Source organism: Capra hircus, chromosome 21 (assembly GCF_001704415.2).
Source record: "Capra hircus breed San Clemente chromosome 21, ASM170441v1, whole genome shotgun sequence".
NCBI lineage: Eukaryota > Metazoa > Chordata > Mammalia > Artiodactyla > Bovidae > Capra > Capra hircus.
The window spans coordinates 13,238,585-13,525,788 of record NC_030828.1 but is presented as its reverse complement, the minus strand read 5'-3'; the positions used below and the strand labels follow the sequence as shown (position 1 = coordinate 13,525,788).

The 287,204-nt window shown below is 45.9% G+C and overlaps 2 protein-coding genes, 2 long non-coding RNA genes and 3 pseudogenes across 8 annotated transcripts; 3 read left to right on the top strand and 4 right to left on the bottom strand.

Moving 5' to 3' along the window:
- Positions 49,697-50,699, bottom strand: LOC102183729 (annotated as a pseudogene).
- Positions 90,636-104,999, top strand: LOC102174435. Of its 2 annotated transcripts, none has more exons than XR_001919846.1 (5): positions 90,636-91,019; positions 93,274-93,341; positions 93,895-93,975; positions 99,522-99,596; positions 104,634-104,999. It is a non-coding gene; the product is annotated as an uncharacterized LOC102174435 (long non-coding RNA). The 2 variants fall into 2 exon arrangements; XR_001919847.1 differs by lacking the exon at positions 90,636-91,019 and adding an exon at positions 91,189-91,312.
- CHD2 (chromodomain helicase DNA binding protein 2) lies at positions 107,037-219,092 on the top strand. Of its 4 annotated transcripts, XM_018065977.1 has the most exons (39): positions 107,037-107,655; positions 107,997-108,129; positions 125,901-126,132; positions 129,939-130,025; positions 131,687-131,748; positions 138,261-138,365; positions 141,329-141,469; positions 143,023-143,156; positions 143,849-144,074; positions 145,399-145,499; positions 146,388-146,432; positions 146,580-146,758; positions 148,676-148,800; positions 152,032-152,248; positions 154,127-154,216; positions 155,090-155,280; positions 166,077-166,265; positions 167,766-167,928; positions 168,267-168,419; positions 170,241-170,312; positions 173,364-173,513; positions 174,208-174,356; positions 175,374-175,470; positions 175,882-175,974; positions 179,386-179,556; positions 180,465-180,640; positions 185,030-185,071; positions 185,629-185,768; positions 188,594-188,732; positions 188,919-189,069; positions 190,177-190,299; positions 191,518-191,646; positions 192,461-192,601; positions 194,308-194,442; positions 198,447-198,625; positions 200,599-200,698; positions 203,281-203,494; positions 208,483-208,729; positions 215,704-219,092. In XM_018065977.1, exons 2-39 carry the CDS (start codon positions 108,068-108,070, stop codon positions 216,035-216,037), a joined length of 5,484 nt encoding a protein of 1,827 aa, XP_017921466.1. In that variant the 5' UTR covers positions 107,037-107,655; positions 107,997-108,067; the 3' UTR covers positions 216,038-219,092. The 4 variants fall into 4 exon arrangements, 3 of the variants coding, with proteins under 3 accessions (XP_017921466.1, XP_017921467.1, XP_017921468.1); XM_018065978.1 differs by lacking the exon at positions 138,261-138,365 and having other exon boundaries at positions 107,084-107,655; XM_018065979.1 differs by lacking the exons at positions 107,037-107,655; positions 107,997-108,129; positions 125,901-126,132 and adding an exon at positions 127,980-128,124.
- LOC102173611 lies at positions 125,023-125,816 on the bottom strand (annotated as a pseudogene).
- Positions 149,167-150,356, bottom strand: LOC108638498 (annotated as a pseudogene).
- On the bottom strand, positions 230,290-280,566 carry RGMA (repulsive guidance molecule family member a). Its single transcript, XM_018066385.1, has 4 exons — positions 280,240-280,566; positions 259,245-259,360; positions 241,128-241,642; positions 230,290-232,684 (listed from the first exon to the last, which is right to left on the bottom strand). Exons 1-4 carry the CDS (start codon positions 280,251-280,253, stop codon positions 231,962-231,964), a joined length of 1,368 nt encoding a protein of 455 aa, XP_017921874.1. The 5' UTR covers positions 280,254-280,566; the 3' UTR covers positions 230,290-231,961.
- On the top strand, positions 280,758-286,635 carry LOC108638545. Its single transcript, XR_001919949.1, has 3 exons — positions 280,758-281,676; positions 284,839-284,926; positions 286,115-286,635. It is a non-coding gene; the product is annotated as an uncharacterized LOC108638545 (long non-coding RNA).

The window sequence follows — 287,204 nt, the reverse complement described above, 5'->3', positions numbered from 1 at the left end:
TTCCCGTCTCTCTCAGAACTTTCCTCAGTTTATTGTGATCCACACAAAGGCTTTGGCATAGTCAATAAAGCAAAAGTAGATGTTTTTCTGGAACTTTTGTTTTTCCATGATCCAGCGGATGTTGGCAATTTGATCTCTGGTTCCTCTGCCTTTTCTGAAACCAGCTTGAACATCTGGAAGTTCACAGTTCATGTATTGCCGAAGCCTGGCTTGGAGAATTTTGAACATTACTTTACTAGTGTGTGAGATGAGTACAGCTGTGCGGTAGTCTGAGCATTCTTTGGCATTGCCTTTCTTTGGGATTGGAATGAAAATTGACCTTTTCCAGTCCTGTGGCCACTGCTGAGTTTTCCAAATTTGCTGGCATATTGAGTGCAGCACTTTCACAGCATCATCTTTCAGGATTTGAAATAGCTAGGGGTTGGATTGTGGCCAATTTGGACTTTCTACATTAACAACTGCAATTCTATAATTTTTTTAAATTTTTTACAACAACCATGCTATCTATATACTTAAACTAGAAAAGTATTTAAAGAAATCATTTTAAAATAAAATAAAGTTCTCTGTGCTGTGCAGTATTTTTAATCATTTCAGTCGTGTCCGACTCTTTGCAACCCATGGACTGTAGCCCCCTGGCTCCTTGGTTCACGGGATTCTCCAGGCAAGAATATTGGAGTGGGTAGCCATTCCTTGTCTTGTCTTATGATGTCTTCATCTCATTTTGGAATCATAGAAAGAATCTGAATAATTTTCCCTTATGCCCTTGGGAATGGTTTCCACTCAGTGAAACGGGCTTCCCTGGTGGCTCAGATGGTAAAGCATCTGCCTGCAATGCAGGAGACCTGGGTTCAGTCCCTGGATTGGGAAGATCCCCTGCAGAAGGGAAAGGCTACCCACTCCAGTATTCTAGCCTGGAGAATTCCATGGACAGAGGAGCCTGGTGGGCTACAGCCCATGGGGTCACAAAGAATTGGACACAATTGAGTGACTTGAAAAAAAAGTTCACCAGTGAAGCCTTTGAAGCCTTCAATGCCTGGGCCTCTCTTTGTGGGAAGTTCTCTGATTATTAATCTCTTCACTTGTTATAGGTATATTCAGATTATAGGTATATTTCAGATTTTCTACTTCTTGTTAGTTTTAGTGGTTTTTAATCTTACTAAGAATTTTCCCAATTCAGCTGCTGCTGCTGTTGCTAAGTCGCTTCAGCCGTGTCCGACTCTGTGCGACCCCATAGACTGCAGCCCTCCAGGCTCCCCTGTGCCTGGGATTCTCCAGGCAAGAACACTGGAGTGGGTTGCCATTTCCTTCTCCAATGCATGAAAGTGAAAAGTGAAAGTGAAGTCACTCAGTTGTGTCTGACTCTTCGCTACCCCATGGACTACAGCCTACCAGGCTCCTCCGTCCATGGGATTTTCCAGGCAAGAGTACTGGAGTGGGTCACCTTTGCCCTCTCACCCAATTCATCTAGTTTATCTAATTTATAGGGATACAATTGTTCATAGTACCTCCCTTCAGATTCACTTTTTATTTCTGTAAGATCACTCGTAACATGTCTTCTTTCTTTCCTGATTCTAGTAATTTGAGCTCTTTCTCCTTTTTTTTTTTATCAATCTCACTATAGGTTTGTGGATTTTATAATTATATTAATGAGATTCGAAATCAACATTTTCACTCCATGGGAAACAGGCCCAAGGGTAAAACCTAAGAAGTCACGTAAAAGCCTCAGGATGATCTGTTTGTACCGTAAGTGTCAGTATTAACACATTATTCATTTTTACTTTGCCACTGAAAAGGGTTAGGAACAATGAAAGAGCCTGAACAGTAGTATAGAATACGGTACCTCTCAGACTGTGGCATCTAATAGCCATTCCCCACAAAGGTAACCAGAGATCACGCAGACGTTCCCAGTTCTAGGTCTGCGGAAGGACATGTCAGGGACAGCTGTGCAGAAAGCAGGGAGCCTCTCCAAGAAAAATGGGGTCATTTCAAAGGGACACAAAAGCCAAACTAAAGGGTCCTCATTGGCTATAGATGGTACAGTGTGAATATCAAAGGCCTCAAGGGCTTTACATGAATCAACTCAGTTGATCCTTACATCAACCCTGCGAGTTATCTCCAGACTAGAGACAGAAAGTGAGACACAGAAAGAGGTTAAAAGTCGCTTGGCCCCGCAACCCGCAACTACCGAGCCGAAGTACTGAAGCCCGCCCCTAGACTCCCGAGCTCCGCAGCAAGAGAGGCCAGGGACTCCCCGGTGGTCGGCTGGTTAAGAGTCTGCCTGCCAACGCAGGGGGCGTGGATCTGATCCCCGCTCCGGGAAGACCCCACGTGCCGCAGAGCAGCTGAGCCCGTGCACCGCAACTGCTGAGCCTGCCTGCGCCCTCGAGTCCCGGCTCCACAAGAAAAGGCGCCGCAGTGAGAAACCCGAGCTCCCCAACTAGAAAGCAGACCCCACAAGCTGCAACCAGAGGAAGCCCACATACAGCGACAAAGACCCAGCGCAGCCAAAAATATAAATAAATGATAAATCAATAGAAATTTAAAAAAACACAAAGAGAAGCCACTGCGATGAGAAGCCGGCACACCACAACTAGAGAGAGTAGCCGGCTCTCTGCAACTACAGAAAAGGCCCACCTGCAGCAATGAAGACCCAGCGCAGCCAAAATAAGTTATATATATGTTTAAGAAAAAAAGGATTACTGTTTAAAAAAACAAAAGGTCACTTGGCCCCTTTCTCACTGTTAGAAAGTGGTGGACCTTAGCTCAAACCCAGGTCCCCAACCTCAGAATGTGTACCTAACCTCCATTTTTATGTGCCTGTCAATAGTTATTTTATCATCGGAAAAAGAAAGTGCTGTTTTTAAACTCTCTTACCATACACTTACTCTATAAGTTTTCTAGAGTTGAAATTGAGAAACTCGTGCTAACATTTCAGCTTTTGAACTTGGCTCTTTGGGTGAAATGCCTCAGACCAATGGCGGAGGCAGAGCATTCTGGAAGATCAGGGCTCTCACACTCTTTGGCTCGGTAGACAGAGCTGGGCTCCCACTCCGAAGCGCTGCCTGGAGGTTGCCCAGTTCTGTGCGGGAGGCTTTTAAATCGATAGATACATCAAGTGTCAGATATTCAGTCCATGGCAGCTCTTATTAATATGAAAATCCCATTTGCAAAGGGCTTTTTCTACCCCCATTGAATTGGCCCAGTAAAGTAATCCTGTTGAAAACAAAGACCTGTCTCCAGAAGCCCAGGAGGAGTTGCATGTTATTTGCATAGATTTGCATATCAATTCATAGCGGGTGGAACTCCTCATTAAGGGGTGGATTATCCCAGGCTCCTGAAATCCTAGGAAGAAAATATTTTTCAACTAATCAATTCAGTAGATTAGAAGTAGCCTCTCTTTCCCTGCTACCAACCTCTCACCTCCAAAAAATAATAGTAGTTAAGTCTTCATCCAAACCCAGGTTTTCCACGGAAACTCTCTGGGGGTCGGTAGCTGGATGGCCATTGGATGAGGATTCTGAAGGAAGGAAGTGAGAAACACACTTCAGGCCAGGAGTCAGTTCAGATCCAAAGTCAGCATCCTTCTCTGAGACTCAGAGCCTGCAAAGGAAGCCCAGACCAAGAGCAGGAGCCTCAGGCTTCTCCACACCATCTCTTCTCTGGTGCTCCCTCTCAATTGCCTTCTCTGATTCCCCTCTGCCTGCATCCAAAATTCCTTTAGTTCCACCCTTCCTCTCCCTCACATCCGTCCCCTCATCTTCAGCGTCCCCCTCTGGCCCCTCGAGAATTAAAGAGGGGAGGCTTAGTTCTATACCTTCTTTCCTCCAAAAGAGTTATTGAAAGATAGCATCTGTGGGTAATTTAGGATACAAATTTAGATTCTTTTTGGCTCGCATCTTATTTGACATGGAAATTTTTGATTCAGTAATTCCTTATGAATAAAAAGAAAAGTTAGGAATATGATAGATATTCCTTTCAAGAAGTATGTGAAGAGCCTGATGCGAAGAGCCGACTCATTGGAAAAGAGCCTGATGTTGGGAAAGATTAAAGGCAGGAGGAGAAGGGGCTACAGAGGATGAGATGGTTGGATGGCATCACCAAGTCAATGGACATGAGTTTGTGCAAGCTCCAGGAGTTGGTGATGGACAGGGAAGCCTGGAGTACTGCAGTTCATGGGGTCACAAAGAGTCGCACACGACTTAGCAGCAACTGAACAACAACTTTCAAGAAAATAACTAATGCTAATCATGAAGATTAAAATCTAAGTGGCTGGGATCATATTGAATCTGCACAGCAAATCATGGATATTGGACATCTTAACACTATTGGCTGACACTATGCTGTACGGAACAATCAAGAAATGTTATCTGTTTGTCTAGGTTGCCAAGTGTTGCATAAAAAACTACTGTATTGGACTTCCCTGGTGGTCCAGTGGTTAAGAATCCGGCTGCCAATAGAAGGGACATAGGTTCAATCCCTGGTCCAGGAAGATCCCACATGCCAAGGAGCAACTAAGCCCGCAATACCACAACTACTGAGGTCCACACACTTAGAGCCTGTGCTCCCCAAATGAAGCCACTGCAATGAGAAGCCCAAACACCACCGTGAAGACCCCGTGCAGCCAAATAAATAACTACCCCATGACTTAACTGGCATAAAACAAGCGCTCTGCCTGCTCTAGATTCTGTGAGTTGGGAACTCAGAGAGGGCTCCGCTGGTGGCCTTTCTGCTCCACACAGCATCTCCCAGGGTCATCCACTCAGCTGAATTCAGCTGGGTCTGAACTGGAGGGGAGTTTTCAAGGCCTCACTCCTCCGCGTTTTTTCACGTGGCCCCTCTCTTTTCACACGGCTAGCTTGGGCTTCCTCACAGCATGCTGGTCTCAAGGTATTCGGACTTTTTACAGTCTGATTCAAAAGGCGACATTCTGAATGAGGCTTCAAAAGAAAGCGTGCCAACGAGGGCAGGAGCCAGTCTCTGAAGGCCTCGTCTCCGAAGCGACACAGGACCACTTTCATTGCCATCAGTCGGCCGAAATGAGTCCCCAAGCCAGCACAGATTCAAAGAGCAGGGAAAGAGGCTCTCCCTGTTGACGGGAGAGCAGCAAAGAATGCACGTCCATCTTCTCAAGCCATCTCACCGCTGCTTGGCAGTGGTGTCCACATCAGTGCTTGAACTGTGTGACCATCTTCTAAAGCTTTTTCCGTGGCCCTGGGAGTTCTCTCCAACCTGAGATCACAGGCCTTTCCGAAACACTGACTTAAACATGTCATCCTCTCTCTCTCTAAAATTCCTCTAGGACCCCACTGACTTTGGGAGAGAAAAACCTTTCATAAATTGCTGTGCTTTACAGACTAACAAGCGGGCTTCCCTGGTGGCTCAGCAGTAAAGAATCTACCTGCCAATGCAGGGGAGGTGGGTTCGACCCCTGGATGGAAAAGATCCCCTGGAGAAGGAAATGGCAACCTACTCCAGCATTTGTAGTTGCTGTTGTTCAGTAGCTCGGTCAGGTCCAACTCTACAACCCCCCAGACTGTAGTCCGCCTCTGTCCATGGGATTCTTCAGGCAAGAATACTAGAGTGGGTTGCCATTTCCTTCTTCAAGGGATCTTCACGACACAGGGATCGAAGCTCAGTCTCCTGCTTGGCAGGTGGATTCTTTACCACTGAGCCACCCGGGGTATTCTTGCCTTGAAAATCCCATGGACAGAGGAGCCTGGCGTGCTGCAGTCCATGGGGTTGCAAAAAGTCAGACACAACATAGTGGCTAAATAGTAACAAAAATGGCCTAACACACACTCACACCTATTTCCTCTCACAGACAACTCTCACACAAACAAGCACACAATATACAAACTCAAGCACATACATGCTGGTGACTGCCGACCTCCCAGAAGGACCACCAGAACAGCTTGGCATCACACAGCCGTGACCTCTTCCTGACCACAGTCACAGACAGCCTCTCCAGCCTGACCGACCCCAGGAGGGTCTCAGAATGGGGAGACCAGGGCAGATACGAACATTGTTTTGGTGTCTGAGCTCAATTGGTTCAAGACCGAGCAGAGGGACTTTCCTGATGGTCCAGTGGCTAAGACTGCACTCCCAACGCAGGGGGCCTGGGTTCGACCCCAGTCAGGGAGCTAGATCCCAGATGCTGCAACTAAGAAAAAAGAAAAATTCCACATGCTGTAACAAAGATCAAAGGTCCCGGGTCTGTCCTACAACTAAGAGCTGGTGCAGCCAAATAAGTAAATAAATAAATAATTTTTTTAAATAAAGACTGAGCAGAGTTCATGAAGTTATAGTTTAGGACTGGTGGCTGTAGGAAGGCAAGGGCCCTAGAGCAAGTGTCTGTTAGTAAACAGCTGTTTGGCTAGTGGTGGTTTTGCCCAGGTGAGCCGCCAGTTCTTCTGAGAATGGGGCTATGTGCCCGAATGCACAAGCCCTTATTTGAATAAAGTGGTTTTTAGGGACTTCCAAAGCAAACAGTGAAATACTGAATGGCTTACAGTGCTTTCTTCCTGGGTAAGACCTTTCTGGAATGCAGAGCCATCTTGTTGACACAGCTGGCTCCTGTCTCTCATCCTGAGTGCGCACCCATGCGCGTCTCAGGCCTGAGCACACGGTCGGACGCTGAGTGGTCCTGCTCTCCATCTGGCTTTGCATCTGCACGTCCTCACCCTCTTTCCTAGCAAAGTTTACTTTCTCTCTTCATAAGTGTCATGTGTGCTCATCACTGGGAAGTTTGAAAAGACAAAACAGCTAGAAGTCATAGTGTCCACACTATGGGGTTAATGGACAGAGATGCCGTTGGATCAGCGTCCTAGGGCTGCTGGTAACAAACAGCCACGACCTGGGGGACTTTAATGTACTCTCTCACAGTTCTGGAGGCCCAAAGTCTGAAGTCAAGGTGTTGGCAGAGGTCTAAGAGAATTTGTTCCATGCTTCTCTTGCAGTTTCTGGTGGATCCCAGAAACTCTTGGCAGTCCTTGGGTGGGGCTGTGTTAGCTCGTCTCTGCTCCACAAAAGCCTGGCCTTTTCTGTGTGTCTCTGTGTATATTTCCTCCTCTTCTTACAATACCAATCCCTGGATTTATGCCCCACCTTAAATCCATGATAATCTAATCTCCAAATCCTTAAACTCAATTACATTTGAAAAAACTCTTAGTATGGCGACTCAGAGGTTAAAGCGTTTGCCTGCAATGTGGGAGACCTGGGTTCGATCCCTGGGTCGGGAAGATCCCCTGGAGAAGGAAATGGCAACCCAACTCTTGTATTCTTGCCTGGAGAATCCCATGGACGGAGGAGCCTGGTAGGCTGCAGTCCATGGGGTTGCAAAGAGTCGGACACGACTGAGCGACTTCACTTTCTTTCTTTCACTATCCAAGTAAAGTGAACACCATTCTAAGTTTCCAGTGGACATGAGTTTTAGGAGGCCACTATTTATCCACTATATGGGTATAAGAGACCTAAATTTTCATCTACCATATCAGGAAGCTAACAGATAATGTCTAAAATCAATAAACCAAGAAATGGTGACCTAAGCATGATATTGTGAGGAGGGGTGGGAAGAATTAAAGGCTTGGACGGTGTTCCTAAGGAGAGGAGGGAGAAGTTGGAAGGGGGACACTTTTGTTTTCCATACTTCTTGTTTTGGCTGCACTGGGTCCTATTCCTGGGAGGGCTCAGCAGTTGTGGCCACAGGCTCAGTTGCTCTACAGCCTGTGAGATCTTCCTGGATGGGACTGAAACCATGGCCCCTGCACTGGCAGAGGGACCTCCTGCTCTAACCACCAGGGAATTCCTTTCCAGTACTTCTTGACTCTAAATTATCAAATTCCTTTTTTTTTTGGAAAACCCAAAACTAAGAAGAAAATGTGCTTTTTCACCCATGTGCTTTTTCTTCCTTATGCTTTTCTGAGCTAATCTAGGAAAAAAAAAATTTTATTTCAAAATAAATGAAAATTCTTTTTACCCAGTGGTATTATTATAATAACTATAGTTAGCATGTTGGTATATATATACTCTCTCCAAATTTTCTAGGTTGCTCAGACTATGCAATAGTGAAACCAGTTTAGTTCCACCTCATTTCATAATATAAACATATCTCCATATGACCTTTGCATTTTAATGAACATTAGTTTTATGGCTATGCAAAATCCACTATTTACTTTAAATCAGTCCCTATTTTTTCACATTATTAATAACAGTGAAATATATATATCTCTTTGAGCAGTTTTTTGTTGTATTCAAATGACTTCCTTGTAATATATTGCATTTTCTAGAAGGTTCTATCACAGGGGCATGGCTGTTTTGAAAATTTGGGATATATTTGCTGAAGTATTAATACATTTTAGGGGAGAAAGAGTTAACAGCTCATATAAAATACTGGTCTTTCTTCTCCTCTTCTCAGGGAAAGCCTCTATTATAGGCTTTTTATTTATTTTTGTTTAGTTGAAGGATAATTGCCTTACAGTATTGTGTTGGTGTCTATCAAACGTCAACATGAATCAGCCATAGACTTACCCATGTCCCCCCCCCGAACACTCTGTATTATAGGATAGCGAGTGGCTTGGTCGGCTGCCCCCCAGTTTTACTTACAGTCCCAAAGTAGGGGACTCTGATTACTTTCAGGGCTTGCTGTAAAGCAGACGAACTGTCCTCCAGTGCTCACCGCCAGCCAGCCAACAGAGGGAGAAAACTGAAGTCCTGTGGACAGATCTCCATCCACTTTTTGATTTCGGTTTCCTTCTGTTCTTTTTGGCCACTTTTTTACTTTCTGTCATTACAAAATGCTCCAAGATCATCTTATAATTTCCCTACCACAATCCTAGAATCAATGGTATTTCCAAGGGACCCTAGTCCCTTTTATTAGGGAATGGGATTGAGAAACTAAGATGCAGGCTTTGAGAGTGCTTTGTTACTGGGGTGCCACTCTTTCAGGCCCTCTCTGCAGAAAGAGCTAGGAAGTATGTGTGTCCATGCCACCTTCTGCCATTAAACCAGTTTATGGGGTTTTTTGCTTTCCACTGACAAACTTTGGGTGCTGAGGAAGACATCAGAGCTAGAACCACCCTGAATTTTCTCTATGCAAGAAAGCAATTTGCTAGGGAAAAAAAGGACTCCAGCCATTTTTTGTTGCATGCACTACTAGGGGAGGTTTGCTGGATAAAATACAAGTCCCCCAGTTAAAGTGGCATTTTTGGACAAATGACAAATACATTTTTAGTGTAAGGATATCCCCTGCCAAGATTCTTTATCTGAAATTCCAATATGCCTGGAGTCTTATATTTTTATTGGTCAATTCTGGCAACTGCACAGTGGGGCAGAGTTGAAGTGGGGGTTATAGGAACTTGGCTAGAGGAAGCACCAACACATGAGAGAAGAACAAAGACCAGAGTTCCTGCCCAACCTCTGTACCTGCTCCCAGCAGAGCCTGTCATATAAAGGGCGTCATCAGCCAAGAAAAATCTATAAACAACTCCAAGGTTAATAAACTCGGTACACCTAGGTGTCCTTCAAAAGACAGCTCAAATGTCACACCCTCTTTGAAGTTTCTTTAACTCTGCCCCATGCCAAACAAACCATGACTTGGCTGTGTTCTCCAAAGCCCCACGCCCATGGTCCTACAGAGGCCTGAGCAATCTAAAGAAGAGCCAGGCATTGTTCTTGCAACATCCAGGCAGTTGCTCGGCACGTCTCTGAGCTCGCTGTGTACACAGCTCTCACTCTGTCCATCTCTGTAGAAGCAGTGTCTACCATAGCTCCAGGAAGAGTCTGCGGAGGCTCTATCAATATTTGCTCAATGAACAAGTGAACAAATGAACAAACGCTCCCATTTTAGAGATGGAGGAAACAAGACCCAGGGAAATTCAACTCAAGTCCACACATTCTGTGTGTGTGTGTGTGTGTTTCTATTTTAATGAGTCCACTGTGAACAAGAATGACAGATGATGTTTCAGAAGCTGGAGGGGAGGGCCCTGACATATTCTGATGGGCAGAGACGTCCGCGATGAAGGACACTGAGCCCTGCCCTTCCTAGCCTGGGGCCAACATGGTGTGGAAGGTGGCAGGCCAACGGCTGCCATTTGGACTGAAGTCAAAAGCTCCACGTTCCATTTCAACTCTGACCTTGGACAATCACTTTGCCTCGGTTTTCTCCTCTGCAAACTGCCAGGAATGATCTAAACTAAGCAATCTCTGCAGTGCTTTGAGCTGGTTTCTCTGTCCATTCACCAACTAGGATTTGTCGAGCCCCTTCTGTGGTACCCTTCTGAGGCTACAAATTGAAATGCGATCCCTGTCCTCAGGGAACTGGAAAGGCAGAGAAGTAAAACTAACTGGGCTGAAGTATAGTTGATACCATGGTATTAAAAGCAGTGCCCTCCACTTATTCGGCGTGCACACACACCAAGTGCCAGCCACAGCACCAATTCCCACTGTCGCCTTGTGACTAACCCCCATTCAGGGAGGCAGCATGACTTGCTCAAGATCACTTAGCTAGTCAGCACTACAGCTGCCACTGAAACAGGTTTGTCTTACTCGGAAAACTAGCACTCATAACCAGGCGGCTATGCTGCTTCCCTGATAAAGGTATATGAAAAGAGCAACAGAAGGGGAACTTCCCTGGTGGTCCAGTGGTTAAGAATCCTCCTTCCGATGCCGGGACATGGATTCAATCCCTGGGTGGGGAGCCAAGATCGCACACAGGCAACTAAGCCCATGCGCCATAACTAGAAAAAGTCCACACCACAGCTAAGACCCAGCACAGCCAAAAACAAAAAAGAAGAACAACAGGAAGTGCAAAGTAGGCCACAGGGAAACTTTCTTAAGGCCTTTCTAACTATGACACAAAATCCAGGAACCATTTAATAATAATTTAAATAATTTACTCAGTCATGTCCGACTCTTTGTGACCCCATGGACTGCAGCATGCCAGGCTTCCCTGTCCATCACCAACTCCTAGAGCTTGCTCAAACTCATGTCCATCAAGTCAGTGATGCCATCCAACCATCTCATCTCATCTCACCTTCTGTCATCCCCTTCTCCTTCCCCCTTCAATCTTTCCCAGCATCAGGGTCTTTTCCAAGGAGCCAGTTCTTCGCATCAGGTGGCCGTTGCACTGGAGCTTCAGCTTCAGCATCAGCCCTCCCAATGAATATTCAGGACTGAATTCCTTTAGGATGAACTGGTTTGATCTCCTTGCAGCCCAAGGGACTCTCAAGAGTCTTCTCCAACACCACAGTTCAAAAGCATCAATTCTTCAGTGTTGAGCTTTCTTTATAGTCCAACTCTCACATCCATACATGACTACTGGAAAAACCATAGCTTCGACTAGACGGGCCTTTGTTGGCAAAGCAGTGTCTCTGCTTTTTAATATGCTGTCGAGGTTGGTCATAGCTTTCCTTCCAAGGAGCAAGTGTCTTTTAATTCCATGGCTGCAGTACCATCTGCAGTGATTTGGGAGCCCCACAAAAAAAAGTCTGTCACTGTTTCCATTGTTTCCCCAACTATCTGCCTTGAAGTGATGAATTTAAATAATAATAATAGGTATCAAACACAGAATTTACTATGTTATGTAGAAAGCATTGTTAAGAACACTTTAAATATATTAAGCATTTGATCTTCACAGAAACTGGTTGAATAGCATTTGGCACATCCATATAATGGAATACTTTACCCTCTAAAAAGATTATGGAAGCACTTTACAGATTGAGACAAGACAATTTCAAGATACGTAAAAATTAAAAAGCCATATACGGTCGGTACTATGATCCCCATTTCAAAGAGGAAGGAGACGAAGCACAGAGAATCAGGCGTCCAAAGCCACAGAGCCTGTTTATGGGCAGAGTCGGAGCCTGAAGCTAGACAGTGAGGCGCAAGAACCTGTGCTCTGATCTATTATACTACATTGTCAAAAGTCAAACGTAAAAATGACAAACTGCAAGAAAAAAAACTTTGAAACTCATGTCACGAAGGGCTAATCTCCTTAATATGTTAAGAGTTCCCTCTAAGAAAAAGGCCAACAATACCACAGAAAAATAGGCAAAGCCTCTGAACAGATGGTGGTGGTGATGGTTTAGTTGCTAAGTCGTGTCCAACTCTTGCGACTCCATGGACTGCTGCCCGCCAGGCTCCTCTGTCCGTGGGATTCTCCAGGCAAGAATCCTGGAGTGGGCTGCCATTTCCTTCTCCAGGGGATCTTCCCAACTCAGGAACTGAACCCGGGCTGGGTTCAATGGCAGGCAGATGATTTACCCACTGAGCTATGAGGGAAGCCCTTCTGAACCCTAAAATTAAATACATACAAGAAAAATGCAGATTGTAACCCTGCCGAGATACCATTTCTCACAGACCAATTTGGCACAAACCCAAAAGTTTGGCGAGAAACTCCATGAGGCTGTGAGAAACGGCTTCGCATCCTTTACCAAGGGGATGCAAATCAGCTCAAGATCTACGGATGGCACTTGAAAATGACAAACCTACACACCTGGCAAAGCTGCATCTAGAAATTATTCTCCAGATAACCCACACGTGCAGAATGGCGTTAAGTTAAGGCTCATCTCTGCAACCTTCTTTGGGGTGGTAAAGTCTTGGAAACAATCTTAACGCCCGGCAACAGAAGCTGCTGAATACATTTGGCACATTCGTTTAATGGAATACTTTGCACTTTAAAAAGACTGAGAAAGCACTCTACAGATGGACATGAGACAACATCAAGATTCATGAAGGAAAAAAGGTGCAGAGCAGTGTGTGTGATACATTATTCTCTTGTGTATATTATATATTCTTTTGTGTAAAAAGAAAAGGGAAAGGAATAGTCCTTGCATTGACTTGTACACACATTAACAAAGATCTCTGGGGCAACACAGGAAAAGGGCAGATGGAGAGCAACCATGGGAAAGAGAGCTTCCTTTATACCTTTGCATTTTTGAGGCTTAAACCACATATTTGCATTAGGTGTTTTTAAATTTTTTTAAATAATTTAAATTTTTTAATTTTTGAATGTGCTGGGTCTTCATGGCAGCCTTGTGCTTTCTCTAGTTGTGGGAGAGGGGGGCTACTCTCTAATTGTGGTGCATGGACTTCCATTTTGGTGGCCTCTCGTTGTGGAGCACAGACAGCCCCGAGGTTCCTGGGCTTCAGCACGTGTGGTTTTGGTGGCCTCTCATTGCGGAGCACAGACAGCCCCGAGGTTCCTGGGCTTCAGCACGTGTGGTGTGTGGACTCGGTAGCTCCGGCTCCCAGGCTCTAGGGCACAGGCTCAGCAGTTGTGGAGCACGGGCTTAGCTGTCATGCGGGATGTGGGATCTTCCTGGACCAGGGATCGAACCCATGTCTCCCGCACGGGCAGGCAGATTCTTTACCGCTGAGCCACCAGGGAAGCCCTTATTTTTTAATTAAACAAAGGCTATTTAAATAAAAGCAGAAAGGCCTTTCAGAGAAGGAGTCATTTTAGAACTCTCTGGCTCCAAGATCACAACTCAATGTTCCTGCAATGAGATAGACTCTTCATGAACCCATTGGGGCTAAAACCAAAAAATAAAAGGACATTAAAAGATCCCCATGGGTCCAGCGAGATTCTTTCATTCCAAAGCGCTCATACAGCTCATACTGCCTTTCCCCATTATGCTCCTGAGGCTCATTCAAAGCTAAGACTCAAGCACCACTGACATCTGGTAACATAGGTAACCGTGGGCAACCAGGCTTCCCTCGTGGTTGTCATGGCAATGGCGATGTTCCTACAGTTGGGTTTTCATTGTGAGGTAATTATCAGGCCTTGTGATGGGCTCCTCCACATTTGCCGCTATTTCCAGCAATGACGGTTATGAATGAGCTTAAATGAGATGCAATTTCAATCGAACTGTTAAGAGACGCTGGGAATTGAGTCAGATTTACATATCCTTCCATCAAGGCGGGCAAACCTTGTGAACTGTTTGATTAGCACAGTTCAGAGATGGGGAGCCACCTGCACAGCAGCCATCAAGCCACTGGAGGGCCAGAGACCCACCACGTTCCGACCCAAGAAGGGCAGTCCTTTCTCTTCCCTCCTTTCCTCCCCACCCACCACAAGTCACAGGAGCAGACGCAGCAGGCTCTTGGTCTCAACAGAACTTTGTTAAACCCCCGCATGCATGCTCAGTCGCTCAGTCATGTCCAACTCTTTGTGACCCCATGGACTGTAGCCCACCAGCCTCCTCTCTCCACGGGATTTCCCAGGCAAGCATACTGGCATGGGTTGCCATTTCCTCCTCCAGGGGGTCTTCCTGATCCAGGGATAGAACCGCACGTCTCTTGCACTGGCAGGCAGATTCTTTACCACTGAGCCACCTGGGAAGTGTTGCTCGATCCATAGCCCTATACAATCAGCCCCACTCTACACTGGAAAAAAATCTCAAGTTCCTGCTGTGCAGAGTGTCTCCCCTAGAAAGTGATGGACCCAGGGTCATCACCACATCTCAGAGCTCCTTCCACTTTAACTACCTCACTCAGGGGCTGGGATGACAATTTTCTTTGTGTTTGAAACGTGAAACCAAGTTTCACAAAGTTCATGTGTCTTAGTGGAAAGAACAGGTGCTTCTGCATCTATAGGCTAAATAGCAGTAGGAAGTGGCTGGGTCCTGGTTGCCAAAGATCCCAAGTGTCTCTGACAAGCTCCCAGTGACTCTTAACCCCATGCAGACCTATAACCCCCTGACTTGAGTGGATACATTATATTCATTGTTGACTGAAAACAATTGCACAATCTAAAAGTTGAGAACTATGCTTTATTTGGTGGACTTAGTAGGGACTTAATTCTGGGATGCACACAGCATCTGAGGGACTGTTCCAAAGAGGTAAGGGAGGAGCCAGAATATAGAGGAGCTTTTGCAAAACAAAGGAGCAAGCAAATGGGGCTTCCCTTCTCAGTGGTAAAGAACCCACCTGCCAACGTAAGACACACGAGTCCGACCCCTGATCTGAAATGACCCCACATGCCTCAGAGCAGCTAGGTCCACGCGCCACAACTACTGGGCCCACACGCCCGAGAGCCTGTGCTCTGTGCTCTGCAACAAGAGAAGCCACCACAAAGAGAAGCCCGTGCCCCCCAACTACAAGGGAGCCCCCACTCACCGCAAATAGAGGAAAGCCTTCCCAGCAATGAAGACCCAGCCCGGCCAAAAACAAATAAAAAAATTTTGCTAATGAACAAACAAAAAACTCGGGTAGACAAATATCAAAGATTACTGCTAATTAAAGAACAATCTCAAGTCAATGAATTTAGCACTTTATATATGGGAAGATGCAAGAGCTCGGGCTTAGTGAAGTTAGTCCTTTGATAACGCGCCTCAGCTATCCAGGGCCGTATTCTGTTTTTCTCCATCCTGAATCCCCTCAGGGGTACACCATCGAGGCAGCTGCAGTGGCTGATGGTTTGATGGCAACAACTCCCTCTGCTTACTGATATGACAGGCGGCCACTCTTTGTCCACATCACTGACATTCAAACACATCACTACCCCTTCCTGCACTATAACATTCGGTTCCTACACTATGTGCTCTTTTAGAAGTGAATCCATTTGTACAGCCTGTCATTAATACAGTTAAAGGAAGTGTTAGGGGAAACCACTGGCTGAAACTGCCCACCCTGGCACCACTGTAACCATCTGCATGAGTTATTTTACCAGGAGGTGCTGGTGATGAACATGAAACTAACAAGCCCCCACCAATGGGAAGAATTCAGGAAAGGTCAAAAGGAGACAGGAGACACCAGCCCATGTGCCGCACCAGCCTCCCAGAATCCTTCTCATTGGATCCATCCTTCTCGATGCATGTACCACCAGGAAGGACCCGGGGTTAGAACGATGGGCCAGAGACAACACAGAAATGAATCCCACCACCATAAAATCCAAGACTGTGAGCCACGTGGCAGAGCAGTCCTCCTGGGTTCCCTCACCCTTCTGCTCGCCACATGGGTACCTCTTCCCAATAAAGCTAGAGAACATCCCCCACAGCAACGAAGACCCAGCAGAGCCAAAAACAAACGAAAGGATAAAGTCTTTTTAGAAATGGTTTAGTTGCTAAGTCGTGTCCAACCCTTGCAACCCCATGGACTGTAGCCTGCCAGGCTCCTCTGTCCGTGGGGTTCTCCAGGAAGAACACTGGAGCAGGTTGCCAGTTCCTTCTCCAGGGGATCTTCCCGACCCACGGATCGAACCCACGTCTCCTGCATTGGCAGACAGATTCTTTACTGCTGCGTCACCAGGGAAGCCCACTGGAGTGGTGACTTACACCCTAATTTACTGCTCTTTCCTGCCCTCTGTCTTTGGACAGGTCAGGATTCCCCAAGCCTCACTGCTCCTCTACCCTCTTTGGAGGGAAGCAGGACAGAGGGATTCCTTTCCAGCTTCAGTCTCCGTGGCTCCGACCTGGCAGCAGTCAGTGGCCCTGGGCTGGCTCCCCTGATAACCTCTGCTGTGGCCAGTTGAGGCTCTCTCACCGGTGGCCTCGGGAGGTCCTCTGGCCCAGTGGTATTGACTCACGTGGCGGTTCTGGGAATGTCTGTGCCTGCCCCCTGTTGATGTGCGCATTTAAGACCTTTTGTGGAGGTTGTCATCATTCTTTCCTTTTTTTTTTTTTTAAGAGTTGAACATTTAATTAATTAACTAACTAATTTTTGGCTGCACAGGGTCTTCATTGTGACTCGAGGGTCTAGTTGGTCTAAGGCTTGTGGGATCTTAGTTCCCCGACCAGGGATCAAAGCCGAGTCCCCCTGAAGGCAGATTCTCAACCACTGGACTACCTGCATCATCATTTCTCCCCAAGGTTGTGCGCCCATCTCCTCTGGGTCTGGCCTCCCGCTTGGCTCCCTCAAGTCCAGTCTCTACACAGAAGCCAGAGCCCTCATAATACACAGGTGAGGTTGATGATCTGCATAAACCCTTCAGAGTGTTTACTTATTCTTACAGAATAAAGCGTCCTCTTCTCAGCATGGTACCTGGTGTCTTTATGTCTGGCTTATCTCCCCATTCTCTTCACTAGTGCAGGTTTTTGATTTCTGACATCCTGAACTTTCTGCCTGGAATGTCCTCATGTCATGTCTGTGCTTGTTGAACTCCTTTTTGTCTGACGGGCTATAGTCCATGGGGTCGCAAAGAGTCGGACGTGACTGAGCAACTCAACAACAACACACTGCTCTAATGACAGCACCGCGCTCTGACGATAGCACACTGCTCTAATGATAACACGCTGCTCTAATAATAGCACACTGCTCTGATGATAACACACTGCTCTAACAATAACACACTGCTCTAATGATAGCACACTGCTCTGATGGTAACACACTGCTCTAATGATAGCACACTGCTCCAATGATAACACACTGCCCTGATTATAGCACACTGCTCTAATGGTAACACACTGCTCTGATGATAGCACACTGCTCCGATGATAACACACTGCCCTGATTATAGCACACTGCTCTAATGGTAACACACTGCTCTAATGGTAACACACTGCTCTGATGATAGCACACTGCTCTAGCTGTCACAGTGCAGTCCCTGGAGTGGCCACATCAGCATCCCCTGGGAGCTGGTTAGAAATGCAAATTCTCAAGCCCACAGGAATCAGAAATCAGGGCTGGGGCCCCAGCAAGCGAGGCGATGCTGATACACGTTCAAGCTTAAACCCCTATAACGTAATTCAGCACAGGTGTCTTTTAAACAGCACGTTTCTTACTCCTCCACCCGACCTGCTGATTAAAGTTAATACCCTGACTCCTTTTCTCCCCCATTTCTTTGTTACATTTTAATATTGGAGTATAGTTGCTTTACAATGTTGTGTTAGTTTCAGATCTGCAGGAAACTGGATCAATTATATCCATTCTATTTTTTTGGCCACGCCAGTCACTACGTGGGGGGACCCTAGTTTCCCACGCTGCGTGGCGTGCAGGATCTATCTTAGTTCTCAGACCAGGGATCAAACCCACATCACCTGACTGGAAGTCTTAACCACTGAACCACCAGCGAAGTCCCTAGCCACTCTTTTTTCAGTTCTTTTCCCATGCAGGCCCTTACAGACCACTGAGTAGAATGCCCTGTGCTGTGCAGCAGATCATTTTTAGTTACTACTTTGGCTCCTTTGGGCTTCCCTTGTGGCTCAGCTGGTAAAGAATCCACCAGCAATGTGGGAGACCTGGGTTCGATCCCTGGGTTGAGAAGATCCCTTAGAGAAGGGAAACGCTACTCACTCCAGTATTCTGGCCTGGAGAATTCCATGGACACTGGGGTCCATGGGGTCACAAAGAGTCAGATGCGACTGAGCAACTTTCACTTTCTTCGGCTCCTTCACTAACTCCTTTGGCTCCTCAGTAAGTGCACAGTTTACTCAATAGATAGAAAATGTTCTCAAATTTACCCACTCCTCAAAATTTACTTGCATAAACTTGTCAAGAACATAAAGCAAAGAACTACGGTTTTATGCACTTTACATATGTTCTATCTTGTTTCAAAAAACATTGGAGGTAGATCTGTTTACCACAGATCTCAAAGGCAGTCTATGAAGATGTAAAAAAAAAAAAAAAACCTTACTCCTAAAAGCCGTGAAACTTTGTAGAGTCTTGAAGGCCACAGTTGCCCAGGCCACAAAGTCAAAAAGCCTAGGAAAGATATGTCAAGAAAGACCTGTGAACCATCCAGAAATACTGTATATCAAGTTGTCCTAGGGCCTTTAAAATGAGAGCCCTCGCTGGCCGCCGCATAACCAGTTATTCACAGCGTTTGTCTGTGAATTCAGACGTGTTATTGAACCACAGGAGCCCCCTAGAAGCCTCTCTGGCTACAAAATCCATCTTCTGCCACTGAAGGGAGCTTCGTTCAGTCCCTCTGCAGCCACTGCAACGACTGCAGTTTTCTTGCGCGTACGTTCTGTGTAATAAATGACAGAAACACAGCAGTGGGCACAGCAGAAAAACGCAGCCTCTCCAGCCTGGTGTTGAATTCCAGGTCTCCTCCTTAGCCTGATACCTTGGGAAGGCAGCTTACACGCCCTCTGCTGAGGAATCAGGCAGGCAGTGTCCTGAGTGCCCACTACGATACGGGAAATGAGGCAAGTTCTCAGCTAGAATCTATTATTCATGTTTTGATTCCCTTCGGGAGCACTGTCAAGGGCCGTCCAGACAGAGAACGGGCCGACGGCAGAGTACCACCAGTCACCACTAGATGGCATCAACGGCGCCAAGTAATTGGTTATTAACGCCGGTCCTGCCGGTCGGTGCTGACACGTTCATTCTTTCGACGTGTGTATTCAGTGCCTGCTCTGTGCCTGGCGCCACAGGTAGGCTGCAGGGATCGGTTAAGGAGGACATCGGCCCTGTCTATGCACCTGATGGTCTTAAGTGAGGATACAGGCAGAGCATCACATAAAATAAAATAGCTCACCTATTACTTACACACAGTCAGTGCTGTGAGAGCGTACTGGGGAAGAACCAGCCTGGGGTGGGGAAAGCGTCCCTAAGAAAAGGATGGAGGAAAAGACGGAGGAGCCGAGATCCCAGGAAGAACAGCAGTTGGTAGGTGAGGGGTGGGAAGGCAGTGCTCAGGCAGAGGGGTGGGCCTGTCAACGACTCCTAATGAGCAGGACCGCGGTTAGGCCACTTGGCTGGAGCCCAAAGAGCAGGGCGGCAGGATGGGAGCTGCCCATACTGGAGTGACCGGCGGAAAGCAGGCCATGCAGGGCCTTGTTCTGCAAAGAGCAGCAGCAACCCACTGATGGGTTTTAAAGCCCAGGAGAGGAGAGAGCTGAGTGACCGCGTTGTATCTGTACTTGACTCAGCAGGTAAAGAATCTGCCTGAACTGCAGGAGACCCAGGTTCAGTCCCTGGGTCGGGAAGATCTCCTGGAGAAGGAAATGGCAATCCACTCCAGCATTCTTGGCGAGAAAATCCCATGGACAGAGGAGCCTGGCAGGTTACAGTCCATGGGGTTGCAAAGAGCTGGACACGACTGAGTGACTGAGCACGCACATGTCAGATTTGCATTCTGACAAGTGAACTGGGTCTGCCTCGGGGATTCAGCTGAGGAGGGAGCCAAGCGGACGCCTGGAGAGCAGTTTGAGAACTACCACTGGAATCCAGGGAAGAAGGATTTGTCTTGGATCAGGGTAGGGACATGGAGATGAAGAGAAAGGATTGAGAGGCAGGGAAAGGAGAACTCAAAGGCTAGAGTTTATGCAGTAAAGGAGGGTGCCAGAGATGCCCACCCAGTGTCTGGCTCAGACAGGCCAGCAAGTGGAAGGGAAAATGCAGGGAGAAGGGGTCTCAAATGGTAGCTGGGTAGCAGAGACAGTCCTGAGTGCACTTTCAGACATGCTGACCTTGCGGGAGTTTTGAGATATCCAAGCAGAAATTCTAGAAGGCAAAGGACACTGTGAGTCTAGAGTTCAAAGACAGAATCAAGTTAAGTCGGTTGGGCTGGGATGAGACCAGACCACCAGGGCATGAAGACAGGAAAAGAAGGCCACCCGGATGAGACCAACAGCCTGGGCACAGAAATCCAGCAACTGAACACGGAAAGATGGTATGCTGAGGGAGGCTTTAGAAATCTAACAGAGACTGGAACAGAAATAGGGAAGATGTCAAGAGAATCGAAACATAAAAAAGAGGAACTCCATGTTCCCAATGCAGGGGGCCTGGGTTCCATCCCTGGTCAGGGACCTAAGATCCCACATGCCGTGCAGTGTGGCAAAAGTAATTAAATAAATAAACATTAAAACAGGCTTGCCTTGTGGAGTAAAGGATATGCAAAGTACCAGCACACAGTTCTCTTTACTGGAATCTTAGTCCCTTCCCATTTATAGTCCCACTTGCCCTTCCACCCTAGGGGACAAAGGTTGCCTGACAGTGCAATTTTCTTTTCAGATTTGCTCTGTAAGACGGACTTTGCTGGTTTGTTCATTTTTTTTTCATTTTGAAATATCTGAAAATTGCTGATGACTAGTTGAAAGTTTTGCACAATTCTTGGATTTAAGGACAAGACAGCTGAAAGGACTTCCCTTCCTGCAGGCATACCTACCCTAAGCCATAAGCCTGCTGTGGGGGGTGGGGAGGGGGATAAATGGAGGAAGACAAGAGGTCTCCTGCAAGTGTACATTCATCCCACACTGCTCTGGCCAAGCTCTTAAGGTTCCAGGGTTCCTTCCTCCAGGCTACACGGGGCAGGGAGGGGGTGCCTGGCACCTCGGCTGAGAAGTAGCCTGCCCTAGTTTGAAGGTGCAGGTTCCCACTTGTCTTTCCTACCTCATCTGTTTCGCCCCCTTCCATCGCTCCACCTTCCAACCACGTTAGCCTACAGCCCTCAGTTCCCAGCTGGACTCTGTGGTCATGTTCTTGCCCTTGACCATGCAGTAGCCCACACCTGGAATAGCCCTCCCAGCGTTGCCCTAGCAATCCTGCTTTTCCACTCACCAGATGGGTGCGATTAAACAAGCTGCTTCACCTTCTAAGACTCCCTTTTCTAAGGGGATATGAATACCTTCCTCCTAGAGCTGGAGGATTAGGAGAGATGGCACAGAGAGAGGGCACTTAGCACCAAGAAACGGCTCGACAAAGATTTATTATTACTTGACACTTAAGAGTCTCTACTGAAATGATCCTATTCCTGCATCTTTCCCTTGCCAGACTGTAGGCTCCCTGAGGACAGGCGATGCGGCTATTCATCCTCTTTGTATCTCTAATGTCTATCATAACATCTGGTACATAGCAGATGGAAGGACGTGCAAATGTGCAAGAATCATAGGAAGGTTTATTTCCTTTTTGTTTCAAAATACAGCTTCCTAAGACCCAGACCTACTGTGCAAGGGGTCCTGATTTGTACGCAGCAGGGACAGTCAAGGGATGAACTTCTGCGATGTTTATCAGTAGCGACCCTTATCTCTAGCATGGATCTTTGCTAAATCGTATGTAAAATGCTACTTCAAAACCAGTCTTCTACTCTGTATTAGTTTCCTACGGCTGTGGTGACAATTTACCACAGACTGGGGGGCTTACAACAACAGAAATTTGTTCTTTCTCAGTTCCAGAGGCTAGAACTCCAAAATTCAAGTGTTGGCAGAGCTGGGCTCTTTCTGAAGACTCAAAAGGAAAATCTGACACAGACATAAAGAAAAGATTTGTGGACATAATGGGGGAAGAGGGTGGGACAAACCAAGAGAGCAGTACTGAAACATATATATTACTGTATGTAAAATAGATAGCCAGTGGGAATTGGCTCAAATCCTGTGCTCCGTGACAGCCTAAGGGGTGGGATGGGCTGGGAGGGAGTTTCCGGAGGGAGGGGACATAGGAATTTTCTGAGGTATGGAAGAAATCAATACAATATTGTAAAGTAGTGAAGTGAAGTCGCTCAGTTGTGTCCGACTCTTTGCGAGCCCATGGACTGTAGCCTACCAGGCTCCTCCCCTCCATGGGATTCTCCAGGCAAGAGTACTGGAGTGGGTTGCCATTTCCTAACTATCCTCCAATTAAAAGTAAATAATTAAAAAAAAAAAAAAAGGAAAAGCTGTCCCACTCCTTTCCCTCTGCTTCTGGGGAAGATTAAATCTCCACCCCTCATCTCAGGATCCTTAACTTAATCATATCTGCAAAGTCTTTTATTGTTTTAAACAAGACGAAGTAACAGTCACAGATTCCAAGGATCAGGATGTCTTTTGAGGAGCGCTATCATTCAGCCTCGCACACACCCAAACACCATCAGCATAGACTGAAGCAAATTTTTAAGTTTAGAATCCCATGCGATTCTAACCTAGATGTGAAAAACACTGAGATGGCCACTTACTATTGGTTTGTTGAATGAATGAATGAACAAATGGCTTCCTCTATTGTAGAAAATCCCCTCTTCTTCCATCCACCTCCTTCCCTGACTTTAGATATAGCCCTCCAGGCAGAGACCCTCCTATCTATAATACTCCACTTCCAAAAAAGGTCTAAACACACACAATTTTTGGAGTACTCAACTCCAGAAACACAGACACTCCCATCAGGAAGACCATGTCACCACCCCCACCCCCACCCCCGCTTCCCTTTTGTTCCCTGCAAGTTCCCTTTTGTTAAGGATGCAAGCTTCCTCAGGAGGGTCAGAAGGCTGCCCAGACTGTTCAGTTTCTCCTTCGTCCCAGGAAATGACTTCTGCAATACTGGACTGACCCAGAAAACCTCGTGATCCACCCTTTGTTTCTAGTTGGTTTAAGAGACTATGGCTATTGAAACACTGGCCCCAAGACCACTAAGGGACTGCTGAGTCCAGGCACACTGTAACCCTGGGCAACCTGAGCGGGGCTAGGTACCCACTCTAGGGGTACCTACCTTCTCCCAGCAGCGATAGTGCGGTGGCGGGCTGTGGTGTGCTGATACATGTTTAATAAGCAGTTCTCCAGCAAAAGCCTTGGATTTGTAGTGTCCACCTATTTCTGGGGAATAAATCATTGCACTGTCACCAAATTCAAGCTGCCAACATGATGTCACTGAAAGTGCACCTTCATCCCCACCGGGCGATCCCAGCATGTCACTGCAGCTCCCAGCCATGGGTTTACGGGAAACTGCAGTCTCCTCTCGGAAAAAAGTTGCAGGCCTAGGAGCTGGACAATATAGTTTTTAGAGTATCACTGCACACACACCCATGCCCTTCTCCAGGGGCTCTTCCCCACCCAGGGATCAAACCTGTGTCTCTTAGGTCTCCTGCATTCTCAGGCAGGATCTAGCATCACCTGGGAAGCACTTAGAGAATCACTGCTGCTGCTAAGTCGCTTCAGTCGTGTCCGACTCTGTGCGACCCCATAGACAGCAGCCCACTAGGTTCCCCCATCCCTGGGATTCTCCAGGCAAGAACACTGGAGTGGGTTGCCATTTCCTTCTCCAATGCATGAAAGTGAAAAGTGAAAGTGAAGTTGCTCAGTAGTGCCAAACTCTTAGCGACCCCATGGACTGCAGCCTACCTGGCTCCTCCGTCCATGGGATTTTCCAGGCAAGAGTACTGGAGTGGGGTGCCATTGCCTTCTCTGTAGAGAATCACTACAGAGAGCCAATTTCCTAATTTCAGGGACCAAATGCCACTGCTAGGGGCAAGTGTCTACTCACACATCTTTACAAGCCCTTCCAACGATAAAGTTCTAGGCACCTGGCTTTCCAGGTGACACAGTGGTAAAGAATCTGCCTGCCAATGCAGGAGCTGCAAGAGACACAGGTTCCTTCCCTGGGTCAGGAAGACCCCCTGGAGTAGGAAATGGCAACCCAATCCAGTATTGTTGCCTGGAGAATCCCATGGACAGAGGAGCCTGGTGGGCTACCGTCCATGGGGATGCAAACAGTCGGACGCAACTGAGCATGCGCGGAGGAACAGCTCAAACACTAACATCTTCCTCCTCTGAACTGTCATCAAGCTGTATTTCTACCTCTCTGTGACAACCTAGACGGGTGGGGTCCGGCGGGGCGGGGGCGGCCGAAGAGGGAGGGCCCATACACATACTTAGGGCTGATTCATGTTGCTGTGTGGCAGAGACAAACACAACACTGTAAACCAACCATCCTCCAATTTTAAAAAACATTAGCAGAATAAATGATCAATCTTCCAACCCCAGGATGTTTTTCATATAGTTTACATACAGATTCACGAAAAAGTAAAAAGCATTATTTATGCAAAATTAATTGTAAGTGGAACCTAATAGATATAAAATATACCGATAAAATTCTTCTTAGTGACTAGTCTTGGGAATAAGAGCGCTTTGCCATTGCTACTAAAAGAGCTCCAATCTCTTGGCAATTGTCAATTAATGATACTTCAATATTCCTCGGAGTCTAGGTCCGTTTTAGGGTTATTGTATAGCTGTTATTAGTAATCAAAATAAGAACAATTTCACGCACCAATGTGTCATGGATGTATGGACCAGTTACACGGGGTCATTTTTCAAAGGATAAAAATAGAAACTAAATTTCTAACTAATACCTCATTATTAATAACGTAACACCACCTCAAATTTATACAGAAGTTTGTTTAAAGTGCGCCAGGTGTCATCAATAGATCACTGGAATTCAGTCAGATCTGAATGCAGATACTGGTTTCCACTCTAATACTATTCTGAATACCACTCTAGTACTATTCTGAATTGAATACCAATTTTCTATTTATTTTGGAGTAAGATATAGACTCATATTGATGAAATAAAATTCATACCTTAAAGCAAGACAAGAAAATTTAAATGTAAGTTTTTTTTTCTCTGCCCGCTTGGGCCTCCTCCCTTGAAGTGTATCAGTATATGACATTCACTTGCATTAACCAGACATCCTTAGAACATAACATTCCTTCTTCATCTCATAAAAGGTCATAATTCCCTATGAGATAACCATCTTTCTTAATCTGGTAAAGGGCCATACTGACCCACGACCCATGACTCACTTTGTACACACAGATTTAGAGTTTGCAAACGGTCAATAATGATACGTCATTTGACAAATTATCCTTTTGCCTCAAAAACTTACGTAACTGTGCTCCGACCTCTAACAGGTGGAACAGTCCTCCCAGCTTTCTGAATGTCTTCCAGGTTGTAACCCTCAGGTTGGCTCAAATAAAATTTCTAGTTCTTTTTTACATCAACTACTGATTAATTTTTCATAAGCAATGTGGCAGACATTCAAAATTTACAAAGACTTACAGAAGAAAAAAAAACCCAACAACTCTTCCCAACTCAGTCCTTCTGGCAAACCGCCTCCTTTCCTTGGATGTAAGGCACTATCAACAACTTCTTGATCTCCTCCTAGGGATATTTTATGCATACAAAGTACAAGCAAATCCAGTAGCACATGTAAGCTTATACCATTTTGCACAAATGTTCAACATTTTACACACAAGTTTGCTGGTTCAGTCTCCTGTAAAACGGCGTGGGGAGGAATACATCACATAATTAGGAAAATGCCTAACCCTGGCACGGAGTTCGCACTAAAAATCACAGATTCTTTCCTTACCCTTAAAAAGGCTACGAGGGAAGGTATTTTTAGGGTACCTCAGAATCACTAAGTGCTTGTTAATTACAGATCGTCACCCTCTCGGGGTTTCCAATTCAGCAGGTCTGGTAGACATTTGCCTTTCCAGCTAAGCCCACAGTTGCTGTAGATACTACTGTTCAGAGCCATCTGACCATCTAAAGGCTTAGTGGGAACTAAGACGGCCCAGATTACAACGCAGGTTCTGCTTCTGGACCAAATTACTCTCCCTGGGCTTCAATTCTCTATTTTCTTTTTAATACAATTCTCATCTCAAAGGCTGTTGAGCAGGTTAAGATACAGCAGATGCAGGAGCCTTTGTCAAGACAAACGCTCAAGAACCGTAACGTGAAAGCAACCTGGGGCCGGGGGGGTAAAGTGAAGACAGCCGGGAGCACCGGAATCGGGGCGCCCTAGCCCGCACGTGGCTCCCCATCCCGCGTCCGGGAACCCGCGGGGCGGTGCACGCGCTCGGGGCGGACCCCGCTGGGACTCTGCGCCGACGGAGGGCAGAAGCCGCTTCGGAAAAGCGAGGTGGGAGGTTCCGGTTTCAAAGTCCTGAAACACAAGACACCGCGTGCCAAAACCTCGTGGCTGCGGCCGCACCAGCTTACAGTTTAAACTGCGTGTAAAGATGCCCGGGACCCACGCGAAAGCCCCTGGGGGACGGGCCCGCCCCGGGCGGGGTGCATCGGGAGCCCTGCCCCCGGGACGCGCCGCGGCGCACATACGTGCGACGGGCCGGGAAGGGAATGGCGAGGGCCGGGTCGGGCGGGGCGGCACGGCGCGGCGCGCAACCGGCCGCCAGGGGGCAGCCGCGCGTCTGCGGGCCGCGGCCGGCTGGAACCGGTCTGGCCGGAAGTTGGGGCGGTGCCTCGGCTTCCGCTGAGAGAAAGTGCCACGTGGCCGGCCGGGAGGGAGGCAAACAGCAAGATGGCGGCGGCAGGGGGCGGGGTCCGTTGGGATCCCCTGAGACCACGGGTCCCGTAAAGGGCGGCGTTCGCGGGGTGGGGTGGGCGAAGTGGTGCCCGGTCCCTCTATTCGAGCGTCTGAGGTCGCCCGACCGGACGTAGACGGGGGCGTGGGCCCAGCGCACACTCTGCGCCAGCTCGACCAGAGTCACCGCCGCGCGTTCTCATGAGCCCGCCGGCCAGCTTATCATTCGCGGCCCGTTTCCATTTGTCCCCTCGTTTGTCGCTCCCTGCCAACAAGGACGGCAGAAACGCCTTTCTCCGGGCGTTTTCGTCCTCTGATTAAGTGCGGCACATCGAGCCAGGGAGTCCTAGTTGAGTGAAAACGCCTTCTCTTTGCTACCATTTTCGGTTACCGTTTCCTGCCTTTGTTCAGAGGCTTAGCACTGCTTCCCTTCTGATGGAGGCAAAAAAAAAAAAAAAAGACCCTAGATAATCTGGACTTTTAAGTAGATTCCCGACCCTGTCCAGTCGTGGTGGGAGTTTGACTTGTACACACAGGAGCTGTTCTGGGATCGCCAGTGTGTGGCAGAGTTCGAAGTTCTGTTACATGTCACCTTGTACGTGTTTTCAGAAATAAAAAATGTAGGTGTGGATGGTTGCAAATTACACGGTGCAGGAAATAAAGCAAAATCAACGAGCATTGGGTGGCCTTTCCATAAAGGCCCGCAGTTTCCCCTTAGTTGTCCAAGGATCTAGAAATGGAATACGGAGTCTTTCTACCTCTGCCTGGCCAACGGTCCGACTCCGTTTTCTTTCTTCATCCAGTTTCGTTTTACTTGAGTTTGACGCAGCAGACCAAGTGTGGGTAAAAATAGTTAACACTGCCATTCGGCTTGTGGTGGTATATTTAGAATAAAGGAGAGACGTCAGTCCTTGTTTTTGAAATAAATCTCGTTTTTGAGAGTTAAGGTTCAGATTCTTGCTAATTTATGAGACTGTCGACAAGTTGAAAGGAAGCGACTGTTTTTGTTTTTAAATAATGGAACTCGCCTCCCAAAGGTTTGGGAGTTCAAAGAAAATTTTCTGAATGTAAAAAGGGCCCTGGTACACTGACAAAGCAGAAGGACACTAATTTCTCTATGAAGATGCCCTCACAGTTTCCTCAGTCTGGTGGGGATTTAAAAACTTGGGCTGTGATCAAAACTGCGTTGCTGTTACCTGATAGACTAGAAACAGTATAATGGGGTCGGGCGGGGAAACGGGTGGGGGGGATTAAAAAAACAGCTTAGTGTATTTTAAGGCTTAAATGCGGATTTCGTTTGTTTTTTAAACCCAGAGATTTGAGAGAATCTCCCTTCACCCACTCCTGTTTTGTAACCGCGCCTTCAGAGATGTCACTTCGGCCTTGTCCAGCACTTGGCAGAAGGGGCTGGAAGAAGTTTTTAAAGGATCTTTTTACCTGGAGGGGTTAGAACCGTCCCTTCCCTGAGCCTGGGAAAAGAATGCAAATTCTTCCGAGCAAATCCTTCCTTTGTTCAACTAAAGGAGGCTGCCTCCTCTTTCTCCTTTTGTAGTTACAGACACAAACTTGGGCAACTTTTTCTGCAAATGCCCCTGTTACTCAGGAGCACAAGAATTTGCATCCTCGGGCCTTCAGTTGTTTGCCTCCAGAATTTCACTAGCACTGCCTTCCTGTTAAAAGGAGAAAATGTATTTTAAAGTTTTAAATATTTCATAATAGCAAATTTGATTTTTTTTTAAAGGAAATTAAAAGAACCTGTAGCCTAGCAATTCAGAGATAACTTGTTCTTGTAGACACGGAAGTTTGTTTGGGGGGATTATATTTGTACACCTTGGTACCTTCTTCACTTGACTTTTTCAGATACGTTTTTAGTTTATATTACTTAAATTATGTTTGACACAATATAAATAATACAGACGAAGACAAAGAAAAAATCACTCAGAATGCCAATATCAAGGAAGAACCACTATTAAACAGCTTGTCTTTACTTGTCCTAAAAGAGCACTACACCTAGTTTGTAACTGATGTTTTGCATTTTGTCACTCAGTCGTGTCAGACTCTTTTCAACCCTGTGGACTGTAGCCCTCCAGGCTTCTCTGTCCCTGGGATTCTCCAGGCAAAAACACTGGAGTGGGTAGCCATTAGCCACTTGTAGTGAATGTTTTCTAAGGTCAAGTAAGAATCTTTGTGATTTCTAGAGCCTGCATGATATACTGTCAGTTCAATATACCACAATTAACACCCAGCCTTTCTCTTACTACTGAACACCAAATTTGTCATTTTTTGCTCTTATAAAGAACTCTGGCATGAGTACTTTTGTACAAGAAGCTCTTCCTATATTTCTGTAGAATACAGCTCACAATGAATCTGAGCTTTTTAAGGTGGATTGATACATATTTGACTCACCATGTTGAGTCCATGGTGATTCATCTTGGCCCTTCAAATGACTGCATCAGCATTCCAGCTGAGGTGAGATCCCTCTTACTTTACTTTGCTTACCGTCACTTTTCTAAGTTTTTAAATTATAAATCATATATTCTTAGTATATTTTTCTCAATTTTTAAAAAATTGAAGTATGCTTGAGTTACATTGCTGTGCTTTGTATATTACTTTTGATATGAAGATGTGTCTAAGAACTGTCAGAGATGGGTATTTAACCTTAAGTTAAATATTTAAAAGGAACCCTTTCACTGTCAAATATTAACAATACAGAAACCTCTTTTCCTTTTAGCAAGTTTTTTTCCTGTGTATAGATATAGTACAAAAAAACCTAATTGTTGACATTTTCTTTCCAACGTGCAGCAAGTATAAAAACTTTGTAGCTCTCTAACAGGCTTATGAACGCAGCTTTGGGGGGGAGGAAGGGGGCGGGGTACCTATGGAGAGAGTAACATGAAAACATCACTGCCATATGTAAACTAGATAGCCAGTGGGAATTTGCTGTATGATTCAGGGAATGAAAATGTAAGAACCTAGAGGCGTGGGATGGGGAGGGAGGTGGGAAGAGACATAGGTAAACCCATCAGCATTCAAGTTGACGTTTGGAGATGCATGTTGATGTTTGGTAGAAACCAACACAATAGTAAAGCAATTACTCTTCAGTTAAAATAATTTAAAAAAAAAAACTTTGTAGCTCTCCAAAATTGTCTAGTATAAATGAACTTTGGGGGTGGGTTTTTTGCAGGGTAAAAGTGTCTCTAAATCATCTATCATCATTTAATTCGCCAGTTTCAATTGTTTTATTGTGAGTGTGCTACTAAGACGATCCATCCACAGGACAGGAGAGACAGCTCTGTTCAAAGCAAGCTGACCAATTAATTCTGTTTCTGCTCTACATGAGTGTAATGGTACTTGGAGACGCCTTACCAGGGAACCATTTCATAGCCTATTCCTCCAAAATTAAACTCTGTTTGCCAGAATCTTCTCTCTGAAAATGATTTAGCAAACACAGAGAAGTAAAATGAAAAAACAGCAGCAACACTTGAATGATGGAGCAGTAGCAGCAGCCATTCCGTGGACATCTTAAAATCACCTCAGAAAAATGTGACTCCCCCCCTTTCCTGGGGTAATGTTAGTTCTGATCACCACGTGTAGTTTTTTGTTTTGTTTTGGCCACAGCATGTGGGATCTTAGTTCACTGATTGGGGATCAAACCTGGGTCTCCTGCACTGGAAGCACAAGTCTCTGCCACCTATACTTTAAAACAACACCATGAAGAAAAAAATAATAATAAAACAACACCACGTGTTAGCCTCTCAGTCATGTCCAACTCTTTGCGACCCCATAGACTGTAGCCCACCAGGCTCCTCTGTCCATGGAATTTCCCAGGCAAGATACTAGAGAGGGTTGCCATTTCCTACTCCAGGGGATCTTTCCAGACCCAGGCCTGCATCTTTTGTGTCTCCTCATTGGAGTCTTCACATCTGTGCCATCTTTAAATGAAGTCCTTCTAATTAATATACTTGAAATAAGATACATTTCATTAAAATGGAGAACATCATTTAAGAATATTCAAAAGGGTTTGGGGGTTCAAGAGCTACTGTATATAGTAATTATTATTCTGTAATAGACTTGCTTTTAGTGACAGTACCCCAGTGCTGAGGCTTGTCTCTGGAAATACAGCATTTGAGGCCAGTTACTAAACAGTCTAACCGTATAGATAAAGAGCAGTAAGCATGAAAAGATTTTTTATTAATAGCTACATCAGCATTGTGCATTAAAATATATATATTATCAAAGATTCATTGTCATCCTCTCAAAACAGCTCTAGATTTATCATTTAGATTTCATAGCTGATACCCAAGTCAGTAAATGGATGAGTATGTTTCATTTTAGTTCTTAATTTGAGGGACATTGACTTTGAACAGCTTTTGAAAGCTATAACACTTAGAAACTTGTCTCCTAAGAGCTGAAGTTTAAAAATCTACTGATATAAATGAAGTTTAAAATCTACTGATATAAATGAAGAAGTTGGGCGAGAAGAAAAATTATTTTATATTTTCAGAGCCTTTGAAAACATCAAGATTCCATTCTCAGCAGGAGAAGAAAAGTTCTTGCAAATTTACCCCTTAACTCAGCACTACCGGAAATCAAAGAGGGAATCTCGGTTGTCTCCTGTCCTAGAATGTCCTGGCTGCTGTGTTGGCAAGTTGTGGGCACGTTCCAACAGGATCAGGGACCTCGAGGTCTCAGCATCAGTACCTTTTAGTCTTGCTAGTTGCCCCTTCTTCCCCATAACAATTACCCCTAACGCCCTGCCCTGCCCTCATCCTTTGAAGGTCCCTTGGAGCAGCAATTAGAAACTGGGGGTTGAGAGTCAGAGGAAATCAGATTTGGTTTCTAGATATGTCATTTACTAACTCTGTGATCCCTGGCAGGTTAACATCTCTGGGCCTCAGTATCTCACCCAAGATATTGGGGATATCTCTCTCTTTGTTGTGAGGATGGTAGAGTGGACAGTATGTAATGCTTAGCACATTGTGTGTGTGTGTGCGCGCGCGCGCGAGTGCACGCACGCAGTCACTCAATCATGTCTGACTCTGAGACGCCCATGGACTGTAGCCTCAGGCTCCTCTGTCCATGAAATTTTTCAGACAGGAATACTGGAGCAGTTGCCATTTTCTACTCCAGGGGATCTTCCCAATCCAGGGATCAACCTGCATCTCTTGTGTCTCCTACATTGGCAGGTAGATTCTTTACCATTGTGCCATCTGGGAAGCCCTGCTTAGCATATTGCCTGACACAAATAATCTCTCAGTGGATGGGTGGTGGTGTTAACACTTCTACTTCCTTAATCTGCTTTTTACCTGTGCTCAGTTCCTCATTCTCCTTTGGTTAGTTGACTCCTCTTGGGTCTCCACCCCTCCAGCCTAGATCCCTGAGCTGCTGGCTATTCCTTGTCCCATCTTCCCTTTAAACACGCTCTTTGCTCTCTTATCTGCCTCGTAAATGCCTCCTCATTCATCAAAACTCAAACCTTACTATCCGGATGATATCAGTATAAATTGGTATAACTTCTTTGGAGGGAAATTTTTGCAAAAATTATCAGAATTTAAATGCACCAACTTACAGATCCAGGAATTCTACTTCTAGGAATGTATCTTATGAATAATCTCACACATGGACAAAAAAGAAATATATAGAAAGATAGCAAGACTGTAAAATCTTACATGTCCAATGGAACGCTAGTATAAAATTTATTTATCCCTACAATGAAATAGGGCTATTAAGAATAAATAAACGAGCAGTTCCATATGTACTGGTTTCCAAAACGTTGTTAAATGAAAAAATCAAGTTATAAAAAGCCTAGTAGAAAATGCCTCCGTTTGGCTGAAGAGGAAGGAGTGATACATTTATATTTACATTAATGGGATGGTGGTGGTGACCCCTGATGATCAGTCAAGGATCTAGATGAGATTTCCTTTTCACTGTATACTTTTTGCTCTTTTGGGAAAATGTCTTAACTATTTGCATAAAGTATTAAATTTCTTTAAATTAAATATATATATACCCTAACTCCAGCATCTCTTCATTTTGGGAAGACTTCCCGACCCTCTCCCACCCTTCCCAGGGAATTTCCACCTCCTTCCTACTTTCTCAGTTGCCTTGTGTTTTGAATGTAACTTTAAATCCCATTGTATTGAATGTAACTGTCCACGACTGGTTTCCCTCAAAACCCAGAGCATCTATCTAGAAAGTAAAATTGATACTCTTTTTTATGTTCTAAGAATCCAGCACAAGATGGTACACACACACACGTTTTTTTTTTTTTGAAAGAATGAATTAAAAACGTCTCCTATCAGTCTCTCCCACCACTGCCCTGACCCTATTCTGGTTGTCCACAAGAGAATCTGAGTTCTGTCTAGCGTGTAACCTGGCCCATCCTTTATTACTGGGCATTCCCAGCAAACCCTCTTGTAGCTCCCTGTTGTTTAGTTGCTCAGTTGTGTTCAACTCTTTGGGGACTCATGGACTGTAACCGGCCAGGGGCCTCTGTCCATGGGATTTCCCAGGCTAGAATACCGGAGTGGGTTGCCATCTCCTCCTCCAGGGGATCTTCCTGACCTAGGGATCCAACCTGCATCTCCTGCATTGCAGGTGGATTCTTTACCACTGAGACACCAGGAAATCCTTGTAGCTCTTGCTACACCTAACTTTTCAGTTTTTTTAGTTGTTAGTTTATCCTGTCTGGTTGGTATTTTGTTTTTCTTTTTTTAATGGACAATGTCTTCACACTCCTTGCCTTTACATATGTAGTTCCCTTAACGAATGTCCTTTCCTACTTCTCATTTAGTTGCCTTCATTTAAATCACTTCCTCTTTGAAGCCTTCCTGTTTTTCTCCTGTCTTAGTCAATAAACTTAATGTTCTCATGAGTCTCTGATCAAACTTGTAATCCCTGGTATTTACTGCAGTTATTTTACATGTTAGTCCATCTGCCAAAAATATAGGATTTTTCAAAGAGAGAGATTTTCACCTTGTTTATCTTACTCTTCCCAGAATTTATGCCTGGCACAAGGCAGGCACTCAATCAATACTGTTAGTTGGGCGAATGAACAAGGCAACAGTAAACGCACCTGGTATTTTGAAGGGCAGCATGTGGTGGCCATCTACAACTTATTCAGGGCGATATACTTGTATGCTGTTGCGTTACATTCACATCTCAGCCTGGCCCCTTGAGGCAGAACCTGTTGCATTAGAGTAATCCAGGTGGATAAATCTAATTACATGTGCCCTCTTTAAGGCCCTTAAAGCAGAATTGCTAGACTTAACAACTAATAATACAAGTCACTCAATTAAATTTGAATTTCCCAGAAACAACAAACAAGATTTTAATGTAAATGGATTCCAAATGTACTTAAAAAAAAAAAAGTATTCATTGTCTATCAGAAATTTAAATGTGACTAAATGTTCTCCTGTATTTTGTCTGGCAGCCCTACCTCAAAAACCAAATTCCTAAACCTTGTCTTCCTGCATTCTAACTCAGTAATTCTTAGAAAATGTTACAAACTATGCAGTCTTATCATCTTTATTAAATGTAAGCAACCACAATCTACCAACTCTGCTTACTAAAATTTAATGCATATTTAAACACTTTGTCTTCTTCCAAAACTTTTATTATATTTTAACCATTAGAGTTAGATTCTAATGTATATGAATTTAGCCTTTTAGCCACTTTAGAATTGGACCTGAGAGGGAAAATCCAGATGACTTTACATCTGAAGTCTCTCGCTGGCTCACTCTCTCTTTTTGTTGTTGTTTTCCTCTCTATTCCGCAGTAAATTTTAAATAACAGGCGATTCCCCCGGACTCCGTAGGGCGGTTAGGGAAGGCTCTGGGCCATTAGAAACCCTGCAGAGCTTTTTGGTCTGTAAAATACCACTTCCCTGCAGAGTTAAGGGGGTAGCCACACTACCCAGCGTTGGCTCCTGCACTAACCAGCCCAGCAACCACTAAGTATTGTTACAGACTAGGCTTTCCACGAAAAGCCTATTTTAAAAATTAGAAGCTTCATCTAATCTGAAATGGGGGCATTTCCCGATTTCAGTTTCTTGGCATTGGTAAATATTCTGGCAGTGAAAAAAATTAAAGCACCAAACGCAGCTGCACCTATTTCTGTCTCAAAAGCACAATTCCCTTTACAGCAAATCATATTCCCCTGCAGCTTCAACATGGGTGCCAACTCTACACGACACAGCTTTTGGTTACACGTAAGTAATTAGTTTTCTCTGCGGTTATGGAAAGAGAATGTCACAAGTATAGGCCTTTTTTAACATCCAAACTTGAAAATTACAAGCTAAACACCGTCCTGTGTGTCTAAACGCACGCAGCACACCCGCTTAGAACCCCAACGTCACAGCTCTGCGTTCTGAAAAACAAGGAAGGATCATCAAAAATTACTAGAAAGTTGCGACTGGAAAGTGAGGGATTAAAAAAAAAGACGTGTTAAAAAGGGGACAGGAGTGAAGAGATGGCTTAACAGGGCCGCCAAGCAGAGGGAATAGGTCTGTTGGAAGTGGCAAATCAATCTGCCAGGGCCGTGGTAAGTCTAGGACATCACCTACACCTTCGTGAGAATCCACCCCGACTCCCACGCTACTGTCCGCAGTCAGAGCGTGAGGACAAGAGTAGAAGGTGGGTACTCTCACAACCCCGAAGACCACCGAGCAAACCGTCTGAAATCAACTGGAAAGAGTTAATGTGTCAAGAGCTTTACTTCTGGGAAGACCAACATCTCTATTTCACCCAGTTGGATGGCTTCTAGAAAATATTGCTTGTAAGGGGAATCGTTTCTGAGCCACAGACTGTATCTCAGATGTTCACGTTATAAAAATCAGAATTGTTATTTATTCTTTCATAAAAGTGAGCCAGCGATAAACTATCGCTTAACTTGAAAATCGGAAGAGCTTATAACACGGAGAAAGTTCTTTGACGACTAAGAGGCAGAAAAAAAAATCTCACTGATTATCTTTTATACTGTAAAAACCGATCTACAAAGAGAGGATAAATTTCCTGATGGCCGCTAAACCTATCCTGTTGCTTCTTACACGTTTCTTCTGGGTTTTGGTAGTTTTTAATAGTTACAATTTGTCAATCCGTTTGTACAAAACGAGTTTTCCTTCAGAACCCAGTCATTTTTAAACTGGTTGACAGTCAATGTGACTATTTACGAAGTTGTTTCTTCGTCTCATTCCTGTGTGTTAGTAGCCCTTTCTGCACCAGAGTTCGATATATAAGATTTTTAGTTTTCTTTTCTTAACTTGATTAAGAAAATGCCTGTTCATTCCGACTTTACTTGCCTAAGTATAAACTAGTACTGGCCTGGAAATTGTGAACTGAATTTTACTACGTCTAGGAAGATAAAATGGAGACCCCCCACTTCACATTGTAGCTTACAACGGAGATCAGCGACAGGGTTCCAAGCAATGTCCGGGCGCCTTTAAGAGGAAGCGCAGTAATTTTCCACCGCCCCACTGGCCCCGCCCACGCGGTAGGCGGCTGGGCGCGGCGAAGTGCGGCTGCGTGGCGCAGGCCTCCTGTTGCTTGGAAACTACCTCCTCCACCCTCGGAGCCCAAAGTCTTTTTGTTTCCAAGATGGCCTCTGAGTCCTGTCTTAAAGAGCCAGGTACAAAGCCAGTTGAACACCCTTGAGCTTAGCAGAAAGCAAGAGTCGTAATGGCTGGCTTTAATAGTGTTCTGTGCCAATAGCCAATATTTATTTACTTTTATAACGTTAAAAAAATCCTTGTAGTTAGGTCGTCTGGATGGGAAAAAAAATCAGGGAGTGCCTCAGGGTGTGTGTTAAGTCATGGACTACGAGACGTGGTACCGCTTTTGGCTTCAAAGTCGGTGATACATTCTCTTCTTTTTATAAAAATTCTCGTTTTTCCTGTTAAACTAGCTCAGGAGGAAGTCTTGTTAAACTAGCTTAACCGCAGAGACCATATAATTACAAGGAGCTCAATCACCTTCCCTTTAAAAATGTTCTTTCTATTTTTCTCTTTCTTGAGAAGTGAATGTATATTCAAACTAATGGTACTATTATAAGATTGTAAATTCCTCTGGAGATAAGTAACCCTGTTTTCCCCATTGCTTCCCTGGGGCCACAGATGGTATAGAATTTGCCTGCAATGAAGGAGACCTGGGAAGATCCCCTGGAGAACGGAATGGCAACCCACTCCAGCATTCTTGCCTGGAGAATCCCATGGACAGAGGACCCTGGCGGGCTACAGTTGAAGAGTCGCACAGAGTGGGACACGACTGAACGACTAACACTTGACTTTGTATCCCAAAAGTGTTTCTGCCTATAACAAACCTTGAAATAATTCTAAAACTATGGAGCCTTTCTACTCTGGAAAACACTGTTCTATGAAGCCGATTTCCCCATTTTGTCTCTCATTTTCAGGTGAGAAACTAAGTCACCAGGAGGTTAAGTGCCTGAAGCAGAGATGGAAGGGAGAGTCAAACCCCGACTTTCGAAGGAGAGCCTGTGCCGGCCTGCCATTGTGCTGTGGGGCTGTCTGTGAATACTGCCTAGAGTACACAGTATCTTCTAATTGTGGCTCTCTCAGAGAGGAGTGTGAAAATCTATTTCTCTGAAATCTGTTCTGCTTTGTCATGAACAGACTTTTCACATTTATATCAGGGCATTTAGATGCTTACCCATATCCTGAGCTGGAAAGACCCAAACTCAACCAACCTTGGTGGCAGGTGTTGAGGAAATATAATTAAAAACAAAATCTGCCAACCCCCCAAAAACACCCCACAAAAGCAGAAGAGAAAGAAAGCTGTTTTACTACTGAATAAGCATTAAACCAAAATATGATGTGCATCACAGGTAATCCACTGAGAGACTGCAAAGATGGAAAGGAATTTCACTTTTACACAGTGAAGCGGATATACCCTATTATTAATACTATCTGTTCTCAAGATATACAGTAACTAGTAGGAGGGTTTGACAGTACCATTGTCACCTATAGCTCATCCTAAATTCACCTTGGTAATTGATAGCTGCTATCTGTAGCAATCAATTAGTTTATCCAAAGAAAAGACTTCTTACATATTTATGACAGGAGGTAAGTCAGAAACTTGGAAACAGGGACCTTCTGAAGTTAGACTCCTACTCTCCCAGGGAGAGTCGTTTTTCCAAAGAGAGGAAATAGGGATGTTATCTTTCTTGATGATTCCATTTCAAAGAGATAGCTCCCAGGTCTTTGAGAAAGGCATTCCTGTGTTGTAAAGCTGGCAAAGAGGCTTATTTAGCTTTTAAAAAGGTTTGTGTAATTCTTAAAGGGCCAGAGAAGGAATTTACAACCATAGAATTTCTAATGTAAATAGGGAAAGAAACAGGGTTGGGGGAGAGAGGTCTCTTTCCCTTTCAGGACTAGGGAGATTTCATATTTAATTTAGATTTGTGTTGACCCTGACACTGGATACAGGGACAACTCAGGCCAGTTCTTCCAATCAGCGATTCAGCTTGCATTCAGATTTTGACTACAGGTCCATCCTTCCCACAGACATAATAGCCAAATAGCAGGAAATCAGGAGAACAGTATTTACCAAACGTTGAGGACTGAGTTTTCTATTCTAATTCAAAATCTCACATCCTGGTTTCTTTGAAATGACAGCTAATTCCTAGCAGACGCTGAGTGAATTTGCATGCTGTAGCAGTCAGGAGGACTTGTCCAAGAACTGCCAATCGGACAACTGGATTTGATGTTCTTTTGAGTTCAATATGGGATCTTTGGTCCTCTTGCAGTTGCCTGACAGGGAGGACCTCTTTTTACTACTCGGTCTCCTGAATCTCACACTTGTATCTTAGCTTCTTTAACAAAAGGCTCTGACTGCTTGTGGCCCCCACACCTTAGCATGTGGTAACACCTCAACCTGGACCGCCACCTTCCTCCACCGTTTCTAGCTAGCAATATAACTCACCTAGACTCACCTTCTCGGAGAAGGCAATGGCAACCCACTCCAGTACTCTTGCCTGGAAAATACCACGGACAGAGGAGCCTGGTAGGCTGCAGTCCATGGGGTCGCTAAGAGTCAGACACGACTGAGCGACTTCACTTTCACTTTTCACTTTCATGCACTGGAGAAGGAAATGGCAACCCACTCCAGTGTTCTTGCCTGGAGAATCCCAGGGATGGGGGGAGCCTGGTGGGCTGCCGTCTCTGGGGTCACGCAGAGTCAGACACGACTGAAGCGACTTAGCAGCAGCAGCAGACTCACCCTCTGGAATTCTTCCCTGGCCCTCTTCCCTACCCACTCACCTTCCTCTGATTTAATTTCCCCGGGCTCCCAGAACTCTTGGTAATTTCCCCTGTCACAGCACACACACACACAGTACTCATATATAATGTATTTATCCATAAGCTTCATGAGAGCAGAGTTTTTTGCTTTTCTGTTTTTTAGATCTTTGTATTCCCAGCACCTCACAGCAGAATACCTAGATGAATAAGTCTGAGATCTCTAACGTGACCTACAGGCCTCACTCAGCCCACCAAATTAATTTTGTTTGGCTCTTTTCTCAAATTTGTTTTTTAAAATGTCAGGTCACATTTTAAAATCTGCATTTACATACAGATCAGGGTCTTTGACTTCTCTTGAATGATCTATGCCCCCAGGCCCCACCCCCAAACCTGTTTCCACGTGGCAGCAGGCACCTAGCGCAGAGATGGGCCCCTTTGACCAGACACCAGCGCTTCACTTTATTGCAGCCTTTGCCACTCCCTGTTGCTTCCTCTATGAGGCTCCGTGTGAGGTATCATTTCTATTTAGTGTGCACTAATATTTTTGTTGCGGTTAACTCTCAGTACCAAAAGAGAGAACAAGGCTAAAGCATCTTTCAAGAATAGTGAGAGAGAGCTCATTCATTTCTTGGAAATGAAGAGTTGCTTTTGTGTTTCAGGCACATAAAATGTGTCTGTCTCCATTTTTCTCAAATTTACCTGCTTTGTTTATTTACATTATCTTCTTGGTTCCTATAGATAATTGAGTTTTTGACCCTGAGAATAGATACTCAAAAGCTGTTTGAGGAAAGAAAAACAAGCCATTAACTGCAAATGGTTAAAATTCCACACTTTTTAAGTCCAGCTACTTAAACCAACTTCCCAAACTACCACCTTTAGCCAATCTTTCAATATCACCCTGAACAGCTTTTTTAACATGTGTTGCCTTTTGGTTGGGTGGGCACATGACACTCAGATTCCTGTAGCAACTACCTTATCAAAAACCAGTGAGGAAAGTTCAGCTCTGTGCCCCTTGTCCTTAATGACTCAACAGGCATAGAATGCACACAACCAAAACAAGTTCAGTCTATGCAAGCAATTTTCCACACAGCACCTTATATATGATAGACAGTGTTTGATGCATAGAACTGAAAACTATTTTTTAAAACATAAAATGAAGAAATGGTTAGTCCTGTTGCTGTCAGTGATTATATCAAAATGAGCATCTGAATAAATACAACCTTCCAAAAGATACATGCACCCCAATTTTCACAGCAGCACTGTTTACAATAACAAAAATATGGGAACAACATCTGTGTCCATCAACCAATGACTAGATAAAGAAGATGTGGTATATTTATACAATGCAATATTGCTCAACTATAAGAAAATGAAATTTTGCCATTTGTAAGGACATAGATTTAGAGGGCACTATGCTGAGTGACACAAGAGAAAGACAAATACTGTATGATATCACTTATATGTGGAATCTAAAAAGAAGAAGTTAGTGAGTATAACAAGAAACAAATTTAGAAAACAAACTAGGGAGGAGAGGGGTGCAGGGGAAGGGCATGATCAGGGTAAGGGATTAAGAGGTACAAACTACCATGTATAAAATGAATAGGCTACAAGGATATATTGTTCAGCACAGGGAAAATAACCAATATCTTATAATAGCTATAAATGGAATATAACCTTTAAGAATTGTGAATCACTGTTCATCTGAAGCATATAATATTGTAAATAAAAAAATAAATACTACATTTTCTCTCTCAACACTAGTGAGACAGGAAGTACTGATGCATGGACAAAGTAGAAGGATATTGTTCATTCTGTTTTGCATGAAATATACCAAGAAAACATTCAAAAAACCTACCAAGAAAATTCATATTCAAGAAGTTATAACTGTTTTGAATCCCAGAGTTTTGTTTAATGGAGCTTCTGTTTTCAAGGAAAGGTTTGAAATTATTATTTCCTCCTAAATTCTCATAGCTTAGGGACTTCCCTGGTGGTCCAGGGGCTAAGACTCTGCACTCCTAATGCAGGGAGCCTGGATTCAGTCCCTGGTCAGGGAACGAGATCCCACAGGCCCCAACTAAGACCTGGTGACTAAGTCAAATAAGTAATTAACTAAATAAATATTTTAAAAATAAATTCTCATAGCTTAGAGTCACCTTATTTGAACAAGAATCCTGTCTGCTTTAGTGGACTGGAAATTTTTTCTGTACATCTGGAATGTCCTATAATACTGAGTGTGGAGTGATGATGTGGAGTCAACACAAAGTGTTCCCTCTGCTCCGGATCTGCTCTGACATCATGAAATATACAGTCCACTCATCTGGCCCCTTCTTCTTGGCTGGGGTTTTAGAGTCATTAAATTACTGTTTGCCTGGCCTTATTTATTAGTCCTTTCCAAATATGTAGAATTATTAAGGCAGGGGATTCCCTGGTGGTCCAGCGGTCAGGAATCTGTGCTTTCACTGCCATGGGCACCGGTTCAATCCTTGGCCTGGGAATTAAGATCCCACAAGCTGCAAGTTGCAGTTAATAAGAATTAATAGGGCCATCAGTTGGGGTAGGCTCAGTTAGGAAAAGCTCACAGTTAATTGTGCCGTTGTTGCTCAGTCGCTGTCATGTCCGACTCTTTGCAATCCCGAAGACTGTAGCATGCCAATAGTATGCTCCTCCATCCTCCACTGTCTCCTGGAATTTGCTCACATTCATGTCCATTGAGTTGGTGATACTGTCTAACCATGTCATTTTCTGCCATCGCCTTCTCCTTTTGCTTTCCATCTTTTCCAGCATCAAGGTCTTTTCCAGTGGGTCAGCTCTTCGCATCAGGTAGCCAAAGTATTGCAGCTTCAGTTTCAGTCCTTCCAATGAATAGTCAAGGCTGATTTCCTTTAGGATTGACTGGTTTGATCTCTTTGCAGTCCAAGGGAATCTCCAGTGACTTCTCCAGCATCACAATTTGAAAGCATCAATTCTTCAGTGCTCAGTCTTCTTTATGGTCCAGCTCTCACATCCATACATGATTACTGGAAAGATCATAGCTTTGACTATACAGACCTTTGTCAGCAAAGTGATGTCTCTGCTTTTAATATGCTGTCTAGGTTGGTCATAGCTTTCCTTCCAAGGAGCAAGTGTTTTTAATTTCATGGCTGCAGTCACCGTCCGCAGTTAATTTTGGAGCCCAAGGAAAGGAAATCTGTCACTGCTTTCACCTTTCCCCCTTCTGTTAGCCATGAAGTGATGGGACCAAATGCCATGATCTTAATTTTTTTAATGTCGGATTTCAAGCCAGCTTTTTCACTCTCCTCTTTCACACTCATCAAGAGGCTTTAGTTTCTGCCATTAGAGTGGTATCGTCTGCATATCTGAGTTGTTGATACTTCTCCGAGCAATGTTGATTTCAGCTTGTGATTCATCCAGCCTGGCATTTTGCATGATGTACTCAGCATATAAAGTCAAATAAGCAAGGTAATAATATACAGTCTTGTCATATTCCCTTCTCAATTTTGAACCAGTCAGTTGTTCTGTGTCCATTTCTGTTTGTTCATGATCAACATACAGGTTTCTCAGGAGATAGGTGAAGTGGTCTGGTATTCCCATCTCTTGAAGAATTTTCCAGTTTGTTGTGATCCACATAGTCAAAGGCTTTATCGTAGTTAATGAAGCAGAAGTAAATGTTTTTCTGGAATTCTCTTGCTTTCTCTATGATCCAATGAATGTTGGCAATTTGATCTCTGGTTCTTCTGCCTCTTCGAAACCCAGCTTGTATATCTGGAAGTTCTTGGTTCACGTACTGTTGAAGCCTAGCTTGAAGAATTTTGAGCATAACCTTGGTGGCATGTGAAATGAGCCCAATTGTAAACTGAACATTCTTTGACATTGCCTTTCTTTGGAATGAAAACTGACTTTTACCAGTCCTATGGCCACTGCCAAGTTTTCCAAATTTGCTGATATATTGAGTACAGCACTTTAATAGCATCATCTTTTAGGATTTTAAATAGCTCAGCTAGAATTCCATCACCTCTACTAGCTTTATTTGTAGTAATGCTTCCTTAAGGCCTGCTTGACCTCACACTTCAGGATTTCCGGCTCTAGGTGAGTGACCACACCCTTATCTGGGTCATTAAGACCTTCTATGCATTGTTCTTCTGTGTGTTCTTGCCACCTCTTCCTAATCTCTTTTGTTTCAGTTAGGTCCTTACTATTTCTGTCCTTTATTTTGCCCATCCTTGTATGAAATGTTCCCTTAATATCTCCAGTTTTCTTGAAGAGATCTGTAGTCTTTCCCATTCTGTTGTTTTCCTCTCTTTCTTTGCATTGTTCATTTAAGAAGGCCTTTTTATTTCACTTGCTATTCTCTGGAACTCTGCACTCCGTTGGGTGTATCTTTCCCTTTCTCCCTTACTTTGTGGTTCTCTTCTTTCCTCAGCTAATTGTAAAACCTCCTCTGACATACTCTGCCTTTAAACGTCCCCCCTACCCACTGCGGTCAGTTTTCCTTTTAGGCACACTTACAAACAAGTCACGGAAATACAGTGAAGTTCTCAAGGGAAAGGTACATCAGGTAATTTTAGATCTATTAAGCTCATGCTAAAGAGTTCTATGCAGGAGGAGAAAAAACAGCTATGCAAATTGCTTTTCTTTTGCACTTGAGAAAAAACAATGACCCCACCACCTACTAGAAAGGACTTAAAATCAAGTTAGAGTCCTGAGGCCAGTGTTTTCACGAAGAGACTCAGTAGGGTTCGGAAGATGGCTGTACCAATGAGAAAATGGAGATGTCTCCTCTCTCAGAGCTTAGAAGCTGTCCCCAAGTTTAAATTCCAGTCTCTGTTGAAATGAGACTGGTGACTCTTCCTTGGTGGCTCAGAAGGTAAAGAATCTGCCTGCCACGCAGGAGACCCAGGTTCTATCTCTAGGGCAAGAAGATCCCCTGGAGAAGGCAATGGCTATCCACGCCAGTATTCTTGCCTGGGAAATCCCATCCATGGACAGAGGAGCCTGGTCGGCTGCAGTGCATGGGACTGTCAAGAGTCAGACATGACTGAGTGACTAACACACAGATGCACATGGTGTTGGTACAAGAACCACAAGGGCTTCCCAGGTGGTACTAGTGGTGAAGAACCGGTCTGCCAGTGCAGAAGATACAAGAGATATGGGTTTGATCCCTGAGTCAGGAAGCTCCCCTGCCAGAGGAAATGACAGCCACTCCAGAGGATCGTGGTGGGCTACAGTCCACAGCATCACAAAGAGTTGGATATGACTGAAGCGACCTAGCACAGACGCACGTGCAAGGACCACACAACCTCTAGTAGGGAAGGAAGCTTATTGGTAAATAGATTAATTGTATGTGATATAAAACAGACTCATTCAGAGAACTACATTTACTTGTGAGAAACTGAAGCCTTGATTACTGCCATTTCTCTAAGCAAGGTGCAATAGTTGTGTCTTATCTACAAAAACAGAGAATACTTAAATACTTAATCTTTGCACGTTTTCGTTTGCTTCAAAAAAAGGGTATTGCAAATACTTTGGTCCATGACTTTAAATCTATTCAGGACTGTTACTTTATTTGATGAGGAAAACACTCTGCTGCATGCTCACCTTCCAGTTTGAGTCAGAACCCAGTCGTGAGTCTACACAGGACTTCTCTCCTGTCCTTACTGCATTTCTTTTTTTTTCCACATGTTCCATTTTTGAATAGTTTCCTTTATACACTCAAGAATGTAGGTAAGTAGAAGAAAGAGGCCAAAGCAACAAGAGTTCAAAACTTGTTACCTATAACACACTTGCAGGGACGAGTGATGTGTGTGTGTTTGATCGTGTCTGATTCTGCGACCCCATGGACTGTAGCCCACCAGGCTCCTCTGTCCATGGGATTTCCCAGGCAAGAATACTTAATTGTGTTTCCATTTCTTCCTTCAGGGCATCTTCCCAACCAAGGGATCAAACTTATGTTTCTTTCACCTTAAATGTGTGGTCTGTCTCTCAAGCTTTTGGACTGAGATGTCTCATGAAGGCAGAAGATCCCACAGCCCAGGAAAATCTACTGACCCAGTTTCCCAAGGAGAGTAACTCACAGACATCAAGGAGGGGCTCCGTACATGAAAATGTGAGGTGAGGTGTGATGAATTCTACCCTTTTCTAGAACCAGGAGTGGAAGACTACAAGTCTTAAATTTCGTCACAGGAAAGGATCGGTCAGAATTTCCATATATACAAATCACGGGTAATGTAAGATCTAACACACAGGCCACAGGCTTAGGCAGGCTAGAAGTTTAAACTAAGTTTGCTTCATTTTGTAAGACTGTCACACAAGCTGTAAGTCAGAGGACCCCTGGCTCTGGGCCCCTTTCTTGTTTGTGGACAGTAAATTTACATCCTTTGACCCCTGAAGACAAACTCAAAGCAGTAACCTTGGCTACCGTTGCTGCACATTTCCAGTTCTACGCTCAGTTTTAGAAAACGGGTTAGGGGGAAAGGGGGGCGAAAAAACCGTTTCACTCTGCCTCAGTTATTGACACCGAGAAGGAAGCACTCCTCAGACTGTTCAGAGGGGAAACAATGAGTCATTCATGCTGTCAGCCCAGGTGGTGCCTGAATTCCAGACAGGCCGCTGAGTTAACCCCTGCAGGCCTCCTCTCCACCCTGGGCTCCTCCCCCCCACCCCCCTACCTACCCCGTGGCCTCCGGGGAAGAGGGGGCGGGCAAGGGGGCCGTGCTGGGAGGAAGTCCTAGCGGTAACCAAGGCACTGCCTCTGCAGCGTCAGTCCTGGGGGCCTCGAGCTGTTTCTCACCATGTGACTGGCTCTAGGAGAGGGTGGGGAAATGAAAACACTCTGCTGGGATATATTTAGTTGAAGTGCAGCTGGGGAAGCGCTTAAACAAGGGAGCTTTTGTCCTCATGCTGAAGTGTTTTTCTTAACTCCCCAAGGCTGGAAAACTTAAGCCACTGGACTGATTTTTCTCCCCACTCGATTTTCTCTTCTTTGGGGGATGTTCTTATGCTGAAAGTTTAGAATTAACCTGGGGTTTGCTGAGCAAATTTGATGCCGAACTGACACAAAAATCTCCACAGTTACAAGATTAATTAAAATGTAGATAATTTCTGAGCACATTATATGTGGTTTGTGTGTGTGTGTGTTCATCGCTCAGTGGCATCCAACTCTACAGGCGCCATGGACTGTGGCCTGCCAGGTTCCTCTGTCCATGGGATTCTCCAGGCAAGAATGCTGGAGTGGGTTGCCATTTCCTTCATCCGGGGGATCTTCCTGACTCAGGGATCGAACCCGAATCTCCTGCATTGCAGGCAGATTCTTTACCGTCTGAGCCACCAGGGAAGCTGGTACCTTCTTGCAATTAATTTACTGTTGATTCACCCTGGAAGTTAGGTATTTTCAGATGCCTTTACTGGACAATGTATGGAGTTAAAAACGTAATTAAGTTTTATAAACTGACAGAACCCTGTTTCACTCGATTCACATTCTCCAGTAATGCAAGATTTACTTCTGCACTGAGGAGCACAGCATCTTTGCAACAGATTACCGATGAGCCACGTTCGTTGGTTCTCGTTCACGACCTCCTCCAGAAACCACCGAGAACTGCCACCTTGCTGTGAGGTTTTTCAGCCACTATGTCAATGTTGTGTATCAGGGGCACACTGTCTACTATTAAGAAGTAGCACAGGAAATATTTTACATGAAAATCCCATGTAAATCCCTGAATTTACATGAATCCAGGGCAGAAACTGCTGGTCAAGAAGCTCGTGTTTTGGGTTGATACAAGAGAGCCAGGTTGTATTAGTCAGCATTCTCTAGAGAAACGGAACCAATCGGGTGTGTGTATGCGTGTGAATGGAGAGAGAGACACTGGTATTTTTGTTTGTTTCATGTCTTATTGACAAGAGGGGGGAAAAAGGGTCACAGCGTTTCAGACTTTATTCAAAGACACAAAGGGCACCAAAGGACACCCACAAGTGACAGGCATGGTCCCTAAGGACCTGGCTCTAAGGCCAACCTGGAAGGTGTGGGTGACTTCTCAGCCCTTCCTCCCAGCCTCTCTCTCTTCCTCCTCCATGCCTCACGGACACCCCTGAGACGGACACCCCTGAGTTCAGTTAAAACTGCAGAAACGAAGTCACTCTAGAGGAGGCTGGGCCCTGCCTGGCCGGTGTTGCTCACGTGGCAGGCCTGGGCAGCTGGAGAGTGGGGGTCACTGGTCATGTGACCCCGCTCCCCCAGCCAATGGCCAGGCCTCTCTCTGAAGTGGTCAGCCGGACTCTCCCAGAGAGACACTGCTTTCAGGGAAAAATACACCAACTTGGTTCACAAAGGGCTTGGGTAAAATGCTTTCCCAGAAACCTTAAGAAATGAATCACTCTCAGATTCCTGGAGCACTGAGCAGCTGAAGCGGTCACTGGCTTGCCCGGAGGAGGGATCTTGGTGAAAGGCAGTCGGCTGGTTCCTCAGAGGGCTCATCGAGGGGCTGGCGGTCTTTGCACAGACTCCACGGTGGACCCGTGAGAAGCACGATGAGGGAAATGGCACATCCAGAGGGGCCGGGCCCCCGCTGCCCTCCAGCCTCCTCGCTCCTGCTTGCTGGCTTGGGACCAGAGGCTGGTTTTTAGACGAGCCCCAGGAAAGCAGGTCTGCTTGGGCTTGAGGCCCCAGACGCCAAGGCTTCCTTCCTTTCAGTCTGAATGTGCTTATTCCCTTTGGCCAGAGTTCCTTTCCCATCATCCTCTGTCCTGCTCAGTCGACAGCAGCTTTTCCTTGACATGTTCAAATCTTTTTTTTTCCTCCCCCTAAAGATGTCAGGATGGACACCCTCCACCATTCTGCAGGGGTAACTGTTTATTGTAGGTAGCAGTTCCGCTAACACTTTATACCTGTAAAAATCCTGGGCACAGGCCAGATGTCCGTGGCACCGACGTTCATGTTCACGTTGAGGTGTAGACACGGCGAGTCAGCAGGAGCCCCGGACACACACTTCTCCCCTACTCTACACACAGACATGTGAGGGCAATGTGAGGTTCCTGTCTAGGTCACAGGCTGAAAGGACACTTGGCACAGTCGATAGTCACTTTCAAAAACCCTGACCCCAGACTCATGCGGTGAGCAGCTGAGCTGGTGGTGAGGGGCAAAGGGAACCTTAGCTTAGAAGGAGCTGTGGGCTTGCAGGGTCTTTTATGGACAAAGCACTCCCCACGGGCACCTCCCCTTCTCTGGACCACCTGCCACACTAGGAAAGTCAGCTGGAGAAAAGCCTGCATTCCCTGGCCACTTTGTGTTCCACGACTGCTCACCAAGATTCGAAAGCTCAGGGAGCAAGTCCAGTTACGAGCTCTGAGGCTTGGCCCCTCTGAGTGGAACAGTGTTGGATCCTCGACGCCTCGACACCCACAGAAGGACGTGGTGGTGAGGGTCCGGGTCAGGGGAGGGACGACTCAGCCCGCCCGGCAAGTGTACACACACTACGGCGAATGGTGTGGGCTCACCACCACTGCCGAGGTCAGAAACCAAGAAACACAAATATCACACTTTGGGTCAAAGCATTTTCAAGAAATGACCACAAAAACAGAGGCCACTTTTGATACTACAGGCTACCACATTTGGCAGCTTTCAGAGCAAACAGCTGTCTCCACCCCAAGCCATCAGAGGGTCCAAGATCCCTTTATCCTGGGCCCCAGTTTAAAAAGTCAAGGAAGGAAGATGGACCAACGGAGGGCAAGAAAAGGCTGAAGAAGCAGTTATACCAACACCTACAATGCCCACCAGTCTGGGTGTCTGCCTCCCTGCAGGAACCGCCTCCCTTGAACCTCTTCTTGGGGTGAGCTATCAGGCGGGCCCAGCTGCTGGAGACAAATGAGGCAAGCTGAACATGGGAGCCGCCGGTGGCCTCCGGCGATGCGACCCTCAGTCTCCAACCACAATCAGGGACACCCCATCCTCCCCTCAGAGGCTTTGTTCATAGGAATATGGGGTACTCTGGTGACTCTGTCCTTCACGGAAACCTCAATTCAACAAGCCTAAACCAGATTCCCCTGCATCTGTTGCATTAGTCTGGCGTGTATGGGAGGGAAATGTAGTGTGACTAAGCGGCTGCCCACGTCCAACAGGGCACACTCAGGTGAAAACGTGGCACAGCTCAGGGCAACCCTCTGGCGTGTGCTCGGCCTTCCCAGAAGTACAGCCTCTCTAAGCACCTAGGCCTTCCTCTTCCCCCACCCCCATCCCTAGATAAACTACATCTAGGAACCCAGCCCAGCCGCTCTTGTAAAGATACCTTACAACACTGGCTAAGAAAACAAAAGCAAGTTTCTTAAAAAGGTATTGTGCAGACGGAAGCGGCATCTGTCTTTGGGTTCCTGTGGCTGGGGGTGGGGTTCCTTTGGTTTTGACCAGAACAATTCTCCGCTGGGGGGGCCAGGCTCAGCGTGGCTTTGCAGAAGCTCAGTTACTGTACAGGAGTGAGACTGAACTTCACAGAGGTGCTCGGGTGGGTCGCGCTCACATCACTGAGGACTCCGGAGTTTACATTTGAGATCCTCTGTCCTGAGAACCTTCGCCTTCTCCCTCGGTTGGATGACAGTGCCATTGGTTGAATTATTTAGTTCTCTGGAGACAACACAGAGGAATTCTGCCTGATCCTCGTTCCCATAAGGCAATGGGACCTCACTCCAGTACTCTTGCCTGGAAAATCCCATGGAAGGAGGAGCCAGGTAGGCTGCAGTCCATGGGGTCACTAAGAGTCGGAGACAACTGAGCAACTTCACTTTCACTTTTCACTTTCATGCACTGGAGAAGGAAATGGCAACCCACTCCAGTGTTCATGCCTGGAGAATCCCAGGGACGGGGGAGCCTGGTAGGCCGCTGTCTATGGGGTCGCACAGAGTCAGACACGACTGAACCGACTTAGCAGCAGCAGCAGCAGCATGCTGATTAGCTGTTGGAATTTCCAACCGTCGGACATAGTGGACACCATCCGCCTGAGCGCCTCCTCTTGGCATTGCAGGACTCTGTACACGTGCTTCGCCGGGCCCTGGGAAGCTCAGTTTTCCTTGTGGCATCCCCTCCTTGAAACCAGTCGCAAGAGAGAGGCACTGTTGTAAAACTCCGCTTCCTCCAGCCGCCTTTTCTGCCAACTCCTTCCTAACGATGAGCTTCCCGTGACGGGGGTAGTTTAGGACTGGACCCAAGTAGGTAGGGTCCCTGTCAGTCAGATTGGCCGCCCGTCTCGTCCTTGTCGGAGTCCAGCCCCGGGTCCTCCTGGCAGCAGAGGCGGCAGAGAAAAGACCTGGGCTCCAGGCCTAGGGTCTGCCTGGTGGTCACGGAGTAAGGTGCTGCCCACGTTCAGCCAGACCCTGCGGTCCGACCACCGCCGCCTGACCCGGCGGCCCGGGACCTGGCTCCAGCAGCTGCGCGGCGGCCCACCGTCGCCGGGTCCAACTGCAGCTCCGCCTTCTTGGGCCGCCGCTGCCCGCGCACCGGAGACTGATTGATTGGGAACTGGCTCATGGACTCTTTGTGACCCCATGGACTGTAGCCGACCAGGCTCCTCCGTCCATGGGATTTTCCGGGCAAGAGTACTGGAGTGGGCTGCCATTTTCTTCTCCAGGATTATGGAGGTCAAGTCCAAAATCTGCAGGGTGAAATGACAGGCCAGACACCCAGGAAGAGCCAGTGTTGCAGTTAAAACGCGTCAGCTGGCAGAATTCCCTCTTGTTCAGGGCAGGTCCACCTTTGTTCTGTTCAGGCCTTCAACTGATTGGGTGAGGCCCATTCACAGTAATAGGACAATCTGCTTTACTCAAAGTTCACCGATTTAAATGTTAATCTCACCCAAAACTATCCTCACAGAACCATCCAGAATAATGTCTGACCCCATATCCCGACACTGTAGCCTAGCCAAGTTGATACATAAAATTAACCATCCCGTAGGCTAACACACGGAGGAGCCTGGTAGGCTGCAGTCCACGGGGTCACTGAGAGTTGGACACGACTCAGTGACTTCAGTTTCACTTTTCACTTTCATGCATTGGAGAACGAAATGGCAACCCACTCCAGTGTTCTTGCCTGGAGAATCCCAGGGACGGGGGAGCCTGGTGGGCTGCCGTCTATGGGGTCGCGCAGAGTCGGACACGATTGAAGCAACTTAGCAGCAGCAGCAGCAGGCTAACACACGCATTTTGAAAAATTCACTTGTTATATTACAAGATTGCTTATCAGATTGAAGCTGTTGTAAGGGTATAAAATGCATAACGTAGAAAAAATAAAAATAAGTGCATAAGATAGGATCCCCTGTTTTCAGGATCCTCCCTTTTGCTCTCTCTTCTGCCCTCTCTCTCTGGAGGCTTTCCTTGGGAACCCAGACAGTGTTGTGCAGAAGTGGAAGCCACAGAGAAGCCCCCAGCCAACACCAACCTCATCTCCCAGTCCCCAGGGGCTCCTGCCCCAGCCTTCAGTCTTCCAGCTGTGCCCAGACATTGTGGTGCCAGTTGCTCCCTGTCTCAATCTCTGACCCACAGAAACCATGAGAATTTTCTTTAAATTTAATGCTATTTCAAGCCACTAAATTTCAGGGTAACTTGCTACACAGTAATAGGTAACCAACATGTAAGATTATGGTTAACTTTGTAAGAAACTACCAAAATGTTTTCCAATATAATTTTAGCATTCTGCATTCCTACCAGCAGTATATGATGGTTCCAGGTGGCACAGAGGTAAAGAATCTGCCTGCCAATGCAAGAAATTCGAGAGATCTGAGTCTGATCCCTGGGTAAGGAAGACCCGCGCCCCCACCACGCCAACACACCCCCCCCGCCCCGACCTCGCCACAGTAGGATATGGCAACCCACTCCAGTACTCTTGCCTGGGAAATCCCTTGGACAGAGGAGCCTGGCAGGGTATACTCCATGGGGTCACAAAAAGTCAGACGCAACTGAGCATGCGCGCGCGCGCGCGCGCGCGCACGCGTACACACACACACACACACATTTATCATCAGAGTCATCCCAGTGGATGTAAGGTTGTTGCTCGCTGTGATGTTAATTTGTATTTTCCTGAAGATGCCACAGCTGCTTTTGATCAGAAATATTATTACCCAGCTTAGAAACCATCCTCATTTACTATGCTGTTTCATAGTCACATGTCATAGAGTTTTAACAATGATTGCTACCACAATGAATCTCTAAGGTTAAGAGTCATCTTAAGCTAACTTAAGAGGTTAAGCATTTGTCTTGTTTGCATACCCTGGAAGAATGAGGAATAAAAGCCATCTGGTCACAGGTGTGGGGCTCCTGGCCTAACAACACCATCATCTGTTGTTAGTTGGTATTAATATGTATTTTTGAGAAATGCTATGTGCCAGGCATGTCACATGTAGACGCTCACTTACCACAACACCTCTATGAGGTTCATGTTATTATTTTGAGCCTGTTCCAAAGGAAGAGGAGGTTCAGAGAGCCCAAGAAACTTGGCTGCTGTCACACACTGAATTTGGACCCAATATCCTTTTACCTGATCTAAAACAGATTTTTCAGGCTTCCCTCGTGGCTCAGCAGTAAGGAATCTGCCTGTAAATGCAGGAGACTTGGATTCGATCCTCAGGTCCAGGAAGATCCCACGTGCCATGGAGCAACTAAGCCTGTGCACAACTATTGAGGCTGTGTTCTAGAGCCGGAGTGCTGAGCCCACATGCTGCAGCTGCTGAAGCCCAAACACTCTACAGCCTGCACTTTGCAGCAAGAGAGTAGCCCCTGCTCGCCACGACTAGAGAGATCCCCACACAGCAACGAAGACTCTGCACAGCCAAAAATAGGCAAATACAATTATTAAAAAAAAAATTCTCCTCACTTCTTTCTAATTTTATACCCGAATGTAAGAAAATTTTTTGGCCTAAAGTTAACAGTATAAAATATTCTAGTCTGGGAGCTGGGAGATTGAGTTTTACTCCTGGCTTCGTCACTAATCAAGGGTCCCCTCTTGGGCCAGTTCCTCTTTGGCCCACAGTTCCTCATTATTAAAAATAAAAGGTTGGGTTAAGACACTTTCTAGCTTAAAAATAACTTTATAGCAGGCACTATACTAAGCATTTTACAAGTGTTAGCTTGTTTGTATATATATATATATCTCAGAAAAGCCTTATGCTATATATAGGTGCTATCATTCCTCCCATTTTACAGATGAGTAAACTGAGGTAAAGAGATGAAATAATTTTCCTAAAGTCACAAAACTGGAAAATGGCACAGCTATGATTTATATATTTAGGGTACACCACAAAGCATGCAAGATCTTAGTTCCCTGCTCAGGGCTCGAACCTGTGTCCCCTGCAAGGGAAACACAGAATCTTAACCCCTGGACTATCAGGGAAGTCCCAAGTTGGTTTATGTATCTATCAATCTACCTACCTACCTATCTGTCTATCTATCTATTTGTTGGCCAGTATAGCTGTGATTTAAACCCCAGCCGTCTGGCTCCAGAGGATATGGTGTTACTCAGCTAAACAGCATTTATAGAAAGCTTTTTTTTTTTTAGGAAAGTTTAATTTTAACAATGACTCTATGATATCATGATTTGCATTTTTCTCTCCATATCCTCACACTCCCTCCACTTAAAAAAAAAAAAAAAACCCAAACTTTATTTATTTATTTATTTGGCTGCACTGGGTTTTGGTTGCAGCATGTGGGATCTAGTTCCTTCACCAGGGAATGAACCTGGGTCTCCTGAATTAGGAGCACACAGTCTCAGTCACTGGACCACCAGGGAGGTCCCCCTCCTACTTTTTGAATGAAAACACTGAGCCTCAAAAAATTTATCATGTGCCAAGTGCCACAGCCAGTCAGTGGCAGAGCCAGGATGGGATGCCCAGGAAGCTTGTCATCCAAGTCTGGGATGATGTGTCCCCGGGAGTCAGAGCCCTCGGGAGTGAGAGTTGCTTACCCCTGGGAATCTCGCCAGGGGCGAGAAACGCCTCGGTGATCTGACATGGCCACACCTTCCAGTCCAAATTCCAGCCTGGCTGGTTTGCCCTCCTTCTCTTCCTCTTCTCTCACCAGGCCAGTTGCATGGGAATCAGAAGAGCTACAAATGCCCAAGGGAGCCTGCCCTGGGGCGCAGATGGGGTGGGGGTGGGGGCCCCAGAATTGTTAGGCTGCATGCTCCCAGGGTCTCCCCTGTAGGTCTTCACTGTGATGGGGCCTGGTCTCTCCCCCTCCAGACCCAATGTTGAATTCATTGCCTGGGATTCACAGAAGAAAAGGGAGCTTGAGCAGACTGAATGCTATCGTTCTGCTGCCTTGAGAGTCTACTTTTGTTTCTACTTTTTCTAGGTAAGCTTTCTTTTTAATAGAAAATATACACATAATAAGAAGTCAACACAGAAAGCATATTGTAAGTAATGAATATGATTCTTCATTTTAACCCTGCCCCTGTCCTCAAACGCTATGCCAAACTTTCTTGTCCTTCCAGCCAAAGATATTCTGGCATATATAACTATATATATATATATAAACTAAACTTTTTGTTTTGTATTGGGGTAAAGCATCACTACGAACAAAGCTAGTGGAGATGATGGAATTCCAGTAGAGCTATTTCAAATCCTGAAAGATGATGCTGTGAAAGTGCTGCACTCAATATGCCAGCAAATTTGGAAAACTCAGCAGTGGCCACAGAACTGGAAAATGTCAATTTTCATTCCAATCCCAAAGAAAGGCAATGCCAAAGAATGCTCAAACTACCGCACAATTGCACTCATCTCACACGCTAGTAAAGTAATGCTCAAAATTCTCCAAGCTAGACTCCAGCAATATGTGAACCGTGAACTTCCTGATGTTCAAGCTTGTTTTAGAAAAGGCAGAGGAACCAGAGATCAAATTGCCAACATCCGCTGCCAAAGCCTTTGACTGTGTGGGTCACAATAAACTGTGGAAAATTCTGAAAGAGATGGGAATCCCAGACCACCTAACCTGCCTCTTGAGAAATCTGTATGCAGGCCAGGAAGCAACAGTTAGAATTGGACATGGAACAACAGACTGGTTCCAAATAGGAAAAGGAGTACGTCCAGGTTGTATATTGTCATCCTGCTTATTTAACTTCTATGCAGAGTACATCATAAGAAACGCTAGGCTGGAAGAAGCACAAGCTGGAATCAAGATTGCCGGGAGAAATATCAGTAACCTCAGATATGCAGATGACACCACCCTTATGGCAGAAAGTGAAGAGGAACTAAAAAGCCTCTTGATGCAAGTGAAAGAGGAGAGTTAAAAAGTTGGCTTAAAGTTCAACATTCAGAAAACAAAGATCGTGGCATCCGGTCCCATGACTCCATGGGAAATAGATGGAGAAACAGTAGAAACAGTGTCAGACTTTATTTTTGGGGGCTCCAAAATCACTCCAGATGGTGATTGCAGCCATCAAATTAAGAGACGCTTACTCCTTGGAAGAACAGTTATAACCAACCTAGATAGCATATTCAAAAGCAGAGACATTACTTTGCCGACTAAGGTCCTTCTAGTCAAGGCTATGGTTTTTCCAGTGGTCATGTATGGATGTGAGAGTTGGACTGTGAAGAAAGCTGAGTGTCAAAGAATTGATGCTTTTGAACTGTGGTGTTGGAGAAGACTCTTGAGAGTCCCTTGGACTGCCAGGAGATCTAACCAGTCCATTCTGAAGGAGATCAACCCTGGGATTTCTTTGGAAGGAATGATGCTAAAGCTGAAACTCCAGTACTTTGGCCACCTCATGTGAAGAGTTGACTCATTGGAAAAGACTTTGATGCTGGGAGGGATTGGGGGCAGGAGAAGAAGGGGACGACAGAGGATGAGATGGCTGGATGGCATCACGGACTCGATGGACGTGAGTCTGAGTGAACTCCAGGAGTTGGTGATGGACAGGGAGGCCTGGCGTGCTGTGATTCATGGGGTCACAAAGAGTCGGACACGACTGAGCGACTGAACTGAACTGAACTGAACTGATAGCCAATTAACAATGTTGTGATAGTTTTAGTTGAACAGCAATGGGACTCAGCCATCATATACATGAATCCATTCTCCCTTAAACTCCCCTCCCATCCAGGCTGCCATGTGTTCTACAGCAGGTCCTTGTTGATTATCTATTTTAAATATAGCAGTGTGTACAGACAGCCATAAGTTCATTCGTGGAGGTATATGTTTTTAACTGCATATACTATACCTACTGTTCTGTATCCTTTTATTTTTATTTCTAATGCTCAGTGTAGCTTGGAAAGTATTCCTTGTCAATACCCAAAGCACGCCTTTGCTTCTTTGAAAAAACTGCATGGATTTCTATTGTAGGGCTGAGTCATAATTTATCCAACCCGTCCCCTATGAGAGCGTTTGTTGTTGTTGTTCAGGCACTACGTTGTGTCCAACTCTTTGCAACCCCCTGGACTGCAAAACGCCAGGCTCCTCTGTCCTCTACTGTCTCCTGGAGTTTGCTCAAATTCATGTGTATTGAATTGGTGATGCTGTCTAACCATGAAAGCCTTTAGGTTGCTTCTAATCAAGCTCCGACTAGCCAGCACGGTGAATCTGCTTGTGCTTTTGTTGCCAGGCCATGTGGGCCCCTCTGAGATCTTTAGGGAGAGAGAGAGGGCAGGAGGGGAGCTGATGGCACTCCCTCCCCCAGGCGACAAGGCACACAGAACTGCTGGAGTTTCCTCCCTCGGGTTGTAGTCAGAAGAGAATTCATACGGCTACAAGGAGGCATTGCACGGAAAAAACCATCCAGATGGCAGCTCAACTGATCTCTGAAATCTGGCAGCAGCAGCAATGAAAACATGCCACAACTTTTCCCAGCTATGTCTGGCCAGCCTGCCACTGCCATCTTTTCCAGCAGGACCTGCAGTCCCGAGGACTGGGCTGATTCTATGACCCACGCAGCTGGAGGCGCTGCTTATGATTCAGGGTCCAGACGACAGAACAACAGGATGGGGTCTTCCCTAACTATGGTGGTGTCTCCGGATTCAGTTCAGTGCCCATATTCTTTCTGCTGCAATCAGAGCTTTGGGTAAGGCTGGTGGTTCCTCCTAGAAAAGCTGACAGCTGATTGATGTCTGCTTCTGCTTGGTGTTGTTTGAAGATGCCTTGCTTGACTGCCAGCCGTGGGTGAGCCCCTCAGACGCCATCCCTGAGAAACGCCATCCCCACCCCAAAATGCATTCGGCCAGGACAGAGGAGGAATAGCAAGTCTGGTAGATATTTTTAATATCGAGGCTACTGCCCTAACCCTTGTCACAACCAAAGTTAGTTAAAAGTGACCAACAGAAAGCCATTGATTGCCCCTCGCCACCATTTCATTGTGGAAATTTCCAAACATGAAGACTCATTGAAAGAATTATGCAGTGAACACACATCTATCTGCCACTTAGATTCTGCAGTTCACATTTTGCTGGATTTGCTTTCCGTACAATACACACTTGCATCTCTCCAAGTCACTGATTTCTGCAGCTTTTTAAAATTAAATATTCAATTCATTTCCTTTTAAAACTTCAGAACTGGGAAACACGCACTGCCTTGTCTGGAGCTTCCCAGGTGGCTCACGGGGTTGGACATGACTTAGAGACTGAACAGCAGCAACAGAAGTGGCACGGTGGTAAAGAATCCCTCCACCAATGCAGGAGACACAGGAGACACAGGTTCAATCCCTGGGCTGGGAAGATCCCCTGGAGAAGGAAACGGTACCCCACTCCAGTATTCTCGCCTGGGAAATCCCATGGACAGAGGAGCCTGGCGGGCTACAGTCCATGGGGTCGCAAAGAGACGAGCACAACTTAGCAACTAAACAGCCAAGAATATATACCTCATGGGGCATATATTTATGTTGTGTAGGTAAACAGAGATGAATGCACATATGTAATAATGGTGAATTTGTGCAGCTGTCTGCCAGGCATTGGGCAAAATGCCTTATGCGCTTTATCTCATCCCATTCTTGTATCAGCCCTAGAGGATGGACTTTATCATTGGCTTCATTTTAGAAATATGGAAGCTTGAGACTCAAATTGGTGAAGTCACTTCTGCAGGTGGCCCAGCTGGTGATGGGGGAGTCAGTTGCCTGCAGAGACCCCATGCTCTGCTGCCCCCAGCATCTTGCCTGGTACAAACCTCATAACATGTGACTAAACAGGCCGGCTGCAGAAGGTTCTTGCAAAGTCAAAGAGAGAGAGCCATGTGAAAGTGCAAAAAACTACCACGTGCTTTAAAATGTTTGCTGAATGACTGAAAGATCTCATCACATACTCATCATACACTTCAGCTGCTTTCTCTAAGCACTAACTCTGTGGATGCTTCCCTCTGAAGGGGATAAAAGATGAAAAATCTCCCAAATCCTGCAGTCTACAAATGTCAGGTTTAACACTGCTCTTTTTTGTGTTCTGATCTCATTGATATTACAGCAATGGAGGTGGAAGTGTTAGCTGTTCAGTCATGCCCAACTCTTTGCAACACCATGGACTGTAGCCCGCCAGGCTCCTCTGTCCATGGGATATTCCAGGGAAGAGTACTGCCATTTCCTCCTCCAGTTGATCTTCCCAACCCAAGGATCAAACCTGCATCTCCTATGTCTCCTGCATTATAGGTGGATTCTTTACCCCTGAGCCACCACGGTTATCTTTTTGTCTGTGATCAAGTGGCAGGGCATCAGATTACAAATGCCAGGGTCTAAGGGAAGCCCTTTTCTCTCCTGCCTGCTCCAACCTGGCATTGGAATTCTCCAGTGTGCCAAGGGCACCCCAACACCCAGGATGGCCCCAGAGAGGAGTACTGGGAGCCTCTTTACCCTGTGTGACTTTGATAAGGCCTCTCCATGGACTGCTTGCAGTGGGATGTTTTGTGTAGCTATTTTCTACCTTTGTGATTGACTTCCCTTTCAAAACTTGCAAAACAATACCCTATGAATGTATCCATAACTACAATGATGATAGAATAAAGCCAGATCATCTATGGAAAAATACTTTGAAACTTTCTTCAAAATTTTGATTCAAATGCAAGACTTAAAAAATCAACTGGAGAGCCAAAAAAACAGAGGGATCATCTCAATTATCCATCAGTGGCTGAATGGATAAACACAATGTGGTCTATACATACAATGGAGTATTATTCAGCCTTGAAAAGGAATGGTTTGACACATGATGGACCTTGAGGAGATTATGCGTGGTGGAATAGTCACAGAGGGACAAATGCTGTTTAATTCCACTTTACATGAGGCATCTAGATTAGTCAAATTCATAAAGTTAGAAAGTAGGGTGGTGGTTGCTAGGGACTGGCGGGGAAAGGGCGCTATTTTTTAATAGGTACAGAGTTTCATTTTGGCAAGATGTTCTGAAGGTGGATGGTGTGAACTGTACATGTTATGATGGTTAAGATGGTCAACTTGGGATGTCCCTGGGGGTCCAGTGGTGCTTCCCGTGAAGAAGGTGTGGGTTCATCCTTGGTCCAGAAACTTAAGATCCCACATGCCCCATGGTACAGTCAAACAGAAAAGGAAATGAAAAGCTCAACCCACAGACCTCTGCTTTCAGACAGGACCACATGAAGCCAGTTCATCCATTTTAAGGGATATGTGATGTTTTGAGAAAATCAGAGCACAAAATTCCAAGGTAAGTGTTTTCAGTTCGCCTCTGTAGTAGTAAACACAGTGTGTTACCATTCCTCCTTGTTGGGGGAGGGGGTGGGGGATGGGGAGGTGATGATTTAAAACACCAGCAAGTCTCTACAGTCTAATTTTTGTATCACAGCACACTGTGTCACTTTCCAGCTTTTCAGTTCCAAGACAAACTAATCTAGTTTTTATGCATGTGTGTGTGTGTTTTAAAAGGCCAGCTCTTTTAGCATGTCACTGTAACTGGTTGTAAGTTCCCTTTCTGTGTGTTCAGAATTGATGTAAAGGAGTAAAAGCCTTTCCGTTCCCTTCATTGCTTCTTTCCCTACAGTGAAATTTAACTTCACGTTACAACAACATTTCCACAAGGAATGTCCCACCTGCGGATTTCCTGTACGCGCTGACACCAGGTGACCTAACCACAGCCAACAGATGTCCTGTTTGCTGACTGTTGAACGTTTCCATATGCAGCAGGGAAAAGGGGGTTATTGCAGTCAGGTTCTAGTCCGGCTCTAACCCTTCGCAACTGCACAGCCTCGTGCCTCCATCATTACAAAATGGGGATGAATTACTACTTCCTTGGGATTGTAGAGAAGAAGAAATGAAATGATAGCTATATATTTTTTTTTATTGAAATATAGTTAATTTACAATGTTATGTTAGTTTCAGGTATAACAGCAAAGTGATTCAGGTATATATATATATGTAGAGAGAGAGAGAGGATGCTGCTGCTGCTGCTGCTGCTGCTGCTGCTAAGTTGCTTCAGTCGTGTCCAACTCTGTGCGACCCCATAAATGGAAGCCCACAAGGCTCCCCCGTCCCTGGGATTCTCCACGCGAGAACACTGGAGTGGGTTGCCATATGTAGAGAAAGAGAGAGGATAGATAGGTATAAACCTTTTCAGATTCTTTTCCCTTATAGGTTATTAGAAAATATTGAGTAGAATACCTAGGCCTGATTCATGTTGAAGTTTGACAGAAAACAACAAAATTCTGTAAAGCAATTATCCTTTAATTAAAAAATACATGAAAGTATTGAGTATAGTTCCCTGTGCTACACAGTAGGTCCTTGTTGTTTATCTCTTTTGTGTATAGTAGTGTGAATGTCAGAGAAGGCAATGGCAACCCACTCCAGTATTCTCGCCTGGAAAATCCCATAGACGGAGGAGCCTGGTGGGCTGCAGTCCATGGGGTCGCTAAGAGTCGGACGCGACTGAGTGACTTCACTTTCACTTTTCACTTTCATGCATTCGAAAAGGAAATGGCAACCCACTCCAGTGTTCTTGCCTGGAGAATCCCAGAGAAAAGGGAGCCTGGTGGGCTGCCGTCTCTGGGGTCGCACAGAGTCGGACACGGCTGAAGTGATGTAGCAGCAGCAGCAGCAGCAGCAGCAGCAGCAGCAGCGTGAATGTAATTCACACTTTTGGATTGTATTACAAGTTAATCACCAAAGGGATGTTGCCTAGAAGCTTAAATTATACATAATGGCCCATCTCTGGAAACCCTGCCTCCCAGGTAATAAGCATTAAGCTGAACACCTTTGTTTAGCTCACAGGAAACATCCTGACTAGGCCCACCTGTTGTGGCTGCAGGAGAAGAAATTAGCACATCCCCTGTGAAGGCTGATGGGAACCAGGAAGTGTTTGACTTTACCCCTCCCTTTTTATTATAAAAGAAGCCTGAATTCTGACTCAGGCAAGATGGTTCTTTGCGGGGGCACTAGCTCATCATCTTCTCGTTTGCTGGCTTTCCGAATAAAGTTGTTATTCCATGCCCCAACAACTTGTCTCTCAATTATTGGCCTTTCACATAATAAGCCATATGGGATTTGACTGGGTAACGTTTATGTTAATCCCATGCTCCTAATTTATCCCTTCTCTGAGATGACAGCTATAAGTGTGAGCTCCTGCCTCTCCTTCTTCCTTCTCTCATTCTCCCTTATTCTCTGAATTTCTTCACCTTGTCTCCTTTTTCTTTTCTCTTCCTCCTTTGCACTGCCTCTGTCCCCTCTTCCTCCTCTCTTTCTTCTTATCAAGGGAAGCCTCCCTGTTCCCTCTCCCCATGACAAGGCACATCCTTTCCATTTTACTGGGCTGCCTTTCCGGATTTCTGGCCTCAGGCTAGCGATTGACAACGGGTGATCTGTCAGTTGGTGCACTGGGATCTAGATTCATAGACCACTGTTGCCAATATCTCAATCTTCATTCTTCAGTTTCATCAAAATTTCAGATTTCCCACCATGCAGGAAGTCTGTGGGTTTCCTTTCATTGAGCAGTGTGCAGCAAAGTCCCCTTCCACTAGCTGGGAGAACTTGGCTCACTATTTTTCAAGGAGTTTGGTCTTCCTCCTTCTCCTGCTAATAGATCTTATTAGCAGGAACCTCTGCCTCCGATTTTGTGTTTTGTACTTCGCTCATGAGAGTGATTCTGTGAATTTCAGAAACAAAAGCAGATCCTTTGTTCAGAATTTCCTTCATTCTCTCCTTCTCTTCCTCAGGCTCCCTCCCTGCCCGCCGCCACAGCCCCACTTTGTATCAAATAGTCATACCTTGTGGAACAGTCCTGAACTCTTACGCTATGCAATGCAGACAGTGCATTTTCTCATAATCTGGAGTTGCTGGCAGAGCAAAAGGAAACAAGAAACAACAGCTGCATTTCAGGAACTTCATTTAGTGAAATACGCTTCCTTGTGGTAGTTTGCCAGTGAATTTCCTCAGCTGCCAATGATATTTTGAAAGTATATGGGGGTGGGGTGGGGTAGTGAAGGGAATCACATCAATATACTAAGTCAGGCGCCAATTTCCAATGGTGTTGTCATTCATTCATGAAACTGTAGAAAAGAGATAAATTCACTGGTGAATGCAATGTATTACCCTTAACTACTCTGTTCCCTGGGCATCCCTTGTGGCTCAGCTGATAAAGAATCTGCCTGCAATTCGGGAGACCTGGGTTTGATCCCTGGGTTGGGACGATCCCCTGGAGAAGGGAAAGGCCACCCCCTCCAGTGTTCTGGCCTGGAGAATTCCATGGGCTGTATAGTCCATGGCGTCACAAAGAGTCCGACACAACTGAGTGACCTTCACTTTCACTCTGTTCCCTATGTCTCATATACAGGAGAATAAAGGAAAAAGAAAACAAAACTGATGATAAAGGGATTGCTATAGATTACAAACACTGCCCAAAGTATATTAAAACAAATGTAGTCTCTTACAGATGCTCAAAATTGACCATATATTAAAATGTAATAATTAAAACCTTGAGATTATATGTTTCCTTATTTGATATTGAGGGGTCTTTAATTCAGCTATTAAGATTACAGATAGCTACATGGGCCTTAAAAAGGCATTTTGCAGGGCTTCCCTTGTGGTCTGGTAGTTGCAAATCCGCCTTGCAATGCAGGGGACCACTGTTAGATCCCCGGTCGGGGAAGATCCCATACACTGCTGAACAACAAAGCCTGTGCACCGCAACTACTGAGCCACAGTGCTGCAGCTACGGAAACCTGCATGCCCAGAGCCTGTGCTCCACCGCAACATGAAGCCTTCCTTTCCCAATCCAGATGCTATGAGTTAAATTTCCCCTTAAAAAAAAAAAAAGGCATTTTCAATTTCTCCATATAGAGTTTCATCAAAGAATTTCATCAATTATTTTTTCTTATTGGCAGATTAGCAAACTGTGGCTTAACAGATACGTCTTAAAACATACAAGTCAGCGTTAAAATAATACCCAGTGACTGGTCTTTTAAAAACATATCATGTTAGCCATTTAAAAAAATGTTTTTGTTGTTCAGTGGCTCTATTGTGTCCGACTCTTTGTGACCTCATGGACTGCAGCACACCAGGCTTCCCTGTCTTTCACTATCTCCTGGAGCTTGCTCAAACTCATGTCCATAGAGTCGGTGATGCCATCCAACTAACTTATTTATTTCTGGCTGCACTGGGTCTTGGGGGCTGTGCGCAGGCTCTCTCTGGTTGCAGGGAGCAGGGGCTACCCTTTAGTTGGCGTACATTGACTTCTTATTGCAATGGCTTCTCTTGTTGTGGAACACAGGCTCTAGGGCTTAAGGGCTCAGCAGTTGTGGTATACAGGCTCATCAGTTGCCCCTTGGCATGTGGGATTTTCCTGGACCAGGGATTAAACCTATGTTTTCTACATTGGCAGACAGATTCTTAATCACTGGACCACCATGTAAGTCCCAGAGTGATTGATTTTAACTTCTTCTCCCAGGGTCTTTGAGCACCAAATTATTTTCTGCTCAACAGGTATTTTTGAGCTCCCATTATGTACTCCAACCGTGCTATGCACTGTAGGAGAATAGAGAGAAAGAAAACACAGTCTTCTCCCTTGAAGAGCCTTTCACATTCAAGAAGATGAGACACCCAAGAAATCTCTTGGAAACAGATCAAGACGTCCCTATGAAAAATAAGATTAGCTACACAGCATGCACTTTCAAAACGTTGACAAAATCCATGGACGTATTGAAAAAATTCAAGATGGTACAGTAGAGTACGGTGAAAAGTAGTTCAGCCTCCTACCCCTCACCCAACTGCTTTTCCAAAGGCAATCTCTGCAATGAGTCCCGTGTATAGCTTTCCAATGACAGCATAAACATTTTCAAGCAAGTTATGTATAATAGCATATATCTATTTATTTACACAAATCCTACCCACTTTTTAAAAGAAGAGTTATCTAGAAAAGCTAGGCATTGTTTAGCAATCTCTGGAAATGATCATATAGGAACTCAAATATTTCAATGACTAAATGAATGAATGAGTCCTCTTTGTCAGGACATTTTATTTCTTGCTATTTTATTTATTTTTGGCAACACCACATAGCATATGGAATCGAACCCATGCCTTCCACAATGAAAGCATAGAGTTTTAACCACTGGACCATCAAGGAAGTCCCATCTTGCTGTTTTAAATTATGCTGTGTGAAACACTTTTTCGGATTCAACTCTTAGTTAGGTAGACATTTCCAGAAAAGGAATTACTTGGTTAAATACTTTAGGTATTTCCAAGTTGCTTTCCAATAGGCCATTTTCTCCCATCAGCACCATCATGGGTAGTTTCATTTTTCTTTGCTAGTCTGATAGATGTAAGTGTAATTTCACTGCTGCTTCTGTTTGCATTTCTTTGAATTAGTAGGGTTGGACATTTTTTCCCAAAATGTTTGCCAGCCATTTATAATTGTTTCAAACTGTTTTTGAAATTATCTGGTAGAAGACTCTTCGCATTTACCTACTGGGGTTTTGCTTACTGAATGTTACAACCTTGTTAAATACTAAGACTACTAATCCTGTTCCATGTTATTAGTAAATAGGTCCCCTTATCTAGTGTTTGTCTTTTTTCCCCTCTAATTGGCTTATTTTTGGCCCAGAAGATGTACATTTATATTTGTTCAGTTCTCTCTATTGAGTCATCCATAATTCATTTCATTGCCTTTGAGGCTAGAATAACCTACTTATTGCATCTTTTCAAGAACTGTGTAGAAGTTGAAGGAAAGTCCATCTTATGCTTACAGCCTGTCAACAGGGGGATTTTCTAAGCATTTGTTTGTAGAGCTAAATTTAGAATTCATTCCATCTTTGGATCTCAGGTATGTGGACTTAAGAAAACATCTTAGACATCCTTCTTTTAGGGGTTTTGCCTTATTGGTACAACTTTCATGTGGAAAGCAAATCATTTGGAGTCGTCAAATGCTGTTTTTCTTTCTCCTCTCTTTCCCTTCTACCCAGAGTGGAAAATTGCTAAAGGCTTGGTTTCTAGCCTCTCAATTAGTTCATCTCAAGTCTTTCTTTCAAACTCATCCTCTTCTCGTGGCTACAACTAACAATGAACCTGATCATATTAGTCAGGGTTCTTGAGAAATAGAACCAATAGGATACACACAGACACACACATACAACCTCTCTCACATTAAAGCAATACCAGAGTGAAGTACAGAGAGAGAGATTTATTTTAAGGAATTGGCTCACATGACTGTGGGGGTTGGCAAGTCTGAAGTCCAAACAGCAGGCTGGAAATTCAGGCAGGATTTCCACATTACAGTCTTGAGGCAGAATTCCTTCTCTGGGAAACCTCAGATTTTGCTTTTAAGAGATTCAGCTGATTAGATGAAGCATTATCGAGGGTAATTTTCTTTGCCTAAAGTTAACTGATTGTAAATGTTAATCACATTTACAAAATATCTTCACAGCAACACCTACTTGAGTGTTCGACAGAACAACTGGGCACCGTAACCCAGCCAAGTTGACATAAATTAACCTTCACCCTGATCTTCCCATTGGATTGGCTTTCTTTATATCATATGCCTAGTCTTCTGTTCCTTTTCAGGTTTGTCTGTATGAGTAGCTTTTATTAAACACTGAGTATGTAGTCCACTTGGAGGAGGCAATGGCAACCCACTCCAGGCTTCTTGCCTGGAGAATCCCATGGACAGAGGAGCTTGGCGGGCTACAGTCCAGGGGTTGCAAAGAGTCAGGCACGACTGAAGTGACTTAGCACACACGCACGCATAGTCAGTGCACTAGCTTTTATTGAACGCTGAGCATGCAGTCCACTGTGTGTGCTGTGTTCTTAGTTGCTCAGTCATGTCCAGCTCTTTGTGATGCCACAGACTGTAGCCCGCCAGACTCCACCGTCCATGGGATTCTCCAGGCAAGAATCCTGGAGTGGGTTGCCATGCCCTCCTCCAAGGAATCTTCCCAACCCAGGGATCGAACCCAGGTCTCCCGAATCGCAGGTGGATCCTGTACCATCTGAGCCACCAGGGAAGCGGTCCACCAGCTGTTATTAGACGTGTCATATGATTTTGACAGCACTCACTTGTGGGTACGATCATTGTCAGGTCGTTTCTGTCGTTGGTTCACTGGCTACGCAAGTGTACCACTCTAGAAGTAGAACTGCAGTGAAGCCCATCCTTGGAATTAGGAAGCCATCATGTGTATCTCTGACAGTATGGTTTTCAGAGAGTTTGAGATCTGATATGATATTTGATAAGAGGAATTGTTGATGGTGCATTAAATATCCCTTGTCTGGGAGTGGTGTGGAGGTCTGGGCTAAAAACATCAGCTTTGTCGAGCTTTGTCCCTTACTAGTCTTGGGAGAACAAAGCAAGGCCTGGGAAAGGGAGGACGGAGGCATTGGTTGGTCAGAGTGCCACTAAATCAGGAGAAGAATGTGGAACCAGATGTGAAAACCTACAACTGCTCAGATACTGGGAGGAGGCGGGGTGGGAACCACCTAGCAAAGGGGATGGAGCTATGTGGGCAGCTGCTGCTCAGCTGGCAATGAAGCACAGCTGATGTACACGGATTGGAGCTGTGGAAGGGAAAAAAGGACTTTACACCACCAGCACTGATGGTGGGGTGAGGACACAGTCTTGTATCCAGGTTCTCATCCAGACAGAAGAAATAAAGTTGAACCTGCTTCTTTCGCATGGGACAGGTCAGTCCTTGGCTGCCTGAAGACTCACAGTCTTGAAACTAAGAGCAGTAACAATCACTTTTCCTCAAAAATGAAGAATCTGAGGTCCAGAGAGGGTAAATTTCCCACAGTTCAGTTCAGTCGCTCATCGTGTCTGACTCTTTGTGACCCCATGGACATGTCAGGCCTCCCTGTCCATCACTAACTCCCAGAGCTTTACTCAAACTCATGCCCACTAAGTCAGTGATGCCATCCAACCATCTCATCCTCTGTTGTCCCCTTCTCCTCCTGCCTTCAATCTTTCCCAGCATCTTTCCCATAGATAGAACTGATTTCCTTTAGGATTGACTGGTTTGATTTTCTTGCAGTCCAAGGGACTCTCAAGAGTCTTCTCCAACACCACAGTTCAAGCATCAATTTTTCAGCTCTCAGCTTTCTTTATAGTCCAAATTTCTCACAAGGGGTTATTTATAACTGTATTCACATGTGTTATGAGTTGTGCCCTCTCCCCTCCAATTCATATGTTGAAATCCTAACCCCCGCCCCACCACCCGGTGCCTCAGAATGTGACCTTACTTGGAAACTGGGTCAGAGACGTAATTTGTTAAGATGAGGTCATACTGAAGTCGAGTGGGCCACCAAAAATGGGGAAACTCTAAAGACACTGCATACAGGGAGCAGTCATGTGAAGATGATAGCGGAAAGCAGGGTGACGTTTCTCTTTTTTTTCCTAAATAAAATTCCCATTTAAAAAATAGTTCTATTTATTTAGTTATTATTTTTGACTGTGCTGGGTCTTTGCTGTGCAGTCTTCTCTCTAGTTGTGGAGAGCAGGGGCTACTCTCTAGCTGCAGTGCTTCTCACTGCGGTGATGTCTCTTATTGTGGCGCACAGGCTCTAGGGCGCATGGGCTCAGTAGTTTCAGCTCCTGGGTTCCAGAGCACAGGCGCAGTAGTTGTGGCGCACAGTGGGATCTGCCCAGATCAGGGATCAAAATTGTGTCTCCTGTATTGGCAGGCAGATTCTTTGCCACTGAGCCACCAGGAAAGCCCAGTGTGTTGCTTCTATAAGCTAAGAAACACCAAAGGTTGCCAGCAGAAAGAGAAGACGCTGGGACGGATTCTTCTTCTTGGTCCTTAGAGGGAACCAAGCCTGCTAACATCTTGATCTTGAGCTTCCAACTTCCAGAACTGTGAGAGAATACATTTCTGTTGTTAAACCACCAGGTGGGTTGTTATCAGGTATGTTAATAGGTGTGTTATTACAACAGCTCTAGGAAATGAATACGACATGGAAGCAGGTGTTACTTCATTTTTAGTTTAGACCTAAGCATGTGGTTGTATTCGTGGCTACAATCTATTACAGCAAAAGAATATGGAACAAAACCAGCAAAGGGAAAGACTCTCAACTCCGCTCAGGCCCAGTGCCACAAACAGCTCCTCTGTCATAGATAGAAATCACTTCTACTCTGGGTTTGATTTGCTTGACTTCACCCTCTTGTATTGACGCGGCTCCATCTCTCTCAAGGCTCAGTGGCCTAAACATCACGCTTTGTTCCACCTTCCACCTCTCCTTTTCTCTCCCTTCCCTCCCATAATAAAAAGAGCCAAGTCTCATAGCAGTGTAAGATACACCAGAAACTGTTCTAAGGGTTTTGTATATCAACCCAGTTAATCTTCATAACAACCCAATAAGGTACACGTGTTGTCCTTGTTGTTCAGTCACTAAGTTGTGTCTGACTCTGCAACCCCATGGACTGCAGCATGCCAGGTTTCCCTGTCCTCTACCATCGCCCAGAGTTTGTTCAAACTCATGTCCATTGAATCAGTGATGCCATCCAACCATCTCACTACCTCCATTTTAAACAAGAGAAAACAGAGGAATAAGAGGTAAAGCACATTCTTAAGGTCTTACAACTAGTAAGTGGCACAACTTCAATTCAAAACCCTGCGGTCTGGCCCCAGACCCAAGCTCTCAGCTCCGTAGGGCTGCCTCTCAGACTAACACACTCTGAGCTGCACACAGGCACATGCCCATGGCCCAAAGCTGAGCTGATTACAGACCTTCCAAACACAGTGAAAAACAGGAACACTAACAGAATCAAAGCCTGTCCTCTACTAGCTAAAACTCCACTTACAAGCATTTCCAAATTTCTTGAATGGCCAAAGCTACTGTTCTCTGTAATGACACTATGAACCACAGAATACTGATGTGCTTTATGAACTCTTAAAAAAAAAAAAAGACGTGCATAATAGTACAACAATGTATATGTAGTTAATGTCATTGAACTGTATATTTTAAAGTCATTAAGGTAATTCACTGGTGGTCCAGTGGTTAGGACTCCATGCTTTCACTGCCAAGGGTCTGGGTTCAATCCCTGATTGGGGAACTAAGATTATGTAAGCCATGTGACTCAGTCAAAAATGAAATAGTAAGATAAAATAAGGTGACTAAGATGGTAAACTTTATGCTGTGTGTTATTTTACCACAATTGTTGAAAATGCAGATATAGTTCTGTATATTTTAGTGTGTCATCAATGACCCTTCCTTATGCATCAAAGGAGACTTTAGAGAGAAAGGTAATACTTTTATTTGGCCCTCCATGCTGATTCGAGGAAAAATGACGTGCCTAGAGTCCAATTGCCACTTGAAGCCTGGTCACGAAGATCAGGTGACCATTTGCATAATTCTGGCTTGAAACCAGCATCAGTGCCCATAACATAGCGTCATGATGTTTAATTGCCCTGTTACATATGGGAACAGCGACGTGAGTCAGTTATCTGTATATTCTTCTTCATCTTCTTTTTCGTTATAGGCTATTACAGATCTTGAATATAGTTCCCTATAATATACAGTAGAATGTAATATACAGTAGGTCCTTGTTGTTTTTCTATTTCATATTAGTAGCTTGTATCTGCCAGGAGGCTTCCCAAGCCTTTGGGGTAACCCCACATCCTCCCCAGTTGTGGAGATGTTTTCTCCTTCCAGAGCCAGGAGGGGGGTCCACTTCCATCCTCATCTGTGGTCTGCGTTGACTCTCATCAGCTTGGGATATCCACTGTTTCAAATCTTCTTGATAGTCTGCTTCTTCTAGAGGTTTTTTTTTTTTTTTCTCACAGACACAGAAAACAAACTTATGGTTACCAAAGGGGAAAGAAGGGTGGGATAAGTTAGCAACTGGGGATTACTAGATACAAACTGTGTGCGTGCGTGCTCAGTCGCGTCCCATTCTTTGCAACCTCATGGACTGTAGACCGCCAGGCTCCTCTGTCCGTGGGATTCTCCAGACAAGAAGACTGGAGTGGGTTGCCATTTCCTCTTCCAGGGGATCTTCTTTGACCCAAGGATCGAACCCATATCTCTTGCCTCTCCTGCATTGGAGGGCAGATTCTTTACCACTAGCACCACCTGGCAGATATAAGTTACTAATATGAAACAGATAAACAACAAGGACCTACTGTAGAGCATAGAAAACTATATTCAAGATCTTTAATAGCCTATAATGAAAAAGAAGATGAAAAATATATAGATAACTGAATCACTTTGCTGTACACAGAAACTACTACAACATTGTAAATCAGCTGTACTTCAACTTTTTTTTTAAAAAAGCTTCTGTCTCTGTCCAAGGCTGTTGATTCTCAGCACCACAGTTTCAGTCCTTCAGGGAACCTGCTCAGCCTCCCACCAGTACTTCTTCTATTTTATTTCCTTTTCAGATATTAAAAACTTTACCTCTGCTCTCAGAAACCAAGACCAAACAGGCCTTTACAGTCTCCAGGGTTCCCTTCTGCTTTTTCCTTGGAGGCCAGGGTATTGTTGTTCAGTTGCTAAGTCGTGTCTGACTCTGCAACCCCATGGGCCGCAGCATGCCAGGCTCCTCTGTCTTCCACTATATCTCCAAGATTTCTCAAGCTCATATCCATTGAGCTGGTGATGCTATCTAACCATCTCATCCTCTGCCACCCACTTCTCCTTTTGCCTTCAATCTTTCCCAGCATCAGGGTCTTTCTCAATGAGTCGGCTCTTTGAATCAGGTGGCCAAAGTATTGGAGCTTCAGCATCAGACCTTCCAATGAATATTCAGGGTTGACTTCCTTTAGGATTGACTGGTTTGATCTCCTTGCTGTCCAAGGGACTCTCAAGAGTCTTCTCCAGCACCACAGTTTGAAAGCATCAGCCTTCTTTTTGATCCAACTCTCACATGCATACATGACTACTGGAAAAACCATAACTTTGACTAGATGGACCTTTGTCAGCAAAGTGATATCTCTGCTTTTCATTATGCTCTCTAGTTTTGTCATAGCTTTCCTTCCAAGGAGCAAGCGTCTTTTAATTTCATGGTTGCAGTCGCCATATTGTTACTCAGCTGTGAATCAAGCCCATGAGTACAGCTATGGTCTTTATCCATAGTATTTACAACTAAATATTTAAACAGAGCGCGGAGTTCCTCAGCTGTTTTATACAAAGACTGAGGAGAAAGGAGTAAAGGACTCAGTTCAGTAGCTTTTCTAAACTTTATTTTGTATGGTAGTTGTACAAAGTTTTCTGTGCTAAAGCACATCCCTTCCCCCGTCTTTATTTATTTATGTAAATAGACTGAACTGGAGACTTGTGGTGAATAAGGGGTTAAGACTGCAGCCCGGTGGCATTTCAAGAAAGCAGTAAAATCTTCTCGTTGGCTGTGGCCTCCTGGGAGCCTTAATTTTTACGCAACCTCATGGTTTTTCCTTCTAAATTTCAGGCTTTTCCTTGCCTTTTTGGGTCTCCTCACCGTAACAACACCCTTCCCTGTAACCCTACCCATATTTCTTGAACTTTACATGTTTTCCCACTTTTGAGTACACTGGAAAATAACAGCTCCTAGAATCTTATCCTTCTCTTCTTTTTCAGTTTTAAACCATACCTGTCAGAGCTGGGGAATTAATGCCTTCAACTTCACCTTTAAATGAGTCATGTCACATGTAACACTTTCTGACTTCCAGGTCTGAAGTGATGTAAACTGATTTTTTCTGCATATCTGCACACTTCGTGGTAGTATGCAGGATCTTTTTAGCTGTGGCGTGTGAAATCTAGTCCCCTGACCAGGGATGGAATCCGGGCCCCCTGTGCTGGGAATGCAGAGCCACTGGACCACCAGGGAAATAGAGCTGTGTTCATTTTTGAATGATATATACTGCACTCAGCATGAAGTAGGACTTGGCTGAAAGTCCTACTTTTGAACAAAGCTAGTTACCTATTATATAGTTTGCTAGTTTTAAAAAAACCTAGGCATTTGTTAGCTAATTAGAGGATTATACAGTGTACCTATTTTCTTCCTTCTTGATGCTTTGGGCATTTTTCCTTTATTACTGAGTGGTAAAGACAATGGAAACAAATCACCATTGATTCAGATTGCAGATGAAGAGCTTAGTGGGAAGGACAGAACAATGAATTTATTAAAAATCTCTGGTGGAGATCAGGAACATGATAGCAATAATGAACCGCAAGTGTTGGCTTTTGGTTGGGGAGGGGCAAGCAGTTTTGGAATGTGGAATAGAAAACCATGTCAGGTGAGACATATAGATTTGTCCAGGGTTCTGACGAGAACAGGGGAGCCAGAATGAAGCCTGCGCCCCTGGTCCCTGGAGGAGCAGCTGTTCCTTTACCTGTCTCAGGCTAGCTTTACGTTGATGCTTCTCTTTATCCCAGTTTGAATAGCTGCTATGTCAATGGACTAACTTTAACATGTATGACTTTTCAAAAGCATGGCATAGGGGGACTGATGGCAGCCCTGCTACTTTCTACAAGTAGGAGCATCCATCTCCTACCTCTGCTTACCTAGGTCCTCACAGCTCAGGGTATAATGCCGCTTCTCTAAGAAGCTTCCCCAGGCAGTCCCCACCATCTGTTCTCTCCTTCCCTGGACCTCACGAAGCCATTCTTATTTAGCCCCTTGTTTAGATCCTTAATCATATTCCGGCTTCCATGAGACACGATCACTTCATAAATGTCCTTCTTGCCACCTAGCCTGGATGACAGCTTCTCAAGGGCAAGGCTCTTAGCGCCTGTGTGTGCTGCATTCTCGGTGTTCCTGCACAGGTGGGGGCTGCCGTGATGGCCTGGGAAGGAAAGCAGTTGCTCATAAAGAGAGCAATGACAGGAAATGAATTTCCAGGGTAAAAAAAAATCAACATGAGAGGGTTGCAAAATATTACTTTAAGTGGTACCAATACATACAGTTTGACTACGTTCTCCCGGTATTAGGGGGTATTTTGGAACCTTGATTGACAAACTTTGAAAAAGCCTTGGGCATTTTAAGTAAAGCAGACAAGCAAAAACCAGACCTCCAAAAGTCAACTCTTCACTGCTACCTGATCTTACATGCTTCTGCAAAAGAAAATAACTAAAATAAGAAGCAAGAAAAATGGCCTTTAGATTCTGAGAAGCTGGGGACTAACAGGAACGTCACAAGTTGTCAGATTCATTCATTATGCAGATAGGTGTAAAATGCTAATAATAAAAGACTACTGTACCTTCTCCACTTGACTAAGTCACTGAAATGAAAACCCAGGATTATTAGATGTCTAATTAACTGGATGGATCAGAGGAAAATCTCATCCATAACAGTCAAACGTTCTTCTGCTGGTTTTAAACAGCTTCTAACCTAGATAGCATATTGAAAAGCAGAGACATTACTTGGCCAACAAAAGTCCGTCTAGTCAAGGCTATGGTTTTTTCTGTGGTCATGTATGGATATGAGAGTTGGACTGTGAAGAAAGCTGAGCGCCATAGAATTGATGCTTTTGAACTGTGGTGTTGGAGAAGACTCTTGAGAGTCCCTTGGACTGCAAGGAGATCCAACCAGTCCATTCTGAAGGCGATCAGCCCTGGGATTTCTTTGGAGGGAATGATGCTAAAGCTGAAACTCCAGTACTTTGGCCACCTCATGAGAAGAGTTGACTCATTGGAAAAGACTCTGATGCTGGGAGAGATTGGGGGCAGGAGGAGAAGGGGACGACCGGGGATGAGATGGCAGGATGGCATCACTGACTGGATGGACGTGGGTCTGAGTAAACTCCGGGAGTTGGTGATGGACAGGGAGGCGTGGCATGCTGCGATTCATGGGGTCGCAAAGAGTCGGACACGACTGAGCGACTGAACTGAACTGAACTGAACTAAACTGAATGTTCTTTCCTATTTAGCGCTGTATAGAAAAGGGAAACAATCTTATTACATAATTTCTCAGTAAGAGAAGCCATGTTTTCCTTGAGTGGGAAAATAATCTTCTAAAGAGAAAAACAAAACAAGATAGAATTACCTCTGTATATAAAAGTTTACATAACAAAAGTACAAATGTTGTATGATACCAGTGATATGTTACCTGAAACAGGCATATTCATAGAGACCTAAGGTAGAATAGTGGTTACCGTGGGCTGGCGAGGGAAGAATGGAGGATTATTAGTTAACAGGTACAGAGTTTCAGTTTGAGATGAGGAAACAATTCTGGTGATAAATAGAGGTGATACTTATACAACATTGTGAAATATTTAATGCCACTGGATTGTACATTTCAAATGGTTAAAATGGTACATTTTATGTTATATAAATTTTATCATAATAAAAAACTTTAAAAAATAAATAGCAAGAGCAACAGTTTTTGATGAGACACTAATGAGATGTCAGAAATAAATTACATAAATTTGAAAATGTTAGTTGCTCAGTCGTGTCTGACTCTTTTTGACCCGGTGGACTGTAACCCACCAGTCTTCTCTGCCCATGGGATTCTCCAGGCAAGAATACTGGAGTGGGTAGCCATTCCTTTCTCCAGGGGATCTTCCCAACCCAGGGGTCGAGCCTGGGTCTCCTGCATTGCAGGCGGATTCTTTACCATCTGAGCCACCAGGGAAGTCCAACTGTACAGGAAACAAATAAATTAATGTTACAAAATTTTTTTAGGCGAATCCTTAATTTCTATTCCATAGTCCATCCTTTAAGAACTTGATATATACAGTAAGTATAACTATTGTGCAAAAAATAGTGACACTGAAAAGCACAGAAGGTGTTAGCTGGTTCAAAGTTATGGTTGTTTCCTGTATATGAGTCTAGAGTCTGGAATCATGTCAGGCTTGAATTATGTCAGCTGGGTCCAAGTTCACTTTGTCAAGGATATGGATTGAGAATGGAAATTACATCCTATTCCTGGGTTCTGGAGAGGCAAAGCAGTAGTCAGGGTCTCTCTGTTAGCACAGACTTATCCCAGGGTAAGAAGAACCCAGAGGCCAAATAGATCTCAGTAATTTTGTTAGCTGCCGCGCAGTTTCTGAAGGTCACCATGCTATTTGACCTAAGAGGTCACAGATCAAACTGGATTGGCTAATCCCTGCTTAAAGAGCAAGCCTGAAGAAAAATGACTGGTAATTATTATCCCATTTTGTGTTCAGAGTAATTTTTTTTCCTACGTGTTCTCATCTGACCGTCATACTTAACTGCCCTGCAAAGAAAGTGGGGCAGATAGAATCATCTATATTATATGACTGAGGAAGTCATGAGGGTAAGGTCCAGGAAGTCCAAGTCTTGAGGCTTTTCATGGCTGTGTTGGGTCAGAACTGAAGCCTTTTGGTTACCAGAATTCCTTTTCTGCAACTCTACCATCCACATAGGACTGGGATTCAGGTGAACGCACTTGTCTCAGGCACAAAATTTAAGAGGTGCCAAATCAAGACAAATAATATTTTTATGTAATGTTTTTAAAGGAGAAAATTAATGCTAAAATATCCCTGATGAACAAAATATCAAATATTTAAATCAAGACTGGCTATTTGCTGGGTCTTCCTTGGTGGTGCAGTGGTTAAGAATCCACCTTGTGATGTAGGGGCATCATCAGTTAGATCCCTGATCCAGGAAGATTCCCCATGCATGGGAGCAACTAAGCGTGAGAGCCACAACTACTAAGCCTGTGCGCTCTGGAATCTCTGCTTTGCGACAAGAGAAGCCATCACAATGAGACTCCCACACACCGCAGTTAGAGTAGCCTCTGCTCTCCACAAGCAGGGAACACCAGCGAGCAGCAACAAAGACTCAGCACAGCCAGAAAAAAAGGAGGGGGTGGGGGGCTTTCCCTGGTAGTCCAGTGATTGAGACTCTGCACTTTCCACTGCAGGGCGGGATGGGTTAGATCCCTGTTGGTTGAAGAACTGCTGCTGCTGCTGCTGCTAAGTCACCTCAGTCGTGTCCAACTCTGTGCGACCCCAGAGATGGCAGCCCACCAGGCTCCCCTGCCCCTGGGATTCTCCAGGCAAGAACACTGGAGTGGGTTGTCATTTCCTTCTCCAATGCATGAAAGTGAAAAGTGAAAGTGAAGTCACTCAGTCATGTCCGACTCTGCTACCCCGTGGACTGCAGCCTTCCAGGCTCCTCCGTCCATGGGATTTTCCAGGCAAGAGTAGAACTAAGAACCGGTTATTCGCTTGTTCTGTGACCTCGAGTTACTGTGTAATGGGAATAGTTGTTCCCCATCAGCCTGAGGTTTCCAGGCCCCCTAGGCCACCTCATCCCCCTCCTGGGGTTTATGAGGGTTGATGATGCTGTGCAAACAGACAGGGCAATATGAGGCTTTCTACACAGTCATGGGTTATGTTTGGAGACAAGTATCAGAACCTGGCTGCAGAGAGCCAGGGAGCAGCCAGGGCCAGGTTGGATCCCACAGCTGAGGAGCCAAGGTCCCTGTGCTCTGCTTGCTCCTACATTGCCTCTGTCCATTCCCTCTCTTCCTAGCGCCTACATCTAGGAAAGAGAAAAGACGATAAGGTATCACCCTACTGCACCCTGAAAATCAGAGCCAAGGTAAAGGCCCAAGGAGTTCTCAGGACAAAGTCATTTCTGGGTGGCTAGTCAGGGGCTATTGCATAAACATATCAGAGTTTCAGACAGTCTATCAGAGTGCCAGGGGCAAGATCTATTTTTGATCACTGACATACAGGGTGTGTCCTACTTTTAAGGAGCTCTAACTGGAGAAGGAAATGGCAACCTACTCCAGAATTCTTGCCTGGAGAATTTCATAGACAGAGGAGCCTGGTGGGCTGCAGTCCATGGGGTCACAAAGAATCAGACATGACTGAGTGACTAACTTTCATTTTTTCAATAAGTGGAAAACTATATTTACATAAGAAGTACATGAAATTGTGATGATTTACTTTGGCTAAATCATGTTGGCCCATTCAGTATAAAGTTCTCCTAATCTAGTTAATGGAATCTGATTACAGTTGGTGGGTATTTTAACAGAGCAAATCTTTCATCAGCTGTTATTTGAGCATCTACAAGTAGGCAGTAGTAAACAAAAGTCTAAGTCAAGGTCTCTGCTGTCAGCCAAAGCACATGGAGCCTGCTCAGGGAGATGTGATCCATATACCCAAGTAGACAAATATTAAGCTATGAAAGAGCCCGTTGAATACAGAACAACATAGCCATTGTTGTTTAGTCGCCAAGTCATGTCCCACTCTTTTGCAACCCCCATGGACTGTAGCCCACCAGGTTCCTCTGTCTATGGGATTTCCCAGGCAAGAATGCCAGAGTGGGTTGCCATTTTCTCCTCCATGGGATCTTCCAAATCCAGGAATTGAACTCGAGTCTCGTGCATTGCGCGTGGGCTGTTTACCATCTGAGCCACCAGGGAAGTAACATAGCCATTAACTCATGGAAATTCCAAGGTGGGAAAGTAGTTCACTTTGGAGGACAGAAGACAGAACAGTTCAGATGAACTGGTTCAGTCGAACAAGCACAGCCCACTGTACTCTCAGGAGATATGGGCTGCTCCCACTGAAGGCTGGGCAAAGGTGAGGGGCAGGCAGAGGCTAGACAGAATCACAGGAGCGTGATATCAGCAGTCTGGCTGAGTAGCTGCTTTATGAAGCTGGCAAACCACCAATGTTATGCTTGAAAGTGGCTACAGGAAGATGACTGAGAAAGAACAAAGCAGGGCCGGTACATGTCAGGAAGGTCCAGGTCTGAAGAGCTCCAGAGGTGAGAGGTTAGTGGGTGGTGCAGGAGGAAGGTCAAGGAGAGAAACACTTGAGACTGTATATCTGTAGGGAGAGAATGCTGGGATGGCATGACTTTATAGGGGCTCGACTTGTCTGTTTGTCTGATAGGCCCTCAGTCCTGCAGTCTTAGAGCCAACAGATAAAATACAACCACACTCTAAGTCATCTTAGAGTGTGATCCTTATAATAAAATCTGGAATATCTTTGGAAGGACATTGGGGAAACTAGTTGCATTAATTGCTTTCAGAGAGGAGCTCTGGGTAGAATAGGAAGAGAGAGGGGAGACTTTTCACTGTATTCCCTTTGAACTTTGAACCAGGTGTTAACTCCAAATCTTTTTTTTTTAATTAAAAGATAAAATCCATGTGTGTTGAAAAAAGAAAATGAAATAGGAACAAAAGTTTCTAGAGTACAATCTTCACAGGATCCTCCATCAAAAAAAAACAAATAAGCAGGGGCTTCCCTGGTGGTTCAATGGCTAAGACTCTGCACTCCCGATGCAAGGGGCCAGGGTCCAATCCCTGGTCAGAGAACTGGATTCCACATGCCGCCAACGGAAAGATCCTGCAGGCAGCAGGGAAGATCAAAGATCCCAACTAAGACCTGGCACGGCCAGAAAAAGAAAGCAAACTCCGGAAAATTTTAAACAGCCTTATTGAGGTGTAAAATTGACATACAATAAGCTGCACATATTTAAAGCGTACGATTTGGTATGTTTCAGTGTGCATTTACATCTGCAGAACTATCAGCATGAAAGATATTCATTACCTTTAGAGATTCCCTCCCTCGTGCCTTTTGATGTCCCTGTTTTACATCCCGCCCCATCTTTCTCCCATCTCCAGGCAACCAGAGCACTGATCTACTTTCTATTAGTTTGCATTTTCTAGAATTTTATATAAATGGACTCATATAGTATGTACTCTTTTTTTATTTTTTGGCTTATTTTCCTCAGGCAAAATTAATATTGAGATCAACCCTGTTGCTTGTATCGATAGCTTATTCATTAATAGTGATGGATTAGTATTTCTTTTTTCTTTTTTGGCTGTACCACGTGGCTTGTGGGATCTTAGTTCCCTGACCAGGGATTGAACCTGGGCCCTAGGCAGTGAGAGCATGTACTCCTAACCTCTAGACTGTCTGGGAAGTCCTGAGTAGTATTCCCTTTCATAGACACGCACCTGGGTAAAAATCTAGGCGCAGGATCATATGTTATGTATTTTGAACTGAACAAGAAATGGCCAACGTTTTCCAAAGGGGCTGTACCATTTGGCACTTTCAAAAGCAAAGCATGAGCGTGTTTTTTGGTTGTTCTGTATCCTCCCAAGCTGGCAGAGTTTTTTTATTTTCATTTTTCAGTTTTATTGAGATGTAGATGATATACAGCATTATATAAGTTAAAGATATACACCATAATGATTTGATTTTCATCCACCATAAAGTGATTATCACAATAAGTTAAGTGACCATCTGTCATATCATATAGGTACAAAATTAAAGAAAGAGGAAAAGTGTTTTTCTTCTGATGAGAACTCAGGATTTACTCTTTTACTAACTTTCATAAATATCATACAGCAGTATTAATTATATTTATCATATGTATTACATCCTGCTGGGACAGTCTTTTAAACCCTCAAGTTCCTATTATGTACATAGTAATATCTCATTGTGTTTTCAATTTGAATTTCCCCAGTGACTAATGATATTGAGCATCTTATTTTTTTTATTTGGCTTCACTGCTTGGCTTGCATAATCTTCATTCCCCAACCAGGGACTGAACTCAAGCCCTAGCAATGAACCACTGGACTGCCAGAGAATTCCCCTAGCATTATTTCATGTGTTTATTTATGATTTGTATATCTTCCTTGGTGAACTCTTTATGTATTTCACTCACTCAAAAAAGTGTATTGTTTATTTTTTATTACGTTTATTTACTTTTCATTGATTGATGATTGGTTTACAATGTTGGTTTGATTTTTGTCATACGTCAACATGAATTAGCCATGGGTGTACGTATGTCCCCTCCCTTTTGCACCTCCCTCCCACCTCCCACCCCATCCCACCCCCTAGGTTATCACAGAGCCCCAGTTTGGGTTCCCTGAGTCATACGGCACATTTTCATTGGCTACCTATTCACATATGTTGGTGTAAACGCTTCCGTGCTGCTCTGTCCATTCACCCCACCCCCTCCCTCCTCCCCCTCCCCCTGTCTATGTCTGTGTCTCCATGGGTGCCCTGCGAATAGGTTCATAGTACTATCTTTCTAGATTCCATATGTATGTGTTGATATATGACATAAAATGTTTCTAGTTCATTATTATTTAATGTTGAGAGTTCTTTATACATTCTTTATATAGTTCATCCGTGATTTGCAGATACTCTGTCCCTGTTTGTGGCTCTTCATTTTCTTAACAGTTTCAAGGAGATATTTCTAATGCTGCGCAGTTAGGTTATGAACTGCTCCTTTTATGGCTCATGTTCTCTTCTCTCTGGCACTCTGCCCTGGTAACTCCAGCCACCTTGCCCTCCCTGGACTTCCTGGACTGCCAGCCCGTCTCCTCAGCTCAGGGAGACGGCAGCGTTCTGCCTAGGTTTCCTCTCTCAGTACTGAGGTTTAGAGACAGGATTGCAATCCAGGCAGTAAGCAGGGCTAACAGCAGTGCTTATCACATTTGTTTCCTGCGCTCAGGAATCATGGTCCTTTGTTAGCTGATGCCTGATGTCTTAAGTACCCTTGCATTTTTCTTGCCTTTTGTCTGTTTTGTTTGTTTCAGGCAGGTGTGTAATTCTGGTTCCTCAGGCTCTATCTTGGCTGGGAAGCACAAGTTCCCTCACACTCTGCTTGAAAGTTTGATAGAATTCAACTTAAGATACATATTTATTTGGCTGCTCTGGGTCCTAGGTGTGGTACATTGGATCGTCGCCGTAGCATTTGGGATCTTCAGTTGTGGCGTATGAACTCTTAGTTGCAGCACGTGGGATCTAGTTCTCTGACCAGGCATCGAACTGGGGCCCCCTGTATTGGGAGTGTGTTGTCTTAGCCAATGGACCCCCAGGGAAGTACCTGAACAGTTATCACTTAATTTGGAAAGCCTGAGTTGTAGGCACTCACCTAGCTATCATGGGATATCGGCAGAGTTAGATGAAGGCTCCCAGGAGACAGCAAAGAGACGCATCTGCAGGTTGTAGTCTGACTGAGGCTTCCCTGGGAATTTACGAGAACCTCACCTAGGCAACATCAGGAGTGAGTCCTGGAGAAGACATGCTGCAGCACGGTGGGGGGATTGACAGGATAAGAGTAGGAGGCAAGCGTTAGACGTGTGGCAGTTATGTGGCTGGGGAGTACGCTGCTCCGTTTTAATCTGCTTCTCACCTTGATCTAGCAGTAGGTCAAAGCAGACCATATCTGTGGAGGAAGAAGTGAGTCCTCAGCTGATCTAGATGGCGTGGCGTAATGGGCGAGAGAGGAATTTTATCAATACCTGGTCCAGATAGGTCACGTCCAGATTATAAGCTAGGTCACAGGTGTAATCCCTGAGTTAGGAAGATCCCCTGGAGGAGGAAAGGGCAACCCACTTCAATATTTTTGCCTGGAGAATCCCATGGACAGAGGAGCCTGGGGGGCTTCAGTCCATGGGGGTCATAAAGAGTCAGACAAGACTGAACGACTGAGCAGGAAAGCAGGTTCACCTGGGTATTCAGTCCTCAGGCACAAAGGAAGGAGCCAGAGGAGGCAGATCCTGATGAAGCTATCCTGGAGTCTGTCTCTTGGGTTACGCTGCTCCAGTTCTGCCTGGTGGCTGTCTGGAGCAGATGCAACAGCCTGGGATCTCCCTGAACTGTCCACCCGAGGACTCTGTTTGCCTGCCTTCTGCAATAGATCTCCTCTGTCCTCTGATTATGACTTCTTCTTCCTTGGTTTGCTCCCTTGCAGGATCCATTCTCCAACAGCTCCTTGAGAAAGCATTCATGGGAGGTAAACTCTTTGAGATTTTGCATGAAAGTTGTCTTCATTTTACCTTCTAGATACTTTGGCTAGGTGTAGAATTTGAAGTTGAAAATCATTTTTCCCTTAGTGTTTTGAAGATGTTGCTTCACTAACATGCTTTTTTTTTTTTTTTTTTTCCTGGCCATGCCTGGCACACGGGATCATAGTTCCCAGACCAGGCATTGAACCTGCAACCCCCGCCTTGAAAGCTCAGAGTCTTAATCACTGGACTGCCAGGGAAGCCCCTTCACTAACTTCTTGATTCCAGTGATGTTATTGAGAAGCCTGAAACTACTGATTCCTGGTCCTTTGTATGTGACCTTCCCCTGCTTGAAGCTTGTAGAATCTTCCTTTGACTTCTATGTTCTGGAATTTCACAATGATGAAGCTCAGTGTCTACTTCATCTATGGGTCTTGCTGCTTGATCACTCTTTTCCACCTGGAAATTGTGCTCTTCAACTCTGGAACATCTTGAATTATTTAGTTGATGATTCTTTCCAATTCATTACCTTTGTTTTCTTTTTCTGGAGTTTCTATTATTCAAATGATGCACCTACATGCTGCTGCTGCTGCCAAGTCACGTCAGTCATGTCTGACTCTGTGCGACCCCATAGACGGCAGCCCACCAAGCCTCCCCCTGTCCCTGGGATTCTCCAGGCAAGAACCCTGGAGTGGGTTGCCTACATGAGTTATCCTCTAATTTTGTCTCCTAGTATCCATTTCTGTCCTTCATACTTTGTTTTCTCTGAGTTTTCTCCAATTTTATTATTCTTTCTATTGAGTTTTCCATTTCTGTCACTATGTTTCTTTGAATTATTTCTTTATATGGCATCCTTTCCTTGTGTCATGGATCCAATATCATCTCTTTTTCTTTTGAAATACTAATGATGATTAAGAAATTTTATTTTTAAATATTCTTTCCCTTCATGGCCTGTTTTTCCTTCAAGTTACTTTTTTTTTTTTTTTATTTCTCTTGGTTTTGGTCCTTATCTTTCATGTGAGAAACTTTTGTTAGTTGTTTGGCATTAACTATTTACTATTAACTATTACTCCTTATCAAGAGTAGAGTCTGAAAGGGTGACTGGAAGCTCCGACTGTAAGATTGGGTGTTATTGTATCTCAGCCAAGGCTTTCCTCAAGAAACAGCCCAAGACTTACATACAGGGGAGTGACGAAGTGACCCAAAGAAGCAGGAGTGGGGACGGTGGGAGGGAAAATGGCAGCGCACAGTATCAGTGTCAGACATGTGCCGCAGTGACCCGTGCTCTGTTTCACGGCATCTTCTGAGTCCCGTAGAATGTGTCTCAGCTGTCTAGTCAGGGGACCAAAGTCTTCGAAGGTATCCCCACAGGTATTATCTTCCCTAGATTTCTGGCTTCACATTCCTCCGTGCTGATGCAGGGTGATTCTATTGACCCAGAGTCGTCAAAGCAGCTTTGAGACAGAAAGCAAATTCAGGGACGAGATAGGTCTAGATAGAGATATTATAGGGAATTGGCTCAGATGATTATGCTGAGAAATCTCATGATGTGTCATTTGCAAACTGGAGGCCAGAACAACCAGTTGTGTAATTCTAGTCCAGGAACCGGGGGAGCCAATGGTGTAAGTTCCAGTCTGAGTGTAGGAAAAGACAAGCAAAAAAAAAAAAAAAAATTAGGCAGAGAGAGTAAATTCTCTTGCCTGCTTTTTTGTTCAAACTCTCCACAGATTGGATGAGGCCCAGTATCTGCTCTGCTTCCCTGGTGGCAGAGCAGTAAAGAATTCACCTTTCATGTAGGAGACGCTTGAAATGTGGGTTTGATCCCTGGGTGGGGAAGATCCCCTGAAGGAGGAAATGGCAACCGCTCCAGTATTCTTGCCTGGGAAATCCCAAGGACAGAGGAAACTGGAGGGCTACCATCTACAGGGTCACCAAGAGTGAGACACGACTGAGCATCCACACAGTATCTGCTCAGTCTACCAATTCAAATGGTAATCTCATCCAGGAGTATTAATTAATATCTGGGCATCTTGTGACTATTCAAACTGACACAGGAAACTATCATATTTGCTTGGGAAGCTGTATGGAGCTTGATGGAATAGTGGCTGTGACTTTGGGTAAAATAACAGCTGAGGTCAAGAGGGCTAGGAAGCAGTGCACAAAAGGTGTCTGATACATTGATCCTGAGCTTTACTGAAGGGTGACCTGGTTGGACCATTGTTAGGAGTTGGGAATGCCCCCTGTGGGCCTTCCTCATAGACCTATTAGATTCCTCAAAAAGAGTCTTCCAATCTCGTACCCAAAGGTAAATGTCATGTTGCCAGCATTCTGAGAGCCAAATTGGCATTGTGGGTGTGCCCAGTCGTGCCTGAATCTTGGCAACACGATGGACTGTAGCCAACCAGGCTCCTCCGTCCATGAGATTTCCTGGGAAAGAATACTGGAGTGTGTTGCCATTTCCTTCTTCAGGGCATTGTCCCGATGCAGGGATCAAACCCCTCCGGCCTGGCAAGCGGATTCTTTACGACTGAGCCCTTGGGTCAAGACAACCAGAATCATCTCACTTGCTAGCATCTGGCCTCCAGATCTCCTGATTTTCAGTGTGGTAGCTAGGCCCTCCGTGTGCCTAGCATCCTTCAGACCAGAGACTCTCTCTTCAGAATAATCTCCAATCTCCTGCTGGGATAGGATCTAACTGCTTCTCAAACTGCTGTCACTCAGCTCTCTTTATTTTACCCTTCTCTTTCCCACTTAGTCCCAGTGATCCCCAGTTCTGGTTTCTGAGCCTGCTGAGTGTAAGTTGGGCTGGATCTTAGCTTTCTCAGGCCTGCTTAATTTTAAGAAAACCCTCATCCATCTATTTTCCAGCTTTGGAAATTGCGTTGCTCTCTTGTGTTCTTTCCCTGATGAGTTTATGGAAAGAAGGAAGGAAAGAAAGGGAAAAGAAAAGCTATTTAATGCAGTCTGGGGATGGAGCAAAATTAGCTGCATGCATGCTGTCTGCCATGTTAGCTTGGAACTGGCTACACATGTTTCCTTCCTTTGTGTCCTTCTGCTTTAACTTACATGTCACCTCCTCAGAGAGGTCTTCCCTGACCACTCAACCTGTGGTTAGGCCTTCCATCAACATACCTAACTGATGGCTACTTGGTATTTTCTTATGTACAGACTTCTGCCCCATTAGAATATACGCTCCATGAGAACAGGAACCCCAGTCTACGCAGCATCCTCAGCTTCTAAAATAGTACCTGGTGGGACTTCCCTGGTGGTCCAGTGGTTAAGAATCTGCCTTGTAATGCAGAGGACACAGGTTGGATTCCTGATTGGGGAACTAGGATCCCACATGATGCAGAGCAACCGGGCCTGCAGAACCACAACGCAGCTATGGAGCCTGAGCCCTCAGAAGCCCCAGTGCCACAACTAGAGAAGGCATGTACCACAGTGAACATCCCGTGTGCTGCAGCTAAGACCTGGCACAATCAAATAAATGAACATTTTTTAAAAAAGGAATAATGTTTAAAAAAAAATAGTACCTGGTACATGGAAGAAACAAGAACTGTGTTTGGAAACCTTTTGAGTATCCGAGTTTCAAGCCTGCATGTGATGTACCCTGGGAAAAAGAAAGACCGCCGTGTGTGAAGAAGGAGCAGGGTGTATCCAGAAATAAGAGAGGCTGCATGTAAGTCACGTGAGTGTGAGCAGCAAGAGAAACTGCAAAGAGCAGGAGCAGAGCTGTGGAATCTGGAAAAGCCTGTAGTTGAAAACTCTGCCTCTGACATCAAGGTCATCCTAGGTTTTGATTGAGCCTCTGTGATGAGTTGGGCTGACCCTAGAAGGGAGACACCCCAGGAAGCGGTGGATGTGTGGGACAGGACACAAGGCGGGAAGCATGTCTGGCTGGCTCTTCTTTAATGGCCACCAGAGGAGAGGAGGGCAGAAACGGGAAACAGGCTCGCAGAGCTGCAGGCACGCAAGGGAGCAGCTCTGTCCTGCAGTGCGAGGCCACAGCCCATGGGGACCAGGAGCTGCTGCCCATCTTATGTGCCAGGGACCCTTATCATCAGCCAGGGACACTCCAGGGGCCGTTCACATCTCTGGAAGTCCTGAGTGTTGTGTGACCTTTATTTCATTAAAAAAAAAAACATCAAAAAAGGTACAGGTGTTTGGTGCAGCCAATGCAGATGACATATACACACATTTTTTAAAAAGACTTTTTGGATGCGGGCCATTTTCAAAGTCTTTATTGAGTCTGTTACGGTATTGGTTCTGCTTTGTGTTTTGGTGCTTTGCCTGCGAGGCAAGGGGAACCACAGCCCCCAGACCAGGGAATGAACCCACACCCCTGCATCGGGAGGCGAAGTCTTAACCACTGGATGCCAGGGGAGTCCCCACAAAAACACTTTTTTAAGTTACCTCTCTAACAGTGGCAGCTTTTAGCCCAGGAGATCGAGTTTTTTCCCTTTTCTTTCTTCATTAAAAGGGTAATACCTTCACATGGTTCAAAATTCAAACGTCACGAAAGGATATAGAGTACAAAATGCCCTTCCCACTTGATTCTCCACCTTCCTCTCAGGTCTCCTCAGAGGTGGCCAGTGTAAACAGATCCTTGCATCCGTCCAGAAATATTCTCTGTCCATCCAAGTTTTTTTTTTTTTTTTTGGACAAGATTAAATAGGAACAGATCTACTTAGAGCGCACAGAGAGAGGCCTTTCCTCTGAGTAAGTCAGGGCTAAGGGCTGGGTTCTTCATTTTCACTGGTAAACAGAGACAGTAGTAATAGGAGCCTGCAGGGGCGGGGGAGGGAGTGACCTCCTCTGGGTTCACTGGCAGATCACTTAGCACGAGAGGGACTGTGGTGGAAGTGGACTGTGGTCGGCCACGTGTCAAGTGCTCTTTTTAGGACAGAGCTAGTCTAGCTCCGGTGGGTTTTCTTGGTGTCTTAGTGGGAAAGATTGAGGGCAGGAGGAGAAGGGGACGACAGAGGGTGAGATGGTTGGATGGCATCACCGACTCGATGGACATGAGTTTGAGTGGACTCCGGGAGTTTGTGATGGACAGGGAGCCTGGCATGCTGCGGTTCATGGGGTCACAAAGAGTCGGACACGACTGAGCGACTGAACTGAACTGAATTAGTGGCAGAGAATCAGCCTGCCAATGCTGGAGACACAGGTTCGATTCTTGGGTCGGGAAGATCCCCTGGAGAAGGAAATGGCAACCCACTCCAGTATTTCTGCCTGGAAGAATCCCATGGACAGAGGAGCCTGGCAGGCTACAGTTCATGGGGTTGCAAGGGTCGGACACAACTTAGCAACTAAACCATCATCATCAGTCTAGCTTTAAAGAGGATAGCTAAAGGCACAGTGTTGATATAGCAAAAGAAATCATGACTGTGATATGTGAGGTGATAGGGAAAACATTTCCATTGGGTAGATAAGGGCCTTCTCTGAAGAAGACGTTGTATGGAATGTAAACTTGGAAGAAGAAAGCTGTAAGCCACCCAAGATGTATCTTCTTAAAAGGAAGTCACTCCACAATTGAACCGTGAGGATCCACAATTCAACAAGGAGTAAAACAGGAGAGCTAGAGGGACTTCCCTGGTGGTCCGGTAGTTATGAATCTGCCTACCAACATAGGGTTCCAATCCTGCTTCTGGAAGATTCCACATGCCGTGGAGCAACTAAGGTGTGTGTGCATGCTAAGTCACTTCAGTTGCGTCTGATTCTTTGCAAACCTATGGACTGTGGCCTACCAGGCTCCTCCGTTCATGGGATTCTCCAGGCAAGAATATGGGAGTGGGTTACCACGTCCTCCTCCAGGGGATCTTTCCGACCCAGGGATTGAACCGGAGTCTCTTATGTCTCCTACACTGGCAAGCAACTAAAGCCCAGGTGCCAAGACTACTTAAGCCCATGTGCCTAAAGTGTTGTTCACTGCAACAGGAGAAGTCACCACAATGAGAAGCTCTGAGCACTGCAACCAGAGAGTAGTTCCTGGTTGCTGCAACTACAGAAAGCCCACACACAGCAATGAAGACCCAGCACAGCCAAAAAGAAAACAAACAAAGAACTAGAGAGCTAGAGTTCCCAGGTGGCATGCCAGGCGATTAATAGCAATAGGGTGGAGGATGGGGACCAGGTCTGGGGATTAAGTTAAAATGGATCTGACATCTCCCAATTGGAGGGACGCCTGATTCTGAAGGTGCAACCCTTCAATGAAGTAGGGGAGAGAGCACCTGGCAAATCAGACAGCTCCCACAATGGGAGATCCAACTGAACCCATCTGGCAAGGGGGCAGTCTTGGCCAAAAACTGGGAGAGGCAAAAGGGAATGGGTCTGGAGTCAGACTACTGGGCTCAATGCTGATTCTAATATTTCTTAGCAGTGTGGACCTGAGCAAGTTAAACTCCTTGCGTCTCAGTTTCCTAACAGAGATAATACACAGTGATAATAACAGCCTCTCATAGGGGTGCTGTGTGATCACCTAAATCAACCTCCAATGACGGCTTAGAACAATGCCTGGTGCATAGCTTACTCAATGTTTTTCAGTCATACCTATTTTTAATAAGGACCTGTTCAGGCCAGTTTTGCTGGCAGAGAAGTACTCCGTGATGAACCAGGACAAGCAGAATCAAAGATGGATTTCAGGTAGGGCTAGGAGGGAAAAGGTTGGGAGATGAACAAAGAACACACAAGGACAAACCAGGAAGGACGAAGACAACAAGTTCAGGGTGGGGCTATTTTAGAGAACATAGCCTGCAGTAGGTCTACAATGTTCAAAGTTAGATTGTGTAAAGGAATATCTCTTGGAAATTAAATGGAGAAAAGCTGAATTTCAGTTAAAGAAGCATTCCTTTTGTGTTCACTTAGAGCTCCAATTACACTGTTAAGGAGAATGGCCAGTTTGCACAGAAGGAACCCTAAGATCTATATAAAGTTAGGAGATTTGAGTTCTAGCCCTAGTTCTGTCCTAGGTAGCTGATGTTGTACTTAATGAACTAACAACTGTACTGTTTTGAAAAGAAGGGGCCAGACCTAGATCCTAGGCCTCATGAATATTTCACATTTTCTGATTCTAATTCAAGAAAAGAAAACAGGGAGGGTCTTAAGAGAATTTCAGAGCTGCCCACCTTTCCCCAAGACTCCTTCCCTCAAATAAATCCGTTAAGACTAAGAGCGTCTAGTGTTCCTTTCCTTTTTCCCAGGTTCCTTGCCAAAAGGAGCAAGATTTCTAAAATGCTGGCATTGGGAGAGAGCCACTACTTTTCCTTTTCCCATCCATTTCAGGAAAGTTTAGGTTTTCAGTTATTCCTCGGTCTGCCAAGAGTTGCTTCCGGATTTAAGTAGGAAGAAGTAAGGGGAGAGGGGGGCGGGGAAAGATTTGCTTAAAGGAAGTGAAGCTTGTTTTGCCTGTGTTCTGGGAGAAGGTGGTTGGCAGGTAGACCGTGACTGTTCAGCTTCAAACTATCGCTTTAACAAACACTCCCTGAAGGGTGGAATCTGGTCCAGCCAGGATTAAGAGATACTGATTCACAAGGCCGAGGGACAATGTGCATACTAATACACTTTCATAAACGGTCAACAAGAAGCTTACAAACTCTCAAATAAGTGGCATCTCAATTAGGATGCTTGGCTAGGGGGATGTGCTGGTTGAAAAATCACTTGGCTCTAATTCTTTGACCTTTAGAGAACGCTGGGTTGTTTAGAAGACAAATCTTGAGTTCTACAGTTGAGGAGAAATGGCTGTTGCCCAAGGGCTATGAACCTGCATCTTGTTTGCCCGTCATCCTGTCAGTCATTTTCCTTTTTAATAAAAAAAAAAAAAGACAAAAATCTGAAGTCAAAAACACCGAATTCCAAGTTTTTTCCAAGGGCGAAGTCCCCATCTCTAGGACACTGTACTAATAATACTGGCCTAGCCTATTCCGCGCCTGGGACCCCCTAGTCTTCTCCGAGGGGTCCGCACTGCGGGGCGCAAACCAACAAACCAGCTCCAAACCAAATGTTCCATCGTCAGCCAATCGCTGGCTGGGACCCCTCAAGAAAACCCGAGACACCTACAGAAGGTGAGTGGCATTAAGGCCAGCCTATCCAAGGGGAGGCAGCTGAAGGGGTGGGGTCAGAATTAGCCAATAGTTTCCAAGTGGTTGTTGTTAGGCGGGAGGAAGACGCTTGCGAGCGTGCGTGAGGCCTCTCCCCGGGAAGGGGGTGGCAGGAAGCTCGAGGAGCCAATGGCCGCGACGGGCGGGCGGTGGCGCGCATGCGTACTGCTTACCTGGGGGGCTGCGGGCGGGAGGCGGGGAGAATGGGGGAGGGGAGCGGGCAGGAACGCGGCGGAGCTGCTGCCGCCGCAGCAGCCGCCGCCGCAGCGAAGAGGCCATGTTGTGTGGTGTGTGGGGCGGGGGGGAGGAGGAGGAGGGAGTAGAGCCGAGAGAGGAGACGGGAGAGAGACACCACACACACACGGCACAAGATGGCCGGAGAGGCAGCAGCACCCCGAGCTGTCAGGCGTTCCGCCGCGGCCGCGGAGCCCGCCGGCCGGCGAGGACCTACTCCCGGGCGGCCCGCAGACCCGCGGGAGCAAAGCTGCCGTGGCTGGGGGGCGAGGCGGGCCGCGCGCCGGGCTGGGAGCCCGCGGCAGAGGCGCCCGGGGCGGCCGGGCCCACGACGCGGAGAGCGTCGCTGCGGCAGCGGCCGCCGAGGCTCCCCGGGGCCCCGGCGGCCCGACCCGTACGGGCGGGAGGCTCGGGCGGGCGCCCTGGCGCGGGAGTCGGGTGCAGGCGACCAGGAGGGGTCGGCCGCGGCGTTCGGACCCGGTGAGTGGCTCCCCGGCTCCTTTTATTGTCCTTTGTCCTTGGGAGGAAAAGCAAAATGTCCTTGAGCGCGCGAGCAGGAGGGGGCGGCGGGCAGGGCCTCGCGGGCCGGCTCTCCCCCGGCCGCGCCGCTCGCTGGCTCTCCGGGCGGGAAGCGCCGCGGGGCCGGGGGCTGGGGGCGCGGGCCCCCGCTGCAGACCCCGCGGCGGGCGGGGGGCCTTCTCGCTGCCCGGACCGGCCCCGCGGGGAAAGGGGCGGCGGCGGCGACCGTGCGAGGAGAGCCCCCGTCTGTCCTGGTGAGTTATTTTGATATTTAGGGTAAGGAAAAAAGAATCCCCTTTTCATGTCCTTCCAACTGGGGAGTTTTTTTTTAACCCCTTTCCCGTGAGGTGGGAACACATCTTCGTGGTCGAATTTAAAAGAACAATGGAACCCTGACTACGTTTCAACAAAAAATAAAAACTTGTGTTTTTTTTTTTCCTTTTGGGTGTTGGCTTTTAACTCTTTCCAAGCCGATTTTGAAAACGGCTGCAGTGTTACAGATGAAAAGGTAGTTGCTGCTTGTTCAACCCTTTATTGACGTTAAGGTTGTCTTTTTAAAAATGCAAGTTGGAGGAGTGCTTCTGGTATTTCAAAAATTAAGAAGCCAAGTTTACTATGTCGTCAGGGCTGATTAATGGAAATAGATTATAATTACGGTGCTAGACGATGACGTTTGATTAAGGTAGTTTATTTTACTGAGTAATTACGCCAAGATTGTTTGACATTCTGTTGTTTGAACAATGATTAAATCTACTGTTGGGGTACTTTTAAAAAGGTCATAAGGAGCCGTTATACCACACCTGAATGTTAGGAGATACTTGGGTCAGTTCCTAGACTTCTGAAAGTTTAAGTTCGTCGTTTGATTATTTTAAAAAATGATATATATCCTCACAAGCTGTGGTCGACAAAACTTTTGCAAAGGAATATTCAGACACCAAATCCCTTTGTGAAGTTACTTTCTCGTAGTGTAAATATTAAAGTAGGGTTGCTCGGTAATGGGCGATGAAGAGGAGCCATATTTGTTGCATGCATAAAAATCCAGTTATGCTCAAAATGGAACAGTATTTTAATAGTGTATTATGTTGTTTTAAAAATTTGTGGCGTCCCCTGTACAATCTAGAAATTTGAAACATTGTCTGAGAGGGAATTTAAGTCTAGTGATTTGAAGAACAAACCACAAATGCACAAACCTTTGTGTATTTTAGAATATATTTGTCTTCGTCCTGCGGTAGGTCGTGTGTTGTTGTGGAGGTGAAGATCTACGTAAAAATAGTGTTGGGCAGATTTACGTAGTACTTGTAAAATCACAGGTACTGTTGTATTTTTTAATGTTTTTGAGGGTATTTTTGTTAGTGAAATTGTTTTATTTTCCGAATAGCATTCATATACTGCTACACGTTACATCAGTTGCGCATATCTTGATTTTACAGACTGTTGTTTTAACCGTTTTGGTTTTTCAAATCAACGTTTTTTGAAATTTTTGAACACTGCAAGTCGTTTTATATTAATATTCTGAATCTAGTTTTTCAGAATCTTCTAATTAGCAAAATGCAAAATAATTGCTAGTTGTTTAACCTCAAGATCTTTTTACATGAGAAATGGGGGAAGGGAGACTGAAAATGTTAGAGACCTCAGTTTGAAATTGAATAAAGATCATAGATAGTACATGTTTTAGATTTGCTTTAAAGACAAAGCTAATATCCCACTTGGTGAGATCAAATAACTTGTGGTTTAAAAATTTAAAGTAACCAGTAGCCATTTTAACTTCACTTATTTCTCCTGGAGTTAATTTTTAATTTCTCGTTTCTTGTAAAAGGTAGTTCTAGATAGTAAAGAAAATTTAAGATTATTTCGGTCTTTACAAATGGTAAACTTCTTTTTGTGTATTGCTTGGCATAAAAGAAAAATAAAAATGAAAACAAGGTCATAATCTTAAACCTTGCCAAAGATGAGAATTTTTTCTTTTTTAATCTCAATGCCTTATCTATAATATTTATGTATGCACCCAAAAGATGAGGAAAACAAAGAGTGATAGATACTATGATAAATAACTGCAACCTTAAATGTACAGGTAGCATGTTGATAAGCCATCTTCTTGAATTTATCCAGTGATCATGTCTCTGGAATATTTTCTCATTGTTTCATCACACTGAAACTTTGGCCAAGAATTGTTCAAAAATCAAAACACTGATATTATCTTTTCTTTTTTTTTAAGGTAACTTACAAGATTAAAATTAAATTTGGTTGACGATGATTCTGAACAAATACGCTGTTTTATTTGAGGTAAGAATGGGTAAATTTTACTACTTTGACATAAAAGTAAGCTTATTAGGTTTTTATTTTCTTTGTTAATTTATATTTTTGATACTGATTATGAGTAAGTATCTGAAATAATTTTACAAAATCTTTAAACCTTTTCATTGAGAAGTATTATGTGCATAGCTATTGTAACTTAATGTGCCTTTTGAATAGTTTAAAATATTGAAGGTCCTTTAAGCCTTTGTTTAATTTTGGGACCAAGAAAAAGACTGATTATACTTTCAGGAAAACCATAAACCAAAGATATGCTTTTTCTTTTTTGCTGCCTAATATACTGTGCAAACAGTTTTAATCTTTTAATATTAAATAAGTTCATTGGAAAATTCAATCTAGTTACTATTCATGTTAACATTTTAGGGGAGAATGTTTTAAAAATTAGAGTTTTGTGAGCATAGATTTTAGTTTTTGTTTCTTTCATGAAATAAGAACGTTAAAAACATGTATTCCTACTTGGCTTTTGGTGGTTCCATCAATAAATTGTTTAGAATATTGTTTTCTTCCCCCCCCCCCCCCCAAGGTATGCCATTTTGAAGACTGAGACCATGGAATTTTATCCTTGAGGATAAATCTTTGTGATAGTCTCTATTTTGTATAGCAAGTAAGTAAATGTTTTTACCCAACATATGAAGTCTTAATAGCTACCAACATTTGAATAGGAAAATATCAGTAAAGGTTGTCAATGTGACATAAATTGTAGACTTAGTCTCGAAAAAGGGATGAGAAAAAGCCCGTCAAATGCATTTCCTTATATCAAAGCAGTTTTGTGCTAATGTTAAAACAGTTGGTACATGTAATTTATATCAGCTGTGAGACATTCAGTACTTTTCAATTAAATGGTGATTTAGATTTATGGTTAAATCAGAAGTTGAGTCATCATCTTTACAATCTGAAATGTACATTCTTCAGCCATTTTTTTTGTGGTACAGATTATGTTTTAGAAATGGCGTAGAATTTTTGTATCTGCAGGTCTTACAATTCTTAAAAGAACTGCATTTCAAAAATTAAGTAGACCCTTTCATAGTCTAGTTATTATTTAGTGGATTTAAAATAGTCATTTTACCTATTTTTGTGAGTCTTTCTTCCCAAGCAGGTAGAAAAATAAGTTATTTTACAGGAAACTAAAATGATGTGACTAAAGAGACTTGTTACCTATAGCTTAGTAAGTCTTTAGAGCTTGAAAGGAAGGAATAATTTAACATGTATATGATATTTTGATATCCTAAAATTAGATACATGAATTAAAAAAATATGTACAGAGTTTTCAGGAATAATTTCTTACTCCTTAACACTGAATGTGGAGATTAATGTCAAGTGATATTAGCAAGGGATTTACCAGAGGAAATATGGAATATAATGAGCTACCTTGGGAAATTTTAAGGATAGTCAAATAACCAGTTAATTTATATAAGGACGGGTTTGCATTTGTTCTTATGATTCTTATGGATAATTTATCGTTGGTGTTAGCTTATTCTGTTGATTCAAATAGATGATAGAGGTAGTATTTTTATTTCTTTTAATTTAGCTTAATTTTTGCTTTTTGGTCCTTTTGCAGTTTGGTCAAATCTGTGTTTATTACAATGTACGAAAGAAAGCAAATGTTAGATCTTTAACAGTAATGTTTTAAAGATGTCATATATGTAGAGTCAAGGCATCTTTCTACCCAAGCGTCCGTAATACAAAAATCAAAGTTAGGGGTTCCTTCTTGTAAATGATAGGATGTTATTTTGGCATTCAGATGTGCTTGGACGCTTGTAAAAATTGAAAATTGAGCTTCTTAAGACACAAATGTATGTGAAGTTTAGGGTAAGTTTAAGTAGAAATTGGCAGTGACTAATAATAGACTACCAAAGTTGTAATTTGAATCCATAAAATTAAAAAAAAAAGATTTTCAGATTAAAATGTTAAATGGAGGTTTTAATTTTTTTGTCTAGTATTAATCATTATAAAAATACTTTAAATGATATAGAAACTCCTAAATTAACATAGTGGAGTTCAGTTTTCCTTTTTATCACCAACAAAATAAAAGATTTTAATAAGTCACATTTTTAAAAGATCTGCATGTCCTTTGACCTTCATAATAATATGGTCAGTGTTTTGAAATCTGCTGCTGAGCCAGGTTTGTAAAATTGGCCATATTTCTGGTAGACAAAAAGAATGAATACGTGAGAGCAAATAAAACCAAAGATTCCATTCTTTTAAGTTACTATATTTCATCAAAAATTTTTTTAGTTTATTACTATTTTCTGTTTGAGTCAAAGTTACAAATACTTAAATATTTGTTTTTATTTTAACATTTTGAATTCTTGAATCAAAATAACCTGATCAGGTTCGAGATTGAATTCCATTGTGTTTATCATTGTGGCAACAACTGTTTAAAAAATTCCCTGGAGTTCCACAGATAATGAAGGAAGCCATGCCCATAGTTAACAAAAGGCTTTCATGAACTACTGCATTATAATTAGAGGCTAGATTATATGAAATAGGTAATTTTGAATATAAATTTTCTTTCAAGCTTAGTTTACTATTGTTCACAGTTTCTTGATTATTTAAAATTTTGGACTGTGGACAACCAATTAAATTGCCTTGTTTACTCTGATTTTCTTCTTTGTTGAGAGGGAAAAAAGATAACTTGGGGATATCTCCATCTTCTCCATTAATGAGAGGTGTGTGAAAGAATGGAAAGAATAACTGATTCAGCAGAGAGGAGACCCAGCTTCTTATGTGAATTAGTTCTGTAATCTTGGCATTTTATTCACTGTGGGCTTTAGTCTTCCTCATTTGTATAAAATATTTGGAGTTTTCCAGTCTCAGACCAGTTTGCTCTTAAATTGTGTGGTAAAAATAATAGTGTGTCTAATTCTCTTAAACTGGAGAGCAGTTTTTATAAGTTTTGCATTGCAAATTGTAGATGTTATTTTGTGTTGAAGTTATTTGAATAACATGAGACCTGGGCCGGTAGTATACTTGGCTTTCCTAATTTTGATGGTGGTTTTGTCCCTAAATTGTGTCTGACTCTCTTCGACCCCATGGACTATAGCCTGCTAGGCTCCTCTGTTCATGGGGTTTCCCAGGCAAGAATTCTGGAGCGGGTTGCCATTTCCTTCTCTAGGGGATCTTCCCAACCCAGGAACCTGCGTCTCCTGCATTGGCAAGAGGATTCTTGACCATTGAGCCACCAGGGAAGCTGTTTCTTAATTTTAGGGGTTCTAAACTATTAATAAATAGTATAAATGCAGACATAATGGAGAAGTGTCTTTAAAAAATAGAGATTCAGAATGCTGCAATGAAAGCGTTTTGAATTTTTTCCCTAATTATTTCATTAAATAATTTAAAGATTAATGTATTAAATGTAATATTTGCAGCTGACCATCATTATTATAAAGCTTACATGCTTGGCATAACTTATATAATTTCTCTGAATACAACTGTATTTCAGAGATAAATATTCTCTTACTCAGCTACCTTTCCCTTCCAGGTTAAGTGGCTCAGCACACTTAATTGTCAAATTGACTGTTATTTCTGAATATAATTAACCATGACAATTTAAATTCAAGGATATTCTGAACTTTACAAATAAAAACTGTGATTTAAATGTTTATATAACTTCCAAGAAGCATGTTTACTCCAACAATTTGATTTATACATTGTGTGAAGCTGGATAATCCACTGTTTTGGAAAACAAGCCTTTGTTCTTTGAGTTATTTGAAATTGAATATTTCCCAAACAAGCAATTATATCCTCAATATATATTACAGAGTAGTCAAAATCATTTTAATTTAGGTTATCAAGCAAAATATTTTGCTTAACTTTAATGGTTTATGAGTTGTGAGAGTTTTCTTATGACTTGATGACTTTACCACTAGTACCTTATTTTTGTGAAAAATTTTTTATATTTGACAATGTTCTCAAGTTTTATTCTTAAGATGTTAGATGGTTTTGAGGACTTCAAAAGATGACAATCAAATGTAAGGAAAGCACAGATGGCCTAGTGTTAATGTAAGACTACACTAAAGTCATCTTTGCGTTTTATTATAGAATGATCAGCAATCATAATATACCTTTAATTTCATATTAAATGAGGATCCTTGTTACTGCAACATATTAAAGATAGATAGGAATATGAGCAAAATTATCAAAGTTGGTAGTCTGCTTAAGGTGAACTTAGCTTGTGTTAGTGGCTCAGTTGTGTCTGACTGCAACCCCATGGACTGTAGACCGCCAGGCTACACTGTCTATGAAATTCTCCAGGCAGGAATACTGGTATGGATTGCCATTCCCTTTTCTAGGGGATCTTCCCAACCCAGGGATCATTCCCAGGTCTCCGTGTAAAGGAAGGCTTTGTTAGATTTTGGAAAGGAGATTGAGTGGTAGATTACATTAGTGTCAGTACTTTTTGTTGTGGTGCAAAGTGTGATCCAGCTTCTCATCTGAATTTCATGGAGTGAGCACTCTGAACCACATACTTGTACTGGTAGAGAGCTTTTCTTAAATAAGCTGATGAGTTTTCCTCAGACATTTCTTTCATGGATATTCCCTTAAGTCATTCCTGCCCTGCTCAGGGACTAAATCAATTTATTTTACTTGATTGATTTAGGATTTATCTTTGTTCAGTAATTGCTGCCTTTATATACTGCTACTGCTACTGCTAAGTCACTTCAGTCGTGTCCGACTCTGTGTGACCCCGTAGACGGCAGCCCACCAGACTCCCCCCATCCCTGGGATTCTCCAGGCAAGAACACTGGAGTGGGTTGCCATTTTCTTCTCCAATGCATGAAAGTGAAAAGTGAAAGTGAAGTCTCTCAGTTGTGTCCAACCCTCAGCGACCCCATGGACTGCAGCCTTCCAGGCTCCTCCGTCCATGGGATTTTCCAAGCAAGAGTACTGGAGTGGGTGGGGTGCCATTGCCTTCTCCGGCCTTCTTTATATAAGGTCAGGTTAAATTTGGAAGCTTATAATGCTGTGTTTCTTGTTAATTGCTTCATTTTATTAACTTGTTGGGAGGAAATTTTAGCACCTTGATCTTAGAAAAATTTTTGAAGCAGATGTTTGCAATATTTCTTGGATATGAATAGTCAAAATGATTAATGAGTTTTGGTAAAGTTATCAGGAACTTGCTTTATAATTTGAAAATTGGAAACCTTGGTCTTGGAAAACATTTAGGTAGCTTAGTTGTTGCTTAAATCTTAAACTTTATTTTACTTTCTAAAAATTCTTAAATTGGTACTTTTTCATAATTGAAGTTTTAAACAAAGCATTTTGGATAGTTCTTGCCATTATTTTGATTATTATAATCATACTTTGGCACAGGAGTGACGGGAAAAAGTATATACCTGTATTCTCAAAAATTTACTCGAGATAGAGAAACATTGTCTTCCATGTTGGTGAAGTATTTCAGTCTAACCAGTGAAAAGTATGGGTATGGTATTTTTATCAAGCCGCATACTTTAGAGAGGGTTAGTGTTGATGCTGGGAAAAATTGAGGGCAAGAAGAGAAGGGGGTGACTGGATGAGATGGTTGGATGGTATTACCAACTCAGTGGACATGAGTTTAGTGATGGTGATAGACAGAGAAGCCTGGCATGCTGCAGTTCATGGGTTCAGGGTCCAGCAAGACTTACTGATTGAACAAGTTCTGAGTAGGTCCATTTAACTAGTAGTAAAGAAAAGTTGGAAATTATGCTTAAGATTCTATCCAAGAATAGTGTTGATTAAGGCTCATGATGCTATAGTAATACTGAAGACTGAGAAGCGTGGCCTTGCCGGGTTGGAAATGGAAGTTTTCCTTTAGAAATGTTGAAAGCAGGTTAGATGAAGGACCAGAAGGTAAAGTACTTCTGTTCTGTTGAGGAGTGAGGTTGGCTCTGTTAAACAGCTATTTTAACAACCATGACTGCCTGTTAGGGAGCCCAAATTTTTACCTAGGAAGTTCTTGGGGACTGAGACTTAACATGTGTTTTTATAGTAACATTCTACAGATGAAGTTCTGAGCATTCAGATTAAAGATTCTCTGGATTAGAACTTTTGATCTTTTAGAACTGTCTTTATAAATACATATCTGGTAATTGATTCTGATAAGATGTTGAAATTTCCAAATCTATTTTTGTGTTTATGTACATAAAATTATATTCCTTTTGCTTTCTGCAGGAGTATGAATCCTGAAGCTGAATTACCTAAGGGGCCTCTACACCGAAGTGAAATAGATGTTGGTGGAAGCATTTAGTAAGTTTTTACTCAATTTACATGTTTAATCTGTTCTTTAAGTTTAAATATGACTTTGAAAATTTTAAGTAAATGAGTCTATAAAAACAGGGATTTAGTGAGGTTCAAAACAGTACAAAAATAAAGCCATATGGTGAGATGTGTACCAAGTTTATTAAAATCTTACTACTTTACTCCAACCTTTTATTTTCTGCCTTTTTAACTTAGGTTCAGGCAAAGTTTAAATGGCAAGAAATCATATTTGAATATGCTTTTAATACTATACCTAGGACTTCTAATGGTCCAGTGGTGAAGACTGAGCTTCCACTGTAGCATGCAAGGGTTTGATGCCTGGTCAAGGAAATAAGAGGCCACAGGCACAGTGCAGCCAAAATAAAAAACCTGCACCGTAGATCTAGGTGTTTGTAAACTGCCCTCTGTTTTTATGAATAAAATTTTATTAGAACACAGCTGTGCTGTTTCATTTACACATATTCTGTGTCTACTTTATTTAGAGCTACTGAGTAGAGAGTAGTTGTAGCTAATGGCCACAAACCACTGAATACTTAGTATCTTGTCCTGTAAGGAAACCTAGCTTATTCTGGATCCTTGTTTTTTGTCAGCTTTACATATATAGAACTCAGAAGCCCTTGAATTCTCTTGGTAATAGAGCATACTTTTTACTGGATTTCATTGTTACTAATTCAAATAAATGAAGTAATCATGAGCTTTCCTTAAACTTGAAAGCCCAACAAAAAGTTCTTTTTACACTGGGGTATTGCCTTGATAGTGTAGAAGGTTTGGTTACTATTATGGAATTTCTAACTCACCATCTGAGAAATAGTGGGAAAAGAGGGGTGAGACTGTATAAATGAATTTGGATGAATTCTCAAATGGATATGTTTATTTTTGACAAAACTTTTTAGTATGATTATTTAGTAATTGTTTTATTAAAAGGTTGTTGAATCACATTTGCATATCTAGATTCTACATGATAATCTTTGTTTCTCATTATTGTTTGAACCTCTATTATATAAATGGTGACTAGGACCTGTAAAATAGTGAAATTTTTTTTTTAATGGGGGGTGGTGAGGACAAAGATGAAAACTTACCTAATGTAGTATAATTTATTGACTTCATGCCTTCTGTTTTAGTTGCCTGGCACATAGTGGGTGCTCAGTAAATACTTGTTAATTTAATGTATATAGTTGCTGTTAAACATTTGTCAACTAGTGTTTTGAGTCTAAACTAAAAATGAAGGGAGATTCATTATTAAGTTTATAATGCTTTAAATAGTAACTTTTAGATATGCTTTGAATACTAAACTTTGACTCAGTAAAAGCTTAAAACTTACAAGAAACCACAACTTTCAATCTTTGATGAACATGTAGTCAACTTTTAAATGAATAGGGATAATGGGGAAGATCTGATAATAAAACTTTTAATTTTCTTAGCCCTCATAGTTGAACAGCATAGTTTAACACTATGAACAACAGCTGGCTGCTTTTGTTTCTTGAATGCCCACCTTATTTAGGACCCAGACTTGTTAATATATTTTAATCCTATTGAGGAGTCAAGCTGTTTTTGGTAATAAGACAGAATATGTGAATTCACTATTAAATATTTTCAAATTTAAAGGCTGTGCAAAGAAGATTGAAATTATGACATAAGTACCAAGAAGATTAATTATGTGATGATAATGATCAGTTTCTCCTTCTTACTGTAATTTTGTACCCATTTGTCCTACTATTTTGCATTAAGTCTTTGAATTTTAACAAATTGTAGCATTTATTAGAACCACTTGTTTAAAAAATTGAGTCATTCATCATTTTCCTTGTGCTCTTCCATGTCCCCCACGTTTTGTTGCTTTTAAAATGGGAATTTGCTAAGAAGTAGAGGTAAGGAAATGGCTTATTTTAGGGGAACCTCTCTTAAAACACATCAGTAATGAATCACTTGCTTGCATTTCAACTAACAACTCATTTCACAGTATCCCAATGTTTTTTAAACAAATTTACTGAATTAGAATTTAAAACTTTCTTGTTCAATATTATGTTTTTAATTTCTGGCTGTACAGTACTTGAGGATTTTAAGAGGCACCCCACTCCAGTATTCTTGCCTGGAGGATTCCATGGGTAGAGGAGCCTGGTGGGCTGCAGTCCATGGGGTCGCTAGAGTTGGACATGACTGAGCGACTTCACTTTCACTTTTCACTTTCATGCATTGGAGAAGGAAATGGCAGCCCACTCCAGTGTTCTTGCCTGGAGACTCCCAGGGACGGGGGAGCCTGGTGGGCTTCCATCTATGGGGTTGCACAGAGTTGGACACGACTGAAGCGACTTAGCAGCAGTAGCAGCAGGGCTACCTTCTCACCATAAAAGTTTGTCTAGAAGTGACTTAGAACAAGCAATTTAAAACAAACAAACAAAAGTTATAGGTGACCATGATTGTGGGAAAATTCTCTTAACTTTTCATAGTATTAGCTTGAAGCTAGTATGTTTGATGATGGAATTCTGGATCAAACCATCATCTCTTCAGTATGTTTGCAGTAATCCACAAATTGCTGAAAAGATATGGAGTAGTAGAGCTTTAATACTAAACCCTATTCAGTTTTCCGTACTGATGTTATTTTAATGCAACATTAGCATTGTGTTAGTCACTCAGTCATGTTGGACTCTTTGTGATCCAATGGACTGTAGCCCACCAGGCTCCTCTGTCCGTGAGATTCTCCAAGCCAGAATACCTAACTGGGTTGCCATTTCCTTTTCCAAATGTGACATTAAATTATCTTTAAAGCAGAAATTGTTTTTGTCTTTTAAATAGTTGACCCCAGGACCCTATAGATTTTACAGAGATACCATGACTGTTGGAATATAAATTGTTTGATTCATTAAGGTTAGTCTGTAGGTCCTCAGGTACTTTGGTTACTCTGGTATATTGGAATAATAACTAATATTTATTGAGGTCATTCTATATGCCAGGTAATGTAAAAGCTATAAATGTTAATCTTCACCACTACTGCTACATAAGGTAGGTACTACTTCTGTTTTACAGATGAAGAACTGGATTTAGTTACCAGTGAAATTTCCAGGCTCAACTCACGCATACCTTTTCACTTTTTTAACTTTACTTATTTTCAAATTTAATTTTTGTAAGAAATTGAAATTCCATGAAATTAAATGGCTCATTTTGAAATCCTTGACTATTCTTTTAAGTGCTTTGAATGCTTGACTTAGCTCTTTTGCTTATTAACAGAATGCTCACTTTCTGAGTTTTGATTGGCTTCATAGGAATGCAGATTGATCATGGCTTTTCTAGTACCAATCTTTTTCTTCATCCCACTTACCCCCCCCCCTTTTTTACCATCTTAAATATGATGATAGTATATATGATAGCACAACCAATATGCTGGTATTTTTTAATCTCTATTTTTGTCACACAAGATGATGTATTCTGTTATTTAATTTTGATATGATTTTAATATCATTTGGCTTCCTTGTGAATCTTTATGGTTTTAATTTTTTTAATAAGGGTTTAATATTTTACATAGTGTCAAGAATGGATTTTGCCTCTTGCCTTGTGGCAGGAGAGTATGAAGCACTGAGTTTGTCACTTAGCCCACTGGATTGAATAAATCGCACCTATTGCTATTGTAATGATTGTAACTTGATATCAATGCATTAATGTCATTGTTCATCATAATAGTATTTACGTTCCAAACTTCATTTAGAGCTTGATCCTTCATTGTAACAGTTTGAGAAATTGGTTTATAATTAACTAATCAAGAGGAATGAAGGTTTTCATCTTTTAATATAGAGATATATGTCCCTTAATTTTAAGGAATGAACAATTCAAGTGGAAGCTATTTTACTGATCTGGGAAATAAATGAGTTATTTTTAGTTCTCCTTTTAGGCTGGAGAGATATCGGCAAAAACATTTGGGAGAAATATCTTTCGTTTGGTGTTTATTGATATTGTGACACTCATTTTCAGTATCTGTTTAATGAGTGGTGATATCTCTTGGTTAATCATGTGATTTATTCAGTAGATTTTTGTACTGTATATAGTAGACAACAGCAACAATGAATCCTTATAGTTTTGGAATGAATGTATTAACTACCTAATGAGCAAAAATGCCCTTGTATTTAATAACTTCCAAGTCAGTCATCCACAGTTTATTGCTATAAATTTAGTTTGAGAGCTGCAAAATTTATAGAGAAGATTAGAGTTAAAGCTTATTTTTCTAGTTGTGTTTGATCATGATGATTTCGGGCCATTTATTTAATGGTAAAATCCCCTGACTTCCCTTAATTCCTTTAGTTCAAATTATTTAAGCAATTATTTTTTAAAATGAGGAATATTTGATGTTTTTGAAATGAGAATTTTATTTTGTATTGAATTTGAAGTCTGATACATCAAATAAGACAGGCAGACACTCTGCATTTTGATCATTTTGTTTTCTAGTGAATGTGTTTCCTGCATTCTCATGTATGTAGCTCAAGATTATCGGTGCCCATTTGTGTTGCCTATGCAAAGCTAAGATCTGTTGCACCAGATAACTGCTATGATCCACTGCTTTGGTTTTTTTCCTTTTTTTAATTCTTTAAGATTCTTTTCCATATTTAGTTTTATTTGAAGAAGCTTGGAAAGTTTTCTGCATTGAGATTTAGAACCCATAGTGTTGCTGTACTTTAGCTTTCCAGAATTGTTGGATTTGAATTTTTGTTTCCATTTCTCATGTAGATAGTGTATCAACATTTAACTATTAAAAATGTGACTCTTCACTGCCACATTTTTATGGTTACCCTGTATCTGTGACAGTAAAGGAGTTTTGTTACTGGTGTGCTGTTTTTGCCATCCTTCTCTCAAGGAGAAGTTGTCTGTGCAGCATGTGCAACTTAATATGATACAATTTTAGAGTTTAAAGTTGTTAGAAAATTATTAAAGCATTATGTATGGTAAGCTTATCTTCAAGGTGGGTAGATGTTGTCTGTTTGAAGGAATATGATTGTTGATATTCCAACAGCATTTTTTTTTTCTTTTAATGTTTTCATCAAGCACCCAGTCAGCTTGAAGAGTCTCAAATGGACCCTACCACTGAGAAATCAAGATGGCAGTCCACTATGGGGAATTGAGAAAAATGGATTAATACAAGAGTGCTGTGATATTATACAACCAAGACAGGGTTCTTTTAACATGGATTTCATGAAATGAATGAAGATATAGGTTTCTTAACAGCACAAATGGACAGTGAATTTCACTTTCTAGAGACTTTTTGTATCGCTAATATTTTTGACATTTGGAGAAAAAGATGGCACATTATTAACAGATGATAGTTTGTATGCCTGGAATTTTTTCAGTTTGATTTGTATGAGTATGACCTTGTGGAATGTTAACTTTAATAAAATTTCTAACACTTTAAAATTTCTCAGTTTGGGTTTTTTTTTTTTTTTTTAAGCTCATGTTTCATTAAATACTCAGTGTCGCCTTAAATAACACTTTGACCTTTACATTTGCCCAGCAGTCAAGTGTACTGAATAAAGCTGGTAAAATGGAAATGGTGTGCTGGAAAATATTTCACTTGGTTGATTAAGATTTGTCTTTTTACAAAGTTGTGGAAATTTATTTGTGCCTTAAAAAATGGTTGTTCAGGTAAAATACTATTTTATATTTTCTTAAAGCATCTTGCTTAACCAGTGGGACAAGGATATTTGATTTGCTGTGAGACTTTAATGAACTTTAAAAAAAAATGCCTTTTGCTTCAAAATTCAGCATGAATGATAGAGTATTTTTCTGAATTAGTATGTTTTGATGGAAATGGTCCCTTTACCTATGCTTATTAAATATTATAAATAAAACATCTTATAGAATATCTGAATATTTAAATTAAACTGAAACCTCCTTTTGGCTTAATGGTTAATATTAGGTGAAGAGGTGTTGGATTTATAGGAAGGTCCTTAGGGTATTCTCAGAAGAACTTAACATTTTGGTGTCAATAATGTCTACAATAGATTTTATAAGATAAGGTTGCTTATACTATGTCATTGATAACTTTTGTTTGAATTCTGGGTGAATGCTGCAGTTTCATTCATCGATAATCACTTAAAATTATTTTCAGTTACTATCATGGAATGTGGCAGACTTGGATGAATGAGTTTTTGATTATATTTTCCCATTATATAGAGAACAAATGATAGTTCAGCTTTTGTTTTGGTGAGAAAATGTTAATCACACCATGTTTGTAATTAATGTCAAATACCAGGATACACAAGTCAGTGATCAATAGAAATGTTGTATTCATTCTCATTGGCTGATTTGAGTTGGTTGGTTTATATAAATCAAAAGTGGAATTTTGGATTTTGATTTTGGTACAAAATTATCTTTTGTAGAAACTGTGGAATTGAGACTGGGTTTTGGTTATGGATTTTACATTTACCCGGGTGCAAATTATTGCTTTTGTTGAGTATAAATCTAAAGTTGGCTTCTCAGTGAGGGAAGGGTGGTGTTCTGGCAGATAACGCTGAATAGGAAAGTTGATTATTTTTGTATGTGTGAATGTTTTCTTGGGGTGCTTGTTGAGAAAGTTGAATAATTTGGTTTTGGCATTAGTGATTTTGTTTCTGTAGATGTCATGGTTTTGATATGTAGGAGAGCTTGCCCTGTGATATTACTTTGGTAACTTTTCCATCAGATATGACAGATTGTTACTAGTTTATCATTGTTGAAATGGGCATATACTTAGAATTTGATTTGGAATACAAGGGGATGGTTGAAATACATGTGTCGGTTTTGGAGGTGGAGTTTCTTGGGTTTGTTTTTTCATTGGTAGTTTCATGCTCTTGAATTTAATGACATTGTTTTTGCCTGAATCAGTATGGTATGAGAATTTTTGGGGTATGGTTTTGGCAAGGTTGTATAATGGGTTAAAGAATCTTGTGAAAATACAAAGAAAAGTTGAGATTTTTGAATAAAAACTAGTTGCGTTAATTTTTGCCCTAATGCAACTGAACACTAGGGAGGCGCTCTTGTGCCCCTTCCTTTCAGATGGGATGGAAAATTCCCCCTTAAATTTAATCCTGAGATAATTTTTAGGCTTCATAAGGAAGGCAAAACTTGAATTTTAATTTATGAAATTGAGGTTTTGCTTTTATTTAGAAACCATTTTACCATGGTGGGGGTAGTTTTTAAAAAGATTAGTACTTAAGCTGAGCTTTATATTCTCCTAAGAATTATCCCTTTTTCAAAATGGCTTGATAAAACACCACTTCCTGTCCAGAGAGGAAGTTATTTTAGCTCAAGGACTGAAATATTTAGCAGATCTTTAGACAAAAGGAACAAATTACATTTCTCTCTGGCTTAAAAAGGGTGTTTGAGCCAGAGGGGGTTAAGAAACCCTCCCCCCTCCGCCTGATGGGGTGGTCTGGAGGGGCAGGGAGGGGTGGGGGTAGGGGTCCTTAGGCTCCCTGGGATGGAGGATCTTTTTTTTTTTTTTTTTTTGGTGGAGATGAAGGGGTGGGTCTATGGTACATCACCTGAGTTGTGGGGTAAATGTAGAGAGTGTCAATCAAAGGCAGAGCTCAGAGCTGGGAAGGAGGCTCTAGATGGCGGCTGTGCCTTAGAGAGAGCGCGCTCAGCTCCCTGCCTTCGCCTCACTTTACGCAACTTTCCCTAACTTTCGGGCAGCCTCAGGGGGCCCCCGCAGCCCCCTGCCTCTCCTAGTGACTTACTGGGGTCGATTCGAACCTGTTTTAGGGAGAAAAGCAGCTTTTGGGAGCTTTCTTTTCGTGCCTTGTTGGAAAGAAGCAGCCGTACTGAGAGCCCAGGTCGTTGTTTTTTCCAGCTTAGAAGCCATGGCGCACCTCCATTTTTGTGCGCTCTCCTAATGAGGTTTTTTTTCTTCCGGACCCGTTTCAGGATTAATTGTTGCTTTATTTTTTTGAACAGTTAACATATTTGAGGATTATATTATTTATTTTTTGCTTTTTAACGGAGAATTTCGTTTTTATTTTTAATTATTTGGGATCTGATATTTTTCTACTACTAGATAGGACTCTTGCTTTGGACCTACTACATGGATCAGGTAAGTTCACGATCATTAGTGGTAATTTAAAAGATTTACATGTTTAAGTTTGCTCTATTTTCTGTAAATATGTGAAATTCCTGGATGACGCAATAAGATACAGAGATTGTTATTTGTATCCAGTGTGTTACTTTGAGAAACTTTCCTTATTGATAGTGATGATTCCCTCTGTTCGGTTTATCATGTTTTTTCTTTTTTAAAGGAAAAAATAGAAATACTTTGTTTTTTGGTGCTTACCGCCGTTGTGTTATAACAATATCGTTACATAGTCAGGACTTTGTTCCTGATAATAAAGCCATCGATAGAAGCTGGGACCTTACCTTTCTTTCAACTTTTGACAGTAAATACCTGGGCACAGGACTTCAAAGCAAACACAGATTCCCCCTCCCCCTTAATATTTAAGACTTAAAAGATGATGAGAAATAAGGACAAAAGCCAAGAGGAGGACAGTTCGCTACACAGCAATGCATCGAGGTATGAGCTATCAACTTTCTTCCTTTTTTCTTTTTTTTGGGGAAACCTCAGCTTACATTGTTTACCTTGACAGACAAGGATAGCTGTCTGTTTTATTTTAAGTATTTTACTAATTTGAGTTCGTTTTTTAAAGCGTGACCTTGAGATTGCTAATATGCCACACCCTAATTTTTTGGTAGCAATTTATGAAAGTTAAGTTGTGACTTAAGGCCTCTTACAGCAGTCAAAAGGTAAGGTACCTTTATTCAAGGGGGCCTTTCCTGCAAACCACAGGTTTTTTGACAGTAAATTTCAGTTTTTAGGTTTTCGTGCTGTGGGAAAATGACCTTGTCGGTTTAGCCATTGCTGCATTGCACCATTTTACATACAAGGCAAATTTTTTCTTTGAAGAATCTAGGATACCCAAACTAGTAACTGAAGGCCATAGAGGAGCCTTGTGGTAGTAAATTATAGTAAATAGACATTTGAGAAAGTTATATGAATGAAAAAATGTACATTTTAAAATGAAATTGCAAAAAGGACCCTTTGACTGATGCCTCTCAGTTTATATTTTTATTTGACTCTATGTTTCTTTTGATACTATTGACATTTTAGGAAATTTTGATAAGATTTAATCAAAACCTTTACTCTCGATGGTTACAGTTCCTGCATTTATGAAATCAAACCTGTGATCACAGAAATCTTGGAGCATGATTAATATGCTTCTGTTTTGTGTGTGTTACTGTGATTCTAATTGTTTATTTTATATTTAAAATACTTTAAGGTTTGCATTTGTATGCTTATATTTAGACAATTTTCTCTGGTTGGTAGATGTAGTATTTTATCCTCGCATTTTAGTTGTAGCTGCTTTAAATTTATTGATTTATTTCGACAGAGTCGTCTGGAATGCTTTATCTTCTGAAGCTTACAAATGATACTGTTTGTTCAAATCATGATTTGTTTCACATTTGTTGGAGTTCACCATATTAGTGACTAAGTAATAAAGCCTCTAAGATATTTTGTTGTACAAAAATCCTCTAAGATGTTTTGTTGTATCATCTGTATATTAATTTTCTAAAATATGTATGAATACATTTCTTGATGTGTGTTCTATGAACTGTCACATTACAGATTTTAAATTAATGCATTTAACAAGAATCTGATTGGTTTATATGAATTTTTTCCCTCCCCAGTTTGCTTTTACTTTTATAATTTTTTATAAACAATATATATTACTAGGTGAGTGATTTGAAAGTTTTGAACATGGTTTATTTCTAATGTTGAATTCTTATTTGTGTTATAAGACTTAAAAATTTTCACCCTTGCTTTGAAAAATACCTTTCCAAATTCTTTTGCAAATTGAATTGTCACACAGTTTGGATTGCTGTCTTTGAAATTGAATTACCCATGTAATTATCTAGGCAAGATTTAGGACAGAAAACTACTGATTCTAAACTGATTTTTCTGAAAAGTGATGGTGACTTGAAGACATAGGAATCCCCAGGAATCTTTGACAAATTATTAAAGATTCAATACCTAAAATTGGTACTCCCTTGAGTGTATGATTTGCATATCTCACATGGGTTTTGGCTTTCTCATGCAAGGTTTGTGGTTAACGTCATTGATCAGACTCTGCTTTCTAATTTTAAAAAATTAAATGGTTTAGTTATTCTTTGAATAATTTACTCTGACCTGGAAAACGACATGCAGGTTGCCATGTATTTGTCTTCTGGTTATGGGGTTGCAGCTTAACTAGTAGCATGCACTGTACTTTTGAATGTTTTGTCAAGTATATTTTGATTCATACACCTGATGAGTGTCAAATATTTGAGACACCTTGAAAAGAAGATGGAGTTTTAAATTACTGCTCCCCCTAAGTTGCATACTAATACATGTACATAATTATGACATCACTTCCTTTAAAAACTGTAAAGCCAAGAGAATGTTAGTGATGTTTTATTGTAGTAAATTGTTATTTTTAAGTGAGCTAAAACTGACTTACCATAGCTAGTACTTGGTTCCTTAATGCTTCAGAATTTCTCCATAAGGACCTAGTTTCAATGGCACAAAGTCTAGTGTTTGGGGAATATTAGAAAAATCACTTTTGCAGCCTGAGCCATCAGAGGAAGGAAAGAGTTTGCAGGTCAAGTAAACTTTTTGGTCTGTGAAATTACTTTAGGACCTGGGAGAATTGAATGTGATCTGGTATTTTCCTGTTTTTGGAAATAATAGCAATACTTAATAGTCATTATGTAAGTTTGTTACTCTTTTGAAGTTAATGCTTAAGTATAATGGTACACTATATCATGGTTTTTGAAGGTTAAAAGTTCACTTTCAAAAATGTTTTGATTTGGTATCTAAGTTTTAAGTATTTGAAACAAAGTTTTAGGGATGAACAGAGAAATGAGGATCACACACTTACTTCGCAGTGGGGGTGACTTCAGTAATACCAAATAATGGGAAGGGAAGGGAAAGTGAGTGCAAGTGTGCACACAAAGAGCTCTGTGTTCTAGGACGCTGCGTTTTGATTTTATCATAAAAGTTTATTAAAATTTATCTCCAAACCCTCTGCCTTTGAACCAGATTTACTTTGATAAGCTGAGCTGCGGGCAAAATCTGCTTTTTAAATCAGCCTTTTAGTTGTTACTCTTAAAAGGCTGGTGATGGTTAGAAATTGGCATAATGCAGTTGCTTGTGAACTGAAACAGGGAGTTTTTTAAGTGGCAGCCATTTTATGATGATGATAATTCTTAAGAGTCGGGATTTTTTGAGAAGACTGAAACTAAAGCAAATTGAAACTCGAATTACCAAAACATCTGCCCTTCTCCCCCCTTTTCGTTCTTTGGTACTGAAATAAAGGGCAGCTTGGTAGTTAGCGCAGGCAGCAGCTCTGAGTCCCTGGCATCTTGGTGCAGGTCCAGCTCAGTCACAAAATGGCTGTTCCTTTGTGCCGCAGCGCTGACAGACATACTGCATTGCACTGTGTACTCGCCAAACAGCAGGAAGTTGCCGTGCGGAGTTCAAAGGCCGGCCGGCGCCGGCGCCGACTGCTGATTGGCTGTGCGCGCGCCTGGCAACAGCGGGTCAACAGCGGCGGCCTTCGGGCAGGCTCCGCCCCGTGACGTCAGGTCCCTCGCCACAGGGAGGAGCGTACGCAATGACGTTAGGTTGCGTGCGCAGCCTGGGTCGTTCTTTTTCGCGGAACCAGCCGCCAGCTGAGGGGCACGGGCGGTGGGGAGGGGCAGGGACGCTGGCTGGGACTTTCCGGTGGGCGGCCTTTCCCGGCGACGTCCTCCGCCCTGTCCGTGGCTGTCTCCACCCTGCGGCGTGTGTTCTTTGCCCAACCCTAGGAATGGTTTTCCTGATTTAGAAGCCGCTTCTGCTTTTGTAGAAAGTGAAGGGCCTGCGTGTTTTACAATTTTCGTTTTCCTTTCTCATATCCTAGAGGGTTTTTTCCCGTCTTTTTTTTTGGTGTGTGTTTCCTGTGAAATTAGTGAGTTTGTAACCATTGACCAGAAGCGTTTCACTGTTGAGATATTTTTATTTTAATGGAAAGTTAATGGTGTTACAGCTGCTGTTTAACACATGGCTCATAAACAAAGGGAAGATTATTTGAACTTGTCCCCATGCATTTTTACTTGGTACCAAACATTTTCTCAATTGACATTTGATGGAGAAAAACTCAGGTCAGTATGTGCAAAGTGATTTATTTTTAAGGGATAATTAGGTAGAAAACTGCAAAACTATTAGTCGACTAATATTAGGTTAAGAAACGAATATATCAATAGCCATTCATTACTATAAACAAATGTTAGGAGACAAGTCTTTGTAAGTGTTAGAGCAACTTGCTAAAGAATAGTGACTCCTGAAGCATGTGCAATAGGGGAATTCCTTGGTAAAATCTTCTGGAAATTTTACCAGTCCTGGTAAACTTGTTAAAATATTACAGTGATGCTCATGGTCTGCCTTGTTAGCAACCCTTGCAAGGATTTCTGGTTAAAAAAATAATCATAGCTTACCAACCATGACTGTAGTTTGGTCATAAGTAATTAATTTAAGCACAGAAGAAAGACAGTATTGGTCTGTAATCAATACTGTAATCGTACCCCGGTGAATAGTTTTTTTTCCAAGCTTTTGGGGGTGTTTTAACAGTAAGTGGAATATCAGATTGTTGGCAATAGTTAAGATTTTTTTTTTATAGAATAAAATATGATATTTCCACAGAGATGTGGAACTCCTGAGTGCAGGTAGAAATGTTTATCTGGGCATATCCTGAATTTCTTCTGAATCAAGTTTGTAGAGTAAAATTCACTACATTATTAATTGGTTTTGTAGGTTCGCATAGTCTTGGTTCTTTAGGGAGGAATTGTTTGTTGAAACTTCTAGGTGAAATTGAGTTTTCAGTTTGTTTTGTAAGCTTGTTCATCAAATATTCTGTAAATGATATTTCAGTTATATGCTCAAATATATATGATGAAAATTTTAACAGCCTTAGGGACAAGTACTTAGAATTTGAAGATCATTAACATAACTGAACTGAACTGACTGAACATATTAGCAACTTAAGGTGAATATAAAGCAAGAAGAAAGGTTTGTTCTTCCTATATTTTGTGATTGAATTCTGGTTACATTAAAATTTTGTTTGCTATATGTCCTAAATTAAAAGAGAAGTAACACTGCAATTGTGTTCTAGGATGTAAACTGCTCTGTAGTAGATGTCATAGACATTACTGTGTGAATTAAAATGAATATTATGATATATCCTTAATCTCTGTGAGCTATTTGCATGCTACTTGGAGCCGATTAACTTATTGAAGAAGCGGAGTATTAGGTCTCTTCATTGAGCTTTCTATGGATTTTCCTCCTGTGTGCAGAATGTCATGAAATGGCAAGAAAATGCTGGTTAATCTTTTTTTCTTTCTTTTAGATTCTTGTCTTGAAAACCTGCAGTTTCCATTTGATATTTGGCTTTTTGGAGTATAACATCTTTAGTAAAAGGTTAAGCAATTGCAGGAAGGTGGGCAAACTATTTCATGAGGAACTTTAGTTATAAAAATTTTTAGCAAGTTTTTTGAGAGGTGAATCTGGAAGTTCAGTTGCATTTTACTCGACAGTATGTGAAACTCACAGATTTTATAATTGGTTGGGTTACTTATCTCCTTCCATATGCAGTTAAACCCCTGACAATTGGGGGACCTATCTCCTAAAACCACCTGTTTCTAGACTCCTGTCCTTTCACACATAAAATGTAGTATAGCCGGCTTGTTCCTGACATAAATATTAAGTGACTCCTCTGTGTGACATCTGGTCATTTTATTCTGGATCAGAGCATCAATTTTTTAAGGGTTTTTTTTGGGGGGGGGGGGGGGGGAGTCTTAAAACTTGGTTGGATTTCTTGAAGAGGTTTCCTTTAGGGAAGAAACAGTGTTTTGTTTTTTAATCACTCGAGAGTAATTTTGTACACAATTAAAAACAACTGTGTTGCTTTACTTATGCTGGTGTTTGTTACTATAGCTGACTACTTCCCTCCTGCATTTCAGCCTGACTGCACATTGAATTCAAGTTCATACCTCACCAAAACTGCCTGTTACTACTTCTTTGGAACTTGTTATTAGTATAAAGCCAAAACAACAAAAGTTGACACAGTTCAGTAAATGCCAGTGAGTGTCCTATGTTTGTTATCAGTGATTTAGCAGTGTTGGAGCACGTATTTTATATTTGTTTTGTAACTGGAAGTTTATACGTTTTAACTACCTTCATTTAACTCCCTGTCCCCCGCCCCCCGACTCCTCACTCCCCTCCCCCTGAACCATTTCCAAACCCTGCCTCTGGTTCTCAAATCTCATCTCTATTTCTGTCATTTACTTTATTTTTGAAATATAATTGACGTACAGCGTTATGTTAAGATGCTTGGCTAAGGTCACCTTTCTTTGTTATTTTAGTGATGACTTTGGAGAGACCCCACAGCTTGGGGGGTCTCCTCTTTATGAGGAGAGTGTTGCAGAAGAGTGATGAGGCATCGCTGTAATGATAGCTGTGGTTTTATACCATGTCAGTTCTGATGAGTCACTTTGTGATTTGTGGCGTCTTTAGCAGTCCTCCTCCGCCTGGCCTGGTGAGGGCTGGGTGCAGTGATGACAGTAACTCAGCACTGAGGGTCTCCAGGGGGTGCTAGTGGTGAAGAGCCTGCCTGCCATGCAGGAGACAGGCGCAGGCTCCATCCCTGGGTGGGGAGGAGCCCCTGGAGGAGGGCATGGCAGCCCGCTCCAGTATGCTTGCCTGGAGAGTCCTCCGGACAGAGGGGCCTGGGGGGCTACAGTCCATAGGGCCACAAAGAGTTGGACACGACAGAGCACACAGACACGGTGCAGCCTTTACTTTAGTACAGACAACTTTTCTCAGTTTAGGCCAGTGAAGTACATTGCTGGAATTTTCCGATTTTTAAAGTGTGGATACGGGACCTCCCTGGCGGTCCAGTGGTTAAGACTCAGTTCGGCTGCTGGGGATGTGAGTTCAGCGTCTGTCAAGGAACTAAGATCCCACATGCCTTGCAGTGCAGCAAAAAAAAAAAAAAAAAAAAAAGTGGATAATGACAGTCTTCATTGGGTTACAAAGATTAAATTATGTAATGCTTATAAAGTACTTAGCAGAGACACTGTTAGGTTGAAAGTACTCAATAACTGCAAGCTACTAGTAACACTATTCTCATGTTTCATCTTTCCTTTTCAGTACTTTCTAAGTTCCTCTTTAAGAGCCAGGTTGCCCCTGAGGCTGGTGGCCAGGCCTCCCACAGGCGTCAGTTTAGGCCATTAAGGTTAAGATGATTTTAGAAGACAAGATCTCTCTTAGTTAGTTGAAACTTTGGATGTATTTTGTAGTTAATCCTGAGTTTTTTTTTTTTTTTTCTTTTTCCTGAGAAACCCAGCCTTCTGAAGGGAGCATGTGAGCCTCTCTGGACTAGACCAGCTCGTGTTGAGTCATAGTCCTCCTGGCAGTCACTCTGAGTAGAGGTCTTGTCTCCTCCTCCCTGGGCTGGTGTTCATTGCCCTGGTCTCCCCTCTGCCTTGTCTCCATCTCAGGCTGTGCCAGAGGGAATGATTCATACCAAGGTGCAGTGCTGTTTGGATATAAATGCCACTGCTATAATATTTACAACAAATACCGAATTGGCTGTAGGTTGCTTTTACTCGTCCGTCTCCCCCGTAGTGGCGTTTATTTAACCTACTGTAATGTGCAGTGTCCAGTTTATTCTGTTAGACCTGTAGTCTCATGATTTGCGTTTCGCGTTTCCACTGCTTCCTTCATTTCCTTTACTTTTGGTTTATGACTTTGTTGAGTTTTTTTTTTTTTTTTTTTTTTTTTTTAGTTTGTTTCTACATCAGACCTTGGAGAGCTTCTAAAAATACCAATGTCCAGCCCAGCCCTTGTGATTCGGTTTTAAAAGCTCTCCATGTGTTTCAGATTTGCCTGTGTTTCCATACATTGACGTGTTTCCCCACATGTTTCAAATCTTCCGATGGAGCACTTGTTATATTCTTTTCTAACCCTTCATCTCTCCATTGCCTGTCCTGGTTTCTCAGTTCCCTTTTTAGGGCAACTGGCAGTTGGTCTGGAAACAGTGGGGGATGGGGAGCTAGTAAGGAGGTGTGGTGTATGGAAGAGGGAAAGTTTCAGCGGCATGCCAGATCCTGCTGTAGCATACCTTTAAACTGTTTATAGTGTTGGGTTTTTTCCCCTTGTCCCCAGTTGCTTTAAACTCTAGCTCTGTCTCTTCCTTACTGTGATTGTCTTCTTAAACCCTCTTGTTCAGTTGCTCAGTTACGTCCTATTCCTTGCAGCCCCATGGACTGCAGCACGCTAGGCTTCCCGGAGCTTGCTCATCGAGTCGGTGATGCCATCCAGCCATCTCATCCTCTGTCGTCCCCTTCTCCTGCTGTCAGTGTTTCTCAGCATCAGGGTCTTTTCCACTGAGTTGGCTCTTTGTATCAGATGGCCAAAGTGTTGGAGCTTCAGCATCAGTCCTTCTAATGAATATTCAGGGTTGATTTCCTTTAGGATTGACTAGTTTGATCTCCTTGCAGTCCAAGGGACTCTCGAGACCCTTTTAGAGACCTCTAAAAGTTTGGATTCCATAATTGACTTTGAATGCAGTTACATTCCATTCAGAATTCCTTCCCTCCCCCAGCTGAGGAAAGGTAACTTAGGGCTGGAGCAGTTGCCCTGGGTTGCCCTGTGAAGCAGTTATTTACGGTGATATTTGTCACCCATTGGTGGGTTGTGAATTGTAACCAGCATTAAAAATGGAATGAGAAAGTAGGATATAAAAATAAACCTCAAGGTATTGCATATATATAAGTGATTTCTCAGTCCAGCCATGGCTGGTAATCTTTCATTCTGGATTTTTATCTTGAAGGAAAATAACATGTGGTGAACATTTTATAAGAAAATACCGGGGTTGATTTACATTGAGTTTCGAGTGTATGTTTTGTTTAGCGCGGAGGTTAGTGCAGCAGGTTTGCCAGTGACCTCCTTCTGCTAGCTCTCCCAGGTCTGCCATCCCCAGAGCTTGCCTTTGAACTTCTGTGGGTGGTCCTGCATCCTGCTGAGCTTTTTTATACTAAACATGTCATCCCTTTCCTTCAGTTGGGTTGTATACTTAGCTAGAGGGTTTGTAGTTACTTCTCAGATTCGTTTTTGCTGGCTCTGCTTACGGTGTTACACTTAGGTTAAATATCAAACCAATAGATCTGATTGTTGCGAGGCGCTTCATTGACTTGTGTTGATTTACTCTGGAGAGGTCCAGTGATTGCTAACGATAGTGGCTGCCGTGAGCCTGCCGCTTGCTCTAAATGCTGGGTATGTGTTCATTTGAGCCGTCCGTGCTCCCATTCTGTCTGTGAGGTGGGTAAGATCGCCACTCCTCTGTTGTAGATGAGAAAACTGAGGCACAAGGGCGAGGAAAGGGGACGCTTGGCTTCAGGCACTGGCAGTTTGGCTCCAGGATGAATTATTGTAGATGGGTAAGCGGAAAGCATGTCGGTGATTGAAAACAGAATAATTCTGTGTTCTGCTTACCTTACACTTAATAAGAAACCAAAAGGTGAAAATCACCTTTTGATGACTGATGGTGTGACTGATGAAGAGACACATTGCTTTTCAAAAAGCCGTAAGGCCATACTTTTACGTGAAAGGAGTCAAGTTAAATTGTATAGTGATTGCCCCGGGGGTAGTGGTGGGTGGGGAGAGGGAGCCCTGCTCTGGAACCTTGCCCTTGTCTGGTTTGACCTTCTCCAGCCACACGTGCTGCAGGCCACGGGGTCGAAAAGAGTCGGACACAACTGAGCGACTTCACTTGCATGCATTGGAGAAGGAAATGGCAACCCACTCCAGTGTTCTTGCCTGGAGAATCCCAGGGACAGAGGAGCCTGGTGGGCTGCCGTCTGTGGGGTTGCAAAGAGTCGGACACAACTGAAGCGACTTAGCAGCAGCAGCAGCCCCACGTGCACTTTGAATTTGGCCAGTTTGTAGACGTAGAGCTTCTCATTTTTGTCTTTTGCTGTTGGTAAGCTTAATTTCCCACTGTAGGCTTTGCATCAGAATCACTTGTGAATTCAAAACACCAAGGCCCATACCTGATTGGATTTTGGGAGGGCAGGGAGGGAAAAGGAGAGAGGGGAGGGGAGGGGAGGGGATGAAAGAGAGGGGAGGGTGGGGAGGGGAGGAGAGGGATGGAAGGGAGGGGTCAGCTAATCAGAATTGTGCTCCAGGTGTGGCCTTGGGAAAGCCAGGGGTGAAACAGCTGTTCTGTGCTAGAGAAGTAGTTCCTGATGGTGGGTGTCAAAAGTCCACTCCAGTATACGTTGTTCGACCTTCACATGGAGGCAGCATATGGCTGGTAAGTTGTCCTTTAGAGGGAAGTGGGTGGTGGGTCAAATTCTTGCAGTGCTCCTTTACTCTTGCCTGATTAGAAGGTCTGTTCCCTCTGAATTTAGCTTTATATAGGCATTTAAGTCCCCAAATCTACTTGATAAGAATCACCTGCATTGCTTGTTAAACATTCCCAGGCTTCTTGCCTGGAAGTTGTGCCTCAGTCGTTCAGGGGTGTATGTGTGTTCAGCCACTTCGGTCTTGTCTGACTCTTTGTGACCCTGTGGACTCCCAGCCAGGCTCCTCTGTCCATGGCATTCTCCAGGCAAGAGTACTGGAGTGAGTTGCCATGCCCTCCTCCAGGGGATCTTCCCCACCCAGGGATCGAACCCGTGTCTCTCTCGTCTTCTGCATTGGCAGGCGGGTTCTTTATCACTAGCACCATCTGGGATGGTGCCCAGGAATCTGTGTTGACAACAGGCTCCCTTGATTTCTGCACGCAGGCAGGTTTGGGAAATAGGGGCTAATGGGACAGGATTTGGGGTCTGTTCGTTTCTTTTTAGCTATTGAATTGAAGACAGGACGCTCTGAGCTTGTTTCTTTGATAGAAGTTAGAATTAAATAATGCTTCAATAAGCTAGTTTTGAAATTAAGGACACCACCTCCCTGCACCCCTGCAAAACTTTGGCAGTGTCTAGAGGTGTTTTTGGTTGGGGTTGGACTGCGGTTGGCATCTAGTGGGTCGCAGCCAGGGATCCCGCTAAACATCCTACCATACATGAGATTGTCTTTTCCACCCCCTCCCCAATAGGGTTGTTTGGCCCAGAACAGTGATGGCGAGTGTGAGAAACTGGTCTAAAACAGTAAAGTTTTTGCCTCAAAAACTGTTGGCTGATCTTAAGAAAGTTGGGAGCCCTCACCTTTTCTGTGGACTGGTTCAGTGGCCTCACTTCCTGTGACAGTGTGGGCGTAAGTTCCACATTTACTACTGAGCTTAGCAGCCAGGACGTTTAAATCTCCATTGAACTCTGGAGTTACTGTCTTATAAAAGTCTAAAACACAATTGCCTGAAAGTTATTAATAAGGAAAGAAAAGACTCCAAGGGCTGAAAGGAGCTCCTGGTCAAACAAGCTCGCCCAGCCTCAGGGTTTAAGTAGGGGTAAATACATCAGTTGATACGGTGGGTTATGCCTTTGTTCAGTCACTAAGTCGTGTCTGAGTCTGCGACCCTGAGGCCATAGCCCGCCAGGCTCCTGTGTCCATGGCATTTCCCAGGCAAGAATGCTGGAGTGGGTTGCCATTTCCTTCTCCAGGGATCTTGCTGACCCAGGGAATGAACCCTCGTCTCAAGAGTTGGCAGGCGGAGCCACTAGAGAAACCCATGGTGGTTTATAGGGCTAGTTTTACTTGCAACTGCCTTTCACCGCCTGAAGGGTTGGTCTTCCGTGTTACCTGGGTAGAAAGCTTGCCTTTTGTGTAGTCCTTAGGGCATTATCAGATCCGGATTGGGATAGGTGTTTGTGAAATGGGTATTCAATTTGTGCCTTACCCGGGCTGCTTGTTATAATTCACTTTTCCCTAGTGGTTTGTTTGCCTGGGTTCCATTTGTTTTATGCTGTTTTAAACTACTGAGGACCACGCCAGTGTTTCCTGGTTACTGGGCGGCAGAAGTAGCATAATAGAGATGAAGATGCCTTCTGCCTGACACCAGCTGAAAGTCTTAGAAGCATGGTTACGAAAGGCAGATTCCCCCCCTCCCCCCGCCCCGGACCACTTCATAATTTTGGAAGCAAGAGGTGGTTACTGACAGGACTTAACCTTTTATCTTCTGAAACTATACACGGTGTTTTGGTGTGCATTTTGTCTCATATGGGTATTGGGTTGGCTGAAAAGTTGATTTGGCTTTTCCCAAACCTGAACATACTTTTCAGCCAACACAGTACCTCTTTCTGAAAAGAGAATCCTCGTGTTCCCAGTGTTATATTCTCAAAGAATTGCTGAATCCGAGGATGATCTGTGTCAGAATACTGATTAGTTCTGGAATGTTAGAAACACAGCTCTTTTTTTGAAAAGTTCAGGAAAGTTCAAAGAATGAAATTAAAGTTTTAAATAAGATAGATACAGTTAAAATTCTGTTTACCCCTTTCCTCTTGTCACTCTCGTGAACTTGGCATATGAAAAACTTGGCATTTTAAAAATTATGATTCGTGCAGTATATTTTGTGTTAAAAAAATATAGCCTTGAAATTGTCATATTTTTATGGATGACACATCCTTAGTCTTAACTGCTGTAGTTAATTGCATAGTATGATTGAGTGACTGAACTGATGACTTTCATATTTTATCTTTGCATTTTCACATATGAACATGTAGGTAAATTCCTTTTTTAAAATTTTGTGAGCAGATCTCTGAATATTTTTATACTTTTCCACTTCTTGCACACATAGGATGATTTGTTTAGGTTATATACCGACTGATCGAATCACATGATTCATACGCATATTTTTTAGCTCAACTGGATAACACAAAGTAGGTTTCCAAAGCTTCTGCTGATTACTCTTCAGTAATCATATATGAGTACTATTTTCCCTACTTTCTCATCATCCTTTAACGATACCAGACTTTTTGATTTCTGCAGAGCAGATTAGTGTAAATTTAATGTTGTAATTATACTTCCCAAGTTACTAATGAGGCCTAATTAGCTTTTTAAAAAATGTTTACTGGCTTCTGCTGTTTGTTTTTTGTAATTGCATGTTTATTTCCTTTGCCCAGTTTTTTAATGGAATTTGCTATGTAATTCTTCCTATGTTGTTTGTATAAATCCTTTGTTGTGTGTACATTGAAATTTCTCAGTCTCTTGTCTTTGAACTTGACTTAAAATATAAGCTTATTCTTCGGAATCATGGGACTTGAACCAGAGGTGGAGGAGGTCTTAAAGATACGATTCGACTTATTAGAGGAACTGTATCTAGTGTTTTTTATTACAAATAAGAAACTTGTGACTTAATGATCCTTGCCTTTCTATCCTCTTTATGACACAAAGCAGTGATTGAGAAATGGTTCTGGCCTGGATCTCTTGCTGGGTGGTTTAATAATCTCTTTAACTGATTATAACAGGGGCAGCAATACCACTTAGAAGTTAGTGCTGTGGATTTTATAATTCAGATTGTGGGGATGGGGTTGACATCAAGACACATACTTGGGCGAGAACTCTTCTGTAAAATGAGGGTACGGATTAGTGGAGAATGTTAACCTGTGACACAGAAGTTCGAACCTAGGTCTTGCGCATCACAGGCAGATGCTTTACCCTCTGAGCCACCAGGGAAGCCCCCGTACGTGCTAGTAATTTTATTATCGGTAGTGCATAGTCTGGAAGTAAGCTTTATGGAATTCCAGTGTAGATTGCTTTGTGTTTTTACTAGGTTTTGCTTTAACCGCCACCAGCCAGAAAAACAAGCTCTGCCAAGCAGCTCGGCCATTTTGTAAGTTTAGGGAGATAAACAGCCCAGCAAGCTGTTCTTGGGCCGACCTGCAGGCTTGCTCTTTAGTCGAGTGTCTCTGTGCTGCCCTCTTGTGGTCGTTTGCCAAAGTGGTGATTAAAAAGGGAACAGCTTGCTTTCACAAGCTGTTGTAAAGACACATTTAATCTCTGTGTTTGCCAGCTTGAAAGGGATTTTGAAGTTATCAAATCTTTTTTAGCAGTGAGTGACAGGAAGTGTTAAGCTTTTTTAAAAAGTATTTTTCTATTGGAGTCCAACAATTCCCAATTTTGACTTAAGTCCCCTTTATTTATACATTGTGTTTCCATTGTTGTGATTGTTCAATCAAAAATTACAAAACTTGTCTGCAGCTTAGGTTTTGTGTAATTTTTAAACTTATTTTTCATGAGAATTCTGTATGTATGGTGGATAATCATTCTCAAATTCATTTTTCATTGCCTTATAGCTAGCTGTTAATGCCATTGGAACTCAGGTAATTTTATTACTTTAATTTAGGTGAAAGCTTAGTTAAAGGACTACTTACCCTCTAACTTGATTTGTCCTTTTTTCTAGCCTTGGGGACTTTACACATCTCTTACTCTAAACATCTCAGGCTACAGTTTAATATTGATAGTATTTTGTATTATCATTAGGCATTAATAGTGAATCTTCATAATATTTCAGGAAATTTCATGTCCTTTGAATTAATAATTAGGTCATCAGTATCTTAAATGTGGAGATATTTGTAGTTTTTTCCTAAATATTCTTTTTCTAATTCAATATTTAGGAACTTGTCCTCCTAGAAGTAGTATGCAAATTAATTGAGTTGTATCTTTATTAAGGCTTATTTTTAAAAACTCCCCCCCAATATTATTTTATGTTGATTAAATCTGACTTGTTTCAGAAATGATTTAAAAAGAAAAAACCCTTGGTCTTACTCTCATTCATATCTTTAGTTCATTTTCTGTACGATTGGGGATTCTTACACCCTTTGCCTTGAATTTGACTCTCGGTTGAATTTATTATGAACAATTTGAAAGACTAAAAAGATTGATATGTAGTGAATGGCTGTGACTCAACCACTCAGCCTCAGTCCTAAAACCTGTCCATATAATTTTCTGATTACATCTGCCTCCCTTTATTCCCAGAAGTAAATACAGTTGAAAATTCATGTTTTCTCTTGGGTTTGACTTTCAGAATTAACTGTTTTTGAGGGCTTCCTGTGTAGCTCAACTGGTAAGGAATCTGCCTGCAATGCAGGAGACCCCTGTTTGATTCCTGGGTCAGGAAGTTCCCCTGGAGAAGGCATAGGCTACTGACTCCAGTATTCTTGGGTGTCCCTGGTGGCTCAGCTGGTAAAAAATGCACCTGCAATTTGGGAGACCTGGTTTCAATCCCTGGGTTGGGAAGAACCCCTGGAGGAGGGCATGATAACTCCTGGAGAGTACATCTGCCTCCCTTAACCCCCAGAAGTAAATACGGTTGTAAATTTGATGTTTTCTCTTGGATTTGACTTTCAGAGTTAACTATTTTTATTTTTAAATTGCACAAGTAAGTAAGTCACGAAATCCACAAGGTACTTCAAATAATCCACCCCATAGAGTAAACCAGTGTTAGCAGTTTGGTGATTAAAATGATTTTATGCACGTAGCTATGTACTGATAGAAACATGGGTGTGTTTTTTTTACCTGAAAGGCGTTGTATGCCTGCTCACATTTCCAGAGGTCACTTTCCTACACAAACACAAGCGCAGATGCACATGAGGCATATATTCAGAAACACAGTTTTTATCGTGAACGAGTTGAAAATCTAAATATTTTGCTCAGGAATACAGAGATATGGAAGTATATCAATGATATTTGTAGCTTATTCGTTAAGAGAACAGTTTAAAAATAACCTAAATGTCCCTTTAATAAGGGAACAATTTAAACATGTTTTCATCCTATGAGGCCATTCAAAGAGAAGGAGGTATTCATGGACACAGGTATACGCTGATGTGGGAACTGGTATTGAATTGTCTCCATCACGTTGGCAGTGACATAGGTTGCCAGAGGGCGCAGGCCTGAGATTACCTAGGGTGGAGACCCACGCCAGGAGGACCAGAGCTGGCAGTTTCTAACTGGTTACTTGTTTCTTCTCGCTTGCTGAGCACCTTCTGAGTGGTCACAGGTGGAGAATAAGTGAGTTGAGATGTGTTAGTCACCTGGACTAGTTAACTTGACTGTGCCAAGGACCCAGGAGTGAGTCAGTGCAGTGGGGCCTTGTAGGTACTGAGTCACTGTTACAGGGTTCAGGGTGATCGGCTGAGTCTCTAGGACTTTGAACTCTTGTGGTGAAATAAACCATGAGCTTTTTAGAGCCACCCTTGAGGTGGAATTTCTGCCTCACTGCCCCCCAGCACTCTCATCCTCCGCATGAGGGTGGTAATGCCTAAAAGTGTTGTGCTGGTGAACGTATAAGCCAGACAGACACGTAAGGTGCTCAGCATCTGCTCCACTCTGGGACAGATGTGAAGTCGCTCTCCCCTTCTGCTCCCTTTCCCAAGGCAGACTCTGTCCTGCCTGTGTCCTCACTGCTTCCTCTTGTTGACTGAAGCCCCTCTGACTGCATTTTGCTTGCTGTGGGTCACACGGGATATTTGGGCAATGCCCCTTCCCTGTGTACTGTCCTGTTCATTCTGTGGACACGGCTGTCAAATGGTAGCACCTCGTTTCTGGTGTGGAAGGGAGTGGTGGTAGATAAAAAGCCTCGCTCTTTTTAAAATCCCTTTCTGGTTTTCCCGCCATGTGCCTTTTGTCTTCTGGTTGCTAGACCTGAGGTCCTTTGTGTTGGCATTACTTTAGGTTCTGGGTTGCTGCTTGCTTCCTCCTCTGCTCTGCCTCTCCTAAATGAATAGATAGGTTCTAAGCAGAAGAGCTGGGGGAGCTGTCCACCCTTTTTTTTTCTTTTTTTCCCTGTAGAGTCCATCAGATTTAGGTCTCTTCTCGTTAGAGTATCCTCATTCCTGCCGCCGTGCCCCTGGCTCTCTTTTTAGCATTGGGGAACATGCCTTCTGTTTTATTTTTGGTGTGACTTCTGCTGTCATTTACCTGTTGCTGTTGTGCTTTCCTGAGGGGGGCTTGGAATGATGAAGTTGGGGTTGTGTGGGAGTCCAGTGGAAGTCTTTACTGGACTAGACTCTCTGTTTATCCTTTTCTTTTAAGTCTACAGGTCTGGGACTCACCTGCAGAAAATTTCAGGGCAGGAGTTCTGGTTTGGGGTTACTGTGTATATGGTTTTAATTTGCGACTGTTTTTGAGAGCCATTGATTGGATAATTGCAACGATTGCATTTTTACTATTTGAGTGACTCTGCCTTGGTTTTGTTTTGTTCTGTGTTGGTTGCTTATTTGTTTGTTTGTTCCTTTTGTTTTGATTTTGTCTTTGTCTTGAGGAGGGAGGGGCTGAATAATAAACAAATAAGTGGATTCAGACAGATGTACCTGGTTTCAAACCCTACCTTGGAGAATTATTTAACTACTTTTATTTTTCAGGCCATGCAACAAAGTCTTTTATTATGTATGGGTTTTAAAAATTATTTTTGCAATATCTCCATACACAGGCAAAAAAAAAATTGTTTAGCATATTGGAACTTGCAAACCTGATCACTGCATAGAGAAGGCAAAATCATCCCTATAGCACACTTAACCAGGAGGCCAGTTCATCTGCCGACCTCCAAGAACATGGAGATGAACGTGACAGACTGGCCCCATCTGAACCTCCATTCACCAGCATTCGATAGCCCTTCTTCAGGCCCAGATCAGCAGCACATTTCTTGCCAACAGCCATCAAATGCGCAAGAAGACTTCGACCATCATCTGCTGCTGAAGTCTGGGATATATGTTTCTTGGGTATCACCAGAAAATGTGTAGGTGCTTGAGGGGAAATGTCGTGGAAGGCAAGACACTGGTCATCCTCATAAATGATTTTGGCTGGAATTTCCTTGCGAATGATCTTCCTGAAGATGGTGTCGCCGCCAGGCCGGGCGACCTGAGCCTTGGCGATCTCATCTGTCATCTGCCTCCCTCCTGTGCGGCCGGCCGGGGAGAAGGTCGGGAGGAGGGAGGTTAACTACTTTTAAGCTTCAGTTTTTCTTCGTCTGAATGAAGGACAAAATACTATCCCCCGTTTTATTTTACTTTTTCAAAGAGCTAATCTATATAAATTACGTGGCATATGGCATCATATGAGTAAGTCAGGAAATGGTAGCTGTCAGGTGTCAGGGATGTTGAGAATGGCACTAGTGACATTATTTGCAAATAATATAAAAGTATGTTTGAAAATTTTGATCTTGTATTCCCAAATTCCTATCTGCTGTCATATTAATGCTAGGATTTTTTTTTTTAACCGATTTATGTGGCAGTTCTTAAATTTTTTTTAAATCTTCTTCTTTTTTTTTTTTAATTAAGTCATTCAGCATCTGAAGAAGCTTCGGGTTCAGACTCAGGCAGCCAGTCGGAGAGTGAGCAGGGCAGCGATCCAGGAAGTGGCCATGGCAGTGAGTCAAATAGTAGTTCTGAATCTTCGGAGAGTCAGTCGGAGTCTGAGAGTGAATCGGCAGGTTCCAAGTCCCAGCCAGTCCTTCCAGAAGCCAAAGAGAAACCAGCCTCTAAGAAGGAACGGATAGCTGATGTGAAGAAGGTATCGGCCTTGCTGAACAGTACAAGTGTGCCGCGACCCTGGACCAGAGAGCAGACCTCTGCGTTCCTGTGGGAAGCTCCTTAGTGTGTCTTGATAATGAAAATTCATCTGCAGCTGCCTTTTCTAGTAATACTCTCTCTCTGGATCTAAATGGGGACTGCTTTCTGCTCTACTAGTTAGACACAGGGCTAAGAGGAAAATATTAATAATTACATGAACCATCATCATCTAGGGCAGAGAGACATTTTTGTTGTTTTGATTTTTAGCATTTAAAAAAGATGGTTAAATATATATATATATATATTTAGCACAATAGTGAGTAATACCAGAGAAAATCATTCACAGATGATTGTGAAATACAGTTGTCGTTTGATGGATGATTCCAGTCCAAGAATAAGGGGTGTTTTATTTTATTAAAGAGTAGAAGGAGAAGTACTCCTCACAGAAAAGAAATTATCTTTACCTAGGCAATGTAGATATTATTCGCCTAACAGAAGAATTTTCCAGCAGAGAATGCAAAAAGGTAAAAAGTGAGTTGCATAGAATTTTCTCACTGATGTCCACACATTGGGATGCATTCCTTTGGGGGAAAATAATGACTTGGTCTAGGTAGTCCTGAGATGCGGCTGATCTTGTGAAATTCTAATTCGAGAGAATTAAGTTTAGAATCACTAAAAATATTTAAAAATTGCTTTTAGAAATTTAAAAATGTCTTATGCAGAAAGCTTTATGAGAAATCAGTTTTTCTTCTAAGATACAAATCTGTGTCTGCACACAAGAGACCTTCCCAGGAGCACAAACGATTTTAAATTGCCTGCAAGTTCCATAGACTAGCTTCAGCAATCCTGAAATTTAAAAAAAAAAAAAAAAAAAAAGTGGCTTTTAACTGTTGGCAGAATTGAGATTAACTGTTATTTCAGTTTTTCTGTTCCCGGTATAGTCATCGCTTAAGGTTAAATGGCCCTGAAGGATTGGTGGGAGGTTGGGGAATGCTGGTAGTGTTGTAGTGTTAGGGACAGGGAAATGAAAACTGTCCTTACTAGCTAACTCATCACCAGAGAAGGGACTTTCAGACACTCGGGTTGTGCTGTGTTGCCTCTCAGTATGTAGAGACCCTTCACAAGGGACATTTCAGGTGGTGACTTACTTCAGAGAGACCCTGTGTGTGGAAGGTACCACTTAGAGTATCTTCTCTGAGTGTCATTCAGCTCAGAAATTTGCCTGCAGAAGGCCTGTTTGGCCATCTTTTTCAACTTTATTCTGTACAGTGACGAGTTCCTTACTTGCAGAGAGTAAAGCAAGCTATAGAAACCACAGCTTGCACAGGGTGTTTAAAACTTGTCATGTTGACTGGGATTCTGGGAATCAACTGTAAGGCCAAATATATGTGTGTGTGTATAATATACATATGTATATGAGAGAGACAGGATTAAGATTGCATGTCACCATGGAAGTACAGGTTTAGGCAGAAATATTAAAGTTAAGGTGATCAATTTAAAGAAGTTAATAGATACTGGATGGATGTACTAGCCAGTTAGAATGATTAGGTCATGACTTTACAAAAAGAACGCTCTTTGTTTTCTGTTCACTCCTCTCTTTCAAATGGTAGCTTTTATTGGAGGGTTGAATTAGGTATCACTAGCCCTCAAAAGGGAGAAGGCACTGGCGACCCACTCCAGTACTCTTGCCTGGAAAATCCCATGGACTGCAGTCCATGAGGTAGCTAAGGGTAGGACATGACTGAACGACTTCACTTTCACTTTTCAGTTTCATGCATTGGAGAAGGAAATGGCAACCCACTCCAGTGTTCTTGCCTGGAGAATCCCAGGGACAGGGGAGCCTGGTGGGCTGCCATCTCTGGGGTCGCACAGAGTTGGACAAGACTGACGCGACTTAGCAGCAGCAGCAGCACCCCTCAAAAGGACAGATGGGAACACAAGATGATTTTAGGATGTACACATGACAGTGTATGTTGTAATAAAGTCCCAACAGGTGAGCCTGAATGCCTAATATTTTAAAATGGTAGAACTAATTAATGTATTACCGTTTAAAGAATTCACCCAGTTAATAACCACTAATTCCTGTAGAGCCACTTCATAGCTCTCAGATTCAAGAAAGGGTGGATGTGGGTTGATTGGCAGGGCTGGAGCAAAGCTCTTGCTGCCTCCCTTTCTCTGCCCCATTGGTTCGAGCTGTGGACATTCGCTGCCTTTTTTGCCTTTATTTCCTGCCACTGGATTGTTACTAATTCCTGGTTGGATCTTTTGTCCTCTGACTCATATTATTTTAAGGTTAAGGATTCTTCCCTTTTGTAAACTGAGGACACTGAGCTACATGGTTATATGGCTTCTCGTTCTGAAATGCCTGTTCCTAGGACACCATGCTTGTTACCTTTGGAGGGGTTGTTTTTCTTTGGCTTTCCTGGGGTATATATTTTTTTAAGGTACTGTTGATTATGTCCTCCCTTGACTTTGTGACATATTGTGTTCCTGAATCGTCTTTCATCATTTTTGTCTTTTTAGGGGTCCAGTTTCCACACATTTCATGATGAGCCACAGCCCGAGGCTTCTCTTGCCTCACTCCAAATATTTTCATGACATTAGCTGCCTCCCGTATTTCAGTGGCAAATCCAGCCTTCTGATCTTGGCTTTCAAGCATCTCTTCTAAATGTTTAACTCTGTTGTGCATCTTCACTTCAGTGTTCCACAGTCTTTTAAATTCATTTTGCCTACAGGTGATTGATTTCATTAAAAGTACACACGACATGGGCTTCCCTCATGGCTCAGTTGGTAAAGAATCCTCCTGCGATGCAGGAGGCCGCGGTTTGATCCCTGGGTTGGGAAGATCCCCTGGAGAAGGGAAAGGCTGCCCACTCCAGTGTTCTGGCCTGCAGAATCCCATGGACTGTATATATAGTCCAGGGCGTCGCAAACAGTCGGACACGACTGAATGACTTTCACTTCACTTCACTCACACACAACATGCTTATCAGCCGTTACCTGCGGGAAGAAGAGAGAGACTGGGGGTTAGACGAATCCTTAGAGCAATGGGGAGAAAAGGGGGGGCCTTTTGTATTTTTCCTTTTGAGTTGTTAATTTGAGTTTTTTAAAGTGAAAGAAGGATTATTTGGGGAGATATACACTCCATAGAAAGAGTGTAGGCCATCTTGGAAGGCAGGAGAGGCCACAATCAGATCTTAAAGGCAAAGGGTTAAATACTGTTAGTGAAATGGAGTGTACTGGAGCAAGGGTGCTCGTGGGTCTCATTCTGAGACCTCAAGCTGAATGTTCGAAATACTGAATTTTGACTGTTTCTGGCATCTTGTACATCCTGAGGAATTTTTAAATATATACAAGTAAACTGATTCGTACTTAACAGAAAGTTGGTGGTGGGGCTCTTTTGATTTTATTTGAGTTTCTCGGATGAGTCTTATGCAGTCAAAGCTGAAATTGAAAGCATTAGGGACTTAAAATTCATAAGTAAATAATTTTTTAGTGGAAACAGTTGTTCTCTTATGTCTCCATATTATTCAGCTGTAAGTTTATATTTTGACAATGGATAAGCAACGTACTTTCTAGTTTAATAGCCATGTAGTGACGAAGAGGCATTGTCACAACTTTAATGAGTTCTAGGGTAATAAGCTTTATTCTTTTTAAAGATGGTCCTTTATTGTCTCATTAAACAAAACAACCCCTTTGATATTTAGTTATTGGGATTCACTTAAATTGAAATATATGTTCCAATAATGTAAATAGTAGATGGGGGTCAAGAAAAAAAGATTCATGTGTAGTCTGTTAATCTTACAGATGTGGGAAGAATATCCTGATGTTTATGGGGTTAGGCGGTCAAACCGAAGCAGACAAGAACCGTCACGATTTAATATTAAGGAGGAGGTAAGAAAAAACAATGTTTTAAGGGGATAAGATCACACTCCTTAATCTTACCTCATCGTTTCTGACTCTGGTTTGTATTACCATGAACTTCAGGCCATGGGAGTTAAGTGACCAGAAAGCAAGTTTTTTAAACCTAGTACAGCTGGAAAAGCCACGTGTGGCTTAAAAAAAAATGACCAGAAAGATCATGTCATAGTGTGTGCTTTAGTATTGTATTGTATAAAACTGTGCTTTAGTAGAGTGTTATATAAAACTGCCCTTGAATTTTTGTCGGTTTGTTTCTCATATAGTGCAGTTGATTATTGCAAGAAGTTTACTGTTTAAAGCGTCGAGTTTGTAAATTCTAGATTTTGTTAACTGGGTCACTAAGCAAAGGTGACAGTAAGTGGAAGTCGTTTCAGATTTACTGCTGAGCAAGGGAGAGTGCTTAAGTAATTATTTCATTTTACCTAAACTGTTAAAATTTGGTTTCCGAGTTCATTTTTAATGTGCAATATAAAATGTTGAATGCCTATTTACTTTCTGATCAAACTTTCTGAGATTGAAAAGGTTGATTTTAAAAATTAGTGTTATATATTGGATTTTGTTGTCTCTATAGAATCAGACCTTCCCTCAGTTTATGTGAAGTTTTTGGGGAAAATCTCTGTTTTAACTCTGTGTTAGGTTTATAGACTACATTCTGAAGATGTGTTCTCTGGTCTCTCAGTGAAATGTCCCCTCTGCATTCTTGGGAGGACTTTGCTGTTGTTAACTATGTAGCGTCCCACTGATAACAGTTAAATATTAGTAGCCAAAGGTTAATGAGTTTGGGGCAGTAAGTAGACTTTAAAAGTGTGATTGGCCATAACACATGCGCAGCATTTATGGTGTTTTACTTTGAGTGACCTCTGAGCTGGTTAACCTTAGTTAGCTTTCTTTTCCCATGTTTATTATAACCAAGCACATGGTGCGTATACCTTTTCACTTTTGTATATAAATTAACACATTGTTGGTAGGTCACAGGACCAACAGAAATTGGAATATTTTGCCGATTTGTTTACCATGTGGGGAAAAGACTTGTTCAAACGTCCGTGACTAATCGCTTGCTCTGCTGCTGTCAGCAGAGTACAGCTGGCTCGCGATTGAACAAGCGCTTTATTGAGTCTGAAATGAAGCAGGTTCGTAGTCGCCGCCTTTAAAGGCAGACTAGACGTTGTGTGGCGTTTTCGTGCCAGACATTCTATATCAGGACCCAGTATGGTCGCCATTAGACATGGGTCTTTTAAAATGTGCGTTAGTTAAAATTAGGTAAAATGAAAAGTCCATTCCTAAGTGACAGCAGCCACATTTCAGGGGCTCAGCCACGTGTGACTGCTGGCTGCTCAGTGGGCCGCTGTAGATACGGGATGTTTCCTTCATCACAAAATTTTATTAGACTATGTTCTTTCAGAAGTCAAGCTGAAAGAAATACTTCTTGGCGTTACAGGTAACTCAGCAGTAAGAGACAAATTAATTTTCAAAACGAAAGAGTGAACACCACCAAACAGAGGCTTAGGTGTCTCTCTGTCTGAAAGCTCGTATTGAGTAATGTTGCATTGAGTACATTGTGGAACTGGGGCTTGTGTGGTCCTGAGAACTGTGAACTAAAGTCTCTGATCTTTTTCCCCCCTCACACCCTGAAGGCAAGTAGCGGGTCTGAGAGTGGGAGCCCAAAGAGAAGAGGCCAGAGGCAGCTGAAAAAACAGTAAGTCTCCCCTGGGGTGGTCCTCGCCTGGGGCATTGGCGCGTGCGGCTGTCTGTGGGCCTGCCTGCCTTGTGTCTGCAGTGCACCCTGCGCCCAGTGTCCGCTTCTGTCTCTTGCTGTCTTGGCTTCCTGTCTCTCTGAGTCTGCTGCAACAGCAGTGGCTTTTGAAGTTTTTAGTTTTTCAAAGGTTAAATGTTGGGCTGCTTTTCAGGGCACACCACAGCTATTCCATCTGATTTGCCCTGTCGGCCCCATTATTATTTTTTTTTCTTAAAAATGTGCACAAATCCCAAACATAGAGGCATTTGGTGTTCTGTTGCAGTTAAGCAAGGAGCACATTTAGATGGGCTGTGTTTCCTGTTCGTTTGTTCTCTGTGCTGGTGTGATAAAGTTATACTGATTGGGCACCATTTTAATAGGAAATACCTTATTGTGTCCGTGTGGTTTCACTGTTGGCAGTTCCTAAGCAAGAAACTTTTAATTCATAAGGTTAATGTGAAATTCCTTTATGATACAGATTATATATTTATTATAAAATTTTAAAAATTCTACTTATGGTAAAAATTTTTTTGACTTATTTTTTTTGAGAAATAATTAAATCTTTATGGGGTGGAATGTATGAATCCCTTTGACAAACAGAATTCTATAGCCTGTCTTCTCAGAAGAATACTCAAAACCCTGCACACAAATTCAGGGGTTTCTCATGGTAAGCGGTTGTCCTTGGCTGTTGCTGAGAGTCCCAGTTATATCTTCTCTGTTTTAAAGTATTAGTAATCCTTAACTTGGGCTTCCCTAAAACTTCAGCTGGTAAAGAATCCGCCTGCAGTGCAGAAGACCCCAGTTCAATTCCTGGGTCAGGAAGATCCCCTGGAGAAGGGATAGGCTGCCTGCTCCAGTATTCATGGGCTTCCCTGGTGGCTCAGACAGTGAAGAATCTGGAATCCACCTGCAATGTGGGAGACCTGGGTTTGAGCCCTGGGTTGGGAAGATCCCCTGGAGGAGGGCATGGCAACCCACTCCAGTATTTTGGCCTGGAGAATTCCATGGACAGAGGAGCCTGTTGGGCTATACCGTCTATTGGGTCGCAAAGAGTCAGACACGACTGAGTGACTAAGCACAGCATAATTCTTAAGTATTTGGCCTGAGGCACAGTAACAAGAGTCTTTAAATTTCCCCATCTCTAAAATAGGGTAATACTTACTCTGGTAACTTAACAGTTATTAGAAACTATGCTAAGAAAAGTCATAGTATTTAATTTTGCCCTGCCCAGAGGGCATACAATTTCCATTTGTGTTTTAAATATTTCATTAGAGTTGGAGAAATGATAACTGTAGGCAAACCCCTGCTTCATGGCAGCTCAGAAGGCTCTGGGCCTTCCCATCCCAGGGCCTGCTCAGGAGATCTCAGTTTCCCAGGCTAAAGGCTTTGGAGGCTCCACCCTCTGGCTACATTCTGCTGGTCCATTGGCGGGAATCTAAATGTACTGTACTTGAAAACCTGAACTCCTAATTTTTTTTGGGGGGGGGGTGCCACTGTACATGTGGGATGTTAGTTCCCTGACCAGGGATTGAACCTGTCATCACTGGAGTGGGAGCGCAGAGTCTTGACCATTGAACCACCAGGGGAAGTCCCTGAACACCTCATTTATGCAGCGTTATTTGGGTGTGAGAATCCCTCCAGCTTTCAGCCCCTGTGTAATACATCAGACTTGCTATTTTGACTGATTTCTGTGTTTGCTTTTCCCTCTCCTTTCAATCCTGAGAGCTCTCCAAAGTAGGCAACTCTCAGAGGCCCTAGTGACCGTTCTTTGCCCGAGTAGAATCTTTCCATTCCTTGTCGGGAACGGGGAGAGGGGGTGTCTTCTGTGAGGCTGCTTGTCTACTTCTGGGCTCTTCCTTGGGAACTTAGCGTAAGCAGAGGTTCTCCTCATGCCTGTTTGTCTGGGCGCTGGGCTGGCCTCACGCTGTGCCCTCCTCTGGGCAGCTGGAGGGCACTGGGGTTTGTGGAGAGCTTTTCTTTCTGAGTCAGTTTAGTTAGTATTAGTAACATGGATTAGGGGAGGTCCTGCAGCTGCTGAGACTCAGGTCACGAGAGACTGCACTGCCAGCCCCTCTGTGATCTCAGCAAGGACGACAACCTAGCGTGTGCGCACATGGGCTTCAGAACTGAGCGAGGCGCGCTCAGAGGAGTGGACATTGGAGCATTAGCACAGGGCAGTGTTTTTCCAAAGCACTGCAGGTTGTCTCACAGATTTCAAAGCTTTTAAAGGAACCATTTTTTAAACTTTTTTGGGGGGATTAATTTCAAAGAGGTGAAAATTTTTAAGGGTAAGAGCAGCACGAGGAATGCGTGTATGCTGAGATTCACCACTGTGTACCGTTTTTGCCCCATGTGCTTTATCATTCTGAGAGTTCTCTTTATATATATTTACGTATAACACAAGGTAATATGTTTTCTGAGCCATTTCAGACTAAGATTCATACAGCATGGTCTTTAACCGCTAAACACTAAGTGTGTATTTCCTAAGAATAAGGATATTCTCTTTTGTAAGCAAAATATAATGTTAAGGTAAATAGGTTTATCATTGCTACAATACCGCTGTCTAATTTAGACTCCAGTTTGGCCATTCAGCTCAACAGTCTCGTTTATAATTTTCCACCTGCAGTGCAGAGCCCAGTCTCAGGTCAAATATTGTATCAGGTGTCAGCTCTCATTAGTCTGGGGCACCTTCACAGACTTTCCTTGCTTTTGTGACACTGACGCTTTAAGGACTACAGTCTTAGAAGGGACTAACTCTGCTGGAGTCATGTGAGTTAGCATTTTAAAAGCTTAGAGGAGGAAAACATTTTTTTAATTAATTGGTAATTCTTTATGGTCCAACTCTCACATCCATACATGATTACTGGAAAAACCATAGCTTTGACTGTGTGGACCTTTGTTGTCAGAGAGGTGTCTCTGCTTTTTAATACTCTGTCTAGGTTTGTCATAGCTTTTCTTCCAAAGAGCAAGCATCTTTTAATTTCATGGCTGCAGTCACTGTCCGCAGTGATTTTGGAGCCCAAGAGAAAAAATCTGTTGCTGCTTCCACCTTTTTCCCATCTATTTACCATGAAGTGATGGGACTGGATGCTATGATCTTGGCTTTTGAAGGTTGAGTTTTAAGCCAGCTTTTTCACTCTCTTTTGCCTTCATTAAGCGCTTTAGTTCCTTTTTGCTTTCTGCCATTGGAGTGGTATCATCTGCATATCTGAGTTTGTTGATATTTCTCCCAGCAGTCTTGATTCCAGCTTGTGATTAATCCGGTCTGGCATTTCTCATGATGTACTCTGCAGAGAAGTTAAATAAGCAGGTGACAACATGTAACCAACATACTCCTTTCCCAAGTTTGAAGCAGTCCATTGCTCCATGTCCAGTTCTAACTTGCTTCTTGACCTGCGTACAGGGTTTTCGGGAGGTGGGCAAGGCAGTCCTTATTCATGCCGCCCTAATGTGTGGAATGTCGGGTAGGATTTCTGCTGACTCGTTGCAGTCCCAGTCGTGTTCAGCGCCACTGAACAGTGGCCCTAGAGCCCTCTCTCCCACCTGGAATTAGCATGGCTTTGCCTGTAGGCATTTGCAGTTGCTCTCCTGAGGTTATAGCTGTCTCCTCCTTCCCAGCGCTGTAAAGTGGCAGTCTGCCACAGTCCCGTGACATGGCAGAAGAGAGTCCTTGGCAGAGCAGACTCACCCTCTTCAGTGAGGCTTGATTCTGAGCACCATCCTCTTTGGGGAAATCGACTGAAAATCAGTGATGTTGAAGCAGTTGGTTCCCTGTTTTCCTTACCTGCCTTCTAAAGTGGAGGAGAAAGGAGTTCGCGTCTTTGAGCTCTTAAAGACAGTTAATTAGAAAGACTCAGTGGCTCTTGGCCAAATTTTAGGCTTATTTTATTTTAAAATGGCTTTTGTTCATTCCCTTTTTTATAGTTGTTTAGATTTGATTTTTCCCAGTAAAGAAAAAAGGAATCCACATTTTCCCAGTAAAGAAGGAAAACCATACCTAGCTAACTTGCATTCTGACTTTCTCCTATCTACCTATATGGCCCTGAGGCCTCAGTGGTCAAATCTGGGTGTTTTTTTCCCCCAGTTCCCAAAATTTTGACCGAAGTTCCATTGATTCCCATTTAGGGGATCCCACTGGTGGCTTCTTAGAACTGGATCTGGCAATTCAAGTCTCCTTTAAGATGAAAAATATTTTAATCATGATCTTATACTTGAGACTTCTCTTTGCAGCCCAGCTTGTAATGTATGGCTTAGTCAGGGAGTCTTCCTCAGATAGTCTACATTATTTGAGAAGCCAGCAAACTCTAGGGTTGGACGTTGGTTTCAGCTGTTGGAGAGCCAGGGTTGGGGCAGTAATCTGTTAGTAATTGATTTTCACTTCACCTCTTATACAGAATTAACAGTATTGCTGGTCCTAACTTGCCCCCTCCCCCACCATTCTTGAAAATTAAAATGAAATTTGAAATAATCCACCAATTTCAGATACATATACACTCCTTTCAACCTTTTAAGCCTCTTAGCTGTTCAGCTCCTGGAATGGTCTTCAGTGGGTTCTGTTGAGAGTAGCAGAAATGTGGGTTTGACATATACCAAACAGCTTGTTCCCACTGGGCTTGATTTTCCCTCTCTATGGGAATAGGACTTGGGACCAATTGATTGGCTAAGTTTTTGTACCTTCTCATATTGGAAGATTCGAAGTCCTCTTGGTTATCTGTACATCTACAGATCTGCAGTTTAACTGGAAAACTCTCAACATCCATTCTTTCAGTGTCTACTGCCACTTTAGTCTCTAAAATTGTTGAACTGGACCTCGTTAGCTACTCTGATACAACAGTCTCAGTTCCTGGCAGAGTTATAGAAATTACGAATAACACTTGATTGTAGATCTTTCTCATCTCATCTGCTCTCCGTTAGGTCTTACATGCATGTTCTTTCAAGCTTGTTTCCTGTGAAACCACTGCTCTCCAGTTTGTGTAAGCTCTTTCTAAGGGGTAAATAAACTGTTCTAGTCTTGGCCAAGGAAGGCTAGATCCTTAGGTGCCAGTCTCCCCATTGCTGGAGACATCTTTTTTCCTCCTGGCCATCACCATCTATTCCTTGGATCCTTTAAAACACATTTATTGTATGAGGCTCTAGGAAAGGAGAATAAGGCGGGTGCCCAAAGTATGGTTTGGTTTAAAGAGGGAGGGATGGATATTAGGTGATAATAGCAGACCTTAATATTTTTCCAGTCACTGTCCATAAGCACCCTACCTGTCTGGCAGACTGATAGGATTCATTCTTTGTATCTTTATTTAGCAAAGACGTATCCCCACTTGCCTGCCTTTGTGCCAGTAGAGCTTGAGTAATGTATGTGGAAGAGCTCTACGACCTTTTCATGGAAGGCTTGAGAACATTTTCTTTCCTGGTGTTTCTGCTGAATCAAGTGTAGGACTGTTTAGAAAGGTTCTTCCACTATTACTTTGACTTATTTTCCCATGAAGAATTTTGACTTGACTTTGGAATTTGACAGCAGTTGTCTTTAACATAACCTCATTTTCTGTACAGAGACCCAGAGGCACGTGGTAGTTGTTGTCTTTAGAGAGAAACCTTAAACCCAGGTTCTTGCCTGTTGAGTGTTTTGTTTCCCTGGATGTCTCATGACCAGTTGCTATTATGTGCGTTCCTTCCTTCTTCGCTGCAGTTGGGCAGTGAGCTGAGCTCCTGTGATTTCTTTTTGGTCTTCAAGTAAACTTCAGAAATTGCTGGGGGAGAGCAGGGCACCTATAGGGTATGGATCTCCCGCGTCTTCTGTTATCTTGATGAGCAGAAGAACACCTACTGTATTTAGTGATTATTAACACTACTTCATTAGCTGGACAGGTTAATTAGTAGGTGGTAGGTTTATCATTAATAACATAATTTTAGGGATTGTTTAATCAACATTTTGAAGATAGCTAGTGTAGTACTCAGAGAACTCTCTCAATAGTATCAGCATCATCTGAATTGGGTAACATTCAGATTTTTAGGCCTCACGTTAGACCTCCTGAATCAAAAACTGGCTGTGGCCCAAAAGACTCTTTCAGCAAATCCTTTATATAGTTTAGATCCATGCTAAAATTTGAAAACCTCTGATCTAGTATATGTTATAGCTTCAGTCTGGTCAATGATAATAGTAAATAAAAATAAAATATTAGAGAATTGGCAACATTTTTTTTTCCAGAACAAATAGTTAAAAAAAAAATACAGCCTTAGCTTCATCATTTATTTTGATACCAGATACAAAATAGGAATAGATATTGCACATCGCAGGAAGGAGCCCAACCAAAATTTGGAGCTAAAACAAATCTCTTAGCATAATATCTAAAATATACGCGTTCTGCCTTTTTTGGCTCTTCTGCTTGAAATTGGTTTTGTCACATTCTTCAAGTGAAACGATCTTGAGGAACTCTTTTAGAAAAAAAAAAAAAATTTTGCTTTGCTTTTGATCACAGAGAAAAATGGAAACGGGAGCTCTCAGAAGATGAACAGGAACAAGGCTCCAGTACAGAGAGCGAACCAGAGCAAACAGTGAAAGCCAGAAGACCTGTCCCCAGAAGGTGCAGTGTGTGCTCGAGCGTCTGCCTCTGGCTGAGCTTGGTCTGTGTTAGGCTGAGGGCGGTGGCGCAGTGCTGGCACGAGGGCCGCGGTTGGCGCGCTGCGGTGTGCTGCGACTCTGGGTCCCAAATGCCTAGTCACCTTCTTGCTTGTCTGCGTCGTTAGCAAGTGATCAGATGGCCGAGCTGCTGTGGGTTCTGTGTGTTTGCACGGTACACAGCTAGAGAGTGAATCTTGGTGTTTCATATTCCAGGTGGACTGGTTATGAGGAACAAATATATCTTCCACTCTTAAAAAAAGCTCTCTGTATTTGACCAGGGTACAGGTTCTTTTGGGGAGAACTAATTTTTCCTACGTTTAATTGGCTGATTGAAACATACTCTGCTGTTCTCATTACCCTGTTCGTACGATCTATATGACATTAAGCAAAGAAGCTGTCCAGAGATGGAAGTAGGTGGAGGTGGGAGGAAACTGGTAATTTCTGATCAGACAAATGGCAGCAAAGGCACTGGTGATACAGGGAGGGAGACAGGAGGCAGCGAGGCCCCAGGAAGACTTTCTCCTTGCAGTGTTAGGAGGGGCTGACGCATGTTGTCTTTGGGCCAAATCCCACTCCCCCCCACTATTTTTATGTGGCCTGTGAGCTCAGTATAGCTTGTTTGTTAAAAGGTTTTTTGATGTGGACCGGTTTTAAAGTCTGTATTGAATTTGTTACAACATTGCTTCTGCTTTATGCTTCGGTATTTTTTGACCACTAGGCACGTGGGATCCTAGCTCCCTGACCAGGGTTCTGCATTGGAAGGCAAAGTCCAACCCTTGGACTACTGGAGAAGAAGTCCCTCAGTATAGCTTCTGGTCAACATTTGTAGTTTTGTGATATGGAACACTAAATTTGAATCCTAATTAAGTGAAATGCTCTCGTCCCTTCAAAAAGAATTCTGTTCTTCTTGTTAATAGATGTTGTATCACAAAAAATACACTTGATCATTATTATTTTATTTTGAATTTTTTCAGTAAAATATTTGTTGAAGTTTATTTTCTCGTTATGTACGTGCCTATGTGGTAGCCTCAGCTTTGCCTCTGGTCTGAGGAAGTAAGAAATACTTATCCCCTGGCCATTTACAGCAGAAATCCTTGTCTGTCCATGGCTTAGGATGCTGTCCCTGCCCCCTCCCCCTCCACCCCTGTAGGGAGATGGATGAGTGTTGTCTCCTTCCATCTGAGTCTCAGCGCTCAGCCCTGGAGCCCACTCCAGGCCTGTCTTCTAGATTTTGCCCATCTTTTATTGACTCTCTGGCCACCTGTCTGTGCAGTGTTGGTTACGGCAAGTGTGAGAGAAAGAGATGGCTGTGATTGTGAGTTTCCGTCACCGTCTTACTCCTCTCACCTTTTCGCTGCTGCTGGAGTACTTGATTTCCTTGTGAGAGCTCCTAGTCTGTAGCTTTCAGTCTGGGCTGCAGGGGAGGCGCTGCCTGCAGAGGGCCGGCTCCTCAGCTGTGCCCGTGGTCTTGGCTGCAGGGGAGGCGCTGCCCGCAGAGGGCCGGCTCCTCAGCTGTGCCCGTGGTCTTGGCTGCAGGGGAGGAGCTGCCTGCAGAGGGCTGGCTCCTCAGCTGTGCCTGTGGTCTTGGCTGCAGGGGAGGCGCCGCCCGCAGAGGGCCAGCTCCTCAGCTGTGCCCGGGTCTGTGGCAGGGCACAGTCTCTCAGGTGGTCTCCAAGGTGTCTTATGTACATAGAAAAAAAAAATATGTGTAGTTATTTCTTGTCCTTTACTTCTTTATACAGATGATAACATTCCATGCATCTTCTCCTGCGTTTTTCTTTCATTATCTCTCTTGGAAATCTTTGCTTACCAACGGGCAGAAAAACTCCTCCCTCCATTGTTTTTTATGGTCGCATGGTATTCTGTTTTCAGATCCTGATGCTGGGAAAGATTGAAGGCAAAAGGAGAATGGGATGACAGAGGATGAGATGGTTAGATAGCATCACTAATTTAAGGGACAGGAATTTGAGCAAACTCCGGGAGATACTGGAAGACAGAGGAGCCTGGTATGCTGCAGTCCATGGGTTGCAGAAAAGTCGGATGTAACTTAGTGGCTGAACAACAATAACAAGGATTCTGTTTATTGAACTAGTTCCCACTTGATGACCATTCAGTTTTTCTAATCTTTTGTTATGGCAAATAGCACAGTGAATAGTTACTGTGCCTGTATCAGTTTATATCTGTTTGTATCTTTTACTTATTCCCAGAAGTAAAATGGTTACATTAGTAACTTTGGTAGATATTTCCAAATTGCCCAGAAGAGAGCTGCCCTCAGCAACAGGCTGTGTGTGTGTCGTTGTGTCAGGTGGTCCTGAGGAGCAGTGGAGGGTCGTTGCCCGAGAATCCACAGTGCGGTCCTCCCTTCATCCTTGCCAGGGATGGGTCCCAGCAGCCTTGTGTTAAATAGATGCCAGAATCTGCGGATGCTCAGGTCCCTTCCTTGTGTGAAATGCTGTGCTGCCGTATTTCCGTGTAGACTGGGCCTCTCCTCCCATGTACTTTTAGTCATCTGTTGATTACTTTTAATACCTGCTGCAATGTTAACACTATGTAAACCGCTGCGAATGGTCAGCCGTTTCAAAATTTGCATTTGGGAACTTTGTGGACGTTTTTCCCCCCAGATAAGTTTCTGATCCATGGTTGGTTAAGTCCGCAGGTGTGGAGCCTGCCGTTACAGTGGGCCGACGGTGTCTCCTGTAAATGGCTGGAGGGTCTCAACAGTGGAGCCGTTTCCATGTTCCTAGTGGAGTGGGTTTCTCATGAACTAGAATCTCGTGGAACAGGGTCTAGGAATATTCATGTATTAACATTCCCTTGGTTAATCTCTATGGTGAGCCCTGCTCTGGGAAGTACAGTTATATAGATTTGAAGTAGACACCAAATGATGAAATAAGGACTTGGCTATTTTTTCTTTTCTCACTTTAGAACAGTGCCCAAACCTCGTGTTAAAAAGCAACCTAAGACTCAGCGTGGAAAGAGGAAAAAGCAAGATTCTTCTGATGATGAGGATGAAGATGATGAAGCTCCCAAAAGGCAGACGCGCCGCAGAGCAGCTAAAAATGTGAGGTAGGTGATGTCCCGGAAGGGTTTCATTAGTGAGAGGAAGGGGCTAGAGCTTGCTTTTAATAAGTCCAGGATCAGGCATTTGACAGGTGAAAATAATGACCTGTGTCTTGAGATTGTATTCAGAAAGGCTCTTTCAAAAAGAATGGTCCTGGCCAATAGGAAAATGGAAATAATAGTGATAAATCATATCAAGCCTTCATCCCTATGAAGAGAACTAGTTCAAGGTCACGTTTCCTTGAGTGGTAGTGACATTATCTTCATTTCATACCATTCTTTGGGGCTTCCCTGTCAGTCCAGTGGTTGAGACTCCATGCTTCTAATGCATGGGGTGAGGGTTCGATCCCTGGTTGGGGAAATAAGGTCCCACATGCCTTGTGGTTTGGCCAAGAAAATAACAAAAATAACTGTTTTTTAGGAAAGACATTTGGATTGCAGTCTTACTTTTGAATTGCATTTTCAATCAGATAAATTCCTTTGAGTTTCAGCTTATATAGTGTTGGGCTTCCCCTGTAGCTCAGCTGGTAAAGAATCTGCCTGCAATGCGGAAGATCTGGGTTTGATCCCTGGGTTGGGAAGATTCCCTGTTGAAGGAAAAGGCTACCCACTCCAGTGTTCTGGCCTGGAGAATTCCCTGGACTGTATAGTCCATGGGGTCGCAAATAGTCAGATACGAGCGACTTTCACTTTCTTTATATAATGTTACTTGGATGTAATAATCTTAACAAGGTTATGATAGTGTATGAATAATTAATAGAAAATGAAATAAAGGAATAGATACAAAACATACATATTTTACTTTATGCCAGTCAGAGGGCATTTAATTTCATTTTAGAGGGTACATAGTTTTCTTTTGGTCTACTTAAAGATGGTGAAGCTGAATCCTGAAGTTGTTAATAACCTGTTAAATGAATGCAGTTAATAATTTGAAAGCTAAGACTAAGCTTTGACTATATTAACGTGTAGCTTAGCACTTTCCTCCTACAGCTAGCTGTACTGCCTCCAGCATTGTGTTTTTCTCTTTTGTAACTCCCAAATCCTTTGTTGTTAATATAATATATGGTGGAAAGTTATGTGTTAATATTTTTAGTACCAGGAAGCATGGTCAGTGACTTGAAGACTTAAATTTCATATTCTTGTTATTGGGAGACAAAATGCAGGGTTGATGCATTAATCTTAGAACCACTTTTTTCATTAGGCAATTTTTTTCATTATGCATTTTCTTTTTTCGTGGTTGTTTCCTTGTTTATACCTAATAATGATGTTGTTAAAAAATGAAAACATAAGAATGTCCTTGTAGTTTTCTGTGTCTTGCTTACAAAAATCACTTTAGTTAGTTTTTATTTTGAAATATGAGTTAGCCTTCCTTCCGCTATCTATGAACATGCAGTAATACTTTAAGCAGGAATGAAAAATGAACTTTGAGCCCACTTTATCGTGGCTGATCTGCAAAACACCATGTTGGAGCCAAAAGGGTTGTCCTAATGATCTTACAAATGGTGATTTTGGATCTGAAAAGATAGTTTCTTATTTATTCGGCATTATTCCTCATACAGTTATAAAGAAGACGATGACTTTGAGACTGACTCAGATGACCTCATTGAAATGACTGGAGAAGGAGTTGATGAACAGCAGGATAATAGTGAAACTATTGAAAAGGTCTTAGATTCAAGGCTGGGAAAGAAAGGAGGTATGCAAAGACAGTGCTTCATTCTTGCTATAGGTGGCAACAAGTGTTAGGGCAGGGAATGCAAATGTCTAAGTAGGAATGGATTTAAGGATGACCGTGGCCTCAAGGAATGGCTTGTTTTTCCGGCTCCCCCGCTCCACCTGTGGCCAGGGCCCTGCCTGTGCTTCTGCTTTTAGCTCCTGAGCCCCTCCTGCTGCCCTTCTGTGTCTGCCTGAGTGCTGCTGCTCCCTTGTCCGTCTCCTTAGCCTGCCTTCTGCGTTGCTTCAGGGGCTTCTTGCCACCTTTGCGGCTAGACGTGGTTCCTGCTGCCACTTCCCTGCCATTGGAAGCTGGCAGATTACTTTTTCTCCCTGCTCAGAAGGCCCAAATTTTATGTATTTAGCCTGAGTTGGTAGGGACCAAAACAAAAGGATGTTGCTGTTCCGTGTTTATTGTGTTTCAACACAAAGATTTCTTTGATTTCACCAGCAAATTTTAGAATGTTTAAATGGGAAAGATTGGCTTTGCATCTTGAAAACATTTAAATTGCTGAGCATGTTCATTCTGTATTGCTTGTGAATTTCTGCATATTTGAAGATAAAGGATTTTGGTACTTCATCCGAAAAGAGACTCTTTAGACAACTGTGTATTTGGGAAGCTTTTCAGGGTCTGGTTTCATAGACCTCTTAAAATTTAACTGAATCTTTTTGCAGCCACTGGAGCTTCTACCACTGTATATGCAGTCGAAGCTAATGGAGACCCTAGTAGCGACTTTGACCCTGAAAAGGAGGAAGGCGAAGTCCAGTACCTCATCAAGTGGAAGGGCTGGTCGTATATCCACAGCACATGGGAGAGTGAGGAGTCTTTACAGCAACAGAAAGTGAAGGGTCTAAAAAAACTGGAGAACTTCAAGAAGAAAGAGGATGAAATCAAGCAATGGTACATTACCTTTCCTAGATAAAAGAAATGCATTTGCAGCCTGGGGGAAGGGAGAGTTTTTAAATATTGGAGAACGTGACTGTCTAGAATATCAAATTCTGCCTCTGTCACCTGAATGAATGTGGAGGCATCCATGGTTACCTTTTATAAAACTGTGACCTGAAGATAATACATATTTTTATGTATAGCCAGGAAGTCTGTAGAGTTTAATAATAACAACTAGTTTATGGGACATTTTCCAGACCTGATCTTGTCGTCAGTCCTCACAGTAAGCCTGTGAGGTTTTTACAGTGTGTTATTTGTTGGCAGAGTGAGCTACAGAGCAGCTCTGCGGGCCCCAGACTGGGACTCCTGCAGCCTGAGTCCAAGTCTTATGTCCTTAAGCACCTTATTACTTTCTCTGGTTGTGCTGGCATAGCCTGGATGTCAGGAGTTTAGTGTTGAAGAACTCTCTGGGATATGGTATACTTAAAATTGATCTTGGTTTTACAGTTTACAGAAATGATGTGACAGGAATGTTCTGAAACTGTGATCACCTTGTGGTTTTTAGCTTACTTACAGCTTTGAACATGCCAAGTTGTACGAGAAACATGAGGCCACAATACCCACACCCCTAAACTGATAATAAATAAGAAGTGTAAATTCCCCCTGGAGACACACGCTTCAGTATCATGTGATCAGGTTATTTAGTGTTAAGAATAGGGACAAATGGGTTCCAATTCCTGTTTTATTACTGTGCAGAATATGCTATTTCAGTAAATCAGATACTTTTTTTTCTTCGAGTCAAAAATGAAAATATATATCTCTGAGGTATGAGTAGTTTGTAAAACAATTATTAGAATTTTGAAAGTCCTTGAAAGTTATAGTAGTATTTAATTTCAAGTTGCTGGTGTTGTTTTATAACTGAGAATAATTGGTTTTCTAAAAATGTCAACATTTAATCACTCCTAAAGTCCACCGTATATTAAAAAAAGACATCTTTTCTTATAAATCTGAGTTTTATTGGCCTTGTCTGTTAAGATATATGAATTTATCACAGATCACATAAATTCATCACACAAAAGTTATTTTTAGGTTTCTTTGTAAACAGGCCACATCAGCAAGAACAACTGGTGTGTCCTTTAAGTCTGCGGTTTCAGTGTTTTCTACAAGTTTTACATGTTTTTCTTAAAATCTCTGGCCTAATTATCAGTACAAGATTACTAAAGGGACATATGAAAGTAAAGACTAGGCTTCCTTTCCTGTTCTGACTTTGCATTGATAGGTGAGTATGGATTCTCCAGATCTAATTAGTATGTACTTTTCCTGTTTGACTTCTGGCCAGGTTAGGGAAGGTTTCTCCTGAAGATGTGGAATATTTCAACTGCCAACAAGAGCTGGCCTCGGAGCTGAACAAACAGTATCAGATTGTAGAAAGAGTAATAGGTAAGTACATGGAAACTCATTTAAGCAGTGTTGGAGTTCCAGGAATAAAGGAACTTTCTTTTTGGGGAGTAATGTATAGATATTAAAAAATGCATTTTTGCAGGTGTAATTTTGGAGAATAGTCAGATACCTAGATTTATTTTGAAGGAAAAGCTAACAAGACTTGCTGGTAGATTTGGAGATGGGGGAAGACAGAAGTGGCAAGGGTGGTGTCAGTATTCTTTGCCTGAGCAAACAGGAGGGTGGAGGCACCATTTACGGAAACAGCAAGGTTAAGGGAAGAGAAATCAAGAGCTCAGTTTGTCAGTTTGATACGCTTCACAGTCATCTAAGTGGGTAGTGTTGTGAAGGCTGTAGAGTATGAGAAGCTGGAGTTTGGAACTCAGTCTCAGCTGAAGATTGAAACTGGAGGATTTATCTGTGTGTAGATAGTACGTAAAGCCTAAGGTTTAATGAGATCATCAAGAAATGTATACATGGTGAGAGCAGAAGTGTGAGGGCATTCCAGCTTTTGGAAGCCGTGAAGAAACCAGCAGAGGAGAGTGAGAAAGGCCCGCCAGTGAGGTGGCAGCCAGGGGGTAGGCGTGCCAAGCACCAGGTGGCTCAGGCGGCAGGTGGAGTTGCCAGTCAGGGAGGACTGGGGCTTGGTCCTTCAGCTCAGCATTAGGCCTGGCCCGGGGGGATGACTGCATGGGGTGGTGGGGCTGCAGGCGGGGGTGGGGAGACAGAGAAATGGGGCCAGACAGGGTTGTGAGAACAGCACAGCTGTCTCTTTATTTTTTTAGGATGTGAGATAGTAGAGTATATTTGTACTCTTCCTCACAGGACCTGAAATGTCACTGTTTTCTTGGTCTTGGTGATAACTTACCTAATTTTCCATTTATTTAGCTGTGAAGACAAGCAAATCTACACTGGGTCAGACGGACTTTCCAGGTAAGTGAGAGATCTTGTTTATAAATATTGTCTAAGAGCAGCTCATGTTTTGCCACGTGGTGTTGCCTTGGGTACACATAAAACAGAATGTCACCCCTCTCCTTTAATTGGCAGTTGCTGATCTATAAATTTTTGTATGTGAAATAGCTCACAGCCGGAAGCCGGCCCCTTCCAACGAACCTGAGTATCTATGCAAGTGGATGGGACTGCCCTATTCAGAGTGCAGCTGGGAAGACGAAGCCCTGATCGGAAAGAAATTTCAGAGCTGCATCGACAGCTTCCACAGTCGCAACAACTCAAAAACCATCCCCACAAGAGAATGCAAGGTGTGCTGACTGTGGGCTTTTGAGTTTTCAGGGGAAAGGTGTATTGCTGAAAAGGTCTGGCCACACACATGCATGTTGGGAAGAGAAAAGACTACAGAAGTAAAGGACAGGTCTCATGTTGAAGTGGAAGAAGATGATCTAATCTTGGTATCGAAGGAAAACCATTAAAACAGGAGAGGAAGATATGTTGTATAATGGCTTTACGGACTCATTTCATCTTATTATTTATACAGTTAGATATATCTAGTTCAGAGATATTGTGGAGACTCCTTGAAAGAAGTGACAGGAAAGGGAAGAGACTCTGAATTCTACAAAAGACAAGGATCTGTACAGGCTCTCTTATATGCTAGACTGGTTGTACAGATGCTTGTCTTTTGTTGGTATTTATTCCGTGTATAAAGTGAAATGCTTGGGTCCTCAGTAATAAAAGTATATGTAAGACATGGCCTCTTTGTCCAAGAGGTTGTCTTCAGATTCATGGCACCAAACCTGTCCCTGTAAAGAGCAGTGTGTCACTGGAGGTCAGTGAGTGTGACAACGTCCAGAGGCAGAAGCCCGTGAGCCACAGGGATCGTTGAAGGGCTTTTAAAACCAGAGGAAGTTGTGGCGCGTGAAGTGCCCTACCCTTGAAGGATAGGTTGGAGCTGGTTGGACAAGACAAAAGGGGGCCCAAGTTATTGCCCTCTCGTGAAAGATACTAAAAGAAAGATGTTCTTGTAGTTGGGGAACCACCGGCCTCAGGGTTGGAAGAGGCAGGTGATATTGACAAATTAAGTGTGTATGTATTGAATACCTTGAAGGATATGTTGACTTTATTCTGTAGGTATTGATAAGCCTACCCTCTTGAGCAGAGCAGCAGGCCAGAAACAGTATTTCATTTAGAAAGCTTAATCTAATGACTGTGTGTTGGAGACTCCAGAGTAAGTAGTTGTTGAAGCCAGAAGGTCCCACCAGGAAGATGTAGAATAAGCCCTTGAAGGGAGAGTTGGTGTGAGGATGAGGGAAGTAGCAGCGGTTGAAGAGTCAGACGGGAGAAGCTTTGTGGGGAGCCTTGACGGGAGTGGACAGCTGCGGGTGAGGCATCTGATTCTATTGACTGCCAGCTGCTCACAGAGGAGAGCCGAGACAAACACTAATTACCTTATCAAATACTTTAGTCAGATGACACTTCTTAATAGGGCACTCATTCCAGAGAGCGCTCATCTTCAGAGAAACGCTTCCTGCAAAAAAAGGCTTTTGTGGGCAAGTCACTTTGGGACACACTCCTGAATGAGCTGCTCCTGTAAGCTCACGGTGTCCGCAAACACGGTAGACTCTGAAAAGTCACGAGCCGTGGGATGTATGTAACTTTTAACCTAGTGTTTCCCAAACTGATTCGGCTGTAGAATCCACATTTTGTGCAAACCGTAGAGACATGGCTTTACTAGACTGCCAAATCTTCACACCTCTGGAGGTGAGAGCAGCATCTTTTTCTTCAGAAAGCCAGACTTTCAGAGTTGGGGCTTGGGAGGTGGGCTGCATTTCAGAGTTTACAGACGCTGTTATGGTACCATGGACAGACTTTCCCAGAGGCATTGTGTTGTGCTGTTTATCGAGTAAGGTAACGCCAAGAGGAAAATAGGTGACTCACTGCCCCACTGCAAGAGATGATGTAGAGTAAGTGCTATTTAATGATGTTCACAAACTTACTTCAGGAAAGAAGCGATAACTAACATAATCTCAGGCCGCAGTCTGGCTTTGGGGATGTAGACAACGATGCAGGAACTCGTGGTTGGTTGGGTGTGGTTGGTGATACAGATGTGAAATTTCAATTCTTATGCTTTAGTGTAGCATGCAGAAATCATGGCTAGCATTTTAACATATGAACAGAAAGAAAGTTTTCTTCACACCTGGTCTTTGTTCAATTCTGCATTTTAGGCCCTGAAGCAGAGACCACGATTTGTGGCTTTAAAGAAACAGCCGGCGTATTTAGGAGGAGAAAATCTGGAGCTCCGAGATTATCAGCTGGAAGGTCTCAACTGGCTTGCTCACTCCTGGTGCAAGTACGTAGAAGACTATGTCTGATGTTTTCTTTACTGTTTCTGGCTGTTTAAGATTGTGAGATTGCAAAGAATGCCTCCTTTTTATTCCCTTCTTCAGGGATCTTACCAACCGAGGGATTGAACTTGGGTCTTCTGTGTTGCAGGCAGATTCTTTACCATCTGAGCCACCAGGGAAGCCCCATTGTATATTATTTTTCTTTGTCACTGTGTCGTGTCTGACTCTTTTGGGATACCATGGACTGTAGACCACCAGGCTCTTCTATCCATGGGATTTTCTAGAATACTGGAGTGGGTTGCCATTTCCTTCTCCCGGGGATCGTCCTGACCCAGAGGTCGAACCCATGTCTCCTGGGTTGGCAAGTGGATTCTTACCACTGAGCACAAGGGAAGTCCATTGTATATTATAGAAAAAAAAAATCATATATGTATGTGTGTGTGTGTGTATATATATATATGATTAAGAGAAATCACTTCTGGAAATTTTCCTGTGTGTGTAATTACCACTTTAGCCTGAAGTAAAAAGTACTTTGTTATTTAGTTATTGGGAGGGTAATAGCCAGCGACCTGTGTCATACTGTGTTGTTCGTGAGCATAAATAGCAAGGTAATTTGCCCAAATTTTTGTTGTGGAAGGAATTATTCCAAGACGAGAGAAGATCTCTTAATTTACATACTGGTGCTAAAGAGTCTTGTGATTCCCCCACTCCCCAGTTGCTATACAGGCCATCCCATTTAGAGAAAGTTTTCTGACAGTTGAAGTTGTGAAATTATCCTTCACTTTTTGTAATAAGATTACCATAGTCTTGGGAAAAAAGAGAAATGAGACAATGAGGTTTAAAGGTACTTTGAGACTGTGCTCATGAATTTTACTCACCAAATTCAATTGCAGACTCAAGTATTCCCTACTTACTGTGCATGAGGAACCCGTGTGCGCCTTGAGAATTAATAGTGAACCAAGGCAAGACAGGATGTCCCTGTCCTCATAGAACATACAGGGTGAAAAGTACCTTTCTTAACTCCCTCAAGGCATTTTATTTGCACATACGTATTATATCCCTTGAAAAAGAATCCAGAGTTTCCCCTCCTGTGTTTTCATTGTGCTTCTTCATGGTCCATGATGCCCACTGAGGTTGTTGGTACGATGAAACCAAACTCACGGGACGGGAGCAGGTCATTCTGCCATTTTTCTAGATCTTTCAGTTGCACATCAAATCTGGGGCTGGTCACTCCACACTTGCGAAGCCTGCCTGTGAGGCTGTCAACAACTTTTACAGCGCAGTGATCATGGATGATTCCAAATTTGCCAGCGTAACCAGGCTTCATCATCACGGTTAGAAGCCTGACAGTGGCTTTGGAGCGTGGTCTGATAGGCGCCTGGCGTTTGCCTCTCTTCTCCGCACTGTTGGTGTTCCTGAGAGCGCCAGCCAGGACGCACACGTGCAGCATCATGGTGGCACAGAGAGGTGGAGGACGGAGGGGAAGCACCTTGTGTCTGTCTGTACATTCCTTCCCCAGATGTCAACTCTTAATTTCGTCAGTATTTGGTGGCAAAGCAAGAATTCTTATTTCAGAGTTAGACTACAGCTTGAAAGCAAAGACGTGTGAGCTGCTTTTCTCAAAGCTGAAAAGATGGCTTTTCATTACAGAGATGCGTTTATGTGACTTTCCCAGTTGAGCCATCTGTTTTTTGTCTTGTTAAAATTTATGTAATATTTAACATTCAGTGTGAGAAACAAAGATCTTGAGGTTCAATTCCTTTGACTGAGAATGAAGGTCTGAGGTAGCTACTGTTCTCGCTTGCTGGAAAATTATTTTTGTTTCAGAGAATAGTGAGATGTGACCTTCCTAAAGGACAATTATAAGCTAAGTGGAGCCTTAGAAGCTGTGTAACTAACCCTCTTGCTTTACACTTCAGGACTCAGGAGCCCTGTCCAGAGTCACACCCTGTAGAGTCTTTAAACTCATTAATTCAGAATCAGCTGAAAAAGGCCCAGTTAGCTACTGGTCCCTGGTTGTGGGAACCTTACACTAAGTAACCTGCTGTTTTGGTCTAGTTCCAGAAAAATAGGCAGATCAAACCTCCTTTCATTTGTGTAAATGGACAGTGGCAGCTTGCTAGGGACAGGAAATGTTGGAGAAAATTAACCCTGTTTTCTCCCCAGTGATGTGAAAAGGTGAGAGAAATAAGAGGGAAATCACTCAAAGGGATGTCTTCTTGGTGAATTAAATGTCTTGTTTTTCTAATCAGTTAGTTTTCTTTAACGTGAGTATTAGTTTTTGTTCTCTCTGGTCCACTGGTTAAGCGTGTATTGTACATACGTAAACCTCCTGTGGCCTGATTTTCAAGAACCTTTTTATATTTTCAACCTTATGGCATATTGCATCCCTGGTTTCCTACCAAATGGACTCTTTTCTGTTTCCAGAACATACTTCCTAACTCTGGCTATTTTTTTAAGTTTAAATTAGCTCAAATTAGTTAAGTTTTTTCCTAGTATCTGGATAGTCCTTTCCTGTTAGCACCCTGTTGAAATCCTGCCTGTCTCCCAGAGCCGTGTTTCTCAAAGTGTGGTCCAAGGAGTATACCCATATTACAGTGTGTCCAGAAGTGCTTGTTAACAGTACAGAGTCCTGAGCCCTTTTCCAGGTATTCCGGTTCAGCAGATCTGGGGTGGGATTCAGAGATCTGATCTGCAGCCTACCCCTGCTAGATACTAGCATGTTTAAAAGAAGCTCTGTGCACCTGCGGCATGTAGGTCTGGAGAGTAGTGATTACAGCGTTAAACAGCCCAGTGGCAGGCAGTGGAATGGGTGGGCAGTCTGAACAAGGGCCCGTGACTGTCAGGCTGAAGGGCTCACCAGCAGTGGGGTAGCCCGTCTGCCTCTGCTGTCTGTATTGGTGGAGCCCAGGTCATGTGCTTTACACCACTATTACAAACCTGCCTTCTGTCATAAGAGGTAGATGGAAAAGGCCAAAATGCAAGATAAAGGACATGATCTAAATGGCTCTTGCAGTAATCCAGACCTCGATTATACTTAGATTACTTGTTACCCTGCTGTCTTCTGACGTAGGAGACTTGCTTGCAGAGGAGAGGAAAGACATTGGAGGCTCAAAACCCATGTCTTGCTGAGGGATGTCGTGAGGCCTTGATGCCTCTGCTGATTGTGCATGTACTGTTTTGCTTTTTGTGTGTGAACTGATGATCTTTTTGTTTTTATCTTTTTCTTTCTGCAGAAGTAACAGTGTAATCCTTGCTGATGAAATGGGCCTAGGAAAGACCATCCAGACCATATCATTCCTCTCCTACCTGTTCCACCAACACCAGCTGTATGGCCCCTTTCTTATAGTCGTCCCTTTATCCACCCTCACCTCATGGCAGAGGGAGTTTGAAATCTGGGCACCAGAGATTAACGTAGTGGTTTACATAGGTGACCTGATGAGCAGAAATACGGTGTGTAAACAAAAAGAATTGGGATAGAATCTGTGTTATAAATGTATTTTGGAAATTGACCTAAAGCTATTATAGTCTTTAGTAAAATTGTGCTTCTGACACTGTGCTATGCCCCTGATACTGGGAGATTTCTGTATCACAAAAATACAATTCTGATAGTCTTAAAAACGTATGTTTACTTTGTAAAGAAAACAGCAGTACATGAACGGGAATGTCTCCTAGTTGGATTGCAGTGTTAAGTTTTTCTTCTTTCTTTTCTGTGTACTTTCAAGACCACTTTATTTACAAAGGATTATGCGATAGAATTTATGCCTTATGAAATGTGAATAGTATTTGACAGAGATATTACTGAAAATAATTTAGTTCTTAGAATTTGTTTCCTAACTTTTAAAAAATGGGACAGTTGTATAATTTATAAGAAAGGAGTAAAAGGACAGTGAGCTATTTCAGAGCAGCAGACATGAGAATTATTTGTCTGATATCAAAGTTAACTTGAGCATTGGGAACTTGGAACACAGGGGCTTAAGTTTATCTTTGTTTGACAGATCTTTTCGTGATAACGAGTAACATTTTTTAAGGTACTGTGTGCCTTAAAAATTCTTATTCTGGAAGATCTCTAGATAAGTACCTCTGCTGGTACTTCATATATATTACCTATAATCCTAATGATAGTCTTTAAAGTAGATGATATTCTTTCTAATCAACTGATGAAGGGAATTGACAGGTTAACACTTGTCCTCAGGCCAGCTGGACTGTGGCAGAGCTGGGGTTGGGACAAGGATGTGTCTAATCCCAGACCTGGGCTTTTTCACCACTGGATGTATTTTGGAATGAACTGTTTCTAGGGAGTTGCTGATAATCCTCAAACCTTTTAGTGAGACGTTCTTACCATGTATTACTGTGCTAATTGAAATTTATTTATATCAGATAGTTTCACTGAAATTGCCTAACCTAAACTCTGGCAGATTTCATTGGTCTAATTTTGAGTTTCTAAGTACATAATAGTTCCTCAGTTTGTTGGTCCATCTGTTAACCATTAAAAAAGAAAATCTAGACTATGTAGAATTGCTTTAAACACCACTCCACTGAAAGGTGAGGACAAAGAAAAAGAATTCTAAATAACTGTGGGGTCAGGGACACTTTCTTTTCTTCCCAGTACTCCTTTTCTTTGTTCTTCCTTCCCGCTTGATGGTGATTTTCTCAAGCTCTCCTTGACCCATTTACATTCCTAACTTGATAACCAAACTGTAGGGGCTTTGTCATGGGCCATTGTGCTTCCTGGGTGTCCAGTTATGTACTTTATACTTTTGTATGAATGTGTTAGTTTTTATGTTTCTTTGCATTGATGTTATTTTCATTCTTATTAGGTTGTATTTTTATCCTGTAAGCCTCCCTTTCCTCCTCCTTCAGGGCCACATCTTACTGCTGTATGATTAATGAAATTTCTGACCAAGTCAGAAGTTGGAATTTGTTTTATTTACTAATAAAAGTACGCCCTACCCAAAGAATAATCAAATTATATTTCCTTAAGAAAATTCTTATTCTGGAAGATCTCTAGATAAGTTCAAGTCACCAGGGTTTAATTGCTCATGAAATGCATTTTTTTCTCAAATGTATTGGGGCACGGGAATATGGAGAGAAGACTTTGAATTCTGGCAATGAAGTTTTTGCTGCTCAGTAATAGATCTTTTAATTCTAACTTGTATTGCTCTGTGCTTTGGTTGCTTAGATCAGTTTAGAATGTGTAAGGTATTCATTAAGTTCTAATTAGATTTAATGTTTTGTTTGGCATATTTTGTTGCATCTGTCATAAGACTTGGTGGTGATATAGAAAGCTGAAAGTAGAAATTGTGTCTTAATTTCTGTTTTCTCTTATAGATACGAGAATATGAATGGATTCACTCTCAGACGAAAAGGCTAAAGTTCAATGCACTTATAACAACATATGAGATCCTCTTAAAAGATAAGGTGTGTAATTGGTAACCCAGGAGTGTGGCTTGTCCAAATGGTGTGGTCTCTGCCTCCCCCTTGCCATGTTATTTTTCTGTTTTTATTTTAAAAAGCAAACAAATGAAGAACAGAAAATCCATGAAGAATGTTAAGTTTATATATATAAGAAAACCCCTAGAACCTTACAGTTGAAGGCGACCTTGGGTCACCTAAGGCAATTGAATAAGACAGGATGAAAGGGTATTGAGGCCCATACCTGATAGGAGATTCTGGTCAGTCACTGGAAGCTGGTCTTGAGTGCCTCTCAGGCGTTTGCCATCTTACTGTTAAGCATTTCTCCAGAACAGATGTTGTGAATGGTCTCTGTGAAGAGGACAGAAAAATGAAGCTCTTTAACTTAACTCCTTTCTACCGTTACTATGAAATGGATGTGCCAAGTGACCCATTGATGATGATAGGTGTAAACAAGTTCAGCTTGTCTACCAGCTGTGCCTCATAACGAGCTTGTGGCTCTTGGTGTTTCTGTGCTTCAGGGTTGGGATGGAGAATAGGCGAAGAAGAATCTTAATTAAGGAGAGACTGCAAAATCATGAGTTTTTGTTTTTGTGTTTTTGCCCAGCATACCAGTTTTCATGTTTTTGCTTTGAGGCATGCAGCGATACCTAAAAGACCCCATGTATGTTTTAGAGGATGACCTGCTCTTTTGAGTAAACACCAGTCTGGCAACTAACAGAATAAACAGAAGAGTCTTAAATACTTTTAAGTCAGTGAAGAATAAATGTTTCTGTGTAAACCTTTGTGATGGTATTTGTACAGAGATAATTAACACTTGAAAGCATTTTTAGGTTCCCGTCTGACCTGGTGGCTCGTTCTGTTTTGTTTTTACTTTAGACTGTGCTGGGCAGTATTAACTGGGCCTTTCTGGGAGTGGATGAAGCCCATCGGTTGAAGAATGATGACTCTTTATTGTATAAAACTCTGATTGATTTCAAGTCCAACCATAGGCTCCTGATTACGGGGACCCCTCTTCAGAATTCCCTCAAAGAGCTCTGGTCCTTGCTGCACTTTATTATGCCGGAGAAGTAAGCTCCTTCCTATGTATTTCAAAAGATACTAGAATGTCTGAAATGCCAATGCTTTTTAATTTTTTTAGCAGACCTTAGGGAAAACAGATGGCATGGTTTGGGGAAAGCAAAGCATTGAACTGAGGCAGCAATAAAAGTGTGAAATGTTTTATATCAAATGATAGAAAGCTCAGAAATCAGTCTGTTAAGGAAGAAAGCATATTGTCCACCAAGCATTTGAATTGTTTAATGCTTTGGAGGAAATAATTGATAAATAGAAAACATTTCAGACCTCCCGGTAGCTATAACATCATCAGTGTAATTGGAACAGACTATACAAAGGCTTCCCTGGTGGCTCAGACAGTAAAGCGTCTGCCGGCAATGCGGGAGACCTGGGTTCGATTCCTGGGTCGGGAAGATCCCCTGGAGAAGGAAATGGCAATCCACTCTAGCACTCTTGCCTGGAAAATCCCATGGATGGAGGAGCCTGATAGGCTACAGTCCATGGGGTCGCAAAGAGTTGGACACAACTGAGCCACTTCACTTTCACTTTCATACAAGGTATACAATCTGATAATAAAATACCTTAAATCTAAACTTTTGATAATAAAAGCATCAACTTCGGATTTGTTACAGTTACCTAATTAAAGAATTGTGGGATGTCTTTACTGAAAAGATTTTTGTGGGAGAGATGGTATGTACATTTCATAAAACTTAAAATTATCCATTGGTGTTTGATGATACTTCAAATCTAAATTGTTACCCTAATGTGGAATACCCTACTCAGCATCTGACATCTTCGCATTTTCCCCACCACTGATTGTGCTCCAGCCATTCTGGCTATCTTCTGGTTCCTTTAACAAGCCAAGCATTGCTGTTCTTTTCTTTTTTTTAATTTAATTTTATTATTGTTTTTAATTGATTGATGATTGGTTTACAGTGTTGGTTTGATTTTTGTTATATGTTAACATGAATTAGCCATAGGTGTACATATGCCCCCTCCCTCCCACCTCTCCCCGTTGCCCCCCTCTAGGTTATCACAGAGTCCTAGTTCGGGTTCCCTGAGTCATACAGCACGTTCCCATTGGCCGTCTGTTTACGAATGTTGGCGTACACGCCTCCATGCTGCGCTCTCCATTCATCCCACCCTCTCCCACTTCTCCCCACCCTTGTCCATAAGTCTGTTGTCTGTGTCTGCCTCTCCATTGCTGCTCTGTGAACAGATGCATCAGTACCTTCTAGATGCCGTGGATACGTGTTAAGATACGAGGTTTGTTTTTCTTTCTGGCTTGCTTCCCTCTGTGCAGTAGGCTCTAGGTTCATCCACCTCATCGTCACTGACTCAGATGCGCCCGTCTCCATGGGCTTTGTGTGAGTGTGCCGCAGCTGCTTTGTCCATCTGTCGGTAGACATCAGGGTTGCTTCTGTGTCTTGGCTATTGTAAGTAGTGCTGCAGTGGACACTGGGTACGTGTGTCTTTTCCAGTTTGGGCTTTCCTTGGTATATGCCTAGAAGTGATACTGCTGGTCACATGGTGGTTTTATTCCTAGTTTTTAAAGGAATCCTCACACTGTCTTCTATAGTGGCTGTGTCAGTTTATATCCCCACCAGCGGTGCGGGAGTGTCCCCTTTTCTCCACACCCTCTCCAGTACTTGTTTGTGGATTTTTTGATGATGGCCATTCTGTCTGTGGTGAGGTGATACCTCCTTGTGGTTTTGATTTGCATTTCTCTAATAATGAGTGATGTTGAGCATCTCTTCCTACGTTTATTGGCCATTTGTATGTCTTCTTTGGAGAAATGTCTGTTCAGATCTTTCTGTCCACTTTTTGATTGGGTTGTTTGTTTTTCTGGTATTGAGTATTGTATGAGCTGCTTGTATATTTTGGAAATTAATTCTTTGTCCGTTGTTTCATTTGCTATTATTTTCTCCTATTCTGAAGGTTGTCTTTTCACTTTGATTATAGTTTCCTTTGCTGTGCAAAAGCTTTTAAGTCTAATTAGGTCCCACTTAATGATTTTGTTTTTATTTCCATGATTCTAGGAGGTGGGTCATAAAGGATCTTGCCATGATTTATGTCATACAGCATTCCACCTATGTTTTCTTCTAAGAGTTTTACGGCTTCTGGTCTTACATTTAGGTCTTTGATCCATTTCAAGTTTATCTTTGTGTGTGGTGTTAGGAAGTGCTCTAATTTCATTTTTCTGCACATAGCTGTCCACTTCCAGTGCCACTTGTTGAAGAAACTGTCCTTTTCCCATCGTATATTCTTGCCTCTTTTGTCAAAGATAACGTGCACATATACGTGTGGGTCCAAGCATTGCTGTTCTTTTTGTCTGGAATGTTCTTTCTCCTCATCCTCAGATGAGAAGTAACTTATTAATATCTTTGCCTTAGCTTATATGACCAGCGAACCTGGAGTTCTTATTGGACATGCTTATCTTCCATACCCTGTTTGATTTTCTATATGGCACCTTCCCCCCCCCATTTATTTCCTCACTGATTGCATGCCATTAAATTATGCATTCAGAAGTAGCAGGAATCTTGTTTATTTATTCATCTGTGGCCCACAGACCTAGAATAGTACATGGCATGCAGTGAACAGTTCAATTAAGAATTGTCAAATTAATAGGTAAATGCTCCACATTTTTTTTTTAATTTGGAGAAGACTTGAGTGCTTACTCTGTGCCATAAACTGAGCAAGGCATGTTTTGGATGGCCCAAGGAAGCAGCCTATTAGAATATAATGTATGTACCATAGAATGTGGTACGGGAGATGGTGAGGGACAGGGAGGCCTGGCGTGCTGCAGTCCATGGGGTCGCAAAGAGTCAGACACGACTGGACGACTGAACAGCAACAACCGTAGACTGTACCATTTTAAGTATACAAACCAACTTTTTACAGTAAATTTATAGAACTGTGCAGCCATCCCCACAGTCTACCTTTAGAATATGTTCCTCACCGCAAAAAATTCCTTCTTGCCTGTTTGTAGTTAATCTCTGCTTCAACTTCTAGCCTTAGGCAGTCACTAAACAGTTTTCATCTCTAGAGATGTACCTTTTCTAAAAATTTCATCTAAATTGAATCCTGATAAGTAATCTTTTGTTTTTGGCTTCTTTTACTTAGCATAATTATTTTGAGATTTGCCCATGTTATAGAATTTATTAGGAGTTATTCTCTTATTATGGAGTCATATTCCATTCTACGCCTATCCAGTCACCAGTTGATGGATGTTTGGGGCTATTTTGTTAATGACTGTATCCATAGGAGTGGAATTGCTGGGTTATTCATAAAGTATATTTTAACTTCTTAAGAAGCTACCGGCTGTTTTCCAAAGAGACTGTGCCATTTTATATTCCCATCAGAAATGTTTGAAGTTTTTCATTTCTATCATCACTGATACTTGGGGTGTTGTCAATCTTTTGGATTCTAGCCATTCCGGTGGGTAAATAGTGATATCTCATTGTGTTTTGACTTGCATTTCTATAATGACTAATAATGCTGAACATCTTTTCATGTGTTCATTAGCCATTAGTGTATCTTTGGTGATATGTCTGTTCAGGCTTTCACCCATTTTAAGTTAAATCGTTTACCTTATTCTCCTTTGTCCTTGGACATGGGGTATCTTTTGTTGTGTTCCAGCATGTTCCTGTGAATTGTTCAACAGCCAGTTGCGATTTTGGTGTTCTCGCTGAAAAAGACGAGTGCACATCCTTCTGCTCTGCCATGTGGCACCCTTCATGAGTTGAAGAGGTTTTTAATTTTTTAAAAGTGGTCTAGACTGAAGTTCTTTACTAGACTGACATCTTCTCTTAAGTAAAGGCTGTAGTACCTCATTCGTCCAGTGTAGGTAGATGCCTTTTATTTCTTGTCTTATTGTATTGGCTAGAATTTCCCATGTTGAGCAGAATTGGTGGGAGTAGGATGTTACAGAATTTTTGTTAGGTACCCTTCATAAGGCTGAGAAAATTTTCTTGGGTCCTAGTTTCTGAAGACTCCTTACAAACTCTCGAGTTGTGTTGGATTTTGCCGTGTGTTGCTCTTCTGCGCCTGTGGAGGTGACCATACGGTGTTTGTTCTGTATTCTACCCATGTGGTTATAGCATTAGTTACTTTTTAGATACCGCCAGCCTTTCATTCCTGGGATAAATCTGACTAGATCGTAATGTTGAATCCTTTTTATATGTTTCTGGATTCAGTTTGCTAATATTTTGCTAAAGATTTTTCCGTTTTTGTTTCTGAGGTACCTAGTGTTTTTGGTTTGTTTTTTGTCTTAGTGATGTCTTTCTGGCTTTGATACCAGGATCTTAGAATGAATTGCACAGTGTTCCCTCCTTGATTTTCTGAGACAGCTTGTTAAGGTTTGCATCACTTCTAAAAATATTTGACAGGGCTTGCCACTGTTGCCTTGTGAGCTTTGGCTTTTCTTTGTGAGAAAATTTTTAATGACTATTTCCATTTCTAGTTATAGATCTATTCAGGTTTTCTGTTTCATCTTGACTTTGTTTTGTTAATTTGTGTCTAAGAATTAGTTTATTTCATCTAAATTGTTTAATTTGTTGGCATAAAGCTAGTATTTCCTCATAAATCTTTTAATTTTTCAAGGATAAATACTGATCTAAATAATACTTTGATTATGGTAGTTTGTGTCTTATATCTTGGTCTTTTTATAATAGGTAAAAGTTAACAATATTGGGGATGTTTTCAAAGACGCCAGCTTTGGACGTTGTTAGTTTGTTTTGTCTTTTTCTATTTAGAATTTCACTTATTTCCGCTCTCATTTTTACTGCTGTCTCCCTGTGCTTTTCATTTAGTTTTCTCGTTTTCTCTTTTCTTGAGATGGAAGTTTAGGTTATTGATTTAAGACCTTTTCTTCACTTTCCCAGTATAGGTGCTTAAAGACATAGATTCCCTCCGTGTACTGCTGTAGCTGCAGCCCATGCATGTCGCTGTCTTCTGTTTTTGCTTTAATTCATTTTCACCTGTTTTTGAATTGCTCTTTTGATTTCTTCTTTTGTGCATGGGTTTCTTTTTTTTTAAAGTGTGTTATTTTCCAAATGATTTGTAGTTTACTTCTGTCTTAGAGCACATGCTTTAAATGAATTATTTGTTATATAGTTCAGTATGTTTTTTATTTTTGAGAATATCCCATGTATACTTGAAAAGAATGTTTATTCTGCTTTTGTTGGGTGGAATTCTGTGTCTGTTAAGTCAACTTTGTTAATAGTCTTCCTCCTGTATATCTTGCTGACTCTTGCTGACTCCACGTGTAGTTGTTCTATCAGTAATTGAGTGAAGTGTTTTAATATTTAACTATAGTTGTTGAATGACCTACTTTTTGAATTCTGTCAGTTTGGGGGTTCTGTTGTTAGATGTGTGCACATTTATGTTGCTGCTGCTGCTGCTGAGTCGCTTCAGTTGTGTCCGACTCTCTGCGACCCCATAAGACGGCAGCCCACCAGGCTCCCCTGTCCCTGGGATTCTCCAGGCAAGAACACTGGAGTGGGTTGCCATTTCCTTCTCCAATGCATGAAAATGAAAAGCGAAAGTGAAGTTGCTCAGTCATGTCCAACTCTTCGCGACCCCATGAACTACAGCCTACCAGGCTCCTCCGTCCATGGGATTTTCCAGGCAAGAGTACTGGAGTGGGGTGCTATTGCCTTCTCCCATATTTATGTTGGGTTCACTAAAAAGTTCACTTGAGTTTTTCCATAACGTCATACAGGAAAATCTAAATGAACTTTTTGGCCAAACCAGTATTTGTTCTCTGCTCCTGATTTTTCTGCCTTGTTAACCGTCATAGCCAGCCCTCTTCACCTCCAGTGATACTGGTCGCTCTTCGGGTCTGTCCTGGTCTCTAGCCCCTCGCTCTCCTGGTAACTGTCTGCACAGCACACCATCGCCCATTGTTTGCCTTCATCCTGTTTCCTTCTTTGAGTCTGCGATGTGTCTCCTGCAGACAGCATGTAGTTGGATTTTCCTTTTTCTCTAGTAAGGTAATGTCTGCCTTTTGATTGGAGTACTTAGTTCGTTCACATTTAATAGAATTATTGATATGGTTGGATTTATGTCTCTTATGTTTTCCCTCTATATGTCTTATTTCTTTTTGTTCCTTTGTTTTTTTCTTTGCTGACGTCTTTTGTTGCAACAAATAGTTTTTTAGTGGTTGCTCCAAGGTTTTTAGTATACATCTTATCAAAATATTCTTAAAATTAATACTGATTTAATTCTGGTAAAATATAGCAACTTTTCTGCAGTATAGCTCTGTTTTCTCTTCCTTCCTTGTTGTAAACCCAAGAATACAGTGAATAAATGAGTGCTTTATTCAGGCTTGTGTTTAAAGGAAATTAAGAAAATGTATTTACACAGTCTTACATATTTACCATTTTACTTTATCATTTTTTAATGATCTTCATTTCTTCTTGTGTAGACAAGTTGCCATCAGGTGTCAGTTAGGCCTGAAGGGCTCTTTTTAGTATTTCTTGTAAAGCAGGCCTTCTACCCACAAATTCTGTCTTCTTTTTCTGTGCTGTTCTCTTTTCACCTTTAGTTTGGAAGAATAGTTTAAGACTCCTTAGAAGACAGAGAAACTTGACTCCTCTGATTATGCTATTACTACAGCAGTTAGTAGAACAGGTTAGACTATTTCCTTTTTTTGCAGGCATCCTCGCTATAGTATGCTTGTGAGAGTAGAGGCCCCTCTATACCCCTCCTTCCTCTGCCTTCTCTTGGAACAGTTTCTGAACCTCAGCACTGTTGACACTTTGGGCTGGATAATTCTTTTTTCGCAAAGTGGGGGTTGGCTCTCCTTTGCATTTTATGGTGTTCAGCATCCATGGCCACTACCTACTCCATGCCAGGAGTGCCCCCCGCTTCCTCAGTTGTGACAACCAAAAATGTCTCCAGACGTTGCCGAGTGTCCCCCAGAGGGGTGAAGTCACCACCAGTTGAGAAGCACTACGCGAGAGTTCCTGCTGTCTCCCTGCATTGCTCATTCTGCCGTCCTCCACCCTCCCTGCCCCGTCTCATTGCTGATCTTTCGCCTGTCCCACTTGCTGCTCACCTGGATGCTCTGTTCCTCCCACAGAGCTCTGTAAGTCAGTATCAGTCACCTTTTCGAGGAGGGAGGCATTTTCCCCCTTCTCTTTTTAAACATTCTATTGTCCATTCTGTAATGAATACCCTGTCCGTCATGTATTAGCAGAAGCCCATGTTTTTATACAGTGTGTTTTTCAAAATGTGCGTGCTGTAAAACAGATAATGAATGAAAGTTTAGGAACAGTGGAGGTATCACTTATTAGTTATCTTTGTTTTCTGAAACAGATAAGAGAATTTTCAAGTGTATTACTTTAGAGTTTTCATATTGTTTTCTTCTATCTGACTTTTGATACACTGTGTATGTTTAGCCTCAGATTGTAGTGAGAATATGCCATCTTAGAGAGATGATGAAATGTGTCTCGTATCATATGGTTAATAAGTGGATAGACTGAGATTGATGTGTCTCGTATCATATGGTTAATAAGTGGATAGACTGAGGTCAGTCTCTGGTCTTCTGTGACACAGGCCCATGTCCTTTAAACTTCAAACCCTAAAGAGAAATAGTGCATTCTTCGTAGAACCATAGAGATGAAGTACAAGCATTCTGCATAGTAGGAGCCTTGAGGCCTGTGGGGACTTACGTGCTCATATTCTAGAGAAAGAAATGTGATGCTTAGTTTCCTCCCGTAAATGGCTAGCTAAGATTTGTCCTTCGGTACTTGGCTAGTGAAGTGGATGGTAGGGATTTCGACTCCTAAATGGTCATAATTAATTTTTTGTTGCTCTTAAGCAACTGCAGCATTCTACCCAGCATGGGCTACATTTTGGAAAAAAGTTTTATGTTTTTGTTCTTATAATTGAAGAGAGGAACTTTGAATTACTTTTCTCCACTAGAGACGATCATTCAGTTAGTGTTCGCCAAGGTTTTCCATGTGGCCAGGTGGATAGCTATTGGAGGATGGATTGGAGTCGAGAGATGCACTCTGTGTGTGTGTGTGTCAGTAGGTGTGTGTGTAAGAGAGCTTTTTCTCTTTGTAAAGTTTGTTTTTAAAACATTATTTTCAGACATTCTAAAAAGTAATTTTTCACGAAGGTGCATGTATAAAAAGGAAATCCTTTAGTTAAGGAGTCTAGATTTTCCTTTATTTCCGTCTGAGCTTGCTGTGTTGACAACAAATTCTGTGAAGCACTTTTCCCCTACTCTTTGTGGTGGGTCCTGAGGGTCATTATGGCTCTCTGCAACCGTTTGTTCCTTTTAAGGAGGTGATCCACTGAAGAAATGTCATTGTACAGAAGAGAGGTTTACTCACATAACTTCGAAACTTTCCCTTCCTCAACTGTGATAGGCCATTGTTCTCAGCATCCAAAAGTTAGTGTTCTTTTTAACCAAGTGTAATGGTATTTCCTTTGTGCAGAGTCATCCAATCACCTTTTCTGCATAGTGACTCTGACCAGGAGCCTACCCCTACTGTATGTGGTTACTGCCCTTACTAGAGATTATGTATCATTGAGCCACTGTGTTTGTATGTAGTGTTTTTGCAAAGTATGGGGCTTGCTTTTAAAGTGAGAAAGAGCTATGACTACATCAAAGAATTCAGCGTATACACATAGTCATGTGCAAATGTGTCTTTCATACCCACCCTACAAAATACCTCAGTTTGATAGAGTATTTTCAGAGGCTTTACCTCTCCGTGTTTTGCTGCTGTTGTTTTGCTTCTGCTGTCTGGTCCAGTCTGTGAATTTATTTTGCACTTTTCCTTTCACATATTTATCGCAGGACTTCTAGTATACTATTCTCCCTACTTTGATTTAATTTTCTTCTTTGTTGTTCCTCACTAGAGTGAGCTTCTGTTTATCCAAAATCCCAAGGTCTGGAAAATGCAGAATTGTTTCTGCTTTGGTGAGAGGCATGTTTTAAATACAGAAGTTGATTGACAGAGGAATAGTTTAAACAGTGACTCTTTAGGCTGTGATGTGGTATCATTATAAGTTCACCATGATGATGGTATACCTTTTATATCCATGATATTACAAACTGACAGTTGTCCAGTGCATGGACCAGCAAATTTTTCTTAAAGAACTTGGTAGTAAGCATTTCAACTAGGCATGTGGTCTCTGTCACAACTACTCACCTGCTATATAGACAGAAAGCAGCCATAGGCAGTTTGTAAATAATTTAGTATATATCTAAGAAATAATATCTCATATTAACTCCTTTAATGCAGTAAGAATACACTAGGTGGATGAAAATATTTGTTGCCTGAAACAGTAGGACCAGTAAGTCTTGTTTTTAAAAAAAGTTTATTATTTAAAAGTTTTTAGACTAGTGTAGTTTTAATTATAATGTGTTATGTAAATTAAAACATTCTCTTGAAATTATTTATCTCCCAGCTCTTCAGAAAGTAGCCTGATGTATAGGAATGGGCTTTCATTTCCAGTTGCCTCATATATTTTGCATTGAGATGCTGATGAGATAGCTCATTTTTTATATTGTTCCTTTTAATCTTCTTATCAGTTTTAATTCTTCAATTTATTTTCATAGCAGTATGGCCAAATACAGTGTGCCTTTGGTTTGTTGAGGGAGAAGCTTTAATGGTATTCTCAGATCTCTACCTCTAAAGGTTGTTTTCTCTACCTCTTTGAACATGGTGGTTTCAGGCATTACCAGGTGTCACTGGGCTTGAAACTGACGCTCCTGGTGCCTGATGACATGCTTGGCCATTCCTGAGATCAGAAGTGGCAGCAGACAGTTAACATCCTTGTGCCCAGTGGCAGAGCTGGCGTTTGCTGTCTTTGGCTTTCTCTCTTATCAGAGATCTCACTACATGGTAGCTCTAGGTAATGTCGAGTCCTGACTTTGTAATTCCGGGACTTGACTGACCTCAGCACAGCAGGGCGTCCTGGTGTCGGAAGGCAGACTGCAGACTGTGGGCAGCATCTCATCCACTGAGCTTCAGTCTGTACACAAAGCTAAGCAGCTTCTTCCAAGTGCTTTGTTGGCTTTCATTTGGCAAGTGAGAGTATATTTTTCTAAGCCCCGTGAAAGAAAGAGCTTTCATCATCGTGTCCCATACTGAATTTCTGCCACAGGTCCTTTAGTGATCCAAAGATGGTTGAAACTTTGATCTGTAGAGTTCAGGCAGAATTTGTTATGGGTGACATGTTTTTAAATTTCATTAATAAATTTTGTGCCTCCAAGTTCTGTTAGTATTAAATTTGTATCACTTACATCATTCTTCTTATCTAGGGGTTGTGTTGTTGATTGTCATTGTGATCTATTAACTTTTAAATCTGTGGGCAGTAAGGATGACTGATGGAAACGATATAGTTTTTACATTTGGTGACAGCTCTGATATCACCACTAATTATTCTTTTGTCTCTGAATATTGTTTTCCCTATAAATTGCAGCTTATTCAATGATAGCTTATGATTAATTTTCTGCCTAACATTTTATCACAATAACTTGTTACTTATGTACTAATTGCATGATTTACTGAAATACTTTGTGAACCCTGAATCCAGTCTCAGAATCGGAAACCTGCTGTTATCCAGTATAGACTTAAAAATTGACTCAGTTGATTTTCCCTTGCCTTTTTGTTTTCCCCACTCTTGTATTCAAGAGCTAATGAAAGATAAAAGTTATTTATCCTTATAGGGAAGACTCATTTTTTTTAACAGGTTTTCTAGTTGGTTCCTTAAAAAAGAAATTTTAATTGGGAAAAAATTTTTTTTTTCTTCTGTGTAATTGAGTAACACTGTTCTGTTTTATCTCTAGGTTTGAATTCTGGGAAGATTTTGAAGAAGACCATGGGAAAGGGAGAGAGAATGGCTATCAGAGTCTTCATAAGGTGCTAGAGCCTTTCCTTCTCCGGAGAGTGAAGAAAGATGTGGAGAAATCTCTTCCTGCCAAAGTGGAACAGATTCTCAGAGTGGAGATGTCAGCTCTTCAGAAACAGTATTACAAGTAAGTCATGGGCTGAGTCAGGCCCAAATGGGATTAAGATCAGTGCCAGGAAGACATGAGAGAGAGAACTGGCAGGTAAGCTGCCTTTTTTAGTGAAGTCTCAACACAGATTTAAATAGCAGTTTATTTATGGTCGGAGAGAGGGAAATTCATTTTTAAGGAATTGGTCTGTTTACTGTTGTTGATGATTACTTACAACAGTTAGCAGAACTCCAAAGCCAAAACTGTGAGGTCTGGCCTGTTCAAAGACCGGCCTTCCCTTGTCTCCGCCATTCTAGTTTCTCTTCTCCTTAGGTAATGATTACTATTATATTTAAAAGGCTTAATGTTTATCTTTTCCTTTATTTTTAATGTTTAAAATAGAAGCAGATACACTCTAGCTTCTTCTAGCCTTTCTCTTCTTGTACAGATGGTAACACCCTGTGCATTTTTCTGTACCTTACTTTTTTCACTTAGTGATGCCAGACAGCTGTGCTGGGGACACTCCACAGTAGTGGACAGAGGCAGACAACCTTTCCTGTTTACAGCTGCATAGTGGGTCTGTGGGGAAGTTTGTTACTCATCCCCTAGTGATGGCCATTTGGATAGTTCCGAATACCTGCCTTTTATAAATAGTGCTCTAGTCTTTGAGCGTCCCTCTTTGAGATGGGTTCCTAAAACATGTGGTTGCTGAAAGTGTAAAGATATTTCACAGTGCAGAAGAAAAGTGTTTCTCATAGTTTGGGGTTTGTGGTTAGAGCTTATTTGGATATGTGTGAATATTCATGCACTCCGTCCTCCCTTCTTTCCAAACTGAGAAAACACACTCATCATGAGCACTGTATTCTGTAAAACTCCCTTTTACACAGTTTAAATGGATATGTAGTTTCCGTTTTTGATATATCTCATTTATTTAAGTGATTTTCTAATTTGTGATAGCTTAATTTCTACTTTTATACTATATTAAAGACAGCTTCAGTGACAGCCATTGTTTATGTAAAATACATAAATGTAATATATGTTCTAGTGTCTATATATATATATTTTTTTTTTTTCTTTTGCCTTGGCTTTCTAAAAAAAAAGTATTCACTTTCAATTGGAGGATATTGTGTTTGTCTCTGCCATACATCAGTGTCAGTCAGTCATAGGCATACACGTGTCCCCTCTTGCATCTCCCTCCTGCCTCCCAGCCTGTCCCATCCCTGTAGGTTGTCCCAGAGCACCTTAATCATTGAGCTCCCTGCATCCCCGCATCAGATTTTCTGTTGCCATCATCCTCTCTTGGTATCCCTGTGCTCAGCCAGGGTGAAGACCGGATCGGATGTTGAGTGGCTTGACTCTGGAGATGTGTGAGGGCTCCTGCCTGGGTGTCAGGAGGCAGGAGATAAAGCGCCCTTCCTTGCCGTTTCTGTTCCCCCCCGCCCCCATGCCCTCAGCCATAGTGTCTCCTTTTATAATCTTCTGGTATACCCTGTTCTCTTTCGTTGCATCTGAGAATATAATTATTGTCTTGACTTGCAGATGGATTCTGACCAGGAATTACAAGGCTCTTGCCAAAGGAACAAGAGGCAGCACATCTGGTTTCCTTAATATTGTGATGGAGCTGAAGAAATGCTGCAACCACTGTCACCTGATTAAACCCCCTGAAGAAAATGAAAGGGAGAACGGACAGGAAGTTCTTCTGGTGTGTGCCTACCTTGTTTGTAATTAGTTTCTTACGGACAGTTTAATTTCTGTAGATGCTTTTACTCAAAACGATCCTTTTCCTCCTTGATGGCTCTTCAAGGAGCATCAAAAGAAGCTTTAAAAACAGGTGAGGAAAACCAAATAGCTAGGAAAAATCTGGAAAGTATATTGTCACAGATACCAGGTAAAGACCATTTAAAGACAAGGGATTGCTTGTCAGCTAGATTGCAGAAGCCTTCCAGAAGCTTTAAGATGATTTTAAAAATATGAGCTCTTAGAGGTGAAGGGCAGATTGAAGTAGCCGGTTGATCATGATCATGTCTTTTTGTTCTTCAGTCCCTGATCAGGAGCAGTGGGAAGCTGATTCTATTAGATAAACTGTTGACAAGACTTCGAGAAAGAGGAAACAGAGTCCTTATCTTCTCTCAGATGGTGAGGATGTTGGATATCCTGGCTGAGTACCTGACTATTAAGCACTACCCTTTCCAGGTAAGGATGCTCGGTACTTAGGGTCTCTCCCTTCCTCTCTCTCTCCCTTCCTCTCTCTCTCCCTCCCTCCCTCCCTCCCTCTCTCCCTCCTGGGTTGTATGCTTTGCTTGTTAAATTATCCTCAGGTAGAAAACAAAGAGTTTTCTTGTTTGAAACAAATTGAGATTAAGAGTCCAGGAGGGTCTTAATTTTACTTTTGTAAAATTAAAGGTTTTTGTCTTCATTCATTAATCTCCAGTAAGATTAGGAGAAAAATAAGAAGGAAGAAGGAGTTTCTTTAGCATAGTATTTTTCTGCATGTTAGACAATAAAAAAAACAAAAACTTATCTGTAATCTGTGTATAGGCGTGTATGCAGTTCATTTGGCCTAATATTTTTTAATGCTTTGATTTTCAAGACATTTAAGGCATGACTTATAATTATTAAATAAGTTTTTTCTCTAGTTTTAGATGGACTAATGCAGTTAGGCTGATACTGATGATACTTGAAGCTAGTGATTCTAAGAAGACCAAGCTTTAAAACTCAGTGCAGATTGTCTTTCAGAATACCCTGAAAGGCCTAGTTATATCCGTAATACCTGGTGTGGTCTTTCAGCGGCTGTCTTAGATACTGTGGTTATTATCAGAAATAGCACAGCAGAAAGAGTCAGTGATCTTTCAGTACATCTGATCCCCGGGTGCTTTCAGGTCTGGCTCATCCTTTGGCATCCAGGGAAATAAGGATATGTTACTTTCTCTCTAGGGAATGAGTAGTCTGGTGTCTGCTCAGGTTATCATGCCTAATGCCTTCGCTTACTGAGAATGCTGAAAAGAGGGCATTTGGGTTTTCTGATTTCAAAGCTTATCTTTAGGTCAGGGCTGTCAGGTAGCCTTGGTAGTCAGAAAGAAGAAGGAGGGTTCCCATGTGTGATTCTGCCTGTGTTCAGGTGGCTCTGGGTTTGGTGGGCAGAGTGCTGAGCTATGGGTCCTTCCAGACCCCGCTCTGCCCCGCCATTGATGACTGGCTAGCGGACAACATCTGTCTGGTCAGTTTTGCCCTCTGTAAAATGAGGTGGTTGGTCTCAAGTGGTGATTAGAGGGCAGCAATATGAAAATGATTTTAAAGAGTGAGAAACGCTTTATATACAGCGTATAGGCAGTAATTCTTCAGTATCCACCTATTATATGGTATGTCTACAGTGACATTGTTTTGGACCTAGAGTTGACATACAGTCTAATGTAAGAATTGTATGTGCTGGGAAATGCCAGAAGCTCTCTTGAGGATACATTTTGGCTGCTTGAACGCTTTAGTTTTGGGGAAAGCTGGGGTATATGACCAGCTTAGTGTTTTCAGTATTGTGGGGAAATGTCTTCCAAACAAAGTTATGTAAAGGGTTTTTTGATGTATACAGCAGTTAGTAACAGGGCAGCTTTCAGCCATATTAACTTAGGAGCATCACTTCTCTGCAGGAGCTAATTGTGAGGTGACCAGCGGTAGCGTTTCCTAATTTCTTGAGTACCCACAGATGGAGAATCAGACAAAGCCTCTAAGCACAGCGCAGTTGCCGTCTTTCTCCTTATGTCCTAGCAGTGATTCTGATCCTTGGATGAGCCTAGGTGGCCCTCAGAACCAGAAGTTTCTGAGCTTGAGTGTGTAACCAGAGAGCTTGGGGCATGTTGGGGGTGCTGCTCAAGCATAGCCCTTGGACGGCACTTGACCAGTGTGTTCTGGTTATTTTTACTCAGAGGGTGTTGGAGTGAGGAAGGTTCCAAGTCTTCTGTTCTATTTTGAGTGCAGCTGATTTTCCTACCTTGTGATTTTTCTCGTGGTTTATTTTTACAGCGTCTGGATGGTTCCATCAAGGGAGAAATCCGAAAGCAGGCGCTGGACCACTTCAACGCAGATGGGTCTGAGGTACAGCATGCATGGCTTTGCTACCTGGGCAGTCTGGGCTCTGTATCAAGAGGGAAGCCTTTCTAGCTGAATGTACTCTGTTTCAGAAGCAGTTCACAGTGCAGCTGTCCTGCCTGATAAGAGAAATCACTGATGTAAAAGGCGCCTCTTAACTTGGTTGTTTGTCACCCTGGAAAAGCATATCCGTGCTTGTTTCTCTTCCCTGGGCTGAATTAATGGCAGAGTAGCTCTGATATCAACAGAGTGTACTCTGGTGCTCCCAGATGGCAAATTTCTGGGCCTAGAAGAAAAACAAGGCCAGGTTGCGGAGGGCTGACCAATAGGATTCACTTTGACATGTGTGCTAATTCAGAAGGTTCCTACCTGTACTCTTGGTGACTTGAGTCTTAAAAAGTATGTTTTTGTCGTGTCTCAGATTTGTTGGACCTTGGTAGGGATGTGGCTTAATTCCCTTGCTTGGGCTGATAGGAGCATCGGTTCATCTGTTAGGTGTTCAGCTTGAATTTGGGAATATGAAGTATTTTGTTTTTAAGGCATATGTGGAAGAGCCCTTGGGACAAGCTAGAAGCCTTGTAACCTTGTAATGTGTGCCTGTCAAGCTGTTAAATACCATGAGATTTGAGAGAAGGAGGGGGAAGAGGTTTAGCATGGGGGGCTGTAGTGGTGTGAGGAGGGGAGGAAGCCAAGGAGAGTGCTGGAGGTGGGACTAAGCGGTCTGTGGAGAGAACCTGGGAGCCTCTGAAGTCCAGGCGACTCTTCTGTGTAGAAAGACCGGACTTCACTTTCTGCTTTCTCATGAGCTTTAAGCACTGTGCCTGTCACTCCAGAATGGCAGGACTCCTGCCCCTCGAATTGCACACTGGCCCAATTAGACTGTGGTATTCTGGCTTCTTCTCTAGCCTGAAATTTTAGTTTTCCTTGAGGAGTTTTAGACACTAATCTCTTCAGAACCAATGCTCTGAATAGTCAAGGACAAGAGGAATTGAATTATTAAAAATATTGATAACTGTATAGTTCCCATTGCTCCTCCTAGTTCATCATCTGTAAACTTTCACATGATTTCACTCCCGCTTCGTAACCCTGCGGTGGCAACTTCAGTGTAACAATCAGCACGCGGCCCTGCAAGTGTGCTGTCGGTGTCAGCTATTTTTATTATTCAGACTGTGTTGGGCTTGGCTTTTCGTGCCCTGCTCTGAGTTTGAAACTCAGTATGAGTGAAATGTCTTATACTGCCCTGAGTCAGAAAAAACTAAAGTCGGTTTCCTCATAGTTCTCCACTCATCCCCCTGCCCCGTGGCAAGATACCATTTTCTGCAAACCTGAGTCTTTCTTAATCAAAAAATTTATGTACTTTATTACTGGGAGAAAGGATTATATGCACATTTTGAAATTTCACAAGTTGGTGAAGAGTACAAAGAAGAAAAGCTGTACAAACTCCCATTCCAGCTTGCTGTTCATATCATCTGGGTCCATTTCATTCATCCCAGAGGAAACCCTTAATTTGTTTCTGTGTTTGCCCCAGTTGGAATCAGGCTGCATATAGTCTTGTCACCTTTCATTCAAAATTCTACTCCAAGCATTTTCCCCGTATCATTTAAAGATTTAAAAAATAATGGTTTCTAATATTTCTCATGCCTGTTCCCTCATTTATTTAACCATTTTATTGTTGTCAGATGTTTAGTTAAGAGGATGTGAGCATGTAAAAAAGGTTTTTAGTGCCTTTTGCTCAATCACTTTTTCCAAACACTTTATATTCATGCTTTTTTTTTAAAATGTATTAATTTATTTTGTTTTGCCTAGTCTTAGCTGAGGCATGTGGGATCTAGTTCCCTGACCAGGGATCGAACCCAGGCCCCCTGCTTTGGGAGTGTGGAGTCTTAGCCACTGGACCACCAGGGAAATCCCCATATTCATACTTTCATGTATGAATCCTTCTAATTTACCTCGCCCTTTAGTTTCATAGGTTTTAACCTTTACCTATTTGGTAATAGACGTAACTAGTATCTTAATATAATGCATACTACCTTTGATAAAGAATGACATTGAAAATAACTTTTTATGATCATTCAGAGCTCAGATTTTGTTTATGTCTTAGACGTCTTATTCTCCAGTGTTTACCTGTGGGCTTCGCTCTAGAGTGTGGAACTGCTGGGTATTTCTACCAAGGATCACAGACTCAGTGCTTCAGCACCCCTGGTGATCAGTTCTTCATTGGAACTGTTTAAAGTTCTTGTGAGACAGCGCTCTCTATTTTTAGTTCTATGACAGTGTTGGTGAATGATTTATTTAGATTGGGGAGACCTTTTCATTGCGGTTATGTATATGTATTAAATACAGCCATTTTATCAAAAGATAACTCAGAATTACCAGTGTTTGAGAGCCACTTTCTCGAGATGCAGCCGGGGGTGGGGTGCCTGCCTAGTCCCTGTTATGCGTTGCTATGGAAGCTGGGACATGTCAGGGCCTGGCTCTTTGCTGTGTGCAGCTCTTCAGCTTGTCCTTCCCTGGTTTCCTTGGTGCATGTTGTGTGGTGGTTGAGGGTCCTGTGCTGCCCAGTGGCTCCGTCCTGTCACCTGTTGGTACAGTGTCTCTGTATTTGTCAGCCGCCTAATAAATGAATAGACATTTGCTCAATAAAGTTTCCTTGCTTGTGTGGACTGCCTGCCTTACATGGCATGACTCACCTCCACCCAGGAAATAAGTATGCAGGCGACTTACTGATGTGATCCGTTGATAACTAAGTTTGTCTGGTTTCTGTTAACTGCTTGTATACTAGTTTTAGTTGGGCAGGACCACTAATTCTTTTGCTCCTGCTGCCTTATCCATTTCTACTTGACTCCCTTAGCTCATTGCACCCTCTCTTACCTTTTAGTCAAATGAGAACTCACTTTGCCATCAAGTCCCTGACATTCTCGTAGCCTCCGTAAAGGTTGTCCATCACGTCTCACTTTTCTTCGCACCTGCAGGGGTCTCCAGGTGTGAGGGCTTGTTGGGCTGTGCGGCTGTTTCTGAGAGGCCACTGCATAAAGTAGTATATTGCATTGTGTACAGGACTTCTGTTTCCTGCTCTCGACAAGGGCTGGTGGCCTGGGAATCAATTTGGCTTCAGCGGACACAGTTGTCATCTTTGACTCTGACTGGAACCCCCAGAACGACTTGCAGGCACAAGCCCGAGCCCACAGAATCGGTCAGAAGAAGCAGGTCGGTGGGAAAGCCTTTGGATGTGGCTCGGAGGGGAGGTTGTTGTCTGTGGGTAGATAGCTATTTGTTAATTAGCTAGTAGAGAGACGCTGTCTTTGGGGCTGAGATGAGATGAGCCTATAGTTATGGACCAGTTCTTTCTCATCGTTTGTAAAGTGTATGACCAGTAACTTTCTGGCTTACTCAAAAGGTACATGATGAATAGACTTAGAATTGAAAATTTCTATTTTAGTATAGAAAAGTTGTGATATTCACATTGTTTAGCGCAGTCTACTTTGATTACACATGGTCAGTATTAGTGCCGCCGTAGGCTGTGCAAGTACACACTTCTTTCCTTCAAGGATGAATTTCAAAGTCTGCTCCAGTATTAGCTACCATTTAAGTTTCATATATGGTTGGAGATTCAGTTTTGGTAAAACAGATAATTCTTCAGCAGCATTTTTATTGTTAGGTCAAGGCTATAATAATAGTTTTTAGAGGCAATTTTTATTTAAGAATGTAACATGCTGCCCATAATAGAAGATATAATATATTATATATATATTAATGCTTAAGTTGTCTGCTTGGATCAGTGACTTACAAGTAGTAAGCCATAGCAGAGAACAGATATTTTTTTTTCCTCTCTTGGTTTTAGACAGAAATAACTTTCTATGTGTGTGAACAGGCATAAGCATAACATTGCCTTTTCCTGCAGGTAAATATTTACCGCTTGGTTACAAAGGGGACCGTGGAGGAAGAGATCATAGAACGGGCCAAAAAGAAGATGGTATTGGACCACCTGGTGATTCAGCGCATGGATACCACTGGCCGAACGGTTTTGGAAAACAATTCTGGGAGGTCCAAGTAAGTGCCAGAAAGGTGGGAGAGGTGGCAGACGTCAATTTTACATCGTCATTTCGTGTAATTCATTCATTCTTCTCTTGAGATGCTCTGCAACAGACATTAATCCGTTGATTACCTGGAAAGGACCAAGCCAAAACTGCAGGATGACACCTTGATTTTATTTTGCTTTCCCTGTTTCTCCTTCCTCTTTTCTTTTTTTTTTTTGGCGTATCAGCCCTCCTCACGTGCCCTCTTGTCTTTCCTGCCCTCCTCTCTGGCTTTTTGCTTTTGGCTCTGCCTGTGCCGTACGACACAGCAGCAGCAGTGGCAGCTGTGTGCTTGCCATCAGGCTTTCACTGTATTGCCTTGGACTTTGAAGCAGCGAGGCTGCAGCAGGTTGAATTGGCAGCTGTTCCTTATTATTGGTAAAAATGTTTGTGTGGAGATTGCCTTTCCTGTTGAAAACAAAAGGGTATGATAGGAGAATAGTTAAGCTTCAGCTGGCTTTATCTGGAAGCACAGCAATTTCTCTTAGAGAGTTTCCATTTTCACCAAACTGTTGAGTCTCATCTTCTGGGGCAGTCTTACAGTTTGTGTTACAGGTTAAATCAAATGAGCCCTTTCTAATTAGGTGATGATGATTTGCCACTAAAAAGAAAACTAGGACAGAAAAAGCTTGTTCTTTTATTTTGGACCAGAGAGGAGGTGTTTGAAAATTCTTGGTGAACAATAACTTACTGAATTAAGGGATGAAGAGAGAATTCCCTTCTTTCATGTTGCTAGTTATCTTTCTTGCTTACCCATGTAAATATATGAACCTCCTGGAAAATAATTGCTGTTTTAGTCTTTTGTTAAGTTTACCACTGCAGACTCATCCTGTGGATTAAAAACCATGAAATATTTGTGAGATAATTTTTCTTGTGGCAGAATTTCTGTTTTCACCAGTAGTTGGACCTCTTTAGGAAGAATAGATATTTAGAACTCAATAGAAGTTATTTGATGTCCCTAAGAGATTGCAACTACATTTTACTCCTACAGTTCAAATCCTTTTAATAAAGAAGAGCTGACAGCGATTTTGAAATTTGGAGCAGAGGATCTCTTCAAAGAGCTTGAAGGGGAAGAATCAGAGCCTCAGGTAATTAACAAGGGGAAAGAATGTCTTGATAAGTATCATCTGTGAGAGTCTAAATTTTTCTGGAAGCACATTCTGAACCTGAGACTTTTCTAAAGAAAGAGTAGTTACTTGCAGAACAGTTTCTCTTTTTCCTTATACGGCTGAAAGTGCTTACAGAATTGAATGGGAAAGAATGAGAAAATCATGGAGGGTTTTGTCTTTGCTATTTTTTGTTCCAATTTTATTTCTTGTAATTTCTGAAGTGTCATCTTACGATTTATATGAATAGTAGTTTTGAAACGTTGGATATAAAACATTATAAAAACTGTGGGTGTAAAAGAAAATGGAGTATCAGAGAAGAGGGCTGGTTTATTTGCTCCAGTATTCCCAGTGAATGCTGACCGCTGTTGCCTTTTTACCATGTGCTTTCAGGAAATGGATATAGATGAAATTTTGCGCTTGGCTGAAACCAGAGAGAATGAAGTCTCAACAAGTGCAACAGATGAACTTCTGTCACAATTTAAGGTATTAAAATCATTGTCTGAGAAAGTCCTTGGCGTTGATTTGTGAACCAATAATAAGCAATGCCTGTCAGTATTTTGTCAGTGCAAGACACTCCGTGCTTTTCTTTTTACCTGACTTGATTCATAGCCCTTAAAATCATTCTCTAGAGTTCCAAGTATGGTGTGAATATAGACCGTACAGTCCTGCCCATGGGGGTAACCACCGAAGTGGTCCATCTTGCCCAGAGTCAGTGGCTAGAAGAAAAATAGTTGGTGTAAGTAAGGCTGCAAACACGCTGTCAGTGGGACGGGTAGGGAACTAGATAATGTGGAGCTCTGGGAGAGACACTAATAGAATCATGACAAAGAGAGGTCAGAGGTGTGAAAATCGAAGGTGACAGTGGGGAAGCTCTTGATGACGTTGTGGCATTAGGGAGGTTGTGGGATGGTTGGTGGTATTTGATAGAAAATTAAATGAGATCAGGGCTAAATGCAAAAGCTGGATACCGGATGAGTAGGAGGTGACCGCATTGAATACAGACTTTATTAAAAAGCTTAGTAAGGAAAACAGTGAAAGTAATTTATAAGGATGGAAGGTTCAGGCAAGGTAAGGTTTTTTAAAGGTGTTACCATGTTTCTAGGTTGAGGAAAGAGCTCGAGAATAGGAAAACATTGAAGGTTCTAAGGAAAGAAGGATAATTTGGTTACACATTGCCCAGGAGGAGACTGGAAGGGATATAATCAAAAGCATAGATGGAAGAACTGGCCTTCGAAAGACAAAAGAAGAACCCACTTTGGGAAGGAGAGGGGAGGGAAGATGTAGATGCTCCAGTTGGCGACCTTACTTACCAGTAAGTGAGGTGTTTGCTGAGAAGTGGAGAAGTTTTGGGATGGCTCCATCCAGGGGCCAGGAGTTGCTGGGAGGAACTTGACAGGGACTAGAGCTGAATTTAGAAGGTGGGGCTTCATGTTAGAGCAAGTCAGCAGGATCAAATGACTCTCCAGCATTACTTGAGGTCAGAAAAACTGGATCAGTTGTTCATCCCAAGGTGGAAGATTGGCTTAGGAGGCACAGAAGAGTCATCAAAGTGGCAGAAAGTTGCCCAGATTCAAGTGAGAATGTGGTTGAGTGGATTCATCGTTGGTTGGTTCTGAGCATGTTAGTGAAGAGGGTAAGAGGTGACATGGATGATTATGTGTGGTAGACCCACTAGGACTGAGAAGTGTTGGGAGGAAGCAGTACTTTGTGATAAAGTCCAGGGTTGGCCACAGGTCGAAGAAAAAGAAAGGGGTTGAGTGGATCACAGAGCTCTAGGGTCAGAGTTAATGTGTCTTAAGGATGCAGAAGATGGAGGTGAATTCTTAGTGTTTCAGCTGGATTTCACTGCTGTGACTAATGCTCCCTTCTTAAAGAGAAGTATTCTTCATGATGGTGTCCTAGTCAAAATATTATATGATTATTTAGATCTGAAAATTGCTGCATATTACAGATTGATCAGAAGCCACATTATTGGTGACACTTGTCTTTCTAAAGCCCTTTTGGCCATTATGTTTCCGCATCAGGTTAGGTAGGATTCTGCTTAAGTAGGGACTCTGTATGTCTGGAGTGCGTCACTGAATTGACTTTCTTTTCCTAATAATTCTCTTTTGTTAAGCTAATTTAACATGTTGGAAACATAACAAACATTTTTTTGAGATATTTATGACTACAAGTTTCTTAGGTAATAATAACCAATCCTTAGAAAATTCTTACTATACTGTAAGCACTGTTTTAAGTGCGTTCTGTATATCAGTCTTTCAGTTTTTACAACAATGTTATGTTCCAGTCACTGTTATCATCATTTATAGATGAGGAAACTGAGATACAAGGAGGCTAAGTAGATTTCCTAAAGTCACACATGTTTGGAGTTGTTATTACTTCTTTAGACAGGGATTCTGGCCTGTAGCGTCTGGCCCTTTACTGCTACACCACTCTTGGGAAAGTTAAATTCCCAGCTGCATGAACCAGTGATGTATCTGTAGTATTGGTCTTCGTATCAACTAATACCATTTTAAAAGTGAGATTTAAAGTAGTTACAAACAGTGCTTAACTTGAGAGATCAGTCAGATAATTCATTTTATGGAACAGAAAAATGTTAAATTTTAAATCTCAGAAATTATGCACCCTGGTTTTGTCGTATAATATTAAAATTCTGATTGTGAAGACATGATATCCATGTTGGGAGTTAGAGTTAATTTTGCCTAAAAGTTCTGATTTCAGTGTCAGCTCTTAAGTTATTTTGAGGAATGGAACCTCCTAAAACTCTTAACTTCAGTCCAGTCCTGGGGCCTGCCCACTGCTGCTCAGAAGTGGCCAGAGTTGGTAGATGTTTCTCTGTAGCCATAGTCTAAGGCTTTAAAACACATACATCTGCATGTATGTAATATGTATCATGTCTGTATAAATAGATATTAAATGTCTGGTATCAGGCTTTCCTGATAGCTCAGTTGGTAAAAAACCTGACTACAGTGCAGAAGACTGGGATTTGATCCCTGGGTCGGGAAGATCCCCTGGAGAAGGCAATGGCAACCCACTCCAGTATTGTTGCCTGAAAAATCCTGTGGACAGAGGAGACTGGTGGTCTGCAGTCCACGGGGTCACAAGAGTCGGACGTGACTTAGTGACCAGACTACAACATGAAGTAAATGGAATATTCTTCCAAGTTTGCTTAAAGTTTTGCATTTTATGTTTTTGTTCCTGAGACTAACGCGGTTTTGAGCATGTGAAATTATCAAATACCGTTAGCTTCTATGCTTTTAATAAAAGTGAATAAGGTAACCAGTTGACTAGACAGTAGCTGCTGCTTTGAGTTGTGCTTTGTTTCAGGTGAGCTCTATTCAGTGTCAGTTTACAGTGCACAGGCCTGTCAGTCCACACTGGGCTAACATTAGGGATTCGGATGTGATGATCTGTGTTTGCTTTATTTTTGGCCACACAGCACAGCATGTGGGATCTTAGTTCCCTGACCAGCGATCAAACCTGTGTCCGCTGCAGTCTTGCAGTGGAAGCATGGAGTGCTAACCACTGAATCACCAGGGAACTCCCTGCAAATATTATCATCAGATAAATCTAAAAGTTCTAGTTAGTGTGTTAGAAAATGTGTATGATTTAATAGCACATCTTTTAATAAAACATAAAACAGTTTGTATCTTTTTATCTTTCTTTATCCTTTAGTAAAATTCCTGATGAACTTTAGAACTCGGCAAGTAGATTTTGTTGAGGGGATAAGGGAGAAATTAGTGGAAAACTGATTTTTTTGATTATGTAATATCGTAGGAGTCCTCTTATTCATAGCATTTTAGATTCAAAACACTGCCTGAGTTGGTGTTTCAGTAGCTGGTGTTTGGGAAATAGTGAAATGTCGGTCAGACAGTGAAGTCCTTTTGTTGTAAGGTTGCCAACTTTGCAACGATGGAGGATGAAGAAGAGCTTGACGAGCGTCCTCACAAGGACTGGGATGAGATCATCCCAGAGGAGCAAAGGAAGAAAGTGGAGGAGGAAGAGCGGCAGAAGGAGCTGGAAGAGATTTACATGTTGCCTCGAATTCGGAGTTCCACTAAAAAGGTGATCGAGTGAGAAAAGAGACGGAAGCGCTTCTGACGTGCAGGGTTCCAGGGCAGAGTTTCGGGAACTTAGCAGAGGGAAGCAGAAGCGTGCGCAGGGCCCAGGAGCATACCTGGGAGATGTTCCGTCTCTGCATCTTGGCCCTTTGAGAGATGGCTGAACATGATTTGAGTTTGCCAGAAGGTTGCATTTTGCACCTGAGACCAGAATGAGTAATTCTAACAGTTTGGTTCTGATGGTCAAGGCCTTCAGCTTTCAGAGTCAAATGTCTCTTCCTCTGTAAATGTTCGTTCATAGCACTTGATAAAAATACTTAGTAAGAGATTATATAAAGGTGCTTCAGTTACAGAGCACCATCATAGGCACTATCTAATTTAATTTTTGCAAGAACATAGAAATAGACAAACTATGTTTTTATTACTCAATTTGTAGGTTTGCCTAAGATCCTAGTAAGTCAATATTAGCTAACAGTAGTTATCATTGAGTATTCACAGTGTACCAGGCATAATAAGTCAGTGCTTTTACACTGACTGACTCATTTAATTCATATGAAAACCCTATTTATAGGTGCTCTTATCCCCATTTTACAAATGGAAAACAAAGGCATGGAGAGGTAATTTGCCCAAGGAAGTAAACATGGACCTACAATCCAGATATTTTTATTCCAGTGTCCTTAGTGATGGCCAGATGACGAGAGGCAGTGTGGACCAGGGACAGTATGCCTCTGGCAGTGTGAATACACAAGCAGATCTCTCATCGCACGCTGTCTGCCTCCTCCTTTCTTAAAGGCAGATTGACTTGCCTGATAAAATAGGAAGTTCCGAGCTTTAAGGAGTTAAGATGGGCTGGTCTTAGTCCTTAGATTACTTGGACCTGGCATTTGCAACAGTGTACCTTTGCGTTTTCAGGCTCAGACAAATGACAGTGACTCTGATACTGAGTCTAAGAGACAGGCCCAGAGGTCCTCTGCCTCTGAGAGTGAGACGGATGACTCTGATGATGACAAGAAGCCCAAGCGCAGAGGGCGTCCCCGAAGTGTGCGGAAGGACCTGGTGGAGGGATTCACGGATGCTGAGATCCGGAGGTTGGTGGAGGCCCTGCTCTCCCTCCCCTCAGGTTTGGGTGGGCATGCTGTGAGCCTCAGGTGATGCATCCCTGACCTGGGTGACAAGGAGGGCGGAGGACAGTAGGGAGACAGGAGTCGTGCCCCAAGACTCCAGGGTGATTCTGCCTTCTCCAGGCTTTTCCTTAGTTGAGCTCTTTGTTTACTTCTTGTTCTCTGCTCTGAACATTTCATGATGAAGAAAGTCCAGCCAAGAGGAAAGAGGCTATTGGAGGTCACCTCTGGCTGGAACTTTTCTTTGTTTTTATTGAAGAATTGAGTACATACATGCATATTTAACAATGTATGTAGAAGAAATGGCATCATAGAAAAAATTAAAGGAGTACAGATAACCCCAGTCTGCTTTCTGTTAGTGTTAATACTGGTATCCGTTTGGTTTGCTAACACACACAACATGTTGTTATGCACAGCATATTGTTCGGCAGCTTGCTTCTCGTCACTTTCAGTTTTAGGCATCTTTCTGTGTCGGTAGTTACTACACATTTGTTGGTGTCTGATTCACATCCCTCCGCCCTCCAGAAAAATCTAAAATTGTTGCATTCAAACCATTTCCCCCTAGTTTCTATGTTATCTTTTTAAACAGGTGAAGAAAGTAGAAACTCTGAAGATAGCTAGCTTTATGATCTAATCCGTATTATTAACTTAACTATATCACGTAGTCCTTTTAGGTCAGTATTTGAAGCCATGAGGTTGTTTCCCACTAAATGTTACACCTGTTCGTTTCTTTATTACTATGGAAAAGCGTAAATGCATACAAACACTGGTGAAACATCAGCGCCCCTCCCGCAGGGCATCATCGTGACCGCTGCGCATCGGCGGTCTGTCGTGTGTGTTCCTGCTGCTCCCGTCGCCGGGCCTAGGGTCGCACAGAGAAGGCTGTATGCTGTGCTGTGGCTGAGTCGCCTGGGCTGACGGTGTCTGTTGGGCCTGCCGGTTTACCGCTGTTCGGCTCTTCTGTGCTCTTTGATCCTCTGCCTGGTTGTTCTGTTCGTTATTGGGAACGGCGTGCTGACATCTCTAGTGTTGCTGCACTGTTTATTTTCCCTATTTTGTCAGTCACTGCGTCCTGCACTCTGGGCCTCTGCTGTCAGGTGTGGATCCTTGATAATGTGCTGTGCTGAGGGACTGGCCCTTTCCTCATCAGAAAATGTCCTTCGTCTCCATTAACAGTTTATGTCTGAAAGCTTCTATCCTGGTTCAGTGCTCATGTAGATGCTCTGACTCTCTTGATATTGTATGTGTGGTATCTTTTTCCTTTTTTATTGCAATCTATTTGTATCTTTGAATCTAACTCTTACAGGCTGTATTTAGTTAGATGATTTTTTAAAATTCATTCTACTGATTTCTTTGTTTTGGTTGAAGTCTCTAAACCATTTACATTTAATGCAATTACTGATAAAACAGAGTTTATGTCTGCATTTTTCTGTTTGTTTTCTATGTCTTGTATCTTTTTTGTTTCGTTATTTCCCCCATTACTGCCCTCTTCTGTATTGCATGATTTTAGTATACTATTTTATTTTTCTTGCTTCTTTTACATTTTAAAAATTATTTTCTTTGTGGTTTCCCTGGAGATTATAGTCAATATTTTTAGCTTGGACTAATATGAGCTTAGTTTCAGTGGTATTCTAAAACTTGACTCCAGTTTAGGTACAGTCCTTCTCCCTTTTTGTGCTTTTGTTGTCAAACAGGTTTAAAATCATTCAGGAGAAGTAAAAAGTTACTGAAAAAAATACATACACACTGTCTTTTTTACTTACTCGGGTGTCCTCCTGAGGCTCTTGTTTGTTCGTGTGGATCTGAGTCATCGTTTCATGTCTCTTCATTTCTGCCCCAGGTACTCTTCTTTAGTGTTTCTTTTAAGGGCAGGTCTGCAGCAACAAGTTGTGTCTTTATTTATTTGGGAGTGTCTTAATTTCTCCTTTGTTTTTGCAGGATAGTCTTTATTCTTTTTCTCTTTCACGTTGGATAGTCTCAGTTGACTTACCTTTTCACTGATGTTTTTCTTCTGTCCATTCGCATCTACTCCTGTGATTTTTTTTCATCTTAGTTATTGTCCTTTTCAACTTTCAGTTTATATGTGACTCCTTTATATAATTTCCATCTCTGCTAATATTCTCCATTTAGTGATACATCATTCTCAAATTTTCATTAAATTCTTCAGACATGGATTCCTTTAGTTCTTGTATATATTTACAATAGTTGATTAAATCCTTTGTCTATTAAGTTCAACTTTTGGATTTCCTAGAGACTATCTCCATTGAAAACTGCCTTCTTCCCCTGTATATGGATTATACTTCCTTGTCTCCTGTAGCTTTTTGTTGAGAACTGGACATTTATGCAGTGAAATGCGGCTGGCCTGGACATCAGAGTCCCCCTGCCAGCCAGCTTTCTGTGTTTGCTGGTCGCTGTTGTCGTCGTTTGCCTGTTTAGTACCTTTTCGGGACTAGCTCTGTGAAGTCTCTGCTCATTTAGCTTAGAGCTCAGCTGATGATTGGGCAGAGACTTTCTTAAGCACCTTAAGGCTACCAAACAGTAAATCTCCAGCCTTTGCTAGAGGACCCCTTGTGAATGCTGAGGCATGTGTTCACACTCTGGCAGGCAGTGTACGACTTTGCCTTATCCTTCAGCTTGTGTTTGTGTGGAGCCTTGGACTGGTCAGAGGTGAGAGATTAACAGCTTCTCATGTCTTCACTGTGCCTGCACACAGCCCTATACATGTGCAGCCTTCTAGATTCCCGGGAATAGGCCCGAGCTTTTCAAAGACACCTGTGAACATCTTTTTACCCCAGTTTTTCCATCGTGGTTTTTATCAGCTTGTTCATCCTCAGCTTATAATGCTGCTTCAGGCGACCATGGTGCTAAACCTTTGTCTCTAATTAATTTTTGACTGATAAACTATGGACAGTCTCTTCACAAAGACCCAAGTCAGATGAAGACAAGCCTGAGAATGGGGTTTCTCAGAGTGCCGTCGGTCAGGCCAAATAGCACTGTGTTCTGGGGAAGGAGCTTCTGTGGAGCTCCAAGCCCATTCTGCTCCCTGGAATGGCTGCTGGGTTGCTGTAGCTGGGAGAGTGGTTTTCAAGGCAGTCTTGGTGCTGGGGAGGGGGCACGGGAAATAGAGCAAGTCAGAACGGCAGAGAGCTCACCATTCATACTGAGAGTCAGCTGTTTTCTTGAATATATGCTTATAAGTTAGCTGCAAGCCTTTGATTAATTTCCAGCATTCCAACAAAGTTGACTTGGACAGTTTTTGCCAGTGTTCTTCTTGCTTTTATGAAGGAGCAGATTCAGGGGTCCTTCTTACTCCATCATTCCTAGAGTGCTTCTCTGTCTCACTATTATTTTGAAGTAGGCTCAAAGGACATATGATTTCAGATGTAAAATATTTCAGTATATGTCAAGAAAAAGAAATGTGGAGTTGAGGAATAACCCTCAGGCTTGCTTTCATATACAGTACTTTCCTAATCCTTATATCCATGCTGTTCCTTTTAATATTGTTTCTTAGCTATTGTCATGTTCATCACCACTGTTAAGAATTGCTACGCCTTCTCTTTTCATTTTTTTCTCCACGGTATCTCTTTTCACTGTTAGCTAACCAGGTAATTTGGCGTTTTACAGTGATGCCCTTCATATATTGTGAGTCTTGCTTTTTTAGTGAAAGTGCTAGTGATTGGCTCTAGGGAGGCGAACAGATTACACATATATTGGCTTTTAGCGTAGTTTAGACTAGAGACTTGGGGAAGGGTGATTAGGTTTTAGGTTGGAGACACCGTTTGGCAGGAGTCAGAGTTTCAAAATAGTTTTGCCTAAAAAGTTTAAAATCATATATTTATTTTACTTTGCCTTATTACAATAAGTGCTTGAGGCAGTCCTAAAACTCTTCTAGATGTATTATTGACCAGAACATAATGGAAAATATTGTAGTATGGAATTGAAAGTAACAGCAGTGGACTGAATAGACCAGTAAAACTGTATTGGATTTTATCATAAGAGTTGTGGTTATTAAATCATTTATTACCTATTACCTGTAAACTTGTACCTTCTAAAAATTACAGTGCTAGAGTTAAGCCACCATACAGTTACATCCCTAAGCAGTTTCATGACCAGTCACTGAGAATAAAGTTGATCTTTGGTTTGAAAAGGTTTTTAGCGCTCATTTTAAGTTGGCCATTTTCAGAGGCATTCAATATTCATTCGTTTAGTGGCAGTTGCAAGGACTGGGCAAAATGTCTTTTTGACTGTTCTTATGTTTTTGACCATTTTTATGGCTCGTATTTCATCACAGGATGTGTTTGCACCAGCCTAGCTGAAGTCTGCTTTTTAAACGTGATTTATTAATCATTTTCCTAGGTTCATCAAGGCGTATAAGAAGTTTGGTCTCCCTCTTGAACGGTAAGCTTAGTAACACAATAGTTTCTTATCCAACTCTTTTTCCCTTCTATTATGTAGCAGTTTCTTTTTTTGGTTCTATTTTCCATTTTTAAGGTCTGGCACCTTTTGACAGTCTGAGTTTTAGACATGACATGCTCCAGATGACTTGGAGATCAACAAAACGTGATGCAAATGTAACTGCACTTTGCTTCTAGGAACACTGCAGTGAGTGGAAGTAGGCATGAGAAAGGAAAGTGAGCACGAAGAAGCCAACTAGTGCTGATAGCTGCTGGGCACTTCACCCGACGGCCCGTTTAGTTAATAAAGAAAGCTGAGCCCTTTCCCCTGTTTTCTGAATTAGTCTGTTTTTGTGGACTCTTCCAAGTCAAATTCTTTATGATGGAAAGTGAGTAAGTTAGACATAGTCACTGCTGGAGGGTTCTTGTTGGAGCCTTGGAACAGTCAGTTGAGGAGTGAAGAGAGAAGTGTCTTTGCAGGAGCAAGCTTATGCAAAACCAAGTGGTAGCTCACATGGGCACAGGGCCTTGAGGTGTGTCCCGGTATTTGTCTCTCCTCAGGCTGGAGTGCATAGCACGCGATGCTGAGCTGGTAGATAAGTCTGTGGCGGATCTGAAGCGCTTGGGGGAACTGATTCACAACAGCTGTGTGTCAGCAATGCAGGAATATGAAGAGCAGCTGAAAGAAAATGCCAGCGAGGGTAAGTCAGCAGGTCTGCCTCAGAGATGGTCAGAGACCTGAATTGGAATCCCTGCTACTCAGGGGTCTCTTCTCTGCTCTCTTTCTTCATACTTGTATCCTGTGCTTCCCTCCTTTTTTGAAGTGTGTATTCTCATCTGCCTTTATGTGAACTCAGTTGTTAGATCCCAAAGATTTACTCCCAAACGAAGCTGACTTGCCCAGGGTGCAGAGCACTGAACAAGCGGAATGATTTTTTAATGTTCCTGTAGAAAGGTCATGTTGGTTTGAATGATGTAAAGATCTGAGGAGGTAAAGCCCGACTGGGCACATTTGTATTGCCGCTGCGAGTGAGTACATTACAGACCACCAGTAGAAATTATCTTGGATGCACATACAGGTGTTGTTTTATTGTGATAAAGGATTTAGAGAATTAATCCAAATAGACAAAGCAGTAGCTGAATACTGTAAAACTTTGTGAGAGTGAGACTTTCTTGGCACTAGAATTTGTTATATTGAATTTGACTTGTAGCATGTTTTCCGTTACACACCCAAGGTACTTTTGCATGTCCTCTACAAGCAGGAGGTGTCAGGAGAGAGCTGAAGTCCTTGTTGTTAAAGGACGCCCTTATAGTTGAGCCTCAAAGAGACGAAGGTGTGGCCATTCCAGTTCCCTGGACTGTGGTGTATCTGTGCAGTTGCCTCCAGTCTCGTGTCTCCCTTCACTGAGGTTGCTCACAGGAGGCTCTGTCAGCTGTGATTAGGGGTTCACACGTAGGAGGCGGCCAGTGGACCTGGAATCTTGGTCCTGATGGTTCTCAGCTGCAAGGTCTGAGACAAGTGATAGCCTCAAGGGTCTGGGGCAGAATGGAGTAGTAGCCCCGAGTCAGCGGGCTTGGATGGCCACTTGAGTAACTTCATACACGTGAAGTGCTTGTCATCACGTTTGCCTTGCAGTGCTAGCTGTTTCATCAAGTAGAGCGTTATCTGTGCTCCGAAATTTTCTTCTTTATACTATTACTTAAAGTAATAGAATTTTAAAATACCTTGAATATAGTCAAAAACATTTTTTAGGTGTGGTTTTTGGGTTTTTTCCCCCCAAGAAAGAAAGAAAAACTTAACTTGAGTGGTATGGACAATGATCCAAATTTGTGCTTTTATAGCACCCAGAATACATTCAAAAGTAAACCTTACCATTACAGTGTTTTTCTTTTTTCCTTGTAATTGGCTTAAATAAGTATTACACTCATATGGCTGAAAAATGAAAACCAACTATCCCTGTTTCTTGTCTCTTTCTAGAAATGTAAAACATATATATGTTCGAAATAGGAATAGATACTATTTTAGCACAGTTGGAGATGTAGCATGCATGCTGTTGTGCCTTCCTTTGTCCACCTTACAGCATATTTGGGAATATTTCCTTGTGACAGGTGCCCCCTCGCCCACATACGTCTTTTCTGTGCTTATTCACAGTCTGAATTGGATGGATTGCTTCCTCTGGGCATTGCCTAACTTGCTCCCATATACCTGTATTTTCTATAAGCTGGCATTCAGTGTATTCCTGACTCCAGGTTTCCTGCATTGGCAGACTAATTCTTTACCCATACGCCACGAGGGAAGCCCCTTCCATATGCCTGTATTTTCTATAAACGGGCACTTAGTATATTCCTGAATCCAGTTTCCAATTCTAATGTAAGATTACTGATATCTCTTTTCTCAAGCCAAGAAATTTTTGTTCCTAGAAGTGTTAGCATAATCATTTATCTGTCTTACACATATTTCTAAGTATTAATAACCAGTTTTACTGTTCTTGGTTTTTTTTGGTTTGGATTTTTTTGTGTGTTGGCTGTCTCTCAGCTTGCTTGGTCTTAGTTCCCTGGATTGAACCTGGGCCATGGCAGTGAAAGCCGTGGGCCCTAACCATTAGACTGCCAAGGAACTCCCCCAGTGTTACTGTTAACAGTAAGACTTCTCAGTGCAAAGCCTGATGCCTTTGCATTTCTTTTTGTCCTTAAAATACATGCATTAGCAATATACAAAGTACCGTGTTTAAGATTGTTTGAAATTGTTCTTTTCTCTGTGTGGTTATAACTTATGATAAGTCGTTCAGTATCTTCTGTTTACATTTCAGTTTCTAGGGACTGCTTTTCTTGTTTTTATGAAATGTTGTGTGTTTTAACTTTGTAAACCGTTTGCCTGGCCCAAAGTCAGAACTGTAAAACAAGGAGCGCATGGAGAACCTTGCCTTTATCCCTGTCCCCAGGGCTGTCTTTTCTCTCACAGACAAGTGTCATTATCTCACGGATTTCGACTTTGGCCAGGTCTGTGGTTAGAGTTGACCTGCTTTGTTTTTGCCTCTAGGATCACTTTAACTTGAAACTTGAGCTAGGGATAACCTTTCCATGACTTACTTTGTTCATCCTTTCAAATGTGTTAGGTATTAACTTGATCTCAGGCTTCTAGAGTCAAGAAGTTCATCTTAAAAAAATTTATTGATGAGTTAGAAAAACAAAAGAAAAATATATTTAAGTGTTTATATTACTCCTTGAAAGTCTTCTTTCATTAATTAATTTTAGAGCCAAAGTATAAAACAAAGAGGAAGATTAAAATACAATTATAAACACTGCTGGACTGAAAAACTCTAAATCTTAAAAAACCAAACTGTTTAGAGATTATTTCACAAACATTAATTGAGAATTTTTTTTTGCCTTATTGATTGTATCTTTGGATTAACAGTAAACCAGAGATATACATTGAGGGAATAAGAGAGCATTTAGGATTGTTCACCTACGTTTTCTGTGAAGCGGTGAATTCTCACGTAACAGATATGCAATTGATGTTCTTTAGGGAAAGGACCAGGGAAAAAGAGAGGCCCAACTATCAAGATATCTGGGGTTCAGGTTAATGTGAAATCTATTATCCAACATGAAGAAGAGTTTGAGATGCTGCATAAATCTATCCCTGTAGACCCTGAAGAAAAAAAAAAGTGAGTATAACATGTACCCACGCATGGGTGGCTGTGCCATTAGAAAACAGATGTGAAGTTATAGTGTAGTACTTTCATTGTCTTTTCTCTGATGTACTAGAATGCTTTGTCTATGTTCATTTGTGTTTATTTCCAAATCAGAAAGGCCTCTCCTCTCACGTCCTCCTGCTTTGGAAATCTTTTCAGGTATTGCTTATCCTGTCGTGTCAAAGCTGCACATTTTGATGTTGAGTGGGGAGTAGAGGACGACTCTCGTCTATTGCTGGGAATTTATGAACATGGCTATGGAAACTGGGAGCTAATTAAAACGGACCCAGAGCTTAAGTTAACTGACAAAGTAAGTGATTATCTGTGGTGCTGGAGATTTCTAGAAGATTTGTTGTATATCTTTTTATCAATGACTTACTTTTAACTGTTTTCTGAGGGGTGGGGGATCAAATTGAAGATTAGTATAACAGTAAATTCCTGGGGTTTCTAGCCTTGAAAACATTACCGTCTTTAGTGGACTGTGGCACTATTTCAGAGCTGAAGATAATAGCCAGGTGAAATTTTGGGGAAATATATAGGAGAAATCTTAAAATTCTGATATTTATCGTAGGTTAGATCTCATTGCAACAAATACCAGGGTTGGATTATTAATAATAAAAGCATTCCTCAGCCTGAGTTGTTGGCACTTTAAAACGATATTGGATTAGTTCTCCACCTGGAGAAAGAATGAGCCATGCCTTGGTATTTTTTGTAATGGAGTTAAACACGGGCTGTACTTCTCCCACAAAATCAAGCCTCCCACCCTATCCGTTGCACATCAGGCTGCCTAGTAGTGAGGCCGTGCTCAGAGCTGTAAGCAGGGAAAGCTGACTGGCTCAAATTTTCGTAGGATGCGCTCCATGTTGGGCTCCCGGCAGGGCTTTTCCTGGCACGTCCCTCAGCGCTCATCCCAGGTGCGGTGTTCTCAGAGGGTGCCAGCACCCTGCCATAAGCACTGAGACCACATCCAGCCTGGCCAGGAGGCCCAGCTGCGTCCTGGCGTAGCTCAGTGCTCTCCGGCAATGCTCTAAGAAGCATTTTCAATCTAAAACGAAGCTTTAACCTAGCTCCAGGGATTCCCTGCTCCTGGAAGGAGGAAATCCACGACGGCTGGGATGCTCTAGCAGACGAAGCCAACAAGCCCCTCCTACCTGAGTTGTTCTACCCTGTTAACAGCACAGGTAGGAGCCAGTGGGAGAGCTGGATTTCTCCATCCCATTTTGTAAAATGAGAACAGCTCATAAGGGATGTTCAGTGACTGGGAGCCATGGACATGAGATAGGATCTGAGGCTTTTTCTGTGTTCTGGGTGGTTGGGGAGGGAAAGGATCGTTCAGCTATTTGTCATCTCTGTTCATCCTGATCCACTAACCGGGCTGTGGGCCATGCCGGGTGCTTCTCTTCCTTTCCTGTTGAAGATTCTGCCCGTGGAGACAGATAAAAAGCCCCAGGGGAAACAGCTGCAGACCCGAGCAGACTACTTGCTGAAGCTGCTCAGGAAGAGTCTGGAGAAGGAGGGCACCGTGACGGGCGGGGAAGAGGTGAGTGCAGCTGCCGGCCAGGCATCCCCTGGAGCCTGAGGCTCCTGCCCTGCAGGGTTAGGTGGGCAAGAGATGCCCCTTTGGCTGTGGCACAGAATGCTATCCTCTCCTTGTCAGCTTGTTCAGTGGTAATGGCTTGGTTGGTAATGGTAGGAGTGTTCGTGTAGTAATTGAATACCTAAACACCTTGGCATAAACCCATTCTCCTAGAATACTGCCTCAAAATAGTTCTCATCTTGCCCGGTGCCACTGGTCTAGATAGACTGTTGCTGTTGCTTTATGCCGTTTCCTTAATTTTGGAGCATAGATCTTGTTACTGTCTGAATATCACAGAGTTTGCCTGTTGTTCCAGCTAACACTGGCTACGTGTAGTCACAGGTCCCAGGGATAAAATGGGTAATTAGGATACACAGTTAACTCAGAAAGTGGACTTCAGTTGCAGTGACCTTCCCTGCTCAGTGAAAGATTTCAGCTGAGTTACTAATGGACTCCTCTGAGCTTTACCTTTTATTTCCTCAACTTGTCATTTCTCTTCAAGCCTAGAAAGATGCAAATCACAGTTAGGAGATAGTATAGGTTACAGCCAGTACCGGTAGCTTTTGTGTGTACACACTCCTTAAGTGCTCCCAGAGCTATGCCATTTGTGTTAATTTCCCTCCATTATAAACAAAGCAAATTTTAGAAAAAAAAAAAAACAAACCCAATCCCATACTTTGTCCTTAACAAAGTCCCATTACGTAAGTAATGTCATTCTTTGCATAACATGTTGAGGATATTCTGTAAGTTAGGTTTGGGAGAGATAGATGAGACCGTGTTTTTTACTTTTGGATAATACTGTATCTGAGTAGATAAACACACTTTCCTTATTTTTGGATACAGCATGCTTCTGCATTTTTTTAATGTTCCTGTTACTATCTTTTGCATATTATCTTTCTTCGTATTTGTGCATAAGGTGTTTTTCCTTCTTTTGAATTTTGTCTTGAGATTGAATTCCAAAAAATGGAGTCAGTGGGTTCACTAATATGGACATTTTTGTGAGGCGCAGGATGATTTTTTTTTCTCCTTCAGATAAAATTGATTGCACTACCTTGAATTTTCTTTTGAGTTTCCTCTTTTGAATTATGTGGCTGCTACTATTCAAAGAATCGTAATGTTATCTGGTCATGCTTTTGAGGGACTTGATTTGTAGTTTTATCATCATTTTCTTCTCATTTCCAGGCCAAATTAAAAAAGCGGAAGCCTCGAGTGAAAAAGGAAAACAAAGCACCGAGGCTGAAAGACGAGCATGGAATTGAGTTTTCATCTCCTCGACACTCAGACAATCCATCAGAAGAGGGAGAAGTGAAGGTGTGAGGCTGAGTTTCAGTTGAGACGATTTTCTAAGTTACATTTATTGTGCCAGCTGGTGTAAAACCATTTGAAGTGTGTTTGGTTTATATACCAGAGTAGGTAAAATGGAAATAGAAAATACATGTATCTTTGCTTAACCTGTTTTTCATGTAAAATCAGTGATTGAAATAATGAAAGCAAATAAAGGGAGCCACGAAATTTAGTGATGAATGGCAGCTGATGCCCAGCCTCACTGCTGGGGTGATGAGGTGTGGTGGAGACTGGTTGATCAGGGAGCACGTGCCTCGTGCATAGGGGCATCTATGATGCAGTTCACTGTTGGGCCAAAAAAACTCTCCTGTGGTTCAGACTTGGCCCAGATCTGTCAGTTTGTAACCTCTGGTCTAAGGAAAGTGAAAAGTAACTTGGTAGCATTCAGCCTGTTGAATCAGGGACTGAAAACTATGGGATTTCATTTTGTTGCACTTTGAAGTTAGTTCCAGGAGGCTCAGCAGTGGGTACATGAACTAGCATGGATTTGAGTCAAGCATACCTAAATTCAGATCCTAGCAACCTTACCAGTTACTACCTAGCAGTAATCTCTGGTCTTCAGTTTTTTCCATGAGAGTAATGACGCCTATGTAGTGAAGAGCATCTGTCTGTCTAGGCTTCGGTTGAAGCAGATGGCTTTAAGGCTGTGTGCTTGAGAACATGCTTCTGTGGGTGCAGCGATGAAGCATTGAGGGCAGTGCTTTTTAGATGTTTTTTTCTAGAAAGTAAACGAGGAAATAAAAAGTTTGTGGCAAAACTCACAGCCCCATTTGTTTTCTAGGACGATGGCGTAGAAAAAAGTCCAACGAAAAAGAAACAGAAGAAGAAAGAGAACAAGGAGAACAAGGAGAAACAGATGAGTTCTAGGAAAGACAAGGAAGGGGACAAGGAAAGGAAGAGGTCGAAAGACAAGAAAGAGAAGGTACCGATGTCACTCTACTTCCTGAGATGCCCACAGCCTTTGGGATTCCCTCCTAGAATTTAGAAATAAATCGGGGTTTGAGGGCCCTGAAAGAATCGTCATTTCATGACTGTATCCCAGGAGGAAGGATGGGGCTTCCTGTTGGGATGCCTGCAGAGAGGGGACAGTGTGTGAGTTGCGATATTCTTCAATGTAGAAGCCTTTACTCGCTCTTTTATTACACATTTCAGAGAGCGTGTTAGAATGAGATGGAACAGGAAGTTACTGATACATGTTCTCAGACTCATGGTAGAAAAGCACCGACCATAGATGAATCTAAATACATGAAAGGTTTAGAGTTCAAACCAGACACTGTCAAGAGTAGAAATGGGTTAAAAGCCTTGGTATTGTGTAATCTTCATATCTGGGGTTTTGTGAAGTTCATTCCGAACCTAGAATTCTGTGCAGTGTTGTATCTTGCTGACTTCTGATGAAGTTATTTTTCAATTAATCTTTAATCAAAACATGCAAATAACTGAATTCTACCAACCACTTATAAGTCTAACAGATTCCTTAATGAGGACATATGAAACTTTTTTTATTATATGCATATAAGAACAAATATAAAAATTTGTTTAAAAACAAATTTTTAGAAAAATTAGGCCAGGCTATTTGGATTGCCTTTTCTTCCCACATAACAGTATATCACAAATAGTTTTCCAAGTAAATAAATTAAAAAGTCATTTTTAGTAGATAAGGAAGATTTTGTTTGATTATAACTTTTTGGAAGTAATTTAAGTTTCCCATATTGACATTGCTTTCAAATTTCTAATGTTATAAACTCTTGTTGTGACAGATATCTTTCTTTGCATTTGTGCTTCTGCAGAAAGATACCTTTAAAATGAAATATTGGAAAAAAAGATGCACAGAAAATGATTTAACCAGCAACCATGTACCAGATATTGGTACCAGCAACAGATATTGGTACCAGCAACAGATTTTGCAGCTGTTGACATTTTTCTTGTTTACTTCAAGTGGTTTTTCCGGCTGCTGTGTTTGGTGTTCCACACACCCATTACCAAGCACCCCTCAGTTAAAGCTCCCCTCTGTCCCTTCTCCCAGTTTCGTTACCCCCCTTTGTGACAGTACTCTGACATTGGTATGAAACTACCTTACCCATGTTTTTATGCTTTTCCTACATATTATGTAATCGTAAGCAAAGCATAGTATTGTTTTATGTTTTTAAATGTTCATACCTAAAGTTAGTTTTTATTTGTATCTGTGTCTCCATCATTCTGCACCCTTTCATGGATAAACGAGCTTCATCCACCTGGATTCGTATAAATTCAGTCACTTAAACTATTTTAATTACTTAGATTGAAGCATATGTTCATTCTTAAGCTGTTAATCAAGCTGCTTCTTGCTCCTCTGCTGGAGCTCTTCAGTTTGCAGTCTTAACCTCTCGATGACATTTTTGTACATTTCATCGATTAGGGGATAGAAGCCAAAATAGCACTGCTGAAGCTAAAATTAAAGTCGGCTCTGCTTAGAGACAGGAGCGGGAATGATATGATTAGGCTGTTAATTGAATGTGTTTGGCTTCATGATGCCTCAAAACTGAGGCCGTCTAGTGCACCCACTTATAGTGGCGTGACACAGCAAAGAAGCCCGAACTACAAGACAGGCGCACGCAAGTGACAGTGACCTTGTAACTCTTTTCCAAAAAGCCTAAAGGTGGTGACGCCAAGTCTTCAAGTAAATCCAAGCGCTCTCAGGGCCCTGTCCATATCACAGCAGGAAGCGAACCCATCCCCATTGGAGAGGATGAGGAGGATGACCTGGACCAGGAGACGTTCAGCATAGTAAGTCCTGACATCGAGGGCCGGGGTCTGCAGCTGCCATGCTTGCCACGCCTCTCCCGGCTCCTGCGGCCCAGCTCGTTGTTCTCGTCAGCAGCGTGACTGAGACCAGGCTGGGGTCCTGGCCATGTGAGCTGGAGCAGTGGCGAGCGTAGCCTGTCTCACAGGCTCCCGTGCTGTGGGGCGAGGAGCGGAGCCACAGCCTGGGGTGTGGTCCCAGCCGCAGTGTGCCGCCTCCTGAGAGACAGGCAAGCTGAGGGGAGCGTCGTGGACCGGGCCCTGCCCAGGATGGTGGCAGGCCCGCGCGTCCTCGGGGGCTTGCTCTCACCAGGGCTTTGGGTGTGCCCTTTATTAAGCTGCACTCGCCCCCTTCTCCTCCCCTCTCGAGGCCTCTTCCTCTCCCAAACTTCCACACGTCACGGTTCACTTGGTGTAAGCGTATGTTCATTTAGTTTTGAAGAAAAAGTGGTCTTCCAACTCTCAGAATATTCCTGCTCTGGGGCAGCAATGACCTCATCCTGTAAGAGTCTTCTCTCTTTTTACCCTTTTTTGTGTGTGTCTGTGTTCCCAAAAACCTATATGCATATGTGTATTTTTTTTTTCTCTTCACGCTTATCTTGTTAAATCTCTTTACTCTTCTTCCTGTGAGCTCTCTGAGGGAAAGTACTCTGTCTTCTAAAGTAGGTGTAGATGATAGAAGTATCTCAGTAAGTGAGTAAATGAATTAATTACACAACCAGCTCTCTGATCTGTTTCTGGTTCTTCCTTAACCCAATATTTATAGGAGAAAATCATTAACTAATGCTTCGGTGGTAGCATACTATTTTAAAAATGGCTTTTACACAGCATTGTAAATCAGCTGTTTATTGTTCTTGTTTAGTCGCTAAAGTCATCCCTGAATCTTTGCAACCCCTTGGACGGTAGCCCTCCAGGTTCCTCTGTCCTTGGGATTTCCCAGGCAAGAATATTAGAGTAGTTGCCATTTCCTTCTCCAGGGGATCTTCCTCATCCAGAGGTCAAACTTGCGTTTCCTTCACTGGAAGGCAGATTCTTTACCACTGAGCTACAAAAGAAGCACCAATCAACTGCACCTGAATTTAAAAAAAAAAAAAACAAGAAAGGAAATTGCATTTATATATTCCAGCTCATTTACTCTTGTTTTTATATTATGATATCTTTTAAAAATGCAGAAAATTTTCAGAAATAATAATAGGCATTGATAGAGGTGCCATAAAGTCTTGTCAGGTCTGAATTTTTTAAGGCTCAGACTGTTAAGTTGAAGCTCCTGGCCCTGGTTTGTGTCCTCCCGGAAGTGACCACAGCTCTGAATTCGATGCAGTTCTCACGTGTCGTAGTTCTCATGTGTGACTTTGGAGCTTCACTACTCAGCGTCTTTAAAGACAGCAGTAGCTCACATAGTCAGCCAGGCGCTGTTAGTGTGCTTCTGGTGTGCTTTCTCCATGCCTCCCTGTGAGGCACGCGTTATCTCTGTTTTACCCCTTAAAAAATAATGTGGGGAAAGTTAAGTGCCTTGTCCTTTTTCACAGAGTTAAGAGGTAGAGCTAAGATCTGACCCAGGCGATTTGACCCAAGGGTGTGGGTTCTTCCCATTACACTGCACATCCTCCCGAGTGTCCATAGACAGCATAAACTGCTGCTTTCCAGGTCTGGAACCTGCTGATAAATGCCACGCCGTGTATCTTGTACCTTGCTTCAGCATGCACACTTTTGAGATTTATTCATGTTAATCGTGTCTCTGATTTCAGTGTTTCCTATTACTGTTTTATGATTTCCACAATTCATTCTTTATCCTATTGATGGACATTGGGGTTTTCCAGATGTTCACCACTACAAATAGGCTACAGTGAAATTGTGAATATGTCGTCATACGTGTGTGTAGTAGCTTCTCTAGTGTGTAGCTTGTGCAGAAAAGCTGGGTGTTTCTTTGGGTCTACACATCTCCTGCTTTATAGATTTGTAGAATTCATCTTCGAGGCAATCGTAAAGATTTGCTCTCTTTCTAATGATGAGTGAGTTCTAGGTGCTTCCCAGTCTTGGAAACACTTGGTGATTTCTGGCTTCTTGATTTCTGCCAATCTAAGAGGTGTGAAAACATTGGCTAGTGGTGGTGTTGAACGTTCATTTTCATATTTGCCAGGTATTTGTGTTTCCAGTGACTTGCCCGTTCATATCTTTTGCCTATTGCAGATAACTTTTATGTCCGTGCCTTCCCCCCCCGACCCCTGCCCCAATACCTGAGCATTTGTATTTCTCAAAAAACTTCAAGATAATTCTGATAGGCATCTGGATTTTTAAAAGTGATTACGGGTAGTCCTTACCTTTCCTATAGGAATCTTGTTCATGATGCTGATCTTTTGTGTGTTGCAGTCATTACAGGTATCTTCCAGTTTATTTTGTGTCCTTTTTAAAATTTAAATATATACTGAGAAGCATATTTCAGGTATATGGCTATGGAGAGTATCACGGAGTGATGGGAGTGTGTTGGATTTTTGTTGTCATGCAGTTACATGGACATGTGCCTTACTAGCTCCTTATACTGGGTGCTTAGTGGCTGACAGCCATGCCGTACAGGTCAGAGAAATGCTCCTGACTTTCTCTGTGGTGATTTCCTCCTCGGTTTACCCTGGTTTTCGGACATTGGACTCTGGGAGTGGTCCCTGATACTATCTTGAAATGTTTCCACTTAGGCAATCCTATGTCTCTCGGGGATCTCCTCGGCTTTCTTCTGAGGGGAAATGCCATTATTTCTTTTGAGGCTTGCACTTCTCTTGCCATTTTATTTCCAAGCTCTTTTCCCCCCCATGTATCTCTCCTAGATTTGTTTTCCATCATTCGTGTTCGATTTTTTTCAGATGGCTTGCTGCTCCTGGGTTGTCTTCTTATATTGAAGAGTAAGGACTGAGCTTCGGATTGGAACCTCTGAGCATGTGGGTGGCACTTGATCAGCTCTGAGAGTGTTCTTCGTAGGGTGATCTGGCTGGGCTGCTTCCTCAGAAAACTTCAGTGGGGTGGTCAGCATCTTTTGGTTCTTGCTCTTGGGTGGTCAGGTTTTAGGCACAAGAATCCTCCAATTCTCCTGATGGAGAATTAAGACCTGGCTTTCTTCATTCTGGAATCTGAGAGGCAAAAAAAAGCAAAAACCAAGCTGGTTGGTGGCTCATCTAATACGCAGATACTGCGCGTGTGTTCCATATAGTGGTGTTCTCAGTGCAGCAGCCTTGCCTCTCAGCTGTGCCTGTCTAGCCCAGTCAGAGATGTGCGTGTCTATAATGAATCTGAGTATCTATTCCTTTTAGGCAATCTTTAAAAAAAAAAAAAGATTCCTTATTTTCAGCCTTCACCCCTACGGCCAGTGATACCTAGCAAGCCTTTGGGGGAGTAAGTTTGCAGCATAAATCGGGCTGGCTCTCAGCTCTCTATTAAGTATCTATTAAGTGATTTCACTTGCTGTGATAGTTTGCTGCTGCTGCTGTTTTCTTGCATATCCCTTGTCTTTGTGGGCTTGTCTCTTCTGAAGTCAGTTCCTTTACTGTTTGTTGTGTTAGTGGATGGAGACAGGGAGAAAAAGTTTCTTGTGTTCAGTCCACTGTCTTTATCTGGAAGCCTTTCCCTCAGTTTCTTGTAAGCCTGAAGGACTTGTAAATATCTCACCCTGCAGTTTTAGGCAGTTTGTGGTGCCCGGTTTTCAGGTTAGGTCTGTAGTTCTGCTTCGCGTTTGATGTTCATCACGAATGCCCCTCTGGCAGATGAGGAAGCAGCAGTGTTCTGGAGGCGAAGTAAGGTGTGGACGCCACCGCTCTGAGCGGTGGAGCCGAGACCAGAGCCTGAAGTTTTTCCGACTCGAACGTTTTTCCTTGTTGCCCTGCCTTTCTTTCCCTGCTTCTCCACAAGTGGTCATGTGGCCTGAGGGGGGCTGTGTGTTCTCTGGGAGTGCAGGGCGCAGCAAGCGCGGGGTGCGGAGGGCTTATGTCTCTCCTCCCTTGCAGTGCAAGGAGCGGATGCGGCCCGTGAAGAAGGCGCTGAAGCAGCTGGACAAGCCGGACAAGGGGCTCAGCGTGCAGGAGCAGCTGGAGCACACGCGGAGCTGCCTGCTGAAGATCGGGGACCGGATAGCCGAGTGCCTGAAAGCCTACTCGGACCAGGAGCACACGAAGCTGTGGAGGAGGTGAGCCGCCGTGGCCTCGCTCGCCCGCCGCGTTGCCTGCTCGGGCTTGGTGACAGAGTGTGTGTGTCAGGCATCCTGCTTCTGTTTTATACACCATGACACAGCCACCTAATGAAAAAATTTTTTCTCAGCAAAAGTCGACGGTTGGCAGCATGCCTGCAGACTTCAGTTTTCTTTTCCTGAAATAGCCTGTTCCTCTGAGACCAGTCTTGACTGGGTAGGATGGTGATATTATTTTATGAGAGAAATACTGTGATAACTGGATTTGCTGGCCTGTCCTCGGAATAAAGACTCAGTCTGAACCTGGACGGGTTAGAAAGCATCTATAATTTCACTGCTCTTCCCATTTCAGGTTAATAGTCAGAGATAATATAACTTGTTGGGTAGTTCTGTATCAACTAATAAGAGGAGGCAAAAGCTCAAACCACCAGAGCTGTGAGTTTTCTTCTCTCTAATATACTTGAAGAACTCGAGTAGTAATTTGGATTAATGCAGTTAATCCAGAACTTCAGTTTGTAAGGCATCCTGACTTACATAGATTCATTTATAATTCATTTCTGATGTTTATAAAACGTGCCTGCAATTTCTCAAAAAAAATTGTAATGTGAAGTCTCTTTCTATATTCCGCAGTTACACTGAACTCATACTTCAGAGTTAATTATCTTTGTGTAATATGCCTAACATCAGTGGATGGATTTTTGAGTGAAAAGGAGATTTAAGAAAACCTCTGTCATGATGCTATTCATAGCATGCTTCACAGCCATGAAAAAAGAACGTTTAAGTTTTGAAATGTGACTTGACTTTCCTCTTAGACTGTTCCCAGCTTCTGGATCCCTGTATCTAGCCATCTGGCTCTCTTTTTACCCAGCTTAACCCCTATTGGAAGATAACAAAAGCTCATCATCCCAGCATATAGTTCCATGAGGCTTGGCTGGATACTGGGCACTATGGCCAGTCTGTGTTCAGATGCGCTGGGTACTGTGGTCCTGGCCTGCTGTGGTTCATAAGTAATTCCTTGCCCACTCATGAGAAACTGTCCCTCATGAAGTGGTGCTTGGAAGATCAAGTCTAGTAGGAATTCGAAGAAGGTAGGAACCTGTGCAGAGGAGCAGTCAGGGAGGGAAGTCTTGCAAGGGGCAGGCAGGTAGACCGAGCCGGCATGGGAGAGCAGAGTGGACCTGCTTAGATGGGAGAGTTCTCAGGCTTCAACAAAGCCTTGAAAGTGGCTCTTAGGGTTTAAAGCAGGTTGTTAAGATGACTGAAGTGCTGCTACAGAAGGCTTAAGAGAGAAAGGTAAATGCCTTTCCGAATGCGGCCGCAGGTTTACTGGTCAGGAGCAGGACAGGGTTCTCTGAGCGGCACTGCGTGGCGTGGTGTGGCTGCTCTCCAAGACGTGTGCGAGGACGCGCGCCTTTCCTTCCAGTACTCGAGGGTACCTGTTTCTCCGTGTTCTCCACACTGCTTCTCCAGCCACTCCCCTGTTGACAGTCGTGCCATGCACAGTGGGATCGGAGTGGAGCAGTCATTTGGAGCTGTGAAGGCAGGGATGGCAGGCTGTGCTGGTGACAGCTGAGGGGAAGGGCGAGGCAGTGGTGCAGCGGTGCAGAGACGCCTGCCTGCACCCGGGTCCCTGCAGAGGTGGCAGTGATGCAGACTGCCTGAGGGCCCAGTGGGAGCAGAGGTGGGCGAGATGTTAGGCCTGAGGCCATAGGCGTCAGGAAGGAAGTTAGAGGGGTTTTAGCTGCGAGAACTCTTGTCTCCAGATCCCTCAGTCCAATTCTGTTGACATTAATTAGCTTCTGAAGGTGTATTTGTTATTGATGCCAAGACCTGAAAGATTATTTCTCTGTTTTTTATATTTGGGAAGTATTCCAAGTATAACAAAATCAATTAACTTGCCATCCATAAAGAGAATGGTTATTTTTAAAATTTTATAATTTACCAGAAAAAGTTTCTTTTTCTTTTTTTTTTAGGAACCTATGGATTTTTGTTTCCAAGTTTACAGAATTTGATGCTCGAAAATTGCACAAGTTATATAAGATGGCTCATAAGAAAAGATCTCAAGAAGAAGAGGTAAAAATACAAATTTAAGCCTAATTCATACAAACAAGATAAAAACCAGTTCTGCCAAAAAATTCCCTCATTACTGTTTTTGCCTCAGGAGATGATGTAGGTTGTGGTCTGGAAAGGGCCCGGGGTCTCTGCTCTTACTTTACAGCTGGAGGCCTGGGCCCGGGGATGGGGGTTGCTGCGGCTCGGTTCTTGCCTGCTGGGTTCTTCCGCTGTCTTAGCCATGCAGTTTGTCCACACACTCCTCAAGTAGTCAGACTGTCGGCTGAGACCTGATGGGTGATCTCGCCAGTGTACAGGAGCCAGACAGGGCCGACATTCTGACGAGGGCCTGTTCCTCTGTGTTCCTGTGTCCTGGAGGCATTTATTCCCCAGGCCCTTCCCTCCACAGGCACATGTCTTAACGGTGGCTTGTCAGTGTGGCTCTTGAAAGAGGACGTCGTGGGCAGCGCCTGCCTTTTCTCTTCTCTCTGGGCTGTTTGTCCTTGGTGTCCCGCTAGCGTTTGCACACAGGGTCCCAACCACTTGCATAAAGGAGCAGACACAAAAAGGTGCCCAGGACATGCTGCCCGGTAGCGGGGGATGGGCACGAAGATATTTGGCTGATGCTGCAGGGCAGCGTTCTTGTTCAAGTGTGTCCATTTGCAGATCTGCTGCCTTGCCCTGTGGGCTCTCCCCCCAGTTAGCCACGTAGGGCCAGTCTAGGAATGCTCAGCACCTGCTTCACCACCCTGTCCGCTCCGTGGAGGCCTGCGGGCTGAAGGGCGCCCATCCTCTCCCGGGTCGTCAGCAGCCGGAGTCGTGCCAGGCGCAGGGTCGGTGCTCAGAAGTGTCCCCTGTTCCATGCACGTGTCCTGTGCCAGCACTGCTTTGAGCTGTGGGGCAGCACCATCAAGTGGTTTATAATTTAATTTCACATGGAAAAATATGTTAGAGCAGTAATATCAGGAATACTATAGTAATATTTTTGCTGAATGTTAGCGTGAACTTTATGCATTGTGAAAAGTCTTTGAAAGACTAGTCAGGAAAAGCCCCAGTACGGAATGAAATAGTTGGGCAAGGCACTTGAGGAAAGAGGGGAAGTTAGGATAAGTGTAAGTTGGACATAGGACGTAAAGGGTAAAGGGCTTCATTAATCAGGTTATCAGACGTTAGATGAAGGTGATAATGAAACTAGTGGTCCTGCTGGTTGGGGTTATTGTATACATTCACAGCCTTTCTGGAGGATAATTCAGTAAATTCAGGGAAAGACTAAAACACGCAGTTCTTCTAAGAATTTAGTTGAAAGAGATAATTAAGGATTTAAATATGTTTATGTGGAAATGACTTCATATATCCATATCAGGGACAATTCAGCCATAAGTATAATATTATAGTAACAGTCAGTAAGTATTCACATAAGATTTTCACAGTACATTAACTGAAAAAAGAAGGTTAAGTAATACTTTTGTTTAAAAAAACGCACACGCACATGTGCACGGACACACAAGATGGGAGTTCCTCCTTTGTAGTCTTGCTTTCCACAGTTTTAGTTACCCACAGTCAGTCATGGTCTTAAAATATTAAATAGAAATTCCAGATAAACAATCCGTGAGTTGTAATTTACACACGGGTGTGAGTAGCGTGGTGGAATCCTGTGCCGTCTTGCTCCGTCCTGCCCGGGACGTGAACCATCCCTTTGTCCAGCATGCCCAGGCTACTCACTGCCCGTGTGTTAGTTAATCGGTGGCCCTCTTGGCCGTCAGGTCGACTGTTAGGGCATTGCAGTGCTGTCTTCACGTAGCCCTTATTTTATTTGATGATAGCCACAAAGCCCAAGCGTGGTGATGCCGGCCGTTTGGATGTCCTCTTACTGTGCCTTACGCAAAGTGCCACAGGCATGTGTGTGCTGGAGAGACCACAGTGCACGCGAATTCAGCCCTGCCTTGAGCCTCAGGCCTTGGACTGCACCACCCAGGGACTGGGGGGACTACTGTGAATATCTGTATAACCACATACTGGACCAGATCATCAACAGCAATTCCCTTGGTGCTGAGATTTTACGTCACCTCACATTTGTTAGTTTTTCCTTACTATATTTTCTGATGTCTTTATTTTGAATAGTTCATTTGTGTGGTAGAGACGTGATGCTACTTAGATAGATGTTTAGTGTGATGACTTTGGCATGGGAACCAGTTTCCACTGGACCAGTCGGGGGTCGGTGGTTCTGGTTTCACATGGCCCAGGAGCAGCCTCCTGGAGGGCTGACAGTCTGGCACCTGTTCCTCAGCCCAGGCAGCGACAGCCAGCAGCCCGGCCCAGGTTCTGACAGCCGCAGGCCATGGAGACTGGCTTCCTTACAGCGAGGGGCTAGTAGATGCAGCAGGTGGAGCTCTGGAAGGGTTTCATGCTCTGGGAGGGTTTCATGCGCTGGAGCTCAGAGGATTTATGAGCATTGTTTCCCTAAGGTATTAAGCAGCAGGGAATCCGAGAGGGACTTGTCAGAAATGAAGAGGGAAATGTTTAAAGGTGATGATGACCTTTATACTGTTCTTGGGAATTGCGCCTGGGATCCTGAGGGTCTTTGGTTTCCTTTGACTCTCCAGGAGCAGAAGAAGAAAGAGGATGTGATTGGTGGTAAGAAACCATTTCGACCGGAGGCCTCAGGTTCCAGCCGTGACTCCCTGATGTCTCAGTCCCACACCCCGCACAACCTTCACCCGCAGAAGCCTCACTTGCCTGCCTCTCATGGCCCACAGATGCACGGACACCCGAGAGACAACTACAGTCACCCCAACAAGAGACACTTCAGTAATGCAGGTGCGTCGTCAGAGAAGGTTTAAGAAGAGGTGACAAAAGAACTGTTTTCTTTTCCAGAGACAGTAGCCCGACCTCTGTGCTTTCTTTCCTGTCACTTTATCGTCTTCCTTTTCTTCTCAGTGAAATGATACATGAAATAAAGATCCGAAAGACTTAACTCAACTTCAGGAAGAACAGAACCCACACAAGTACACAAAAGACAAATGGAGGGAAACTGTTTACATTGTATATGAGAGTTAAATGGAAAAACTGCTAATACTGAAAAACCGCTTATGAATCGATAACAGCCAGATGACCAAATACAAAAATGGGCAAAGGTTAGGAATGGAGAATTCATTTGGAAGAGGAGATTCAAATGGCCTGTAGGACAAGATGAACAGTATCACCACTAAGGAAATGTACATTAAAGTAACAATAAGTTAACCCATTCAGATTAGCAAAAATTACAGGGTGAAATTCACACAAATTCCTGAGTGTGACTTGCTACACCAGAGAATAGTCTGGAGTATCTAAATACAGAGGCCCATTTTCTGGGAGTCTGTCCTGTAGGAAAGCAAACACATGATAAGGGTGCTGTTGTAGCCTTATAATGGCAAAAAGCTGGAAATAAATTGACTTCCCACTAACAGAAAGATGGTTAGATGAATAATAGGGCATTTATACTCTGTATTATTAGCAGTTGTTAAAAAAAAATGAGTTGTTTTATAGAAAAAAGTCAAAATTGGAAGGAAAAAAAGCAGCAGCGAGAACCACAGAATCTCTGTGGCCTGTATGTTTAGCTTTACTAACGTGAAAGTCACGTAATGTAAAGAGGTGTAACCATTTTAAATGAACAGTTAGTGACACGTAGAGCATTCACAGTGCTGTTGTGCAGCCACCGCCTCTGTCAAGTGCCAGAGCATTTCGATCATCCCAGAGAGAAAGCACGCCTCATTTTGCCCTCTTCCTAGCTCACGGCAACCGCAGTCTCTGTGGATTTACTTACTCTGGATTCTCTGTGTTAAAAGCATCTCGCAGACTCGTATAGTGTGTGTTGGACCTTCCAGTAGGCCTCTGGTTTTCAAGGTCTGTCCCTGTGGCATGCGTCGGTACTTGATTGGTTTTTGTGACTGAATAATACACCGTTGTATGGGTAGGCGACAGTTTGTCCTTTCATTAGTTGATGGGCGTTTGGGTTTCTGCTTTTTGGCTGTTGCAGATTGTACTGCTGTGCACATTTGTATGCAATTATTTGAGTGCCTGTTTTCAGTTATTTTAGATGTATAGCTAGGAATGTGAAATTGCTTGCTTATGTGATAATTCTGTGTTTTTAACTTTTTGAGGAGCCACCAAGCTGTTTCCCACCATAAATATTTGAATAATGTGTTTGCATAAGCATAGAGAAAGATATGAAAGCATGCACACAGTAGCAATTACCTTAGACCTGGTGGCCCAGACAGTAAAGAGTCTGCCTGCAATGCAGGAGACCCAGGTTTGATCCCTGGGTCAGAATGATGCCCTGGAGAAGGAAATGGCAACCCACTCCAGTATTCTTGCCTGGTGAATCCCGTGGACAGAGGAGCCGGGTGGGCTAGATAGAGTCCATGGGGTCCCAAAGAGTCAGACATGACTGAGCAATTAACACTTCCATTTCTTTGTTTTTTTTCTTCTAGGCTGGTAAAATGTGGGAGGATTGGAGGAAATTAATTTCTCCTTATCTGTTACTTCACTGGTTACAATGCACATGAATTACTTTTAAAGAGAAAAATAATAAGAAAGAAAAAAGCATATAGAACAAAATCTTAAAAAAATATAGGATATATCAGGGGCCCCCAAGCTCCAGGATCTAATGCCTGATGATCTGAGGTAGAGCTGATGTTAAAATAGAAATTAAGTGCACAATATGTGTGATGCACTTGAATCATCCCCAAACCAAACCTTCTCCCCAGTCTATGGAAAAATTGTCTTCCACAAAACCAGTCCCTGGTGCCAAAAAGACTGGGAGCCTCTGGTATATATGGAAGCATAGTATTACATTTTAGAGAGTCAAATGTTCCATTATAATCAAGATGAAGTAAACTTTGATTTCACTGTAGTTTCTTTTTAAACTTCAGTGTTAGGATTTGCATTGACTTTTTTTCTTTAAAGTACATTCTCAGCGTCCAGTAACGTTTTCAAGCCTTTAGAAAAATCGATGTTCTCCATCTTTTCTTCTTACTTGAAACACATTAACTGTAGATATTTAAAGATTCTTGTCCGCTAACTCTAATATCTGAATTACTGTGAGCCATCTTGTGTGTTTTCTTTTACCCCTTGGTTTTCAGTCATACAGCCCTGTCATTTAGCGTGCCTAGTTATTTTTGATTAAATGGCAGGCACTGTGTTTTAAAAATTGTACAAGCTGCAGATGATGTCACTTTGCCCCAGAGAGGATTACTCTTTCCTCCCCCATAACGCAGAGTGGGAGGTGATCCCTGCCACCATTGAGTGACCTGGTCCTCCTCTGGTCCCCCGTTCTGGGGCTTGGCCCTCCGGGGTGTTCGGCAGGGGGCCTGCTGCACTCGCTGCCCCTCCCCGCTGGCCGCTGTTACACTCGGGTCTTGGTTTACCTGGCACTGGGCCGCCCTCAGCTGCTCCGCTAATCAGAAAGCCTCTAGCTTAGCTTTTTAGCCTTCCGCTCCCTGCAGATTCAGCAAGCGTTGTAAGGGAAAACTGGCTGTGTGTTTGGAGTCCCTCAAGTCTCCAGTGTCCCTTTAGCGTAGAAAGACCACCAAGGGCTCTGCTGGTGGCTCTGTTTCTCCAGCAGTGGTTCTCTGCTGAGAAAAGCCCAGATATTCAGCTTCTTGCTCAGGCTCAGAATCACAGATCTCCCCAGTGCACTGCAGTGACTTCCGCAGAAGTCAACTCGCTACCTCTGGGTTTTTGCTCTTTGGAATCTTATCCTTTCTAGTCTTTATTGCTCGGGCTGCTCTTTGATGTCTTCAAGCAGATTGTTTTCTGTTTTTCTGGCACTTTCTAATTGTTTTTGGCAGGGTGTAATTCTGCAGCCGTTAACTCTTCTAGAAGCAGAAGTTCCATATCTGTTCATCCTAAAAATCTTAGTTCAATTAATTGATCTTCACTTTATTGGTGGGGTAAGGAATGACTATACAATAACATGGTTGGAAAATATTTCCATGTTCTTAGATGCAGTCTTATCAGTTTTACTGGGTTTCTTTTCCTCTTGGGATTAGACTGTGAGGTCACTGATTTTATATTCTGATTCTTAGAAAGAACCCTTCTTATTAAACTAACTCATAGTCTTTAAAACTTTGGATTTCTCACCCCTCTCCTTAATAGTCAGTACTTCCCAACCAGTGACCCTACCCCATGGAGGGTTCAAGAAGGAAGAAAAGCACTATTTACTTTTCTCTGGAAATAAATGACTTGGCTTGAGTTTTAAGCATCTCTACTATACCACATACCTTGACACCCTTTTGAAACCATCTATTTCAAAATAGAAGGTTTCATCTTCTATTTGAAGATGGCTTTAGACGATCCTTTTATGTTGTGAAGGTGTGTCTTTTTGTTGTTTGTTGGTTCTTTGGTTGAATGATCAAGGTTTTTATTTCTTGGTCCCCTGGCCTGCTCCACCCTCGGTCAGCAATGAATTTAAGCCACTGGTTGACTGTGTATTGTTTTGATGGTCTCAATTTCTAAGCCAAACAGGTTCCTTGATGGAATGATTCTTTGCCTTTGTAGAAAAACACTAGAAGGCCAACAGAATGAGTAGAGAGAGGTTTAGTTGGTGGCACATCTTTGATCTTAACAAATTGTAGCAGGAAGATGGGTGTTCCGTGAGGCCACAGAGTTCCTGCTGGTTAAGCCACTGTGTTTGTTTCCTGAGATTGTGGTAACACAGTAGTGCAAACTAGGTGGTTTAAAAGAACAGAAATGTGTTCTGTCAGTTTTGGAGGTGGAACTCTGAGATTGAGGTGTCAGCAGGGTGGGTTCCTTGTGTGCGGCCTGAGGGAGAGCCTGCTCGGCGCGCTCTCCCGGCCTGCAGCGCGGGCCAGCAGGCCGCGAGGGAGAGCCTGCCATGCGGGCCAGCAGGCCGCAGCGCCTTGGCTTTGGCTGCCTTGCTCCAGTCTCTCTTCCTCTCTCCGTGGCCTTCCTCTACGTGTCTCTTTGTCCCAAACTGGATTTAGGGCCCCATGTAAATCCAAGATGATCTCAAGTCAGGATCCTTCATTATAACTCAGAGACCTGTGTTCAACTCAAGTCACACTGAGAGGCTCCAAGCGGCTCTATGTTTGGGGGACCACATTTCAACCCAGTTGAGCCTCCTTTCCTGGACTTCTGTGTTTTCACTGTCTTTTATGATTCATAAGGGTGATTCTTCACCTCAGGAAAAAAGAGAGGCTTACAGAATGTCAAACAAACTGCAGTTTGGCTCCCATCCTTGAGAGTTACAGAATCCAGAGTAGAGGAATCACTTTTTACAGGAAGAATGCAAGGAAGTGGTGTGGGCTGAGGAAGAAGAGTAGCCTCGGTAGGTATGGTCTGGCAAGTGTCCGGGGGCCAGGCATAGCCGACGGTACCAGCAGGTAAATAAACCTTAGAGGTATAAACAGGAGGATTACCTGTGGCTGTGAAACTCAGCAGTGCCTTTTCCCAAATAATTGCTTGGTGTTGGGTTTTGTTTGCTTTAGTGAGATCTCATTCTGAGCGTCTGCCCTGGATTGGAAGGTAAGCAGATAGAAAATGAAAAGCAGTAAAAGAAAAAAGAAAGCAAAAACAAAAAGCAGCAGTTTTTAAGATTGCAGAAGGAGAAAGGTGTTAAATTTTCTTTTGCCTTAAACATGTTGGCAAAGAATGTTAGGGCTCATTACTTGTTTGATAAGCAGCAGCACAGAGGCCGAGGGGGAGGAAATGGAACGTCTGTCTGCCGCATGTGTCAGCCCTTTCCAGTGTAAACTGAGTGAAATGCAGCCATTTCTGGCAGTCATGAGATGATTATTTTCTTGCAGATCGAGGCGACTGGCAGAGGGAGAGAAAGTTCACCTACGGCGGTGGCAATAGCAATCCGCCCTGGGGGAGCGACAGGCACCATCAGTATGAGCAGCACTGGTTCAAGGAGCACCATTACGGGGACCGGCGGCACATGGACGCCCACCGCTCAGGGAGCTACCGCCCCAGCAGCCTGTCGAGAAAGAGGCCTTACGACCAGTACTGCAGCGACCGAGACCACCGGGGGCACAGGGACTACTACGACCGGTGCGTGGCGGCCTCGGGCTCCAGGCCCTGGCCTCTGCCTGGCGCGTTAGCTCTAGAAGGGGAGGGACAAGCAGTGCACGCTTACCGTTCTTCCCCGTCAGATGCTCACCCTTCACTGTGCGCTGGCCCCAAGTCTGGTGCACTGGTCTGCCGTCCCGGCGTCTTCAGAGTGCTGGGGAGAAATGACGACGCAGCCGATGCTGAGTGCCGCGGGATGGATGGACGAAAGAAGGGGTTTTTCAGTTTTTCCTGAGGGCTGAGGAAGCGGGGAGGTTTGATTTGTGCTGTAAAGAGTCAGTTAAGCAGAGAGAGAGAGAGAATAGACGTCACAGGACCAGGGCAAGGATGGGCCCCTAGGATGGGGTGTCCACCCCGAAGATGACAGGTTGGGTGGTGGAGGGGCCTCGAATGCCACGTTACAGGTTTTAACGGGGCCAGGGAGCCACCTGTGGTTTCATCATCACACTTGTGTAGGAAGAATTTGCTGCCTTCCTCTGAGAAAGTCTAGAGAATGGTTAGCCATAAAATAGTAGAACCAGCTGTCAGAATGATGAAGGTCTGTACTAGGCTCTGGGTACCCCAAGTGGGACCCAGCCTGTGGTACACCAGGAGCTGCAGCTCAAGGCTCAGAGCCTTTCCAAGGCATCCCTTCTCTGCAGCCATGATGTCATGTTATGATGAGCCAGCTTCTGTGAGAGTAGTTGTGGGAGTTGGGAAGGGCTAAAGAGGTTTTATCTCTCTTTAACTTCAGGACTTAGCTATAATTTAACTTCCTAGGAGCTTCCAGTTTCCCCTAAGCTGAAGACAGGTCTGGCTGCACCTTGAATTTAACGTAGGAAACTTTCATATGAACATCTCCATGTCGCGTGTTGTTTTTGGAAGAGCTGGTGACCCCAGGCTGCTTTTAGGATAGCAGCTGTGGCTGAGCAGCAGCTGCCTCTGTTAGGCGGTCTGTGCCCCTCACCCCCCGCGCTTCTGTCTCCTCTTGTCTGGCTCCAGTGGGCATTTGCCCTGCATTTCTTATGTAGCTCTGTATTTCCATATTGCATCATTTTTCTTCTGCCTGAAGGACTTTTGTTTTAGTGTGGGTCCGCTGGTGATAAATTCTTTTAGCGTTTGTATGTCTGAAAAAGTTTTTATTTTGTCTTCACTTATCAGAAATATTTTCTGCTGGGTAGACATTTATAGATTGACAGGTATAAATTTATAGATTGACACTTTTTTTCAGTGCTTTAATGATGTTTGTCTGCTTTCTACTGGAATCATTTCTGATGAAAATCTGCCATCTTTATTCCTCTTTGCATGATGTGTCTTTTTCTTCACCACTGGTTCCTAGCAATTTGATTATAATGTGCCATGGTGTATTTTCCCTCATGTTGCTTGTGCTTGGGAATTCTTGGAGCTGCCCGTTTATCATTTTATCAAGTTTGGAAATTTTTTTACAATTATTTCTTGGACTGCTTTATTCTGTTCCTCACTCTTGTGAAGGTTCCAGTTCCACGTTTGTCTCGCAGTTCACTGGTGCTCTGTTGTTTTTAGTTTTGTCTTCTCTGTTTCGTTTGGATAGTTTCTGTTCCTTTGTCTCTTTTTAATCATGTGTGTCGTTGACGTTTTGAAATCTGGTATACAATTTAAAAATGGTTTTCTATCCTTGTCTGCTAATTTTATTATTTGGATCAGTTTCAATTGATTGATTTATTGCCTCCCCCTAGGTCTTATTTTCCTGGTTCTGTTCTTTTTCATATTCTTTTCCATTTTGATTTATTATAGAGTATTGCATATAGCTCCTTGAGCTATCCCGTAGGGCCTTGTTGCTTCTCTCTCATGCATATAGCAGTTTGCGTCTACTAATCCCACGCTCCTGATTCATCCTTCCCGGACGCCCTTTCCCCTTTTGGTAACTGGAAGTGTTTCTGTATCTGAGCCTCTGTTCTGTAAATAAGTTTCTTTGAATCATTTTTTAAAATTCCTCATGTAAACAAAGTGATACCATGTGATATCTTTCTCTTTCTGACTTAGCTTCACTTATACTATTATCTAGGTTTATCCATATTGCAGCCAATGACATTACTTATTTTTTTATAGTGGAAATTAATATTCCATTGTATATGTGCACCACATCTTTTTTATGCATTTATCTGTCCATGAACATTTGTTTCCATGTCTTAACTATTACAAATAGTGCTGCTGCAATCATAGGGATGTGTGTATCTTTTCAAATTAGAGTTTTGTTCTGATATATGCCCAGGAGTGGGATTGTTGGATCATATGGCAACTGTTTTCAGCTTATTAAGGAACTTTCATACTTTTTTCCATAGTGGCTCTATCTATTTATATTCCCACTAATAATGTAAAAAAGGGTGCCCTTTCTCCACACCCTCTCCGACAATTTGTTATTTGTGGACTTTCTAATGGCACCCATTCTGACCAGTGTAAGGTGATACATTGTAGTTCTGATTTGTGTTTCTCTAAGAGAAGAGTGAAAAAGTTGGCTTAAAGCTCAACATTCAGAAAACGAAGATCATGGTATCTGGTCCCATCACTTCATGGGAAATAGATGGAGAAACAGTGGAAACAGTGTCAGACTTTATTTTTGGGGGCTCCAAAATCACTGCAGATGGTGATTGCAGCCATGAAATTAAAAGACGCTTACTCCTTGGAAGGAAAGTTATGTCCAACCTAGATAGCATATTCAAAAGCAGAGACATTACTTTGCCGACTAAGGTCCGTCTAGTCAGGGTTATGGTTTTTCCAATGGTCATGTATGGATGCGAGAGTTGGACTGTGAAGAAGGCTGAGCGCCGAAGAATTGATGCTTTTGAACTGTGGTGTTGGAGAAGACTCTTGAGAGTCCCTTGGACTGCAAGGAGATCCAACCAGTCCATTCTAAAGGAGATCAGTCCTGGGATTTCTTTGGAAGGAATGATGCTAAAGCTGAAACTCCAGTACTTTGGCCACCTTATGTGAAGAGTTGACTCATTGGAAAAGACTGTGATGCTGGGAGGGATTGGGGGCAGGAGGAGAAGGGGACGACAGAGGATGAGATGGCTGGATGGCATCACGGACTCGATGGACATGAGTCTGAGTGAACTCCGGGAGTTGGTGATGGACAGGGAGGCCTGGCGTGCTGTGATGCTTGGGGTTGCAAAGAGTCAGACACGACTGAGCGACTGAACTGTACTGAATAATTGGCAGCGTTAAGTATCTTTTCATCCATGTGTCTTCTTTGAAGAAATATCTGCTTAAGTCTACCCATTTTTTAAGGTTTTTTTTTTTTTAATATGGACCATTGTTTTAAAGTCTTCACTGAGTTTGTTGTGTCCTGGTTTTTGGCCGTGCAACACATGGGGTCTTCGCTCCCCAACCAAGGATCGAATCTGCACTGCCTGCATCGGAACATGAAGCCTTAATTATTGGACCCCAAGGAAGTCCCTCTGCCCATCTTTCGACAGTTTGTTTTTTTGCTACTGAGTTGTGTGAGCCGTTGGTATATTTTGGAGATTAAATCCTTGTTGGTGGCATTGTTTGCTGATATTTTCTCCCATTCCATAGGTTGATTTTTGTTTTGTTCATGGTTTTCTTTGCTATCCAAGAACTTTTAAGTTTGATGAGGTCCCATTTGCTTATTGCTTTTATTTCTCTACGCCTGATAATTTTTGATTAGGTACCTAGTTAAGTGCTGGATATTTTTGTCTTCCTATAAATGTTCTGGAGTTTTGTCCAGAAGCAGTTTAGTTACTTGGGAACAGTTTGATTCTTTAAGATCTTGCTGGTGGGACTTATGAGGCAGAACTGGAGCAGTGCTGGGGGTAGGACGCATGGTCTCCCCCGCTGAGGCGAGGCCCCTCATGCCGTTCAACCAGTGCCCCTTGGAGCGGAGGGTCGCAGTCTGGTTGGTGAGAAGAGAGCAGGCACTGCTCCAGCCCTGCGTGAGCACAGGGCGCAAGCATCTCTTGCCCTGCTCTGTCTTCCCTCCTGGCCCCTGGGTAGTTTTGTCACACATACAGCCTGAGCCTTATCCAGCTAGATACCCAAGGGAGCACCTTTGCTGATCTTTGAGCTCCTTTCTCTGCAGAACTTTCTTCTCTTGCACTACACTTGAACTCCAGCTGCGTTGATGCCCCGCCCCATCTCGGGAAGCCTGGGCTGCTGCTGAGCTGGGTGCTTGTAAGACTCGCCTCATTTGTTTCTCATCCTGTAAGGAGCGCTCTTCTTTCTTTCCTGACGTCTGGTGTCTTGGTAACCGTTGTCCACACATTTTGTCCCTTTCTGACTGTTTCAGCAGTAGGTATGGTCCTTGTTACTCCATCTTGGCTGGAACCTGGGCAGTCTCTCTCTCTTTCCCTCCCTCCCATCCTCTCCCCTCCTCCTTTTTTCATCCAGGTGAAACTCACATAACAGAAATCAGTCATTTTAAAGTGAACAGTTCGGGGGCATTTATTTAGCACAGTTACTGTGTTGTGCAGCCACCACCTCTGCCAAGTTCCCAGACACGCTCATCACCTTAGAGACGTTCTGCCCTCTGAGCAGCCACTCCGTCCTTTCTCGGCCTGGCTCCTGGCAGCCACCAGCCTTCTGCATGCTGTTTCTGTGGACTTGCTAGTGTGGGTAGTTTGCATAAATGGAATCATGTAATATATGGCCTTTTATGGTTGGCATTTTCAGATGTTTAACATGATGCTTGAGAGACTCATTCACATTGTACAATGTATAGTACTTCAGTTCTTTTCATGGGTGAATGATATTCCACTGTATATATTAGGTTGATACAAAAGTAACTGTGATTTCAGACTGTGAATTTTAAATAACTGTAACTATTTAAACACATCTTTCTTAAAACAGGAACCGTTACAATCAGCACATGTTTTCCAATGAGATATAAGTTTGTTTATTCCTGTAGCATGAAAATCCGTGCTTTGGGCTTCAGTGAACTCTTGGAAAGCATTTGCTGCCTCCTGCTAGTTGTGGAAGCATTTTGCCTACAAAAAGTGGTTGAGATGCCTGAAGGAAGTGGTAGTCAGTTGGCGAGAGGTCAGGTGAATATGGCAGATGAGGCAACGTTTCATGGTCCATTGATTCAGCTCTTGAAGCATTGGTTGTGTGACCTGTGGTCAGGTGGTGTTGTGGAGAAGAATCGTGCTCATTTTTCTGTTGACCGATACCAGCCGCAAGTGTAGCAGTTTTCGGTGCATCTCACTGACTTGCTGAGCGTACTTCTCAGCTGTCATGGTTTCACCGGGGTTCAGAAGGCTCTAGTGGGTCAGACGGGCAGCAGCCCAGCAGACAGTGGCCGTGACCTCTTCTTGGTACGGGTTTGGCTTGGCTCTCAGTCCAGCCCCTGAGCTGGTTGTCGCTGGCTGTCTTGTAAAATCCACTTTTCATCACACATCACAATCCGAGAAATGGATCGATGTTTTACAGAAAAACGACGATTGTTTTGATTTGTGGTCAGCTCATGAGGCACCCACTTACTGAGCTTTTTCACCTTTCCAATTTGTTTCAAATGCCGAATGACCACAGAATGGTCGACGCTAAGTTCTTTGGCATCTTCCTGTATAGTTACAAGAGGATCATCTTCAGTGATTGCTTTCAGTTGGTTGCCATCAGCTTCCAATGGCCGGCCACTGCATTCTCATCTTTGAGCCTCTCAGCGCCTTTGCTAAGCGTCTTGAGCCGCCACTGCACTGTGCATTCGTTAGCAGTTTCTGGGCCAGATGCGTTGTTGATGCGAATTGTCGCTGCTGCTTTACGATCCATTTCGAACTCATTAAGAAAATCACTCGAATTTGCTTTTTAGTCTAACATCATTTCTGTAGTCTAAAATAAACAAAAATAGCAAGTAATATGTTATTAGCAAAGAAACCGTCAACTGAGAAATGCACATTAAAATGACGTATAACATAAACACATTTATTTAAGAATGTATTTCAACATCAAATGGCAAAGTTCAACAATGCAAAACCAGAGTTACTTTTGCACCAACGTAATACATTCTCCATTTTCTTTATCCATTCATTCATTAATAGACATTTGACTTTTTCTGCCTTTTGGTTATTGTGAATAGTGCTACTGAGCGTGGTGTTTAAGTGTTTGTTTGAATATCTGTTCTCAGTGCTTTGGGGTTATTTACCTAGGATTGGAGTTGTTAGGCATATGGTAGTTCTATGTTTAACTTTTAAGGAACCACCAAACTGGTTTCCACTAGAGCTGAACTATTTTACAGTCCCAACCAGCTATGTATGAGCATTGCGGTTCCCCCCCATTTTCACCAGCGTTTATTTTCAGTGTCTTGAAGGTAGCCATCCTGACGGCAGTTTTGACTTGCATTTGCGTGGTGATTAACGCTCATTAAAGATGTTGAGCATCTTCTCATGTGCTTTGGAGTCGCTGTGCATCTCCTTTGGAGAAGTGTCTGCTCAAGTCCTTTGCCCATTCTTGAGTTGGGGATTGTTGTCGACTTTTACAGCTTCTCTGTTAACAGTATAACAAGCAGTTCGCCTTAGTCCCAACTAAAAATCTTAATATTCTTCACATTGAGTCTGTTTGAAAGTAATTAACGCTGCACTTACTGTTGAATATCTAGGTTGCCTGAGTTTTTGCTCTTACTAATAACTTAGAAAGTAATTTCCGTGGCTCTTTTTCTCCTGGGCTGGTTGAGGAGCATGAAAGTGTTTGTAGCTCTTGCCAGTTTTCCTGAAGGGAATGTGAGTTTACAAAGCCATCAGTGAGTCAAGTTTGTACTCGTTTCATTGCAGACTTGATGAGGCTCATGTCATTTCATGGGCTGTTTTGCCATAAGTATAAAGTAGCCCTTTGTTATTACTTTAGTTTCGTTTTGGTTTTGAGTTCTAGTAATGTAAGTATTTGCTCAGTCCCTGGAAGTGTCCTCCAGCATGAGGAAGAGCCAGTGGATGACGGAGGTGGCGTGGGAATCCAGCCTTTGTCTTCAGCTGACTCTCGTGTCTCTATTTCAGGCACCATCATGACTCCAAGCGGAGGCGATCTGATGAATTTAGGCCTCAAAATTACCACCAGCAGGATTTCCGACGAATGTCTGATCACCGGCCCCCTATGGGCTACCACGGCCAGGGGCCCTCGGACCATCACCGCTCTTTCCACACAGACAAACTGGGGGAGTATAAACAGCCCCTACCCCCGCTGCACCCCACAGTCTCAGATCCTCGCTCACCCCCTTCTCAGAAATCTCCTCACGATTCCAAGTCACCCCTGGATCATCGGTCTCCTTTGGAGAGATCACTAGAACAGAAAAACAACCCAGATTATAACTGGAATGTTAGGAAAACATAAAGGACCGCTTGGAAAGCAGGGGAGCGCGAGCGTCATGGAGCACCTGGATGTCTTTGGTCTGATCCACAGGAGCCGGTCCCCCAGACCCGAGAGGGCGTTTCTGGACGCGGGGCTGCCGTCAGCCTGCTGCTGAGGGGCGCTCAGAGTGTGGGGGCCTTCGGCTCAGTCCGGCTTTGATCTGGGTCACCCCCTCCTGCACTTGGGCACCCATCGCATTCTGGCCTGGTCCTGGCCTCCCACTCGGATGGGTGCCAGGAGGAAGCGGTGATGGCTTTGTCTGCCAGGTTCACGGGCTGTTTCCCAGTGAAGGCAGGAGAGGTCTTAGAGTCATGAATGTTTTGTCACCCTGGACCTCAGTGCCGGGCCAGGGAAGGCACGAGTGCATGAAGGTTGCTGGGACCCGCTGGACACACGGGGTCTGGTGCACTCTGATGAGGTGGATGCTGCTGATGGGGTGAGCGGACACGTGGGTGGGATCTCGCACCACAGGACTTGCAGGGGAACAGGTACCCCCTCAGACGTGTCCTCAGGAGAAGTGACACTTGAGCTTCACTGTGTGACAGCTGTGGTGTGGAGGGGCAGGGGGTGGGGAGCCACCTCCTTCACGGCCTCTTCTCCAGCAACACTAAATTTCGCCACACTGTGTGTCTCAGAGGTGTGGTCTCCTGCGTGGGCCTCCTTTACCCCTACCCCAGTCCCACCCCTGTCCCCGGCCCCGACCAGGGAAGATAGTAGTTCAGGCTGCAGTGGGCGGGGGCTGGTTTGCCTGGGAGGCCTTGAGTGCAGGGCAGGGTGGCTCGGGAATCCACCAGAGATGACTGGAGAGGACGGGGAGGGAGCAGGCTTGTGCCTGGCTGGGTGCTGGCGGCACTGGGGCAGGGCGCTGGGGAGAGGGGTGGATGGGTTTCCCAGCCCGGGGGTGGGGGGGTTGGTGGTGTGGTCCGTGCGGTGGTGGGTCGCCATCTGCAGCTCATCTTGGATCCCTTTGCACAACCTAAGGAAGGAGAATTCATGGAATCACACGTCTGCCACTCGTGCGGTGGGCGGCCAGACACAAATCAGTTACTCCCTGTGGTGGACATGCTGCGCTGCTAGTTGGAGATCATTAGAACTGAGCTCAGCATCGTTTAGAATGAGGTCGAGCTGAGTCCAAGCCTAAGTTCATTTTTCCCCCAAACTGGAAGCCTTCAAGGACAGGGTGACTGAGCTTAAGACAGGAAGAGCTGGACTGGAGGAGGGGCTGGGAGGCAGGCTAGCTGCAGCAACTAAGCAGCCTCAGCGCTCCTGCTTCTGGGGCCTTCCGTCCTGTTCACCTTAAATGGAACTCGCCAGTAGAGTATGCAGAGGCCTTTCTAGACAGAGACAAAATAACTGACTTGAACGTGCAGTGAGCCTGTGAGTCTCCCGGCTCAGAGCTGGTGGAAACCCTTCCCTCGGTGTACACAGAGTCACACTCCCCACGCTAACTGCTCCTCCCCAGGGGACTCCATGAGTCACCGTCACTCACTTGGCGGTTCCCGGGCAGCTCCACTCATGCCTTTGCTGTGGGCAGCTCTGGGGGGCTCTCGCCCTCTGCTCCCCAGAGCATCGTCGGCTCACCTGTGCTGAGGTCCTCGTGAGAGGCTGGGTCCGCACAGCTGGTGTGGGGAGCTCCGTGGGCTCAGCACCTCCTGGTCCATTTCTCCTCCTGGTACTTGGGTTCGTCCAGCCTGGGTTGTAGAGCGCGCACCCGGAGCACAGCCTGGGGGACCACAGCAGAGCCCCAGCCACAGTCACCCCACCAGGGCCATGCCTGAGTGCTCTGTGGGGAGATAGGAAAGTGTGCCTCTGCTTGGGTTGGGTTCCCTCCCTGCAGTACTGACACTCCCCGGGCGGCTTGCAAGTCCCCAAGCCATCAACGGGCCGTGGGGTCTGCAGAGCAGGCCCCAGCTCGGCTTCCCCTGTAGGAGGTCGGGTCGTGACCCTTTCAGTTAGAGGGGCCAGGGGAGGACTGGCGGGGCCTGCATTTCAGACCTCAAGGTTTTTGGGTTTTTTTCCTCTGAAGTTGATAGGAGGTGTGAGTTATTCCCGAAGATGTCTCATCTTGAGGACACAGGGGCCGCCGTTAGTCCACATTCAGGACCTCTAGTGCCATACGCTGCAGCAGAAGGCAGTGTCAGCCAGACCAGTGTTAAGTGGATTACAGAAAGCACAGTGTCCTCACAAAAGCATCTTCTTTTAGGTGCCGGAGTGTGTTTGCAGAGTGGGTTGGGAGAAAGAAAGCATTTCCTCATTGTCGTCAGTATGAATACTGTATGCTTCTGTCAAAACCAGAAATTTGCACAGATAGGAATTCTGTCTCTCGTGGATGGGAGAAGCCGCCCACGAGTCTCTGAGGATGGTTTTCCATGGAGACTGGCTCTGAAGGATGTAGTTACTAAGTAGAAAGGGCAAGGGGGCCGAGGAAGAGGAGAGTTAGCACCACCGAGAACCTGACCAGGAGCACAGATTCACGTGTGTGCCCTCGTCCCCGCCGAGGTCACGGTAACCCCAGACTGGCCCCCCATCAGCTGCTGCCCCGGGCTCCCCCCTTTTCAGCCATTCCTTCCTCACACCCTCCGATGGGAACCCAGGACGCCTCTCCCGTCGTGCTGCAGACACTCTGACCTGATAGCTGAGGGCCGCATCAGGGCGCACGGTGCAAATGCAGCCCCGTTAGGGATTCACACAGCGACACAGAAATCCTACAGACCAAAACCCACTCCTCAGCGGGAGCGGTGGGCCCCCGGCTCGTCTAGGGGCGGCCGTGTTGGCGAGGAGAGCCAGGCCAGGGGTCCAGGCTGCTTTAGTCCATCTGCGCCCCACTTGGTTGGGGACGGGTGATTTTTCTTTATTGTAAAATTGTGGACTTTTAAAACCTGTTGACTAAACAGTAATTAATTTATATTTGTGAAAAATGCCACTGTCCTAGTGATTTCTGATGTAAATAATGTTGTTTATATAGTATGTATTAAATTTTCCTACATTGTAAAACTGCTGTACTTTTGACTCTTATATATTAAAAAGTGTTACTGAGGATTTTTAGAATCAGGCGAACACGTTGCATTGCATTGGCATGACCTATGACCGCACCTACCACCTCATCTCCCTTCCTCCGGGTGCTGGGTCATTGCAGTTCTTGGACAGCTTGTGAAACAGAGCTTTTCCGCTACCCGGGCCCCCGTTCTGTCGTTGGGTCCAGAACCTAACACTTCGTGCGGGTTCTAGACTTCTCTCCAAGTAGCAGAGGCTGACAGTTCCCAGCCAGCCACTGCTGTCCTCTTGCCTTCCCTGCGCTCACCAGGGTCCATGTGGAGCAGCTGCCCTCCGAGTTCCAGCTGGGTCACGCCGGGTGGGGGCAATCCTCTGGAGTCCCTGCAGCCCCTTGGAGGAAGCCAGATCGCCGGGTCTGAGCCAGCCTGCAGCCTCGAGGGTAATTTTACAGTTGGGCCGTATATTCTTTAAGGAGGAAAGAGCACTTTATAATGGAAACACTGACACAAATGTTAACTCGAGTGATTTGGCGCAGGGGCCGGCTCAGCTCCTGCAAGGCCCAGACGGAGGGAGGGTGGCACAGCGGTGGAGACCGTCTGCACAGGAGGCGGAGAGGCCTGCCAGACCCCAGGGGTTTCACCAACACTTGGTGACTGAAACCACACTTCACAAAGGTCTTCCATTAATTCTCAACCTCAGATAGGCCTGCGTGTCCACTTGGAGCCTGGGGGTGAACTCCTGTGGCACCCGCCCAGGACACACTGCTGCAGGGGGCCTCCCTTGCCCGGCTGCGTTGGGGTTCCAGCGTAAGGAGTGGGAGTCAGAGACTCCAGGAAGAGCTCAGGGTTCTTCCTGACCATAAACTTAACTCTCAATTGTGTTGCAACACAGCTTGCCTGGAACCGCTATCGGAAACTAAGAACAAGTGCAATAATCAGCTTATGATTTACAATAGCAGCCAGGCTTCTAAACTGACCGCTGCCAAAAACGCCTGCCTTTTACTGGAAGGAGCAGGCTCAGGCCCCTCCCTGCTCCCTGGCAGGGCCCCCGCACGTCTGGCATCCGGGCAAGTCCTCCTCAATTAGCGCCAACAGAAAGGTCACTTACTGAAACACAAGGCCCCACAGTTTGCCAGACCCGCGGCTCCGGGTTCCAACCTGTGGCTCTTAAAGGAGCAGGACCAGCTGTGCCTGAGGCAGTTTTTCCATCAGATTTTGAGGTTGGAGAACCACTGGGCTCACCTCCCAACCTGCAATTGTTCTGCTTTGTGCGGTGGGAGGAAGAAACGGCTCATCTGGACAAACATCTGTAGAAACCCGGGCCTGTGGGGCTGCCCCCGCTACTGCTGGTGGGGTCCTGCCCTGGGCTGAGTCTTGGGGACTCCTGGTCAGTTCTGTGCCCTGTGACAGGACTTCGTGTGGAATATAGGCAAGTCCCTAACTACAGACTTCTGACCTCCAAGAATGACAGCCACTTTCTGGGGCCAGAGCTGCCCCACAGAGGGTTCACACCTTTCTCTGAATTTATTTTGTGACCCAAGAGGAAACTGTTACCGAAGCAGGGTCCCCACTGACCCCATGCACTGGGATGGCCTTGGGGGGCAGGGGTGGTCTGGGGGCGGGCAGGGAAGCCATCCCTCGTCCCTTTGGCCCCTCTCTGTGTGCTGTAAGACAGGTGGCCTTTTCACCTTCATTTGCACAGGAAGCAGACGGCTCCTAGGGTTAAGGGTGGATTGTAAGTGAGAACTCCGGCCATGGAAAAGAGGTTTGCAAGCCCCGAGGACCACGCGGAACAGTCAGCATCCATCAGTTCTCAGCTGGAGGGGCGGAGGTGTGGGTCTAGGAGGGAAGGTTGGGGGTACCTAGAGCGTAACAGCCCTCACCCTGGAGCCGACGCGACAGTGGGAGCCGCCCGTCCTGAGAGCCTTGCAGGGGGCCTCTACAAAGCCTGCCCGTCTTGAGAGCCTTGCAGGGGGCCTCTACAAAGCCTGCTCTGCCCGGGACGATTAAACACAGGAGGAAGGCCCAGTAGGGACTGGAGCCAGGTAAACACGGAGACAGAGGGCGGCTCCCTCAAGGCTCCCAGTCCGGTGGGGGAGACAGAGTTGGGACGAAATCATGAGAGCGAAGTGCTCCCCTGAACCGGGCTCTGTGCTAGGCTCTATGACCCTGCCCTCTTTCAGCCGATCTCCTAGCTGGGGGTTGGGGCGGGGGGCACGCCCTGGACAAGTATGCAGTAGGAGGGCGCGATGTCACATACGTGCCAGGGAGAGAGGGACGGGGGCCTGAGACGGCATGAGGGCCGACCCAGGGAGGCATGGGCCTGGGAGGTGGGCACACTTGGCTTTGAACCAGCCGGCGTTCTTACGGCAGTTTGCCACCCCTCCAAGCCTCAAACACAAACCATGTGAGAGCCTCCGGCCAGGCTGTGCTGACCCGCGTGAGGTCCCTGCGGGGTCCCTTGGCATCTGTCCATATTATCAAAGGGGCATGTTGGCACGTCCTGAGGCTCCAGGGTCCCTTGGATGCAAGGAGAGCTAACCAGTCCATCCTGAAGGAAGTCAGTCCTGAATATTCACTGGAAGGACTGATGCTGAAGCTGAAGCTCCAATACTTTGGCCACCTGATGAAAAGAGCTGACTCATTAGAAAAGACCTTGATGCTGGGAAAGACTTAGGACAGGTGGAGAAGGGGACGACAGAGGATGAGATGGTTGGATGGCATCACCGACTCAGTGGACATGAGTTTGAGTAAGCTCTGGGGGTTGGTGATGGACAGGGAGGCCTGGCGTGCTGCAGTCCAGGGGGTCGCAAAGAGTCGGACACGACTGAGTGACCGAACTGAGCTGGGGCTGCAGGGAATCACACCTGGAGACGGCTCTTGGCCGCGCCGGCTGGGTGGGGTCCGCCTTGACTTTGGGGATCAGCACCGGGTCTCTGCTGGAGGGTCCTAGTGACGCGGTTCTAGAACCGTCCTGCAGAGGGCAGCAGATTCCCACTAGAAACGGCCGGCCGCGCTGCCCTGGGAATGAGCTCCCCGGGATGGGGCGGGGGTCGGTCCCGGGGGCTGTGAGCCCGCACCCGAGCCAGAGACCTGGAGACGCCCTGTCCCTGCGGGCGTGTGGCGGGTTGGGGAGAGAAGGAAGGTGCCGGCTGCAGGGAGGCGCGGCCTCGCCGGCCCCCACCAGCCGTGCCCCGCCACGGCCCATCCTCGGGCGGGCGTCAGCCAGCCGCGCAGTCTCTCTGCCCCCGGGGTGGTCCGGCGGCCCCGCTCGATGGCCACCTCCCGCCAGCCTGCGGGGACGCACGGGCTCCGCCAGTGCCGGGCTCTCCTCCCTCCCAGCCCCACTCGGCGGCGGGTGGCGCCGCCCTGAGCCCCGAGGCCCAGGCATCCCTCTGCGGCTCCCTGTGACCCTCGCCTTAGCTCTAAGCTCGCTGGATGGGGTCCGAGGCCCTGCACGACCTGACCAGCCCTCCAGGCTCATCTTCGTCTCCCGAGTCCCCCCGCCCCCAGCTGCAGCCAGCCCAAATCTTCCAGCCAAAGGCAAACCTTTGCCCCTGCAGCCTCAGATATCAGCAGACTGGCTTCTAGCCACTGTTTTCCCCTTCCTCCCTTGTGGCTCAGCTGGTAAAGAATCCGCCTGCAATGCGGGAGACCCGGGTGCGATTCCTGACTTGGGAAGATCCCCTGGAGAAGAGAATAGCTACCCACTCCAGTATTCTGGCCTGGAGAATCCCATGGACAGTATGGTCCAGGGGGTCGCAAAGAGTGGGACACGACTGAGCGGCTTTTACCTCACTCACCTCCTGGTGCCTGAAGAATCCTGTTTCTCCCCAAGATGCAGCTGGAGCTTGGTTTCCTCCACCGCCTTCTCTGACCTGCTGTCCCATTCCTGTCTGTCCCTTCCCTGTGCCCACAGACGCTGGCAGAGCCCCCGGGGTAATCCATTGCCCCCACGTTGTCACTGCTGACACCCCTGCTGAGAAGTGGGGCTCCCAGTGGGCACCAGGTCTCCTTCACTTCCAGTCCTGAGCCCCAGTTCCGCGAGGGCCCTGGGGGTGCGAGGCTTGGAGCTCTTTCTTGTGCAGTGCCCAGAGAGGGAATCCGGGGAGAGGAGGCCTGGGGTGCCCCCTTCCCTGGAGGATGAGCAGGCTGGGGGTCAGACCAGAGTTCAGGTCCCAGTCGGCAGGCCGCCTGGACCAGGGGGACATTTAAGGCAGACAGAAGCCAGTTCTGGGCGGTGGAACAACTTCCCCAAGGCTGCCTGGCCTGCGTGCCATTAGCTCTTCATTTTCTGGATTTTTAAGACGGTCCAGGGAAATAACTGGAAGGGTGATGAGGAGAGGCCTGGGGGAAAGTTTGGTAAGCTGCCTTAGTTGCTCAGTCATGTCCAACTTTTTGCAACCCCTTAGACTGTAGCCTGCCAGGCTCCTCCGTCCATGGGATTCTCCAGACAATAATACTGGAGTGGATTGCCATGCCCTCCTCCAGGGGATCTTCTAGACCCAGGTATCGAACCTGGGTCTCTCCCACTGCTGGCAGATTCTTTAGTATGTTAGCCACCAAGGGGGGAAGTATTAAGCACCAGCAATTTGCTAAGCATTCTCCCATCATAGCTCCTGGACTGGCTATGCTGGGCAGGCACATGGGTTCACAGTCCCCCGGCTGCCTTAGCCCAGGAGGGAGGCACCCAGGTCCTGGCCCCAGGCTCCCTGTGCCAGGCAGGAGGGTGAAGAGGCAGCGAGGTCTAGGGTAGTGGCCACAGTAGGGAGGGGAGCTCCATGGGCTCACACAGGAGCGCCTATAGAGTGGAGAGGAGACCCAGGGCCCTCAAAGCAGCCAGGCTGAGAGTTTGGGTGCTGGTGAGACCACCTAACTTCAGATCAGGCTGCTCCCCGATTGCCATGACCTGGGCCCAGTGTTAACCTCTGCAGGGTGGGGACCAGGGTTACCCGTTTGATGGGGAGCAATGCCCGGCCGGGTCAAGCCTCCGGCAGGGTGAGCCATCACCAAGGCGGCTGGCTCCTCGGGGCAGCCTGGGCCTGGTGATCTGTCGTGAGGTCCAGCCCACTCTCTGCCTTCCGTGCCCTGGGGGAGGCTGGAGATGAAGTTTCCATGGGCCTTCCTGTCTCCTTTGGGGGCCACCTCTTCCCACAGTGCTCTGGGCCCCTATGGCCCCCGGTCCCCCACTCAGGGCCTCCCTGCCTCTTCCTCTGAACCCTGTCCTGGATCACTCTGTCCCCTGCATGGAGCCAATGCCCCTTCACTCCCTGAGTCCTGCTAGGACAGCGGATGCAGATGGGAATCAGATTAGCCAGTTCTTGTCCTGCCGGGTCCTAGTTCAGTGTTTCCCAAAGTTGGGGCCTACAGATACAGGGAGGGTAGCCCTTTGAGATCTCTGCGTGCCAAGCCACTTCAGTCGCGTCCGATTCTTTGCAACCCTATGCTGTAACCTGCCAGGCTCCTCTGTCCATGGGATTCTCCAGACAAGAAAACCAGTGTGGGTTGCCATGCTCGCTTCCAGGGGATCTTCCCAACCCAGGGATAAACTCGTGGCTCCTGCATTGCTGGCAGGTTCTTTAATGCTGAGCCACCTGGGAAGACTTTGAGAGCTCTAGAATAATTTAAATTCTTTTATGTTTCCATTTCGATGAACATCTTTTCAGTCATTAGGAAGGGCAGGAGGGAGAAAAGAACCTGGGACTTGAGGGGAGTATTGGAGCTGAGAGATCCACCCACGCTGGCTCTCTGGGTGGTGGAGGGGACTCATGCCCACGACAGGCTTCCTAGGGTCTTTGGAGTCAAAGGCAGGGGTGGGGGTGGGGAGGCAGATGATGGGCAGCCGAACTGGCAAGACCTTGGCCCAGGCGGCCCGCCTCCGGCCTCTATCATATGGGGAAGGCCCACTTAGCCTCTGCGAAACATCACCCATTGCTTAAATTAATACTATCCCTTTGTGTTTTATTGGTCTTGTAGTTTTGTTTGGGCTTAATTAATAAATGTGTCTTGATTTTATAGTTGAGAGAAGCTATAATTATAAAGATTCTATCCCTACCTCATAAATTATCAAATGAACTCCAGCCCTGGAGGGGACCGGGGAAATATTAGCCCCTAGAAAGCATCTGGATGTCATGTGTGTCTGGGAGCCCCGAGCTGGTCTTGGCCTTGACTTGTGAGTGAATGAAGCTACCTGAGCGACAAGCAGGTGGGCAGACGCCCCCATCTGCAGAAGGTGGTTATCGGGTGCTGGACTTTGGGCCTGTTGCTTTACTGTGCTTTCTCCTTGAGTCCTCATGAAATTGCTATGAGGTCGGATTTTCCCCCATTTTCCAGCTGGGGATCCAGAGGCCCAAAGACTTGGAATGACTCACCCAAGATCGCAAAGAGAAGTGGTGGAGCTCAGATTCCATTCCAGCTGCTCCTGCCTCTAAAGGCAGAGCTGGTCCCTGCCCGTCCAGTGACTTCTCCGACTGTCACTCAAGTGCCTCTGACGGGTACTGTCTTATCCTCCTGATGGCCCTGTGACCCTGTCCGGGTCCTTCCCCAGGACTAGAGATGGGAGCTCAGGGCCAGCATGTGGCTGGCTCAAGGCCAGAGAACAAGGCAAGCAACGTGAGGACCAGCGCTGGGCCATTTCCCCTGGTGGTTCTCATCTCCGCCTTGCAGTTCCACCCTCTGTGATCTGTCCTAGGTGGGTGGCCTGGGACCCCTGCTGTGTCCCCAACAGACAGCCCAGCCCCAGACACGTCATCGGGTCTCACTGAATGTGTGTAGACTAAATGAAGTGTCCCTGATCAGATGTGCAAGGGACACGCCCACCAGGCTCTGTGCAGATGGGAGAGAAGGGAAGGTTGGACCCCCCAGAGGGAGGAGCCTGGGCACTTCCTGGAGGGATCTACCACCCACCTCCTCCCACCCAGGAAGGGTGCATCAACTCAAGGAGGCAGATGTTGGAGCTGCTCTGTCCTGCTGGCCTTGGCGTTGACCCTGGGGGTCCAGGCCCCCCAGCCTTGACTTGAGGGCTGCCTGCTCGCCAGGCCCATCTGATGGAGCCCAGGAGTCCAGTCACCTGAGCCTCAGGAAGGAGGCAGCTGGACGGGGCTCCTTCGTGACCCACCAGTCCTTGGATCAAACAGTCAGCAGGGTACCTGGCGCATGGCAGGCGGCCCTGGCTGGGCCAGGGTGGGGGGCTCCAGGCTCCATGCATTTGGGAGTGGGATCTGCACCAGCAGCTGCAACAAGGCCGCCCCCCAGCTAGGGGGGGCTGATGATCGCCCCTGTACGGTGGTGACCCCGCTGAGGAGCCACAGGTGCCTTTGACCCCAAGGCTCACAGACTTCAGATCTGGGGGACCCTCTTTGCCCTCCTTTTTCTCTCCAGGGCCCATTGACGTCCCCCTATGTGCCCAGCCTGCAGGTGAGGGTCTGGCCCCATTCCCTGCCGCCCCCAGAGCAACCAGAACCTTGGCTTGATGCCACCCCTGCTGTGGGGATCCTAAAGGGAGGGGCAGGTGGTGGCATGGGGTTTACCTGGAAGCCAGATGGCATCTGCTTTCTGGGGCTCCTGTGAAAATGGTCACAGCAATTGTGAGTTCAGGGCAGGTGCAGAGGTTGGCATTTTGTCTGCAGAGGACATGCAGTCATCTTCCCTTACGGGTGAGGGCGCTGAGGCTGAGAGCCATCACAGGTCACCTGTCACACAGTCAGGAGGGGGCAGGGCTGGGGCCTCTCTGCCTAGGTGTCCCCATGCCAGCTGCCATCCGGGCCCACCAGACCCAAGGCGCAAGCCCCGCCCTGACTGGAGGGCCTGGCCCTGGGCCGGGTGGGCCACACTCTGTTGCTGTTTCCATTCCGGCGAGCTGCAGACTGCTTCTCCACCAACTTCCAATCGCCTTAGCCCGAGCCAGCTCACCCATGTTCATAAAGTGCCCCAGCCCCAGAGACAGCTGATGCTGATGCTGGGCTTGTGTGCAAGAGGAGCCTGGAGTGAACTTGAGACCCAGGCCCCAGCCCATTTCCAGCAGACGATTTGAGTGTGTTCTTCACCAGGCAGATCTGCTTGGCTAGATTCTTTTGCTTTGGCTACAGGGGGTGGCCTGGGGAGGGCTCTGATTCCTGCGGGGGGGAGGGACGAAGGGGACAGAAGTGAGTTCAAATGCAGAAAAATCCATGTGGCTTCCCAGCGCGACTCTGGGTGAGGCTGGAGTGACGCTGGGGGACACGCCTGCCCCCACACATCATGTCTTGCACACCTGCTGGCCAGTACAGTTTCTTAATTAAGCCCATCCTTCTGAGACCATTTTTTTAAAATAGCCTGGCAGGCTATATAGTATATGGAGTCGTAAAGAGTCAGACATAACTGATGGATGAACATATAGTGAGACATGGCTGAAAAACAGAAAAAAACGAAAGTGTTAGTTACTCAGTGAGCTCTGAGGCCCCATGGACTATAGCCCGCCAGGCTCTTCTGTCCACGGAATTCTCCAGGCAAGAATATTAGAGTGGGCAGCCGGTCCCTTCTCCAGGGGATCTTCCTGACCCAGTGATGGAACCCTGGTCTCCTGCATTTCAAGCAGATTCTTCACTGTTAGAGTCATAAGGGAGCCCAGCACAGCATGGCTACTGGTTACCAACTGCCTGGTTAGGGGCCCGTCTCACCAAGAAGAACAGAAGGTGGAGTGTCTGGCCTCTGTCGCACCCCCAGCACCCATGATCGTGGAACCCGATCAGCCAAGGGACACGCCCAATGGCAAAGGCAGGGTGAGGGTCGTGTCTGGCGGCCTCTCTGTTCTGCCAGGGCGCCAGGACCCGTGTGTGAGGTGATTTATGAATGTTAGCTCATCGGATTTCTGTAATGGCCTTGGGAGGTAGGTACTCATAATTCCATTTTACAAATAAGGAATCCAAGGTTCAAAAAATGCAAGGGAGACCACACAGTCAGCGACGGGCAGAGCCAGTCTAGATGCCAAGCCGGCCGGCCGCCCGGGACCAAGGCCACCCCCGCTCTGTGCCAGCCCGCCCCCACCCTGCGCGCTGGCCTGACTCTGACGAGACCCCTCTGGCTTGGCTCCACTGTTTCCCTCCCAGAATCTGCCCCCTTCATTACGAACGACCCATGCTCCTTTGTGTTTAACGGCCCTTTCTCCCCTGTCTTCCATCCTTAAGAATTCTGCCTTGCCAAGATGTCCAGGTTCCTGGTGAGTGGGGATGGGGCAAGGAAAGGGCCTGAGCTCTGTCTGCTAATGCATTTACCTCCAGGCTCAGGGCCTTGGAGCGTCTCTGCTCCAAATCCAGCCTGCGGAGCCAGAGGAAGCTGCTTCCTGGGAATCATTTAACTCACGACTTCGTGTTCCATATCCACGATGAAGTGCAAATTTCCGTGTTCAGGAGGGCAGCAAGTGGCATGGTACTTGGAAAGAATTCCAGCTGGTAGAGTTTAAGGTCCTGAACACTTTCCAAACCAAGCCTCTTATCTGGCGACCGCCGTAGCCTTTTCATCTCATGGCCTGATTTTTTTCCTGATTTTTTCCTTTTTTTCCCTCTCTCCCGTGTGCCCCAGCTTCTTAATAATCTGTTCTTCTGCACTGGCCGGCTGCCAACAGCTCTTGGTGGTACTCTCCCCGCCACCATTAGTGTTCATTTCATCCCAGTTTCTAGTGACGGTGAGCAGCCTATCAATTTGGGCGACTGGGTAACTGGGTAAGGCGTGTGTGGGATGTCCCAGCTTTTTCGTGTCCCTTCTAAGCTGGTTCTTCCTCCCAAAGCCCAGACTCCTGGTTCTCTCTGGTGTGCGTGTGCTAAACTGCTTTAGTCTTGTCCGACTCTTTGTGGCCCCATGGACTGCAGCCGGCCAGGTTCCTCTGTCCATGGGATTCTCCAGGCAGGAATACCGGAGAGGGTTGCCGTGCTCTCCTCCAGGGGATCTTCTCCACCCAGGGGTTGAACCCACATCTCCTGTGGCTCCTGCACTGCAGGTGATTTCTTTACCGCTGAGCCACTGGGGAAGCACCCCCCACCGCCCAGTAATGTGTGTGCCAAGTCGCTTCAGTCGTGTCCGCCTCTTTGTGACCCCCACGGACCCTGTGGGACCCACTTCTCCTAAGTCTCTTCTTTGGTAGGAGGGTTTTCTACCATTAGCGCCACCTGGGAGGCCCCTGGTTCTCTCTGGGAGCCCGCTTAAATAAGCTCGAGGCTTAGAAAGAGCTCCCCTTCTACTTCAGCTCTGGTTGCCCGCGCTCCGGCACTTCCAGGGCTCTGCGGCGCTCTCCCCTCCCCTCCCCCACCATCTCACTCGGCCCCCGCTGTGCCAGGCCCTGCCCTCGGTGCTTCACAGGAACGCACTTGCCGAATCTTCGAACAACCCTAGGGGATGGGCACCCCCCACTTTACAAGGGAGTTGATGGAGGCTCAGAGAGGTTAGTGACGGGTCCAAAGTCACGGAGCTGGCACCGTGGAAAGGCTCGGGCGTGGCCTGGCGTCACAGTGCAGCTCGTCTGCCACCTGGCCTTTGGTATAACAGACTGGCAGGGATTTGGGGGGCAAAACACACCTCGGTGTACATGTTGGCCCTGCCTTTGCTGAGGAACCCTGGGCCAGTCTCCCTGAGCCTCTTTTGGAGTCTGTAAAATGGGCGTGCACTTTACACGTCCATATACACGCCTGAATCACTGGATAGCTTTAAAGTGGGATGATACTATGTGTTTTTTAATCGTTTTTTTTTTCTGATAGGGATCATTAAAAAAATCTTTGTTGATTTTGCTACAGTATTGCTTTTATGTTTTTTGGCGACACTGTATGTTTTTTATGATATTTTATGTTTGGGGGGATTTTGGCTCCCAACCAGGGATCAAACCCGCACTCCCCACACTGGAAGGTGAAGTCTGGCCCACCAGGGAAGTCCCTGTGCTGTGCTTGGCTGCTTCAGTCATGTCAGACTCTGTAGCACGTGGTCATGTGTTTTGGGGATGATGCCAGCTTTGCAAGGGAACCTGGACCCCTCAAGCCCCAAAGACAGCTCATAGCAAGGAAAGTAATTTCAGAGAAGTACGGGGCTTTGGTTGTTTAATTGCCTCCCCTTCTGCAGGCATTCACAACACTCAGCTCTCTCACACACACTCACATGCTGCCCTCCCCCCAGGTATATACACAGGGGGGACGGCCCCCTGTAAGGGGACACCCACCACCGACACCCACCATCCCCGAAGGACCAACGTCCGTTCAGAAAACAAACTCTGACACACAGTCCAAAAGAAAATAACAAAACAAAAAAACCCCCAAACTTTACTTGCATTTAGCCATTAATAAATAATTTACAGTATGTACACGCGGTGACACTCCACACAGGTCGCAGACGCTGGACACAGTGAGGGGCCCCCACTTCCAAGCAGAACGTGATCAAACACAACCAAAATAAAGTGCTTCACTCCTTACTTCCAACATAGGGACCATCTAAAAACCAGCAGGGAGGGGCCGGGGCCGCACTCCCGCCGCCCGCCCGCCCAGCCCGCGGCTTGGCAGGGTTCCGAGGGGACCTCTTGGAGGGGGAGGCGGGGACCAGTCCGCAGCCTCCTGGGCCAGTGTATGAGAGGTCCCCGGGGTCAGCAGAGGGCTGCCGGCTGGGGGACAGTGATGGGGGCTGCGGGGCTTGCGGAAGGGGGGCCCTCAGGGGCACGGCCACGCCTTTGGGGGCGGAGCCCAGCCCGCGGCGGCCTCTGAAACAGCAGCGGAGGCGGGACTGGTCTGGGGCTCCTCGGATGGACAACCTGGCTGACCTACAGTGGGGAAGTCTCCGTGTGGGGCGGGGCTTAAGAGGAAGTCCGAGCCAGAGGGGACCCTGCCAAGGATGCTAAGGGCTGGGACGTCTTCCCGCTCCTCTCCCCGGAAGGCAGACGTGTGGGTGGGCAGGGTGGGGAGTGGGGCTCTGGGGGTGGGGGCAAGCGAGGAGAAAGCAGAGGATGAGGGCAGGCCAGCTAGCCCTCTCCGCTGGGTCCCCGGTCCACAGCCTGCGGCCCCAGCTTCCCTGCCCACCGGATCTTACCACCTGCTGTGGAGGACCAGACATCAAGGCGGTAGTTCTCCGTGTAGACAATTTGGAAACAAAGGTTCGACTTCCTAAGGACGGTAGACGGGAAGGGGGACGGAAGGACGGGTGGTGGGGGTAAGGGGCCAGAGCAAGTCATTGCTCAGAGCGCGTGCCAACATGCGGGGCCCGGTCACGGGGGCCCGAACCCGTGCCCAGCTAGGGGGCGCCTGGTGGCCTCTCCTGGGCTCACGGGGAGGCCACGCGCGGTAAGACACGGGGAGGGTGCAACGTTTTGGCCAAAGGGTTCCCTCAGTTTTCTACAGACGCCAAGCAGCGCCCTGCGCGTGTCCTAAAGGCCCAGCAGGAAGGGATGCCCTGCTCGGGGATCCAGCCTGGGCCCACCCCCGCCCTGGCTCCGTGTGTGCGAGTGTGTAGTGTGTGCGTGCGGTGGGCGCAGGCGGCCCCGGGGGCGCGTGTGCAGCAGTCAGCCGGGCCTCTCTCAGTGCATCGCAGGGGCGGAAGCAGCTTGACATGCTGCCCCGCCCAAGGTCTCTGGCGTGGGGGTGGGGGTGGGGGCTTCGCGTAGGGGCTGGGGCTCTGATCTGCACATTCACACGGTGGGGCGCGCGGAGACGAGGGCCAGGGTGGGCAGCTTGTTCTCTGCACAGCTGGAGGTCACACACGTCACAGCACCTGTCGCCACCACCCCGGTCGCGGGTCCCCCCCCGGGGGGGGGGCGGAGAGGGGACATCCCATGCCCCCAGCCCTCGCCAGCAGGCAGCCCAAGGCGGTGGGGAGGTAACTGTTCCCTGCTGGTGAGCCCTGTGGGGACCACAGGGCCAGCAGGAAGCCACCAGACCCCGTGCAGTGAGGGGCCACCCCGCGGTCCGTCCTAGGCGGCCCCCGGGAGCGCGGGGAGCAAGGCCAGGAGCAGGAGGGTGCCGAGGAGGGGCCAGGGGGCCAGGGGCGGCCCAGGGGCGGCCCCCGCCCGGCCTGGTGGCTCCCGAGTCCTCGCGTACAGGTGCAGCTTGTCCTTGTTGGAGTGAAGCATCTTGACGTCCTCCAGGGCGTAGTAGGCGGCCAGTGTGAAGTTCACGTCTCCCGTGGTGAGCAGGTCGAAGACGCAGGCCTGGTAGTACAGGTCCTCCACGGGCAGCTTCTCTTTGCACTTGGCCACGGCCGTCTCGTAGGGGAAGGTGTCTGGGGCTGGGGGCACGGGGCTGGCGGCCGGTGGCTGCGGGGCACCAGGGCCCTCGGCCGTGCCGGCTCGGAAGGCCTGGAAGTCGATCTGCTGATTGAGGGGGCAGCCCCGCAGGCAGAGGTAGAGGCCCTGGCTGTCGCGGTCCTCCACGGCGTTGACCACCTCCTCGGGCATGCGCACGGCGAACGTCAGGTAGCGGCCCACCTGGCGCACCACGATGGTGGTGCCGATGTACTTGGCCTGGATCTCCACATGCTGGCCTGACACCTTCTCGGTGATCTTCAGGCTGTTGGCCCCGTGCTTGTCCCCGCCATTCTTGGAGCCATCCGCAAAGGCGGCCGGCAGCTCGTCCATCTCAGCCTGGTACACCTTCTGGTCCACACACTCCTGGAAGTTCTTGAAGATGATGGTGAGCTGTGGGCCAGAGGGTACAGAAACAGAGAGGGGTGAGATGATGCTGGTGACTGCAGGGGCACGAGGCCCAGCCCTGGACTCCTCACGACGCTCTGCACCGAGCAGACGGAAGGCCAGAGGCCCCAGGACGCTCCACACTGTCCCTTCCCTGTTTTAGTCCCTGTTCGGTGAGACCTGCGCTATTGTGCATTTAATATTTTTCTTTAAGACAATTTGCTTAATTTTCTTTTTTTATTATTTATAAAGGGAACTTTAGAAACTACTTTTCTAAGTAGAAAAGCAGCTCATTTACTATATGCAGAGGGGAATCATAAAACGACAAGTAGGGCTAATTAAAAATAAAAGGTCTTTATCCACTGTGGTAGGTTGAATAATACCCTCTAAGATATCACGCCCTAAAACCTGGAACCTGTTAAACAATACTTTGGCTACATGATGGGAACAGCCGGCACACTGGAAAAGACCCTGATGCTGGGAAAGACTGAAGGCAGGAGAAGGGGCAACAGGGGATGAGATGGTTGGATGGCATCATCGACACAACAGACATGAACTTGGGCAGACTCCAGGAGACGGTGAGGGACAGGGAGGCCTGGCGGGCTGCAGCCCATGGGTTGCAAAGAGCTGGCGACTGGACCACAACAATGGCAAATGGGATTTACAGGTGGGAGTAGGTTAAGGACACTGAGATGGAGAAACGATCCTGATGGACCCTAAGCGTAATCACACGTGTCCTCGTAAGACAGAGGCAGGAAATCTGACCGCAGAAGAGAAGGCGGTGTTTCTACAGAGGCAGAGACTAGAGGGACGTGGCCACAAGTTGAAGGGCGCCGGCAACTAGCAGAGGCCTGGAAGAAGCAATGAGTGGAAACTCCCCGAAGGACTGGCCCGGCCAACACATTGAGGGGTTTTTTTTTTTTCTTTTCAAAATTTAGGCTATTTTATTTATTTATTTAAGCGGAGCCAGCTCTCAGTTCTGGCATGTGGGATCTAGTTCCCTGATCAGGGATCGAACCTGTGCCCCCTGTATTACGAGCAGAGTCTTATCCACTGGGACACCAGAGAAGTCCCCATCTTGAGCTCTTTAAAGACTCGTTTCAGACTTTTCACCTTCAGGAGTATAAGGGGCTCAATTTCTATCTGAATCACTTAGTCTGTGGTACTTGTTACAGCAGCGATAGGAAACTGATACAGTCCACAACCAAAGGACGGTAAGCCCCAGGCTGAACCAGACAGCAGCTAGAACAGAAGAGACTGCTGTTCACAGAAAGAACCACCAGGCAAAGTCCACAGAGGCAGAGGCCACAGCGGCCATGGCGGCGGGGCTGGCCCGAGGGGGTCTCCCAGCCTGGCCTTGGTGAGCAGGAGGAAGCGGTGGGGGAGGGCGGTGCTGGTCAGCAGAAGGGAGACGGGGGCTCCCGGTGGAAAGGGCAGCTCCGGCCACGGGAGCAGGGAGGCCCGTTTCTGCTGAGCCTGCAGCCGGGGCAGGGGCTGTGCTGAGCTGCTGGGAAAAGCAGAAAGCTAAGAAGCTCCATCAGGAACTCTCCTCCAAAGAACACAGACACAGGCTCACTCGCCGCATTTATTACTAACGCACCCGTATGGTACTACAGGGGAGGGGACAATACCCCCGATTTACAGATGAGGACATTTTCGTTCAGACAGTAAAGCGACTGGCCCAAGGTCACACAGACAGCAGGAGGCAGAGTTGGGACTGGTCTCTTGGTTTGCATCCGCTGGACATTTCTAGCCAAAACAGTCATAGGGTGGGCGGCCTGGGAGAAGGACAAGAGACCAGCAGCCCACAGAGTGACCTGTCTCCCCGCCATCAAGGGTGAGACGCGTGGCTGTGCTTTCCTTCCTGATGCAACCAGGAAGATGGAGGGGGGCGGAGACGTGAGTGAAGCTGGAAGCCCCCCATGCCCGTTCCTGTTGCCAGGGGCCTGTTGCCAGGGGCCTGTTGATTTACCACCGGTGGCTCTGGGTGCCTTGACGGCCATGGCACCCCCCAGACCAAGGGCAGCTGGAACCTGGACTCGCAGCCTGAAGCCAGGCAGGGAGGAGGGGTGATGGGGGCAAGACGGTGCCCAGGCCTTGTGGGTCCCTGGCTAAAAGCCCACCCCCCGACCTCTGCAGGGCCCCCGGCCTCCGTTCTCAGGCGTTGCCCCGTCACCCCCACTAGGCCTGGAGAAGAGCCTCACCAGCTTGGGCACCCCACCTCCTTGTGATGTCTGCAGGCTGAAGGGGCTTCGGCAAAGGGCAAGGCGCTGCTGATGCCGCGTGAGGTTGGCCTCAGCGGAATTCTCTGCCTGGGCCCTGGGGGCGGTGTGGTGGCTGAAGGCCATGATGGTGGTCTGCACCTTTCTCCCGGCCCAGGGCAACGCAGCAACGCACGAGAGAAGCATCTGGCCTAAGGGTGGGCGTGCGACGGAGCAAGGGCCCAGACCTGCCGGGCACCAAGGAGAAAACCCAGAGTGGCGGCGCGGAGGCAGTGAGGGTCGGGGAGGGGCAGCCAGGGCCGCAGGTGTGTGGTGGGCACAGACCGGGGTCCGTCTGCCCGCAGTTCTAAGGTGGCCAGGGGCACAGCCCGCAGCCCGAGGGGGAGCTAGCTGGTCCTGGCTGGGGGCCTCGGGAGCAGGGGCTGAGAGCCCCAAGGACTGGAGGGGGCAGACCACGGGCTACAGAAGGTTCTGGGCTGAGCAAACCAACAAGACAGAAAGATCGAGAGCCTGCGGAGGCGTCCCCGGCTGCGTTTTGCCACTGTTTTGCAGGTCCCCACACGTAGTGTAAAGCCCAGGGGTAACCAGCGGCGGATGAGGGCCCTCGGGGGGAACACAGACAAGACCCCGGCCCTTCTCACCCTGTTCCTGAGAAATGTGAGGATGAGGGGGGATGTCTGAGAGAGGCCGACCACAGCATGGCTTTGGGGGAACTCCAGGCCCCTAGGCCTTCCTGCGTCCCTGCCTCCATCAGAAATGGTAAAAATTAGGGACTTCCCTGGTGGTCCAGGGGCTATCGCTCCATGCTCCCAATGCAGGGGGGCCCAGATTCAATCCCTGGTCAGGGAATGAGATCCCCCATGCGGCAACAAAGACCGAATATCCCACGTGCAAAGACAAAGATCCGGTGCAACCAAACCAATAAATAAATATATAAAAAAGAAACACTAAAAAACCACCTCTTGTGACTGCACGGGTGTAAAAACTAATAAAGTCCAGGCTGGCTCACGCTGGTTTTCTCCTTCGGGCTCTAAAAGGAAGGCAAGCCTTTTCATGGGCCCTAGACGTCTGGGGGAGGAGGCGCTGGGGATCCGGGGCCCGATGGATGAGGGGGGGTGTGGGAAGGGGGCGCCCCGTGTGGTCCTCACGGGACGCAAGCAGGGGCTGGTGCTCCGAAGCTGAGGCTGGAGGCTCTGTCCGAGCCACAGAGGGCGACGTCGGGGGGCCCGCGTGCCTAGCTCCCTGGGCCCCGGGGTTCCGTCTCCCCATCTCCCCGCGGGAGGTCATAGCTGGTTTGGGAAGCGGCCCTCTGGTTCACTGAGGGGTGTCCAGGGGGGCTGCAGCCCCACCACTCCGCCGGGGCCCTGCGCCTCGCGGAAGCCCACGGCGCGGCCACTCCCCCACCACCCAGGCCTGCACGGGGACCCACCTCTGGCTGCCTCACCTCCAGCCAAGGCTTTCACCCCATGCGGAGGCCGCCTGCCTGCGGGGGGCGGTGCGGGCGGAGCAGCCAGGGTGGTCTGGGCAGTGGGTGGTCCTGCCCTGGGGGGGGGGGCGCGGGGCCCGGGGGTCCATGGCCGGTGCGGTGCGCAGGGCCACACAGACACACGGAGGCCGCGGGCGGGGAGCAGGCCAGCCTTCCCGCTGCCATCGGCCTCCCTGGAACAGGAAAGGCTGGTTTCACTCTCCCCACCGTCGCTCGCGGAGACAGTCTGCTGGAAGGCTGACAGGCTGCTCGCCTCCTCTTGGCACCGGGGCCTGGGACTCAACCACAAGTAACAGCACGAAGGGGGCCTGTCGAAAGCGGGGCGGCCGGCTGCCAACGCGGCCACGGGCGAGGCTGCCGCTCCCGCAGCGCCCGCCCCCCTCCCCGGGGGCCCGCGCGCCCCCACCACCGGGCGGCGGGCGGAGCCCCGTGTCATCAAACGACCTGTGGGGCCAGACCTGGGGCTGGGGGCTGCGTCCACACGCGGGAGGAGGCAGTCCATGACCCCGCTCCTCAGGGACCCACACTGCGGGGGCGGGGGGTGATGTCACGGGCCAAGCGGGTGAAAGATGCTGGGAATGCGGGTGCTCCGGGGAACCTGCATGGGGCGGGGGCACGGAGAACCGAGTTCCTCTCCTCCCTGAGGCTCAAAATGGGGTGCCTCCAGCACGGCAGGAGAGAAATGCAGCGCAGGGGGTGGGCAGGAACGGGAGGCAGCCCCAAGGGAACAGGAAGCTGAACTGTCAGCCGCAGCTGGAAAACTCCAGATCAGGACTCTCCATGAGAACGGGGCGGAGGCGGGCCGAGCAGGGCTGGGCAGCAAGGATACCACGCTCCTGAGTGAGGCACCGTGGCTGGGGAGTGCGTGCGTGCGAAGGCGCTTTAGTCGCGTCTGACTCCGCGCGACCTGACGGGCTGTGGCCTTCCAGGCTCCTCTGTCCATGGGAATTCTCCAGGCAAGAACACTGGAGTGGGTTGCCATGCCCTCCTCCAGGGGATCTTCCTGACCCAGGGATCGAAACCACGTCTCCTGACTCCTGCTTGGGCAGGCGGATTCCTTACCACTAGCGCCACCTGGGAATTGGGGATCGTGAAGCTGGGGCTCCACTACCTTGGGGATAAAAGCCCGTACTCCGCCTGCTTCGGGGGTAAGCTCAGGGCCAGGACGAACAGGAAGCCTTCCCCAGGGCTCCAAGTGGAGCCACCTGACCCCTCGACCCCGAGACCCTCAGCATCCCGCTGCCCCAGCCGCTGTCACGAGCACCCGGGGGGGGGGGTGATCTCGGCTGTCCAGCATTAACCCAGGGGCTGCTGGGCAGGAGGCGTCGCCGAGCACAGAGGCTGGCACAGAAGAGCCGTCTGGCTGATGTTTTCTGAATCGGAGGAGGAACAAACACACCTGAGGACTGAAGGCCCACAGAACAGGCCGAGGCAGGCCGAGAGCGCTGGAAAGCAGCCCCTGGTGTCTCTTGCCTGGGCACACACGGCCCGGTCTCCGCCCTGCGGCCCGGGACGGGCTTGGCCATAGACTGGGAGCCTCCAGCAGAGCCTGCAATGCCTTCTGGCTGCCGGGGAGATCAGAGAGGGTGCTGCTCAAGCGCTTCTCCCGCCGGGAAGACTGAGGTGGCCCTGGGTCACAGCAGAAAGGAGCTGTCCTGATTAGGGGTCTCTGCGGCAGAGTGCCAGGCCCGTCTGGAGGCTCCACGCCGCAAGAGGAAGGGAGGCGCTCCCGAGTTTGCTTAGGCAGCTCTGCCGACCACAGTGCCCAGCAGTAAGCCGGCCACAGAGCGAGCATCTGAAGCGTGTGGGCCAGATGAATGAATGAATGAATGAATGGAACGCAAGAGCGAATGAATGAAGGCATGAACCGCCGCTGAGCTAAGGGTCCCACCGAGCGTCCACAGAGAGCCCAGGGTAGCATGGAGGCGTTCTGCGGCCAGGCACCTTGCCCTGGCCCGCAGGACTCCCTGAAACGTGATCTAAAAGCTTTCTCTACTTCTTCCCCCGCCCCAGTCTAAGGCACCAGCAGTCCCGCCTTGCTGGTCTCTGAGCACAACCCCGCCCAGGTCTGTTATCACCCCTGATCCCCTCACCACCCTGGGTCAGGTCCCCCGAGACCCAGAGCCCTCTCACACCCTCGGGAGCCTCCCTCTGCTCCCTGCCAAGAGGGGGCGAGGAGGCGGGGTCCCCCTCCACGGCATGTTTGCTGCTGGATTTAGAAGCCACAGCCTCAGGCTCCTGACACTCATTTATCTTGGCTCCTGGGAGAAAGGCGGGTAGGGGAAGGGGCCGCAGAGAGCGCAGCCGGGACCTTGCCCCTGCGGCCCCTTGCCTCCGGGCCCTGCCTTGGTCTGCAGAGGGCTGGGCGTGGTGAAGAGGTGAGGCCGCCCACCAGGCTTCATGGCCCGGGGCCAGAGGCCTGTAAGAGCATCCACGGGCCATGGTCTGCTTGTTTTCTCCCTAGCAGCCGGTCCCCGGAGAGATCCCTGTGGGCAGGCAGGGGCCACTGGAGCAGAGGGAGGTGGCAGGAATTTTCCTGGCGGCCAGGTCACCTTGGTGTCCTACTCCGGGGTGTGGAGGGATGAGAAGGAACAGAAACACCCTTGTGGGTCAGCCTGGCGCTACTCCACACACTGCCCTGCAACGTGCTCTTCTTGGCAAAACAGACCCACTGCCAGATCGGAAACCCCGGGGACTCGGCGGGCCAGGCCCTGGGGAGGCAGAGGCGTCCCTGTCGCCTGGGCTCTGATCACCCTAGGCCTCCTGGCCTTGAGACCATGTCCTCTGGCTAAGTATGAGTGTGAGGTCATGGGAGACCCTCCCTGCAAACGGTGGGGGGAGAGTCTGGAGGGGACTGGAATGTCCCATTGCCTGGGCTCCGGCCACATCGGGGCTGCCTCTGGGTGGGGCTCTGAGAGCAGCACTCGAGTCCTGCCACCCGGACACTGAAGCCTCCCTGGATCAGAAGACGACGGGCTCTTGGTGGCCTCGGGGGCTTCCAGGTGGGAACCGCCTCTCCTGACAGGGAGAACCTGCCAGGCTCTGGAGTCCCCTGGCCCGGGTGAAATCCCAGCACGGTTTCCAGCCAAACGCACTTGGGTGGGGAGGCGGCTTTCCCTCTTGAAGCCTCAGTTCTGGATGTGTCAAATGGAGGCCCTGGGTGGCCCCTGGGGTGCCCAGTGGGCTGGGGAGGCTGCCTGGGTAGCCCCTGGGGTGCCCAGGGGGCTGGGGAGGCTGCCTGGGTGGCCCCTGGGGTGCCCAGTGGGCTGATGCCCTGTTCTCACTTGTTCCCTCTTCCCGGTGCCCCGGCAGCATGCTGCAGCCCCGTCCTCCAGCCAGCATCTTTAATGCCCGTCATGCCCCAGAATCACTGGGAGCTTTAAGCAAAGAACACATCTGATCCCCACCCAGATGTCTGGCTTGGGGGCTCCAGAACCACTATCATCTAAAATCTGCTTAGTTTGTAAATGTGCAGCCGAAATGGGAATCCCTGGGGACGGCCGTCCCCTCCAGGAGGCGGTCAGGCCCACTTGTCTGGGGTGGGGTTTGACCCCTATTGGACAGAAAGTGCAGTGATAACAATGGCAGAAACATACCTGCATAGAGGCTCCTCTTTATCAGGATTTGACACTGGACTTCTACCAAAATACAGTTTGAGGCAAGAGAAGAATACTCCTAAAGTTTGAAACTGAATGCTCTGGGAGTGTTTCTAAACTTTCCCGACTATTAACCCCAGGAAAAAAATCTGTCTTACATCTATAGCCAATGCGCACACACACGAACAACAGAAAGTAAGTTTCCTAAATGTTTACTCTCCCACTTACCAAGCATTCACAAATTGCCTTTAAGGCAGGCTAGGTTTTGCTATCTTGTTCTACTCTGCCTGCCCACCCACGACCCCCAACAAATCTCTGCCTATGTGCTAGCTTGTGACCCTAGAGTGCTGATTTCAAAGACCCCCCTAGTGGATGGTGGCTGGCAGTTAAATAAACATCCCACTCTAGGCAAAGGGCAAAGGTGGTTCCAGGGTGTTTTGTTGTTTAGCCACTAAATCGTTTCTGACTCTTTTCGACCCCATGGACTGTAACCCACCAGGCTCCTCTGTCCATGAAATTCTCCAGGCAAGAATACTGGAGTGGGTAGCCATTCCCTTCTCCAGGGTATCTGCCCAACCCAGGGATGGAACCCATGTCTCCTGCACTGGCTGGTGGATTCCTGACCACTGGGCACCAGGGAAGCCCTCCAGGGTGGTTTGTTGCGTTGTGCTGCGCTTAGTTGCTCAGTTGTGTCAGACTCTTTGTGACCCCATGGACTGTAGCCCGCCAGGCTCCTCTGTCCATGTGATTTTCCAAGCAAGAATACTGGAGTGGGTTGCCATGCCCTCCTCCAGGGGATCTTCCCAACCCAGGGATCGAAGGGCAGGTCTCCCGCATTGCACGCAGATTCTTTACTATGTGAGCCACCAGGGAAGGCCAAGAATCCTGGAGTGGGTAGCCTATCCCTTCTCCAGGGAATCACCCAGGAATCAAACTCGGGTCTCCTGCATTGCAGGCAGATTCTTCACCAGCTGAACTACCAGAAAATTCCTAAATAATTAGCTCATTGACTGACAATAAGAAAATGTTGGGTGCAGGAGGTGTCTGGGTCTGGTGGGGGAAAGTCTGGGCCCTCCTGACCCTAGGGCCTGGTGCTGTGATACCGCGCCACTGCCCCCTACCCCCGCCCCCCAGACCCCCCATACCTTGCTGGTGGCAGTGGCCGCCGAGCCGGGCAGCACCGGTGTGTTGGTGACCTGCACGTTCAGGTAATTATTGTCGATGAGCGGCCAGGCGCCCTGCACCTTGCAGGTCTGGAAACGGTCTGTGAAAGTCCGGAGGTGCGGGTCCCCAAAGAGGCCGCAGTGCGTGTAGTTGGGGGCGGCCGCGCGGTTGTGGAAGCTCTTCTCGTAGTGGCAGATCTCCGGGCTGTCCGAGCGCTCCTGGCTGTCCCCGGGCGGCGGCAGCGTGCGCAGGTGTGGCTGCGACGTGGGGCCATCCTTGGAGCAGTTGTGCTGGCTCATGAGGTCCTCGATGCCATGGACCGCCGAGTGGTAGGCCAGGTCTCCCCGGCAGGTGCGCGCGGTGCGCCGCGTGCACAGGGCGTAGGTGCGCAGCGCGGCGCAGAACTCGGGGGCGTCGTCCGCGGCCGGCGCGTGGCTGCCCGCCGTGGCGCTCCAGAACTCAGAGTTGCACTTGAGGATCTTGCAGGAGGAGGAGGCTGCAGGGACGGGAAGAGGGGGCGCCTTCAGGTTGGAAATGGTGAGCCCAGGCCTCCGGAACCCCTGCAACAGGCCAGGGCGGCGGGCACGTGCAAGGGAGGACGGCGGCCTCTGCCCAGGTCCCGCAGGTGGTAGGTGGTCCAGTGCAAGATCGGCCCTGCCTACCGTCCTTAACGACCCTGGGTGCCCAGCCCTCCGCAGGCTTAAAGGGTTGGGGGAGCATGCCCCTACTTTCCCTACTCCAGCCCAGCCCCTCAAGCTTTCTGCCCACCCTTGTGCCTTTGACACATTCACACCAACAGCAATCTGGCAGGGAATGAAGCCCCACTCCTCAGCATGTGTTCCGATCTCTGCCGCTGTGTAACCTTGCACGAATCACTTAACTTCTCTGTGCCTCAGTGGGCGCTCAGTCCTGTCCGACTCTTTGCGACCCCAAGAACTATACAGCCCACCAGGCTCCTCTGTCCATGCGATTCCCTCAGCAAGAACACTGAAGTGGGTAGCCATTCTCTTCTCCAGGAGATCTTCCCCACCGAGCCACTTGGGAAGGCTGCCTGCCTCATTATATCTATCCAGAATGTGGGGTGATAATAGTATCTACCCTATGAGGTTGCTCAAAGTGCTAAAAGGACTTACCCCTGCATGGGGCACAGAGCGGAAGCTCAGTGAATGTTGGCCACTGTGATTATTCTACTGGCCCCGGTTCCCTGGCTTCCACTGCAGACTAAGGGCAGCTTCCCTCTCAGTACTGTAGCTCCACACACCATTATCCTGCTCTGGACCGCAATCTGGGAAGCAACTAAGAGTGATAACCTTGGATGTGGCCCAGTTCATGCTTTTCCCCGCCAAGGTCACTCACAAGCTTTGAGACCTTAGTGATAATTTTATTGTTGTCACTAAGCTGTGCCTGACTCTTTGCAACTCCATGGACAGTAGCCCACCAGGCCCCTCCGTCCATGGAATTTTCCAGCAAGAAGACTGGAGTGGGTCGTCGTTTCCTCCTCCAGGGGATCTTCCCCACCCAGGGATTGAACCCATGTCTCTGACATTGGCAGGCGGAGGCTTTACCACCGCCCACCTCATGCCTGAGAACTGTGACTTTAACACCCCTGAATCTTGCACCCCCACACACAGGGACGCTGCCCTTTCCCACCAGCCTCCTGGGTTCTTCTGTAGAGCTCGTGGACACTGCACGTGGCAGCAGGAGGGAAGCCTCTACACTGACTTCCAGGGGCAAAGGGGCCAGCAGACCAGCTAGGAGGCCCAGCGTTTGGTGTCTCAGCCCAGTCAGCAGAGGAGAAGGGGGGCTCTGGCTCCAGCCACCCCTGCCTGGGCTGCTAATCTGACTCTTAACCTGGGAGAAGTCTATTTACTTTCTGATACTGGCTACCTGATGTGAAGAGCCGACTCATTGGAAAAGACCCTGATCCTAGGAAAGATTGAGGTCAGGAAGAGAAGGGGGCGACAGAGAATGAGATAGTTGGATGGCATCACCGACTCGACGGACATGAGTTTAAACAAACTCCAGGAGAGAGTGAAGGTCAGGGAAGCCTGGCGTGCTGCAGTCTATGGGGTCGCAAAGAGCTGGACACGACTGAGCGACTGAACAACTGGCTTTTTACCTATACAATCAAGCGGGGATTAAAAGCAGGGACAGAAGTCCACTGGGGCAGGCTTCCAAAAGCACTGTGCAGGCTGCCGCCCGGCCCCGTACCTGGACACCTGGACAACCTATCTTGAGGCTCACTCTGCAGGCTGGAGCAGATGTGGCCTAAGTCACACAGCTGGGAAACAAGATGCTCGTCCTGAAGCCCAGGCTTTTCCTCTAACGTGACCTGTGTTTGTCACACTGCTGGTAAACAAGGCCATTTCAGGTGGTATCTGAGTAAGCAGTCTTCTTTTAACTTTGAGAAGTTACGTATTTACTTAAATATGTATTGGGGAAAATAAAATAGATTTGACAGGAGAGCTACAGATTTCCCATTTTAAGTTGAAGAAGCGCGCCAACCAAAAGTAGCGGACCTGGCAAACGATAGGTTGTGAGGGCCGTGAACAGCTGCCCAGCCAGGGAGACCCCCCTGTGTGGCCGCCCTCCCGAAAGGGCACGTTCCTGGCCCAGGGCTCCTTTAAAAGGCGTCTAGAAGGGACGTCCCTGGTGGTGCGGTGGATAAGAATCCTCCTGCCAGCGCAGGGACACGGGTTTGATCCCTGCTCCAGGAAAATTCCACATGCAGCTAAGACCGTGGGCCTCATCTGCTGAGCCTGCACGCTCTAGCCCTGTGTTCTGCAACAAGAGGAGCCAGTGCAGTGAGAAGCCCGTGTGCCGCCAACAAGAGAGCAGCCCCTGCTCTCTGCGACTACAGAAAGCCTGTGCAAATGAGGAAGACCCAGCACGGTCATCAATTAAAACACAAGGTGGGGAGAAGATTCTCTGGGCCTGCCATCTTCATGATTCTCCAACCTGTGGAAGAGGCCCAAGGGCCCAGCCTCCCTGTGGGCTGCAGACGCTACCGTGGCCTGCGTGGGAGACGGTAAAGGAGGCCCTCGAGGCAGAGGGCTGGGTGTGGAGGGCATCGTGCAGAACAAGCCACGTGGAGGAACACAGGTCAGAGGAACTGGCCGATGCAACCCCCAACCCTCCACCTCTGGTCTGCGCGATGTCCGCTCCGGTAGTCTCAGTGATTCTGAAGCAGGTGAGCTGCCCTGCCCTGCTGCCTTCTCAGAATTCCGGAATAGGCATCTCGGAGGAAACCATTCCGGAAGGACTGAGCCTCGTGCTGCGTGGTGGCTGCTGTGGCTCCGTCTGCTGCCCACCAGTCCCGGGACCCCCTCTGGCCCTTACCATGCCCAAAGAACACTAAAGACAGTGCCTGTCCCTTTACAGCTAGACCGCTGCAGCATACGCAGGCCTGCGCTGGCCTCAGCTCTCCTCCAGAGCCCAGCTAGGGCGGCAGAGACGCAAGTCCCAGGCTACTGACTGTGTCCCAGGCTCAGTGGCCTGGGCCCCACAGATCCCACGTCATTCAGGGCCCCAGGCAGCCCCGTGGGCAGGCACTACAGCACCCCATCTCCTAGAGGAAAGAGCCAGGCTCAGGGAGGCTGGCTTTCTTGCCTGAGGTTCCACTGTGAGGAAGAAGCAGGAATTGAATTCGGCCCTTCAGGTAAAGAACCCTCCTCCCAATGCAGCAGACGCAAGAGACGTGGGTTCGATCCCTGGGTTGGGAACATCCCCCAGAGGAGGGCATGGCCACCCACTCCAGTGCTCTTGCCTGGAGAGTTCCATGGACAGTGGAGCCTGGGGGGCTACAGTCCACGGGGTTGCACAGAGTCGGACCCGACTGAGCGCGCACAGTCACAGACCTGAGGGGTCCTGAGGGCCTGGGCCCTCAGCAGCTCCAAGGCTTCAGACAACCTTGGTGCTTCCTGATTCCCCACAGCGGCTGCTGGGTGGTTCTCGGGCACACTCCCCCCTGGTGGGCTTCAGGGTGACTGCGCCTGTGGTGCTGAGAGGCCCCCACCCACCAGGAGGCCCACACACTCTCTGTGGCATTGCATCCACACTCTGGTTCCCGGGGTCTGTTTCTCAGGGTGCAGCCAGCGGCGGGCAGGGACTTGAAGGCTGGGGTCAGGAGTGCCTAGGGCAGGGCCAGCCTGCACTCAGATGGTGGGGTCAGGAGGGTGCCTAGGGCAGGGCCAGCCTGCACTCAGATGGTGGGGTCAGGAGTGCCTAGGGCAGGGCCAGCCTGCACTCAGATGGTGGGGTCAGCTGGGTGCCTAGGGCAGGGCCAGCCTGCACTCAGATGGTGGGGTCAGGAGTGCCTAGGTCAGGGCCAGCCTGCACTCATGGTGGGGTCAGGAGTGCCTAGGTCAGGGCCAGCCTGCACTCAGATGGTGGGGTCAGGAGTGCCTAGGTCAGGACCAGCCTGCACTCAGATGGTGGGGTCAGGAGGGTGCCTAGGTCAGGGCCAGCCTGCACTCAGATGGTGGGGTCAGGAGTGCCTAGGTCAGGGCCAGCCTACTCAGATGGTGGGGTCAGCAGGGTGCCTAGGTCAGGGCCAGCCTGCACTCAGATGGTGGGGTCAGGAGTGCCTAGGTCAGGACCAGCCTGCACTCAGATGGTGGGGTCAGGAGGGTGCCTAGGTCAGGGCCAGCCTGCACTCAGATGGTGGGGTCAGGAGTGCCTAGGTCAGGGCCAGCCTGCACTCATGGTGGGGTCAGGAGTGCCTAGGGCAGGGCCAGCCTGCACTCAGATGGTGGGGTCAGGAGTGCCTAGGTCAGGGCCAGCCTGCACTCAGATGGTGGGGTCAGCAGGGTGCCTAGGTCAGGGCCAGCCTGCACTCAGATGGTGGGGTCAGGAGTGCCTAGGTCAGGGCCAGCCTGCACTCAGATGGTGCGGGACATGTTGGGGGGCACTCCTCACCGTCATGTGTGGCTCCATCCCCCCCAAACATGCAGTAGTGGGGGCCTGTCCTGCTATCTCCACAGCTTTGAAAACCAGGCTCAGAGCTGTGTCTCAGAGCTCTGTGGTGTGTCTGAAACCCATGACTGAAATCCCCCTTAAGGCGCCCTGCCAAAGGGAGTCCTTCAGATGCTCGGGGATCTGCTCAGAGGGCGCTCCTCAGATGTCCCTGTGCCCAACAGGTGTGCTCTGACCCCTCCGGCCCGGTAGGCCTGAAATCTGCCATTTCTGCCAGGCCCTCTGTGGCCTGAGTGGGTTCTTTTCTTGTCAACAGTCATAGCCTCAAAGGGGCCGTTACTCCCCACCCCTTCCACCGCCACACGCACAGGTCTGGGATGTGCGCTGGGCACGTGGTCTGGGCTGGGGGACAGTGAGGAGCAAGCCCAGCAGGGAGCCCAGTTGCTAACGCAGAGTGGCCGCGGCGGGCAGCTCTCATCTGCTCATCCCTGCTCATCCAGGCGCCTTCTCTTGTGCCCCCAGGCCCCTGCCACGGGGAGCGACAGTGGGGGATGGCAGCCCCGCCCGCCCCCCAGGTAGCAGCAGAGGGTGCTCTCCCGCCCTCCCTGTGCCCAGGGGCCAGGGCCCCGCTCTCCGCCTTCATCTGGGCAGGGTGGTGGTGGCAGGGCTGAGCTCCAAGCTCTCAACCGTTTGGAGAACGTTTGCGATGCTGTCACCTGGGACTGGGCCAAAAGTGGAGAAGTCTGAAGGAGACGCTGGTTGCCCGCGGTGCTGGGCGGGGGACTGGCCCGAGGTCCCGCTCTGTCCCCTCCTAGCACTTGTGGGGAGTGGCTTGGCCTCAGTTTCCGCATCTGTGAAGTGGGGGCAGCACCAGCCTCAGAGCCTGCTGGAGACTGAGGAGGCGGACGGGCGGTGCCTGGGACCAGCGGGCACTCCCTAGATCAGAAGTCCCTGCCAACAGTCTCGGAGGGGGACACATACAACCCCTGTGGGGTCAGAAGCTAAAGGTCACATGGCAGGGCTGGAGGGAAGCCAGCACCTCCCCCGCTTCCTCCCCAGGAACCCAGGGATCGCCCGCAGCCTCCACTCTGCTGCCTCCTGCTCAGTTCAGGGCCCTGGCTGGCCCTGGAACCTGCTCTTCCACCCTGACTCAGATCAGAGTCTGGGCAGCTCTTCCTGGGTCCATCATGCCCAAAGGCCCAGCCTCACCTGGATCGAGCCAGGACCGTGATGCCTGTGGCCACACACGCCCGATGTCCTGGGTCTCCTCGGGCCTTGCACAGCTTCCTGGGCATCTAAGAGGAAGCCCAGGAGCTCTCACGGTAACGGACATGCTACCGATCAGGGTGGGGGAGAGGCTTGCAACAGGCCACTGAGAGTAACGAGAGCCGGGGCCAGAGGTGGGGGAACCCGTTCCCTTCTGCTCTCTCTCCAGGAGGTCGTGCAGCTCTTCCCAGCCTGGCTGCCATCATTTCCTGGGGGTTCCCAGGGAAGGGCGTTAGGGATGCCAGAGCTGGACAGTCCCCACGGGTGGGGAGCCGAGGGGGCCCTGAGCCCTGTGGGGCCATCCTGCCGCCCTGTGTCCACTTCTGTAAATCACAGGTGGAAGCCCCCCCACCGCCACCTCCCAGGTCAGAGACTGGATGTAATCTGGCCCAGCATCAAAAGGAAAAGCTCTGCACTGGGGCGTCACCTGCCAGAGCCCAAAGCAGCTGATTTTTATGTGACATATCTTTAAAAAAAAAAAAGCCCAAATCACCTGAATTCCATGCAGTAAACCTTAGCCTTTTTTGATGTGAGTGTTCAAGGAAGGAAGGAAGGCAAGTCTGAGAGTTTGAAACACCTTACTGTGAGTGGGAGGAGGAGGCAAGCTTTTCTGACCGAGGCCTTCTCTGCTCAGGACTGGCTCCTGCAGACCTCGCTAGTCGGCCAGGCGGCAGCGGAAGAGTGCAGAGCCAGGGCCTCAGTTCTCCTGAGCTCCTGTTTCCAACTCAGATGCTGCCCTGTCTGTCCTAGGGCGGGGGCGGCTCTCAGGGAGCCCATGCTGACCCTGGGTACCTGGAGCTCCATCTCAGGCACCCAGGAAAAGGCTAAGACCGTGCACAGACTTTACACTTCTCGGAAGCCTAGGACACCTGTTTTGTTTTTGACCCAAGCCTCTTGGGACTTAGGACTTTGGGGATTAGCTCCTAAGAAACAAATAGAGGAGAATCCAGAGGCTGCAAAGACACTGGCCAGCCCAGGTCACCACTAGGAAACCCCTGAATTCCCTCCGGTGCCCCACGATGCTGGACACTTGGCTCAAAAAGTGGGGCGCAGGCTGGGGCTGTTATGGGAACCAACTGACTAAACGAAACTGCCCGCCCTGGCCAGGGAAGACAGTAGCCATTGCATGAGTTATCTTAACAACAGGAGGTCCTGGTAAGGCACAAGGAGCTAAGAAGCTACCACCAACTGGAAGAATTCGGGAAAGGTCACAAGGAGACAGGAGACACCAGTCCGTATGTCCTACCAGCCTCCCAGAATCCTTGTTGGAATCCATCCTTCTGGATGCATGCACCACCAGGAAGGACTCTGAGTCAGAATGAGGGGCCAGAGACAGCCAGGAAACTAACCCCATCCCAGGAAAACCTGGGACTGCCAGCCACGTGGCAGAGCAGTTCTGGGTTCCCTCACCCTCCTGCTCTCCACCTTTCCCAATAAAGTCTCTTGCTTTATCAACACGTGTGTCTCCTTGGACAATTCATCTGTAAGAATTATACAAGAGCCCACGCTCAGCCCTGGAGAGGGTCCCCTCGCCACAGCAGGACTTGGGGGCCCTGGGGATCCATTCGCTCCCAATTTGTGCAGTGAGGCCCAGGGCTTCTGTTTCTCTGTGCAACTGGCTTCGTTGAGATCACTGTAATTACGGATTGCTTGGTGGGCAAACTCCAGGTCAGCTTCCCAACGTATAGCATGGAATTTAAAAACCCAGGGCCTGAGAGCGGCCACAGGTCAACAGTTTGCACCTCCAGCCAGCCCCCGCGGCAGGAAAGCCCCCTGCCCGGCGGCACTCCACTGCTGGGCTGGGCCAGCCCCTCCTGCTCTTGGCAGCTCCGGCTGTGGACCCCAGGTCTGCCGGCTTGAGGAAGATGGGTGGGGGCTCACAGGGAAAAGGCTCAACAGTAACCCTGCTGATACTGGAGATGGCCCCTCAGCTTTCCTGGGCCGCCTTCTTTGGGCCTCACAGAACTGTGTCAACCATCCACTGCCGAGCTGGGTGCCACCTCGTGCCCACAGATCCCCTGAGAATCCTCTGACTCCCTCACTCATCACTCAAAGCACCTGTGCCCCTCCCCTGGCACCCCACCTCTGTAACCTTTCACTTTGTGGGGAGGTGGGATCTAGCCTGGGGGTTAAAAAAAAAATCTGCCTGCAATGCAGGAGCCGCAGGTTTAATCCCTGGGTCGGGAAGATTCCCTGGAGGAGGGCATGGCAACCCACTCCAGTATTCCTGCGTGGAGAATCCCATGGACAGAGGAGCCTGGAGGGCTACAGTCCATGGGGTCACAAAGTCGAACTCAACTGAAGCAACTGAGCATGCACGCACGGGCTCCAGACTACCTTCCTCGAGGTTTGAGACACAGCAGCGAGAAATCACAGCAACACGGCTTGCCTGACTTAATTCTTTTCCTTTAAATAGCAACCCAGAGCCTCTTGGAACAGAAAGGCAGGGGCGGGGGACGGGGTGCCGGGATCTGGGAGCAGCAGCTGTACAGACCCAGGCAGGATGGAGATATTTATGCACCACCACGGCTTTAGCTGCTTTCTGAGACCTCCTTTGAACTGTTAATCAAGCCCAATCTTTCAGAATAATAGCCTGATTATTACCGGCTTGTTTGCATAACAAAGAAGCCCAATAAAACTCACTTCTCCAAGTGCCGAGGGGTGCGAAGGCCCGGCCCTGAGAAAGGAGTCTTAGGAATGCAGAGCCGCTCCTGCGCCTGAACCCGGGAATAGAGACAATGCAATTTGCCACCGAGAAAAGCCCAACAGACCAATAAATTACCCTCGTGCAAAGGGGTTAGATCAGGTTTCATTGGTGGTGTAGGAGGGGTGGGTTGAGCCCGGAAAGAGAAAAAAACCTGCCTCTTCTTAAAGGAGTAAGGCGTCTTAGAAGGCGAGCCCCCCCATCACGTTGGGTCTGCCCAGATCTGTGGTCTGCAGGGGAACTGCCTGGGTGCGTACACTAGCTGAAGGTTCTGGACTCAGTCCACTGCGTGCAGGCAAGGTGCTTCCTGCCATTCCTGGAACAAGCTCAGGTGAAGTCGGCTACAAAAACCACCGGGGTGCCGGGGAGAAGGTTCACGTGTACAGAGATTGAGGGATGGAGGGGACAGATAGTACCGAGAAGCAGCTGTTCCACGGGGTCTGGAAGGGCAGTGGGATTCGCCAGGTTATGTGGGGCAGAGGTACAGAAATCCGAGGGGCTCCGAAACAGCTGGCATGGGCCGGAAAGTGAAATGCCGGATGGTGAGAGTGTCCTGGGAGTTTGGAGCCAGACACGGAAGCCCTGAGTGAAAGCTGGGGATGAGGCGAATGTGGTTCAGCTTCGAACTGCTTTGCTCTGCTCTGGTGCAAACTGTGTCCCCATTCACCCAGCTCCCTGTTGCCTGATTCCTCCACAAGGCGGCGTTACACAAGGCCCAGCCAGGTTGACCCGGTCATCACAACCCAGCCTTGCCCCTTCGTCCCCTCCAGCCGCTGCTGTTCCAGTACCCAGCTCAGCCGTGCAGCAGCAGCCCTCCTCACAGCCCCGGGCCCCCAAGGTCCTCTTCCCCTTGTCCCCCCAGTCCCAGGAGTGGAGGTCCCCTCCTGCAACGCTGTGTCTGCCTCCGTGGTCCCTCGTGGCCTTGGCGTCCTCCCCTGCCCATCTAGACACAACCCACTGTAATAGCCTCCCTGTGGCAACACCCTGATAAGCCAGCCCAAGGATTTCAGGTCAGATCCCGCTGAAAGCGGGAAGCCCACTGAGTAATTTTCAGTATGCTCGTGGCATGATGAGAAGGCTATTTTAGGGAGTGGCGTAACATAAGAGAGGGTGGCTTTAATTAGGGTAGGAGCAGGCGGAGCAGAGGGAGGACAGCTTCAAGGAGAACTCAGTGGAAGGGGTTGAGCGCCCCCCCCCCCCCCCGCAACCCCTACCCGGGGCAGCAGTGATGCTGAGGCTCGTCTCTTAGCAACGAGTTGGGATGCGGATCCCCAAGGCGGTGGGAAACCTGTTCCCATTCTGTGGGCGCAGCAGGGAGCACCTCCCCGTGGCACCAGGCAGGCACAGCGGGCCACTCCCCACCCCCTCCTGTTCTCCTGGCACCGAGGCTGGGCGGGGACAGGGGACGGACACAGTGCCAGAGTTTGGCAAGCTCTGGCTGGGCAGTGTTCCGCAGTCTCCTAGCTTGAGAGGTGCCTGGGGTTGCCAGGTTTGTTGCTCCATCGTCCTGGCGTAAACACGCAGGTGTCTGGCGTCAGACACGGAAGAGGCACACACCCAGGTAAGGGACTGGCTTTTTCACCAGGTGCAGAGGACCCTGCCTTCCTTAACCCACAAGCAGCCAGAGTGATCCCCTTTCCTCAAAGGTATTCCTCCCAGCTCAGTCTGAGAACGGTCCAAGGAACCGCCCTTGCCCGTGACTCCAGCCTGCCTCTTGGCCCCCCTGAGAGCACTGGGGACTTCCTCTGGGGACCGGCTGACCTGAGAAAGATGAAGGCAAGGGGAAGCCTCTCAGAGCATCTGTACTGGCTGAGGGAAGGCAGGAGGGGATGTGTGCTCTTGTGCTAAGTCGCTTCAGTCGTGCCTGACCCTGCGACCTCCGGGACTGCAGCCCGCCAGGCTCCTCTGCCCCTGGAGTTTTCCGGCAAGAATACTGGAGTGGGTTGCCACTTCCTCCTCCAGGGGGTCTTCCCAGCTCCTGTGTCTCCTACATTGCAGGTGAACTCTTTACTGGCTGAGCCATAGGGGAGCTGGGGGTTAACTCACTGCTAAGTGTGGGCAGAGGTGGCTGAATGCCACTCGCCGAGCTGGGCAAGCGGCACTGCCCCTTCGTCACACCCAGCCAGGCTTCTCTGTCCCAGCTTCCACACACGCCAAGTCGCTGCAGGAAACCACGCCGAGTGCCAAGGAAAAGGGCACACCTCAGCTTTCCCAACTGGACACCCTCCCCTTCCCCTCAGCTCCCCCTGGAGCCACACGCAGCCGCATCTGCAGCCAAGAGGGCGTTAAAAAGCACATGTGCTCACCGTCGCGCCCAAGGCCACGGCGGGCCTGTCAGCAGGGCTCCCCTGGGTCAGAAGGGCCCACAGCAGGCAGGGGCTGGGCGCAGGACCCCATGCCAAGACCACCCCGCCAGGAGGGCAGAGCGCTGAGCAAGCCTGGGCTCCACAGGGAGGATGGTTTGGGGGCAAAAGTGTCACTTTTGGTATAAATGAAGCGTGCGGGTGAGCAGTTTGGGCTTCTTGCTTTGAGGCACACCCCTTTTCCTGAGTCTAGGTAGTTGCTGCTGTGCTCAGTCGCGTGGGACTCTTTGTGACCCCATGGACTGTAGCCAGCCAGGCTCCCCTGTCCATGGGATTCTCCAGGTAAGAATACTGGAGTGGGTTGCCATGCCCTCCTCCAGGGGATCTTCCTGACCCAGGGATCGAACCCATGTCTCTTGAGCAAGTCTAGGTAAGGCTGGCTTCAGGGATGACAATTTTCCATTCTGGTCCTGCCTCCAGGAGCCCTGTGCTCCTCTGCTCAGCTGTCCTGGGTCAAAAACCACGTGAAGTGGCTTTGCTCCCCCACCTCCCTCCGCAGGCAGGCCCTTCTTCCACCTTCCTCGAGAACTGGGAGGGCACCGGCCCGGCTGGTGCACGCACATGTGTGAGCCTGTGTTCCTGGAACATTCCTTAGCACGGGGAGCAATAATGGCTCTTTTTTACAGGGACCTGGGCGCAGAGGGATCACTTTAATAGGCGTTTCGGTATTCTGACTGCCTGGGCGAAATGGTGCATGAAATGAATAAATAAGCAAAAACCCCAAAGACATAAATCTGACTTGGGAAAATTTGCACCACGAGAGCTCTGCCAAAGTGGCATCTGCTTTGAAATGCTAAGTTGGGGATGGACAGGGAGCAGAGAGGGTCTCTGGGAGGAGGCAACCACGTGAGAGCCATGGGGAAGTGTGGTCCCTCTTCATTCTGCTATCCAATCATATCTCCAGAGTTTCTTATTTTTTCCCTCTCATCATAAAGCCTTGTATGCTACACAGCTCAGAGTCTGAAATGCTACAGAACACGTTTAATGAGTGTGTTTATCCAAAATCGGGCGTGTGGAAAAGCACAGGGGTCTGAGTTCTCCTCTTGGCTCTGCGCTGACTCAGCTGCGTGATGTTGGGAACCTCTCTGACCCTCTGTCTCCTCGTGTGATGATGCTTCGGGGGAGGGGATGACCATCTCACGAGGTGACGTATTTCAAACATTTAGCAGAATACCTCGGATGCTCTGGCCACTGGATAAAAGGGAGAGCTTTAAAAACTGTTGTTCGGGGGGATTTCCCCAGTGGTCCAGTGGTTAAGATTCTGCTTTGCCCTGCAGAGGACGCAGGTTTGATCCCTGGTCAGGAAACTAAGTTCCCACATGCCTTGGGGCAACTAAACCTGTGTGCCACAACTGCTGAGCTCAAGGGCCACAAGTAAGGCTGATGCAGCCAAATCAATCAATCAATCAATATATATTTTCTTAAATGTTGTTTTCCGCAAGGACCTGTTGTACAGCACAGGGAACTCTGTTCAATGCGATGTGGCAGCCTGGATGGGAGGGGGTTTTGCGGGGAGAATGGATACATGTATATGTACAGCTGAGTCCCTTCACTGTCCACTTGAAACTACCACAACATTGTTAATAGGCTCTACTCCAATACAAAATCATAAATTAAAAAAAATTGTTTTCCTTCCAATGATCATATTGTGGAGGATATAACAGTACCGTGTCTTACAGGCTATTCATGAATTAACTAGTGATGGCAGCCTGGGGGAGGTTGGAATTTTGGTTATTTTCATTTTCTTATTTATCCCTTTCCATCTTTAGGTTTAAAAATGAGTACTGTCTTTGAATGATTGGGATACATGGACAACCTCCCTCCCCAAACCTGCGATCTCGGTCCGTGGAGCAAAAAAAAAAACAAACAAAAACACAAAGAAACGCACCGGTCCTGTAATTTCCAGGATTGTGCCAGGTGTGTTTGGGGTGCATATCAGAGAAAAGTGCACGGAGAAACAGGAAATGGGGTTCCTGCCCATATAAACAGATCCAGTGATTTAGAAGATTAAAAACCCAAGACTCGGGAAGCAAGGACACGAGGAAGCACAGGTGTCAGCAGCCAAGGTGGCCGGTTCTCAGGTCATCAGAGGGATGGTGCTGGGTCCCGACAGGTGGCACTGACCTTGGGCTTTGCCAGTGGGCGTTCCCTTTCCAAACCAGGCATGGCATGAGCAAGGCCTGGGGGATGCCCACCCATAAGGTGGGTGGGTGGTGGCAGGTACGGAGACCAGCAGGGACCTGGAGCCCAGGGGCGTGCCAGAGGCCATGGGAATGAGGCTGGAGAGGAGTGTGGAACCCGCTGTCAGCGGGCTCTCCCTTCTGGGTGCTCCAGAGAGGGTCACGCAGAGCCCTGAGCTCCTGAGCAATTTGGACAGTGGGGCGGGGGCGGGGATCACCCCAGAGGCAGGTCCTGGGGCAGCTCAGCTGCTTGCGGCAGGTGCCAGCGGAGACAGGCAGGACAGGGCGCAGAAGGAGGCCTAGCGCTGGGCAAACGGACAGAAGGGGAGGCCCTTTACACCCAGGACTGAACCGTCTGTGGCGGCAGGATTAACACACACAGGTCAAGCCCTGGTCCCAGGACACGGAGAGTCCAGGGAAACCGACCATCCTGGGGTACCCAGGACTGAGGGGGCTTCTAAAGACATGGGACTCCCAACTTTAAAATTAGAAACTCCCGGCTCCACTGGGATGAGTTAGTCACCCTAAAGAAACAGTGCCCTCAATTCCAGGCAGGCAGAATGCAGCCAGGTATTGAAACAGTATGACGCCCCAACCCCTCAACCAAACATAAAAACCTGGATCCTCCAACCAGCTCCAAAGGCCGTTCACATTGCACCCAAGAAGGACATGTTAGCAGGAACCGTATGACCTCCAGCACATAAAGTGGTCCCCATGCGGTTCCCTCACCTCCACAGAGACCTGGACCCAACTGTCCCATCTCACGGAGCATCGTTATCTGAGCCTGTTGATCGTCTCTGCCCAGTTCTCCTTTGGCACTGGGTTGACTGCTAGCAATTCCTTCAAGCTTGCAGTGGTTTCCCTTCCTAAACCTGACAACCAGAGATCCTCCCCTTATGCCCCAGCTCATTCTCAGGGCCAAAGGGGCCAACCATCCGCAGAACTTCACATCCCACCCTCCCTGGGAGCCAGGGCTCGGCCCTGCAGGTCCCTTGGCGTGTCACGCACCAGCCTGCAGGCTGGCGCTACTGCCACCTGGCTCTGGCAACGGGACTCATTTCAGTCTCTCCCTCTGGGACACAAAGTCCTCCTGGGAGGACAAAGATGTGATAAGCGGGTTGACTTGCTTGCACATTTTTGAATGGCAGCTCTCAGATAAACGTTCTCAACTCTAGAATGGCATGGATGTCCTTGGATACCGCACAGGGCCTGGGTCTCTGCAAGCCTTAGTTTCCCCACGAGGATTAATTTCTAAAACAACTGCAGTTTAAAACAAAAGGGAAAGACAGAGGAAACATGGAACGACCAGGGTAATAATTTTTAGAACACTGATCCTCACAGGTGAGGTGCATCAGAGCCCCCGGAACGCCTGTCACAGTACAGACTGCATGTTCCACTCCCAGAGCATCAGCTTCAGTCAGTTCCCAACACGCTCCTGGGGGAGGCTGGTGCTGCGGGTCCAAGGACCACACTTTGAGACCCACCGGAGCTGGAGTACAGCATCCATATGTAGCCAACGGGAAGGGTGCCAACATGTCTACAACATATGACTTTGATGATTTCCTCTTGGAAATCTGTTTTATTAAGTCAAGGTGGTTTCAAAGTTTTAAAAAGTATCTATTAATTGTGTTTTGAAGTGGATGTTATTAGTAGAAGACTCTCCTAAGAAGCCTTTCTTGGCCTCCCGCCACGCACCCCCCTCCCAGCTAGACGTGGCCACCCTGTCCATTGGCTGAAAGTACAGCATCAGGTCCGCAGACACCCTGACGAGCCGAGGGACGTGGAAGGGCCCCTGTCCTTCCACCAGGCCTTGGAGGTGGATGCCAGCTTTGCTCAGATGAGGGCCCCCGATGCCGTCCCTGTGTGTCAGGACCGCACGAGATGTGCCATGCATGCTGAGAACATGTGAGCACTCTCAAAAGACACAAGCCCTCTCAGTCTTGCAAGAGGTTAAGGCATCTTTCTCCACATAACTATGTCCAATTTAATTTGCACTCCTATGGGTTTACTCCTGGACGCCATTCAAGTCGACTAGTGCTGAACAAGCCTATGCTTTCATGCGGCTGTTCCAGCGGATTCCACCTGTCTTTGGAGGGAGAAGCCGGCACACAGGGCCCCTGACTATCTCCTGCGCTTTCTTTTTTCTCAAATGCCCACCCCACTCCCCACCAGACATGCAGATTCTTTGACTTTATCCCCAAGCAGCCCCTCTACCGACAGGTCAGGAATACCGATAGTCCATCTCTTTGTGGTGGAAACGATCCATTTCATCTCTTAAGAGCCTCTCTTCTTGACCCAGGATTCCGGAGCCCACACATTCTCAGTGCCCCCCAGTGTATTCCATTCGGGCATACTGGAAGCTCAGTTTTCAGCAAGGTGGGCAATTTTGACTAAATGCGCCTGTCAAGGCCTCAAATTAGAAGAAACATTAGCCAGTTGGCATGACAGTGCAACAGCTATCTGCTCTATCTGCCAGGTTTTAGTTACCAGCCTTGAAGCCAAAAAGAAATGGGCTTCTTGGAAACAAGTGATGGAATTTGGGCTGTGAATTATATAACCCACCAGCTTTTCTCAGACTATGGGGGAGATGCTTAAAGTTTTCTAAGATGGAGAAATGAAACAGCAACCCCCTCCCCACCACCAGCACCACCCTGGCAGCTCCCTCCTACCTCTGAGTACCTCCTGCCAGCCTTTCCTTTCCTCTCCCTCCAGCCCAAGAAGCTAACAAGTGCTGCCCCTTTAAGAGCGGGAAGGTGTTGTTTTAAGGGCCTCTAAGCCCCCCTTCTCAATTTCAGCTCCAAGCTGAGATCACATCCCCCATGGCAGCCAAGGGACAAAAGCCATTTATCAACCCATCTGATAAAACCTCCAATGGGCTGGATCTTTATCTGGACCAAGTCGAGATGCACACACACTGCAAACTCCTGCTCCTCCAAAAGGAGGGATTTCTTTCCTTTTCTTTTTGAAAGAGGAGGGTCGCTTCAAATTTTATTTTCTTAATTATTGGGAAGAAACCAAATCAGCCAGACCCTTCTATGGGGGGAAGCAGGGGGCGGGGGGAGGGGGTGTGTGGAGGGGTGGAAACTGCCTTTAAAAAAAAAAAAAGGGGAAGAGGAGGAGGACTCCCTGCTGCTTGACCCGGTATGGAGATTGTAATATTCCAGGGCGAGGGTGCACCGGGTGGGTCCAAGGGCTCTTTGAGGCATTGACACCCTCCATCCTGTCTTTGGCCAGGGCCTCCCCAGTGGAATCCTGGGCTACGAGCAGGTTGCGGCTCACCCGGGACGCCCTTGGGGCGCGCGCGGCCGGGTGGGTTCCGGGGAGGGGTGTCCCCCGCCCCGAAGCACGGCTGGGGCGGGAAGGTAAACGGATCCTTTCTCCCTTACCGCTGCGGCACGGTCCTCCCACCGGGAGCCCCAGCTTACAGCCAGGCCGGGTCCGGACTGCCCAGTTCTGCCACTTCCTGAAACCCAGTTGGCTGAGGAGCAAAACAAAACAACCCAATCCCCGGTCTAACTCAAGTCCTTTCTTGCAAAACTCGGCAGTGCGCGGGGGCTGCGGATTCGTTCCGGCTGCTGAATGAAGCAAGCTCTTTGCAAAAAGACACCTCGGAACCCCGCAGCACAATGGAAGTGGCCGGGAAATCCTGCCTTGCATAGGGGACCATTTGGTCCGTGATGCTGGGTTTATTTGTATTTTTTTTAGCAAGAGGAAAATGAATATAAAGGGTTTAACTGGCGTTTCTAGGCTGTGAGTAGCATATGGCAAAAATGGAATAAACTTTAATGAAACATTATAAAGAAAACAGACCCGGGATTTAAGTTTCGTGCCTTCCCCCTCCCCCCGAAAGGAAAAAAAAAAAAAAAAGTAAAGAAACTGGAGCGTTTGGGAAGGAACAAATGCTTCTCTGTGGAGTTGGTCTCCCTTCCCCCAACAAAAACAAGAGGTCCCGGCTCGGAGGAATTTGAAAGCAGCGATCTGCCAAAAACATTGTGAAAAACTATGGGGGATTCATTGGAAACAGATGGGCTTTTTCAGCTTTAATTCTGAAATTCTCTCCCTTTCTGACACAATAAAAACAAACAGGGGGCGACGCGGGATGTTATCGCACAGGAACAAGGGGCCGGCGGTGCCCAGTCCGTGGGCTTCCCCGCGTGGGCAAGCCCATGGGGGCGGGACGGGGTCCCGCGGGAGGGGGCGGTCCGGGGCTCGGCCGGGACCTCAGGGGCGCCCCCGGCTCCACCCCTGGGCACGGGACAGGTCTGCAAACTGCGGGACGAGAAGCTAGAGAAAGTGCCCCCCGGATCCGAGTCCGTGCCTCCCTCTCTCCCCCTTCTCCGGGGCCTCTAAGGGGCACGTCCCGGGTACCCCTTTTCTGGGAAGTTGGGAGACGTCCCCGGCGCCTGCGATCTCCCCGCCTGGCTCTTTCTCATTACCGCCTGAGTGGGTTCCCCACCCACCCACCCCCCAGGTCTCCACGCGCATCCATCGCCCCTTCGGCTGGACGCGGGAGAAACAAAGACGCGTGGAAACGCGAGGCGGGGGCCCGAGGGCGCCGGCGAACCTGAGCTCCGACTCGTCCGCAGACCTGTGGCCCGGCGCCGCGAGGAGACCCGGGGAGCGGGCCCCGCGCGCCCAGCCGGCCGTCCCCGGGCTGGAGCAGTGCCTTACCTGCGGGGAAGCTGCAGAGGAGGAAGGCGAGAGTCGGCCAGAATCCCAGGGCTGGACGTCCTGCCCCTCTCCCCATACCCATCCATCCAGCTCGGCCTGTTACCACTAGCCTCTCCCTGGAAGAAGAGTTCAGGAGAAAAAGAAGAAGCAGATAAATCACGCTGCCGAGAAAGGGCGGCCTCGCTCCGCCGGCGGGAGCTGCGAGCCGGGAGGCTCGGTCCACCTCGGCCGCGGGCGCCCGGCGCGCCCCCCCGCCCCGCGCGCCCCTCCCTCGCCAGCCATCGCCCGGCTCCCCGCCAATGTCGGCGCGGCCCCGCGGCCCCCGCCGCCGCGCGGCCCGCCCCCTCGAGCTCGGGTTTCAGCGCGGCCCGCGGGGGGCGGGCGGAGAGGAGCTGGGCGGGGACCGCGCCTCGGCGCGGGGCCGCCGGGACTCGGGGAAGCCGGGGACTGTGGGCGCGCCGCGGCGCCCCGAACCCCGCGGCTGTACACCCGGGAAAGGTCCCAACCCCCTGAGACGGCCAAGCCCCGCAGCGTGCAAGGATGGCCGCGCGGCACCCCCGCCCCCCCATCTTCCCTAAAAGTGGCCAACCTAAGTAGAAACTGAGCTTGGAAAAAAAAAAAAAAAAAACCCTGGGACCCCTTTACAACTAGACTCCAGTCCCAAAGTCGCCACTGACACCCGGGCTCTTCTCTCACTCAGATGTGGCCCGGGGGCAGGAGGCTGAAAGATCCACCTCTGATGTGTCCGGGGTGGGGCGGGTGGGTGGCCCTCTGGATCTCCCCACCCCCATCCCGTGGCTTCCGAGCTGGGGGCCCGCGAGCCCAACAGAGGCGTCAGGGTAGCGACCCCTGCCCCCCACCCCCACCCCGACACGTGGATGCTGCGGTCCCCCGTGCACAGGGCCGGGACACCGGGCACTGCCAGGGCAAGGCCACCAAGGCCGCTCCTGGGAGGGCATCAGGGTGGTGACTTCCTTTAACTTGGTCATTTTTCCAGGAGTAAAATGTCTCCTCCTTAAGATTCCCGAGGCCTCGCAGCTGTCTTGCGGCTGTTGGGCTATTTAAAAGAGACTGGCAAGGTCCCCTGAGAAAGGCCTTTTGGATGGAACACAAATAGGCCGGAGCAAGTGTTTTTAGTCAAACCCCTTCCTCTTTCGGTGACCCCCTCACCTCACTTCCAAGCCCACTCATCTGGTTCTTTGAAAAAGACTTCTGAGTTTTTATCCCACTCCGATGTTTCTCTTAAGCACTGCGGCAGTCGGTCACTCGCCGCCGGCGCCGAGGCCGCAGGGCTGCGTGTCTGCCTTTGGGACGCTGCTGGCCTCCAAGGGAGTGAAGCTCCAGCGGAGAATGCTCTGGGCCAGGGGAAGAGGACCCTAGGAGTGTATGCAACCGGAAGCAGTCAAACTGCTGAACCTGGCTTCCACAAAACAGGTAGGGAAGAAGACTAACAACTCAAGCAGACAGGCCACCGGGCAAAAGCCAGCCGTTGTCTCCTCGGGGCAAAATGCCATGATGGCCGCAGCTGGCCCTTACAATCTGGAGCGCCACCACACTTCCCTCAGATCTCAGTCCAACAGGCTCTAATTATCATTACCCCCTCCCCCCTCAAAAAGAAAAAAAAAAAGAAGGGATTTATTCTAAGCCCCCGTTGGCAAAATGCTAGAGGTTCGTCCAAGGAAAGGCCACCACCTCAAAATCCAGGTCTCGGATTGCATTCCTCTCAGGCCCGGCCCGACTCGGAGCCAGACCCACAATTTCTTCTCTAGAATCTCAGGACGGCCCCAGCACAGTGAGGCGGGCCCAGAACCTGACTGCAGAGGCACCTTTGAGGTCCACCAATTAACACCCTCTGCTAGATCCTGCCTTTCACAAGTTAGTTCTAAAGCTTCTTGCTAATGAGAGAGAAAGGGTCCATTAGCATTCCCAGCAGCCCTGACAGTATATTCAGCCCCACCCCCACACAGCTGCAGCGTCTCCAGGTCAGAGAATGGGACTCGGGGCCCCCGCAGGGAGGCTGAGAAGGAGGCCTGTGAGCAGGCCCTTCAGGCACTGTCCTTGCCCAGGATTGGGGGCCTTTGGCTGCAGGACTTTGAGCCTCTACACTTCAGTGTCTTCATCTGTAAGGGGCAGGCTGATAATATTGTCACCCCGAGACTACAACTGAATACAAACGTACAAAGCAACTGAGCAAGTCACGTGAATTTTTTTCTGCTTCCCAATGCATATCAAAGTTGTTTACACTATACTGTACTCTGTTAATTGGAGAAGGAAATGGCGACCCACTCCAGGGTTCTTGCCTGGAGAATCCCAGTGACAGCAGAGCCTGGTGGGCTGCCGTCTTTGGGGTCGCAGAGAGTCGGACAAGACTGAAGTGACTTCAGCAGCAGCAGCAGCAGTACCCTGTTAAGTATGCAATCTTATGTCAAAAAGACAATATGTATACCAGGTCCCACTGGTGGTAAAGAACCTGGCTGCCAATGCAGGAAATATACAAGATGCAGGTTCAATCCCTGGGTAGGGAAGATCCCCTGGAGGAGGGCGTGGTAACCCACTCCAGTATTCTTGCCTGGAGAATCCCACGGACAGGGCAGCCTGGCGGGCTACAGTCCGTGGGGTCACAATGAGTCAGACACGACTGAGCACCTAAGCACTAGCACTGGGATACGGAGGTGCGAGGGAGGGTCAGGATGGGGAGCACGTGTACACCCGTGGCTGATTCATGTGAATGCATGGCAAAAACTACCACAATATTGTAAAGTAATTAACCTCCAATTAAAAAAACAAAAATACTTCGCTGCTAAAAAATGCTAACCATTGAGTGAGCCTTCAGCGAGTCAGGAATCTTTCTGCAAGAATAACACTGAAGATCAATAACATTGAATAACATTCTAAGATCACTGACCACCTAATAAATGTAACAGTAAAGAAAAAGGTTGAAGGACTGAGAGTTACCAAAATGGGACACAGAGACGCAAAGCCTGTGAAGCAAATGCTGTTGGAAAAATGGCATCGATAAACTTGCTGGATGCAGGGTGGTCAAAGACCTTCATTTTCTTTCTTTCTTTTTTTTTTTTTTTTTTAAGAAAGCAGTATCTGCGAAGTGCAATAATATGAGGTGTGCCTGTACAATTCGGGAGGGACACTGGGCCGTGGACGCGCCCCAGCATTCCTGCTGGGGCCTGGCCTCCATTTGGGGAGGATATTCAATTCCTACAGCATAAGGGCATCATTTGGGCAGGGGACACAAAGGGCTTCCTTCTCACAAGGAGAGATGTGTGGGGTTGAATTTGGACATCGTAAAAGTAGAGATTTAACTTTCACACAGCTAAGACTATGGAGAGAAATGCAGCCACAAATAGAGCAATATGGGGTTGTGTTGACCTTGAGGAATCTGTCTATACTGGCCAAACCAACCAGCTTATTATTGACAACTCCCCGGCTCTCTGCAAAAATAAGAAATTCTTGAAATGTTGGGTTTGGGAACTCAGCACTCCGTTTGCCCTAGAAATTCACTTAACTCTGCATGTAGCTGACTCAAGACTATCAGCTATCATTACCTTCTGACCACTTCTGCGTGTTCCCTGGAGACTTGGTCACGCTTCGGCTCCCTTTCCCTCAGTCTGGCTGTGGAGGCGCCCCCACTGAACCTCATCCCTCCGTCTCCCCCTTTCCACCTTGGGGCGCTGTGGTGCTGGGTGATGAATGGGCAGAGGGCTCCTGGAAGGCAAGGCCTACATAAGGTTGAAGCCCTGCCGGGACAGGGACTTCTGGCTTCCCCAGCCTCTGGGGTATGAACAGGGTGTTCTCAAGTCCAGGGCCTGAGTCATCGGTCAAAAAACACATATTTAGGACTAGTGCATGAAAGTCCCTGGGGGACAAAGCAATCAATACGACAACTCCTGCCTTCTGAAATAGACATTAGAGGAAGGTGAGGGGAGAAAGCAGAGGTCAGAAGTGAACAGCTGACTACCTGCGGAAGGCTTGACCCAAAATCTTGCGAGGTGTCTTCAAAGATTCATTTTCAGTAAGAATGATAGTAACAGGGGCTTCCCTGGTGGCTCAGTGGTAAATAATCGGCCTGCCAGTGCAGGAGACACAGGTTCGATCCTTGATTTGAGAAGATCCCACATGCCTCAGAACAATTTTAAGCCTGTGGGCCACAGCGACTGAGTCCACGCTTTAGGGGCTGTGCTCCGCAGCAAGAGAAGCTGCTGCAATGAGAGGCCTGTGCACCGCTACTAGAGAGCAGCCCCTGCTTGCCACAACCAGAGAAGAGGCTACGCAGCAGCAGAGACCCAGCACAGCCAAATAAATAATACAGTTTAGAAGAGAATGATAATAATAATGGCTTATGCGTCAATGTGCTCTCACATTATGTCAGGTGCCGGCTAAGTGCGTTACATTTCTAGACACTTTACGCTAAGGTAGGTTCTATTATTATCCCCATTTTGCAGATGAAGAAACTGAGGCTGGATGAACTTAAGTACTCACCCAATTACCAGCTAATAAACTGCAGAGCCAAGCACACCAAACCCCATCCCTGACATGCTGTATGTGTCTTTCATGCTAATGATGCAAGTCCACACTGGGCTTAAAGTCAAGGCAAGACAGATAAACTGAACAATCTCTTTCAATAAGGAATAACGGACGACTCTGACAGGGAGGCCCAGAACATAGGCACTGGGGGCCTCCAGCCCAGTCTAGGGTGCAGCGTGGGAAGTTTTCCCAGTGTGGGTGTGTGCCAGGGGAAGGTGGTGGGCAAGGGAGGAGCACAGGGCAGGGCTTCCAGGTAGAAGGAACACTAAAGATACCATTTACCAAGCTGTGGCTTGTCTGAGAAGCTGGAAGATCCTGATGATGGCTGTAGGAGAAAGAGGTGAGGCTACAGAGAGTGTAGGAGCCTGGGAAAGCCTCTGCAAGGCCAGCATGTGCTCTGCGAGGGCGTGCATCTTTAGAGATCAGGAGCCCCACCCAAAGCCTCCTGAAGAAGAGGGATTTATTCCTTTGGGAGACCATCTCAGGGGACTTAACAATAATACAGATGCCCGGTGCCACTCAGGGCTTCCCAGGTGGTGCTAGTGGTAAAGAATCCACCTGCCAAAGCAGGAGACTTGGGAGACGCAGGCTTTGATCCCTGGGTTGAGAAGAGCATGGCAACCCACTCCAGTGTTCTTGCCTGGAGAACCCCATGGACAGAGCAGCCTGGCGGGCTACAGTCCATAGGGTGGCAAAGAGTCAGACACGACTGAAGCGACTTAGCATGCAGGTGCCACTTGGAGCATCTGAATTTGAATCTCAGGAGGTAGAGCCTTGGGTGTCTGCATTTTTAATGATCTCTCCCAGCTGACAAATGTGTAGGGACTTGTAAGTTTTAAGTTCCATCACCCTCCATCAACCTTGGGTACACATAAGACCCAGGTTGAGTCAATCAGTTCATCCTCTTGGACTTAAAGTCCAGGCAAGACAGAGACTGGCATGTGACCCAAGCTGACCAATCAGAACCTGTCCTGAGACTGTTGCCATGAGGAAGCACCCAGTTCTGATCTCTGATTCCTCTGTAAGATGGATCTGGGGATAGTAATCTAACAGGAAGGTGAGTGTTGATGAGTGCTGTGGGTTGAAGCTGTATCTGCAGAGTTGGCATATATTATTATTATTATCCTTATTATTATATCCTTATTATAATATCCTTATTATTAAACTTGAACTTTGTCTGGTGAGCTTTTCAGGAACTGATGGAGATTTTCAGGGCTAACCACCCCCACACCACTCTTTAGCGTGTGATTCTCCCTGAAGCTTTGTCTTAGCTCCTTGGAGCCACCTAAGAGTCTATTCCAGCTATGGGAGCCAACAAAATCCTAGTTTTGCTGAAAGTGGTTTGATTTTGGGTCTTCTCATGTCTAGGCAGATTCCCGACCAATCAGGAGAAAGCTAAGGCCCGATACTGGTCCCAGGAAGTATTTCTGCCATCCTCAGGAGTGCAGGGATGTGTTGTCAGTTCAGCTCAGTCGCTCAGTTGTCCAACTCTTAGTGACCCCATGGGCTGCAGCACGCCAGGCCTCCCTGTCCTTCACCAACTTCTGGAGCTTGCTCAAATTCATGTCCATTGAGTCGGTGATGCCATCCAACCATCTCATCCTCTGTCATCCCCTTCTCCTTCTGCCTTCAATCTTTCCCAGAATCAGGGTCATTTCCAAGGAGTCAGTTCTTTGCAACAGGTGGCCAAAGTACTGCAGTTTCAGCTTCAGCATCAGTCCCCGCAATGAATATTCAGGACTGATTTCCTTTAGGATTGTCTGGTTAGATCTCCTTGCAGTCCAAGGGACCCTCCAGAGTCCTCTCCGATACCACAGTACAAATGCATCAATTCTTTGGTGCTCAGCTTTCTTTATGGTCCAACTCTCACATCTATACATGACTACTGGAAAAACCATAGTTTTGACTAGACGTACCTTTGTTGGCAAAGTAATGTCTCTGCTTTTTTAATATGCTGTGTAGGTTGGTCATAGCTTTTCTTCCAGGGAGCAAGCATCTTTTAATTTCATGGCTGCAGTGATTTTGGAGCCCACTGTTTCCATTGTTGTGTTGTTAATGGGTCTTAATCCACCGGACTTCCCAGGTGGCGCTACTGGTAATGCATCCGCCTGCCAAAGCAGGAGGCGCAGGAAATGCAAGAGTCCAGGGTTCGATCTCTGGGTCAGAAAGATCCCCTGGAGTGGGAAATGGCACTTTTTTTTTTTTTTTCTGGCTGGAAAAACTCATTTACTGGCAAAATTTCTTGAGCCTCCTCCACTCCTCATATTTGAATAAATTTTCCCTGTACCACACTTTGAGGAACTCAGTTGTTTAGGGGGACGCAATCCTCTTTTGTAATTATCCCTCAAATTCCTCTTTTTTAAAAAATAGCTTTAATCGGAGGATAATTGCTTTATAATATTGTGTTGGTTTCTGCCATACATCAACATGAATTGGCCATGGGTATACGTAGGTCCCCTCCGTCTTGAACCTCCCTCCCACCTCTCACCCGGTGCCACCCCTCTAAGTTGTCACAGAACCCCAGATTTAAGTTCCCTGCATCATACAGCTCAAATTCCTCTTTCAGACTTCAAGGGCTACACTGAGCCTGGGCACCTCAGATTTGATGAACTAGAGCTGCTCAATCTGTACGTAACCTTTAAGGTTTTACAGACTTTTGATCGTATCACCTTTCTGGCTTCATCTTTCCACGCTGACATCCTTTAAGAACGAAGCACGCCAGCATCTAGGGAAAGCCTTCTGTTTGGGCGATTGCTCACCTTCCTACAGGTCTGAGATATTTTTCTCTAGGAGAAGGTCATAAAACTGCCAGGTTTGGGTAGAGCCCAGGGAGAGCACTATTTTTGGCTTAGTGTCCAATACCATTTCTGAATGCTTGGTCCTGCGTGGCCTTTAGCAAACAAACATTTTGCAAAGACCCTCAAGATTCCTTGGGAGCTATAAACAGCCTGGACACAGTCCGTTATTTTTGTAATTTGGATTATGTTTTCCTAAATGCTTTGGATGAGGCTTGCCCCTGAGAAAGCTTAATATGCATCTTCTTGTAAACTCATAAACTGGTCCTGCAGTTAATCACCATTTGTTTGCCATCTCTCCACAGAGTCTGGAACCATTTCATCTGCAGGCCTGGAACCATTCATTCCTCCAGATGATCTATGGATACTTAAACAAAGTCTGGGAGCACTGGCAATCCTTGGGGATCCCCACTGTTTATAATTCTTCATTTAGAAAAGTACCTGTTTATCATATTTTTTGTTTCCTATCTCTAAGGACAATTCCGATTCATGGCGATTTCCCCCTGCATTCTGGAGGAACTTACTGTTGGAAATGACCTTTGGGGTGGAACTTTGTCAGAAGGAATTTTGAACGTCTAAACATAATTCTTCCCTGTGTTTCTCCAGGCCTATTTCTACCTCCTCAAGGAATGCTAATAGATGACTGGTCCAGTTTCATGTTCTCTTTTCAGAAAGTGTGTTGTGCTTTGGCCAGTTAATTAGGACTTTACAAAGTGCCTGCCGACACTACTTTTTTAGTATCTGTTCCACCAAAGTGACTGTTAAATGTGACCCTTCCTGGATGGGTGGGCTTCCTTTGTGGGCAGGAGGCCCGGCATGTACGCCCTTGGGTGAGGGCCAGTGTGGAAGGAAAGTTGCCTTTCTTGGCCACCAAGATATGACTGCCATCTTTAACTGCTACTTTTCCCTTTCCTCCAGATGGTCCTGGGGTGGAGGGCCACAGGCTTTCCTTGACCTGTTTGTTTCCATGACAACTTAGGAATCTCCCCACTTCTCTTCTTCCAAAGTATGGTCCTCACTGTCCTTACTCTGGCATCAAGAGACCTCTTTACCGTTGATTCTGGAAAGCCTCAGAGCGTGTTCCTGTTTTGGCTTATCTGGTTGGTTTTTTTTTTTCCTTTGCTTCAGGCTTCCTTTCTCTCTGTGTGCACAGTGCTTTCTTGGTTCTGAGCTCTGTCCCTCACCCTGAGGGACACTTATTCGTACTAATTAAAACATGCATTTTTTTTTTTTTACAATATTTTGATGGATTTTTTGAAACACACCTTTCCCTGACATTCCAATGGCTCTCTTTAGAAACTGAATAAATATTTCACTTTCTCTTTGTAACCTCTCAATGGATTTAACACATTAGCAGATTTTATTTGCTCTTGGATGTCTTTTGCCTGCCCGATGGCTCAGATGGTGAAGAATCCACCTACGATGCAAGAGACCCGGGTTCAGTCTCTGGGTGGGGAAGATGCCCTGGAGAAGGGAACGGCACCCACTCCAGTATTCTTGCCTGGAGAATCCCATGGACAGAGGAGCCTGGTGGGCTATGGTCCATGGGGTCACAAAGAGTTGGACACGACTGAGCAACTAATACTCCTCACGTGTCTTTTAATGTCTATGATCAGGTCAGCAAGATCCCTCCACTGCTACAAGGCAGATTCTTTTAATCAGTTTTCCTGTTTCATTCATTCAACAAACACGCACTGAGTACTGGGCTCTGAGCAGGTTTTGGGGGTTCTCAGATGAGCAGCAGACAGTTTGGCTCCCCTTCCTGGAACCCCGGGGTGGGGGGGCAGTCAGATGTGGAGATGAAGAGTTCTAGTTTTGAGGACTCTTGAGAGGGGTGTTTGTGTGGTGTCTCAGGAGCCTCATATTTATTTCCCATTCGGTTGCCACAAATCAACTTGAGACTTAACAAAGCTGGGGAGTCTTTCAGAACTGGGGTCTCTGTCAGTAGCTTCTTTAAGGAACTGGCCCACTGACTGCAGAGCAAGACATCATCAGCACTGGGTATGGTGACAGCTACATCACTATTGGCCTCCAGACTGGAACACCGTCTGCCAAAGTTTCACCTTGTGAGCAAAGCACACTGGACTGCCCCGTGGGGTGGCACCCCCGCTCAGGGGTCCTCCTTGGAGGACTACGTTGGCATGGGACATCTGCGTGGAGTGTCTGCCCCGGAACCTTCCAGAAGCACACCTCTGCTGGTAGACATGTATGTGCATATTCACGGTGCTGGAAAGATATAAAAAGGATTTTTTTTTTTTTAAGAAAACAGAGAGCAAATTTCCTGGACTTTCTGTGTTCTTCAATCTAACATCAAATTTATTTCGAGAGATTGAAACAGTATTATACACATGTTAAAAAAAGTCAATTTCCTGTTAAATGAAATCAACTCACTATCCCTGGAGGTCATGACTATTTACAGTTTCATGCGTATCTTTTTAGTATTTCCGTATGCATATAAGCACACATAAAATCAATTGAGCAATCGATTTCTCTAGCTAGCTAGCTATCATTTTACCAAAAAGTATTAGCAAGCCCCTAAATGCTCCCTCCCCAGCAGATATTTCCTATTTCATTCTGTCTCTCAGTGAAGAAGCCCTGTAAGTCCCTCCACTCATGGCAGGAGCTGAAGAGATTAAGAACTGAGTTCCCCAGCCAAAGGGGATATATGTCCGTACAGAGAGATTTAAATATAAAACAGTCCATGTGAACCAAGAAGCAGACTCAGATTTACAGAGAGCCAACTAAGGATTACTTGTGGGGAGAAGGGAGTGGGGAGGGGCACGACAGGGGTAAGGAATTAAGAGATACAACTTATTAAGCATTAAAAAGCTTCAAGGTATATTGTACAACATGGGCGATATAGCCAATATTCTGTAATAAGTATAGATGGAGAATAACGTGTACAAACTGTGAATCGCTATATTATACACCTGTAACATATAACACTGTACGCCATAACGTGTACAAACTGTGAATCGCTATATTATACACCTGTAACATATAACACTGTACGCCAGCTATGTTGCTGTTGTTCAGTTGCCCAGTAGTGTCCGACTCTGCGACCCCAGGGACTGCAGCACGCCAGGCCCCCCTGTCCCTCACCATCTCTCAAAGTTTGCCCAAGCTCATGTCCATTGCATCAGTGATGAGTTGGCTGTTTGCATCAGGTGACCAAAATACTGGAGCTTCAGCTTCAGCATCAGTCTCCTTCCAGTGAGTAGTCAGGGTTGACTTCTTTTAAGATTGACTGGTTTGAGTTCCTTGCTGTCCAAGGGAGTTTCAGGAGTCTTTTCCAGCACCACAGTCTGAAGGCATCAGTTCTTCAGTGCTCAGCCTTCTTTACAGTCCAGCTCTCACAACTGTATGTGACCAGGAAGACCATAGCCTTGACTATATGCACCTATGTTGGCAGAGTGAGCTATACCCCACTTTAAAAATAAATGAAAATAAATAAAATAGTCCACGTGAGGAATGCAAGCTGCCTTTAAAAAATTACATCCTCTTTTTCTCCTGGACTTAATTCCCATTTTCAAAAACATGTATTCTCTCTTCTCTCATCTGTAAGTTAGTAAATCCACATTTAGCCCAACTTAGGTGGAAGGTAAATAATCTACGTCAGGTCATCCAGCTGGCTGAGTGGGGTTTGGGCAGGTCTGGGTGACTCCCAGCAGTCACCTGCCACCTCTGATGAGCTCACTGGCTCCTGCCCAGGCACAGAGATGGTGGGTTTTCTGTCTGCCTCTACTGACCCTTGTCCATCTATTAATACGTGCTCATCTCACTCAGGACAGAAGGAAGGATTCCCTTTGAGATGCCCCAGTCTCATCTCTGGCTGAGCTGGAGGCCTTCAGATGATCTAACAGTTTCTGGGGTCACATTTCCATAATGTAAGCCCCTTCTTTCACCTCTTTTTGCCTCTCCTTCTTGGCCGCTGAGACCCTCAGCAAGCTCCTGGAGTAGCTCCATTCATTCCTTCGCTACATCTTCCCTTTCTCCCTAGATGGGATTGTCAGCTAGCATATAGTTGGAGTTTCATTTATGAAAGTCTTCCTCGCTTTCCTTTCCAGTTCTTATCCGTGACTCCAGCACACACCTGCTAGTTGGGCTACTGCTGCCAATTCTGCCTGCAAAGGTCAGCACGGAGTAATAGCATTTGTGAATTGCTTACTTGTCAGGGTTGAGATTGAGAGTTTTTATTTATTTTCTTTTTTTGGCGGCATGGTGCGGCATGTGGGATCTTAGCTTCCTTACTAGGGATTGAACCTGCGCAGTGGAAGTGTGCAGTCTTAACCACTGGACTGCCAGGGAAGTCCGAGATTGAGAATTTTTAGACACTGAAGTGGATATGGAGAAAGAGCGAGACCTGGGGTTTGGGGCAGTTCTACGTCTAGCTGTGTGGCCCTTGTCCCATCCTATCTCTGGACCCACAGCTTCTCAATCTACAGAATCATGACCTGGGTGCCCCACTCCCCTGGGGGGTGGTGTCTCCCAGCTTCACAGTCTGGTATCTCTAGGGATTCAGTGACCAGGTATTAGCTCTGTAACTAGATGGCCTTGCCCACACCTGACTCCGAGGAGCCACTCTGGGGCCCCATCTGGACCATTTCTGGGTTCCCCCAAGCGAAATGTTGATGAGCAAGTGCGAAATGTTATTTGAAAAGTGACATTTGTATGTTTTAGTGCCAGCATGAAATTCTTCAGCAATCATTCCCAGCAATATGACCGTATACCTGAAACCACACCTTGAAAACACTTAGTAGCCTCTTGTTTTAAAACAACTCTGGGGTGCCTATACTAAGATGCCCCAGGTTCCTCTAAGGGAGAACAGACCACCCAGCATGTTCCTCTTCTCATTCCAGTAAGTTCTTGGGAGAAGAACCAGCTTGGACCCATTTATCCACCAAATGGCAACTGTTTGAACTGACAGTGCGTCTGCCTCTCTCCCAACGAGCAGAAGGCCACGGCATTTGGATTAATGAACAAGCTGGTGCCAAGCACAAATACCATAGGCATTTAGCAATAGGGACAGACAACCAAGTTATTCATCAAATTCAAAACTGTTTAGAATGGGTAATGCAAAGCTGAAATAAAGAAGATCCCCAGCTGATGGGTGGCGGGGAAGGGTGCCAATCTAGGAAAAAACCAGTGTACTGCTTTACGTGACATTTTCTCCACCACCATGGTTTTCTTTGTTTAAGTTGTTGGAGGCTGAGTGACTGTCCTCACTTTTACCTTAGAGAGTCAGGATAGCACGCTGGTCAAGAACATAAAGTCTAAACAGATCCTCTAAACCTCAGTTATCCCAACTGGAAAACGGGGATATACTTTGGCTGCCTCTAGGATGATTGTGAAGATTACACCGGTTAACACAGTGGTAGACCGCTTAGCACAGATGCTAGGAACAGGGCAAGTGTTGACGAGTAATTGCCAATTTCTTCTTATCTTACCAATAAGAACCATTGTTTCGATTGTGACAAAGTGTCTACTATAGGTTAGGAGCCTTTGGAGGTGTGGGAATGGGGGGGAAATCCGCAGAATTCCCCCAAGGACTTTTATTTTGTTTTTTTTTTAAATTAAAAAATTACTTTTTATATAATTTGTAAAGGTCGTGCTCCATTTACAATTACTACAAAATATTGGCTCTGTTTCTCATGTTGCGCAAGTACATCCCTACAGCCTATCTCACACCCAGTGCTTCGTACCCCCCACGCCCCGACCCCCACTGACAACCACGGTGTGTTCTCTATGCCTGTGAGGCTGCTGGTTATTCTGTTATGTTCACTGGTCTGCTGTGTCTTTAAGCTTCCACATGTAAGCGGCGTGACGCAGCATTGGTCTTTCTCTGTCCGATGCACTTCACTTAGCATAATGCCCTCCAAGTCTATCTAGGTTGCTGCAAATGCTTTGACATCTCGGCAATTGTAAGTAATGCTGCTATGAATATTGGGGTACATGTTATCTTTCTGAATTAGTGCCCAATGACTTTTAGATAACCTTGACCTCTGGGTGGGTTCTAAGTGCATTATCAGTTATACTCAAGTTTTATTGAGCAGCCACTATAAGACAAAGTCTCCCACGTAACTGTAGGGTTGTTTCAACAATGTGATGGACACAGCTGTTTCAAAATGAGGAGACTGAGGCTCAGGGAGATTACGTGACTTGTCCAAGGTCACTGAGAACATAAATGGCAGGGAGAGGTTCAAACCCAGGTCTTGCGGTGCCAAGTCCGATGTATTTCCCACCAAATCATACTTATTTCTCATTTTCACCAGGGTTTGCTTTTTCCTGTTAGTCAAATAATACGCTCCATATATATAATGATGGCTCATGATTAGAGATGCGCACGTTTAGCGATATACTGTTTTCCATAAACAAACAAAGATATTAAAATGTTTTAAGAAAAGAAAAATTTTCCAGAACCATCTCCCCTACTCTATCCCCACAAAAACTTAGGAAGTTGAAATAGAGATTTTTTTTCTTTCTTTCAGGTATTTTTAGGTCAAGTTTTCATAGAGCATTTGCTGCTGCTGCTGCTGCTGAGTCGCTTCAGTCGTGTCCGACTCTGTGCGACCCCATAGACGGCAGACCACCAGGCTCCCCCGTCCCTAGGATGCTCCAGGCAAGAACACTGGAGCGGGTTGCCATTTCCTTCTCCAATGCATGAAAGCGAAAAGTGAAAGGGAAGTCGCTTAGTGGTGTCAGACTCTTCGCGACCCCATGGATTGCAGCCTACCAGGCTCTTCCATCCCTGGTATTCTCCAGGCAAGAGTTCTGGAGTGGGTTGCCATTTATTCCTCCAGGGGGTCTTTCCTGATCCAAGGACTGAACCCTCATCTCCTGTCTGCGTCTCCTGCATTGGCAGGAGGGTTCTTTACCACTTGAGCCACCCGCGAAGCCGACAGGCTCTGACCGACAGGCAAATATTAGACAACAAGATGTTTAGGGAATGCTATCTACAGTATCAATTCACTGCAGTCCCTTCAGACCTCAAGCCATTCAGAGCCTGTCTTAAATTCAAAATCAGATGGGCTTCCACCTAGACTTGGTCACTGACCCAGAAAGGGAAGGCCTGGGCGCCATCTTGGTTTGATTTGGGTGTCGTCTTGGCTTGGGTTTGCTTTACCCTCAGTGAGTCTTGGCCCAGGTGCGTACATGTAGGGAGCAATAAGTTCCCTAGCAACGCACCCCTGAAGTCAGCAGGCTCTGCCAATAGCATCTATTTGCTCACGAAGAAACCAGATGCTTGGAGTTTAGGAATCTCTTTTCTCAAAATGCTCTCAGCAGAGAAAAATCAAAGCAATGTAAAACCTCACCACATGGAAGAGGGTCGCATCAAGCTTGTCCTTACCACATGACCTTGAGATACCCAAGGATACAAAACCAAGGATAGTAAGGGGAGCACTTTGAAACTGGCATTCAGAAATTTGACTTTCCAACCATTTTAGCTGTACTGACTGATGCAAAACAACATACGCTCCCATGAACTCCTTGTTCTGTAGTAGAAATAACCTACCAAACCTAGCAGTGAGGGATTATTAGCAGGTCTGGACCTGTGAGGGAAGCGATCGTGGACCTCCTCGTGTCTACAGGTGAGCTAGTCCTCAAGCGCTACAGTTTCAATTTTTAAATTTTGGCCACACCACGAAGGTTGCAGGATCTCAGTTCCTTGACCAGGGATTGAACCTGGACCACAGCAGTGAAAATACCAAATCCCAACCACAAGACCACCCGGGAACTCCTATAAGCTCTATATTTCTTTGTGCTTGCATAAATGGAAGCCCATGTGAGAAAACACAGTTGTATTAAAAATCTATTTATTATTTATATTTTACCTCTTTTCCATAAAAGATATTAAATTAAATGTGGCTCAGACGGTAAGAATCTACCTGCAATAAGGGAGACCTGGGTTTGATCCCTGGACTGGGAAGATCCCCTGGGGGAGGGCATGGCAACCCACTCCAGTATTCTTGCCGGGAGAATCCCATGGATGGAGGAGCCTGGCGGGCTACGGTCCACGGGGTCGCAAAGGGTCAGACACGACTGAGTGACTAAGCACAACTCAGCACACAAATGAGAGTTCTGTACCCAAACTTCCAAACAAACACGAATTCTCACTCTCTTCAAGGTACCCGCTGTTTGAGGAGACCTGGTGGCTGTTACGACTCTGTGGATGAAACTCGCACTCCCGCGTGCTTTTGTGCGAGGGTCTGTCAAACCCCCACTCTGGCGTGGGGTGTATCCACTGTCAGTGGCTCGCCGGCTGCCAGGTGGGAAGCCACGGTTCACCACGGGACCAACTGAAATAAGGACGTGACCACTCACCGGTCCTGCAGGACGGACCTGCTGTACCTCAGGGGGCCACACGGGGAGGTCACGGCCAAGGGTGAACAGGACTCGGGGCACACACCTTTAGGGGCCGTGGGTAGAGGGTGCCGGGGTTCCTGACCTAAGGCCAGACTGGTCAATTCAAACCAAAAAAGTGGGCTTCTAGTGAGCCAGAAGGGGGTCTCAGCTAAGGAGGGGCACAAGCAGTGGGGTCTGGGGAGAAGGAGAGACTGTGGATCATGGCGTGTACTTGCATGAGGGGGCTGGTGTCAATTTAAGCTCCCCACAGCCCTCCTAGCCGAACAAAACAGATGCAGAGGCAGCGATACCACGGGGTAGCTTAGCTAAACCCTCAGCAGCCCAGCGGATTTGTTCCTGGGTGTGCGGGGCATGCTCAGTTGCTCAGTCGTGTCCCACTCTTTGCAACTCCAGGGACTGCAGCCCGCCAGGCTCCTCTGTCCACAGGATTCTCCAGGCAAGAATACTGGAGTAGGTTACCATGCCCTCCCCTGAGGGGATCGTCCGGGCCCAGGGATCGATCTCGAGTTTCTTTCGGCTCCTACACTGGCAGGCGGGTTCTTTACCACTAGTGCCACCTGGGAAGCCCACAAGATGCCCTGGTGAGATAGAAGCGAACTCGTATACGCTCATCCTGCTACGGGTCCTGTGGAGGACACGGAATCTGAAAGACCTAGCTGTGTTTTACCAGATTGTTGACGGAATCTTTTAACTTTCTGCCAGATTTTCAGACTCTGACAAACCCAGAATCCTGATTCCTGAAAGCTCTTCATCTTGGAGTGTTGCTTTAAACAAAACAATCGAAAAAAGAAAAGTAAACTCAACTGGCAATTTTGTCATAGTTTTCTGCATAAACAGTATCTGCAGCACTTTCATTCTTTACTGTAGTAAATCTGGATATAATAATTTTATAAGGTATGTAGCACGCGGAGAAGGCAATGGCACCCCACTCCAGCACTCTTGCCTGGAGAATCCCAGGGACGGAAGAGCCTGGTGGGCTGCAGTCCATGGGGTTGTGAAGAGTCGGACAGGACTGAGTGACTTCCCTTTCACTTTTCACTTTCATGCATTGGAGAAGGAAATGGCAACCCGCTCCAGTGTTCTTGCCTGGAGAATCCCAGGGACAGGGGAGCCTGGTGGGCTGCAGTCCATGGGGTCGCACAGAGTCGGACGCGACTGAAGCAACTTAGCAGCAGCAGCACGCATTTATGTTTGTCAAGTAGCAGTGATTTTTAATCTTTTGGTGGTGGTGGTTTAGTTGCTAAGTCGTGTCTGACTCCTGCAACTCCATGGACTGGAGCCCACCAGAGCCTGGTGTCCTCTGTCCATGGGATTATCCAGGCAAGAATACTGGAGTGGGTTGTCATTTCCTTCTCCACAATGGTTGCAGAATTGATGGAAACTGTTAGCCATTCCATCATGTCCAACTCTCTGCGACCCTGTGGACAATAGCCCTCTGTCCATGGAACTCTCCAGGCAAGAATACTGGAGTGGGCAGTCATTCCCTTCTCCAGGGGATCTTGCCGACCCAGGGATCAAACCCAAATCTCTCACATTGTGGGCAGATTCTTTACCCTCTAAGCTGCAGAGACAAATTCTTAAATCTTTCAAAGGGGGCTATAAAAGGATATTTGCATTTGGCATTTTTTTCCCCCAATTTCTGCCCAAATCACAAATTTCTTTTTCCTCCAGCCCTTAGAATTATAGAGTTTCACACCTCGGTGGGCATTCTTGCCTCCTGATCCTTAGGCTCTAATGTGATACAGCATTTTCTCCTTATGGGTCAGATCTGGCTAAGAAACTGTCATCCTTTAAAAAGATGTTCACTTTTTCACCAGGGAAACTGACTTCTGACTGACTTTGTCTGCACACTTGGGCAAGGCAGTCCTTAATTTTTTCCACCGTCCTGTTCATCGTTCTTCAGAGCAACGTTGCTAAGGGAAGGGAGGCTGAAACTGTCACTTAGTCAAAATGAGGAAAGGAGAGGCCTGTCATCTGAAAGGCTGGATCTCCCCTCTTTAAGTTAAGTCTCTGTTAAGTTTGTTGAATGAATAAACAATGAATGTTATTTGAAAAGCAAAGCCATTCTCCTTGAGAGCCACAGGGACACTGCAGACACTTAAAAGTTGGGTGAACTTACACTCGGTGTTATAAGTCAAGTTCTAGAACAGTGATCTTTAAGGAGGGGTGCCCTTTCGTTTCATGGAAGAGATGCCAATAAGCCTGCACTCTAGGATCAGTTTCATTTGGGTGTATCCTGCCTCTCTTCCTGGGTGGCAGACTTTGGGAGAGAGTATCCCTCTAAGACATGACTTAATTTGGGGACCATACTTGGGCTTCCCTGGTGGCTCAGAGGTTAAAGCGTCTGCTTGGAATGTAGGAGACTCGGGTTCGATCCCTGGGTCGGGAAGATCCCCTGGAGAAGGAAATGGCAACCCACTCCAGTACTCTTGCCTGGAGAATCCCATGGAGGGAGGAGCCTGGTAGGCTGCAGTCCACGGGGTCACAAAGAGTCGGACATGACTGAGCGACAAACTACTCCTACTACTTGGCAAAAGCAAGTGCTTGAGTTTAATTTGCTTGGAAGCAAGGCTGAAGGAAAAAAGCCCTTTAAACTTGCAGAACCTTGGCTATACCTCTCCACCTCTCTAGGCATCAGTTTTGGGAGGCGGAAATGCCAGCACCTCTTCCTGACCGCTTCCCTGGAAGCAGCGAGCATCATTGTGAGACTTGAAAGCCGGCCGCCCTGTCCCTGTGTTAGGAACGCTCTGTGCCTAATCATTTGTTTCGCATCTCCTCACCTAAGGACTCCTCTATCTGGACCCCACGGGCTGGTTTAAGAGCCAAGTCAAGGGGCGTGTGAGCTAGGGGCTTCTCATCCTCCACTGTGTATTATTACACACACTGGGGAAGGATGGAATCAGGCCTCAGAGAGGCTTGGAAGGAGAGAAAGCACACAGAGGTTTCCTAGCGAAGGTCACAGAAGCCCTCTTTGAATAAGATGCCGGATTACGGCAAGACCCTTTTTGTCCTAAATCTAGTTATTAACTAAACACCCGCAAAGGGGGACACAGTTTGCAATAGCGTGGGGAGTGAGCAGAGAAGCCGCCTCTCATTTGGAATGTCTGTTCAGAGCATAAGGGCCTGTCTACCACCTGAGAGGGAAAGGATGGGAGCAGGGTTATTGAAAAAAGGATGCTGGGGACCTCCCTCACCATCACCACAGCTCAGAGGCTCTCAAGGGGGCAAGGACCCTCCCCACAAGAAGAGCACCACACTGCTCTATAAGGAACCGGCTGACCCTTCAGAACAGGGAGAGTCCAGCTCATTGCTAATATCATCTGGCCTGGAAGGTGGCAGCAAAAACCAGGCTCGGAGAGACCGTGGAGCCCGCCTGGCTGTGTGGGTGCCCCACCCACAGCCTTTGTCCACTCTGTTTGCCATCCAACAAAGTCTGCCCCAGTTGCTAATTGGGGATCACGTCTCTTATAAAGGAGGCCTGCTTGTTGCCTGCCCTGGTAGTGGAACAGCAGGAAGTCTCTGCACAAAAAAAAAAAAAAAAAAAAAGCCATTTTTGTATATTATACCTCTCCTGGATGGATTTGTGCCAGACTCTTTTCCAGTTCTCCTTCAGCTGCCCTCCAGAGCACAGCCCATCTCTTTTCTAGGGGGTCAGGGCTCAAGACTCCCCTGACAAATCCCTCGTGTCTGTGATGCACAGGAAAAGGTCACCTTCCATGCACAGGTTGTGCCAGTTTCTGGACCGGTGTCCAGAGAACAGGCGCAAGCTCACCGCTGGTAACATTCTAGGTCCTGTTTGTGCTGTGTGTGCTCAGTGGCCAAGTCACGTCCCCGCTTTGCGACCCCACGTACTCTAGCCCGCCAGGCTCCTCTGTCCATGCAGTTGTCCAGGCAAGAATACTGGAGTGGTTGCCATTTCCTCCTCCAGGGGATCTTCCCGACCCAGGGATGGAACTCACGTCTCCTGCGTCTCCAGCACTGGCAGGTGGATTCTTTACTACTGAGCCACCCGGGAAGCCCTATGGTTGTGAGAGAGGACCCTAAAGCCAGAGGAGAAGGTGACGGATCTTCTCCAGGTGAAAGCCTGCCACTCAGTGCGACCTGCGATTCTGACGCGTAAGCTGGGCGCTCGGAGCTCTGTCGTCGCTGCGCTTCAGCTCAGCCGGAAGGTAAATAAATACAGCGGGGAAAACTCGTCCCTGAGTTACCTCCTGCCTCCCAGAGAGACGCCCACTTTGAGTCTCCCACTTTGAGAACATCCAACTTCGAGGCCTAAAAGAAACGCGCGGCTCATCATTTCCGCTAGATGGCGCGATGTCCCCTAATCCATCCGCAAGACACCCGATTTATAAAAATAAATACAATCCGACGCCTTCCGAAACCACATCACATAATAGCAGCTCGCAGGCTCCCATCGGGAGGGGAAAAAAAAAAAAGAAAGAAAAGAAAAATCTAAATCTGGGGAATTGACTCTACGTCCGAGCAAATCCAACGCAATCACATTAACAGGCTGCAGTCAAGAATTGCACAGGCCCCTTCATCGGCCCTCCCCCTGGGTACACCTGTTTCCCTGCCCCAGTGCTTCCCCTGGGATGGGCCACGGCTCGAACCACGCGCGGAGCCTTCTCTGCTCGGGGCTCGCCGGGTCCACCTGTCCGCTTAGGACCACCAGGGCCCCCCGGGATCCTACCGCTTAAGCACTCAGCCCAAGCCCCTCATCTTCCTGCGCACCTGCCCTTCCAGGCAAGGGACAGCTCGGACCCGAGCCCACACGGAGCGTAGCGTCTACGGCCCCGGGGCCGGCGCTCGAGCCGCGGCTCTAACTAGGTAGCCTGGCGCAGGGCAGGGGGACGCGGCTCGGGCGAGTCCGGCCAGTGAAAGCTCACGGCGGGACGGCCGGGTGGCCCGCTCGGTCCCAGGCCCTGCGGGCCGATCGGAAGGGCCGCCCAAGGAGGTGGTGGCCGCGCGGGAGAAACGGAGCTCCCAGCACGCGCACAGTGGTACAGACGGTCGCCGGGTGTGCCCAACCGCGCGCGCTGCGGGCAGCCGGGGGAGAGCATTTTAGGGAAAAAAAAAAAAAAAGAACAAATACCAAACCACAAAAACTTTACTGCTGCCAAGAGCTCAAGCGATCGAGGCGCAGCAAAGCTCCAAATCTGGGCAAGATGAAAGCAAGATGAGACGCTGGGTGGTTTGGCGGGGGGGTACCAAAGCGGTGCGGTGGCCCGGGCAAGTGGCGGCGGCGGCGCCTCGGGGCTGTCAGAGCCGGGTCGGTCAGGCTCCCGGCGCGCGCTTACCTTGGCGGCTGCATGAGCCCCTGCAGCCCGCGGGGGGTGGCGCTGGCCGGGCGGCGGGAGAAGAGGGGGTGCCTGGGCGCCGCTCTCGGCCCCGGGGCAAGGTGGGAGGGGCTCGGCAGGCGCTGGTCCCCGCCACCCCGGCCGGCTCAGCAGCGGCCCGGGGCGCGCCGCTTGCTCCCGGGCTGCATGCCTGCGAGCGCCTGGAGGAGCCGGCCCGAGAGCGAACGGCGAGTGCTTCCCCAGCCCAGAGGCTCGGGAGGCGCAGCCGGCGCTCGGGAGACGACTGCCGAGTCGGGCTGCTCGGGCCAGCCCCCTCCCTCGCCCGGCCCCCGCCCGCCGCCGCCGCCGCCGCCGAGCGCTCGGCGTCGCAAGGTTCGTTTGCGCGCGGAGGGGAGGGGGCGGGCCGGGCGCCCGGGGCGCGGGCGGGGGGCGAGGCGGGCGGGGCCCGCGGGGAGGGGGCGGGAGAGGAGGCGGCGGTGCGGACTCGGATTGCCCTGCCCTCCGCGGCCCCACCTTCCCGCATCAGCACCGGTTGAGGGGTGGACTGGGGGTGCGCACGCTGCAAATCGAGACTTCCCTAAACCGCGCCCGGGTCAGGGGGGCGCGAGGGACAAGTGCGGCGACCCTCGAGGCGCCTCCAACTTTCCTAATGTCCCGCTGGGATGCCCTGGAGAGCACGTTTCCATCATCCTTTCCAAGGTGGTCCAAGGGTCAGGGACCGGGGCGGGGTCGGGAGCAGTTGCTCTGAGGTTTCTGGAATAGACCTTCGCTTCCAGGAGAAACGCCGCTGCTTTCTCCAGAGACACACGTTAGTTGCAGACTGAGATGTTTGTTTTAAGACTCTTCTGTTGGAAAACTAACACACGTATGTTAAATGTGTAGTGCACGAATACGTTGCTGCGTACAAAGCTGAGCCATATCTAGAGAATAAAGACGACCACGCCACGTCCCCTCCACCTTGCAGCCGCTCCCCAGCGGTCACCTCGGGTCGGGTGTGCTCCGCTGCGGGTCTTTCTACTCCTTGCTCTGCCCTTTTACCCGCACACGCGCGGATTGCAAGTGGATTCTCACGGGCTTTTCAAAAGAAATGTTTTACCGCGCGGCACACGCACACACTGGCGAAAACACGGCCACTTGAGCTGCGATAAATTCCCCAGAGGCGTGCGGAATCCGGAGAAAGATCCGGATCCCTGCAGCGACACACAAGGAGCCACCCCATTGCCCCGCAAAATCTGAAACTGCAGCTGGGCCCTGAAGTCAGCCTGAGCACACAGCTCACGCCCCTGTTAGCGTTGCGCGGCTGGAGAAATTGGCCAGCGCATTTCAGACGGGGTGATGCCCTTGGCGTTTTTGTTGTTGTTGTTGTTTTTTTTAACAGAAAACAAGCTGTCTTTGGATTTGGATGTGATGAGACCTCTGGATTTGCAAAATAAAAAGGTATTATCTACATTAAAACGTGATCGTTGTTTATGCTTGTGGTCCTGAGGGATGTGGTTTGAACTCTATATTCTGTGTTTTACTGGCATTGAGACAGTCTATAGCTGGGATATAAATAAAATCCATGTGATTTAGCAGGAAGAGATTGGGTATTGGGATCGCTGGTTTCTATAATTAGCTCTGACCTTGGGCAAGAGTTTTAACTTTGTTGGGCCTCAGTTTCCTCACCTATAAATAGAGGAGTTGTACTAGATGATGGGAGAGGGAGCCGGAGGGGGAGAGATCCAGCCCTAACAGCTGGTGAAAACTGATTTCTTCCTTCCTCTGTCTTTCAACTCAGCTCTAACCTCTCCTCCTTAGGGAATGGCTATTCCAGCACCGCATGTTTCCCTTCCTAATAGTGATCTCACTTTGCAGTTATGCACTGGTTAACATGACCCTTACCTAGTGTGTTCTTCTCCCATCAGACGGTAAGCACATTGAGGGCAGGAGTCTGGACCACTTGGGGTCCTCATTGCGTCCCCAGCATTTAGTATGGTGCCTAGCACTTGACAGGCATGCCACAAGAATCTCTGAATCACTATCACCCAAATAGACAATTTCTTACTGCTTGTCCAACTCCCTTGTCATTTTAAAAAGATCTGTAAGTGGAAACATTTTAAAATGAAACCTTTGGAAAGGACCCAGCAGGGTTTTCCCTTCTTGGGAGACAAACAGTTCACTGTCTAGATGAGGACAGACGATTTCCAGCTTAACCAAAGGCCGTGGAGACAGCTAGCTGCTATTTACCTTGATGAGCACCGGCTCCTGTGGAGGAGACAACGAATATGAATGTTACTCATTAAAGTGCTTGATTAAGTTGGAACCAGGCAAAGGCTGTTACAATGCACACATGAGCAGTCAGACTTAAATGAGGCCATGGAGTGTGTTTAGGGTGCAAATGAACAAATATACATGCTCTCAACCAACCATCTAAAAACACTCCTAATATCAAGTTCCAGGGAATGCTTGTCTTTCTTTCCTGCAAAGGATCTGAATTTCTTGAAAAAGATGAACAGGAAATGGGCTAACCTAGGTCCAAGAGTTAAAAAAAAAGTTAAAGCCATTATGAAAAAAGGGGTGGGGAGGGGAGTGAAGGTCTAATGCAGCCTGAGATTAATGTCTGTGAGTTTCTCTCTTGTTCCATGTACAGAGTTGCTGGGAGAGGTTACATTTATAGAGGAGAATGGGAGGGCTGGGGTTTCACCCCTTCTCGGCTACTTTTTTCTTTTCTCTTGTTTGCAAGGGATAGGTCCAGCCCTGGATGCTCAATCCAAGCCCCTTGCGCAAGCTTCTGGTTTCCACAGTGAGCCTTAGTCTGCTGGGAAGAGTGCCGTGTGGGTGAGGCAGATCGCGCTGGAGCCTTTGGGAGGAGGCGCCACCCCCCAGTGCAGGGAGCCCTGTGTTACTGGGGTGTTGAGCGCGGAGTTGTTTCTGGCGAGGGGTGGCACCTGTAGGCGAGAGTGCACCCTCTGAAAGTAAATTCCCGATGAAGCTGATCAAGGCTGCTTCCCAGCTGGCAGTGTGCAGTGAACTGGCGTGGCTCTCCACTGAGGGCTGGCACCTCGACTGTCACTTTGGATTGGGTACCACTTCGTCATGATTTTCTGGGTAAATTCAGGTTCAAAAGTAAAAGTGAGGCTTAAAGGAGAAGCAGGTCAGGAGCTGTCATAGGAACCTCTTAAAGAGAGAGGGACTGGCTGTCCCACACCTGGCTTCAGTGAGACACAAGGAGGGAGTGGATGCTGAGGGCTTAACTCGTTCGGCATAGACCTGAAGAAGCCGCGCGGAGTGGGTTGCATCGCAGAGTCATTGCCTGCTCTAATAAACCCAGCGCGTTTTGTGTCAAGCAGTTATTCTACAGCTGGACTGTGCTGGACCCTGGAGCAGGCACTTACTTGAGGAACACAGCCTCTGCCCATAAGACGCTTGCAGTCCAGTAGGAGAAAGGAAGGCAGAGCAGTGAAGTCTCAGTAGCTGGCGTTTGTGGGGGGCGCAGCCTCAGCAGCTCCATTTTTCATTTCATCAGCCTCTGTCCTCATATAATTATAGTCACAGAGTGTTTGTGCAAATGCAGCTTTAAGGCCAGACTCTGGCCTTCCCTTCCAACCAGACTGCTGCTCATAAGTTGCTATCGACTCTCTGGAGTTGACACTACAAGGTAAGGGGCGGACAGTGTCATAGGATTTAGAAGGTAGGTTCATCACTAGTTGGAAGGATTGGGAACAAGTCTTTATGGAAGAGGTGTCATTGGAGATGATCTCTGATGGGTGGACTTGATTTTAATCTGTGGATGTTAGGGGAGCAGAGAGAATGTTCCAGGCGGAGGGTGGGGGGTAGCCCCATGAATAAAGTCCTGGAGATAGCAAAATGTGGGAATCTCAGTAAGGAATGGTTTTGTCTAGTTGGAATTTATGGGCTGGAATAGAGATGTGATGGAGAAGGAGGTTAGGGCCACTATGTAGAGAAGCGCAGGAGGACTAATAGGAAACCATTGAAGGTTACTGAGTAGAGAAATAACGGAAGTGAAGCTGCACTTTAGGCAGGTCAATAAAAGATGGTTTGGAGAGACAAGAGTTGGGGAACCACCCAGAAGAGTCTATTAATCTTGACACATTATTGTTGGGAGCATGACCCAGGGTGCTAAGACTGTACTGGGAGGTACAGAGCTGTAGAAGACCCAAATGCTTTGTAGAAGTGGACGACAGAGGAGTATCAAGGTAGGTGCCGGATGGGGTGAGTTCTCATTACAGAGACTGCGAAGTTATGAGAAGCTTGGAAGGGGGTAGATGGCGATTGGGCCAATCACCAGTGTCTTTGCATGGGGGGGTGAGCCCCAAAATTCCATAGAGAAAATCACTCAGTTTTCCATATTTGACAGCATGTATGCAAGTTTAAACTAAAACCCAGTGCTTGTGCTCATTATAAGAAAAGCAGCCCTAGTTTTCATTGTTTCTCTGCAGCTTTTCTCCCCACAGGCCAGTCACTGGTGTCTGGTGTTGTGTTAGTCACTCAGTTGTGTCTGACTCTGTGTGATCCCAAGGACTATAGCCTGCCAGGTTCCTCTGTCCAGGGAATTCTTCAGGAAAGAATACTGACGTGGGCAACCATTTCCTTTTCCAGGGGATCTTCCTGGCCCAGGGATCAAACCCCGGTCTCCTACATTGCAGGCGGATTCTTTATCATCTGAGACACCACTGTAAGGACCAAAGTAAGGCAAAATAAAGGTTGTTTTTTCTTTTTTTGGTTAGGTAAGCAAACCATCAGCTCAGGAATAGAAAGAAAAGAAAACATCTCTTTACTGTCGTTTCATGCCTTTGGACAATAGAATAAGGTGGTGGAAAAGGCAGGCTTTTCTGACTGATTTAGCCAGGAGGAGAGCTGGAGGGTTCGGGCAGCCATAGCTGCAGGAGAACAGCTGGAAAGTGGTGGGCAAGCATAGCCACCCACCCCACAACAGCATCCACAGAAGCCTGTTTTTGACAGTTCAGAAATGGAGGAAGTGGGGAGCAGCTGGCACCGCAGTTCCTCATGATGACATGGCCAGAAGGGCAAGGCTTGCCGATTTCTTTGTCTCAAGGCAGGATCAGTTTGGGTTTGGCTTTGCTATTGTTTACTGAATGCTGACTGTGCCAGAACATTCTATGTTATACATGCTTCCTTCCTCCTCATAGTGCTCTCTTTTGTTCAGTCGCAAAGTTGTGTCCGACTCTTTGCAACCCAACCCCTTGGACTGCAGCACATCAGGCTTCCCTGCCCTTCACTATCTCCTAGAATTTGCTCAAACCCATGTCTATTGAGTCGGTGATGCCATCCAACCATCTTGACCTCTGTTGTCCCCTTCTTCTCCAGCCTTCAATCTTTCCCAGCTTCAGGGTCTTTTCCAATGAGTCAGCTCTTTGCATCAGGTGGCTAAAGTATTGGAGCTTCAGCTTCAGCCTCAGTCCTTCCAACCCACGCTCAGGGTTGATAGGCTTTAGGACTGACTGGTTGGATCTCCTTGCAGTCCAAGGGACTCTCAAGAGTCTTCTCCAGCACCACAGTTCAAAAGCATCAGTTCTTTGGCAATCAGCCTTCTTTATGGTCCAACAACTCTCACATCCGAACACGACTACTGGAAAGGCCATAGCCTTGACTAGACAGACCTTTGTCGGCAAAGTGATGTCTCTGCCTTTTAGCACACTGTCTAGGTTTGTCATAGCTTTTTGTCATAGTAACCCTCTGAGATGGGTGCAGATATTCTTATTTTATCAACAACTGAGATTCAGAGAAGTCGATGACTGAATGAACACGTGGTATAGTCAGGATTTGAATCCATGTCTGAGTCCCCAGATAGTGCATTTCCCACTAAGAACGTGTCCCATTTTCCTGACCATCCTTCTCCACCTCTCCTGCTCAGGTTTAAGCTGGAAACATCAATGCTCACAACTCCGCGGAGCAAGCTTGGGCCCTCCATTCGGCAGCACTGCCAAGGCTGGTGGAGAAGTGCGTAGTGCTGTCACTCCAGCCACAGGCACTTGGTGTTCACGGAGCAAGATCTGCTGATGGGATGTTGTTCTAGTAGGTTTTGGAAGGCTTTGTCAGTTCGTGAACCAAGGGGAAGGGCAGGGAGATTGCTGGGTTCCTTTAAATATTTGGATGTGCTTCCCAGGAAGCAACCGAGTCACAGCCATCCCTGGGGCTCTTAGGATGGCGTTCAAATTTGGACCCTTTGGAGAGGAGCTCCTTGACTGATATAAATAAATTCTCATTGATCAACTGGGGTTTTCACCTCGCTCCCTGACTAACCAACATCTTTAGTAAAATGATTCATTAACCTGTGAAAGCCAGATCTCTTGATCCCCAGAATCTGGTCCTCTTGGAATAAAGTAATTTAAAAATCTATTTCTTTTTCAGCTGAATTAATATTAGATTTCACGATTTGGGGCTTCCCTGGTGGTTCAGATGGTAAAGAATCTGCCTGCCAGTGTAAGAGACCCAGGCTCAATCCCTGGGTCGGGAAGATCCCCTGGAGAAGGGAATGGCAACCCACTCCAGTACTCATGCCTGGAGAACTCCATGGACAGAGGAGCCTGGTGGGCTACAGCCCATGGGATCCCAAAGAATTGGAAATGACTGAGCGACTAACACTTTCATGATTTTAAACTTTGCTTTATCAATTATTAAGCATTTATAAAGAACAAGAAATAAAATACTTGATTCAAATTTTTTTTAACACATAAACAATAGTACATTAAAAAAAGAAAGAAAGAAACTCTCCTACCTCATGCGTGGAGGTCTTGTTAATTTTTTTTTCCAACCCAAACTGGGTTTTATAGGCACTCCTGCGAGCACACCAGGTATTGAATCTAGTCCACAAACGAAGAAAAATTCGGTCACAGATTGGAGTAGGGACCCACAAGGATCTCCCATTGTCTGGAGGTATTGTTTATAGGGTTAAATTATTTTTTAACAGAAGAGGCCACTGGCATTTAAAAACATATAGATCA

What these genes read in the sequence shown, in the direction of transcription:
- CHD2 (XM_018065977.1), top strand. Translation starts at nt 108,068, where the DNA reads ATGATGAGAAATAAGGACAAAAGCCAAGAGGAGGACAGTTCGCTACAC. An exon ending in GATTTAATATTAAGGAGGAG is followed by an intron (nt 130,026 to 131,686) that starts GTAAGAAAAAAC and finishes CACACCCTGAAG; the next exon opens with GCAAGTAGCGGGTCTGAGAG. An exon ending in CAGAGGCAGCTGAAAAAACA is followed by an intron (nt 131,749 to 138,260) that starts GTAAGTCTCCCC and finishes TTTTGATCACAG; the next exon opens with AGAAAAATGGAAACGGGAGC.
- RGMA (XM_018066385.1), bottom strand. An exon ending in CCTCTGCAGCTTCCCCGCAG is followed by an intron (nt 241,643 to 259,244) that starts GTAAGGCACTGC and finishes CCGTCCCTGCAG; the next exon opens with CCTCCTCCTCCTGCAAGATC. An exon ending in CGGCCACTGCCACCAGCAAG is followed by an intron (nt 232,685 to 241,127) that starts GTATGGGGGGTC and finishes TCTGGCCCACAG; the next exon opens with CTCACCATCATCTTCAAGAA.